A 288358-nucleotide genomic window follows, 5' to 3' on the forward strand; every position below is an offset into this window, starting at 1 on the left:
CTAACCCAAACCATTCTATGATTTCTGTGATTGTAAGGCAACTTTATAACAATGTTTTCTGCTTGAAATTAGTGTATCTAGTGACTGTGAGGGAGAAATGGCCTCACTGGCCCCAAGCGTGGGTTACAGAGGGGAGTGACCCCTGGGCTGAGAGGACGCCCCCAAAGCACAGAGGTGAGGAGGCTGTCTTGGCTACACCTTGATGCTGATCCATGATCAGTGTCAGATTCAGTTCACAGGGTATATGATTAAAGAGTCTCTAACTGAAGAAACCTCTGTATAGTAGGGCCACCACTGCAGTTTATTTTCCATGTAGAGATCAAACTACCTCCCTCGCCCCTTTTTTTTTTTTTTTTTTCAAGAATTAAGGAGAATTGAAATGTAAGCTATCCAATGCAGTTAAAATGAACTTAAGTTACTGCTCATTTCATAGCTTGTGACCGTTTTGCCTCGAAGTCTGGCTGTTCCAAGGTGGATGGATCAGCTTTTGACAACTCCAGATTTTTTGGATGAGCACCTTAGCATCCCATTATCAGATTTTCCAGCAACAGTAAGACAGGAAAATTTTTAAGAACCCATAGAATTTGGTGTCCCACAAACTGCTTTTCCTTTTCCCAATCTGATACCTCAGTGACTTCCTTCTCCAATAACAAACTACCAAACTATTAATGACTCCGTGGTCTTATAGCCTGGAGAATCTGTAGGAACCCTTTAATTCCAATATCAAGTTCATAAATGGTCCACAAAACAAATCAAAAAACAAGAAGACCAAGGCAATACAGGAGAACACTCCAGTAGGTTGAAAAAGCTTTCTCTCTCTCTCTACACCAGTATAGAGTGATTAAAGTGTATTACTTCTTTGTCGAGCAAAGCCATAAAAAAGTACATTTAGTTGTATTTTAATTTGAAGTCTTTTTTTGCTATAATTGTGAATTCAAGAAAGTGAAAAGTCGCAACTGTAACCTAATTACACAAAAATCTTTTCATACCAGGATAGAAATTATGCTGGTATGTAAGTGAGGTTACTTATCAGTTGAATAGCTGAGCTTTTCCCCCTACAGTCCAAGGTTAACTTCTCCTAATTTTCTATTTTGGGACTTAAAATTCACGGCGAGCCCACGAGGCGGCAGCAGATCACAAAGGAAAGTTAGCCTGATGGCCGAGTTTATGGGCTGGTTTAGTGTCTCTGAAAATACCAGGGGCCTGAACAGTTCAGATGCATTTTTTCCCCGGTAACGCTAAATGGTTTAATTTAGCTTGATTTTGGATGAGAGTGAACTGCTGTGCATTCTGCTTGCCCTGAGTGCCACTTATGTGCTGAGTCATTAGCAACAGTAATTTGTCCTCAGGCAAACAGGCAGGGAAAAGATGCAGGTGGGTCTTACAATTCAAAGGTAATTCATTGTCGCTCTAAGTCACCTCTTCAGATCCAGATGAAATAGTCGAGACCACTGAAAGTATTTCCTTCACTTTAAAACAGCAAACTGAACTTTGAAATAATATAAGCTTCTAAAATTTGGCTTTCCGTAAGGGTGGTATGAAGTTTAAACTTATTGTTCTGGACAGCAAAGACTTTGTCCTTGGGAGTCTGAATGTTGAATCTGCAGGCTACTGTTTTCTAGCTAAACCATGTTCTCTGGCCTTTTTAAAGCAGCATCCATTTGAAATTGATTCCTACCCAATATTTAAGAATGAGAAGTGGAATTCTGGGACTTGAAATAATTAAATGCCTCAGTGTAAAGCAGCTTGCTACAAATATGCTGACAGCATAATTTTAAAGTCTGGTGGTAAGACAGAAACTGTTCTTCAAGTGTTACGTTGTTTTTTGCTGCTCCTGTCAACTGCTAAGGGAAAAGGAATACTTTATTCTGTATGCTGTATTTCCTGTTGCCTAGAACATAACAAAGTCTGCTCATTCAGCTACACTTTTTGTATTATCTTGAGTAATTGGTTTATTATATTTTGTGTTGAGTAGCATTTGATCCTGCCTTCTTATCCTAAAAATTGCTGAGTGTTACTCCGTAGTTTATGCTGAAGTCTCCCTCAGCAATAAGTGAAGATTTTGATGCACTCATGGTCTGAGTTACTGGTCCAAAAACATGTTCTACTGAAAGAGATCTGACATGATCAGGATCCCCTCAGAAAGTAAAATGATGCCACTTTTTTCTTAAATCCAAATTGTCAATGTGGCAAATCTCTGTGTGTTTCAGCAGAGTACTTTGTGGACTGAAAAATAGTGTTCTGTATTTGAATGTTACGTGTTGTATCTCATTCGAGATGTGCAGTGTTGCGTTGCTGTAGTTCTCAGGATATCTACACCTTGTAATTTGAAAGGTGCTTACAGCACTTGTGAACTTACCCTAATTATCATTAATTTGCCTAATCTGTGTATCAACCACTAGATATCTGCATGATAAGCCAGTGCTAGATTCCTAGCGCATGTTGGAGTGTTTTCCTATGCTGGGGCTTGTTCGGTTTCACCTCCAGGTTGGTACCAGGCCTCAGATGTGTCTCTGGGCAAACTGCTAGGATCTGTGGGACCAGTCCTGGGGCTGTCCCTAACAAGCTGCTAGCTAGTAAGTGAGGCTGTTGCCTGTTTCTTCAGGCTAAGGATGGATTTCCACAACAAAGCCTCCTTCAAAGAGATTTTTTTCTTAAATGGGCAAACCTTCTTGTTCAGGCAAACCTTAGCGACTTTATATTTTCTCTGTTAGATCTCAGCCAGCATTTTCCATCTGACTTTCCAAGTAACTAATAATAAATAAGAAAGATTATTTTCTAATTACTTCTTCCTTTTTTTTTAAATTCAGAAAACTAGATTAATATTAAAAGGTAGAATGTGAATACAAAAGCTGGCTTTGGTGGCTGCTGTTACACATACCAGAAGCAGTGTGCATTTATGCTGATAAAGAATGCTGTATATAAAGCAGCATAGATGTGAAATTAAAGCCAATTAAAGATGTACATTAATGCCAAATACAATGTCTGCAATTAATTTTGAGCAAGTTGAACATGTGGTGCATATTAGAGTTCATAAAATCTTGCCATAGGCAAATAATTAATGTTGCCTACATCAAGTCTGTAAGGATAGCCAACTGAAAGTGATTAAATAATTGAAGAATATATGATTAATTAAAATTTGCTGTGAAGGTAATAAAGAAGTAAATAAGATTCTGTCATCATCAGTGAGCATACTTTAAGAAACTGTTCTATTGTTTTAGGAAGGAATTTGAAATGGATCTCATGTTTGCTCAGAGACAGTTTTGATGTTCATAAAGGTACCATAAGAAATCTGGCTCTGCTTCAGACTGCATAACTTTTCTCAGCAGAGCAAACCACCTGAAACTAAAGTCCCCTGTCAGTCTAAATTTTAAGCTCTGGAAATTAGTTACAAGATTAAAGCTTCTGCTTCTCTTCAAATGAGAGTGCTGAGTGCAGTACACTTCCTGGTAACAGAGTTTATGAAACGGATAACTTAAAACCAGGTTGTGGACTGATGGGAGCATCAAGACCATTCTTTGACAGAGAACTTCACCAGTGAAATGTAATTACTGTGTCCTTCCATGCTAAAGAAGGTGATACTAAAAATAATGCCCAAAGAAGTCACCAAGATACATGTCTGCTATTTGGCCAGATGCTTTTTGCTCTCTATGCTGCTTTGTATGCTCTGCAGTCTCTGTGCTGTGTACTCTTTATAATGGAAATGCATATTAATGCATCTTTATCAATTTGCTGCCTTCAAGACCACTGCATGAGGGCCAGGGTTGCTAGAAAGTGTCTGGAGTACTTTCATGTAAAAGACCCTCTAAATGGACAGATCATTTCAAAATGATTTCTAAAATAACACTAAGGGATTGATAGAAGAAAAAAAAAGTTGTTTTTCAGTTTGAGAAGCTGGAAATGAGGGAAATTACACTGGCAAATCCTGGAGTCTGGGAATGTGGGAAAAGAATGTTTCAAATGGAATCCTGTTCAGTCCAGTCAAATGCTTCAATTATCTTAATGATCTAAATCTGAATCTAAACTCAAGTCTGGCACACCTGTACCATAGCAGAGATGGGCTGTGCTTATGCCAGTTGAAATCCTATCTTCTTCCTGGCCTTGGCTCACCATCCAAGAGGACAAATAACAGCATTTAGCTAGCGATGACACATCCATGTGTCATCTGTGTCTTTGGATACAGATAAAATGGATATTCATTTTGCTTTTCAGCTCAGGCTTCTGTAGCAGCAGTGCATCTGCCAACATTTCATAAGCATGGGCTGGAGATAGTAAAGGATGTGTTGAAGAACACTGAGAATGCCATATGGAAATTCTTCTGTGGATTATCCCACTGAATCATCTAGTTGTGTATAGGATTAGTTACTTCTCCATATGGTGTTTAAGGACCAAATTGCTGCTGGAATGTTTTCCAAAGGTTATTTTTATATTTTTCTGTACTATGGAATTGTGTTAAAAATTACATCATAACCTGCACCTACAGTGAGATATTTTAAAGCATCCAAAGAGCTTTATTCATTTTCTTCCATGTTTTAGCACCTATAATTCTCTCTCAATTAGTAATCTTTGAAGGACTGCATATAATTCATTCACTGCTATACATTTATTTCTGTATGAACACAGTCTGCAAGCTTTGCAAAAAGGGATGTGGGTGGTATGAAATAATATATGCTGCTAATTGACAATTGTGCAGTTGCTTCTACTTTGAAACAGAAAAAAAAAATCAATGTAGACTGGCAGGTTAAATAAAAAGGAAGGGGAAGGCATAAAATTCCATTTTTTGCCACTAATTTGTGTCACACTATTTAAATCAGTCGTAGTTAAATTAATCAGCTTAGCTACAATGAAATTGTTTTATTCTTGCTACTCCATAAATTAGCTAGCAAGTTCTGTCAAGATGACATTATAATTATGTGAATTACAGATTAGTGCCTATTCCCATTTGTACCTACGCTTGAGTGACACGAGTGAATTAGGGTAGAACTTTGTCAGTATGCATTAATCCTGAATACTTCTCAAAGTGCCTTAATAAAAATGTTGAAAGGTGCCTTATTTATCCCAACTTCTGTAGCTGTTGGTAATACAAATATATATAGATATGAATAACTTACATATGAAGTTCAAGAGTGAAGGAAGTTATTTAGAGAGCTCCGATGTCTTTGCTAGGAAAGGAGAAACAGCATGTGTCAGAGAAGAATGGAGAGAGGGAGTCATGCACGGGGACAAGGCCGTGGGATAGTGAGAGCAAGAGCTGTATAAAGAAACATAAAATTAAAATTGAAATTGACTGCTTGGAAGGACTGCATACACTTCATGCTTCAGCTTCCTGACTTCCTTCACCAGACAGTTCTTCCTACATTCTTAGCTGTGCTAGTGGATTGCCATCCTCCGAACCTCAGCTCCTCCAGTGGAACAGAGGCAGATGTGGGTATTGACATCCCAGAAAAAACCTGTGAGCCCCTCACCCTTCTGTGTGCCCACACTCTTCTCATGGAAAGCCCGAGAATAAGCAGCCTCTCAAAAATATGATGAAGTCCATCACATAGCACCTTAAAAGGACAAAACTAAAAAGTAGCTTGGTTTAAAAGTGTTCTTACTAGTGCCAAAAAGGAAAGTCAAGTAATAATTTACTGATGTCACAAATTAAATACGTGATGTCCTTTATGCATACCTGTATATCTTACATGCACTATTTGTTATGATTTTATTCAGTAGGTAGCACATATGGAAGACACATTAGTGGAATGAAAGCTGGGGAAGGGGGAATGTTATTAAGTGTGCTTTATCAAGCTGTACTTACATCTTGTAAGTACAAGTAGAAGCCAGAGCATTTTCAAAAACAAAACCAAAATTTCATCTTTAAAACAACTTACAGGGTCCAAAAGCCCTCTGGTGTGTTTTTTGCTCTTCTGTACCTCCTAGATTTGAAGATATGGGAAAAATAGTGAAACACAATCCTAAGTGGTACTTCAAATTCTCCTGCAATTCCTAAAGAAAAAGTTGTCTTTAAACGAAATATAAATTTAAATACATATGGAATATGTATTTAAATGAAATGTATTTATAGTCGTTAGAAATGGAGTTTCATGATGGAACAGGACAGAATGTGCCAGTGCAGCAGAGGGTGCAGCCTTAATGTAACGACCAAAGCACAGTGACCTTAAGTGTAAATGGCAGCCACCTGTTCGCACACAACCAGCCCATTTTATCCTCTTTCCCCTCTCTTTTCCTATGCTTGTTGCTTCTCTCCCTCCCTTTCCCCACCTTTGGTTCCTCCCTAAATGTGCTGTGGCAAGTCCAGCACCCGGAGGCCAGGCACAGAGAACCTCTCCAGCAGCAGCATCATCAGCTGGGACTCACAGCTGGACAGCAAGGCTTATGGCTTTCCCAGGGCAGCTTTGTGACAGGGGCTTCATTCCTGTTACTGGGCTACAGGGATTCCCCATCCTGCCTCTCTGCTTCTTTGTATTTGTGGGGCTGAGCTGTTCCTCACATCTGCCAGCATTGAACCAAATAATATTATCCACTCTTCGATGTTTCAATGTGTTATCTGCAGGCCCAAGAAAACCAGGACACTTAAGCAGGTAGTTGTCTCTGGATCACCAGCCTTGTGGTAACCAGGCTGAGGTCCTCTTTTTTGTAAAGGGCAGGGAGGATTTTACAGTTATGCTAGGAAACCCCAATGGGGAAAAAATAAATTATCATACCAATTAAAAGTTGTTCAGAATATAACTTGAAGGAGATTCGCAATAATGGAAGTAAAACAAATTAAGAAGACCCCCAATGAACAGAAACAACCCAGCAGCTGAAAGCAGACCACATGTCTAGAGTTAGTATACTTGCAGGGATTTTGCATTCCTTGCCCTTCCACTTGCATTCCCTGAATTTTTCTCTAAGGAGCATATTATCAGTCATGTATCCCTCTGAAGCATCTGCAGCTTCTGAATATCTTACACGTGAGCAAAATAGGACGTATTAAAGAAAAGTGTGAGATTTTGAAGGTACCGTTTCTACAAAAGGCCTAAAAAGTCCATCTTGCTCCTAAAAAGATGCAAAAGCAGCAAACAAAGCAAACTCATTCTTTCCAGAAGGCACCAAGGGCATGCTTCCAGGAGAAGTGCAGGTAAGGGAACAGAGCATTCAGGCACATGGATTTTCTGGCTGGTGAAGTTAATGTTTGCTATTTTTATCCTGTTTATTATTGTGACAAAACAGTTTTTGTATTAGTAGTGCAATTCTAGTATTGCTAGTTAGTCACTAAAACACTGACTCATTGGCAAGTCATCCCTAGTGCTACTTACAGATTTAGAAAAACCCTAATTTTTCTTTTTCTTTTTGACTCACCATTACTAAATGTTCTTGTTGCTGCCCATAGAATAAGAGCAAATGCTCAAAAGTCAATGTGGTCATGTGCATCAAAGCCATCAGCCAAAATCGAGTTTTCCAGAAGTTTTGCCATGTACCATTTTGTGCCAAGTCTAGGATTGTTTCCAATATCTGATCAGTTCTTTGTCCAGGAATGTGTTAATGCAAGGCCTAAAATTAAGGTAAGAGTTCTTCAAAATGAGAGTTTAATTAATATAAATTTGAGGTTAGCATTATCACATTAAGTTGATCAGTATAATCTATTTAATACCAAATCAGGGACATAGAAAGGCTGAAGTGCTACAGCAAAGCAGAAATGCTCTCACAAGAAGTGGCAGATTATTTAATCTGTGTTAATTAAACCTTGACATTATCACAGAATGGCTTGGGTTGAAAAGGACCTTAAGGATTATCTAGCTCCAACTCCCAAATTACTACAACTAATTAATTCCAAATTGTTGAAAGTAATTAACTCCAAACTTCTATAAGTTGATAGCTAGCTGACTGTATCCTTAGTGAGAAAAAGTGAGACAAGTAGAATATTGCCTTCGGATTAATTCAAGGTGGGTTGCTCATCACAGGAATTAAAAAAAACCCCAGCTGAAGCAATGTCAGGACTTGGTGTTATTTTGACAGCTTGTGAAGGATTGGGAATATACTGAAAGATTGGGATGGTGGGCAGTGATTCTTTTGAAGAGGAGCAAAGGAGGGAAATAAGGATTTTTATACCAATCATTTTATTTTGGTTGTTTGGGGTAAAGAAATCCACCCTGAATGAGTCATCCAACATTATTTTTGAGTACCACCATGACAGCAAGCAAGAGTCAACAAGCATTTTGTTACAGACAAATTGTGGCGAACATAGCTTATTTTCCTTCACAAGAGGCAAGAAATATTCGTGTTGGACATAAAGAACCTTTCTAAAGATAAGAGTAGTGAAGTATTGAAATGTATTGCCTAGGGAAGTTGTAGGATATCCACCAGAAAGAGTCTGGCAAATCTTTCAGAAATAGTCTAGGCAAATGTTTACCGAGCACGTGGATATGGCTTATCTCCCTTGTGAGGACTGTGAAAGCTCTGATGATTTCCAGAATCTTTTTGAGGCCTTTTTTTCCCCCTGAATCTCCACCCAGTCCTACAGGCTGTATATGGGCCCTTCACAAACAGGGCAGAGACTGCTGTAAGAGGCTTTTTGGGCATCTGAAGTGCTCATGGACAAACCTGGAGCAGCTGGAAGCACCCTTCTTCTGGCTGGACCTTTTCCAGTGACCACCTGTAAGTGTGTGCTGGAAAGAGAAACTTAACAAATGGAGCTGCTGAGATTTGTCAGCCTTTCTGGAGATTAAAACCCAGAAGTTCCATTTTCAACCTCAGAGTAAGACCTAATCACCACAAAAGACAGCACAAACGAAACTGTTTCATCTCTAGGAAATGGTCTTCATTTGAGAACATTTCCTAAACATCAAGACTCATCTCCCATGTTCAAAACCTCTTAGTTTTCATCTCTTTCTAGCACAAAGTTCAAACTCCTTATTGCCTATCCAGTTTTCTGTGTGACAACTTCTTGTATTCTAAGAGATAGTAGAAACAAACTGGGATTACATATCATAGGCGTTATAGCCTCAAATGCTTCTAAGGAGACATAAAATGAGGATTTTTTTTTACTTCACTTACCATGTATTTGCAGGAGAAATTCTGTTTGCTCTTGCCTTGGGCAGGCTCTTCATATGCTGCAGTGCTGTATCCATGACCACCACAGCAACCTCCTGACACCACCACTCTCTGCTCCTTAAGGGTTTTTTCAAGAAAAGCTAACGAAAACAGTCTGTTCCAGTAATCAGACCCGGAGGAATTAGAGATACTGTGAAAGAAGTGAGAAATAACAGTGTAGAAATAATTCCAAGAAAATTATTTATATATCCTTTCCTTTCTCTGTTGCTACTGCAGATGCTTGAGCGCATGACTGACGGCAGTAAATCTTGGCAAAATCTGTGCTTTGAGTAAAGTATAATTATAGAACTATTTTCTTCAGAAGAACATATAACAGAAGTCTGAGGAAGCACAGTGCAGAAAATACATAGCTAAATAAAATTACCTCAATCCCAAAAAACATAATATAATTAGCTTTACACACTTATGCAGTAGTTTATGTGTTTTAATGTAGGTGTAGTGGGTTCAGTTTGTAACCAGGCAGAAACACCAAATTAGTGTAGTGGTTTTGGTTCAAAATATTCATTACTTACTTATTTACCTTCTGTGAGATAAGAATTAGGAGAAAGCAAAGCAGGCACAAAACTTAAAAGAATATAAAGAAGTTTATTAACAGACCTAAAAGAAAGGGAAAAAATTCAGACCAAACCTTCAGAACACTTCTCCTCCCACCTTTCTCCTTTCTCCCACTGACAATGTAAAAAGACAACCCTTGAGATTTTCAGTCAGTTTACCACTTCCATAATAACCGTTTCCAGTTCACTTAGGGAGAGGAGTCTCTCTTGCTCATGCTATGGAGACATCTCCACAAGCAGTTCTCTCATGGCTTCAGTGTCACAGCGAGACAGCCGCCTGGGCTGGTTCTCTGCTCTCATGTGAGAGTCCCTTCCCTCGACTTACAGCTTTCCCCACAACTGCTTTTGAGGGTTCAATCTTGAGCTACTGGGGTACCATTTTAAGGATGAGCTGTTCAGAAACAAAGGTTCTCTTCACCTATCTCTGGGAGCATCTTCATCTCCAGGAACAGAGGTCTTCTTCCAATTTGGAGCAAGAGTCCTCATCACTTCCATCTCTCCCTGTTCAAACTTCTCATCAAATTACAGCTGCTTCAGCATTTGCTTATTTCAGCACAGGTACTTTTGCTCACAATTACAGTTTGAATGCTCCACCCCCCCCATGCTTTCATGGAATTACAATGGGTACTCTGATATATCACAGTCCATCACCACCATAGCTTTACAACAGAATTTCAGCTTCTAAGCATCTCCTCTTTCTCCTCCCTCAGGGTTTCAGCTCTTCCTTCTTCACTGACTTTGGTGTCTCTCTGGTGTTTTCTTCACCTTCCCCCTTCCTCAGACTCGGAAGAGGATTGATCTCTGCAGGCTTCCTCTGTTCTGGAGGAAACTTACAGCACTAAAGGAGGGTTAATCTCACCCGGCCCCGCAGCTGGAGTTCACTTATCACTGTTGGTCCCATGATCTTTGCCAGGCAGCTTCAGCTGAATCTTCGGCCGCACTGGAAGGGGGTGGTGTGGAGCCAGGCCGCGCTGCCTGCACGGAGCAGGGCTGTGGGGCCGCGGGTGGAACAGGGCCGCACGGCTCCAGGATGGCTGAGTCCCAGCCCCCAGTTACCTGTCCAAAGGCCGGAAGCAAGAGAGGCTTTCCGGGGGTTTGTTCATTCTTAAATGTGGATTACAGAGGCATGTCAAGCTCTTTAAGTGGCTTAAAGTTGCCAATATTCACACTAGCCAGTTGATAGGTTCTGTTAGGTCATAGAGGAAGCTGTAAGCACCTCTTTGCAGGAGAATCACTTCCTAGCTATGCTAACCCATGATATTTACAAAATTAAATAATACTCCATTTACAACTCGTGTTAATGATTTTAAACAACTATTAAATTGTTTAAATTATTAAAATACTTTTGTAATAATTTAAATTATTCTTAAAATGACTGTTCAATGATTTTATTATTTAATCTTAATTCTCAAGAGAAAAAAATCAGGAAGGTTTTGAAAAAGCATTATGAATAAAGGCAGTTAAGATTAAGAATCTTTTCTAGTAATATTTATTATTTATTGAGAAGTTATCCTTGTTAGGTTTCTGCCTTGTTCCTGTATCACGGTCTTTATAATCACCTCAGGCATCAGCACTTATAATTAAAAGAGCTACATTCTTTTGGGAAGTACAGTGCAACACAACAGACATTAAGGATTTCATCACAGTCTTTTTATCATGTTTAGCCTTTTCTATGTACAAGTGAATGAATCATGAGCCACATCCTATCAATTGTGAGTTAATGTAGTAGGACTTCTGATGAGATTACGGTGTTATTCCTGAAACGAAATACCATATAGTGTTTTGTATGCAACATGAGTTGTCCAATAAATTCTACATATTCCTCACAGCAGATTTATTAGCTTCAAGAATAATAGGTTACTTTTAATTCGGAATTTGTCATGAAAGGGATTATTTTTCCAACAATGAACATTCCTTGCTGAGGTCAGCAATGCAGTGGCACAATTAATGCAGATATTTTTATTTTTTAATGCCCATGTGCTGTTGCTGGTTTACCTTCTAATCCAAATATTTTAATATGTGGATATACAAAACCATTTGCAACAAAAAGTAAAAAATTTAAACAGCTATAAATTATCAACAGTGTGTAGTTAAACAGTCACTCATTTTTGTGGTAGCAAGGCTGAATTTCTACTGCAGTTTCTTGATGTCACATCTGATGCAATGATGAACTCTAAAAGAAAAAGGAAATTCTTCTCATTGACTTGTGTTACTATGCTTGCATTTGAAAAGAATTTGATATGGCAGTAGTGGTTTGGTAAATCTATCAGCAGAGCTACTAATTAACTCCAGTGTTTGTTTCAAGAAAAAAAAAATCAAAACACGTTCCTTGTCAAATGATCCTTTTTGTGCCAATGACTATGAACTCACTGATTAGTAAGAGTTATATTCTATGAAATCAGCTCCTTCTGGGTCTTATTGTAAAGAGCACTTTTCTGTTTCACCAACTTTCTTGGTTTAGCCCCAGGCAGCAGCCACGCCCTACACAGCCACTTGCTCACTCCCACATCAGCAGCACTGGGGAGAGACTTGGAAGGGTAAAAGGTGGAAAACTCATGGTTTGAGATGAAGACAGTTTAATAGGAAAAGCAAAAGCCATGCACACAAGCAAAGCAAAACAATGAATTAATTCACTTCTTCCCATGGGCAGGTAGGTGTTCAGCCATCCCCAGGAGAGTAGGGCCCCATCACGTGTAAGAAGTTGGGAACATGAACACCATCACTCCAATGTCCCCCCCTTCCTCCTTCTTCCCCACACTTTATACCCTGAGCATGATGTCCTGTGGTCTGGAATATCCCTCAGGTCAGCTGGGGTCACCTGTCCTGGCTGTGTCTCCTCCCAGCCTCCCAAGCACCCCCACATTCCTTGTCAGCATGGCAGTATGGAAAGCAGAAAAGGCCTTGGCTCTGTGCAAGTCCTGTTCAGCAATAACAAAAACATCTCTTAATTATCAACCCTGTGCTCAGCAGAAATCCAAAACAGCCCCATACCAGCCACTGTGAAGATAATGAACTCTACCCCAGCAAAAACCAGCACAACAACTTATTAAGTAAAATTGGGTTTGATTAGGATTTAAGTAAATGAATAAACTGTAAATAATTTGGACAGATTCGTAATGGCCACCCTTTTCCAGTCTCACAACCTGTAAGGGAGCCTGAATATTTGTTGTTTAATTTCAATCAGGGAAATGAAAAGCCTCTGTATCACATCACATGTTCTTTTCTAAAATCTACTTAAGCAACAGCAAGCAAAACCAGAGATAACTATCTAAAAAGTTACAGGCTTATAAGAAAAAAGTGTTTCAAAGCTGCATAATTCAGATACTTCAAAAGTTCTTTTCTCTATCAAAAATTTCAAGTGAATTATAGACCTGAACAAATATGAAGTACAACATAACTCCCTTTCCCCCCTAGAAAGAACTTTAAAAGGACATGACTAAGATTTTCTCATTAAGAGATAAATATCTGAAAAATCAGCCCTTTTAACTTGGAACTAATGATACCAGGATACACTCATGTTGAAGTAGTATGGCACTAAAAATATCAGCTTCTTTAAACTATGAATTTTTGAATCCCTTGTAGAAAAGAATCTCACAGCAACTTTCTTCACTTGCCACTGAGCTTTCCAGCTTCTGCATTGTGGCCTCTTCTTAAAAAAGAAAAAAAAAAAAGAAAAAAAAGTTTAATAATGACATGTATTTCTTTTCAGGCCTGGGGACATTTTAAGTAGATGTGTGTTAAGGACTTTGATTACTATTCTCTACAGTTTTTTTAGCATTTATAACAAGATCAAAGGCAGGAGATGTTGTCAGAATTTTAAAGTGGTGCAGTGAGTGTTCTGCACAGTACATCACCTGGCTGCAGAATTGCAATGGGTTTTTGTACACAAATTCACTGCTGTTCAATTCTTAAGAAACAGTGTGTCTCCAATGCCTAAAGCAAAAATGTTTAGTTTTGGGGAAGAATAAGACTCATAAGAAGATTAGTTCCACTCTCAGTTAAAAGATTATTGCTATCTGGTGTCTTTGATCTTCAGCACGGAAAGTAGAGCTGGCAACTGTTTTTTCTCATTCTCTCTCTTCCAACAGTGCTGATCGTATCCAAAATATTTAATTCAATTGCAGCAGAATTAAAGTTGCAGCAAATATTATTTTCATAGGTCCAAACAGGAAGCTCAAGGAGTTGAGTAGCTCCCTAAACTAACTCATAAGAATGAAAAAATGAAATGTGTTTGTTATTGAGAAAAGCGAGCAAAGAACCTGGAAGTCCAACAGAAAATCTCTTTCATTCTTGTGTGCAAAGCACAGTATCACCCAGACTAGGGCCACCTTCTACCTCCATGAATTGAGTACAATAAGTCAATCACACAATTTTCTTTAGCAATCCCCTCTAGTCTGTGGACAACGATACACTACTGAATACCTGAAAATTAAAGATGACTTGAGAAACTGAGATGGCTTCTAATACTGAATTGCAATTGTACATCACCTGTGGTATAGATGCATGGAGCATGGAAGACAGGAGACCTTACAGCACCTTCCAGTACCTGAAGGGAGCCTGCAAGAGAGTCCCTCCCTTGAGACGGACTTTATATAAGGGCATGGAGTGACAGGACAAGGGGGAGATGGCTTTAAAGTGAAAGAGAACAGGTTGAGTTCCTGTGAGGGTGGTGAGGCACTGGCACAGGTTGTCCAGAGAAGCTTGTCCAGGATGCTCCCTTCCTGGAAGTGTTCAAGGCTGGGTTGGATGGGGCTCTTAGCAACCTGGTCTAGTGCAAGGCATCCCTGCCCATGGCAGGGCTTGGAATATGGTGATCCTTAAGGTTCCTTCCAACCCAAACCATTCAATGACTCTAGCTACAATTGCATTTAAGTGTGAGCTACCATGGTTGTTTTGGTACCATACATAGGCAGATCACTCAAAATAGCTCAGTAACTATCAAATCCAATCTTCCTTTCAGCAGAGTAAAAGTGTATCAAATTATTTATAGGCAGAGTAATCTCTTGTAACAAGATTTGTAAAATTTATAAATTCAGGTGTGAATGCTTCACAAGTATAATGTAAGTTTTGACAAAGTGTTTTGATTTGATGTTTTTACATTTTTGCTGTAAGACATGATTAACTCTCAACCTACCTACATCTACTAGTATTTTGCAGTAAAAATAGCAGTGCTGAGCCCCTTTGTGAGGTGCAAGAGCAATCCAATAATGCCTAAACATGGGGGGAGATTTTTTCCCTCAGTTAAAACAAAGTAATCACTGAAATAAGGAGCAGATTTTAAGAAGAGTTTTGGAGTTCTTGACTGGCAGCTCTTAAAATTGCCCTTTCCTCCCCTCTCAGTATTAAGAAAATCTTATTGTCCAAAAACCAACTCGATTTTGCAATGAGTTTTAAATGCAATATCTGGAAAAGAAATACCTTATTTTAGATGTTCAGCATCAATAGGCACATATAATTGAGGCATTTGAGATTGATCCATTTTGTGACAGGCTTTGACAGCCAAACATGACAGAATTAGCAGTGCTACAATAGGGCTTATGACAAATAAGAAAAGTATCAGTAGTGGATTGTATTGTATCACACACAGAAAGAAAACAAAGCGTCTGGTCCATTTCCATACCTGCTTTTACTTCACCTAACTTAAATTTCCTCCAAGTCCATAGAGGTACTGAAGTTTGTAGAAGCTTGAGGATTTATTGCGAAGAAATTAATTGCCTCTGGTTGCAGCTTACCATGAAGCAGCCACATAAACCAGAGACAGACATCATTACATAGCAGTCAGTCTTGTTTCTTCCAGGTACCTGGAAGAATCTACCTACATGACTGTCAAGCTCTTGAGTTTTAAACTAAGGAAACAGAAAAAATGAAGACAGAGGCAACAAATAAGCATTGCCTGAACATGGCAGTCAAAGAAAATATAAACTGTGCCAATTTTTTACTATGTACATTGACAGAAAATTCCAGCTATTGCAGCCAGGAGAATAAAGGCATTAAAAAAAAAAAAAAAGAAAGATAAACAATGTAGCCACAACCTGATATTTTTATCTGTTCAGCAAGTCCTTTTTCTCTATAAACTTTTAAATTTATCAGTAAATAAGACACATACAAAACCGAGTGTAGGAGATGCCAAACTTCAAGCTTGTATAGTGCAATAAAGAACTAGACTGAGACTAATAAAAATATTTTACAAGAAATGAATGCTTGTTATCACCTGCACAGAATGGTACTGTGTCTTTGTAGATAAGGAGATTTTTTGGCAAGGAAATATCACATTTAGCTCTAAATAACACAGTCAGTTGTAATAAAACCAGAACTGAAATACCAAAAAACCTCAGCAGCATGAATACAATAAATCATATGGCAACCATGCCAAAATGCTTGCTGTATCCAGACAGATTTGTAATTACACAACAAACATGCGAAAAGTAGTTTTGTGTTTATTAGTCTGTGTATTAATTACATTAACCAGAATAATAGAAATTAAAACACCTGTACCTTGAAAATATGGGCTTTTCAATCTTCCAATTATGGATGGGCTAAAACAAAATGCAACAACCTGGCTTACGGAGAGTGCAGTCCTGCATGTCACTTCTCCACTGGACTCCTGGAACAAGACAGGAGAGGACTGTGCTGTAAACCCAGGGAAAACACCAGTAGCAGGAGACCTCCTGGCTGAACGAGCATCCCCTTCCCAAGGGATCCAAGTGTAGCTTTGCTAATTGCAGCCGTGATATGACTGTGCATGCACAAAAACATACCTGAATGGAAACCTTACATTTTCCAGCCGGGAACGCACAAATGTTGCGGTGGGGAGTCTGGAATCATTAGCAATGCTATAATTTTCCTGACTGCAGCAAATCTTTGTCCTATCTACAGAGAGGGTCCTCACATTCCCTGATACACTACTTGGCTATGCTTTCACTGTGTATTTGTCTCACATGAATTAATGTGGTCCTTTCCTGAGTAGCTGCAGGGCTAATCAGAGCATGCAGTGGGAGACTAAAACATGGGCTGTGTCTGCCCACAGAAAGGTTAAAGCTGCCCAGCATTACTTGCTACAAGATAAAGTTATCTGTGGTTTGCTGTGAAAGCAAAGGAAGAAGCCTCATCACAGACTAGGATGCCAAAGCTCACTGCTTTTTCTGGCTCCCATAAGCCATCAGCAAGATGTCCTTCACAGACTGGAATAATCTGGGATAACTTTTCCCCCACATTCACAGCAGAAACGTAATCTACTACATCAGTCTCTTCCAGCTTATTCTCTGTCCTTTCACTGTAGATGTCTGATATATAAAAAGAGTCATGGCTTTCCTCCTAGATATAGAGCATGTTCCCCTTCACTGGCTTTCATTTCACTCCTCTTTTCTGTACTGGGGAGCTGTGCTTTCTCTGTATCTCGGTGTTCCAGCTGCCTAGATTACAACAAGCCATGTTTTCGCATGGCTTTGTTGCTGTAGTTCAAAGTCCATATGAAAAAAAACTGAATCTGGATTGATTTTCTGTATGGAAGACCAAAAATTACGGTATAGACAATGCACTGCTTGTGCTATCTTCAACATCGCCCTCAAAATAGGATGTGTCAGCAAAATTCTGTCTAGCACCTCGTCGTATGCACAGATGGCATGAGAACTGCAGTGATATAGCTTTGTTTCTTTCTTTCTCACTTTCTTAGTCTTGAATTTTCATCCTTCATTTGTCATATCCATGTCTTTTGAATTTTTATTGTACGTTCATGTGTTTGCACAGCCATTTCTTTATTAGACCTTTAAAAATACCTGCCTTACCTTCCTTACTATGACGATTTTCTCCCTATAATTATTTTTAGCTTGTCAGATGACTCCCAAGCCTTCCTTAGGGAAGAGAGATGAGTTCTTTTCTCAGGGTGTGTGTTTCACTGTCTCACCTGTTAATAGATGGATATTTGTCTACTTGAGTAGAGGTACTTGACCAGGTAAAAAGGCATCAATCCACACTAAATTGTGCCTAAGCAACACCAAGCAATGGAAAACTGTCTCACCTCCTATCTTCTCTGTGATCGCCTTTGACTTCAGATAAACCCTCCTTGCTTTTAAGGAACTTTTCCAATGCGCTTCTTTGAGAAGGGCCTGACATGAAAATCTTTGCTTAAGAATCAGCTTTGGTTTCTTCCATCAATTCTGCAAAGTTTGAGAAACTGAGATGAGCAATGTCCCTTCAGCCTGGCCACCTTTTTCAGGCCCACAATCACATATTCTGCAAGGACTTGTAGCTCCGGCTTCCCAAATGTCAGGATTCATCTAGGGAGACAGTTTGAAAGACGCTGACAGGGAGCCAGAAAAAGCACACAGGTCCCTATTTGAGGGATTGATTCATAACCTAATCAGTCACTCATAAGTAAAACATCTGTAATAATTTATAAAGTTCCTGTACTCCAGCTTAGGCTCAGTAAACAGGTCACTGGAGAGATGACACCTTCCTGAACTTTGGCCTATATACATCACGTCCAATTGTGCTCAAAACTATAAGGAAAAACAACCTCATGAAAACACACAGTCCTCCCAGGGACCAGACCCCTGCCAGAGCACTTCTGCCTCAGGAATCAGTCACAGACGAGTCTTGGAAGCTCCTTAAACACCACTGCTGCTTCAGAAGCCTGCCTTTGCCTTGGGCGGACCGGCTAATTTTTCCAATACCACTTAGATAAGGCATGTGGCTGCAACTAAAACCCTCAGGAGTGCAGAAAAAGAAAATCTTCAAATTTCTTCTAAATCTCTTCGCTTCCTGATCAAATATGAATCTGCAAGAGCTCAGTCACCATGTGTAAGTCTTGTCATAACCCAGGACTGTATTAACCTCTAAATGAGAAATTCAAACAAATCCAGATCTATAAATACTATAATTTCTCATAATTTATACCAGGGTGTAGCTGCCTTAGGAATCACGCCTAACAGATGGACACTGAAGGAAGCACGTGTTGGTATATATTGAAGCTAAGGAGCTTCAAAGTGACATCACTGGTCTTTTGATTTGATTCTACTTTTACCTCTATCTTTTTGGCTTTCCTATGGGCCGTTGTAAACAAAGTATTCTTTAAAACATAGATTTTAAGAATTCCAACCAGAACAGCTTTCTATCTTTTCACAGTTAAAACTGGGATGACATGGTAATGATCCTTTCACCCCAGATAACACCAAATGATCTCTAGTCTTGTTATCCCTCTTCCTTTTCCACCTAAGCAATTTCATTAAAGGAATTCTATCTAGCTTGAGTTCAGATATTTTCCAGGATGGTATCATAAACCAATACAGAGGTCTACTTCTCTAAGTCACTCCATGAAATCTTGCAATCACAACTTATTTCAAACAGAAAGTAATATAGAAGAAACAGCGCATTACAGTTTGCTGTATTTTACTGTACACTTTAGAACTGCTTTATGTGTAAAAATTGAGAAGAGGTTTTGAACATTAAGGATGCTGGAGTCACAGTCCATATCAATAAAGATGTTTTACTCTGAAAACTTCAAGCACACAACAGAGATGTTTCACCCTGTAAATCTGGAGCAGTAAGGGGCCAAAGCAAAAGCAAAACAACCACGTGTGAGGTATTCTGTGTGAAGGGGTGCACAAACAAGGGAGCTTGTGTCAAGAATGGTCGGTGAGAATTCTTCTCCCCTCATCCACAAAAATGGTAGGACTTCAATGTGGGCGAGACCCACTGCTGGGTAAAATTTCTCAGTAAAGTCTCCAAGAGCCAGGCTGTACAAAAGGTAAGAAAAGCTCAAGAAATCAGAGAGAAAAGGAACCTTTTCAAATGAACTAAACCAAAACAACTGCCTCCAGCTTTCCAAGTGGCTTTCTGACATAGAGTAGGAAGTGGAACTGTGGGGAGACAGGGAGAACTGAGTGCCAGTGACTCAGCACACACGATAGCAGGCAGAATTTTGCATTAGCTAAAACAGAGGGGTGAAGTAAGCAAGTGAGCAAGATGAGTGCTGGAATTGTCTTTCTCTATACTACAACATTAAATACACACAAAATGTGACAAAGAAATACCAAGATAATTATTCCCAACAGAGAAGATCCACTGGATGGAAAAACCCCCAAGCTGTCATTCAGCTTCTAAAAATGAGTGGCATGATGTGAAAAACAGTGACACCTAAACATTTATCAGTTGAACCACATATTAAATAAGTTCCTTTAACTTCAGCCAGGTTTCAAATGGTCTGAAGAAAACATCTGTCTTTAATTCAAAGGGTATCACGTATACTGCCTGTAGCATAAATTATTTCTTTTTAAAACAATTGAAAATTATTTTCAGCTGCTGAATGCAACATCTTTGGAAGAGGAAACAACAAAACACACATCTGGCCACATAAAACTGCAAAAATGGCTGCAGCAACACATCAATACGAAGGAAGAAATCATGAAGAGCCTAAACCATGTAATATTGCTTTTGTGCTAGAACTCAAAGACTAGCAGAACAATGGACAGAGACAGGTTTCTTTCCTGGAACTTTTCTTTAAAATGTCTTAACCATTTGTAGAGTTACACTGAGATTATCTGTATGCAAGCTTTCAGGTAAATTTTACCACGTGAGTTTCCTCAGTATTGTACTTCAAGCCTCCTGCAACTGCAGCAATAGTAAAGGCAGCAAAACATCCACCTCTCCTTCTCAAGCATCCTCTTCACTGAGGAACCAGAAGAGTTGGGCTTTAGGAGAGAAGCTGTGAGCTTACTGTACATACTGACAACACAGCCTGGAGAAGTTAAAAAAGGAATGCTGTAATATATTTTTCTTTGCACTATTCCCTTCTCCTTCTTGAAGTACACAGAATCACAGAATTGTTGGGGTTGAAAGGGACCCCTGAAGATCTCTTAGCCCAACCCCCTTGCCAAGGCAGGGTCTCCTAGAGCAGGTTACACAGGAAGGTGTCCAGGTAGGTTTTCGGTGTCTTCAGTGAGGGAGAAGTTCAGTGCTGTTCAGAGTGTTTAGAGAAAGGGCTGTGCTTACCTACTGTACCAGCAATGATACGAGGCTCAGGAGGCTGCACGCCTGTGATCATGTGAGCCTCAGCACAAGGAGGCTTTGCAAGAGATGGAAATTAGCAATTTGACAATATTATTGGAGTGAAGAGACCAACAGTCCATGGGCCTTTCAGATCTCGATAGATGGAAATTAGGATCTCTGTAAGGTCTAATGTCTCCCGATATAAAAATTTAAAGCCTTCTAACATCTAGTGTGGGAAAGAGTTACCTTTGAAAAAAAAAAAAGCCACAGCAAAGCAGTTTCCTGAACAAAGGTAAGAAAAAGGTAGCTCACTTTCATGGAGAATTGTCCAAAGAGGTTCAGGAACTGAATCTCACTGACCCTTCAGGTAACAGCGACAGAAAACTCTCTTCCATGGAAGGAGATGTAGGTCAGAGAGTCCAAGCCACAGGAGGGCAATAACGAAAGAAAGCACAGCCTGATTCCACTCTTTGGAAACACGTAAGAATCAGACAGCAACCATGGTATCACAGAATTCTTGCCATTTTTACCCCATTACTATACTAATTAAGAGTTCAAACACTGGAACTACACACGTTTCCCACGCCCACAGCATAAGGGAATGGGAAAAATGCATGAATGCAAATTAGCATCTGGGGATGTCCAGAGCAATAGATAAGCTATTGAAACTCAGCCAACTTGGAATTTATCACCAACTCTTGTTTTACAACATCTTAAGACTGTTACTTATTGCCTCTGCTTTCTAGGCTTTTAGATATTTAATATAATACCACAATAAATAGAGGTAATGATTTCAGGTACCATTTCATCTCAGAGACTGGGGATTTAAATCTTATTTTCAAGAAACTCTGAGGAAGACTTAAGGGTGTGGGTTTCTTGAGCACTACTGGATTTTATTTGCAGCCCAGTCAAGTTGACAAAGGAAATGCTGTGCCAACATATCATTTTTTCCAGCCTGGAAGGCTTGGGAACAATTCTAGCCACTCCAAGATAGATCTATGAGACTCAAAACAGCAGCCCCTCATGTCAGTAAGGGAGTTTGCAGTGTGAGATTCTAGTAATTCTTCATCAGCAAAACAATGAACACTGCTAGTTCCAGCTGAAATGTTATGGCTTGGCTGGATAGATAAAGAAAGCTAGTAAGAGCACTGAGTGAGAAATTTGGAATTTCTGATTTCCTATTTAAAAGGAATCTATTTTCTGCCAGGACCACCCTTACGCTATACTACAATTACTGGGTACATCCCTGTACATCAGTTACCAATGCCACAAAAATTGATAAAAGGAAAGTTGCAGTACTTACTTGGTACTGCATAGAAGTGGTTTGTTCATATACTCTTTAGTTATGCTGCACCTACAGAAAATATTCATTGCTTGGCTGCAGTGGGTGTTAAAAAGAACCCCTTTCAACAGTCCCATGCTTTAAAAATTAAAAAAAAATTATACCAGGCAAAAGAGCCAGCTGAAATTCTGCCACTCTTTATGCTGACTTGCAATCCAAATCAGCATGCAGATCTCCTGAATTCAGTGTCTCCTCTAAAGTGATCCTAAAACACCCTCCCATTTAAGTTACTTGTGGTAATTGTTTGTTGTTTATGAATTTGCATTTGTTAGACTCAGGCCCTCAAAGCACAAAACAGAGAAAACTACTTAATGAAAATGAATTTTGGGAGACAGCAACATCACTATGCTTGTTCCAGGCCACACATTTCCTCTACTAGTAAATACAGTAGAGGGATTCAGGATTGTACTGAGTTTTGTTTGCTTACCATGGTAGCAAAGGCCTTCCTTTAGCCACTCATGGGAGAGGGATGTGTTCTCAGCCAAATAATCACAGCTCCTGTAAAAGCATTTGAAAGGAAGGCAGTGTTTTGACATAGCCATAGGCTTTCTCTGGACACCTTATGGCTTCTGATTGCGGAGAAAGTTTGCTGGAAAAAGTAATTTTGGCAATTCTGTCTGAGCCAAAACTTACGTGAGGGCAAGATGTCCTATTTTTGTTGTGTCTAAATCTCCACTTCCCTTCAGAAATGTAGCACCAGCCTGAAACTGAGTTTTGCACAGAAACAATCCACTCCAACACAAGCTCATTTTACTTGCTGTTCTGGGATGCACTGAGGTGCTGAGCTGCTGAAGTAGTCTAAAATCCTCAGCAGCTCTGTTATTTCTATGCAAATATAAAAGTAGAGAGGACACAATTTGTCATTACTGGTTTTGTCCAGGAGATGAGAGACACCAGCAAGGTTCTTATACCAACATTACTATAGGAGGCAAGGAAGAGCAGGCACTTTGTCATTATGTGCACAGATGAGGTGGATTGCCTCGGCAGTAGCAAATCTCTTTAGCATTTTTGTACTAGAAGAAATTCCTTCTGAGAAATGAATTCACAGTAAACCCACATTTTAGCAGGTAGGAACATCACACACAAATCCATATCTTCCTGCAACTTCTAGTTCTGAAAGACAACTCGCGCATTTTGAAAAAAGTTATTTATTTTCACTGCTTTAATCTCTCTACTGTAGTGTTAGCACTTAACATAAGCATCCACTCTTCTACTGTCCTATTTACAATCCATTGAAATGTATACTCTACAAATACAATACATATTTTCAGAAATGTAAGGGAAATGCACATTTTGGTAAGGTTTAAAAAAGTGACACTCATCTGTACAGGATCCTCAAATCATCCAAAAAGTAAAATTTACAAGGCAGTATCCACACAGCTATGTAAGGGCAGGTGCTACAGTGACAAAGCAGCAAACTTGCTAATACAATAAAATACTGAAAATTAAAGTGTTTTGGGGCACCAGATATTACATTTAGTACCACTGAAGTTGTAAATTTAGTAATACCCATATTTCTAGAAACACGAAACTACAAACCTGGAGAACATTCTGAAAAATATTAAACATTATATACACATGAGGTAAATGTACCTTGGTCTTTTAAGAGGTAATTTGAGTTTAAAGCAACCGATATGGTGAAGGGGTTTTTTTGTTTGTTTGTTTTTTAAACAAAATGATTAACACCTTGCAATCATTTCAATGGCACAATATAAACAAGGAACTAACTAAAAGGTGAATTTCATGGCAGTCACACTCAGAGCCATTACTGAAAAAATAAAATAGCCTCTTACTTCATTTGACACCTTCATGTCCCCATATAGTCAATCCCAACGTCTTTACCTATATACAAAGTCTTTCTTAGGACTACAAGCAGAACCATAGGAGGGTGACAGTGTGTCATACTTGGAAAGTCTGCTTGAGAAACATCCCAGAATTCCAGCTTTTAAGGTTGGAAGGTCCCTGAAGAATTCCAGCATTTCAAAAATGACATTTCAGGCTTTTCAGCATCAGACCATTTCCAGTGCTCCTTGTTCTCCATGTCCATATCCATCTGGTCACAAGTCTGTAAACCAAACTGAGGCTTCAATGCTACTAAAATGTAAAGTTGATTAAATCCACAAAAATTAAGTGAATGTATAATGTATGTAATATTTACAATAAACATTTGCATCAGTATTAATCAGAAACTGTTTTGGTATATACTTGAAATGATACAAAATTAATATTTTGAATGCTAAAATATTTTGGTCCCCCTGGATTTCCAAGAGCAGATCTGGTGATATTACAATCTTAATTTAAAAAATACTTATGTGTACCTGTGTCCATATATATAAGATATGATCTTACACAGGTAACATTTAAAGTTACATAATATATACAGACACAGCCTTTGTAAAAGGTGTTCAGTTCATATAATGGAAAAGAAGAACAAAGCTTGAAGTTGTGGTGTCAGAACTGAGGATACATATAGCTCTATTCAGAATTTTCCTGTTCTGCAGCCCAATAAGAATGATAAGGTTGTTCTTAAACACTATTCCTTATGTCATACACTGTATCAAGCATCCTTCTGTGTTCTGTTTTTGCAAGCTTCTATTACAGAGCTAAGTTTTGAACAAAATAAGAACAGTTGCTAGCAATTCAGGAGAATGAAGATTTGCAGGTGGTTGAGACAATATAACACATTTATATTGTTGACAGAATCATCTGTGTGCCATGATGCTGTTCATCTGCCGTACATCCTCTTTAAAATGCAACAGAACTGTTCCTTATATTTTAGGAAATTAAATGTTATGCTGATAAGGTTTTGTGGGTGCTAAAAAAGCCACTAAAAATTATTTGATGAATTATACTGCAAGCTCTCCTGTTACCATCAAAATTACTATGGACAGCTGAGGCGCTCCAGTAGCCTGATAGTTCTGAAGTAGGAGCTGTACCATTTGTATCTATGGTAGGACCCCAGGACACCTATGAAAATTTGAAATGTAACAAAGTTACAAAATAAAAAATTAAATTGCTAACTAGGAAGCCTTTGAAATTAGCTTGGAAATCCTGACTATTTTCATGATGACCCATTTTCTTCAAGTATCTCTACAGATACACAGAACTTGCTAGAGAGGCTGCCAAGTAGGTAGGCTTGGGAGTTACATTATATTCAAACATTTTTTTTGAACAGTCATAATTGAAAAACTCTGCGGTGCATAACTGTCCAAGTGCATAAAGGCATAGCTTACTTCAAATACCTACATGAAGTATTTTTGAGTCCAGCTTTCATTGACAGAGGCCTGAAGCACATAAGCCTGACTTGTCAGATAATGCTAAACAAACATAAGCATGACAGCTGTACCTATGTTTAAGCCTAATCGGTTTCTAAGAGCTTCTCTTATTTTTCCCTTTTCTCCTGGATACTGTCTTCCAGTATGAATAAACTCATCCATTTTGTGGTTGAAAAAAGCATTTCATTATTTGCAGTTCAACCTCCAAGGATCTGTAATTCTGACATCATTTAAACCTATCTCCAAGCAAGCAGTAAGAATGTGGAACAAAAATTAAGTGTTAAGGCTTTTCTTGGGTAAGGCTTGCATCACCTACGTAGCCTCCTCTTCCTGGGCCCCATTCCTCCTCCTGCTTTAGCTGCCACACATCACAGGCCACGGAACAGAACCTCGATTGTGCTGCTGCCAGCAACCACCCTGCCACTGCCACCATCTTGGTGAGAAACTCTCAGTGGGTTCTATGCTGAGGGATGAAAAGGAAGCTAAGCTAAAGGTTGGCATGTGTGTTGCGTAATGGGATGGGTATTGATGTGTTCTGGAGAGCGGCAGGTTAGGCATATTAATTACCAGGCATATTTACAAACTGAAATACTACTGTTTTGGACGTTAAAGAAACCAAAGATCAACCAGACTCTCCCTAAAATTGCAATTAAAAAAATATCCTGGTAACAGCAGGTCTTTGTTGTACATTTGGGCAGGAAGTAATTTGATTTCCAAACAAGTTTGTGAAAATCTTATGATACCCTTAAAAACTCAGGGAAATCTTGACTAAAGCCATGCATGTTCTTCTGTGTTCTTATGACAACACAAGCCACCATAAGCTTTGTTCTTCTAACTATGAAGAGGATTGCTAGAATCCCCTGGCATTTGTATCCAAAGACCTGCAGCTCACCACCTTCTCTAGCTCACCACTTTGTGTATGAGGCACACATAACATACATGCACATAAAATTTATAAGCAGCTTTGACTTTTCTAGTACAAAAGCCCAAATAACCTTTCTATAATTACGGGTGCGCTTAATCCTTGTGTAATTGCAAATATTGTTCTTTGAGCCTTAAGACCCAGGAGAACTGCACAGAAAATATGCTTTTCTTACTTATTTAATGAAGCAAAATCTCCCTTAACATTTTACTCTTTCTACTTTTCTGAAGTAGATAGGTACTTCAAGCATTTTAGAAGTACCACTTGATAAAAAAATTTTCTATGTAATTATGACTCATAACTTGGCAATTACAAAATATGACAGTGAATTTACTAGCTTACACTATTTAAAACTCCTACAGTGGTTTCAATAGTCAGATTTTGGTAAAATTGAAGATATTCCATGAATTATGTACTCACTGTTGCAATGAGTGAGAGTTAGATCTTAGCTAGGCAAAGGAACAATTTTCAACTTGAAACCAAAAGTACCATAGGCTTTGTACGTCCCTACTATTTTGCATTAAAAGACTCAAAAGTGGCACTTACTGGTGTAATACAATCTATTTTGAAGGCAATGTAATGTTCTGAAAAAGTGGAAAAAGCCCAGGAATTATGTATAAAGTATAGTTGCATAAGTTATGTTCCCACAACTGAATGAGGTCAATTTGTAAGTCAAGGTAAGAGTCCAAAAGATACACTACCTTAATAGCTAGCAAGGTATATACTCCAATAGTACATTCACAATCTGAATCAAGGAATCGAGACAGTGGTTCAGAATAGTCAATGTACCGGGCAGGAATAAAGTTGCTTTAAGAGCCATCAATGCACTGTAGAACAATATACTGAACCAGTTTCATTTTAGAAGTGACCTCCTACTTTTAGCACAGTTCACTAGCAAAGACCAGCTATCAACTTCCCAAATAAAAAATTATAGATTAATGAAACTAGAGTACATGATGTTTTGTAAGTAACCTGGAAAAGAGGTTCATAGTGCACAGAAAGACCCAACACAACTGTTTAGCACATCCACAAAAATCCTAATAAGCGACGTTCCTATGAAGTACTAAAAGGCAGCAATATCCTTCTGTTCCCCCAGTGAGGTAGAACAATTAACCTTCTTAAAACGTCACTCTGGTGCAGATAGGGATTTTTACAGTGTTCTTCGGTAGCAAATCCAGGATTACATCTTTATCCCCTCCTGTTGACTAAGTTGTGATAATGTTTTCTTAATGCGCAAAGCTGTCAGCCGAGCGGCTCCGTTGGCATACCAGCATTCCCGCATAATTTTTGCCATCACTCGTAATGCCTGGGAAGGAAACACAAGTCATTATATGCACTGCTGTTCCAGTGTAGCCCATGTAACTGCTGCTCTGTCTTAGCCTCTTCAGGCATTTCTGCAGTCCACTACTAGTACTACAGCTGCATGGGACAGTATGCTGTTTAAAAAAAAAAAAATTCTTACTTTATTTACAGAAAAGTAAAACTCTCTAAACACTGTAGAGCAAACCTGATATTTTTCACTAGACTTTTGGCCCATGAAAAAAATATTTTAATGAAATATTAGTAGCTTGTCTGTACCTGTTTTCTGAATTTTCACATCAGACAAAAATACACTATTTTTTATTGTACCTGCAGCTAAGGAGTTATTTCAATGCACAGCAATTAAGTTTATGAGCTGTCTTCCTCAAATTGAAACTCTGTAAGGATTCTAAAAAGTTATGGAGTCTTTTTATCCTTCAAGCATCCATTCTTTGAAATCTGAATGCTTCTATGTGTTATTTGTAACAAAGCAAATAACAAATATGGCAGATGAAATAAAGTAACAGCTCTACATTCTAAAATACCATGAAAGCTGTATTACATTAGTCATTTAAATCCCAATAACTTCCCGTCTCACAGTTTGTTGGTGCATTCATCACCTTTCTCTCCTTCCTGTGCACCCTTGCCCAACTCTTATCTCAGCTGTGCATTCGTTCCACACATGCCACAGCCCAGGTTCCCTCCTCTGTCCAAAGCACCTCATTCCTATCAGTGCCTCCCTGCTCCTGTAGCCCACTGCAGCTGTTCCCCCAAGCTGTGAGTCAGAACGCACTGCAGGTAGCCCTCGCTGGGCTCCCAGAGCAATGCTATACAATATTCTCTCTGACCAGTTCGGGTCAGCTGTCCCGCCTCTGCTCCCTCATGCTCTTGTCCACTGCCAGCCTAGGTGAGAAACAGAGAATACTTGAAGCTGTGCAAGCACCGTTCAGCAACAGCTAAACCATCAGTGTGCTATCAGACTATTTTGGTCACAAAACCAAAACACAGCATTGTGCAGCCTACTATGAAGGACATTGACTCAATGCCAGACAGACACCGTATAATTTATTTGCAATGATGCTTCCTGCACAATATAGTTCAGACTAGATCTAATTTATATTAGCATCACCTATGCTTCACAGGAAAGGATCCTAGAATCCTCCATGCAGAGTTAGCTATTGACTTCTATGAAATTACATTTAATATACATAATATACTAATGTATAACCAAGGAACAATGCTTTTAATAAAGCCATAATGATTAGAATGAAATTAATTAAGTTCTCCTAGAAGCAGCTCTTCTCCCTTCAACAATAAGCATTTTAAGCCACTGAAATCACTAAAAGCTCTAGTGTCCATTAAAGCAGCTTTAGCAAGGTTAGTTAATACCTCACAGCTCTGCCATCTGTTTGGAATATTGGGCCTTAACTTCTGTTCGCAGACAACTTTCCTCATTTCTTCAACAGAAGGGTCTGAAGGAACGAGGTCATAGTACGGCAACTGGTAATCTTCATGGATTCCTGTAATAGGTTGAAAATAGCTTAATTTTAGCTAACACCAGATGACATATTCTTCATTTTTTACTGTGTTCATTATCAGTACTCTACCAGTTTTTTGTTTTCATTTTTAAAAATTACATCACAACGACTGAGAAATAAATAAACAAAAATCCTTAACCATACCTTAGGAGTGTTTACATTACCCTTTAAGGATCCAAAATTTATAAAAATTGGAAGAGAGATAAGCTACATCAAGTCTTTCATATGCTATACTAAAAGCACGCTTCTTCAGAGCACATGGTTTATAACAGTATGCTTCATTTGAAATAAGGTACAGATGTTATCTGAACACATTATAGCTAGGTCTAGTGGCATTTGCCCCTCGCTCACAAGAATATTAAACTTTACCCCTTTTTCCCCTCTATGTAAATGTTTAGAGAAAAAATTAACACAGACAAGAACATTTCCTATTTTCTTCAACAAGTATGGTTCGTCAGTCTAGAAAGAGGTTGAATAGACCAGTTATCATTTACAGGATTAACAATTAGAAAGTCCGAGATATACTGGCTATTACTTTGCACTGTTTTTTGAGCAAACTGTTTTCAGAACCTGAAAAAGTTTAAGTTACTTCTAATTCCTTAATATGACCCATTTTGTAAAGTTGCCACGTACCGCCAATTGAACACCGCCGAGCTATTTCCCAAAACACTAATCCCATTGCATAGATGTCTGCTCGTTTGAATGACTCGAAATGTTTCATATTTATCGAATCATCTAGAACTTCAGGAGCCATGTACCTGTTTGCAATTAAAAAAAGAAAAAAACCAGATTTAATTTCATAAACACTTAAGAGTAGAAAAAGTTCAGCACTAGTGATCAGCTCAAATCCAAAATAATGTGTTTTTGTGGAAAAGGAGATAAACGAAAAACTGCTTCATTAAGGTTATCCAATCAGAGACCATTCAATGTAAAGGGATAAGTAAACTGAGAGGAACAAGCAAAGAAGTAGGGGGAATAAGTAAAATGTGAAACAATAAACAAGTAGAGCCATAAACCTGATAGACAAGGGACAACTGAGACAGCGACAAAGACCGAAAGTCTCCAGTTCCTAACTGATAGGCTATTAAGAAACTCCAGGCATAGCTTTGTAGAGGTGCAGTCTGGATGTTGTGACTTCTAATAAGTGGGAAACAAGAGGAACACAAAGATTGAGGATATTCAAGGAAGGCCTGTGCAGCTATGCAATGCTTATCAAGGAACATTTAGGAGAAAGGGAACAGACGTGCAGCAACAGAAAAGGGTAGCAAAAGGGCCAGTTGCATAAGAGGTTGTCAGTCTGCACATGCTCACCAATGTACCCTATTTTATTAAATTCTAACTACTCTGTGCATCTCACTCTCAAGCCCACGCGCACGCATTCTCTAGGAACTGTATGTCAGCAACTGGAGGCAGGCATGAGTCCATTCAGGTCTAGCAACTGGAGCAGCAAAGGGATGAAGCTGAAACTAGAGAGAAGGAGGGGCTCAACATCATTAGCTGGAAGGGCAACTACAGATCCTAGGAGCACATCTGTAGGTGAAAAGAGCACATATCTGGAGCTACTGTGGGGGGACCAGTGTGCATGAATTCTGGGCCAGCAACTGTAGTCTGACAGAAGGTGAAGGTGCCAGCAACTGGAGCAAATGAGTAGGTCTACTTCAGCTACTGAAATAAGACCATGTATCACAGGCTTCATGGTCACAGCTTACATATACATGTGTGTACCTACATGGTACACAGCTTACCAGCTACAGGGGAGAAAGGGGATGAGAAAAACAGAATAAGGGTCTCTCAGCACCAGCAACTAGAGTGGGAGTCACAGGCTGTAAGGTCTGTGTGGCTGGGTGCCAGTTGCTGGGCCAGAAGGTTTGCATTTCCCCAACCCTGCACAGCTGGTGTGCGGGGCTGTAATTCACTAGCAACCTTCAAGCTGGTCTAGCCAGCACCCAGGCAGCCCAGGCAGGGATACTTGCCAGGGCAAGAGCCCATGCTGGTATTTGAGGGAACCATGCACAGAGGCATGCGTACATCTGCTGTTTGCTGCTGTGCAAACAGCTGGGGAGTATGAGATTCATGGAACACAGGACAGAGCATTAGACACAGCAAGCCTTGGATGGATGGTTGAGGGGCTCATAAACATGCATGGAGTTGTGAGGCTGCAGAAGGGAGTACATACTTTCACTAATGAAGCTCAAGCCTGATAGCTGAAGAGAAGGAAGGAGACTTGGCTGTCTATACTTATGTTTTATGCAAGTTCTGACAGTGTTTTATGCGGGTGTTGAAGACAGCACATGGTGCATAGCAATCTATATAATCAGCCGTCAGTACGGTGTGTGTCTGTGTATGACTGGTTGGATCCCAAGGAAGAAAGCAGCAGCCACATCCATGGGCTTCAGAAGAGCAAAACCCGAGCCCTTTGGGACATACCAGCTGGGCTCCAGAGGTCAGACAAGAGGAAGCCCCAGCTCCTGTAATCTGACAAATTATAGCAGCCACTTAAAACATCCCTAACTCGACTAGAGCAGGAATAGATGTGAAGTGCTGGTTAAGAAACCAGCAATGTTAAAAATTTCTTGAGAACAAAGTCTCACTACCATTGTAGTACCCTATTCTTCATCACACAGTCTGGAAGTCTCACCCTAAACCACGCCAGTCATTATTTTTAGTAGTAAATCCTATTTGGATTGCAAATTAACAACTGTGCTCACCGATTTAGTTAACCCACATTTCCTGCAAGAAGAAAAATCTGTAACAAACTTTCCGCTAAGAAATAAGGCCTGAAAACTGATCATGGCATCCAAGTGGTTGTTACCTTGTTTAGTTAATAAGTCTGATGTGGGAACATCAAGCAAAATAGAAGTGTGGACCTTACTGCAAGAGCTATTGACAGCAGCACCCCCACTGGCTGTTGGAAAGAATGAATGGTATTTGCTGCATCAAGTCAACATCAGTTGTAGCACTGCTCTCTCATTCTGGTAGGGTTCTGGCAGCTAAATCCAGTATATGATGTTTAGCAGAGTTCAGTGTGTTTCTCCGCATCACTGCCCCAGCAGTCTCAAGCTGACATATCAATGAAGCAGGCCAACAGTGGCAGTGTTGACTGGTAAAAAAGCAACGTGCAGATTACTGGAGATGAATACAGTGCCAGGCAATAGCTCTACCTCTGGAACAGCCACAGAAGCCTAGGCACAATTTCATTTAATTGATATCACAGTAGGACTTTCTTTTCCAGTACTAGGGATGGTAGGCAGAATACAGGACACACTACTAAAAAGAAATTTCAGGACTATCACACCTTTCAGAGCTCCCTCAGTACTACTGTGTCTTACAGAAATTACACAGATACAAGGAAGCAAGATAAGTACTATCAAGATAAGTAAAAAAATGCAACCAATAGCTGCATTTGTTCTGAACTACCCAGAACTTCAACAAGGTTTGCTGAGATGAGAGTTCTCCTAAGGCATACAAATTACTCACATGTAATAAACACAGCACAAACAGAGGACAACTGTCTGAAGTTGAGTGTAAGCTTTACTTTGACAGTATTTATTGAATGGAAGTGAAGTATTAAGTATTGTTGCAATCTTTGACATGGACAAGGCTCAAATCGTTCTGGTCCATCCATATAAAAAATGTTTTAATCAAGAATGCAAGATTGTGGTGAATGTCTTAATGCTCTCCAAGGATTTTGCATTACTGGACACTCATGCTACTTCATGAGCTTGACACAGTAAGTGATTATCTTGGAGCCTAGCAGAGAGAATAGTTGATCTATCTTAAGATGACACAGGGATGAAAAGAGTGATGGACCTCAAAAAACAACAAACCAAAAACACCAACCATGGTGCAGGATGTCAGCCAGAAACATGTAAACAAGCAGTAAAGGAGATTGTCTCGGCTTCTGTGAATCATCCAAAGAATGATTCACTTTTAACAGGAAAGACCATAAGAGGCCTGAATGTGGCAAAAATTCCCCCCCACAGTGTGACTTCCATTGGCAAATTGACCTCTTACCATGATCCTCCATCAATGCATTTAGATTGGCTTCGGCTTCCATGATACAGAATGACTGCTCAGAAGGCCTGAGAGATTATTGCTGGAACAAGAGAGGCAAAAGGCAAGGAGGTCGTGTAGTGAGGTCAGCAGATCAGCCACTTCATGGCTGTTAAACAAAAGGGAGAGAAGCAGGCATCTCCTTGTCAGCTTATGCGTTGGAAATGCATTGCTTGGCAGAAACAGTATCTTAGGTTCTGGAGAGAGCAACTCTATTACACAAACTCTGACCTTCTGAGCAAGGTCTGCAGCTCAATATCATCCAAGAACAAAAGGATAAGTCTACAAAGAAGTGTACCAAGTATGTTGAGCATGGTTTTGCCAAACTTTGGGTGCCTGCTGACCTCTTTCTCCCATCTCTTTTAGTCCAAAAGTTCAGTATTAGTAGTCTAAATTTCTTGTACAACACATACGGAGCTTGGTGTCATCAAACAGACCCATACACAACATGTTGTGTGGCATCTCCCTTCATCAAGCCTATACTCTACCAGGTAGAGTTTTGCCCATATTTTGTTTAGGTAAACTTCAGAGAAGCACCTATGGCAAGAATTTGCTGCCAAACTTCTTTTAAAACACAACCTATTTGAACTATCAAAAGTAACAGCTGGGCCACACTTCTAAAAATAAATAGAAAGAGAATGAGGGTTTTTTTACTTGCCTCAGGGAGTGAGAGAGGGATTCTATTTCCTTCTCAGTTTAAAGCTCATGTTCCCTGCTTTATGTTGCAGGCTGAGCTGTGAAAGCACACAGTTCACACCCTCTGGTAAAGCTAAGCCTCTGAACAGAAAAGAAATAAAGTCAGAAAATTCAGTCAGAAAGAGGGATCATCAGTTTGACTCAACACCTTGATCACTCACACAAGAGTAAGTTTGCTTGCTCCCTAGACATACATTTTTACAACCATCATTAGAAAAATATAGACTTTTTCAAATCTCCCTGAACTTGTACACAGATTTTCCATGTGCAGAAGAGGTACCTGCAGTGGCAATCAATGGGAGTTAAAACTGTCATTGAAGAGGTAAGACTTGAACTGTACTATGAAAAATTAATCAGAGATGCAGAGTTACTTACCTAAGAATGCACAAGAGGGAGAAGAAGGATCTAAGCCTTTTACAAGAATGTGCAATTTTCAGAGGGGTAGAAATGACTAATGTCTTTAAAAGGGGAAACAGATTTAGCACTCCTGCTGCCCACTGCAGCAAGCAAGAGTTGCTACAGCTTTACCCTTGTGAAGAAGCATAAGGCAGATGAATAAGGAATTTAATAATGCCTGTGCAAGAAAAGATCTGGTAAGTGGGATCTGCAAACACAGCTGAAAGGATGCTTTCTCCAATGACTAGACTAAAGAAAGTAACTGGTTTGTACATTGTTTTTCTTTGCACGTAGGTGTAGTAAAATTCAAAAATCACACGTGGCATGCGCCCTGCCCCCAGCTAAATTTGCAACGACAAATTCCCAAGAAAGCCTGCTGTTTACTGGAGACTTTGAGAAGGAATAATACCCAGTACCTTATAGTCTAGGAGTAGTTCAGAAAATAAATCTTATCTGACCATTTGTGTAGTATTTTTAAAATTGGCAAAGGGCTAGTACAGCACAGCTTTAGAACAAAGTAACTTCAGCGATATATGTCAGTAAAACAAATTTTCAGTACATGTTCTAAAAGCTTTGGTTAACTGAGCCTTAAAATAATGTTTAGGGGTTTTTTTCTTTCCAAAAAGACACAGCTCAAGGGGAATCCTAATTCACTGTAAAACCGCGATCTACCCCCACCCCACAGTATCGCTTACTAAAGGAATATCTAAAAAAATTTTTGATATATAAACTGGAGACTGGACAACATCAACACAATTTTCTCCAACACTGCTAAGCCATATAGGCTTGGCTCTCACATGCTTCTCCATGAGCAGTGTCCAAACTCCAGTTTGACACAGCACTGAAACTACAGGCATCAGAAGAATGAAAAGTTGCCCACATCCAAAATGGTTGCTGAGGTTCACTGTTAGTGCTACTATCTTTGTATGCTGTATAGCTGCATGGATTACTAAGGGAAATTTATTTATAACTTCCAGTTATTATTGCCTGAAGGCTCACCAATGATAAATTACTGACAGTAAGTTTTATTGCACTTTTGCTGAGTTAAACAGCTCTGAATTCTTCTGAGGGCAAGAAAAACCTGTATTTCCAAATTCAGAAAAAGCTTTTAAGAGAGACTATATTGACTCATCCACTTAAGATTCTTTTTATGCATTAGATGACGAAGATGACTGTTTTAAGTTCTTGCATTTCTCTCAAAAATGTGATTCCAAGAAAGCTCGTGTCCACAACTCTGCACCTTGTGTGTTCTACCACACAGGCTTCACATTGAAAAACACAGCATTTTACTGTCACTATCAATATCCTGTCTTACTTTCCTGACTGGGCTGCAAGTAACATTTCCACGCAACACATGGCAAGAAGAAGAAAGAAAGAGCACTGAAGTCTCTAAATAATCATCAGGCATGAAGTCTCTTAATTGTTCTAACACATACTTGTGCCCTACAATACTTAGCAAGTTTTCAACATTTTACACATGCCAACATTCAACGTGCTTTTTAAGCGCCTGCCATCTAATGAAATACCAGCTGGCAAGGAAGTGCCTAAGAACTCTATCTGCCATTACATTTTCCTGCTGCTTATATTTCTATCAACACAAATTTATATGGGACCAGAAAAACCAAAGCATTTTATTATAAAAGTTGCCTGGAACATCACATAAATGATTTTACCTTTTTGTTCCCACTCTGTGGTTTGGAGCAATGTCAATTGTGTCTGTAGCTGAATCATGCCTAACTGCCAATCCCAGGTCTGCAATGCAGCATGTTCCATTCTTTTTCACCAATATATTTTTTGATTTTAAATCTCTGTGAGCAATTGCTGGTTTGCCTGTAAGGGAAAAAAATAAAAGTAACATCTGAAAAAAAACCCTCCAAACCAACTTGCTTTTGTTCTAAGCCTGGTGCAAAATTTTGTTTGAAGTTACAGAATTCCTTCCAGTTCTGACAATTTATACGCAGCAGGGTACCTTCTGAAATCATTCATTGTAGATTGTCTGGCTGTTTAGGAAAGTGCATTTCATGTTTACTACATTACACCACTCTATTGCTCCTTTCCCTCTTCCCGCCAGTATTTATTGCGCAAACATCCTACTCAAACCTTGTCTCAACTCAAAGTTAAGAAGATGCTATCTGCACCCTTACTTCGTGCCTTTTAACAGGTGTTTTGTAGGAAGGATTGTTACATCACAATACCAGAGAAAGGAAGGCAAAAAGCCTGTCAAATTAAGAAGTTCTATTAATTCAGAAATCATCACGTGGTAGAACAAGCTACTTATGTGTCATTAAAAAAAACCTAAAAATCCAACCACATGACAAGTGGAATAATTGTAAGATTACCTTGTGTGCCAACAATTTCCATGTGCAGATGAGCAAGACCACTGGCAGTGGACAAAGCTAATTTTATCATTCCTTCCACCGTTACTGTATACCTGTTCAGGTAATCAAAGAGTGATCCATGCTCATGATAGTCTGACACTAACCACAGCTGAGTCCATGTACCATTGTCTGCAAAATAAAACTGGCATGAATACCACACATACACACACAAAGCATAAATAAACAATATATTCCACTTTTATACAATGCTTATGAAGTACAAATTATGTTCTGCAAGTAACCTCTGTAAATTAGACTCTTACATCTTTACTTCTATCCCTGTAACATTTAAATGCCTCTGCAAGGGCTGGTAATACCATGGGAGACTTTCTGAAAAGCTTAGTGAGTAATCTTTTATTTAAACTAAAACACAAACCATAGAAAACTGATGTCACTATAATTCTGAGGTGAATATTCAGGGTGCAGTATTCAGGGTATTAGCCAGGCCTTGCCTTTCCCTAAGTTTCCTGCTGGAGAGGGGGCACAGGGAACAGTGCTGAATGAATGATACAAAATTTATCCTGTCACTAGCACTGTACTACAATACTGTCCAGGCTAACCATAAAAAAAAAAAAAAGTGTTTCAAACTTTACTTCCTGACTCCTTCAGTCTTCCCATAACCTATCTGCACTCAGCCTGGGAGACAATTTCCACAGTGGATTTTTCCTCCTGGAGTAGAAGCTTACAAGCAGCAATCAGACACAAAGTTAAATCCCACCTCTTATGACCTCTAAATTGCTGGCCAAAATTGAGGTTTCCAGGAGGCACAAGGGTAAAGAAAGGAAAAAACACTGAGGAAATCAGTTTGCTGTATGACTTTTGACTGAGCTATGACAAACAAGACAGGCCACAATACATCTGTAGATATTCCAAGGCATACAAATGACATGTAAGAGCTTAATTGTTCACATTGTTAAAGCAGTGGACACAAAATACCTTTAAGTTTAAGCCACACAAAGAAGACTATCAAAGGAATTCAAATCAAGAGGGAAGCAAAAGTATTTTTTACCTTCGAAGTAGAAATATACCCAGGAAAGAACAATCCTGCCACCAAATAGGTTTTCTAATTTTGTGTTATAAAAGCAATTCTCCTGTGGCAGACTTGGAAAGTATTTTTATAGCCAGCTACTTTTAAAGAAGACTCTTTCATCTCTTTAGAAGAGTAGTTATCCCATAAAAGATATCAGTTGGACTCCTACCCTGAATTATATAGCCCCTACTCTCTCAGAACAAGTGAGAACACAGCACAAGTTAAAAAGATGTCTCATTATGTGATAGTCTCTAAAGATTGCTCAAGAATTAAATATGAAGAACATGAAAAAGGGAAGAAAGTTCAGAACTTACTCCTATCATAAACATACTAAAATTTTTTTACTTTCCAAAGAACAGACTTGTCCAGAAGAGCCAGAAGCACAAAACACCTGCTCTACAGATTGACAGAAACTACCTTTATAGAAACACTTGTGCTTATCTTTAACTAAACACTTTGGTGGGGGGGAGGGAAAACTTGCAAGCCTCCCTTCTATTTGAATGTTTCTAAGGAAGTCAGTGATGCCATTAAAAATAATCTAAAAATAAAATAAACCCCAAAATTAAAAAGCTTCCAAATACTTCAGAGTAGGAAGAAGACTAATCTACATTCAAACAATTCCATAATGGAAATAGAACTCTGGCTTGCTACATTTACAGAACAGTCTCAACTAAGTTGATTAAACAGGCAAAAAGTCCCAAACCAACCAAAGAAAAAAACCAAAACAACAAAAAACCAAAACAAATAAAAACAAACAATCCCCCAAACAAACCAACCTAACAAAAAAATGTGCCATAAAAATGCACCATAAAACCAAACAAAAACAAAAAACCCAAACCAAAACAAAAACAAGCAAAAAACCAAAAAACAACTCAGTCACATACTCCAACCTGTAAAAGACCTGTAAAAAGCTACTACTGCTGCAGGGAGAGTCTTTTATGTCCACAGAAGGGACACCTAAGTTTTGTTTTTTTAAAAAGGAATAAGGAAATTAAACATTTTTTTCTAAAATATCTTCAGTTTTCTAGTTAGAACTGCTGCATCTCTTGCTACTTTGCAATATCCAAGCACAAACTCACAGAACTCAGCATAGTATTACATGTGAATTTTTCCAAAGTGAATTATGGTCTCTGAAGAGTCAATCCAACAGTATTGGCTTCACTAAACCAGTCTTGCAGAACCATTAGAAACAGGTATGAGTTCACAGGCACAGAAAAGACACTCTTAAATACACATAGTCAAAGAGCTCCAAAGAGCTGCAAAAGTTCTAAGTAAACTAATCTTATCACTTTAGAATATTTTCTTCACTCAGTTTTATTCTACTGCTTCATCAGTTATGACCCTACATTGCTTGAAATAATCCTCTCCTGGGCACTAACACCATACACACTCATTGCTTGGTCCTGTACTTGATTTCTTCTCCTGTTTCTTAGGAGTGAGATACCTCAGCAGGTGTCTATACTAGACACCTAGCTGTAAGGAGGGAAATTAAACTAATTAGTCTACCAGACCTATTGTGTTTAAACAGCTCTGTAAAAGACGTCAGCTTCTGAAGAATTGATTTGATTCAAGCTTTCACAGGTTTGATTCAAGACTATGGTGCCTTTGCATAAAGATCCTCCACTCTTAATGCTACGTTCCCTCCCAAGAGGGGAATATGCTGCTGATTACACACCATTCTATTCAGTTTTATCTTATTTATTACCAGCAAGTTTTAATATTCAAGCTTTACCTTCCATCCAAAGAAGAAATATAAGCTGGGCTTACCATCCACTCTGAGAAGAACAATGATTCTTTTGTACTATATGCTGTATTTGTGGCCCTTCCACCAGATTTTAAGAAGGGACAGTGCTACATCCAAACCTACATGAATAATAGTAATTACAGACAAGCTGAAATGCAGCAATAGGTCCAGTGTCCAGCTATCAGAATGGACCTATGTTTTCCTTGCCTTGCTGTATTTGACAAGCTATACATTTGTTTAGCACTCTAAGCAGAACATGTTACGATAAACTTAAGTCTTCTTATTCTGTTGACAGTAGTTAATTATTACCAAGTAATAATTAACCTGACCCTGAGTATTTTTGGCTGCACAGTAAACAGCATCTGCCATGAAGCTTTCAATCACAGGATTTGCATTATCCTGTAGGAAAAAGTAATTACACTCAATAGTAATTACATACAGCAGCCCAGCTTTCCATGATAAGGTAATCTAATTTAGTTTTCATACACACAATGATCAAGAACCTCAAACAATTTCAGAATGTTAAAAAAAATTACAAAAAATTTACATGTGTTATTGGAAATATATTTAAGAGATTAATTATGTTTATTTCACCTATTTCAAGAGGCCTGAAAGTATTTTATACTGTCAAAATCACTCAGAAGTAAAAGGTTTTCCTTTTTTGACTTAAAAAAAAAATTGAAATTCTGAGTAAAGAAGCTTTCAGATTTGTTGTCAGGAGACTGATCACAGTTTGGGAAAAACATTAGTGACATTCAAGCAAGATCTGTCTTGGTAGAGCTGATTCTTGAGGAAAGGAATATACAATTGCTATATCAAGTTTCAAATAAAATTCAATTGAGTGAAATTACTTGTGAAGAATGTTGGGTATTTTTTCACATCAGCACTAGAAAAACAAAAATGTTTTCTGTGGTGTCATGTAGTAAATGTTTCAAAACAGATTTAGCCTTTTTTGGCATGCAGATAACATAACATTATAAAAAAACAGCAGGAAGAAGCAGTGAAAAGATCAGATTCAGATGGGATCTACAACTAGAAATCTCTTAGAAATTAGATATTTAGGGAGATGGCAGTTTTGTCAGTGACTGGAGCATGACTGGTGTCTCTTTAGCAAAACAGCTCGACTCTATCGCATTGACACAGTCATCTGATTAAATGATGAAAAGCACTTGAGCTGTGCAGATTCCTTCTTCTCAGGCTAAAGCCAGAGCTTCAAAAAGAATAAATGGCTGAAACATTACTTCTTAAGAGGCAGGAATTCTGCTTATTTCTTTGCAGCATATTGTTTAACGTCACTCTTGGGGATCTACTTACCATGAAAGGTATTCTGACGGAACCAATCATCTAGGGAAGCGCACCTTTCAGTTAAGGGGAAGGAATGGAGAAGTCATGGTATTTTAGTGCATAAAGTTATCTGGAAGTGTGCAGTGCAAGACTTCACCTTATTTGAATTTGCCTACAGGCAGTTCTAATTATAGCCAGCTAATGCAGAGAAACATTTAGTACTGTAAACCAAGGTTGCTGACACTACTCTTTTGCTACTAGAATAGTAGAGATAAGTAGTCCCTGATACACTTTACCTTCAAGTATCTGGGTTAGAAAGAACAAAACAAACTGTGTGTTTAGATGGCTCAAAACAAGACACATGGCCCTGAAAGAAACTTCCCTGACCTAGCAGTATTTGGAAGTTAGCACATACTTTGTCACTATGCAAAGAGCTACCCAGAACACAAAAGTGCTTGTCAGCCAGATCACAACTGCAGTTAAAATCGTTCATCACTTCTCAGCCCTCCAGGTGCCATAACTGCAGCACCTCTTTCCCAGTAGATTACAGGGTGGAAAGCAGATAGATTGGATCGGCTCCTATAGCTTTCTGAACATGATACAGTTCTGGGGAAGTAGAAGAGAAGAACGTGCCATTAAGGCACATGAACTAAACAGCATAGTAGAAAAAGGAGTGAAGACAGCAGTTCAGTCACAAACCCTAATCTAAACACACACCCTCCTACCCAAAGGAACCCCTTCCGCCAATTTTACACTAAATGGCCAGCCAGATGCTCCTCAGCAGTTGTGAAAAACTGCAGTTGCAGTAAGAGCAAAGACCTAATTCAGCAGCAAGAACTGCAGCACACCTTGGTTCTACAGCTCTTGTACTAGTCCTTTTCCAGTTTTAAAATTACTAGTACTCCTATATCTCTGCAGTCATCTTTGCAATACCTCAGACACACAGATTCTTGCAGTCTAATGACTTTGTGCATTCCAGCTAGGCTGTAGTAACTCCTGAATGCATTCAAAAGTCAGCCCTATGGAGAAATAGATACAAATCCTCCACAGATATTATTGCTGTGAATGAATACATAATCTTGCACCTGGCACCACACAAACATTTATCAGTTAGCACCAGCATCTACAATAAAAGACTATTCATAGGTGTTCTTAAGCCATTGGTCTCTAAAGCCTGCAGTGAAACACCTGCTCCTTTCAGAGTACCATGATAGCGTACCTGCTAAACTGGGAGAACTACCCCCCTAATGGTCCCTTTTGTTCTCCTGTTTAATGGGATACAGGTGGCCTGAAGTATTCTAAATAAGAATTGAAGTATTAACCTCCTTCAATATTCAGGACTGAATTCTTAGCCCAGAGAGCAAATGGTGTGTACAGATTTTCTCACTGAGAGAATGCAGAAGGTTATACTATGAACCAATTCTGTATTGATGGGTTAAAAATAACAGTACAGATTTCTACTTCTGCTCAGACAGCAATGCTATGTTAGAGAACATAGTCAAGAATAGTGGCATTTTCAAAACACATTTTTATCTATTTTTCAAAAACCAGACACCAATTAGTTCTCAATAAAGTAGAAGAGCCTTGCCCTGAAAGCCTAAAACCTCAAATAATGCCATGACCTATCAGTTAAGGATTTCTTCTTTGTATGTAAAGCATATTAACAGAAAAACCAGAAAAAAATTCATATCACATTATATTTTGTTACAAGGAAACTATAGATGACCAAGTCAAATGCTATAGCATCTGCAACACAAACCAGCAATTAAGAAATTATTTTAAAAACCCACCCAATTCCTCATACCTCCTCTGCACAGTAGTCAAGTGTATTTTTGGGACAAACTACCAGGAGGTTTTCAGGCAAAATGAGACACTGGTATACTTAACCAGAGATGAATTTTGTTAAAAGTTACAACTAAGCTATTGCAATATATCCTTTATGCTTTTAAGCAAGAAATAGAAGCTAAAGCTTCTGCAGAGATGGCTCTTCATTTATGGCTTTAATGCAGCTGATCTAATTTTAAACCCAGGCTCCAGATACTCCCTTAGGCCAGCCAAAGAAAACTCAAGCTCTTGCAGGTGCTAGTAATATCAAATACAGTTTTAGGCATGGAAATAAGACAGTTTCTAGTGGTAAGCATAATAAGCTGCAGGAAAAAGCTGCCTGGTATGGTGTTGATCTGCAAGGTCTTGGAGAATAACAAGTTGCACAAACATCTGTTAGGAGCAAATTAACTGTAGACAACCCTTTCCTGGAGAAGTGTTCTGCACAATCTCTTGGATTCAGTTCCAATTTTACAGATTTATATAGATACAGAAGCTTGAAATTAATCTAATGGTAATTAAAAAGAACTTTATTTACACATGTACTTGAACCTCACTAAAACCATTCCGGAATTTCCCACAAAACTGAGAGCCCTTTAAAAATACAGCGCGTGTGTGAATCATTGACTCCTCCATAACGTGACAGAATTTTCTGTAAATGCTTTCTTCACAAAGATGTCAAAGGCCATTTGTGGTGAAACGTGCAATTTCAGACGACAATAACTCAAAAAAACCAGCATCTTAACATCTTAGCTCCCCTTAATGAAAGAAATCCAAAACTTGTTTTGGTTTTGTCAGATGCTCGCATCTTTAATTGAACTGCAGGAAAATCCAAGAAACTTTAATCTGACTGAAATCACAACAAATCAAGTTGAAAAAATGGTTCCTCTTAGTGGATAATTAAAGGCTTATCAGGAGAGTTTCAGGAAGCAGGTATAGTTTTTTACTACTAGGAACATATAATTAATTCCATTTTTCCAATTTATTTTCTAACTGGACTGCTAAAAGAATAACTTTTCATACCTCAGCCTTAAGAATAAATCTTCTACCTCCTACTTTGTATCTGGACAAGAGGATTAGACATGATCTCTTTCAGTCCCACACATCTATATTATTGGGCTATGAGATAATGACAGGTACCAGTATTCAGCAGATGTGTGGGCTCACAGGATAAGGCAACTCCATTTTGATACCAAAGCATTTTAAACAAATTTAAACAAAGCATGTTCTTCAGGAAAAAAAAGACAATGTACTTTTTCCTTCATTAAACCCATGAAAAGTGTGCCAAACCCTGAACCACTCCAGTTAAAACAATTTTTTGCTACTCTTAAGTCCTCACAACTGTTCTTCCCCTTCATGTACTGTCTCTTCTGACCAGGTGCAGAATCAGCAAAATTACTTCATAGTGTCACCAACCTTTGTTGTCTGCAGCTATAAATCCAAGAATGTTTTCATGGCGTAGCATAACTGTCTGATAAATTTCTGCTTCTCGAAACCATGAGCGTTCCTCTCTTGAAGAGAAGATCTTCACAGCAACTTCTTCTCCTCTCCACTTCCCTCGCCAGACTTCTCCAAAGCGACCCTTACCAATGCTTTCTTGAAGTACTATAGTTCTTGCAATTGTTCTTTGCACAAGTAAAGGTAAACCTAAAAAGAAGATTTTACGTTAACCTTAAATACCACTCTAGAGAATTAGCACTTATCCCCCCAAATACTGAATATGAGATTCTATTTCTGTTTGGGTATTCGTCTTAGAATGCACCTACTCTCTAAGATTTTAACTTCTTGTTGAGAACTGCTGGCAAGCACATAGGCAAGATTCTGCCTTCACCCTTAAAGAGCCAGCATAACAAGTACTCAAGGATATGCCACAAACTACCTCTACAGTAGTTAAAAGCACAACACACACTTCCTTTCAGTTAACAATGTTCACTTGCTGATCCATAAAATCCTATTTAAATGAAAAAAAGAAACAATGATGAGGCAGTCAGGACCAGGTTTAGGGGGGTTTTTGGTTGCTTGTTTGTTTGGGGTTTGGTTGTTGGGTTTTTTTTTTTATTTTTGGAAAAAAAGATCTGCCCTTAGCAAAGCAGTTTAAGAGCACTTTTGCTACTGATTAATTTACTAGATTAATCACTAGATAGTCCATTTCTACGTTAAAGTTAAACCACACTTATCAGCAACACCGGCTGCTGAAAATCCACACTCATGCCCAAGTGTGCTGATAGCTTCTTAGTAACCCCGAGTCACTGTAAAATAGGAAAACATCCTTGTAATGCAAGCTTCCCATTTTACAGGCCATTCTTGTTCACCTCACTGTAATTATAATTGAGAAAAATGTTTACATTCATGAAGGTTTTACAGCTTTGAAACACTTACATGCTTTCAACACAGAGCACCTCCTAATACACTTCAGTAATTTTATACAAGCAGCACTGGCATCCCTCAGCCAGGCTGGGGTTTTGTTTATTTTCAATCTTTCCTGTTGTAACTTCAGGGCTTGTCATTGGATTCCACACTGATACTACACTGCAGGATGAGACCATCAGCCAGATTATCTGCTTACAATAAGCTCTTTTGGTATAGGATTATTTCACTTAAACCAAACATTTTACAAAGTAATCTATTACTCTATAACCATTGTTCCAATAGCTGATAGAACACCTGCATTTCCTTATATTATAGAAAATAAATCCCACTAATAGCTCAAATAACTAATTCTTGTCCACCTCTGGATATTCTTCGCTAACAACAGCACTAGAAGGACATCTGATCTGGTTGGCAGCGTTGCCATGCTCATGTCTCAGTCTGAGAAGAGGAAATTAAAACACTGCAGTGTTCAGAAGAGCTCCTCAAAAATGCTAGCCTTACAGGAATTTTCTGCATGGTCTATGCTGACAACATACCTACATGAAGACAAGAAGGAAAAAAAAAATGTACACCATACCAGCAATTTAATCATTGTCAGGTGCTGTAATAATTTCTCCTGAGAAAGTTAAAACTTTTGCTGTAATAGTCCTCAGGGGAATTGTGCTGCATGCCCAAACTATAGAGGCTCTGCCATGAAGCCTAACCTGCATTCTTTATGGACAGACTTCTGAAATGCAGAAGAGGCCAGATTAGAACAACCACAGGACCAAACTCAACCCTGAAAAGGTAAAATTTGACTTCATTGGTGAGAGAGTTTCTTCCTTAGAATTTATGCACTACTGTAAAATCTATAGGCAAATGCCAAATACATTTTGTGTATTTTGTGTACCTGAAATGGGTGATAGGCCATACAGTTGTATGAGAATACTGTTTGTACATTCTCACTTTCAGATCCACTGCTCTCAACTTGCTGCACTTTCTATAGATATCTCTCCTTGTTTAAAATATATGTCCAAGGATATCAACTAACTGCTACACATATACTAAGCTCTAAACCTTCTAGACAGAAAGCATTTCAATTTCATATTACAAACTCCCATTCATCACATTAAGATGCCACTGTAGGATAAAAACCCTACTGTGATCTATCCACTTACTCCAATATTTATATTTACAATATTTACAAGATTCAACTTGCTTCTGTTTGTCTGAAACCGACCTTTCTCTTACTACTGCTGCACCCAGAAGATTGGAATCCATACTTATCTTGCATTCACAGCAATTCATTACTTTCTGTTGCAACTGAGCAATTTCCTCATTTTGCTATAGAAGAAACACAGCCCTGTGTCACCGGGAACTTGAGCAACTGCTGTACTGTAAACCAAACTGCCTGAAAAGCATCTCACAGGAGACAGCTACAGCCTCAGCCTTTCACAAACACATTGGGCACAGCTGTACTCCAAGTTCTTGGCTACACCTTCTTTTAACTGTGCATGAAGAAAGATGATAGCCATTTTGCCGATCAGGAGAATAAGAAAATTTGAGCCCATATTAAATTCAGCAGCAGCTCAGTGTTTAACACCTTGTATTTAGCCATGGTCATCCGATTTATTCCTGAAACCTTCATCATTGTTTTCATATACCATAAAGTATCCTCAAGCCTTCTTAAAGTCTAACATAAGAAGAAAGTTCATTTTTTCTTCCATATCTTAAGCATACTCTGATTAGTTTAGTGACTTTCCAACGCATAAGAAGTTTGTAACTAAAACGGGTAATTCAGGAATTAAGTTCTAGAGCAACGAAAGCAGCTGCTAAAATTTTGTTCTTGTTCACAAGTCTCTGCCCAGACTACTTCCTCTGATGAGTAATAAAAAAAAAAAATTCCATGAATTGCAATGAAAAATCTCATTCCCTTCAAGCTTGTATGAATTGCAAAATAGTTTTTAAGGAGCTTTACATTCACTTCAATTGATTCAACTTTGCATTGATTTCTGTGACCCTTTGGATTTCTAAATAGCTTAAGTTCCTGCTGGAAGTCGCCTACCAGTACAATCCAAAGCTTCTCCCCCGTTGTAGGCAATTCTTCCTACACCCTCGTAACTAAGTGACTTCGTCATTTGTGAGTTAAGACAGTAACAGATGGGTGTCCCCATCTGTCTATACAATATGTAGTTGATATTTAGAGATTTGCATCATGATCTGAAAATCATTCTCAGCTCCAAGAGACTTTGAAATCCTTCTCTTAGAAGCTGTAGCTTCACCAGAAGGATCTATTTTAGATGTTTCATTAATTCCTTTCATGGAGTATCTCCTTGTTTCAGGTCTTGTTCGTCATGGAACAACATAGCAACACTAACGTAAGTCAAGACCGAGTAATTAATAGCAGCTTACTACTCACCATTGCAGTAAATGAATCCTACTCCCTTTTGGTCTGAATAGGAAGCTCATTTTTAGAGTTTTGATTATTTCTCTGTTTTATACAGTTCTCACCAGAGAATACTGAATTAACAAAATTGGTAGAATCCTTTCTATTTTACTATGAGCTCTTCTGGTCCCTCAGCATGAGTTTAAGAGCAGAACATGGCCTTTGGGTCACCAAACTAAACACTTCCTTAGCTGTGCCTCTTGGGTCTGGATTATTTTGCCTGTGCTGTACATTTCCATTGTGTTTTTGCAACCTCTCGTCCCAACACCATCCCTTTAACACAGTTCTGTTTCTGACAGGGTTAAGCACTGTTTTAACTCACAGCTCTTGACTTTTCTCCCTTTGGAGACCCTTTTCTGTACCCCCAGCTTATTCCAGAAAGGTACAGTCTTCTCAATTTTAAATGTGCCATACCCAAAGTCTGGAATAAAATACACACTTCAATGAGATTCAAATGCTGCAGGCATACTTCAGAACACACAAAAATTATCAATTCAGGTGCTAGGGCACTGTAAATTTGTATAGTCATTGACTGACTAATTTGGAGACAAAGTGACACAAGTCATTGCAAATACACTGCCAACAGTACAGAAAGTAAGTACCTGAAGCATCTCCTATTTCACTCTCATAATCCAAGTGAAGTAGAGAACACTAAATAAGGCTAATACTTGTCTTACAAACAGCTCAACAACATGGAACTCACTGCAGCTGAAGCTAAAAGATCCCTTTTAAGGAAACATTCAGGCTTGTTTTACAGCCTTTCAAGCATAAAAGGAAATTAGTGAAGAGGCTTCCTTAGGGATAAGCCAAATTCAACCATATCTGTTGGTTTTATTCCTTGGATGCACTCACCAGTCGCCAATGTTCAAGTAGGTCAGGTGCTCTGGGAGTGTAGACAAGCCTAAGTGCTCCGAATTCAGTTGTGAAAGTTTAGCAATTCCCTAGCATGCTCCTCTTACTTAAAGAGTAATTTGCAAATAGTCAAGGGAAGAGTCAGTAGTTTCTAGCTGTTTGCTCCAGGGGAAGAATCATAAGTTTCTTCTAACTTGGATTCTCTGCTTTTCAAGAGCTTATTTTGAAGGAGTACTTCCAGAGTCTTCAGACATAAAGAGCGGTTCAGAAGCACCACATGTAGAATGCCAGAAGAAAAATGAAAGAATATTCCTGATAATGAATGAAAAGACCATTTGACAACTAAGCTTGAATTTTTATTAGAATTTTTTCAGCCTTCCTTAGGAAAAGTCTAGATCTGCAGACATTAAGTAGAGAGTTTTACACTTCTAATAGTGTAACAATCATATATAGCAAATCTTTACACATTCCAAGATACTTAAATCTCTGACTCCTCCATATTATCTATATCTCTGACTTCTGCATACCCCTCCTACAAACAAACATAACTGGAGGCCTAAGTCCAGAATGTGCATTTATCAAGCTCTAGCCCAATATATTGGAAGTTCTATTAATCACTTTCATTATTTGACTTAGTTACTCCTGCTAGTAAATGAGAAAATTGAGATAAACATAAATTACTAAAACTCCAGTTCTAACCGGAGAACAACTTACCCTTATGAGGATCAAATCTTATTTGGACACACAAAAGCTTTCTCACCTGAAACCTACACACCCTAGTGCAAGCTCACCTTCTTTAGGGAGGATATGACTAAATATGAATTTTTGATCTAGATTTTAAACATGTTCGGCAAGTTACATTAATTTCATTTGACAAAGCAATAGACTCTAAACAGTTTTACCAGTTACTGCCCTTGGGAAAGAAACACAACCTAGATGCTTGGGTTTTGTTGTTTTAATTTTTTGCAGTTCTGGGAAAATAAAGGATTCAGCAGTTGACAATCTAACACCAGTATTTCTTTGCAGAAAGTGTTCTGAAAGGGCATGGATGTTTCAACACACGTTTGCAAGGTATAGGAATAATTTTCAGTATTAAATTATTTAAACTTTTTATATAGTAGAAGGCTGGTAAAAAATTCGATGTCTCTCTCCTTAACATGGACCAGAGATCAATTAATTTATGTAATGATTTACCTAGCACATCATCGCCTAACACCTATTAAACTACATTTTTATGACACAGACCACCATAATCCTACAAGCAGTTAATGGTGAGAGTTACAATAGCAGTGACTGTATGTAGTGAACAGACCAATGCCTCATCTTTCCAAAGCAACACCTCTTCAAGTCAGAATTAAAACAAAAAAGCATGAAATCAAGGGATAGACATCCATCAGACCTGGTCTGCATACTGTGTCCATTCTATACACAGAAATGGCTATTTGCAACTGAAAAATATCTTCTGTAAGGAAAGAACTGGCTGAAATATTAACTCAGACCTCAGAATATTTTCATACACCAATAGCTACATCTATAAATTAAGCTTCAATTTAAAGCTAAAAAATACCCTTGACAAAATTATCTAAAAAACACAGAAGATGGTAGTTTAGATAGGCTGCACAGAACAAAAAGGTAAATGACAGCCTTATAGGACACAAAACATTTACAATAGATGACTGTGATATTCCCTGCATTATATAATTTATATATATCAGGCTACTCTGAGAAGGATAAGGAATGGCAGCAACAGTTCAGTGTTTCTTTTATTTCACTTATTTCCATACATTGAATCTTCACTGATGTTGGCTGAATGTACATGGAAGTTGCTTTTCTAGTATTTTCTCCAGTTAATTATAAGTTTAAGTAGATTTGACAATATTAAAAAAAAATAATGTCTTACAAGGCTCTTAAGCACTGAGTAATTACTACTAGAAGCATCACATTACCTGACCCAGAGCCTGAAGTTGTCATATCATAAATTAAATCCTTTAAAGTAGTTCCTTCTGATATAAAGGGACGATCCAATGAAGGGTCTTCTTCACTTGGCACACGATGATGAATTACAGTACGATTATGACAAAGATATAGAATCAACATCAGTGAAATGCAGACAAAGCAGACAGGTCCAGCAATAACAGCAGCCAGTTCCACAGGTCCTAGGTTAGAAGCTGGTTTTCCTGGAGTAGGGCCTGAGAGTTAAAATAAAAGAAAATGGTAAACCCATTCATTTCCTTTTACACTATCAAACTTCCAGTATCCTACAGCGATATTCAAATTGTTTCAATGTATTTGTTAAAACTTTTGCACAGTAACTTTTTCAAGAATCAACGTAACTACTACACAGGACAAAAGCAACGTACTTACTTACACTTTTCATTTAAGTCTTCAAAACTGTCCCTAACATTCCTATCCAGAAGATTACAACTCTTGTTCTAATATAATGAAATTGTCTTTGCAGAATCTAAGGTGTACTTTAGGCCTTCAAATTTACCTACAACTTCCACTCTTATAGAATTTTGTTTGAAATAAAAAAACCCCAAAAACCAAAAAACCAACAAAATCAATCAATCAAACAAAAAAAGCAAAAATCCCAACCCCCCTCACCTGGTGTTGGAATTGGAAGTTCTACTTTATTGCAGAGAGGTGTGTTACAGCAATGAGACACAGTATGGACTCCATCTCTGGTGGAGGGGGAACAAACAAACGGCCTGTCTCGAGGAATCAGATCAATTTCTGCTATACACATGCTATTGCGCATTATTTTGTCTGCAGTTCGTGTTACTGAGGCAAAACATACTCCATCTGTCACACACGTAAAGTTGTCTTTTGTACATAGCTGGCAGTAACACTCCAATTCTATATTGAGAAAAAAACATTAATGTCAGTATTGGTACATGTTCTGAGTTGTAACAATTCGAATGACTAAAGAAATACAAATTCAAAATGCTAGGAGGCCTTTTTGGTTATACAGACACAGAACTGCAACACTAAAAAACTACACTACAAGGCTTTTTAGTGGGACAAAAAAATTGGGAGATGAGCAGAAGAAAGTCAAATTTAGAGCTTAAGTCATCTCTCCTTACACAATAATGTATTAAAAGTCAAAGGCTAAAATCCTAGGCGTTCCTCCAGGTAAAGCACCACCACTACAGCTCCTCCTACGAAAGATCTAGACTTTTAAAACATTGTATCACCTAGAGCATGCAAGTCTGCTATTTTCAAACCAAATACAAATACTGCCATTTTTTTTTTTGACAATAACCACAGGTATAGCTTTAGTAAGTGACAAACAAGGATGGTGTTGGTTACCCAAGATTATTATGTTATGCATTACTTGATGGTTTCCATTTTATGCCAAAAGGGAAAAAAACAGCTTAATCTTCATTAAAAACCAAACCCTGCATGACCCTTTCGCAGAAGCAGAATGTGGTTTAGACTTGTTACTTATGAAGCCACAGGAAAACACTGTCTTACATTACTCAAGGTGGTGATTTACTAAAGCTATCAATTGCAGTAGTAAAGGAGAAGGCATGGGGAGGGAAACAAGAATGACAGGCTAATCACCCATAAGATGATCAGGTTTCATTCTTTACATTGCAGAAGTTCTTGGAGAAGGAAGACTACTACTTCTAATTTCTTTCTCCACTCCTTCCTGCATTTACAGCACCAAAGACATGCAGAAAATGGTGCAGTGGCAACAATGAAAGTATCAATACACCCTGAGTCCACTTGTTCAACTGTGAAGAGCAAAAGCTGGCCTAGAACTTGTGTATGTGCACACAGAAACACTAAAGCACAGAAACTTTGACAAATTTAAAATCTTAAACATTTATGATCAAAGACCAAAAAATGTCCTGAGCCATAAAAAAGTCTCTTTCAAAGCTACATACAAAACTCACACCAAAAGGAGAAGAATTAACAGGTGGCAAACAAAAGGTTCTCAAAATCTGAAATTTGACATTTCACTTAAATTCACGAGTTTAATATAACTACATGAATTGCCTTGGATTATACACCCCTCTCCATCATGGATTTAAATAAACAGCAATCTGATCTCAAATACATATACACATGTCATCTCAAAGTTTGACTTCTGAGAAACATTCTCTTAAAACACCCCTTCCCCCAAGATTTTGAATCAAACCAAATCATTGCAAATCTTCTACTGTTACTGAAAAGATTTGATAAAATTCTTAGGATCCATTATAGAAAGATAGCCCTGTTTCAGAGAGATTCACCAGCACACAGAGAAGTCAGAAAAAGGGAGGAAAAAACCCTACAAATAGGATTACAAAATTATTTTTTTATTATGAAGATTATTGAAAAAAACGATTAGAAGGTAGATGAAATGAGAACTGGCATTCAGGAATGTAAATCCTAACAGCACATCTTTTGAAGATGCAATTTCCCACTCACGTCTCTCCCTGCCTCATCAGTGAAGTAAGGAAAGTCTTATTATCCAGTGTTTAACTACAAGAACATTTAACATTTATTTTCCTGTTGCTGTGCCTTTGGTAATTTACACCTGAACAAATTATTTCTTAATCTATTAAAACCATTTTTAAAATTCCTAAAATATTTACACACACTTTCTTTCAACTTTTTAAATGAGTACACCTTTTTTCCCCTTGTTTCATCCATGAGTTTTTTTTTCTATTTAAACAGTAATTGGGGCTCATCACAACTGCACATGAATCTGAATGCCTACAGCAAGACACAGATATTCAGTGAGATATATTTACATTGAGGTACTGTGCAGAGGCCAAGTTATTTGAAGTGAAAAATTACGTTTGGGTTGACCTTGTTACACTTATTCATCTTCCTGGTCTTGTGAAGCTGTAGAAACACACTGTTCCAATAAATAAAGCATTTTGTGCCCCATCTTCCTCATTCACTTTGCTCCCACCTCTCTTTTGCTACAGAATTTCCACTTAGTGCAATTTGATACAATTTACACTTTTGTTCTGGTTTGATGCCGCTATCTTCTCGTCTCCTTCCAAGGCACAGTTTACTGTCACACACAACAGAATGATTTCCTCGGCACAAATAAATCACTACTTCCTTCTGAAGCTACTCTCCCCCTTTGATAAGAGGGGAAAACAATGCGTAATCAGCTGAATAGCAAAGCTTCTAGGAATGCAGGTTTTTGCTGCTCTCTAGTGGGGACGCACTCAAAATAAAAAAACCAACTCGTTAAAAATGCTTTAGCCCCCCTTCCTACTCTGGCCACTTAACAGTTCTTCATGCCTTCCAACTTGAGCAGGTAACAGTAGAATTTCCATGTTTTATTAACAGGTAATCTAATTCAGCAACCCCATACTGTTGTCCTCTTGGAGACAGAAATTTTTGCTTTTTGTCCAACTAGTCTCTGTTCTTCTCAAAGAAGTGTTACAGTAATTTAAAAAAACTCAGACAGAAACCAGTCAGATCTCCAAGTTCACTTTAATGAACACATACATTTCTAGAATGGGTTGATAACAGAAAGAGATGAGAAATTAACAACTCTGGTGTAAGCTGATCTTCCAGAGCCAGTAATCTTTCAGGTAAAATACATCTCAATGCATTTGGTAAACACCATTTAAATCTACTACCACAGAAAGTACTTTCAAAACTATTCAAGAGAAAAAAAGTTTTCAATCAAGTCTGTCCATGGCAGAGAACTGTTTTTTTTGTTTGTTTTTCATTTGCTTGTTTCTTAAATTATTACAACAGTTTTTGGATGGAACCACTAGCATGAAGCTCCACTACCAACTATGAAAGTTCACACTTAAGTGATACAAGGCTGGGGAAACAACAGTACAAACAGCTAAACAAATGCACTGGAAGACATACAGACAACCAGGGACATAGCCAAGAGCAGAAATTGGGTCAACATAGCAATCCAGTTCCTTGTGTATTGCATTTTGTCACTGCGCCGTTACCATTCTATATAGTCATTCCTGCTTTTTGAGACTGACTACCCTAACAGAAGCAGTGAGACAATGCTGTTGTGAAAGTGGGGGTGTGTGCATGATGCCATTATAATGTCATACAAGTTATCAACAGCATATTTCTCATATCTCATATCACAAGATTACCTTTTGTGTTGAATATCATTACTAGTGTAATTGCTCAGACTCTGAGTTTGACAGTTTTGCTTTCCCTTTACCAAGACTCTCTTGCATGAGTGCTGCAGTCTGGAAAGCCCCCAGTGAGGGTAAAGCAATCTGGAAGCATAAATGAGACCCTGAAACTATGCAGCTTGACAAGACTTAAAATTAGCTGGTTCCCAGGAGCCCAGATATTAATACTATATACAAAATATGAACAGAGAATTAAGTACACTCTAGCCACTTAATTTTTACAAGTCTGTATCAAAACCAGACTGTTACCTACTGAAACAATTTTTTTTGCACCTGCTGTCTTTCTGAAGAAAGAAAATTACAGAAAGACTGTTTTTTTAGTTACATAAAATGCTATGAATCACTATGTAACATTTGTTAACATCCTGCATCATTACTTCAACCAGACAGTTTAGCACAGAACACCACCTTTGGCCAAAGAATTTTTAGTTGGAAATTGTAAGGTGAGACATCATCTTCCAAGGAGCAGTACAGAAGTTAAAACTTTTGACATGCTCTAAAAAACCTCAAACTCACATCTTACTACAAACAATTAACAATTTCGTATTAATAATACTTTATTTAATAATATGTCTTTGCTTTACAAATTTTAAAAAGACAAATAGTCTCAGCCTCCAAAAAGCAACATTTTGCTGAAAAAGATATTTCTCTTGTGATATTATAACCCTTCCTCCATGGAAAATACAATTTTTGAAACAAAAATTTCACCAGAAAGTAGAACTTCATCAGAAGAACAAGCACAACTCTTGGTTCCACAAGATGCAAAGGTTCAAGGGATAAAGGAGGAAGGCTGTGACGTGCAAGAGACAATAACAGATTTTTGGGGAGATGAGCAAGAGGCCTGTAATGCTCACTGGTAGTTTTTTTCCTTGTCCAATAAAATTTGCCAAAGGAAAAAAAGCATAATACATAACAGAGCAAATGTCAGCTTCTGAGTCTGTAATTCAGACAATCCCTTCAAACAATACACTTGACTCATCTCTGAACTCTTTTAGCTCAAGATACAAAAAGGCTTAGGTCTTAAAATATCTGGGACATAGGTATAGTTTTTAAAACCACAATAGTTCATGACCTTCACTAACACATTCTTCTCACAAAGGCTCTAATTAAGCTTCACGGTTGTAAAGAAACAGCACTGGGTATCAAGTTTTCAGGAAAACTTTCACGTACATTTCATCCATCTTAAGCAAAACTTCCACTCAAGAAAAGAGGCAAACTACTTTATTAAGTCCCTACCCTCAACTTGCAAGTAATGATAAAACCTTGTGTAAAATTCCAGCTTCAAAAAAGTGATATTATATTCTCTGCAGTGTAGGTGCCAAATGGAACTTTCCGTGTTCTTGCCCTCTATCCAAAACACTACCCAGAGATACGTTCATGCCTCTTAGAGCTGTTACAGTAACAATTTGTTTCTGCTATCTTTGGTAGAAGCGTGTGCTTTAAAAAACCGAAACTAACAGAAGAAAGCTAAAATTAAAAGCCCAGATAATAATTTTACTAGCATTATGAAAACAGGAAGATCTTTACTTGTACTTTTAAATTAATTCCACCATATTAATCAGATTGCTATCTTTATTTCCAGTAAGAAGCAACCGTCTGAATACAAGAGTTTCCAAGTGGTGACTCCCCAGAACTTCGGAACACTAAAGACTATGGCCTACACAGTGAAAAACAGAAAGCTTATTTTCAGACTCTGTCTTACAAATTAGGGCTGTTCTACTGTTCAGCTAGCTGCTGGGATTCATTACATGCCTGATCTCCATATAAACCATATCACAAGACGACTCATCCACACAGTAACATCAGCACGTTGCAGAACAGCCCCAGCAGAGGCAATCAGAAAATGCCCAACTTCTGTCAACCCCCAACAAGAACACTAAGTACCAGTAGCCAAATCATACCTCAAACTACTTCATCAACTTAGACCACAAAGTTCAGGCAAATTAACTGCCTTACCCATACCAGGGCCTCTAGAAGAGTTATGGATCTGGAACCCTGGATTTCTCATTCCGTTGAACAGAGAGGATTTCTCTTTTTTTTAAATCAAAAGGTAGCACACCACCTTCCATCCATAAGGTTTTGTATGGAAGTCTGTTGCCTTGTTTTTACACAAAGCTTTTAGACCTTAATTTCATGCCTCAGATTAAGTCACGAAAACAGGGAAACTGTTGATTGATGAGAGGCATTAAAAGGGAAAAAGTTCAAATTGAGCTAAAACTTCCTTTAACATCTAAATTGATTGTGTTACGTAAGAAAGCTTTAAATTATTAAAGTCTGCTGCACCTTTTCAAGAACACAAGAACAACCCATGGGTAACTTAAGCTTATTTCACTGTTTGCACATCAGAGAACTTCTATCATCTTCAATAAGAGTATGGGTGATTAACACCACATTTTAGTACAGCAAGTTATGCTTTAAGTAACTTTAATTTTTTAAACTTAAATATTTTAAAATGCTTTAAGTAACTTTTCTTTTTCAGCATGAGTACCATTTGAGATTGAATTATGAACAGCATGGTATAGATCCAGACTGAGGGATGTCTCAAAGCTGTAACTGAAGAAGTTGTGCTTCTCCACTTCCTCTTTAAAATCCAAAGCAATATGCAATCCAGCTACAGAAGAATTTAAGAAGTGAACTGATTATAAAATGCAGATTTCAACATCAAACTTAGTACAGATGAAACTGAAGCCCACATCAATTCGGGTAGGGCAACACCTGTATACCGCATTAGGCCGTATGTCCCAAACTGCTAACCACAGAACAACATGCACATTAAAAAAAAAAAAAAAAACAAAAAACAAAAAACAAAAAACAACCAAACCCAAAAAGGAAAAAAAAAAACTACCCAGATCTTGCATTTATGAATGCTGTTAAGCACTCTTGTTTCATGCACTAGCTCTGCAACAGTACAGCTCTGATATCAAACCTCTCTGGCAAAAAAGCACAGGTACAGAAGGCTGGAGAAACAAAACCGTTTCACTGTATAAATATGCACCCAAAGATTTCATTTCCACACGGCTCGGTCCCCATCCAGCACAGAGGCGAGGGGGTGTTGGACCGAAAGTTCACCTGTCCCCCCACCACCGCGACAGCAGCACACGGTGCTGTGGCGTGCAGCGGAGCGGGGCCAGCCCCATGTCACCTCCGCGACGTGGGACATTCAACACGTCTCTGTACCGGCCGCTCCTCCCGGCGGCACCGCTGCGAGCGCCCTGCCGCGGCCCGGGGGCTGCCGCTCCTCCCGCTGCCGGCGCACCCCGCCCGGGAGCCGGGGGGCTCTCAGGGGCTCCGCAGGGAGGGGCGGACGGATAGACGGGGGAGCTCCGGTAGCGGTAACTAAGTTGCCTTCGCGAGCCACGGCGACACGCACCCGCCCGGGAAGACATCGGGACACAAAGTTACCCCAGGCAGACACCGCCCGAAGCGCTGCTCGGCGGGGGCGAGGAAGTAGCGGCGGGGGCCAAAGGGAGCCCTCCCCACCGCCCCTCCCGCGGAGCTGCCGCCGCGCTCGGCCAACAAAGGGCCGAGCGGTCCCCGCCGGGCTCGGACACCGGGGATGGGGGGGGGGGGGGGGGGGGGGAGGTGACTCCGCCCCAGCCGGCCCCTCCGCCATGTTGTTGAAAGGAACCGGCGGGGACCCGCCACCCCCCGCCGCTCTCCTCAGCCACCCCCACACCCCCACCCCGGGCGCTACCGCCGCGCCCGCCGCCTCCCTCCGCTCCCGCCCCACCCCGGCCCCGCGCGCACTCACCGCCCGCCGCGGGGCAGAGCAGCGCGGCCACAGCCAGGCACAGCAGGGCCCAGGGACGCCGCCGCAGCCGCCGAGCGGCCGCCGCCATGTCCCGGCCGCGACTCCCCGGAGCCGGGAACCGCCTCGCGACGCGCGCCCGCTGCGCCCGCCCAGGGACCGGCGCGGCGCTCGCGCTGCGTGCGCCCTCCCGGCCCGCTCCGGCCGCGAATGCCACCGACGCGGCGGCGGCGGCGCCACCTGATTGGTCGCCGCGCCCCGGCCCCGCCCCCCGGCGGCCGCGGGCAGCCCCGACAACAACAGGCGGCGGGAGCGGGGCGCGACCCGCGCGGCCGCGGGTGGGCTGGCGGCGCCCCCTCCCGGGGGGGCTGAGGCCAGACCGGGGCTGTCCCGGCGGGAGAGCGGCCGCTCCGTCCCCTCGGTGCGGATCCCGAAGGGACTTGGGCAGTGGGCATGGAGCTTCCCCGCGCGCCCGGGCGCTGCGAGTGTGCTTGGGCGAGCGGCTGAGGCGCTGCCAGCGGCGGGGAGGGACCCGCTGGCAGCACTGCGTGCGGAGCCGTGAGGGCACCGGCGCCGCTGGAGGGGAGGTGCGGGAGCATGTGAGCAGCCCTCGAGTTGCCTTGGGAGCTGCGGAAAAGAGCGGTAGCGGAGGAATTGCTCCTCTCGGGAGGCGCTGCAGACGGGCGGGGGGAGCGTGCGGAGCCCCGGGCCGGTCCCTGCGGGGCCGCCGGCCGGGCGGGGGCTGCAGCGCACGGGCAGCGGCAGCTCCTGCCCCGCGCCCTGCGCTCCCGCGCACGTGCCAGCTCCCGGTCGCACGGAAAAGCCCGGCGCTCCCGCGGCCAGTCCTGCAGCCGCTCCGCCGTCCCGGAGCGGAGGGTTTGCTCTCCCGCAGCAGCGGGAGCCACAGCGCTGAGCCCACAGGCTTTGTCCCCGTGCGACGAAAGAGCGGTGCCAGGCACGGGTGCAGCGCCCAGCTTATTGCACGGTCGGCACGTAACTTCAGGAGTTAACTGGGAATCGGGAAGCAAACTCGCGCAGTCCAAATACCCGTCTGAGGCAATACCTGAATCTTAAAACCTGGGGCAACTGGGATCCACCTCGTGAAGAAAATTACCGTGACTAAGGTTGTTACTTCCATCCACAGCTTTATTAGCTTTGCATGGGTGGCAGAGCAGGACAGGCTCTCCTCCTTCCCTCTTGGGATCAACTAACCACTCTCCCAGCAGTTACCTGATCCATCCCACCCCTCAGCTCCATTACCTGACTGTTGCGTCTGGATCCTGAATCAGTTCAGAGTCCCTCAGCATATGCTTTTATACTCCTTTTGTTGCTTGTTTTGCTTGCAGTGTGACCCTCCCATCACAGGCCAAGATACGCAGATCACAGGTGTTTTTCCACGTTACTTGCAGTCGTTCTTGCAAGCCCCGTGTACTGTTCCTGCCAGATGGTGCCTTCCCAGTTCACAGTGTCCAGGACAGCACTCTCCACACTCCCCAGCACCACATGGCACACTGATCTCCTGCCTCCCTTTTACTTGCAGTTTTTCAACCAACACTGCTTTTATAAAGTCTTGTTTCTCCTACAGTACACTTCACCTGGATAAGAATCTTGATACTATAACTGTTCAAAGTGAGGTAAATATTAATTCTCTTTCCCTTTCTCCCTGAACAACGTCATACATAAACAGATTCTAGTTATATTTTCTCTTGCAAAATAACATTTTAATGACATGCACTTCATGACAGATATTGGACCAAATGTCTGGATTTGATATAGATTCATGCTGTAATGAACTACTGAAGCTGACAACACCAGGCAAACGTGTTCTTAGTTATCCATACGTAGAAATATTTAGAGGGCTAATCCTCAAATAAATATATTAGCTTTAGAAAGAAATACTGAAGCACTGTTAAAATTGCTCAAATCCCAAGACACTTTTTAAATTCATATGGAGCATTAAAACTATAAGCTGAGAAAGTTGTATGCTCAGGGGGGGAAAAATCCAATATTCATTTCCCCATGGCAGATCTCCTGGGTTTAAGGATGGGTCACAGACTGTATCTCTGAAGGAAGGCAGGGAGCAGTAAGCAGAGCATGGTGGACGATTTTTTCAGGGCTCCCAGTTCAGTCCTATGGGGAATATTTTGAATTAACATCCTGAGTGACATTTGGCTGACAGACACAGAAAAATTAAAATAAATCAATAACTTGCAGGTAGCAACTCACCAACTAAGATGGATTCAGGTCACTTCCAAATAGTGTCACTACAAAGGGAATATTTTTTTGCCAGGTCTCACTCTTCTTTCCTATCACACATGAGGTAAAGACCACTACAGAAGAAACACCTAAAATTGTGTCATGCCTTGTCCTGATCCCTGGGTACCTCTCTCTGATCTTGTGTATATTAGATTTAAAAGCCAAAGTAAACATGCGCCAGAAGCAAAGCTACCGAAATGGGTTTGGCATGTCCAAAATCTCTCCTTTTCTTGCTATGCTTCCTTGTGTCCAGATTCTTAGGGCTGCAGCTTCTGGTCTTGATTAAGGTGGGGTCTAAGAACTTCTGGTTATGATTCAGACTCTTGATATTCAATGGGCTCTAGTAGACATTTGGGTCTTGTTCTTGTTGGCACCTTCCTCCATTAGCTCCCCCTTGTCACTGTAAGATGCATCCTGGTGTTTTTCCACCATCTTTCTCCCACTGTTACTTCTGCTGTCAATTCTCCTTTTCCAACATTTAGGTCTTCCCATTCCTTTTTATGAGCTTCGTAACTGCTTTTGGTGCAGCAGGGAGTTTGCTCATCTGGGCAATACCTGGCATCTTTAGGAGGGTTATAGGAGAGGAATTTAGATTCACTGGTTGGAATGCAACGTAGTTCATGTTACATGTCCTGTTTGGTTACAATAAAATCTGCCTTTTTTTTTGCTATACAAAATGGAGCAGTTAAATAAAAATTACAAAATAAAAATGATGGCCTGAAAAGATTTAAATAATTGGTTCCTCCCTATGCCTACAAACAAATCTAATGCCAATCCAAAGAAAATGAGATCTTGATGCCTGCATCTAGTTATTTTCATCCTTAAACATGCTAGTTAGTCAAGTGAGGCTAAGTCAGACAATGACACAGTCAGTAAAACAGTTACCAAGATATGCCTTTCTGTAAAGTGACATTTTATTTGAGAAGAAAATAACTATTCTGTGATCACAGATTCTTCAAAATTACAATAACTGCTTCGCTTTTTCCTGCCAAAATAGCAAGAAAACAATTTCACTGTACAAATTTGCCAAGTTCAATAGAAAGCAGTGCATGACCATTGCATTCTTATAACATTTTAACTGGATTAATTAAATATCATTTTTCACTATTTCCTGTGAAGAAATCCTTAAAAGCACTTCTTATCTACTTCAATCGTCAGTGCTTACTGAGGATGGAAATAATGTCATCGGCGAACATATATTTAGAACAGGCAACCCCCCCCTCCCTTTTTCCTGGCCTAATTTTTCTAATAAATTAATTAATTTATGACATAATTACATTCCAATTACAGAAATATGCAACAAAAATAATCTTTCTTTTTTTTTTTTTTTTTTTTTAACACATGGCAGAACACAAAGCAAGATGACACAGAAAACCAACCTATCTGGATTTATGAGGTTTGTTTAAATCATCAAATTGGTTGGACGTATTTGAAAAATTCTTGCTTTTTAGATTGAGTAAATCAGGTTATTATACAGGGAATATCTGCAATTTAAACACCGATTAATTTCTTTCTTCTGTTCTAGAATGTGACAGTCATACACATGTACAGCACCCACAGGGAGAGAGAATGAAACAATTAATCTTTACTTAGTGCTAGTTTTCTTTCTTGTGAGAATTATTGTCAGTGTATGCACACTACTTAAACTTTTTTTTTTTCCTGGAAGATGTAAAACAAAAGAATTGCAGCTGCATGAAAAGTTCAAATGGAACTCTGTACTGCAAAACCTCCACAAAGAAAGAAACTATGTAGGGCATTGAAATAAAAGACATTTTGGAAAGGGACAGGTGGTGAGATAGACAATTATACAAACCAACTTATTCTATAGCTTAGTATTTGAGAAAGATCAAGAATATGAATGTTCTTGCATTAGAAGCTGATTTAGTTCCAAAAATGGACACCAATAAATGTATTTTTTTAGATTTAAACTGAAAATATATGGAAGTATGATAGGAAATAGTATTAATTTTGATGACTAAAAGTTTATTAGTCTTTTAGTGTAAGAGGTACTGTATCAGGGTAATAAAAGAATCTTTCTCTCACCAACAGTGAGACCAACTAGTGCTAAAGCAATAAAAAACAAAGGTATTGCAAAACTTCAATTTTTACAGTTTTCTGTCCATGGTAATTAGCTAAATGTTACATTTGTTTGTTTGGAAGAACTATTCAGTACATCATGATATTTACAAATTACTTTCACCAAGGAATTCAGCAAGAGGAAAAGTACTGAATATATAACATTTACCAAAATAGAATAACTTATTGAAAAAACCCCAACATTGCCCTCCCCACCTAGTCCTTGATTTTTCCAAGCAGTTTTACTCAAACTGGAACAGAAAATATCAAAGTGCTTATTAGTGTGCAGTTTCTGTAAGCACACAAACCAGAAAGTTTCACAAAGGTCTGTGACCTTTCTGTGTCAGAGACAAGCAAAAGGAATCACTTTTCTGAAGTCACTGCTTTATGAAACATTCAGAATTACTCATTTTATAACCCTTATAAACATTGCCTGATTTGACTCATCAATGTTTCCAAAACTAAATACTGCAAGATCTTAGTTATTGAACACTCAGTTAATCATCTTCTTTAACAGAAGGCCAGTTAAAGCTTTAAGACATTTGAAGCCCTTTTTGCTGTGGAACACTCCATATCCCAGAGTTTTGAACTGTGTGGCCCAGAAATGCACCACATCAGCACAGAGCTGCTTGATCCCTGCAGCTAACACCACCTTATTACACAGATAATGGGTTTGTGAACATGTTACAGTGTCCTAAGCTCTTTAAGCAGATCTCAGTGATGACAATTAAACCCCTTAGACTTGGTGTTTCATTCCAGCTTGTAGAGTCCATCAGCTGCTGAGCTTTTTTACTACACGTGTGCTAATCCAACTTCACTTGAAATCAGGCATGAACTATTCAAGGAGAGCAGTGTTGACTGCAAGTCTCCTTACAGAGAGGTCTGATTTATGCTGAAAGTAGGGAAATACTGTATGGTCCAAGACATGCTGCTAAACACAGCAGTGACTAGGAGGACCGGGTAGCTTAGGGAGTGGTTGCCAGAACAAAAAAGGCTGACATCAACCATGTCTGGAAATTACTTGAGACGGGTCGTCATTATCTGTTTGAAGGCCTTACATTGCTGAAGTAACTCTGTAACTTTGGTAACGCTGAAATGGCAGGGACATCTCACCTGCAGCTACAGCAAAGGATACACTTATTAAACTAGCTTGCCACAGATTAAGAAAGGATTTTTTTTCCTGTGGAGGTACAGCTGTTACCTGTTTGGACACTACTCATTCCAATTTGATGGTGAAAGTAATAATTTATTTCACTCTGCTTATCAAGGAAAGTAATTTTCCTCCAGAGACCAGACTCAGTTTTGCCTAGAGTGGGGAAGGAGCAGCATGTGTAACCTACCAAAAGTTAACGTCTTTCTAGCAAGACACAGATCATGAGGTTTTCCTATTGTAATTCTCTGTGTACCCATCAGCAGACAGGCTTCCTGTGGGTTTGACACGTTTGACTACTTCCATGGAATAAAGGCTCATAGCAGACAAGAAATTTACTAGAGTAGGAAGTGGGAATTGGGGTGAGAAGCTGCTAAGACCTCAAAATTAGACTTGGGGATCTAGATCACAACTTGGAATAAGTGTCAGTTATCCTTAAAAAAACCCCCAAGTTTTTAAATAAAACTTTCACTTTGTTGTTGAAACAGCATTTCATTCAGTCGAGTATAAACTCAATAAAAATAAAATAAAAAAAGAGACAAGAAAAAACCATTTAACTAATTTAAATTAATAAAATCATATTTAATTCCTTAAAATTGCAAATGAGATAAGAGAGAGATTCTTCTATCACATGCTATAGGAATTCCTTGCTTTGCTGCAGCTTTTCTAGACTTGATATGTGCTCCTCATCCACTCATTCTTCAGTGCATGTGACTGTATGTTGCCTGAGGTGATAGCATTAAACTTTCTATCACAGTTCAGGTTCTACCAGGTTGTTTCAAAATCCTGTTTCTGTAGTCTCTCTAAGCAATATTGTCTGTAAGTTTTCAGTTGTTAATTTGCAAACAATAGCTAGAGTTCACTCTAAAGGTGCTGTACCTTGAGCAGTCCCAAGAGAACTGTATGGAGATTTTCTGTAATGTAGTTTTAAAAGGTGTTTTTTCCTTTAAATAGGTAACGGAATTTGTACCTATTCAGGAATAAAAACTGAAAAAGAGAAAAATAGGCTAAAGACCTGTTTGGATAAAATGACAAATTATACAGTGACAAGAAAGATGGTGGAAATCATTTGTAGAACTTTGTCCTTTACCAGTTCTTGAGCTATTAAGTTTCTAACTTTTCTCCAAGAATATGTAGTTTTGAGATTGCATAAGTCCTTGGTTATATCTACATTTCCAAGTGGCATTGTTAAGTGGGAAGACTTTTGCCACTGGACCTATACAGAAATGATAGCTCATTATGTTTTCAGGTCTGAATTAGCATGGAAATTCTCCTGAACAACATTTTCTGGTTGCAAATAACAATCACTTACTTCATTCTGTTTCTCAGAATTCTGTTTCTCTATTACAGCAGTCATTTTCCATCAGCCATATCCCTTGGGTATAATTCCAAAGGCTGACTTTTACCCAAGAAGTCTAAGTAGTCTGGATACTAGATTGCTGAAGAAACTGTCTCTCTTGAGAATTTAAGCATGTTAAATTAAAATTCTAGATAAACTAATAGCCTAGAACTTCTGGAATAGTAGTGGCAAAAACATTTTCACCACACCTGCACAACACAACTGACTGCTGTCAGTGGTGTTTAAAGGCAACCATTGCCAAAACCCAGGAGAAACGCATTCCTAATTTAAAGAGAGGACAATATTAAGGAAAAAAAGAGCATTTTAAACGAAGATCAGGAACATGTCCACCATGCCACTGGATTATTCTGCCAACAAAATATTGGAAATGATGGTAGTAACAATACATATTTGTTTGATCTAATGAAGAGTAAAAGATAGGAAAGGAAAAGCCCTCTTTGCCAAGGAGATAATTTCAGTTCAGCTAACTGGTCATGGGACTAATTTGCCAAAATTAATGATTGTATTACAAGACAGAAAATGAAGAGCCCAAATAATGTTCAAAATTCAGTAGGGCAAAAGACTAGAGCATCTCTATGTATCATTCTGATGCAGTTTAATTTTATAGGGGAGGTTACTCTTTTGTAGCTGTAGTTGAAGCCATGAGAAGTCCAGATTTTTTTGAGAAGCTGAATGCTTTGTCTTTTTGCAGGATACATATTTTCTCAGAACTTTGCTGAAGGTTAAAGAACTGTGTAAATATTACATTTTGGAGACTGGCTGCGACTCTTTTTAAAATACAGTTTTGGTTTCCACTTGAATCAACTCTCAGAAATGGCTTGGCCTACAAACACAGCAGAATTAGTTTGTTCTTATAGCCTGGCTAAGAAGATATATTCTTCCTAGAATTTGTAGGATAACTGTTCTCTGAGTCTGAGAGGCTATGGGATTCTGCCTTGCCTTCTGCTGATACTTGCCCATATCTTATCCACAGGAACCAAATCAAAGAGCAAAATCAGAAAGGAACAAGTACCTTTTAGTTTTCAGGGTGTTTTTGATACATTGTGCTCTCTGTGGGGTTTCATGATTTTGAGGGTGGCCATAAGGAAGAATGCACGACATGGAACTCAAACGTGTTTGTATCTGGTTGAACTGACTTCAGTCTATTTTATCCTGGTACTTACTGAATTTTGATCTACCCCACACTATCTGTAACCTGCTCTAAAATGGACCCATTTATGTGGAACTTTTCTTCCATGAGTGAATCAGGGACAGAATTGCATTCATTTGGGCACTGTTCTCACAAACATGAGATCATCCTTTCTCTTGGGCCACACCATGCCTTAGTCATGCCTTGATGAGTAATCCTAGCTCTCTGGATATTGCTTTCCTGTGAGCAAAATGAAGAAGAAACCCTGTGAAAAGGAAACTGCCATAAGCCACTTGAGCCTGCAATGCAGTGTGTATTTGAACATTGCTACAAAAACTGTAGAGGAATAACTGGGTCTCATCAGGCTCCTGTCCTGCTCAGTACTGTTCTAACTTCATCCTGTAGTTAACTTCTCTGTATGCTTCCAAGTTGGCTTGAATGGGACAGTCACAGCTGCCACCGGACTTCACTGATAGTAATGAAAGACCCTGACAAGTTTTCTCAGAAGCAGTGGAATAGGTGGGTTGTTACCCCATTCATCCTCTGTATTTTACTTTGGGCTAAAACAGGTTTAGACTTCTCTTGCTTATGAACTAAGACTAACTTTTGAGCAGGCTCTAATTTTGCATGAGAAAAAGTTGCGGCTCTACTTCTTATCTTGACCTGCCTTTGATTAAAATAGGTTTCAGTAGTTTAGAAGTAACTTAATTTAGATGTAGACAGCTAAAGTTGTCACTGTAGCTTTTTTGCACTTTGAGTGCTTAAGTTCTCCGCACAATGCACAGAGAGATACTCACTTAAAAATTAACAGGAAGTTTTGAAGCAGGCTTGCCTAAACTTCTTCACTCTCTCCCCATAGTTAATAGATTCTATCTAGAATCAGCGTATTTCTGCAAAAGTATTCCTGGAAGCTGTTACATTTTAACACATTATTCTAGTGGAAAATAGAGGTTTAATTCCCAAGTGGTTTGTGCTCACAGACCTTATTTTCAAGACTAAGGATATTTGGAGTGCTATTCTGAGTCTTTCCTACTGGAACTGTTTCAATAGTTCTGGATTCATATTCATGAGCTACAGAAAGATTTTTGCTCTTTAATAGCCTAAAGTGTCAATGACAGCAGGGTTGCCCACTGATGTCCACCTGTGGCCAAGGAGAAATTAGAGGACCATGAATCTTGGACATGGATACATAAATCCTTTTCATCACCGTGTTTGACATCTATCAGATTTAATTGGGCTGCTCTTTGCAGCTTTCTCCTCCTAGTTCACTCTCCCTTTTGTAGCTCTGACTGTAGCCAATCTTGTTTACTGCCTTCAGAGTTCCTTCAATAGAACCTACACAGAGCGGATAATTCTATATTTCCTCTAGCTTCTCATTCATAGAGTTCACCACAACTTCAGAGCTTTATTATCCCTCCTCCCCAGTCCTTTTGATTTGTTTTACCCTGCTCCCTTCCCACCTTATGTCTTACTGAGTATACCAGTACAACAGGATACAGCTGTGAGTATTTTGATCCCTCCTCTGGGTTATTAATCAGTTTTCCTGAGCTCTTCTCTTGATGGTGTGCAATTGGGTTTTTGTAAGAAAGATACTGTGATTCAGTAACTTTGACAGAACGAGTAGCTTATTATCTGTCGTTATATAGCACTCAATTGAGAACAGGACTTTGCTCTTGTATGCCCAAGGCCTGCAGTGTACTCTGATATATCACCCATACCTAGGTTGGGAGAGCTGACTCTCTTTTTAAAAAAAAAGTGTGAACATTAGGAGGTGATTGAGTTAGATGCTGCTGACTTATCTTGCTTCTCTCCCCCAACATTTTGTTTGTCAGAACAGAGATCTTCCATCAAGAGATAAATTTTGAGAGGCCCAGGCCACAAATTTATTCTAGTTTTGGTGGAAATTACCTCTATCCATCAACTGGACACTTTCCTGACCTAACAGAAAAGAATCACAGCACACTATACCAACTTCTTGCCTTCTTAAAATGGAAGCATAAAACCTGGGCACAGTGCTGCACCTTCAGTTCATTTGCCTACAATTTGAGAAGATCGCGCTTTTGAAGTTAGCTTAGCTGTACTTTGAGCAGGGAGTTGGATTAGATGACCTTCTGAGACCATTTCCAATCTAAATTATTCTACTATTGTAAGACATATCAAGCTACAGGAAAGCGAGGAGAGAGATAGTGACTAAGCATTTAACTACAAATCTTGATGAACTCTGGTTATTAATAGGTATTTTTTTTACTTTTGAATAACAGTCTCTGTATGCCCATTTCTAATTCAGGAGGATTAACGCATGGAATCAATTTTGGCTGGATTTTAAGCTTTTGCACAAACAGCAGTTCCATGTCTGCTCTTTTGAATTTCTGTAAGCTTTATTTGGATGAAAATGAAGATCAAGATGGGAGTTCTGCAGCCTCAAGGATGAAAACACTTTTAAATAACCCCCCAAAATTTAAGCTGTGTCAGTGGTATATGTTTTAATTACTCAGATCAGTTCTGTCATAGCAAATTTTAGCATGCTCTTCCAAACTCTTCAGCCAATTAGCTTCTGTACATTGGTTTTGGCTCTGGATATCTGAGCAAAGGAGGCAAACAGTCTCAGGATACGTTTAAAAGACCTTGGCTTGTGAGTGTATGGTGTTGAAATTGATGTGTCTTCCTGATATGGGCTACCTCTAAATCCTGGATGTTTGAGATCAAGAACAGAAAATGTCCAAGATAAATTTGTGGTTTAAGAACAGCTTTGCTATAATGATAGAGAAACTTTGCCAAGTTGTAGTGATGGAAAAAGCTACTGAGAGCAAGTCAGGTTCTTACTCTGTAGGCAGAATCAATGGCAATGAAATACAGTAGTGAATACTTCTGAAATAACCTGTTCACAGATGTACCCTAGGGACTTCCCAAGCCCCAGGGACTTGTGAAGGTTCAGAGCCCACTGGGTTATGCCTTCTTGGGAGGAAACATGGACTTCAAAATAATGAGATCAACAAGCTGGAAATTGCTTTGATGAAGCTGATGAACAATTCCCAATTCACTCAGCTGAAAAAAGGAAATGTAATATGAATTTGAGCTTGGTTTTGTTCAACATTACAGTAAGAATTTAGTAAACACAGGAGCTCAAACACACCACTCACCCTACCCTAATATGGTGCAGCATCAAGGGATGTAGCCTCACGTTTTGAAGTATCAGGTAGGCTTCTGGTAGGCTGGCTGAAAGGGTGGTGGAATGATATTAGGAACTCATGTTTGGTGTCTCAGGTGAATCTAAGCACACCTCTAGACTCTGAAAAGTCACTGAGAGGATGCTGCCACCTCTAGAATTGGAAGCTGCTCAGTACTCCTAACAGGCAGGCTGTACATAAACATGATGCCTGATCCAACATCTGGGATAAAGCATGCAGACAAATGTCTTGTGTTGCCCTGTTTACTGATGAAGGCATCATGGTAGTAATCAGTTGTACAGGATGACTGCACCAGTATCCTTTAATTCTCAGATATTTGAAACATCCCAGCTCTGTGAACAGTCAATCAAGGCCCTAACCAAGGTGCTCATCAGTGTTGAAAGAGGTGAGGATAATGGAATGGGACAATATATCTATACACGGCTTGAGAACAAATGTGTGGGACAATGACGGCTGTAGGGGGTGCCCTGAATGAATGCAGTCTGGCCATAGGGTTTACATGAAAGGAGAATGTTTGCAGGAGGAATGTTTGTTATTAAATTTGGCAAAAAGATGTAAAGAACCATTGATGTGTTTTCTGTGGGTATCAGACATGCATGTCCTGCAGCCACCCTACAAGTTTTCAGTGGGATGAGGACTCCAGTTATCCCTGAGACCAGGCACAACGCTTCAGCACCTCTGAGTACAATTAAACCTTTCTGTTCCAAAATAGGATGGCTCTTTCAAACTATCCACAACAGTAGTCCTTGGCACACACTCTCCCCAAAGTTATCCCCCAAAGAAGTGGTTGGAAGGATTACAAATGGCACTGACCACAATTGTGTCAGGAAATAGTTCAGCTGTCAGTCAGATGCGGTATTTCTGCTAATAGCTCTGCCTTGACTGTGATAATTTTCTAGTACAGTGGTAGCCTTGGGGATGAGACTAGCCTCAATTGAAACCTTGAAGCCTGCAAAATGAAAATATGTAACTGTAGAGCAAAGATAAATACCGGCAAATCATTTTTTGGAGGTTAAAACCAACCCATCCTCTAACTCAGTGAGGAGATAATGTGTTTCCAATAGCAAACCATCACTATCGCTAGGACCTCAATGAGTATGTCTGGAACCAAAGAAGGTCAAACAAAACACCTGTGAGGGGGTATTGGTGCTGGTCTCTGGAAAACATTGATATTATACTGCTATTCGTGTGAACATACTTGAAGTGCACAATACAAAACATACCTTTCCTGCAGAGGCAATGTCATCATCATCCTGACTTGAATTTGAATGTGATCTTAGGTACTTCTTATAAGGTCCAATAGGGCTGCCATCCCCTTTTCTGCTGAAACATTACTAGTATCCCTTAGACCAGCAGAGGGAAGGTTGTAAGTTACCTCTCATCAACACCAGGGTGTGATGCTGAATTGATATCACATGTATGTTGTGGCTTAACCCTGACTGGCAACTCAGCCTCACACAGCTGCTTGCTTACTTCCCTCAGGGTGGTGTGGGGGAGAGAACTAGAAGAGTAAAGATGAGAAAACTCATGGGTTGGGTTTGAGAGGTAAAACAAAAGCCACACACACAAGCTAAACAAAACAAGGAATTAATTCACTGCTTCTCCCATTGTCAGGCATTGTTAAGTCATAACCAGGAGATCGGGGCTGGATTGGAATGGTGACTTGGGATGACAAATGCCATTGCTGCAATTATTCCCCCTTCCTGCTTCTTCCCCCCATTTTATATGCTGAGCATGATGCTATCTGATATGGGATATCCCTGTGGTGAGCTGTCCCAGCTGTGTCCACTCACGACTTCTTGTGCACCCCCAGCTGCCTCGCTGGTGAGAGGCAGAAAAGGCCTTGGCTCTGTGTAAGCCCTGATCAGCAAGAACGAAAACATCCCTGCGTTAACAACACCGTTGTCAGCACACAGTCAAAACACAGCCCCATACTAGCTACTGTGAAGAAAATTAACTCTACCCCAGGCAAACTGGCACAATGTAGAAATTCCCACAGCCTGTGCTGTCTGTAACTCCATTACTCTCTTTTGCCCACGCAGGATGAAGAGATGTTCTGGCTTTGTGTTCCCTCTCCCCCAGGCAAAGTCTACTACTTCTGGCGCTGAGTCATCCACTCTGGGTGCACCTCCAGGTTAGGCTGTGTGTACATACAGCCATTAATGAGGCATATTAGGAGTAGGATAGGGTGGTGTTATGGTGTGGCGGTTTTTTTTTTTAATATGGATACAGTGGAAGGGAATCTGGCAAGTAAAATTTTAGATCAACTGGTAACAGTGGAAGTGTCACCAAGGTGCAGAATAGGCCTTTCCTTTTAAGATGCAGCAAATATCAGCCCTCTAACTGGTTAAAAAAGGGAGGCTAGGTTCAGATTAGAGGATCAAAGTACTTAAGTAGATGTTCATCTAGAAATATTTCTATCTCTGGGCAGCTACCATTGAAGCATTAAGGAGAGACAGCAGAGAGGAACTGTTAGAGTGCAGGCTCGAACTGTGTATCAGACAGCAAATAACAGCCAAACCCCAATCAGATGTTTTTAGGATGCATGCATGGCATTAATTCCAGTACTTGAACACCAAAATAAAGTTGCAATTCTAGCAACTAATTTTTTAAAAATCTAGGAGACAGATTCTCTTCTCCAAGACAATGCTGGAGTGAAAACAGGAATTGCAAGTGTTAATGCAGAGGTAATACCTAAATCTCAATGCCAAAGAGGAGGAATCTTCCAGGCAGGACACACTGCAACTCATTCTTTCTTCTTTCACTGCACAGCTCAGAAGCAAGGCTGGCAGTCTTTGATTATACCAAAATGAGTTTTGTTAATTGTCAGTCCTTTGAGATGTATGTGCTGCACTGCAGAAACTCACAGGTTTGGCTTGATTATAGCAGCAATGGGAGGAGAAACTTCTCCTCTCACTGCAGTTCTGGGCAGAGCAGCACACTACTGATAGATGGTAACATGACATGGTTTGTGATCGCCCAGAGAAAAGATCCCTGAACTGAGAAGGACGAAAGACCTGCTGATTACCTACTGCTAACAAAACCAGTGGGCCAGAAGACGATTTTGGGGTATTCACAATTCAGTACTATTTGGACTTCTACATTTATTTCTTGCGCAGTTACTGTTTTCAACCTTGCTCTAGTGCTCTCTTGGTGATTGCTTTGCCTTATACACAGTTTCTTACCTGAATTAGCAAACGTTCTTCCTTAAGTGCACCTGACCTTTGTGTTGGAATCGTGCTGAAAAAGTACTCTTCTTTGATATAGAAAGCTAAAATATTCTAAGTATTGGGCTAATTTTTTTCTCTGTCATATCCTTGATGAATATTATTTTTTCTTTTCAATTATACTAGGGAATCTAAAGAGCATCACTGGCTTTGAAAAAAAGTGTGTGTTGTTGTTGTTGTTGTTGTTGCTTTCCCCAAGGGAAACTTCATTTTTCTAACAGATTTCTCATACCATTCTCTGGTAAAAGTATCTCCCTTTGTATGTGAGCAACCCTGTGAACTCAGCACCACAGCAGCCCAGGTGGTGCATGGTTCATGCTCTGTATTCTGTTAAAGGATGTGCAATAAATTCCTGTAGCCTGCAGATCAATGTTAGAGGTGGAAAGCAAACACTGAGAGTTTTTTAGCAACTTATTGATGATGCTTAACCATTTCAGTTCCCTGCTAAGCTCTGTTCAGGATACAGAGACGGGTTAGCTCTGTGACAGGACTGGCACAAACATCTCTGGATGCATTTTGCTGGACCCAACTTAAACTCCAGTTCAGTATCTTCTAAAACCTGCATGTTTTCATTAGTCTTCTCTCGTCCGCTTTCACAGAGCTCTTCTGTGTGATCCCATGGCCCCACCACCTCTTGTCACTGCAACTCCAGGCAAAGAGATAGCCCACTCCCCGAGGGTTGCTCAAGCTCAGGAGAGGAAGAGTAGGGACTGATGTGGATGACTGGCTGCAAGCAAAGACCACATTGGCCCGTAAAGGATTAAAAGTAGATGGTTCCTGCTTGAAGCAGGTAAAAGCACTTTATTTCCCCCTCTTGAACCTTCTGTGACTCAGAGTGAAACCCTGCTGTACCTAAATAACTCTTCCCGCTCTGTGAACTGGAGGAATTTGGCACAAGCGTGCTCAGTATTTTAGGAAAGTCGACTATAAATGAGTGCAGTGAATTGTTATGCATACATTTTAAATGTAATACAAATAGCTTTTGCCTTATTACCATGTTGTATTAATGGAGTAATTTACATTTTTTACTTTTCCAGAAAAAAATGAAGATATCATTCAGCTGACCCTGGGAAATAATCTTTTATAATCAATCAGAAAAATAAAGCTGGATTTCAAAATATTTAGTTATATAATTACATCATTTTAGTATTGTAAGCGTGATTTGCTTTTGTTTGTTGACAAAAGCTTCTAGTTATTTAACACTCTATTTGTCAGCAAATGAACATGTATTTCCCACACGGATTCTCATTTAAATCTTTAAAAAAAGGATAATGTGGAGTTTGACCTCCACAGTCACTGCCTGATAAAACATAAGTAAATACATTGTATAAAGTATACAGTAGACAAATATATCAGCAAAAGACTTCAGATATTTTGATGATACTGTTAGTGAAGAATATTACCATTTCCTGATCATTCCTATAATTGTTGCAGTTATTTTATATTAACAACTCTTTAATTATGTGAATGCCAGAAGGGTAAATTCACAAAAAGGAAAATCAGTTTACATATAACTTAGTGGGATAACAGTGTAGAACCTATTTTAAAGAAACCAGGGCAGACATATCTAATTCGTCAGTCTGACACAAAAGGAAACAACTTCCTCTAATATGCAATGAAATAAATAAAGGTCAGGTCGTTCATTTGTCTGCATTTCTTTGCTCAGTTCTACCAGTTAAACAGGATGTTTTCTATTAACATTGCTTTCAGGTTTCCTGGTAACAATTGCACCAAAATAAAGGCCAGATTTTGTCTTACGTGAAATTCACTCCTCCTGCATAAAGTCCTATGCCTAGAATCTGCAAAGAGAAAAGCTGAAATAAGATGTGAGAGCTGCTATATTTCTGTGTAACCACCAGGCTGAGATCCGTACAAGCTTGCAGGAATCAGGTACTCGGCTTCCACTAAAACTCAGAGGAGGTGAGCACCTTTGTTCTTAAAGCTTTGTTTTGCAAATGCGAGCTCTGTGAGGCATAAGAGCCTCCCAGTATTTGCTGTATACATGAGTATATATGAACGGTGCCTTAGGTATTCAAAATCTATGCAAGTGAAAAGGAGAGCATGGAGCATGCAGCTTCTCAGCTGTGAAGCAGCAGCAGCAGCCTTGCTGAGCCCTACTGCTTACAAGGCAGGCTACTGCATGTTCCTCACAGACCACACTCGACTCATGCCCTTAGGTGACCTCCAGCTCAGGCAGAGGAACATGAGCTAACTGTTGGCAAACTTCGAACCGCATGGGGTTCAAGTGGAAGGAAGGGCTTTAAGCCAGCCATGTGTGCACTGGATGTTCCACCTGACTGGAATGTGGTTTGTGCTGAGGTATGTTTTCTCTGGCTATTTTTTTCCTGAAATGTGCAATTACAAAAATTAAAATATTTACATCATTACAAATGAAATTTCAGTGTCAGCTTTTTCTGTCGTCAAATGGAATATTCCTATGTGCAGCAGGTGAATTATTTTCCTTGGGGATCAGATACAAAACTGTTTTCGATACAGAGAACAATAAACTGATTATTACAGCTATATACTTTCTGGTCAAGAAGCTTCCCTGTGTTCAGCGGCGATGCTTGTCCCGTAGCTCCCACACCAGCTGTGTGCCAGGCTTCACAGTAGTTGCTAACCAGTCGGATCCCATTTGCAGTTGAACCGTGCCATATTACCTTTTGAGGCCTGAAAGGTAACATTAAGAAGTTATTTACTGGAAAAGTCTCTTTTGCTTTATTCAGATGCACACCTGTACGTGTGGCGATCCACATTCCTTGTGCTTGAAGCAAAGAGTGGTTAGGTAAAGATGAAGACAGAAAGAAGACAGGGAAAGGAGAACATAAGCTGATATCCCATTTCTAGACTATCAGAAATGGCAAAGAAAATGGCATAAAGAAAGTGGGAAATTTTTATCATGTCTAGTACCCCAAGATACTGCTACTATTTCTATTACTATCTGGTAAAAGTAGAAAAAACCCCCTTATATGTAACATATGAAACATAAATGGTAATGCAAACTCACCAAGATGAATCAGTCATGATGTTCCTCCCATCAAAGGAGTATATTGGAACGTGAATGTTGAATTGTCCACCATTTCCATCAAATATAGATTCCCAGTTACTGAAAAGGGTTTCTCCCTGTTAAAATTTCAAAGCCACTTTTACAAACTAAACTAATCCCAAATCTACATCAAATCCCAAGTCTACCTTTATAGACTTATCTGTAAATTGAAAATTAGATCTGTACTTAAGGACACTTGTGATTTCATCTTTCACATCAGTTTCTGCATAATGTTCCTGAACAAACTTGTCTCATCTGTCATCTCTATGCAAATAGCTTTCTGGCCCGTGCCTTTGCCTCAAAGTTGTCTCTCTGTTCTATTGTCGCTTCAAAAATTCAGCTTGATCATCTCCTGTCCTTTTCCTCTGAAGGCATTGTTTGAAAAATTGCTTATAACTACTGCAGCAGTAGAGAAAATACAGACATAACTTGTACTGGAACTTCAGTTGCAGTCACAGTTTTGTGAAAAGTGTTGTAAATGTTCAGGGCAAAACCTTTGCATTTGGCTTCCTCTCAAACTGCTTTTGAGTTTTTCCAGTCAAAGTTGAAACAATATTGTCTTCACAAATTTCTCTCAAGGCTCTCTGTTTGCATGCACTTCAGAGCAGCATCCGTTCAACATGTTCCAAGCATCATGTGTTATTCCTGTAGGTTTCTTTGGCCGCTTGTTCTGGGAGCCAGCCAATGCTACAAAGACATGGTTTGTTTTCCTCAGTTTGAGAGTGTGTCTGTTTATGTGAGACCACAAAATGACTCATGCTCTAGACTCTCCTCTCTGTTTCATTGGGATATATCCAACATCATTCCTAAGCACAGAATTTGCATTTTTCTTAGGAATGAGAAAAATAGGTATTTTATCCTATGATCACACTAAAAAGTAGAACATAATAACTTAGTAGTTTTCTACTTCATCACTACTTTTTTGTTTCTTGAATCTGACTGTGAAGTACGAAGCAAAGCTGCTTCTTTATAAAATGCAGTTTGGGCTGAAACTTGGTGCCTTTGCTATTTTCCAAGATTTTTGGGGAACCTACAGCCTATCCTAAAAAATCAAGCGCTGAGTACCCATTTTTACCTGAAGATTGACTATTGGCAAATGGTGTCGGTCTGTTTTTCTGACAACTGTGGCCAGATCTTGCAAGTGCGATGAGAGGAAGGCTCTATAGGTAGATGTCAAACCCGCAAGCTGGGCCTGCCGAAAACACTGAAAATCTGCTCGCATGTCACCAGACAGTGGGAAGTTCAAAGCCACCAGATGTAACTGGAAGAAAAAAGAAGAAAAGGCACCATTTTAGAAAAAGTTTATGACACTAGGAAGACATATATTGGAAATAAAACTGTGCCCACTCCTCCTGCCGGTACAGAACATGTACCCTTCATAACAGGTATGAAAGTTATTTGTTGCCATAACATTACATTTCTCAGAGCCATGAGACCCTTAGGAGATACACCAATTTATCTTTCAAGATTAAGGAAACCATGAAGATTATATACTCCTAAAAATAAAAATCTTTTAAAAGCAGCTAATATTTTTAATCGAAAGTCTTGGAGTTTTCACATGAACAAAATCCCAAATCCTACAAACATTGAAAAAAGTAGTAAGAAGTGACTAGATACCATTTAAAAATACAAGAAGTAGCATGCTTAGGTCAAGCAGCACAGATGCACGAACTAATTTACATTCTTGCTTTTTTTTTTCTCTTTGGTTTAATTTTTTAGGTATAACTCAGTTACCTTGCTTTCTTTGTCTAAATATTTTAAAGTCTTTTAAATAAAGGCTTAGGTTCTAAAGTGTCTATCTAGGCCAAGCAGCACCATGAAGTTTGAAAATATTGTAATGAATATTTTAATTATTTAATTGTTACACTATTGTTAGCTTAGAAGTTACTCTGTGTTGTAGATTCAATCACTAAGTGAAGAGGTATTCCTAACTCAGAGTCAGGATTTTTTTTCTTTGAGATGGGATGATGAAAACAGATCTGGAGGGAAGAATTTCAAATTGTGTCTGAGATGTCTAAACAAGTTAAAGAAGTGTATTTGTAAATTTCTGAAGTAAAATCTCTGAGTTTGAAGAGCAAATATCACAGCTGTCCCTCAAGATGCAAACTATCACATTACAAAGCACAGCTCTGCAGCTGCAATACAGATCTCATACTTACTGCTGGTTTTCCATTGTTCATATTTGATATTGGTCTCAGTGCTGGAATAGACTGAAATCCCTGTTATTTGAACACAAGCAAAAAAAAATCAGAATTTTAGACACTCAGTAATTTTTAAAATAAAATTTAATCACTGCATCACTGGAGTCCTGCATGAAAGCAGTCTGCTCTTGGTAGGAGCAGAAGAGCAGTTGAGGAAAATCAAAACTGAAAGGGTAAGGAGGATGTGAAAACAGAAAATGGGTGGAAACACTTCTCAACGCGGTTAATTGTTTTGGGAGAAGCAAAGTTTTCTTCCCTAGTTATGGCAAGTATGAGTAACAAGCCACCAGCTGTAGCAGATGGGAAACTCAAGTGGTGTCAACTGGAGGCTGCAGACAACTTCTGATAACATGAGGTCTAGACATTTTGCCAGTGTGCTAGGTGAATTTCTTCTTGACCTACTCTAACTGTTTTTTATTTCTTTCTGGCCGTCTTCCTTCTCGCTGCTCCTTCCAAGCACTCTCTTGCCCTTTCATTTTCTCAGCAGACAAATTAACCTGTCATCAACAAAACCTTTCTCTATTCCCTTTGTCACTTCTTGGTTTTCATTCTCCTGCAATTTTTCGGGACAGACAGCATGTTCACATGCAGGTTGGTACAATAACTTGCAGAATGGGGTCGGGTCCAAACTAACAATTGAGGCTTTAGAGTACACCCTCTGCATGCTGCAGGGTAAGCTACATTCAGGTGATGATTATGGTACTCTGAATACAGGACTATAACCTTTCAAAGAAAATCTTGAAGGGAATCAGGGCTTGATATGACTGATTCCAGGATTATGAAACAGAATTCTGTGGGTTTGTGATTTTTTGTTTGTTTGTTTTTCGTTTGTTTGTTCTCTTCTGTTTTTGGTTTTTTTTTTTTTTTTTTTTGGTGGTGTTGGTTTTTTTTCCTTTTTTTTTTTTTTTTTGTTTGTTTTTTTTTGTTGATTTTGTTTTTTTTTTGTTTGTTTCTTTTGGTTTTTTGTGGGCAACTTACTTGTTCTGCTTTTTGTAAATGTGGCTTTGTCTCCATAGTGTTTGGAGTCTCAGAAGATACAGGAAACAGATGACTGTCCAAGCAAATCAATTTGCAAGCTTATGTAGTGGTAGGATGCTTATTTCGAACTGACAAATCTCAGTGGAAAATCACATTGTGCAGAGATCTGCATACAACTTCTGCCAAGTGTATCATGCATCTAGACTCAGTTTTTTATGGTCCAATATTTTGTACTTACATGGCTTGATATGGCTGGAGGAGGAAGACTGTCAGCAGGGATAGGAATTAGCTCACCAAGCTGAAAGAACCAAAAAGGAGAGTAGAACAAAACCATATCACCAGGAGCTTCTGAACTCAAAAAAAGGAGTTGCACCCACACTTCTCCTCCTCTGTAAAAATATCTCTCTCAGTTTTATTGTGAGGAAGGGAGTTGGAAAAGATTAGGATGTAGTGCAGTAGTACCTGCAATTTTCTCCATCCATTTCGAACACGGATAAAAACCTCACTGGTTTCCCTCAGATAGATTAGTGTACCTTCTGCTACATAGTGAACTTTTTCCAACATACCCTCAATGTTTTGGAACGTCGTAACCTGTCAAATAGGAAAATGAAACATACTTCATCAGACACACAAAACATTTTGCAAGTTAAGTAGTCTCATTTGGACACATAAATGTCAAGACCTCTTCTGCAGGAAATGCTCATAATGTCAGTTTTATGTAATTTAATCCACAAGGGATTCATATTCAGTAATATAAGTATCTTGCTACTTTGGCATACCAGCATCATCATTCTGTGGATTCTAGTAGAACTAGAGCAATTTTGTACAAATTTTGTGCAGAGTGAAGATCATTGCACTGCTACAATTTAGCATCCTAGGTCAAAATGGCAGAGTTCAGAAGAGAACTACAGTAGGTTAAAATTGGGGCAAGTTTCAGGAAAGTGTAAATTCTTCCACATTTTTTTTCTCATTTCCTCATTGTCAGAAAGCATATTAGTACTTTATGAATAATGCAGACCCTACTATAGATTTGTACATTTTTTTAATCTTAGTTTTGACCTAAGTAAGCTTGGACCTTCTATCTGAGAGAGTAGCTCCCAGCCTGCAACTACAGTCTTCGGTCCTGGGGCACAAGTCTTTGAACATTTGTTTCTCCCCTGAGAATTGCAATGAATGCCCTCTGCTAGCTTGAATAGGGTTTTTTTGGGGTGGTTTGTTTGTTTGTTTAGTTGGTTTTTTTCCCCCAGAAACTATGAATTCTTAATTTAGAAATTACTAAGACTTCTGTCTTAGCTGGTTTTTTTCTTCATGGATATCTTGGATCCAATTTTGATTTGTTTCATAATGTAAGAAAAGGAAAAAAAATTACAGATATTCTCTGGCACAATGATTTTTAGATTTTCTAGGGAAATCTACAGTTTGCATCTCAAAATTATGTGGTTTATAAAACATTGTAATAAATAGAAACACAGGATGGAACTTTCTCTCCTCTTTCAGTGCTACCAGTGACCACCAAAAGTCTTGAAGAAAATTTTCTATAGCAAACTTCCTTATTTTGCTCTCTTACCAGATTCCTGGTGGCAGGTGACCCTGGCTCTCCAGGAGGACCTGGTGGCCCAGGCATTGCAGCTGCTAAAATAAAATAAGCATACAATACATGCTGAAGGTCATCTTTTTTGAGAAAAAATGTGAGTGACATAAAGAAAGAACTTAGTGGTGGTGTCCAGGAGCAGTGGAAGTTTTAAATAGCCATAGTCGTGTCCTGAATAGCTCAAGTCAACTACAGAAAATACATTCTAAGGATTTTTTTAGAAGCAATGATGAAACAGTCTTTTCTCTGTTGTTTTGGGATGTTAAGGCCCACAGATTGCAATCTGTTGTAGAAACTGCAAATGAAGAACCAGGCCCACTTAAGCTGACCAGAATGCTCTTCTGCTGGCTAGTTCTTCTGCATGTGGAAGAGGAAGAACTTTTTGCTCCTGCCCATATAAGCTTTGAGGGAGTAATTACATCTTTTGCTCTAAAGGCAAATAAAAATTTACTTTTCCTTAGATGAAAAATTCACGTGTAAGCTTAGCTTATGTTTCAAAGTGAAGAAGAATTCTTCGAGGGTATGAACTTGGACTTCTAAGAATGTAGTCCACACCACCTACTATCTGTGTCTACTCCAAAAGCAAATTTCTTCTCCTTGAGCCATTTTCTGGAGTAAAAACTTCTTTCTTTTAAGGCAGGAAAGATTCAAAGATATGGAAGACTGAAAGCATGCATTTTGTGCAAGTGCATGGCATGGTAATGGACCTTTGAAGCTGTTTGTAAGAAGGAGCTTCTACACAAGGACCTCGCTTGTTGGTTTTTGTGAAACCCAGAGGAGCCTTGAAATCACCTTTTACAAACTGTAGAATCTATGTGCTGAGGCATTTGCAAGGATACTCCAGAGCAGGTCCTTCATGCCAATGGCAGGGGGAAGGGGGCCAGTTCTCAGAAGTGTTTAGAGCTATTTACCTGCAGATAAGCTATTCCTCTTTCCCCATGTTACAATATGTGAACCCCATACTACAGTATGTGAACTTCATAATTTTAGATAGTAATAGCTTTAAAAGAGATAACTGAGCCTTGAAGATAGGAAATAAATAAGCATCTGTTCTTAACATTTAGTAAAATGTGCGTTGCCTAAAGAACCTTTTTACAAAGCAAAGAGCATAATGTGTAGGAGGATGATGAAGACTAATGGCAGAGAGCATAAATGAAAGTATAGGGATGAAATACTACTAATAATTTGTTTTGTCTGACTGGGTCTCTTAGCTAATATCCAGAAGTGCTTAATATAAATTACACAGGAAAAGGCCTGAAGACCTTTATGACCTTCATGGATGCTGTGGATCTGTCCATATCGTGATGATCAGGGGCTGATTCACATAAAACCTATGTTCCAATGTTGAACATATTAAGAATTTTTTCTTTCTCAAATATTATTCAGAGGATGAATACTTCTGATAGACACTAATTTAATAATATTGACTGGATGACAGATTGGAAATCTCACCTGCTGTATAAACAAGGCTGACCAGGTTCAAGAAATACCTGGAGAGAGCAAATTGAAGACAGAGATATTTTCTCCCCAAACTAGTATACTGGAGGTACAGCTCTTATGGTAAAACAGGCTAATTGTTAGTTCTCAGGAACAGAGATCTGTATTTGCTAGACCTGTTGAAACTTTAGGAAGAACAGATCTGTGTTACTCCCTTTCTGCTAGTAAACCATCTTCAGATGAGATTAAGGAATGGTCTCCTCTGGTTTTACCTGGCTGGATTGCCATGCCGGTCACAGTTCCTAGAGGGAGGAATCAGTCATTTTCTCAGGCATACCTGCCAAGTAATGTCAGAGGAGCCCAGGACCCCATCCACCAGAACCCAAGGCTGGACATTAACAGTATGAGGCTTGTCACTAGGAAACTTGTGACCCAAAAGGAGTCAAAAGCACAAATGTCTTGAACAGTGACACTTGATTTCTAGCCACATACTCCCTTTGATGTCACCTTGTTTTCAAAATTCCTTCTTGATGTGACTATTTGTGGCACATTTTGCTCCTTTTCTAACCCAGTAAGTTGAAAACCATTAAAGGCAGAGTAAGCAACCTAAAGTTTCATTTCTATTCAGCATTTGCATAGCAACTAGTTTTCAGGAGCAGTTCTCCAGCAGTCTCATTCTAGACCTAAACTCTACCATGGGTACTGCCCTTTGATCAGAGAATGAGAGAAGCACTTGGATTGGAAAAGACCCTTAAGATCATCAGTGACACCCAGCACTGCAAAGTCTACTACTAAAACATGTCCCTAAGTGCCATGGTTACACTTCCAGGGATGGTGACTTAACCACTTCCCTGGGCAGCCTGCTCCAGTGGCAATCCTTTAGGTGAAAAAAAATTTCTAATATCCAGTCTAAACTTCCCCTGGTACAACTTGAGGCCATTTCCTCTATTACTGTTGTTTGTTGCCTGGGAGAAGAGACTGTCCCACCTGGCTACATCCTCCTTTTAGGCTTTTGTAGAGTGCTAAGGTCTCCCGAGTCTCCTGTTCTCCAGACTAAACACCCCCAGCTCCCTCAGCCACTCCTCATCGGACTTGTGCTCCAGACCCTTCCCCAGCTTTGTTGCCCTTCTCTGGACACACTCCATCACCTCAATGTTGATCTTGTAGTGAGGGGCCCAGAACTGGACACAGCACTCGAGGTGTGGCCTCACCAGTGCCAGGTACAGGGTTGATCACTGCCCTGGTCTTGCTGGCCACACTACTGCTGATACAGGCCAGGACGCCATTGGCCTTCTTGGCCACCTGGGCACTGCTGGCTCATGTTCAACAGCAGCCAATCAGCACCCCCAGGGCCTTTTCTGCTGGGCCTCTTTCCAGCCACTCTGTCTCCAGCCTGTGGAGCTGCCTGGGGTGGTTGTGACACAAATGCAGGACCTGGCACTTTGCCTTACCAACTCTCATACAGTTGGCCTTGGCCCATTGGTTCAGTCTGTCCAGATCCATCTGTAGAACCTTTCAGCAGACCAACCTTCCTGCCCGCTTGGGGGCAAACTCACTAAAAGGTGCATTTGATCCCCTACCCAAGATAATTGATATTGGATAGGTCTGGACTCAATACTGAGCCCTGAGAAAAACCCCTTGTGATGGCCACCAGCTGGATTTAATTCCATTCCCCACAAGAAGAGTGTTTTGGCCCAAATTTAGCCAGCTGCTCAATTTGATGGATTTTGCAAAGCTTTTCTCAAAGTAACCTGTCTCTGCTATGCAGATTTCCTCCGAGCCACAGCAAGATCTTTCACGCAATAGCACTGCCCTGGCACTAGTCAGTGGAAACTGTCTGCAGAGAAATTGTCCCTTTCGTGCTCTTAGTTCCAACTCAACTCCAGGAGAAATTGGTGGAGGGCAGGAGGAGAGCAGGGAACAACCTGATTCAGATATGCAGAGAGGGTGGGCAGGTGGGACAACCTGCCAGGTGTGAAAGAATTGGTGATGTGTGGGTTGTGCGCACATGGCTGTACACTCACCTATGCAGGGAAAAGCTCACCTGAGCCATATATTGCAGGGGGGCCTGGTGGTCCAGGTGGTCCAGGTGGGCCAGGAGGTCCAATTTTTCCATAACCTGGTAAGCCAGGCAGGCCAGGTAACCCTGGAGGTCCTCTGGGTCCGACAACTGAGTCCCCTTTTGGTCCCTGCCAGTGATGAAAAGTATTTCCTTGAATGTATTGGTTTCACTGCTGCAGGGCCATCATTTCTGGTGGCAACATTTACCAAATGCCTGCCATTACACTGCCATTTAGACGTGAGTCTGTAATTTTCTCCAAGGAGGCATGGGTATAATGGAAAAGGAAAATTTAACCACATATTGAATTAAAGTCAAGGATTTAAATTTCAGAAAGCTTTCTGAAAATTCTCATACCTATCCCTGAGCAGCTGATAGCTGCAAAACTCTCAACAGTGCTCTCAAAGTCCTGGATCTCTACTCTGCTCACGCTGAGACTGCTTGCTTTGATGGGCTCAGAGAGTTTGTGGAAAACTTTAATGTGAAATGTGTCTGTGCAGGGTGTACACCTCATGACGAGTGCTGTCTTCTCCCTCCTGTGATCACGTTAGCCCTTAACCTCTCCAGCTGCCAGACTTGCAGAATAAAAAGGCTCCAACTCTCTTCATTTCCAGTTTAGCAGCGTGTCCTCAGCCTGACTGAGGAGGGCTTGTGCTCCCCATGCTCACACCATCCTTCAGACATGGAACATTGGACCTTGGAGCTCAGCTGTGCTGTTCAGCTCCTTCTTGCCAGTAGAACAGTTTCTGAACAGGGACATGGTTCTCAGCAATGTGGAATAGAACCAGGGGGATTTTTGAGGGTGGTCTTGCTAACCTGACACTTCATCCTCAGCTGTGGCCCACTCATTCATGGTTCTTGACACAGAAATGGCAATACAGGAATGCAATGCACATATTTGTTGCCAGATGTCAGGGATAAACTTGTTTCCAAAGAATTAGTGCATTTTATTCCAAAGCAGCTGTGGTGGCAATTGCCAGAAGATAAAATTAAAAGGTAGACAGTAGAGAGTGGCTGAATTTTATAGAAATGATCCAGATGGTTACACACTGGTCTCTTCATTCATGTTTTTGGATTACTAGGAAAATAGGATTAATTATTTAGATGGCCAGTAACTTTCAAGTCAGCCTCTGACTAACTTTATATGGCCTATTTTGGTATTTACGGGGGCGCAAGTAGTAGCATCACAAACTATATAAGATGCTTTGATTTGTAATGCTATTAATAGAATGGTCTACATACCAGTGTAGATATATGAGACAGCTGAGCACAACATTACATCAGTATTTCATAGCAGAGCAATTCTATGCACAACAGTGAAGTGTCCATGTTTATGCTCAATGCAGTTCTCTCCTATTCACCTAATGCTTAACATGTAAGTTTTTATATAGTTCCTAGCAATCCTGATGTTTGTCTCTTTTTAGTGTCTTCTAAATTAATTCTAAGTGGGTAGTGACAAATATTCCCATTCTACAACTTGCATGACTCACAATTAATCCCGGTCTTCCCGGTGGTCCAGGAGGTCCTGTTAGAAAAAACCCGCCATTTGGTTCTCCCTTTTCTCCTTTTACACCAGTGACTCCATTGTCTCCTTTTTCACCCTTCGAAGAAAATACATTTTAAAACGTTGAGCTGAAGTGAAATGAGAACACAATGCACTGAACTTTTAAATTTACATGAAATCTCTGAGTTTGATAAAGAAAACACCTGCTTGAAATGTTTTTAACATCACTTTCTTCTTCTGTGATATGGGATGAAAAAGGAATGCTTTCTCTATTGAGGCTGCAAGGCTCTCTCAGGGCAAAGGCTAGGGGAGGTGTGATTAGGTGGAGGCAGAGAAAATGCCTCTGTTGCTGTTTCCTGCTATTCTGCCCAGCAAAACCTTGTTCAGCGCTGTAGCTGGAGGCAAAGAGAGAGTTGGAGGGAGCATAAAAGCCTGGCTTTGTGCTTTCCTCCATCACCAAGGAAAAAGCAAAGCAAGATTGTCATCGATTGGGCAGCTATTTGAAAGTATGCGAAAAAATGAACAGAGCAGGATGGGGATGTGTACCAAGATAACAGAAGGGACACCACACAGAACTGTAGACACTTTTAACTGCATGTCTTCTGCTCTGCATCACTGATTATCAGTTAGTTTGGGAAGCAGAGCAATAGGTAAGAAGAAACATTTACGTACTATATTATTATCTGTCTGTGCAAGATGAGCCACAGCATTTATACATTCCTCCTCACATTATTTTTTTCTGTTTGTCTGCTTTTTCCCCCCTTCAATTTTTCTTTTTTTTTTGGTCTACCTTTTTCATGTTTCTGAGAAATAAACCTGTGGATAGAAGAGGCAAAGGGCAAAGCAAGAATGGCAGGTATCTGCAGAGAGCCAGAGGACTTTTAGTCTTTTAGATTCCCAGTAAACATGACTCAAAAGGTTTCTTTATGCCAGGCCTTTTTGGGGAATTGAAGGACTAGACGAAAAATGAGTTCTTGACAGCTAAATCTGTAAAGCTACAGACATTACATTATAAGGTCGAAGAAACCATATCAGCTTTGCTGATACACAGGACACTTTATGCCATCAGAATAACTTGGGTGTACTCTGCCAAGCAGAAACAAAATCCGAAAACCAGGCAGCTCTAAGAGTCCTTCCAAGACTCTATCAGCACAACACTTTTGGTAGCATCTTTCAAGGAGAACTTGATTCAATTTTTTTTCAGTTTTTCTACTGATAAAGAGTCTTATTCACTCAAAAACATTTAAAATAATATTAGATTGTTATTATTTATTGTCACTTGAAGTGGTCAAGAGAATAATGGAACAGAGAGAGACCAAACAAATCAAAGTATGGGTATACTTCATTGTAAGAGCTTCCAGGAAAAGTAGTTTCCATAATTTAATTTCATTCAGTGTGCTTAAAAGATAAATAACATGACACGGAAGCTATTTTCACTCCCCTTTCCCCTCACCTAGTGTTCTAGAAGCCCTTTAGATAATGGATGTCTTTTACCTGAGCTGGCATGGAAACAAAAGCATTCATTTAAGGCAGATATGTTAGGTAACAGTGAATTATGACTCACTTTAATACCACTAGGAAGGTAAAAAGCCTCAGTAATAAAGTTTCTCTCAAAAGTAATCTTTATAGACCTCTGACAACTGCTATCTCTACACTTGTAAAAAACTTGCCTATGCAGCTGGAGTTCAAGAAATTAATGTAACTTGTATTTGCTGATGCTCTTATATTTGCGTATTTCACCATGTTGCATAGGTTTGTGCTTAATTTATAGCAAAGTACACTTTAAAAAAAGCTTAACAGAACTCAGACACAAATGGGATATAATTACCTTTATGCTATTAATAAAGTGGCTGAAATATGATGGAGGCAGAGGTGGACCTGAAAAATGAAGAAAATACAGTAAAGCACAATAATTATCTGTAATTTTCCTTTTAAAAGCACTGCTGAGGGTATTACTGGTTTAGGAGTTTAAAGGAAAACTATTTACAATAATGGCATTAACCTTTAGATCAAACAGATACATTTAGTTTGGCTTCCTAACAAAGCAAGACTTACACATCCTATCTTGTCTGTGCCCTATCTTGTCTGTCACTCCTCCACCTTAATAACTTCTGAATTTGATTGGGATTTCAGAAAAATTAGAAGCAAAGAAGGCTCAAATAGGAAAAATTCCCAGTTTTCTGAAAACATAGCAGCTGGGAAGAGGGGTGAAAGAGAAGCATCCAAGTTAACGCCTTTGATGGAAGCCATGGTAAAAGAGAAGCTTTTCATATGTTTTACTGGTAGTGGGGTGATCCATCAGTAGATGTGTGATCTTTCTTGCAAAGACAGTGCCAGAGCTAACAAGAGAAAAAGAGAAAAGTGTTGCTGCTGTGCTGCCAATTGTATAATAACTCTTCCTTGACATTTTTCTGCCATGAAAACCAACATCAGATTCAATTGTTACACCACCTGCGTTGTCTGCCAATGTTGGTCAGCCAAAGCCATCAAGCCAGCATAAAAGGTTCAAAAAGCCTTCAAATACTATCTGCTTGGTACACATTTGGGAAAAAAACTATTTTTCAGCTTCCCATAACAGTTCAATGCATTTCCTTCAATTGTGTTTTGATTAATTTTTGAGAACTTTGGGCCCAACCCTCCACCAGATATAGGGCTCATTTCCCAGTGTACCACCTCAGATAAAATTAAATCAAGCAGATGTTGTAGGACAGAAATGTATTCTCATTATGGCACATATTTGGATTTTATTCCAACCCTACCAATTACAGCTTGCAGCAGTCATCTCCTTGATCCTTGTGAGGGGAAGGGAATGGACAGCTGGAATGGAATGTCGGGTGTTCTTCTCAGATGTTGCTTAGTATTAACCTCTGCACTGAGGACTATCTGAGGCCTTTCTAGAATGACCAGCAAGTGGTCCAGGTCTGAATAAGGTACATGTAGCCCAGGTCTGCTGAGTTTGCTCTCACATGTTTTGTTCTGGCTTCATATTTTTGCATGTTATCAATTAATAGACCCTGCTTATAAGGTTGGAGAGGTGACATTTTGTGAGAAACAAAAATAAATCCACTATATGGACAAATACCATGGTTCAGAAAGCTTTTCTGGTTGCTGGAACTCAACAGATATAGAGGAAAGAATTTCAGCCGCCTGCCCCTTAGAAAAGCTTTTTTGAAAAATTCCTGTACTTTAATTATGCAACTACTGGCTTGTAAATTTTCCCCGTCAGTGGTTATGCAGACACCTGTGAGAACTAGAGAACTGATTTGTATGAAAGACTATTTTAGCAACTACATCATTAAGCAAAAAACCAAACAGGAATTTTTTTAGAGCAGCAACAGAATTGGTCTTAGTCAACATGCTTCAACTTCACAAAACGTTGGAGCCAGTCAATCTATTGGATTTTCTTGGCAAATGAATGAATCGCTGTTATTTTAGTAGAAAAGTGAATTGAGTTTTCTGTTTAACCAGAATTCTTGCATTATTTTTGCCATCCTAGCTGCAGTTTTACAGCAAAATCATAAGCACAATCCTCTCATAATCTTCTCCTTATGAAGCACCTGAAATCAACTGATATAGGCAAGAAAATACTTCTAAGATACTAATTTACATTCAATACAGAACCTGAAAAGGCACAGAGAGGCTTGTGGTGGATAAGCCAGCACAGAAGAGAAAATTTTCTTCGTTTCTGTTTAGGAATGTTTCTTGCTTCTTCTTTTGACAAGTTTATTGATGACTGGAAATGGCTAATGGCTTATTTTAAGGTGTTGTGTCAGAATAAAAATTAATGAGGACAAGACAGGAAAATTGATTTTATTACAACAAACAGATGTTGTCTTCGAAATAACCAAGATACCATCTACAGTCAACAGAACTATGTCTTTGGAACAAAGACAGAAATATCCATGTAGATACAGTGAGGAGTTAATATAGTTATTATATGGGGATTATATAGTTATTATCAATGCATTAAAGCAAAATTATTATAAATATGTTATAGCAACTGTCATACACGAAATCCCTATTTGTGCTTGGTCTTTGCATATTAAGTGCTTTAATTAATTAATTTCGAGTTAAATATTTTTAAATTGAATCTTAAAATTAACCCATCAGCCCAGGTACAAAAACCAAGTTCCATTATCAGTGTTTTCAATTGTTCAAAGTGGTTTATTAAGAAAGTTGCATCCTTCCCAGTTAAAAATTCCCCAGTTAAAAATCCCCAACTTAATGCTCTCCTTTCAAACTTCAAACCACCTGTACACCATAAGAGTTACCTTTCCTGTGTTTACTGTATACTTTTACAAGTGTTTTAAGATGCGTTGGATGTATTTTAATACTTTTTTTTAGGTGTTTTTACTTGTTCTCTGGTTCCAAGGCCAAAAACACCAGTTCTAACAGCCAGCAGCTATTTTTAGCCACAGAGCCATTACTCTGCAGGCAAGCTCCACGGCAACCTGAATACCTGAATTTTAATGAAGGCATTTCAGCTCCCTTATCTCAACTAATACCACCCCTCTGACAACGATGAGCCATGGTGGACAGAGATGATCTATCAAAGGGAAAGCACCAATCGCTTTAAACCGAAGGGGCGGGCTGTGGGCAGACTGGGGGCGGAGCAAAGACACTATAAAAGCAACGATGCAGAGAGGCGGGGCCTCTTTTCCCTCTCTCTCTCTGCGGGCTAGCTGTGGTAGACGTCGGTGCTGGGCATTCAAAGCCTTACTCCTTTTAAGGAGCCTTTAGTAATTGTTTTACTTTTGGACCAGCCAAAAGCCAGCCCAGCACTGCAAGTTCTTTTTCTCTACCTGAGGTCTAGTGCTGTCTCAGCCAAAAGATCTCAAATCCCTGCGCTCCCAGGGCATACCATCTACTGAACCATAGGATCCCAAATTTTTATATTTTTCTAATTTCTGTAATTTTTCAATTTTTCTGTTTTCAATAAATTAATTTTTTTTAAGAGTTGTCTCATTTCTCACACAACAGTAATTCAATATACTGCATTTTCTGTTTCAAATGATTTCTGGCACTGATCAAAGCCTTATCTCAGTATATGAGATTTCAAAAAATGTACAGAAAATGAAGAGTTCGTAATCACAGTATTTTCAAACAGATGCTTACTTCTGTAACTCTTTTCAAAGAGTTTATTCACAAATACAGCAGAAAATATTAAAAATTAGTTGAACTGGAAATCATCTATTTCTATCACCTGTTAGAAGCGGGACTATCACCAACAACTGACTGCCTGAAACTCAGAATGCACAGGTGTGTTACCCTGAAATGTGAAGCACTGGATTTTAGCCCAATTGGCTCAGAAAGATTGACAACAAAATGATATCTCAGGAACTGCTCATGATATCCTTCTAAAATGTCAAAAAATATCGGACCAGCCACTTACATTTCAATATCTATTCTTGTACTTAACACATTCCTAATGCTCACAAATGTGCAGGCTGTCTTTTCAGAAGTCATTTTGGATAATATTCTGGGCTTTGCTGTTCTGTGTGTTAGTTCATCAAGGAACACAGGCGTAAATCTTTAGGCAGGTAAGGCTGCAGAGATAAATATCCAAGTATCTTGCTGAATTGCTTTTGAAGTTAAACATATATTCCTCCACAGGCTGCCAATGACATATCCCTAGTGTTACAGATTTAGTGTACCTGGTGGTCCTGGAGCACCTCTGTCTCCCTTTTCTCCTTTTAAGTGTACTGAACTGCGCAGTCCCCAGGAATCTCTGTTTGCTTTAGCGCCTGCCATAAAAGCATCACAAATTCATGAGGACTTGAAAACAGCAGAGACTGGAGCAGTGACAACCAAACCACTGAAAGTGGGAGCAAACTTTTCCACATGTGGGGCACATGGCTCTTGTCCCTCTATGCCTGTCTCACTCATGATCATTGAATGGCTGCCCACCTGTCCTCTCTTATCAACCCCAATGTGCGCAAGACAATCTCTCACAAGTCAATCTTTTACTCCCCTTTGCCTAACCACCCAGCCTAAGACCCTCTGAACAAACCTGTTTGGTTTTTTTTACCATTTTCCAGTGAATTTCACTGGAACAGGTGCAGAAACATTTCTTGAGTTATGACTGAGTGTTGCATACCACATCTTCTACTACCTCCAGACTCCCTTCCCTTCCCTTCCCTTCCCTTCCCTTCCCTTCCCTTCCCTTCCCTTCCCTTCCCTTCCCTTCCCTTCCCTTCCCTTCCCTTCCCTTCCCTTCCCTTCCCTTCCCTTCCCTTCCCTTCCCTTCCCTTCCCTTCCCTTCCCTTCCCTTCCCTTCCCTTCCCTTCCCTTCCCTTCCCTTCCCTTCCCTTCCCTTCCCTTCCCTTCCCTTCCCTTCCCTTCCCTTTCCCCAGTTATACAATAGCCAAGAAAAAGCAAAAAGCTCTTAAGTATGAAAACCCCAACCAAACAAAAAGAATTTATTTAAACCAAGGTACAAGAAAAGAATTACCCACCACGGTCATCAAGAACTTCTTGATTTCCAGGATAGGGAGTGTTCACCTGCAGACAAGAAATCCATTAAAAATTATCCATACATATTAAGAAATGGTAATGCATTACTTGGTGCGACTGAAAAGTCTGGCAAGTTTGCATGCTAGTAAATATTACAACAACACTCTGGGATTATCTCCAGTTTGACAGTGTCTGAGTATAGCTGATCAAGTTTTTATGAGGATTGTGCTCTCTTTAACATGCAACATGCTTTCAGCAAAAGGGTAACATCATGCATTTTGGAGGCATCAGCAAATCCTACTCTCAGTTGTGCCAGTGAAGCATCAGAAAACTCATTCTCCAAGAACAATTCTGAATTTACAACATCGTGTTTGGAAGCAGGATTTGATTTTTGACTGTGAGATAACAGCTTGTGTTTGTAATTTTTTTCATCAGACCAGGGCTATGTTATGTCTGATGTTAACCTGTGCTCCAGATGCACTGAGACCACAATGGGGAGGCAGAAGCTATTCTAGCATATTCTCTTCTGACACCTGTAACAGTGGGCATGCTACCTACCTCTATGCTGTCCTCAAATTAGGGACAATGCAGGAACTAATACATGGCACAGTGCTTGGAAACCTTGGTACCTGCTAGTACCATTTATAGGAAACTAAGCAAGTGTATGAAAAAATGGAAGTTGCTGCATCTGGCTAATCCTGTAGTACTATCCTGTAGAAGTCTTACTCACATGGATAGCTCCATTAACTTCAGAAGTTCAGTTCCCATGAGGAAAACTGGTGGGGTTCAGTCAGTAGTTCTTTATCGACATTCATTTATGTAGGCATGAACAGCAGACTTCTTATCTATAAACTCGGATAGGTTTAGAAGATTATTCACAAATGCAGGACAAATCTATCTAGCACACTCAAGTGCATGAAGAGATGTTTATAAGTACATGTTTCTATTACTTGTGCACATAAAAGTTAGTGCTATTTTTCACTGATTGCAACCTTCCAGAAAAGTGGCTATTATTATCTGAAATTCAGTGAAAATAGGCTTGTTTTGATTGAATCATTCCACAGAGAATCAGAGGAGAGTTGAGGCTGGAAGGCATCTCTGGAGATTGTCTAGCCCGAAGGACGATCAGCTACAGCAGGTTGTTCAGGGCCTCGTCCAGTCAGGTTTCAGAGGTGAGGCTGACAAATACATACATGATTATGGATGTATGTGATCAATGTACAACAATGTTATACAATGGGAGCAAGAAGATTCAAGGGAGAAATTCAAAGAGGTAAAAAAAAGATGCATAGAGGAGGTAGGCCAAAACTGTAGAAATGGCTAATTACCATAGAGTAATGACTATTTATCATTAATTCACAAAAAGATCACAAGTTGGGATACAACTTTCTTCAGCAGTAATATTAGGGTGAATATCAATACATCTAGCATAGAAGAAGTCAAGGGCTGTTTCTCTAAAATAAGTGAAAACTAACTGGAATGCAAATTGGAGAAGGCACAGTATCATTTGGAACTATACTGTTTAACAGAAAAGTAGAACCACCATCTTGAACCCTACACTATTCAGGGGTGGACTATGGCTCCCAAGGACAGAATCCTTTCCAAGTACATACCCCACAGCTTAACAGTAGGATATTGCCCTAGGGAAAATACTTCCAGGACTGAATTATGTTCACCATTCATTCTAGGATGCAATTTCTGTAATTCCTTAAACAAAAGTTGCACTAGTGTTCTGAAAATATGAAACCTATCTCCTTTCTTTTCATACTATGTGTGAAACTGCAGGTCCTTTGAAGGTAATGCAGGCTTTGTCATACTCTTTGGAAAGGAGGGTCAGATCTTCACCTGCTGCGATTCTGTGCGAACAGACTGCATTTGAGGGTCAAATAAAGAACATGATCTTTCTTTTCTGATGCATCTTTCATGCCACAACGAAACACAAAATGAATCTTATTTTGGACAGGGAAATTAAAAACAGCTAAAGACATAACAACATGGGAACTGTATTTATACATACATCTAAAAGATACGTGTACCTGTATGCATACACATTGAGGTCCCCAAAGCAACTCCTAAACTATGGAAACACAAGCTTTGAAAGGCATTAAAAATATTAGAAAGAACAAGTAATCAAAATGCTTTAAGCAAAAGCGCCTAGTGTTTCTAGTTCTGTTATATATTTTATACATGGCTGAGTTTTCATATATGGCTAAACACTTGAAAATCTGTTATCTTGAAGAACAAGTAAAACACATCCCTGGTGCAAAGCAGAAGGCAGGGGGAGAAAAGCTGCAAAGTTATGGTGTTTAGGTGTACAGCTGCTTTGGTTATGTTCTGTCATGGCCATGCATCCTAAGAGCAGATTCTCTGTGTGTGACTTACTGGCATTTTGCAATGAGGCCTGGGAGGGACTGGGAAAACTGTCTATTGAAAACAGGAGGGAAATTACTTTAATGAGCATAGGTATGATAGAGCAGGTAACGCATCATATGGATCTAACAGTCATGATGGAGCTAAGCCTGGAAACAAAAGCAGCACCTCCCTAGCACAGAGCCCAGCTTGCTGCCAGGTCTGCCATCATGTCCCTCTCTGTGGGGCTATGGGGGCAAAACTCTTCCATGACAGTGGCTTTGGTTAAGAGGTCTTTTTCTCTGCACGCAAGCAAGTTTACCCACTGTGAACTGTGTTGACTGAAACAAGTTTTGTTGTTTCCCTTTGCAAACTGTTTCTGGAGCAGCACATTTCTGCTACAAACCAGTCACTGATCCCCAGTGGTACTTACTCCTTTGATATAAAGTATACGTCCTGGAGGCCCAGGGGGCCCTGGGGGCCCAGGCAAGCCAGGAAGGCCCTGGTAAGAGAAAGTGAAAGAAGGAAGATATTAGACAAAAAATAAACCCCAGTCCCAAACTGGAACTGCAAATTGAAACTGAAGTAAAGACAGTGGATCTCTCATCCAAGGAAAATTAGGTATTCTACACTGATCTAGAACTCTCAAGACTGCTAAAATTCATAAATTTTCAAGTGCCAGTAAGATACGTACATGCTAATTAGCAACCCGAAGGAACCCTGCTAGACTGGAGGCGTGACTGCCTTTTACAAAAAATGTATGTCAGCTCTTTACTGTGTAATTTGAAAACTTGGCACAAGACCATGTTCACCTTTCAGTCCACATCAATACAACTTTCTGTGAGGTGACATATGTCATCTCATGAATAATTAGAGATACATTAGATTTTATCTTCCCTGAGCACTCCAGGAAAGACTACTAGAATATGTAGCCTCTTTTGTTTGCTTGTTTGCTCTAACCTGTCAGCCTGATGTACTTCATCTAGTTACACTTGCTACAATAGTTTCTGTGTGGTTAGGACAGACAATCCAGAAAATGAACTTCAATATTGTTTGGAAATATGGAGGAAAGGAAAGTCTACTCTAATATATTCTGTTGGTGGGTAGTCAACTTTTCTGTCATTTTCTTCTAATTAGAATTTGTCTAATTTGTCTGTTTTCACTTTCCAGGAACTATATTTCTATTTATACCTTCTTCTAGAGGTGCAAGCCATATTCAGTATCTGCTCTTTTTTTCTGTGGAGATACCTAAATACTTACCAGTTCTGTGAAGATACTTAGCAACTCTCAGTCTCCCTGCTACTCAAATAAAGCAACATCATCTCACTTATATTTATTGTCTAGATAGACAAGACACTTGTGCCTTGCAGTTTGTGTGCCATATTTTTTTTCTTTTGAAGAAAGTAGAACCAGAGGCTTCCTACAACAGAATCCATTTACAACAAGTGCCCTACTGAAATACAGTGATACTGACTTTATGCTAACACAGTAACATACCCTTGTATTTTTTTTTCAGCATTATCTCTGATGCAGATGAAATAACGTTAGCTGCTGTTGTGGCATGGGTACCAATTTTCTAGCACAGAATGTCCCATGACATCAGAACAACCACACAAATTACTCTGCTATTGTGAAGCTTATTGTTTATGCTCAGCAGTGTTAGTTGTTCTGTGGTCCAGGCTCAATGTTTGTCATGAGACAACTTGTCTGAAATCTTTTCATGAGAACAGACTTGCAGCAACAGGAGCTTGGTTCATCACTTGTCATTCTGCAATTACAGGTTGTAGGTGAGCATGGATATGTGATTATCTATGCAGAAGTCATTATTCTGGATACATGTACAAGGCAACTGTAGCAGGTAGCAGGTATCAGTGAGTATTTCCTTGTTAGTAAAGTAGATACCACTTCCCTGTGATATGCGCAGGGCTATTTCTGGGCTAGAAAGCTCAGAGCCTGTGGGAGTATCTTCACATCATGAGAGGTCACACTGGTGGCCTGGATCAGGAAGTCCTCGATATATATATAAAAGAACTGGAATGAAAAATCTTGTGCTATTTGAAGCTGCTATGGTAGCAGTGAATGACACACATAACTGTTACACCTGGGAGCTGACACAACTATGTGTATCTGCAAGAACTGCTCAGATGGACCCAGAAGCTGACTTTTCAATGACTGCTGCTAGATAGGAAAAGTAGCAGAAACACAATTATTTCTATATCATTTCAGGTTTTTAATCCCATCATCATTTGGAAGGAATCAATATAAGTCAGACTTCAGATTTTAATGTTTTTTTTTTCAACTAATTGAAATAAAAAATAACTTACATTAAATGCTTCACCTCGATCACCTTTCACACCTCTCAGTCCATTCAGTCCTGGACGGCCCTGAAACAAGAGAAAATAATTTAGTATGTGTCAGAAGCAAGCTTTTCTGTCTTTATCTCACTTGAGAGCATAATACATACTGGGCGTCCTGGGAAACCAAGTTCTCCTTTGAGTCCAGCAGGTCCTGTTGGTCCCTGAACAAAAAAGAATATGTGATTATGGCCCATTTTGTTGATCTATATTTGATTATTTAGAATAAGAGATATAGTTTCATATCTACATTAAAAATCAGTCTGTGATTGCCTGTAGGGACTGCATCGAACCTCCTCTCTGCTTGCCCTGCTGAGTGATCTCAGAAGCTGAGGACTGTGTGTAACAGTCAGCTCTGGTTTGGGAAAGACCACCTATCTGAAATGAAGTCTGAATTCCCAGCTCCTTGTAGGGTGTGCAATTCAAAACTGACTTACCATGTGTTGAAGAAAAATGCATCAGCCAGGAACAGAAAAGGAAGTTAGAGATGCATGCTTTGTGCATCTTGTGCATCTCCTTTTTTTTTTTTCCCCTTTTGTTCTTCTAATTATTTTTGAACCAGGCCCTGTGAGGAAATGTCTGTGAATCAGCCTAAGAATTCATAGAGTGACAGGCTTCTACTTGCCTCTTGCCAGCCTGGGTTTGTGGATTCATGGGGCTGATAGTTGAAACAGAACTGTTCCTTCTTTATACAAGTGTGACTGACTCACCAGGCCTCACAAAGTAATACCAGCCACAGCAAAAGGAGAGGACAAGCAGGCTGCCTGGGAGAGGTGGTCCAGGACTATGGATAACCTGTGATGGGGCATTTGCAAGGATGCAGCTTCTAGGCAGCCTACAAGTGATCAACAAAAAGCAGCACATCTGAGGATCTACAAACTTTCAACTGCTGTTAGCTTCCTGAAACTCAACAAAACCACAAGGGTCTAGACAACCTCTTTACGTTATATTTGTCAGCCTTTCTGGTTTCATTTCCTTTTTTTCAGTCTGCTGAAATGCTGAGATACTCCTTCTTGCATTACTTGTTAAATAATCTGTCTGTAGATCTCAGTCAGATACCACTTACATGTGACAATGGGTGTGTTTAACCCTTCACATGGTATCATTTCATTGAAAAGTGATACGTACATTCATGAAAAATTTATCTGATGAAGAAGATGAGATAATTTCTCTTAGAATGAAGCTGAAAATTCATGGATGAATTGTTGTAGTTTTTATCCTGCTGAAACTGAAGACTGGATTAGACTTGAAATTCATAAGCAGTTAACATAGGGATATAGTGATTTATAATGTCACCATTTTAGTCAGAATTTAAAGCTCATCAGAATTTAATGTCAGCTGAAGCTGCTTGAAGGTGGTAAGACTTTTACTAATCTTCTAATTTATTTCCTTCTTGAAGGTAATTTCTGCCCGTGTGATCAAAGTTAATGCCTGTGCCTCAATCAGGCAAGAGATTGCTGCTGAACTGGCAGATGTGAATTTCAATATTGTGCTCCCAAGATTTCAAAATTCAACCCACCTTTCCATGATACTACATCCAATAATGAGGTTTGAAAAAAACAGAAATCCAAAATGTTATGAAGCATTTTCCTAGTTCACTCAAAAAAAGAAATCAAAAATGTTATGAAGTATTTTCCTACTTCACTCTCTAAAACCTGAGCCTTTAAAGAATATGCAAATCTGAACTTTAATCAGCTGTGAGGACAATTAGAAACAGACTTCTTTTTTAGTTTAAAGAAAGAGCAGTGTCTGATCTCATGCTTTAACTGGGATTTCAAATAAACATTAACAGTGTGAGAGTTGACTAAGCTGAGGCCACCTTTACTATTTTTTCTAGGTGCTGGCCCAGTCTGACAGGTGTTGGTGACTCCCTGAGACAGAAGGGAGCAGTCACAGCTAGAAGTGAAAGAAGGAAGAGAGGAAGCCACAGGAGTCTTCTTACCACAAAAGGAAACTTCATTTACAACAGCACAGTAGATTTGGGCAGGCTGACACTGAGGTTCTTACTAAGTGCTCTTCTTCAGTGATATGCAGCCATTTGCTTCACCGACAGGGAACAGCACAATCCTGCATGTAAAAGGTTCTCATTTCTCCTGTGGCAGGAGCTTGGATTCTGTCTGTCTGCTTTTGCCAATAATTTTACTGGCCTCCTGACTATCCCCAGTTCTCATCTGCCAAGCTACTACTTCTCTGTAGCTCCATGTGCTCCAAGCTCTTGTGATCCTATCTTCCATCTAGCTGAAGTCTCAAAAAGGAGTGGAGCAATGACTAGGGATTTGTTTTTAAATTCTGGAAACTTGTCTATGATTTTAAGAGCAGAGAGGAACAATCAGGGTCCCCAGCTACCTGAAAGGTGTTCTTGGGCCAGAGACTTACTTAGAGCAAAGTGGAACAGAACCATTGTACTAAAACCTTTGATAAGTTACGCATCACAGTCTCTGGCCCAGCAGTCAAAGTCTGTACATTTTTGCTGCACAGGACTCACACTAACTGTGAAGGGATTTCTTTATATGGGACAACACCAAATTGTATTGCCCCATTAGCAACGATGATCAAATGAGAGTTCTGCACTAAGAAGAGAACTGGTTGAGCAAAGCCTTGAGGCAGGCTCTGTGTACCAAAATTTCCTGAAGTGTAATCATTCCCACCAGTGCTAGCAAGGATTTCCTGATCTGCATGCTGAATTGTGTGGAGCATCTCATGGCAGTACTAAATGAGATATAAAACACAGAGTTTGGGGCTGACAGGAAAAGGACGTCCACAGGATGAACAGCGATAGGACAAGAGGCAGTGAACACAAGCCAGAAAATGAAAAATTCCAAATAAATATAAGGAAAATATTTTTTACTCTGAAGTTTGTCAAATGTCTGGAATGTGCTGCCCAGAGAGGCTGTGGAATTTCTATCCTAAGAGCTGTTGAAAACTTCACTTGACAAGTTCCTGAGTTAAAGAGACCTGCTCTGGGCAGTGATGTGGACGAGATCATCTCCAAGTTCACTTTCATTCAAAGTTATTCTGTGTCAGGTTGAAGAAGTAGATCATTTTTCAAAGTTATTCTGTGTCGGGTTGAGGAGGTAGATCATTTTGCAGTCATACAAGGAGGAGCACAGGAACATCCTTTCTGGTAAGTTAGGACAGCTTCCTCCAGGTATTTTGATACACAATAGTTAAGAAAGCAGTTACTCAGCACACCCAGTTAGCCCCTTTTGAAGACTACAGAAACTGATGTAAAAATCTCCTACACACCTTGGTGTGCAGAAATATCAACACCTGCTAACATTCGCTTAGACACAACAGTGACCAGGCTACATCAAAAGCAGAAGCAAAGGTTTCTTTGGAATACTAGACGAGAAGAAATTGGTGCCCTAACACTGCTGAGTCTGGGAAACTGTTCTTATTTTATAACTAATTTCTTGTGTTTTCTTGCAACATTCTGTGTCCAGTTAAAAGTATCAGACCAAGTACTTGAAAGAAGGCCTCTAAATCCTGATTTTGGTACATGGTCTTACCCTACTGCCTGGTGTGCAGCTTTCTCAGAATCCAACACATTGGCAAATTACTGGCATTGACAGAAATTGAGCTGATGCAGTTAGTTATATTAATGTAAATCCTATAAACAGAGAATAATTTAGGTGGAAAGAGAGAGATCCTCTTGCACAACCCCTTGCTTACAAGACAATCTTGTAAGTTAGGCTTGTAGGTTAAGTCGTGCTGCTCAACACCTTGTTCCAGAATGCACCGTCTCTCTGGGCACCTATTTCTGTGTTTAACCACTTTTAACGGGATTTTTTTTCTTTATATCTAAGTGAAATTTCCCTTGCTGGAACTTGTGATCTTTGTTACTTGTCTTTTTCATGTGCACCTCTGAGAAGGACCTGACTTTGTTTTATGATTCCCTTTCAGGCTGCATCAGGGAGCAATTAGAGCTCCTCTTAGTGTTCTATCTTCAGGGCTAAACAAACCCAGTTCACTCAGAGTCATAAGTCATGTAAGTTTCTAGCTCTGATGATATTTCACTGTTGGTTTAGATAGTAACAGATACATTTGTTCTACCGGAATTTAAACTCTGCATCAAGTCAGTAGTTCACAGCACCACATATGTAACAACTACACTATTTTCTAAAGGACAGTGATCACCCTGAAGCACAAATACTCCTTATCATCCCTACTCAGAATTAATGAAAAGCTAAACCAAAGTACCTTTATATTTACTAATATCTGTAAAGCCAAAGCGAAAATAAAAAAGAAAAAAAGCCATTAATCTTTGGAATCATCTTACCATTGGTCCCACTGGTCCCACCACTCCAGCTTCACCCTGTTGAGGATGGACACAGAGAGAGCAATGACAAGGAGAATTCCTGCAATGTCTAGCAAAGGCGGCTGTTAGCAAGGCCACCAAATAATTCTGGAGGAACACAACACAGTATTAGCTCACCTTCTCCCCTTTTTTTCCTAATAATTCAGTTAAAGATCCATCAGCAGAAATGACAGCACCTGGTTCTCCCTTTTCACCCTGCAATTATCAGAGTAATTATGGTTTACAAAGCAGTTCCCAGTGAATCAGAAAAAGTCAAAGCAGCATTACTTTCGTTTGAAGCATGACGGGTTAGTCATGCTGTGATATCAAACATAAAGTGATATCAGTATGAGTAGGGTGAAGCTTGATTCTGGGGAAGAAAAGAGATGATCCTTCTTAAAACATAATAAAGTACACTAAAGATGTATAAGTATTGAGATGAATAAGTACTTATTTTTTAAAAAGGACTTAAATTGTTCTCCGTAGAGTAACTGTGTGAAATATGCTGTGTTCACAAAAGGTCTCCGCCAAACGCAGACAGGTTATTGGTGTCATCTTGTGTACTATCGGCTTAATGGTCAGCAAATCCTCCTGGAAATGCAAAATCTTGATAGAACAGTAGATGTTCGGATTTTACTATCAGGAAAGCATGAGTCATTCTCTCTATGTGCCTGGCATGATGCAACCTCATTAACTTTAGGGAAGGCCAATTCCCAGCATTCAAACTGTGACCCTCTGCATTCCTCTTCCACTACCACGAGTTATCACTTTTCAGTGCTAAATGCATGGTTCCCACTCTGGATCACTCAGCTGTAACTTTCCTCTTCCTACCTCAGGCAGCTTGCTACAACATCTTTCCCAAGATCTCATGGAAGAAATCTGGCTTGAAACTAGCAATTGCGTTGCTATTAAAATGACAGTCCAGGTTACAGACCTTTCACTGAGCTCTAACTGCTGTAACTCAGTTATTCTCAAAAGTTCTTAAATCATTGTCTTTGAAGACTCCCTGAAGATACTTTGGATACTTTGGAGTCTCCCTAAGGCTTGGTTGGCTTCATTGACTTTATCTTCTGTGAGATTTTATGGACCTGAGGTTGAATTTCATGATCCTTTAAGTAAAATGCTCCTAGGTGTCTGTACAGCTTCACTGTGGTTCCCAAACTTACTCTTGAGCACAGTGTGGTATTCACAGCGCAGAAACACTGTCAGGTACATCACTATGTTTTTGGTGGGTCCAAAATTAAACGCCTTTAAAGCTTTGAGTCCTTACCAGTGTGGACACCGGAAACAAAAGAAAACTAACCAAAAAAACAAAAGTAAAAACCTCCACAACCCAAACCAAAAAGCACCCAGAGGGTTTTAAGGTTGAGCTTGATCATTTCATGCACTCTGTAAAAGAACAGGAAATCTTATAGTAAATGGGGACTGGTATTTGTGGCCTGAGAGGTTTCCTTCTGTGTAGTGATGATACTGTTCATCTGCTACCCAATTTAAAACATAATTAACCATTTCCAATTACTTGTGAGAAAGTGAGCTCAGCTACTCGGAAAGAATAAACAGAAAGTGTTTTTGTTTTTCTTTTTGTTACCCCCAAGATATTAGATGTTCCTCTCCCCTGCTTCCTTGCAGGTGGATAAGAAGGGGAAGAAAACTGAAACAGCTGCAGTATTTACAGAAGAGCAGAGTCAGTCTTTAGTAACCTCTCAGCACTGTCATAAAATACACATTTTTTGTGAAGAAACAAAAGAAAGAATCCTAAGAAGAGAGCTCCTCAAGTCTTACACTTTCTTTGGGAATTGAAAATTGCAGTCTACATTCTGTAGGCAAAGCCCTCTCTGGCACAGGAGGAGGAAAAGATCGATCTTTTTTTTGTTTGGTCTTTTGGATAGGATCCCAGGGTGTCAGCACAGCAATCAGCTGGCAAGAAGAGGTCACTTCATGTTTAATGTTTAAAGAGACTTAACCTGATAAGCGTGTACTGGACTTATGAATTTCAACACTGGAGCAGGAAGATTAGCTCTTGGTGGGATTATATCAAGGGATGTTGCTTAGCACTTTCACATTCCACCTAGTACATTTTTCACATGAACTTATTAACATTACAATCCCTAGAAAAATTAGAATCATTAAACTTTTAATGTCACTAAGTACTTGTCATCTAACACATTTCTCAGCATATACTTCCCCCTATGCATTTTTTCATACCTGTTGTCCTTTAGGTCCTTGTGATCCAGGCAAACCAGTGTCACCCTTTGGACCCTGAGGGCCCTAGGCAAAAACAAGTACATAAATCCATAGTGATATTTGTGAAGAATATGGAGCTAATCCATTTTACTAAATGTAATTTTAAATTACCGGCAAACTTGAACTTAAATCACTCTAGTTGCAATCTAAGAATTCTTACAAGACTAAATTCTCTTTGACTCAAGTTATTCCCTAAACCAAATATCACAAAAGGAGAATCTGTTAGAAAAAACAAAATGAAAAATCCCTGATGTTTATCACAGTGTGGATGATACACATTCACAAAGGGAAATATGCACACATTAGTAAGAGTGGAAATTCAACCTAAAATTCTCTATTTCCTCTGTACTTGATCCTCTCTCTCTCCATAATCATTCAACCAGATTCATTTTCAACAGAATTTCTGAAGGTATATTTTTAACAGTATGTTAAAAAAAAAAAAAATCTGAAATAGAGATTATCTATTTGAAAACAAGACGATTTCTTTATCTGTTTTGTGGGGAAAGCATTCCCCTCAGATCAAATTGTGCTTTACAATCTTCCAAGAGCATTCAGAAGCATTTTTTTACCCACCAAGAACTAAACTCAGGTCTACATAATTTCTGCATTAGTCAAGAGATAAATAAAAGACATGAGGTGAGAACAGGAATGGTATTTTCATGTCTGTAGAAATTCTATAAATGACAGAGACCCAGAATTCACTGTATCACTTTCTAAATGTTATCAGCTCTTTTTCAAATGAAATGGATTTTTAATGAGTTTTTTTTCCTTCTCTTTGGTTTTCTATGCAGTGCACAATACCCAGGACTTAAGCAATCTTCTGTAGAATTTTGGGCAATTTGTCAGCTTTTTGTTAAGATCTTTGGTCAGTTTTCCCGGTTTTCTCCTTAGCTGTTCTCAGGCAATAGACAAAGGATCCTGAGATCATATGCATGCTCTGAACTGTAAAACAATCATAACAAGGGAAAATAATCTCATCACATTACATAGAATATGAATACAATAATTAGAACAATACTATCTGAAGTCATAAGCCAAATAATTACGGAATCACAGAATATGCTGAGTTGGAAGGGACCTACAAAGATCATCAAAGTCCAACTCTTGCCTCTGCAGAGGACACCCCATATGCCTGAGAGCATTGTCTAAACACTCCTTGAGCTCTGTCAGGCTTGCCACTTCCCTGTGGAGTCTGTTCCAGTGCCCAACCACCTTCTGGGTGAAGAACCTTTTCCTAATCTCCAACCTAAATGTCCCCTGACACAACTTCAGGCCATTCCCTTGGGTCCTGTCACTGGGCACCACGGAGAAGAGGGCAGGCCCTGCCCCTGCTCTTCCCCTCACAAGGAAGTTGTAACTGCAATGAGGTCTCCCTTCAGTCTCCTCCAGGCTGAACAGAACAAGTGACCTCAGCTGCTCCTCACACGGCTTCCCCTCAAGGCCCTTCACCATCTTCACAGCCCTGCTTTGGACACTCTCTAACAGTTTAATGTCTTATATCGTGGCACCCAAAACTGCCCCCAGCGCTTAAGGTGAGGTCTCCCCATTACAGAGCAGAGCAGGACAATCCCCTCCCTTGCCCAGCTGGCAATGCTGTGCCTGATGCACCCCAGGACTCCTGGCTGCTAGGGCACAGCTGATCCATATTCAACTTGCCACCGACCAGGACCCCCAGGTCTCTTTATCTGGCACTGCTCTCCAGCATCTCATTCCCTGGTCTACATGCACAACCAGGGTGACTCCATCCCACGTGCAGAATCCAGCACTTTCCCTTGTTGAATTTCATACAGTTGGTGATCCTCCAGCCCTCTGATTTATGTAGGTGTCTCTGCAGGGCCTTTCTGCCTTGGAAGGAGTTAACAGCTCCTCCCAATTTTGTATCATCCGCAAACTTGGTGTCCCTCCAAGTCCTGCATCCAAGTGGTTAATGAAGATGTTTATATATGTTTATATGGCAGTCTGAGTGCAATAGGTAGGTAAGGCACCTTTTGATACTATGGTTGTGCAATGCTTACATGGTAGCCCTGGTCTATTATAAAAAATCATAAATATTTCCTAAAGGATAAAATAAAAAGGGTACATCTTGTAGGGCTTTACTGTATTCTGTAGCGGAGATAAAAAAGGCAAAGGAATAACACAGTTACGTATACATATGCAGACAACTTGTAGAAGTCCATTTGTTCCATTTGTTTCTTCTATGTGGCATAGGTCTTCCCTTAGGTAGTAATTTTCCATGAATTACATCTCTAAACTATGGAACTGACACTGAGATAAGCATATCAGAGTATATTTCATTTCCCACAGAATAAATTTCTACCTTAGCTGGTAAATTCCTAAGACCTGCAGCATCCTATATGAAAATTTATTAGACTTCATGCAAATTGTATACAATATAATTTTTAAAAAATATTAAACTGTATTGGAAAAAACCTTAAATCCTAGGAAATTAATACTTACAGGAAATCCTGGTAAACCTGGCTTGCCATGTGGCCCCTGCAAAATCAAAAAACTCATACCCTTACAAACACATTTTACGGACTTGCAAAACAGTATGCATTTTTCACGTGTTGTGTGATTTGTGAATATCAACTCATCTGCAACTGAATTAAGAACTTCATTCAGTTGAAGGCAAAGGTGTGAACCTGCACAATGCCCTATGCTTCTAATTTAGGGTTTATTTTCAAAAACTGAAAAGACAGAGATCCAGAAAATACCGAAAATGGATTATATTTTCTACATATGAAAGGCATGCAACCATTATCCAGCCTCCTTTGAATCTTTTCCAGATGCTGGCACAGAGATCACCTTTCCCATTTTGGTCCTGGTTGTCTTTGGATAGACAGTTTGTAATAGGCTGCGAATACAATCACAGATTGGGATTTGTATTGGGCACATTTAAGATTGCCCAGATGTGATACCTGCAGAAAGACACTTTAACTCTGGTTCAGATCAGCAGGATGTCTATTACCCCACTCACTATGAGACTGCACCTCTTTCCTGACTAAAGTTAGAGCTTAGAGACTGAGATTCAAATCTTTCTCACTGCAACTTGTGCTTCAAGCTACAGGACCAGCTTCTTTTTTGTGGGAATGTGGCTCTAACATCTACTACAAAACAAAGGTTTGAATGGCAAATACCTGTGGCAGAGCTCACACAAGGGGGCCCATACTATCCTGGCATCCTATTATGTCTAGGGATTAGGAGAATCCGGTCTTTGGGAAAAACACGAAAATAGTCTTCCATGAAAACTGTTTTATATTGTAAGCACAGCTGGATGCAGCCACAATAACATGGAGCTGTCCTATCGTGTAACAAGTGGGAAAGAGCCGTGCTAGACTTGCAGAAAAAGGTTACAAGCTGTTGCTAGAGCTAATGCCCTTCTTCCCAGTTCAATGACAGATTCAGTAAATATTTGTTTTGGGACAGCTGTAATAATAAGACACAAGGTTTTTGCAAACTTAAGCTATGTAGAGTGAAATTCTGCTATTGGCTATGAACATTCTGACTTTTCTGGCTTCATCAGGGATTGAATGTGGGGGAGATCACTGTGCTCACCAACAAGAAAACAGATAAAATGAAATACACAAACAACAATCCACAAATGAAACTAGCTGTGAAGTAAGTTGCTTAATTTGTGAAGGTTAAGGTTTTGCAAAGTGCAGCATGTTGAACACTTTCGGGCAAGTTTGAATAGACTCCACATTTTGGAAAAGGTAGATTTTTCTTTAGATCCAGTCCTAGGAACCTGAAATCATTACCAAGAAGCATTCAGGATTTCAAGAATTTGGCTGAACTATTTTGCAGCTAGAATGGAACCGAAATTTCACATCTGTTGTTCTTTTATGAAATCCCTAGTTTTTCATCCACTGCTATAATTTGTGTGAGACTAAATTCATACACAGGAGCCTAGCATTTCTAGTTGCAGTCCCAAGCAGAACTGAGCAAAACACTTTTTATCCCAATGCTTTGTTACTTGAAAAACAAGAAGGAAAAAAATGGAATAAATGTGAATCTTGGTCTCTATTTTTGCAACAGTTCTACATTTCTTTAATTCTGAGCATATAGTTCAGAATGAGAGATAAGCCAATTTCTTTATTTCATAGAAATGTGTAAAAGCAGTTTGTTCACACAGAACTCAGTTTTGCCTGAAAGTACTTCTGCAGAGTTTAGTGCTGGAGTTAGCAGGAACACAATCTTAAAGTGTAGGAAACTCATCTCTGGTTGATACTCAAAAGAAGACATTGAAGATAGAGCAAATCTGAAGATTTAATAAAGCAGCATATACTCACTGGAGGCCCAAGGAGTCCTTTAATTTCAGTAAAATTAAAAATTCCATCTGTATCATTGAGAAGGAACTAAAAAAGGGGTTAAGAAACAGGTTATTCAAATAGTTTATCTAAGGCACACACACATTTTTGGAAATGTAAAGTTATCTCTTTATAACTATGAAAAACCCCCAAACATAAATAAGGCCACAGAAAAGGCTCTCTACTTCTAATTTTCGTTATACATCTGGAATAACAAAACCTAGAATTTCTTTTACATTTCTTCTATGAAGATCTCAGAATGCTTTCAGAAATTTAATTAACTGACTCACATTTTTAATTTGAAAGCTATGACACCAAATTTTGCAGCCTGAAGTCATTTCTCAGCATCATTATCAGCAAGATAAAGATGAAATGGAGGTTTTATGCTCCAGCGTGTCACTGGCATTCTAAGATGGTGAATCAATCTGAGCACACTCATCCTCTGTTGCAGAGTTGAAGTTTTAATTATATTCTGGACATGTCTGCATCACACCATGCAGTGCCATGCTGCGATTCCTAAGTCAGCACTGATCATGCTGCTGTGTCTGAAACTAGCTTGGAACCCCAAACTTGGATGTGGACCAGCTCTACGCTACCCAGCTCTGAGTCTCAAGATGCCTAATAGTGCAGTGTAATTGCACTGCTGTTATACTGCTTCTTATCCTGGAGTTGGTGAACTCCCCATTAGCCCAGGCATTTCTGCATAATTCCATTACAGATCTTTGGAGCTCTGATCCAACACTCCTCAATGCAGGTCTGAATGGATCAGGTCACTCAGGGACTTGTCCTGTTAATTCTTGAACACCTCTAAGGATGGACATGCCACAACTGTTTTCGGCAATCAGTTATAGTGTTTGATCATTGTCAGGATAAAAAAGGTTTTACTTATATATAATTGGGATTTCCCTTTCTCCAACTTGGGTGTGTTGCATCTTACAATATTTGCATACACCTGCAAGAAGAGGCTGCTTCCATCTTCTCAGTATCCTCTGATCATGTAGTTGCAGACAGAAACAAAGCCTCTCTTTATCCTGCTTTTTGCCAGGCAAATCAGACCCAGTTCTCTCAGTGCTCTGGTCCCCTGAACACTTTGGTAGCCCTGGATGGGGCTTGCTCCATTATGTCAATGTCTTTCTTGTCAAGGGGATCTCACAGCTGGACACAATACTCCAGAAGCAGTCTTGTGAATGCCAGTCACAACTCTCTATCAGTTGAACTGATTTTCCACCTATTTTATCATTCTCTTACCCACTTCACAGGCCATCAGTTTGATGATAGCAAGGCTATGGGAGACTGCATCTGAAGCCCTGCCAAAGTCAGGGTCTACAAATTCCATGCCCATCCCTTGTCCACAGAGAAGCAATGATTTGGATCAGGAACGAACTGCCTTTAGTAAATCCGTGTTGGCTGCTCCCCATCAGATTCTTGTCCTGATGTTACGATTAGGCTTTCATTTTGGTTTCAGATAGCTAACTTTCTGGTTTAAATAGGTGTTCCCAATATTGTATCACGTGGTCTTACAGAACAATTCAAGACAGACAATATATAGGTGCTTGTTCCACATAAATGTTTTAGGTGAAAAGACATCCTTTGTTTTTGTCATTTGTTTAATTTCTTTCAGTCCAATGGTCCCATTTGACACTTTAGCCTTGTTTTGGATTCAGAAGTATGTTCTGAATCTCCTTGGAAGCTTGAATTGGTCCATTTGTTTAGAAGGCAAGACATGCCATCCATTTCAATATAAGGCTCTGTGTGAAGCAGCATATTCCCATTCGATGTAATGAAAATCTGAATTTCAAAAGGCCAGGACAGGGCATGCTTTCAGGTGCCAGGGATTTACTTAGTACATGAATAAACATGTTTTCACTGAGGTTTTGTGAAATCTGAATGACCCCTTTTCTGCCTGCAACCATGTGCAGATCAACACTACCAGATCACAATCTTTTCCAACATTTGTTATGAATACAGTGTCCAGGAACTGAGTTTGAAACTGCCCTGCTTTGAATAGGGGGTTTTACCATATGGCCTCTGGAGATCACTTCCAATACTCTTATGAGTCTCTGAATACTATTTTTCTAATCCAGATCACTCATCCTATCCTATCCTATCCTATCCTATCCTATCCTATCCTATCCTATCCTATCCTATCCTATCCTATGTCATCTGAGCACAGCAGTATACGGTCAGCTTTCTGTACTTTGAGGTCATGTTGCATAATTCATACAGCTAAAGCTTGCTGCTTGTACTGGGTGCTTCTTTCTGCTCCTTCTCCTTGTCCTCATGTTCTACAAAAACCACTGGAAAAAATGTCAAGTAAAAATAGAGTTTAGATCCTACAGGCAGCACCCCACTTTCCAGGCTGCATGAACTCTGCTACTCTTCAGGGGTAGTACGATGCTCTTGGTCCCACTCTATTTCCAGTTCTACATGGCCCAGGAAAGGAACAGGACATAGGCTGCTACATTAATGGCAGTAATAAGAGTCCTGCTGCTGCAATTGTTCTGCTTTATCTGGTGGCAGAAGTCCAGGAGTCCTGGGTTTACATGGTCTTTTCATTGTGGAATCACTCAGTATTCATTGCTTTTGGGCTCAATCCAAACAATATTGAAGTCAGTGAAAAGAATCCCAAAGGCTTTGCTGAGTCTGGGATCAGGCACATTGTATATTTTATACATACAGTTGATCTGCAAATGGAAATCGTGGTTGGAAGTCAGAAAACTGTACATAAGGCTGAAGAAGATTTGAAAACAAAAGGTAGAAGAGTGACGATTAGAGGAAAAGATTGCACTCTTCACAACCTCATCCAGGTGTATAAATATTTATCTTTGGGTTTGGGTGTGCAAACAGGTTTAATAACAAAAATCCAGCAATATAATTCTTTAACACATTGAATTAGTTCAGAAAGTGCTGACTACAATAGTAAGGACAACACTATTTTCCATATTTTCTTCACTGCTGTGTTTTAGGATAATTGTCTGGGTTGGTTTCTAAGTAAACCTTCAGCTCTGCATCCAAAAAGCATGAATATGGCCTTGTTAGAGCTATAGAAAGAACAGAGTGAAAAAAATCTTTTGACATTTCCTTTACACCCTCACCATCAACCTTTCATTGTGACTTTTGTTTCTTGTACCCAAACTAGGGGTGTGTAGTGGCAGCCAAAGATAAAGGTTTAAAAATTTGAAATTTAAATCCAATAACATTTGTCTATTCAAAATTACTTCTGTACTGTACCCAACTAAATTTGTGCGATAAAATCATAGCAACAAATATTATGGTTTTTCGGTTATTGTGATTCCATTCATGAAAATGCACCAAGTATCAGCAACTATGCTCCAAAAGAGTGAAATAGCCAATATAGGATGAGAAATATTGATTTTAGTGTTTTGGAATATCAAACAGCAGCAGAGGGACACTGTTTTTTTTTAAACAGGAGCAGACTTCCTGATCAATCACAGGAGGCAGCAGAGCAGGCAGCAAGGACAGCAAGTCTCTGAGACCCACAGTGCTGGCAGGAACTGCAGAAGTCTGGAAATGGATAGGTTCCACGGCAGACCTCAGTTTTAACCTAACATGTATTTTCATGGTATGAGAAATGGTTCTTGAAGGAACCAAATCCCCTCCATTGACATAGGGACCAGGTTAAATGAGAAGAAAACCAAGGTCCACTTTTCAGTGCAGCTCGATCAATGTGCTATTGGCCAGATACTGGCCCTAAGCCACAGCTGCTCATGTCAGGTCTAAATATTTCAACAGTGCTGAAATTGCACTAACTCTGTATTTGCTTTTATTTTCATCAAAAATTTATTTTAAAGTCTGTTTAGTTGTAGCCACAGAGCCCTTCCTAAGAAAACTTCCTTCTAGCTCTGATGGATCAGTCAACTGGACTTCTGTAGCCCAAGAAGTCCTTGGCTACGTAACAGTTAAATGAATGAATTAAATGACCCTGACCTGGGGAGTGATCTCTCTAAGTGCCCTGTGGTTCATTCAGATCACTGATCTCTGCTGCTCTGCCCACATCAAGCCAATATCCACATTACAACAGGTGGCAGTGTTATTTATTTTAGTTCTGCAACTCCAACTGCAATTGATAGGTCTGCTTGCAATAGTTCTTTTCCATATTTGAAGCTTACTATGAAAGATGAGAGACTGAGTCAACAAAATGCACTTGGATAATTTAATGTCTAGCTCAGCAAATGTATTACAAGCAAATGTCCTGTTACACAAACATTTGTGAGATAGGAAGAATTCAATGTCATACACAGTGACATATACTTCCACACAGGTTTAACTAACTGTATCAAAATCCAGTACACCAAGTCCTCAGAGAAATCTTCTGATTAACAATACAGAGGATTTGACAGCTCTTGCTGTACCTCCCCAGAACACCTACACCACAAATGTGTATAAAGCCACACATACTATGCTCTCAATTTTTTAAGAGAGCTTACTTCTAAAACCTGAAAACACTTAGAGAAGGAAATGGGTTTCTGTATGGATTTGTAATACACCTGATGCAATACAGCTTCTACTAGGCTCTATACATTTCTGTAATACATGGTAAAAGTGGTTCATACAGGGATCTGGAGGATTCAGAGGATGCACTTTAGGTTTCTTCAGACATAGCTATGTGCTAGACAGGTGTGAGGACAATGACTAGGGCATGTAGGGAGCCATGCTGTCTCCAGCAAACAAGTTTCCAGCAAAAAGTTAGTTTATGTCAGCTTCAATAGTCTTTTTATATTCCTTGTATATACTGACCTCCCTCTGATGCTCTCATGGTATTTTTTGCAAGTATTAATGAGCTATGGAGCAACACGTTAAGGTTCATTTTTACTGCAAACAGCTGTTTAGTCACTGATATGAGTTAAGGCACCACCGTGGCACCGTGGCAGGGTTGTGAGAAAGGACATGAATTTTACATCAGCATTTCTATCACAGCTATTGAGCAGTTCCCCAGAAACTCCAACAGAATTGTATTAAAGTGTAGAGCTGCTGACAGTCCCACTATGAGCAGGACTTTGAACAAGATCTTCACTGAGCCAGCATTTCTGTGAATCTATAATTCTGCTCATCTAAGACTCAGGATCCAAGATCCTAGTATTCTACATGGATTCCCAGTAAATTCAGTAAAGAAAAAACCACTTCTGTTGGGATGCGTGATGTGGCCTATGGGATGCCAATTAATGCTATATTTGCTATCAGTAGCAGAAGCGTAAGTGAAAGCCTAGTTATTTCAGTCAAAAAAGGTTACGTATAGTTCAGCTTTGTGATAATGATGGTGCCAACCTCCCCCTAACAGATTTCTCAGCTGGGCATTTTCTCTTCTTAAAATTGCAAAACACTCCTTATTGCCCTTATATGCATTCCTTTGGATGAGTCTGGCTGTTTTAGGCACCTCCAGCTCTCAGAGGTGAAGTTTCCTGCAGCCACTCACAGTTCCTCCAGATCTGAATGTCATACCAGGCCAACTACTAGGATTTCTGTTGTCAGCTCCAAGCGGGATTCATCCTAATCTCCAGCCTTCATTACTGCAAATAGTACTGCTTCTGCAAAGGCTGATGTATACACAGCAAAACTAACTGAAAATATACCTGCATCTAAAGCATACTGGAGAGTTTTTATGAGTCTCTAGTATTTTACCCTTTGTTGCTTCCACAAAGGGGTCAGTGCTCTGGTTTGTGGACAACTGTCAGGAAACATGTCTCTCCCCCACATACTGCTGTGCCTTGGGTGCTCTGCTTTGTAAAATATCCCCAGTTTTGTATTTCTCTGTTGATTTTTTATTTGATGTTCACAGCTCCTGCAGAGTCACCTAAAGAGCTTGTGCGAGGTGCTCAATATGACCTCATAATTCTTGTAGGTAAGATTTTACCCTCTTTCTTCCAATGTAATATTTTCAAAACTAATCCATTTGATGCAGAGACATACTGATATTCTTTTGTTTTGAGGAGTAGACTTATGACTTGAATATGAGCAGGAGACTTGCCAGTGTGTTAACCACTTGTGACCTCTTCTCTATTAAGGGAGTAACAGACGTCACTGCTTGATGTACACACTCACCTCAGGTATTGCTATGACTGGTCCTGGCGGTCCTGGCGGTCCAGGTGGTCCCACAATACTGTTCCCGTCCTGTCCTGGTTCACCCTGTTTCAAAAGCATTGCATGTGGAGAACCCATATACTAAGTGCTACATTTCACATAGGTTTTTCGAAAAGAATGAAATCCACACAATCTCACCTGAGGTCCTGGGTCACCCTTCTCCCCTTTTGGACCCTGGAGGTGATAAAAAAAATGAACATAAGTGATTTAAAAGGGGAAATGGTGAAATTTGCTCTCCCTTGCTTCACAAAAAGCACAGCAGTGACTCACATGTACAGAATGATCAATCCCCAGCTCTCTCAAAAGACACATGGGGCCAACTCATTTCAGCTCAGATCTTTTGAGGATTTGATGTTTAAAAGTATTTCCCAGAACTTTTGACAGAGTTCACAGACGACTAGAAGCAAATGGACCCAAACCACTTCATTAGCTGGGAATTAATTCAGTGAACCTTTCTTTCACTGCACTGGAATCAGCCATCCCTGGCTGTGCTGTCTTCTTCCAGCACAGTTGTGCCTGGGATTTCCCAGGGGACCAGATAGGAGAAGACAGGGGAGCTAAGCTGTCATCTTTCAGGCAGCTTATTTCTAAGCTTGATTAACCCCTCTGTAGAACTCCCTGTGCTGGAAATGCAGACAGTTTGTCTGGCACAAGTGAGAGGAAGGCGCCAGGGGACAAGCCGCGGAACTTCCCAAGGAAATCACGCTGTAATCCTCGAGGGTCTTAAGCACAAGAAATACATTAAAATCACCTATGAGACTGCTGGCTTTCCTCTAATTAAAGGCAGAGCTGATTTCTGAATAATTAAAAGCAGAGGGAGCATTGAGGGATCAGAACCAGCCTCTGGAGATGCCTGTATCTCTTCTGACTGATGAGGGAGGTGTGGGCAAGGGACACCCTGCTCCTGTGTTCGGCGTCTGAGGTAGCTGCTCCAGGTTAAGCAGGACAAACACAGCCCCAGCTCTTCACACTCTGCTAGCAAGTACTGGTAGGGCTCCTATGGATCTTTAAGAGGTCGGTTTGGGAGCCAGTGTGTGTTAGGTGATCACAGATTATGGTAACCCTACTCACCATTTCTCCGGGGTGCCCAGCAATGCCAGGAAAGCCTGGTTTCCCATCTGTGCCTGGCATCCCCTGCAACAATAAATACAACAATAATATACAACAAACATACTGTCATGCTCTCTAAACTGCATTCAGTTTCATACAAGCAGGAGGCTGCCACTGGGGAGGGACATGACACAGTTCTGAACAGGCTGGTGGGCAGGTTTGGGGGAGGCTAATTATCTCATTAGTCACCTGCTCTCTCCATTCCTCCCTCTCTTTCCCCCTCTCCAGAGCAGGCTTACAGGTTTTTTTAATGCAGCTTCAATCGTTCTTCACTGCTTCCACCCCTGCTTAGCAAAAGGGTGAATTTCGTTGCTTCCCCCCAAAATACATTTGGTGAGTTATTTCCACCCTTTAGTTAAGTGACTCTCAAGCTGGAGGAAGAGGAGGAATGTAGACATTGGCATTGGATGCAGACAGGAGTCAGTATGTGGGGCAGAAAACACCCCCTGCTGTAGTTTAATACAGGACTGTATATGACTGCTGGAATCTGACAGCTACTCTGTTCTATGTGAAAAACATAATGATAATGCAGTTTTCCCTGAGAAAAATGGATAAAAGAAGGCTCTAAATTCTTAAAGGACCAGATAAACAGTGAGATACACTTTTTTGCATCTGTTTTTCTCTGTGTCGTATGAAAGAGCAAAGGAAATGACACAGAGCAGCCTAATGATTCATCCAAGGGACCAATTACTCTTGTTTTGTTTTAAGAGTGGGGCTGGTTATTTGTTTGTTAGCTTGTTTTTTTGGTGGGGTTGTTTGGTGTTTGTTTTGTTTTGTGTGGGGTTTTTCTTGTTTGGCTTTGAGGGTTTTTTTTTTAATTTGCTTGGGTTTTTTTGTTTTGTTTTGTTTTTTGGAAAATACTGTTTTGTTTCTAGCTTTTTGCTCTGCTTCAAGAAAATATTTTTGGGTTTTAGCAGTAGATAGTACCACCACATGAGATTTAATGTGTCTACTTCATTAAGAAAGGATATTCTCGCTGCTTTTTTTGGTTTTTGTCGGTGATGTGTGAAGCATGTGGGTCAGGAATAAAGTATGATTTCTGAAGTACTTTATTCTTCATTTCATAAACAATTTTATAAGCAGGATAAAAGGTGTCTGAATGCTAATGGAATTTAAGCAAAAAGTGGTACTTGGGACATAAGTCTCTCAAGTGCTTGTGGAAAATTATAAGTATTTATCTGCAGCAAAGGTAAATGGGCAGAGGAAATAACCTCAGACCAACAGCATTTCTGCAACAGAATGTTGTCATTTCAGGCATGTTGGTACTTGCAGGACAGCTTCCTACCATTGCAAATGCTGAATAATTTTTCCCGTTAATTTTCCTAACGAAATTTAAATGGGACAAAAAGATCCAGGATAGGTAAGATGTTTTATTGCAACTAATGTATCCAGAGACGTCCTTATTTCTAAGTCCCTCCATATTTTAAGAATGTAGCTCATTGCTCAAATACAAGAAGACAAAGATCTTTTTTAGTCTGAGGGCTAAAGAGATAAATTGCTTGTTTTTCTTATTTTTTAAATAGCCCTGTAGTAATTCCACTTAAAATATACACGTATTTCAAATGCATCTATCACATAAAACAACAATAATTACTAGAAAAAGGACCTCAGAAGAAAGGGCATGTAGTCATAATAATAAAGAAAATATTCTATTGTATCAAACTGATTAAGAAGAGTTAAACTACTGTCCTGTGTGTCAATGCATCAGCTTTAATTATCATGCTGACAAATATCTATGTGAAATGACAACACTCAAAATATGTACAGCAGATGGAATTTATGGCAAGTAAAGTCCTGTTACATTGTTGGTATTTTTTAAAAATAAACAAGCAGATGCTGCTAGAAGACTGTGATAATATTCTTGTAAATACTCAGCAAGCATAACTGCATTTATCTTGTTTCTTAGACCAAGTTTTGATTTCAGTGCCGTCCCAAATGCAGGGGAAGGATATTTTATTTTATTTTATTTTATTTTATTTTATTTTATTTTATTTTATTTTATTTTATTTTATTTTATTTTTTTTCTATGAGTCACATCAGCGCTCTCTGCTGGCTTATGCCTGCAAAAGACACCCAGGTCAGACAGCGACCAGCAAGGAGCAGCACAGACCCAAACTGGAGTTTTGGGGTGGGCTCCAGGAGAAGTTCAAAGCAGAATAGACAGGGAAAACGATTGACATGAGCCTACTACTGTAGCACAGACCTGTGTCATGGGTGAGGCACACTGGTGTGGGGTGATAGCTCCACACCACCATATGAAGAAGTAGGGGGCATGTGGAACTTAGTTTTCTGTCTAAGCTTTGCTGATTTTCATTTTTGTTCTGGTGAAAATGTAAAGGGCCTCACAAGACACCTTCCAAGACAAGCACCTTTTAGATGCAATTTTAACCACATTTTAAGCAGAAGTCTTAAGCACCAGGTTACACTGGCTCCTGATACTCATAATTCACCAGAGAAAGGGGTTTGTTTTCCCAGAGAAGCCATCCTGAGCTTTAATATGCTGACAGAGCAAGAAATGTTCATTATCCCCTAAGTGCATTAAGAGATGAAAGGAAATTGAGGAAAGAAACAACTGAGATTTTAGATCAGGTTAAATAAACTTCCCACCTTTGAACCTGGTGCACCTATGTTGCCTCTTTCTCCCTGAAACAGAGACACAGTAGGGCTCAAATATTAAAGTGAGCAGTAACTGCAAGGATTTTAAACATGTATGTTACTTTGATTAAAAACAAAGGATCCAAATGGAGTAAAATGATCAGTAAAAACAAGGTACATTTTGGTAAAGTGATGCTTGGCATACATTTGTAATTTGATTCTGGAATTTTAACCACCCGGTTCCCACCCACATCTAAAGAGCTTGTGGTCATGACTAATTATTTTTGCTGAGCATCGACCAAGCCACACGCCTGAACCCTCATTTTGATGTCTGAAATCAGCACATGGTAATGTTCCCCAGATCTACCAACACAGCCATGACCTCGTACCTCCACAAAGGACTCACCATCTTTGTCCAAAACAGCTAACGCTGTCCCCCCACACTGCTGCTCTCTCCACCTACCCAGGCACTGCGTCAAACCAAAGCAAAATAATGAACACTGCACTGTTCCACCTTCGGGACTGATTCTGCAGGATTTTAGCACTAAATAGACAGAGTTCTTTGATTTTGTAACAGACAGAGAACATCCAATTTAGTTTATTTCACTGGAGTTAGAGAATATAAACTGGAACAAATCAGTCATTGCCTCAAATGTTATGCTTACTGCTTTTTGGGAGTTCTTATACTCAAGAGTGTGTGAAGACTGTAGACTGTTTTTTAATGAGAAAAGCTTTTCATAGTAATAAAAGCAAAAGCAGAATTTGGATCCATGCTTACTTATAAGAGAGAAAATTTATCATAGCTGGTCTTCTCTGACAGCTGTACTTGTCTGGGGTATTTGAAGGATGAAGGAAGGATGCATGAAACAGAACTATACCTTCAACTCCTCATGATGCATTAGCTCTTGGTTTTGGGAAGTGGGTGGTTGTTGTATTTTGCCACTGTTGCCTAGTGAAGTCATTTATAATCATGAAAAGTGGGTGTAAAATTCATCCCCATGAGAATGATAGTGTATTATAACCACTTTATATTAATTTTGCTGTAGTGTACCTGGTTTTGTAAGATGTCAGGCAGTAGCATGTTGCTTTCTGTTTCTCCTGTATCTTGGGGAATGACTAATGATTAAATCGTGGTGATGGTGAAGTCTCTTGGCCTAGGTTTATGACTATCTTTTCTGCTCCAGCCCAGTTCCTAAATCCTAGGAATCATGCTACCTCAATTTCTGAAATCTTTGTGAAGCAGCATTTCTTTGAAACAAAATTTCTGGCTAAGGGCAGAGAATAAGTTCTTAACAAAAAATGTATTTTGAGTGTAGAGACTGGACACCTACTCCTGTGCACAGAGCAGCATCTTGTGAGAGCACATCTATTCTTGCCAGTCCACCGCAGTATCACTCACCAACATGTGTTGTGCAAATCGCCATTTTTTTCGCTCATGAGTAATGTCATCCAGCATTAACAGGAGTAGTACCCAATGGAAGGACTTTTTTTGGCCCTAGAAGCTGAGCTCTACAGACTCTAGACAGAGGGGGCTGGCCAGATCTTTGGTGGCTGTTGTCCTATGAATCAGGTGCATGCAGTTATTGCTGGCAATGGGCAGTCAGTGATTAATCCTGGGTGTCAGTTCAGGTGAAAATTTCATGGGGAGAGGATGGAGACCGCCACTTCTCATCTTCCACTTCCTTCTCTTTCAATGCTATTGTTATTTCCCAGGACAATGAAGAATTTGAATTTCTTTAACTTCCCATTTAAGGTGTTGTCATGCTGTACTACTAATCTGAGTGGTACTTTATGTAGGAATAGGAAAAATCTCTTCCTGTCTAAGGACTTATTCTGCAAATCTGCCCTTTTCTTCTGGGATGTTTCATCTCTCCATTTTTTCCTCATGGGCTACACAACCAGTAGCAGCATCAAAGCGGAAAAATTCAGTCACTTCTGAGCTCAAATAAAAACCAAGACAAAGTAGTTATTGCTCCTCCCCTCTACCTCCAGCACCTTCCAGAACGTTTTCCTATCACTTTCTGGGATTAGAAGGCCTCCTCATGCAGATTTCTCTTTCAACAGCATATATGTAACCTCTTGGTGTATGAACGAGCAACAAAGAGAAATCACCAAATGTCCTAAAAAAAATTAGCAAAGATGCCATGAAATGTAACAGCCCAGTTAGTATTTACTCACTGCTCTTGTTGGGTGTGAAATAATTCTGATTATACACATTCTGGATAGATACCCAATGTGAATGGGAACAAAATTTGTCCCACACTTAATCAGTACATGACTCTTAAATGAAAGCTGTTATGTTCAGGCAAATTCTGGGAATATAGAAATAAAAAATTACAAAAAAATATATGCCAAAGCAATATAGGCTAGCTTTCAAGTGTTTTTACTTTTGGTCCTAATGGTCCATGCTATCCACATCTTCCTGCAGAACCCTGTAAAAATACACTGGATTTACTGGTAAATCCACATGGCATTTCAAAGGAAATTTTTTTCAGAACAAAAATTTAATTTACGACCGCAACTGTTACAAAAACAATGCTGGAGACCTGTAATATAACAGCAATAAAATGTAAGCATTGTTTTAGGGTTGTTGTTCTGTTAAATACTGCCTTGCTCTATGTTATCATGGAAAGGTCTAAAGATTTCTTTTGCTTACAAAGACAACTTTAGTGCTGTCAGTGCATACTATACATACTTTTAGAAAATATTAGAAATAAATTTATCCAAGTGCGTTTTTTGCAGGGAATTGCTTTCAACTGCTTATAATTTTTTGAATTTGCTTTCTTGGCTAAAATTAAGATATGCTACCATTTAGAGGCAACACAGTCTTGCTAGGATTAAAAGCAGTGTCCCAAATTGTTATTTCAAAAAATGTTTGGAAATTCGAATTCCTCTCATCTCTATATGGTGGCATCAGTTGTAAAGTACAATTATGACTCTTTGATGGTGAAATCGACAGCAGTTTATTATGGGTCATTTTAGAAAGCTGAATGGAAGAGAAAGGAATTCAACGAAGTGATTGAGTTGTCTTTATCTGGAATATGAAGGCACTAATAAATGGTAATGCTAAATAATGAGAAAACACCAATGAAACTTTACACCGATCTGTGGAAGAAAAAGAATAGAAACCTTGGAAATGAGAGCTGAAGTCATCAGAAAAAATAAATCTGATATTTCTACTTCAAAACACAACCACTACTTTCTGATTAAAGATTAACAAGAATCTTAACAAAGATGGTGCCAACAAAAGTAATTTATTTCCTAGCAGCTGTTTTGAGTTTCAGCCCCCTTAGAAGCAGATACTCTGTTTTCACCTAAACACCATTGGGTACTCTGGGGTTGTGATAAGGTGTAAAGGGCCCATAACGCAGTACCAGTAACTATGTAAAAGCAATTTCATAATCACTGCAAAATTCTTGTTTTTCTTATCTTCTTTTTCTCATCTACCCTCTTTACTGACTCAGGCTTTGCAGAATAATTAAGCAGTAACAGGAAAATTTTATTCAAGTGCAACAAGACATTTTAAAAATATTTATAGCTGAGTGATTTGGAAACAATGCCTGTTACAAAACCAAATGTGAGTAAGGCTGTGACTAAGGCAGGTCAGAATCTGCTATTCCAGCCCTGGTTTTGGACACCTCCTTGTTTCAGCTAACAGATTCAATACTTATTTTTGTAACTGTATTTTTGTGCTATTTTTAATATCTAGGAAAATACGTAAGAGGAAGCAAAGTTCTCTAAGCTACCAGCTGTAACTTCAGTGACTCACAATTACTAGTACTTTAAGCCAACACAGTAAAGAGCCGCTCAAAGTCACTCCTATCTCCAGGGTTCAGTTGGTTTCTGATGATTCATGGAATCACAGACACAGGCTTCCACAGGCCTGTGGAGGCTATCAAATCCAATCATCCCCTGAAGCGGAACTGTCACCAGCTTCAGATCAGGTCAGTCATGTCTCTGTCCAGCAAAGTCTTGGTAACTTCAAGATCAGATCTTCTGCAACCTCCCTGGGCAAATTGCCCTAGTCCTGCACCAGCCTCCTAGTGAACAGCCTTCTCCTAAGGCTTAGCCTGAAAAACACAAGCTGCAAATTGTGACCACTGTCCCTTGCTGCACCATCTGGCACTACAAGGAACAGTTTGGCTTCATCATATTTATAGTTGCCCCTCAGAGACTCATAAGCAGCTACTGGATCATGCCTTTGTCTCCTTTTGTTGCCAGACTAACCACTGGAGCTCCTTCTATTGTTAAGAATGACAATAAATCCAAATGATCTGGTAGGTACTGATACATTATATTCCCACGTTCTCTACTTGATTTAAGTGGCCCACACTAGCAAAAAATCTCCTGAGACACAGTGATGAAGAAAAAAGTATCCCTTTGTCTGTGACATTGCTGCCATACTACTGGGAGCAAATTTTTAGTTTAAAAGTGGCATGTCAGATTATACATATTTGGTTGTCAAACTATAACATTTCAGTTTCATCTTCGTATGTGTGATTCACCTTTGTAAGTGAGAAGGGAATCTATTAGGGTGAAAGAAGAAATAGAGAGCTAGATAACATGAAAACCCTCATTTCACCCTTTAATATTTCAAAAATATATCAGAGCAGAATCTAAAAATCACTAGCTAATGAGGTATCAGAGAAATACCATTCCAATTCTTTGGAGGACACAGTTATTGTAATGACATTCTAGGGCAAGTGAATCCATTTCAACCTATGGCTGACTGGGGCTATATGTTTCCAAAAAGCAGAAAGGAGGAAACTTTTTTTTGAAAAAAACCCCAAACCAAACCAAACCAAACCAAACAACGAAACAACAAATTATACTTCCCCTCCCCCAAAACACCCACTTACCTTTGGCCCCCTTGATCTGGAAATTCTCGATTCACTTAACAGGTCAATGCTACCTGATCCTTCCATATCCTAATGGAAAAGACAAAATGCTACAGAATTTAAGAATTTATCTTTTGGGGTTTTTTTCTGTTTTTTTTTTTTTAACTGCTCCGTTTTCTGAAGTTCTGTAAAAACTGGAAACATACTGAACACAAATATTTTTATCTTTTCTCATTAACTTTTTTTCTGAGGCAAATGGATGATGTCCTGGTGATAGGCTCTGCTCAAATGTGATAAAAACATGTTGGTCTTCCTTACAGAAACTCTGGTCTTTACTGTCTCGCCAAGTTGACACCATTGCTCCAGGACTTCAGGCAGAAGGGCATCAGGCAGAAGTGAAACAGCATGTACTATGTTTAAGCACACTTTTAAGTGTATTTTTCTGTGTAGCATTTACCTGCCACCCAGCTACGGAAACACTAATGACTAGTAAGGGTTACCAGAACTGATTTATTTCAGGGAGAACTTGCAAACAGTTTGTCAAGAGCAGCAATCACTTTTCACCAATAAAGGTTCTTCCTAATTCTCAGAGCTGAATGTTGAACTCCTGCCTAAAATACTGCTTAATGAAATTGAGGAGAAATAAAATTTCCACCATCGAATTGTAGAATTAATTATGTTGAAAGGGTTCTCAGAGGCTGCCTGCCCCATCTTCTTGTCGAATGCGGTGTCAACACTGAATTACAATCAGGTCATTTAGGGCTTTGGAACCTCAGGCCTCGGAACATTCCAGAGATGAAGGTTAAGTGTTCTCCAGACTAAGCAAGTTCAGTTACCTGAGACTTTCATTATAGGTCATCTGCTTCAGCCCACTGTCCATTTCCATTAACCTCTGCTTCAGAAACAAGTCTCCGCGTAGTGGGAGTCCTTGAGAGCAGCCTCCGTATTTCCCATGGAGATTTTTTAAAAGTTTTACAGGAAACTACACAGAAAGCAGCAACCTCCCTCCAGCTTTCATTGTTCTATGACATTCCAGATCCATGGCAGAAGCAGGAGCTAGCAATTCCAAAGCAGCCAAGAAATAAAACTGCAGGCTGCCCTAATTGTTGTTTCAGCCCCAGCACCTATCATGTTCCTATCCCTTGGCTTGTGCCTAGTCTAAACTTGTCAGACTGTGCTTCAAAACATCTGGATGAACCATGCCAGCCGGGAACTGTCCATTTGCTTTAAGCTGTAGTTTTAGTTGCAGCTGTGCTGGCTTAATTGTTTCCTTTTTCTGAAAAGGGAAAATCTTAATCTTTCTTTTTTTCACTTTGTTACTCACAGCCATACAGCCTTCATTTGCAACATCAGCGTCATGTGTTGAATCCCCTCACTTTCCTTTAGATGACTAAAATGGCAGAAAATATGTTACTTTTGGGGTACAAGTGTTCTCTAAAATTTTAGTAAATTGTATTGGGTTGCAGAAGAATTGATGGAATACTGAATCTTAGTGCGTGTGAAGGGCAGGCATGTGCCAAGAATGTCTGCAGATGGGAGAAGAAAAAGGAGCAAAGGAGAATCTCCGCCTCCTAGTGATGACAAGCCCTTGTGTCAGCTTACCATGTTTAGAGGATGCATACTCCTGGCTTACTTAGCTTCCTGCCCGTTGGTGACTTGAAATGGCCCAGCTTAGCACAGTTGTGATGCACTCAGGAAAAGGTGAAAAGGGAAAGGGTGAGACACCAGTTAGATGACCTTCAGCTGCTATCGAATGACAGCTTTTCACCAAAGGTATGGAAAACACCAGCTGACCTTACTCCACTGCAAAAGATAGATCCTGTTCTTCTAACCATTTCTGCCAACTCCACAGGAGTAAGAGAAGCAGAAGGAATGCACAGCTGGAATCAGTTCCTTCTTTTTGGTGGACCAAGGCAAAAGACCATTTGTGCCACTTCACCTGAGATTGACTGAATGTTATTCAGACTTCCATTCTGCTCCTCCATCAGCAATGAGTGTATCAAATACCAGCAGAAAATCTCCTCATATTCTCTTTGGCCTTTTTAACCGAACACTCACTGCTTAGGGTAAACCACAAACTGTGTTTCTGGGTCCTTTCCCTTGACTGCACTGTGCCAGTCTGTTTTTCCCTTTAAGAGAGTGCTTGATGCCTGCTTTATATAACACATCATCTCTTTTGACATCTGCATGTTTTTAATGGGTTTACCAGGTACCTTCTGCAGCTCAAACTGTTCTTTTGGCAAGCATAAGTGCCAGCAAACACCATGCCATTTGGTTTTTGCACATAGCTGATCACAGATGCTAACAAGTGCTAACAGGAGTGTTTTGCAGAAACAGCCTTACAGCAATAAACAGACTGCCACCCAAAAGGTAGTGTCACCCTAACAAACTGGCAGACCATGGTGCTGCCTCAACAGATGGCAGGGGTGGGCATCCAAAAGATCAGCTACAGCTAGCAAGCCTGTTTACAGTAGTATTCCTCTCAGGAAAACGACAATCATGCCAATTTTGTTTGGACTAGATAAAGTTCAAGATGAAGCCAGTCAAGATACTGTTACTGCAGTTAGAGCTCAGATCTTTCTGCATATGCATCCATAAAAGAGGAGACTCCTAGTTTTCACTCTCTCCTGCTCATCTGCTAAGTTTGCTCCTCTGAGACTTAAGTATTAAAAGTGGCAGAGTTTGATCCTATGCACCTAATTTCAGGACAACTCTTTGTTGACATAATAGGGGCATGTTGCCTTCTGCTCAAATAGTGTGAATAGGGAAAAGTGGAGAATCTCTTAAGAATGGGTCCTCACAGGTCACAGAAGATGACTGGAAGTCAGAGAAGCCATCATTCTGGGCTAAAACTCAGACCAGGCCTGGGATGAAGATATGATTTGCCAGTGGTCCTTTACTCAATCTGAGATTAGTAGGTATTTATTCAGGGGAGAGACTGTACCAGCCTTTGTAGTGTGCCAAAGATAAGGCAGAGGAGGTTTGTGTGCTTAGACTTCATGCTGTTCCTTGCTAACAATTTCAGTACGGGCAATTAAGAACTTGTGAGCTGCTTGAGATATTTTTTGTCCATTGAAATTCACTGACATCAGTGAGGTTATTAACCAGTTTTGTATATAGTACAACATTTTTTAGTCAGACATCAGAAAGCAAATTAGGTCTCTAAACAAGCATTAGTGGTCTGTGACACCTCAAAGTGTCTGTAGAGTAAAGAAAAGAAAAATACGGAAGAGATGGGGTAGATATTAAGAGAAACAGCCAAGTAAACTGGTATCTTTTAAACACCACCACTTTACTGCAGCAGTTCTCCAGATGGCCAGTAATTTTGGTCAAGCATTTTTACTTCTCTGATGAGACTGCCCTGTGTTACTGTGCAAACCTTATTATATCCCATGACATAAAGAGCTTTGGAAAGACTTTCCTGAGCAAAACAGCTAAATTAGAATTGAAAGATGCATGGAAAAAAAGGAAAAAGAAAAGGGAAGACACAAATATGAATATTGATATTGATAATTTCTTGACCTCTCTTCCCAAAGATGTTAATGCAGCAGCTCTAGTTCTTGAACCTGGGCATTCTTCCCTTGCCTTTCTTTACTGCAAAGCCACTTTCCGCTCCAACAACATTATCCAAATGAGCAGTTCTCAAATTATATGTAAAACTCATCTGGAGCTTGCCCAATCTCATATTTTTAAGCGATGAGGGTATTATCCTCAGAAGTAGAAAAAGTAACATCTGCAATTTTATATTTTTAATAGAACATTTTTGTTCTAAGTAGAACAGGTCATGAGGTCAGAAATGACCAACATGTATCTCTGTATTTGCACTCCAATGCAAATTTCAATCTAGAACAAGTTACTCTGTTATCAATTCAGCCTTAAACATCCATGAAATATACAGGTGGTCACTGTCTTTACTCTGGAGGAAATATATCCACAGTTACAACAAACTTCAGAATAGAAAAATACCTCAAATCCCAAGCTGTAGCTTAGTCCTGGTGGTCCAGGAGGTCCAGGGGGCCCAGGAGGCCCAGGAGGTCCTGGTGGTCCAGGTTTTCCAGGAGACCCAATAGGGCCAGCTTCTCCTTTGGGGCCTATTGATCCAGTGACTCCAGTATCACCCTAAAATAAAGATGCAGTCTATTGATATACTGAATATACGTATCTAGATGCAAGTGAGTAGATTTATAGGATCACAGACTGGTTTGGGTTGGAAAGCTCATCAAGTTTCAATCCCTCTGCCATGGGCAGGGACATCTTCCACTAGACCAGGTTGCTCAAAACCACATACAACCTGGCCTTGAACATTTCCAGGGGGAGGTCATCCACCGACCATATTCATGGCCCTCCCCTGGACTTGCTCCAGCAGGTGCATGCCTTTCTTGTGCTGGGGGTCCCAGAGCTGGGCACAGCTCTCCAGGTGGGCTCTCATGAGGGCAGAGTAGAGAGGGAGTATCACATCTCTCTACCTTCTGGTCATGTGTATTTGTTCTGGCTAAGCTGGAGCTCATTTTCCCTTAGCAGCCCTCACAGTGCTGTGCTTTGCATTTGTAGCTGGAAAGGTGTTGATAACACACCAGTGTTTTTTCTACTGCTGAGCAGCACTGGCACAGCATCAGTGCTGTCTCTTTAACATGCTCTCCTCCCCTCCTCCCCTCCTCCCATCAAGTGGGCTGTGAGTGGGCAGTATACTGGGAGGGGACACAACTAGGCTAAAATAGCTGACCCAAATTAACCAAAGGGATATTCCCGACCATATGATGTCAGCTCAGATATAAAAGGGAGGGAGGAGGACTGGGGGGCATTCATTATTTTACAGTGTTTGCCTTCCAGAGCAACTGCTTCCCAGGAAGTGGCTGAACATTACTCACTGATGGGAAGTGGAAGTAGAGATTAAACTTTTTTTCTCTTTGTTTATATGCATGCGAACTTCTACTTCCTTTTTGCTTTTATAAACTGCCTTATCTCTACAAATTGTTTTCCATCTTATTCTCTCTCCCCAGTCCTGCTTGGAAGGGGTGATAGAGTGGCATCCAGCCAAGGTTAACCAACTACACCATGCTTCATAGAGAAGCATTCTGGCCAACTGAGAAACCAGGTTTGCCTACTTCGTTAGGTTACACAATAATAATCTTAAAGATTTCTCAGCCCTTTTCAGTAATGTGCTGTATCACAGTGATGCCATCATTCTATAAAGACACTGTCCTTTTTGTTACCTTTGGACCAGCAGAACCAGGTAGACCTTGATCACCCTGTAAAAGAAGATCAGTCCTAAATACTTAGAATAAGACTATTAGGCAACAAAAACACATTTGTGGTAGTCTTCCTTAATAAAAATGCCCACAGATTTCTGTGTTGTTTGATTTGATGTCCTTTACACGAAGCCCTTAATCTGGAATATCAGACCTCTCAGTCAAAAACAATCTATAATTCAGGAATTAGAAGAACACATTAATAGCTCTGGTCTGGTATGCTGACTGGACGCAATCTTGTATTTCAATTATTGCTGCAGATTTTAAGGGTTTGGAGGACACAGAATTAAGCATTTCAGGTCACATCTTTATGCTTCCGAACACAAACGTCAAAATTCTTGTGGGATATAAGAGAACAGGAAACTGGTCCCATTCAAGTTGTCTAGAGCACCCTTCCAAACACAGGATGTGACAACTAGGAAAATTTTAAGGTTCCTCTGAAGTAGTCAAGATTTTATCAAGGTTTGCTTTTATACACTTTACTTGCATACAGTTTTTTTCCATTTCTAGTCCATGGAATAGACAGAAAGACAATAATAATGCATGCAAATAATTCTTTTCCAAATTGCTCTGAATCTAGTGGAATTATTTTTTATTTTGGCAAGCTCCTGTCCTTACTCATTCAGCAGAAATATTTATTGAGTAAAGTCTGAAAAAATGAATAAGCATCAGGAGTAAAATAATGTTTTTTCTAAAAGCAATGGCAAAACTCCATGTCAAGTGTCACTCCAATGAACAAACTGAATTTACTTTCAGTGCATCCTGTTGTTCCTGTAATCTTCTCTGGATTAATTTGGAATTATGATCAAAACAGATAGTGCAATATAAATTAAAGCAGGGTTTTCAGAAAAAGAAAATAGCAAAAATGAAAAAAACACTTACTTGTACTGAGCAGGTGCAAATACATAGTGCTTCAATTCTAATCGAACTTTTATCAAATATACACAATGCAGCAGACAGACTCAGTGAGGCAAAATATTTTAGTCCTTTTTTTTGAGGGTTATGATTTTTTAAAAAAATTAATTTCTCTTCCAATTGCTTCTTTTTCCACATCAATCTCTTCCTATAATATACAATTCATGTTCCGTTTACTTCAGCTAGACTTCTTTCTGTTCTTGGGCTCCCTCATGTAAAACACACACCACTGATTACAACGGACCCAGGTTTCAGGTGCCTGCTTTATAACACACATGCTGCACTTTCTGGATAGCTGCTGGTTCCCATGTGTGCTGCACTTTTACCGACCTCAGGCTTTTGATACCACAACTCAAAAACTTCAGCCTCCAGAGATAAAAAGGAATCAATATTCTGGTCATTTAAGACTTGCCTTTTCATTTCCCTTACAGTGTGTGAGCTTACGATGTACCCTTGGGAATTTACTTGCAAGTTCTTGTACGTAACATGTGTTTTTGAAGCTCACTGGAGGATGAAATTGTCTTGTAGTCTTTGCCTCGGTTTTCTCCACATCCTTCTTGAAGTGGGGTGTAAAAAAATGGTGCTTAAAATGGCGTTTTGATTAGCAATAGGTTAGATTAATTTCCCCAAGTCAAGTCTGTTCTGCCTGTGCCAGTAATTGCTGAGTGATCTCTTGGTCCTTATCTTGACCCATCAGTCCTTCATTGGTGGGCACCTGGTATCCAGCCAGGGTAGGCCATGGCTTTGTCTCCTGTTTGCCAGATTAAATGGTTTGTGCTCCTTCAGGCTCTTCTCCCCTGTCATATAATGTGCTGTGACTCTGTGCCAGGCTGGACTAACTGGAGTTCTCTCTTTCCCACTACAGACTCACCTGTCTGAGCCCAGTCATGACTGGGTTTTGAATGGCACATCACAACAGAGTAGTTCATACTGCATATCGAATATTGCATGCTGCAGAAAATGAGATAGTATCCAATAGGAAATTCTGATTTCTGAATATGCCTTTTGAGATGTGCTCTAATAAACCATTAGTATCTGGATTCCATTAAAAAATATTGAAGCCAGATGCTCTTCTGTTGCAGGGACAACTGTTTATGATTTTTACAGCCTAGAATTGGCGAAGATTTTCCACTGAAGTAGGAGCAAGACAGACATTTAACTCACCTTTTCTCCCTTCCATCCTGGTGGGCCAGCCACTCCATCACGGCCAGGAGGACCCTGCAATGACGGTAAATCTAAAGCAGGTGCCACTTGAGAGCCCGATTTCTAGAACATGTGTGTGAGTATTTTGGACCAACTGATGATACAGCATTATGAAAGACTAATGTGCAGCACCTCATGCCACTAAGTTGTAACACCTTTATTTCTTGTCTTCTGAGAGTTTGGCTTTGTATCAAACCAATATTTAAGTATATTTTAATAGGAAACTATACAACAATAATAAAATAATAAACGAAAATAAAACTCAGCATAGCGTAAATATAACATTAGCACGAAAAATAATGGTGCTATCCAAGCAGGTGTTGACAATCCTGTAAAAGACACGAAGGGGTTGAAATCCCCAGGCACCTCAGTTATCCACACTTTTGGCAATGCCAGTGCTAGACAACAGCTGAGGAAACCTTGGTGTTGACAAAATCAGAAGTGGCCAGGTTTTCTGTGTGGCAGAATCATTAAAAGCAGTTGTGATATGGAGGGAATGGTGTCAAACAGGAGACTTCTGTGTCGCTGCAAACAGAAAAGCCAGTGGGTTGACAGTGTTCTTGATTCACACAACTCCAGTGATACCCTCACATGGGAACAATGAGTCTGGGCCTAACCTCCCCATGCTTTTACATTATTCTTTTATGGCAAATTTTAGTACTATGTCCTAGACCATTTGAATTAATTTATAATCTAAAGATATAGAAACAGCCACAGTCAGGAAAGTTGAAAGTACATTTTGAATTACAAAGAAGGTGTTATAGAGGACCTTTTAATCTAACACTGCACTTTATTGAATGTAGTCAATAAAACATTAGGGTAACAATGTCTACTTTATAAGACTTGCCAATGGATTTTCTTAAAATTACAGTTGTAATCCTCAATAGAATTTCATCTGTCTTGGATTCAGAAAAGAAAAAGGTACTGTTGAGAGCTTAGCAGTTAGATGAAATCTGTTATTTCAGATTTTTAAATTTATACTGCCATCCATATTACAATCAGTAAAGAACAACGGGTTTCATTGGCTTCCCATGGACGTGCGTCTTGAATCCCATATTAAAGATTTTGGGTGCTTAATTTCCTTCTGCACAAAAGATGCTGCTTTCCATCTGGATGGACAAACACTTTTTAGATTTTGTATCAACTCCCAACTTGGTTATCCTCAAAAAAACATCCTCCAAGACAACTGAGGTATAGTGAGATCTCCTTTTTAACACCTGCCACCCATACACTTCCTTGATATATGCTAATTACACCTTGTCAGGTACAGAAATGGTGACTCACCCTGAGGGTGGCATGAATTTACAGGCCAAATCTAGTCCTGAGAACAACTTCTACTGGCAGGTGGCTGATAGGGAATAAAGGAACTGTATTAGTAAATATATGGAATCAGAGATTATTCTGAATTGGAAAGGACCCACAAGGATCACTGAGTGCAGCTCTTAGATGAATGGCCCGCACAGAGATCAGACCCACAACTGTGGCTTTAACAGCACCATGCTCCAACCAACTGAGCTAATCTCATAGTTCCAGAGAGGATTCTCAGAGCTGTTCAATGCTAAAAAAAATTGGTTTTCTTCACTGAAGAAAACACTTTATTGAGGATTTATTTCCAAGTCGAACTTTAGCAACATTTTTTACAGTAGAACTACATTTCACATGTCCACAGGAATAAGTGTTTCTACCTAGCTGAAGAAAAGGAAGGAAGAGAAAAGAGGAAAATTCAGTTTATTCTAGAAATTCTCTGTGGCTTATGTAGGTGATTTAGCAAACTTCATTTTCCTGAAAGCACCACAGGAAAACTAATACTTAGTCTTATTCAGTGTTGGCAAAAGCATTCTTACTTTTAATTTATTCTGGTCCAGATTTACCAGTATCTGTCTGTCAAATGTACATTACTGCTGTGCAGTAATGTGATTTCATTAACAAAAATTTTCTGGTTTTTGGTGTTGTTTTTTCTTTTTGGTAAAAAACTCGGGTAAGATCCAAGCTCTTAAATTAAAAATATTCTCCAATTTTATTAAGAATTATACAAACTGTAAGTCTTAGAACTTAGTGTTGCAGGACAGAAACAACATCAATATTTGTGAACAAAAGGGTACTCACTTCAGGGCCTGGTTCCCCAGAAGCTCCATCTTCTCCTGGTGACCCAGGAGGTCCTACACCTGAATCAGGTGCTGGCTTTCCTGGAAGACCAGGCAGTCCTGGAGGGCCTGGTGGCCCAGGAAGACCCTGGATAAATCAGCAGGACTGTTAGAAATTACCCTAGCCAGGTTCATTTCTATATCCGTAGAACAGGAAAGAGCTCACATAAGGCTGTTCAGGCTCGTAAAACTCAGCTTGGCTTTCTACCCCACTTCTGCTTCACTGAGAACCAATTTTAGTTTCACAGATACACCCTTACATGGGGTCACACTGACCTCCCTCACCTGTGCTCTCTGACCTGTGCCACCTCATAGGACGCATCAGCAAGCAAGAAATTGAAAACCAAAAAATTTTGTGTCAGCTCTCTGTAGCCCAGTGAATATCTCAGACATATCCTAAGGATCAACCTGGTGATAAGAGACCCAACCATAACGAAACCAAGGGATCATTGTACTGAGGGAAGCGGTTGGTTTTTTCTCTACCATTTCATAGGATTTCACCATGTTATTGCTAGAGCACTGATAATATCTATTCATGTTTAATGCTGTAGAACTGGCCTCCACTCTAAAGATCTCACAGACATGAGCAGAGGTATTTAAATTGAATTAAATGAATGAAATGTTACTTTAGGAGAAACAGTACATTTGCAATTATTCCCTCTCATGTGCAAGCCCATATGTGTTACTGATTGCATTAGCAGGCAAACATGGAGAGCTTGAAATTTTGGGCCATGGCACTTTAAGTCAGGAAATCTTTAATTCTGACTTAGAGCCACATACAGGATTCTGTCAGGAAGAGGGTCATCTTGGATTTTCAGTACAGTAAACAGGGCCTTCTGCAGGGCACTCCCCTGTCTTGTTACCTACAAAGGGCATCTAAAGAGGCTCCTATATTAGGCAAGATAGCTAACTTCCAGCATGTGGCAATTATCTCCTGAAGGGCCTTGAGAATAAGGCATTAAGCACTTTTGAGGAAAAAAACCCAAAAACCAGAAAAGAAATCCAGAGGCAGAAACCAGCTTGAGAGAATTAAAAATATCGCTAGTTGTGTTGCAAAGCAGATGCCTCCATGCTGTAGCATCCTGGACTTCATAGGAACCATAAGGAACTCAGAAATCTGCAGGGTTACTGATGTTCCGTTCACCAGAAAGCTGCACCATAAAGCATGTCATACAGGCACACTTATTTTTTTAAACAGGTCCTCCAAATTCAAAAAAAGCAAAGACTAGGGTCATATAGCACCTTGCACTGACTAAAGGTGGCTTACAAGAGAACAGGAGAGGGTTGGTTTACAAGGATATGTAGTAACAGGATAAGGGGCAATCTGACAGAGAGTAGGTTTAGATTAGATATTAGGAAGAAATTCTTTGCTGTGAGGGTGGTGAGTTACTGGAACAGGTTGTCTGTAGAAGCTGTGGATGCTCCATCCCTTTAAGTGTTCAAGGCCAGGTTGGATGGGGCTCTGAGCAACCTGGTCTCGTGGAAGACTTCCCTGCCCATGGCAGAGGCACTGGAACAAGATGACATTTAAGGTCTTTCTGTGCTTCTATGAATCTATGATTCACCTCTCTCTCCTCTTTACTGTCTTCTCATAGTCAGATTAAAAGCATTTTCTCATTTTAAAAAGTCCTCTTGCCATTATTTCTTTGTTGGCCTGCTTCTGTCTCATACTTCTTCCCCACTCACAAGCTCTTAGGCCTTTTCTCATCTTGAAATGAAACCCTACAAATGCTGTAAATTAAGCATGTATAAAACTTGCATTATGAAATTGACCTTCTACAACTTGCACGAGTAAAATAAAGCTCTTTATTAGGAGAAATATGAATATATACTTACCCTTAAAATCTCAGTCTCTCTGTCAGTATCTCCAGAACCTGATTCTTCAGGTTCAAGTCTATTCTGAAATTAGGAGAATTCGGTTTTGAATTATTGGTTCTAAAGATGACTAATGCAAGTATCACTGACATTTACTGGAAATACAGCTACCATCAATATCCTTACAGCAGTCTGTCACCGGTAAAATAAATTATAATACAACAAAAACATTTCACTTATGTTTCTGGTGTTTCCTACCATCTTCTTCTCTAGTCACTGAGCACTGTATTTACCTGCAGGTGCTCTATGAGCACAGTAATAATTGTCCTGCAGGACACACATGCTATGTGACTGTTAAGTGAACTGAAGTAATATCTCAGAAAAATTTTAACTTCAGAAAGACACCCGCCAACATTAAGAATATCCTAAAATGAAGACCTTACAAATAACCCCAGTTTCCTACAATGTGCCCCTTATTTAAAAAGTCAGATTCTGAGATTCCTGCAACTGGAATCAAAAAGATGACTTTTATAAAGATACATCAATATACTGAAGCCCTTTCTAAAACCTTCTGTTGAGAAAATAGTGTTTAGTCCTTGGTGAGTTTCATAGTTGTGTACATTTTGCAAACTACAAAGAAAAGCACAGAGAGAAGCACTACCTATCACAGTACCAAAGCTAATGTTTCAAATGCATGAGAGGTGAGGATGCATTCCCTGGCTGCACTGAGACTTCCACATCACTACAGAATAAAAGGCCTTGAAACTTGCTGTCACAGAGAACAAGAAAGTAAAGGCAGTGTAGGACTTGGTGTTCACTGCTACATTTATGGAAGTGGCCTTTGACTGGGTGAAACTGTTGGACTGGAGCACCTTGTCCCAGGGATCTGGAGCTGGTCTATTGAAGTCAGCATCAGTGCAGGCTCAATAGTGCAGCAGAACACTGTTACTCTGTTTTTATGCTGCAAAAATATATTGGCATAATTCAACAGGCCCAGAATCAGGGGAGCATATAATCCATTTTGGCCAGTGGAATATGTTTCAAACTGTCTTGTTAAATACTCACAATACCCAATGTGAGAGATGGTTTTCTTTAAAAGTCCACCACAGGATTTCCACTGTGTCAGTGGTGAATTATATCTACGTGTAAAATCAGCTCTCACACCATGAACTGAGAATTCAGGCCAGATTCCTTCTTTAGCTGCGTGCACATGTATCCTCATAGACATAGTGGGAAAAGTCCAAGTACAGCAGAAAGATGGATTTGAAACTTATTCTTTAACATTGCCTGAGTACTGAGCATTCAAAATACAAACACTGTTATCATGTTGATATGTGTTCTAGTATTTAATGACAGCAAACATAACTGACTGTCAAACCATTTCTCTGTTCAGTAGCAGGAAGAAATTAATAATTCAGGTTTATAATGCCTTTTTGTGGAAATTTTTGTTTCATGTTCTCCCATATATTGTTGCTTTTGCACAGGAGAGCACACACATCCACTGACATCTTAAAGTGGGAATACTGGGTGTTTATGTAACTTATAGAATTCACACACTTCAGTCAGACATTTATTTGCATTTTGGCATGAATGTTTTAGAAAACATGATTATCTCTGTGGCAGTCAGGCTGCTTTCCCAGAGAAAACCTCCTATTTAGTTCTGGATTCCTCTGTGGCAAGCTGAGCTCATTGACAGAGAACCCCAAATACTCACTAATCCTCTGGAAGGAGCAGATGGTCCTGCAGGTCCTGGAAGTCCAGGGGGTCCTGGCAATCCCTCACCAGGATCACCCTGAAATGGGAATTAAGATAAATCAACAAGGATTTAACCATATAAAGACTATAAGCACTAGCTGCAATCTGTGTGGATTTCCAGTCACAAGAGAGACTGCTTAGATGCTATGAGCAGGATTGAACTTTGTTAATTTCTAAGACACGCTCCCAAGAAACATGATCTTTGCATTGGCAATGGAAGAAAGAACTCCTCCTTTTCTAACTTCTGCAATGAATTTGCAAATGTACAAGCAGTGTTAACAGCATTAGGCAGCACATATGTCTTTCCAGAGTAAGGTTTAACTGTGGCTCTTGCATTTTTAAGGTACATTATATATGGCCCTCCCAATAAATAAATAAATCAATAAGTAGTCAGCATGGTCACACCATGGTACTCAATCTGTAAATTTCTTGATTTTATTGCTACCCTCTGTAATCTTTTTTCAATACCACCATGACATGATTCTTCTTCTATGTGTTGACCTTTACCTATTGCCAACACAACGAAAGACCCTGTTCAAATATGTGTCATTTCCTTCCATAATTACTACCATTTCTTATACTTTGTGTTTCTTACATCACCTCTGACATTTTGCTGAGGTTAGTTTGAACTGCTTCAGCTTATGTTTATGACTTTTAATAACTTTTCTGCTCAAGTCCAGTATTTTTCACTCAAGTCAAGAGTTGAGGTTTTGCCTCTACTGATCTATGCTTTACCCTCTAAACTGCCAATTTGCTATCTGGGCTTATGAGCATTTTAATTCTCTAAATTCACATATTCAGTTACATAGCAGGAAACACTGACTTTTAACTGCTTCTTGGTCACTTGTTCTTTATGCTTCAGAGTCCATTAGATAAATGTATTCATTGAGCTCTTTGTTCCCTGTGGCTTTGTCGAATGGTTTCTATAGTGATACTTCAGTCAGATCCACAGAGAATGTGTTTAATTAATTTGGGGCTATTTTCCCTGTCTGCCAGTGTGTTCATTTACAGATGCTCTTCATTCATTTTAACACATCCTTCACTTTTTTTCCAATGACTATTATATTAGTTTCTGGCAGTGTTTGGTGCTTGCTTTCATGCAATTTCTTCCACTTTGTGTGCACTGCAAGGAAGACAAAAACCCCAGATCTCGTATTTGGGTCACAGCCAGTTTTAGGAAGCCTAACTGTATCCATTCCCAAGGAGCATCTCATGGCTGTATCTCTACACAGAACACGGACCACAGTGGAAAAGTGACAGGCAGCTGCCCACTCTCCACTGATGTGTAGTGCCCCATTCATTCTTGGCTTTCCATTTTCAATGAGAAGAACCAGAAAGAAGAAGGTGGATCCTACTACTGTTCCTGAAATTTAGATATTATTATACTGGGGAAAGTGTTGACTGTGCTTGGACAGCATAACTGTTTTGAATTTTTGTGTGTGTTTACAGATCAATTCTTAAAGCTTCGCTCACCCTACCAACACAGCCAGGCCTAGGAAATCACACTGATTTGGATATTGAAACAATTTTCTGAACAACTGATAACTTAAAAATAATTCACATGTGTAATAGAGAAATAGAGCAGTGTCTTCTTGTTTGTCCTGTTTTTACTGCAGGAATTGTGTCTGTTTAAAGTATTGCCAAGACAAAGCTCTGCATATGAAACTGTCAGCTTTCCTTAGTGCTTTTGAACCTATTAGGATTTTTAGCACTCATTTGCTAACTTCACAATGTCTCTTTTAAGTGTCCGTTGAAAATATTAGTCCAGTTTTTAAATAAAAAACTAATCTTAAGAAGTCTTTACTAAAGTAGCCATAAAGGTAATCAGGAATAGACTACTGGAGTATTTTCCTTTCCAATATAACTTTTGCTCTCTACAGCTAAGCTGTCTCTCCTGCTGCTGAAATGTTCTCCTTCTGGTGGCTACTCTGATCAATAAACTAAGGCTGGGTGGCCTTTGGCCATGAGGTCAGCTAGAACAGCCTGGCTGGGCTCACAGTGCTTAAGTACTTGGCTCTGGGACTCCTTTTAGCCCTGCATGTTCAAAGCTAGTATTTTGAGTATGTTTTTTTGTGCATTTTGCATGAAGTAAAGCTAGAAATATACTGAAATCCATCAGCATGGGTATTTGAAAAAAGATTACTGGGATAGCACTGGAGGAGTACAGAGCCAACCTATGCACAGTCTCATCTTGCAGCATACTGGGAGCAGTTAACAACTGATGCTACCCCTGAGGCATTGTCTGAGCGAGGTCTATTTAATACAGGCCAAAACACTGTCAGGGACCATGCCTGCAAGTCTGAACCATCAGCAAATCAGTCAGCTCCTGGGCCTGTTCCATTTGGCAGTGTAGGTGCAGCACTTGTTGCTGAAGATTGGAGTGGTCACCTAACAGGAGCTGCGGCTGTAGCAGCTGCAAAGTAAAATGCATTTGCTAATTTGCCCCTAGCTTATAAATAGAAGAAATGTAAACAGCCATAATTTGAACATCTTTTCCATTGTTTCCACTGAAAGCGTCCTGAGTGATTTTATGGTTTCCTTCCTACACATGAATTACTTACATCAGTACCAAGCACCCTTGAAATAACTCTGGTCACAAGAAGGACCAAAGCAGATTTGAAGGAAACCTAAGAAGCTAAGTGTCAAATGACATTTAGGTGCCTGTAATACCTGTTGACAACTGATATAATGTCTTACTGATAATCTGCCTTCCCCGCCTATCTTTCCTGAAGAGCCTGTATCCACACTCTATAGCACTCCAGTTGTGAGCAATCCCACCATGTCTCTGTAACCTCTGAAAGGTGGTAGTCCTGTGACTCTGCATGGACTTGTAAGTCCTCCTGTTTGTCTCCCATGCTGCCTGGTTTTGTGAACATGTACCTCACACAGGTCCCAGAGGAGAGCAGGAGTGTCCCCATCATGCTGTACCTGAGATGCTCCCCACATGCCTTTACTTCTCTTCAGCTTATGAGAACCCTCTGCCCAACACATCTTTCCATTACAGCTGGACATAGAGATGGGGGGTTGCCATTCAATCTCGTGACCTGATTCCTGTACTGGAGACTAATTTTACCTTTGAAATGATTCTGGATCATTTAAAACTGAATCTGAATAGATGAGATTTATATGGGTCATGTTTGTGTGTTTTTGAAGTCTGTATTGTTTTGTTAAACAGATGAAAGGGATTATTAATTTGACACTTGGAGTTACTATCTGTATATCAACTTTGTGTACAACATGTATTTTAATAATAGATTAATCCATTATATCTCACTTCATCTCAGAAGAGATACAAGCTGTTACTTCAGATGGTTTAACTCTTATTTCAATTATGTTCATTTCCTAAGAGTGATTGTACTGCTTCCGTTAAGTCACTTAGCCAGTAGAGTAAGTTGCCCAGAGCAGATATAGACAACAACTGACTTTTCTTTATTAAGTGTTCAATACATCTTCCTTAGCTCTCCTGTGAATTCCCAACTTTTTCTACTGATGAAGTTTATTTGCATCCTTGAAAAATACTTATGATTCTGTTATGGTGACATCCAGCCGTTCATGGATGAACAGTAGGATGTTTAAATTCTTCCTGTGATTCCATATTTTTGTTTCTCTCTCAGAGTGTACCAAATTAGTACATGTCCAAGAATATATAGTATCTGATTGATTGTTGGGTATTAACAGGACACATACCTTTTCACCTTTCGGGCCTGCTTTTCCTTTCAGTCCTGGCAACCCCTGAAGTCCATCTTTACCCTAAAAGGAAAAAAAAACTTTTTAATTAGACATTTTCTTTCATGTTGGTTGAACAGCTGTACACTTAGCAGCAGAGGCTGGATGTAAGGGTGCTAGATTCTAACTCTTGGTTTGTGCAGTGGGAGGAGGTGTGGGACTTGGCATAGAATGCCCCTGGCAGTGCCCAGAATGTGCCTCTCACCACATCTACTCTTCCTACAACCAAGTGACAGGGAAGCCTGTTTGGGGGGTACAGATGGAAACACTCCCAGGCTGCATTTGGATTTGACAGTGCCAACAGGACCGCCACAGCACTGATGGCGAGGATTTTTAAAACTAATCTTTGTAACACACTACTTCCAGCTGCTGCTCTGAGTGCACCAAATCATACCATTAAACTAAGGCTGCTCCCATCATCTACTGAAACATTTTTTTTATCTTAACCAACCTGCATCTATTAAGTTTCTACCAACTAGGATCCTTCCTGAGGACATGCATCTGACAGGTAATGTCGGATACTAGATAGCATTTCACCCCATTTTCCATTCTAAACTTCACCAGTCAAATGAATCCCAAATTACCCTTCTTTATATCTTCATATTACCTACATACAGCATGCATATGCTCTTCCTATAGAGGCTTGTTCATTGGCTAGAAAGAACTCCCGCCAGCTTTAAAGTCAGTGCTATTATAAAATGGGGCTGCTTATGAATTCAGTTAGGACACTCAAGAAAATATTCAGAAGGCAAATAAATAGTATTTTCCCATTGGCATTTTGGGAATCTGGACAGCTATGGTAATGGACTCTACTGGAAAAATTTCAGGAGTGCCCTAATTTTAAAAAAGGGTTATATAAAGTCATTAGGGAGAAAAATGTATCTCTAAGACTGAAGGGTGGGTTTTTTTCCTAGGATGATTTTTCCTGTAGAGTAATGGGTAGCGGGTTCATAGAAAAGTAGCAAACACATGACCAACATAAATGTAGAACATACTAATTTCATTGCTGAGTGAAGCCCCATCAAACCAATAGTAAAGTTGCATGGGTATATGTAAAATTGGAACCTAGATGCTCATGGACGAAAGAGTAGCTACAAAAAATACAAGGCAATGTCGCAAGACGTCTATGATAGAAAATAGGATTGTTTTCACAAGGACAAGACAATTGGTTTTGAAGCATTTGAATTACATTTGAAGAATTTTCTCTAAGACATATCGGTTTCATAGAATTTTCTTTGAAGATATGCTGCATGAAAGTAGTCAGGCTTCTGTTAATACGTAAAATATAAACTTCTTGTCCAAAAACACCCTAAAGACACATAGCCTGAGTTTTGGCTAAATATTTGCAAACTTAGCTACATTTCTTTGAACATACCACTGTCTGAAGGCAGCATTCAGGAAGGAGCTCAATAATGCATGCAACGAATGACTACTGAATTGTTTTTCTAATATCTTAAAACACACCAGTTTCATTTGAGGTTCAGTTGCAGGGGACAAGGAAGGGTCAGGAAGCTCCCAGCAGTGGCACATATTAGTATAGAAAAAGAGGAGCAGACATGGGAATGGTGACAACCTCTGGGTGGTAAGGTCTTAGAGAGGGGAAAGATGCACAAAGTGGTAGCAACAAACAAATGAGAAAGGAAACAAAGAAGCCAGGCAGTAGAGCGTCAGCAGAAGACAGATACACAAGAGCAGCTGAGACATGCACAGAATATGACATCTACAGGTTTGTTATTGTGTGCATTGCTGAGCAGTACCTCACCACAGAGGATGCGTGTGCAGGCTATCAGCAGCTTGTGGTGAACTGACCCAGCCATGGGAGTTGTCTGGAGAAGCTGGGAAGGAACACCCCAGGAAGAAGACAGCAAATGTGACAGAGAAGGGTAAAGTAGAGGAACGCAGATAAAGGAAAGCAGGAATGATGAAGCAGAAGATGCAGTCAAATTACTGTACAAGAGTAAAGGGGTGAGAGGTACATCTCAAATCAAAAGTACTCTCAATTAACTACAAAGTTAATTGCAGCTGAGGTTAGGAGCAGGCAACATGGAAGCATGTGTCTATGGAGGGTCAGTGAAGCACCCCCCCAAGAAGGAGTCTGAGTATGTCCTCTTTTTGAAATTCCCCTCTGCAAAAAAAGCCAGCCTCACCAGAGCTGAATTCCTGGTACAGCTGCTTATGCCATGCCATGCCATGCCATGCCATGCCATGCCATGCCTCTTTCTTTGCAACTGGGAAATCGTAAATTTCTCTTAGAGACCTGGATTTTGCTCGCTTGACAATCTGAGGATGTCAACTACAGCACCAGAACTGTCTTCTAAAGAGATGAGATGAAGAAAGCACTTCGCTGCTTAAGCCTCAATGTAGTAGAGCCTCAAAAAAAAGTTATGTTTTTCTTAATTCAGTTAACCAAAATATGTATAAATGAGTACTTACGGGTAACCCATTTTTACCAGGAATGCCCTAAAATAAAACATCTTTGTTAGAAAGATAAATAAAACACTGTAACATAGAAATAACAAAAGAGAAAAGCAAGCAGTTAAGTTGTGATGTGCCGTGCAGTGACAAAATAACAAACCAGAACGATATCAAACACTATGGCACGGTGGGATGTTTTGCACCTCTCTTTAATCTCATGCCTCTTGTGCTGATGGTTCACAAGGATTTGAAGTGTGAAACATCCTGGATATAGAGAAGTCACTGAAGGAGGCCTGTGCGTCTTGTACCTTTGTACATGTTCAAACCTGACAGCTGGGAGGGCGCTGCAGTACTGCCCAAGGAGCTGGTGGAATTGCTGCTCTGACAACATTTGTGTGTTGGCATGGCAGCTGTTTGCCTTTGCTTTCTGATGGCTGTCACTCACTAGGCCCCTGTGTGGCCACTGACACGTGAAGTGCAGGTAGGATGCTCCTGAGCTGCTGGACTAAAACCCATCTCATAGAAGTGTAACTGGTGACAGTGTGCAAGGCTGTGCAGTTCCAGCTCTTCATGCATGTGTGACGGATCACTATTAACCTTTCCAAAATATGTGTTTTCTTTCAACAGAGAGAAAATACTCACAGGCTGACCAAGTTGTCCAAGTTTCCCCGGAGAACCAGGAGGTCCTTGATCTTCATTTTCCACATCTCCTATTCCTGACCCTCCTAGAGATTCTGTGGACCCATCCTCTACTTCTTGACCTTTCTGGCCCTGAGCAATTAAAGTGTGAAATATGAAAAATGTGTTGCATTACTTGTCCCCCGCCCCTTTCCTCTCTCCTAGAGCCCTTGCTTTGTTCAATGCAGTCAGAACCTGGTAGGCACCATACAAACAGTATATTCCATTCAGCAAAGGCAATCCAAATTAAAGATCATTCATGCACCAACAGATAAGTTGCTCTCTGAGCTGGTCATCTAAATGCAAATGACTATGATCTAATTTCATATCCACAATAATCTGCACAGTCTAAGTCAATAGTGCAGGTTTGAAAGATATCGTTTTCACGTACTCAATCTGTCAGGGAGAAAATTGTGAGAGTTAAGATAGACATGTTTAGGAGTGCTTTAGCCAACTTCCCCAAGATTTATGACTCTAACAAAAGAGGGTTACATACTGGTTAAAAAGCTGCAGAAGATGAAGCAATGATAACAAAGAGTAAAAATGGACAACAGCAAGACTAAAATATTGCTAAACATTAGTATTTGGTTAAGAGAAAGTAAGAATAACAGAAGGAATAATTTAAATATTCCAGGAACAAAATAAGACCTTCCAGGAATGAAGCCTGGACATTATTACATATTAAATTAAAATACATTATACAGAAAAACCCACATAAATCAGTATTGTATTTTGAAATAAGCACTAGGATTTACTCATATTTTATAGCACCAATGGAATATTTTGATCTCCATTGGCAGCTAATGAAACTAGGAGGGATGAAATACATCCTGAGTAACTCTCAAAGAATTTTTTCCCATCTGGAGAAGCGTTAGAAGAGAATCTATTTAGTTAAACTGTGGGTAGAGATCATAGCCTGAATGAGATAACGGGATTGTTGATACAGTGTTAGAGTGCTGAAGGAGGTAGCAGATGGTATGGCAGGACACCTCTCAATCATCTACCAAAGGTTTTGGGAGTCTTGGGAGATCCTGTTGACTGGAAGACAGTCAGTGTTATTCCAGCATACAAAAAGGGTGTAAGGGAAGATGAAGAACTACAGATCTGTTAGACTAATCTCAGTTCCTCAAAAATTAAGGAGAAGATCATACCGAGTACCATTGAAAGGCATTTAAAGAACACTGCACTTATCAGGAGCACTCAACATGGGTTCACAAAGCGAAAGTCCTGCTTAACTAATTCACTACCTTTCTATGGTGAAGTCACCCACATGAAGGATGAAGAGACAGAGGTGGATGTAATTTCCCTGGGGTTTTGTAAGGCTTTTGATGCTGTCCATCACAGCATCCTTTGGGGCACATTTTCTGACTGTGGGATGAGTGGGTTCATGGTGTGCTGGGTGAAGAACTGGCTGAAGGACAGAGCTCAAGGGTTGTGGTGAACAGGGCCACATCTGGCCGGTGACTGGTCACCAGTGGTGTTCCTCAGGGATCAGTCCTAGGGCCAGTTCTGTTCAATGTATTTATCAATGACCTGGATGCAGGCTTGAATGCACCATGAGCAAGTTCACTGATGATTCCAAACTGGGAGGTGCTGCTGACTGTCTTGAAGGACAGGAGGCCTTGCAGAGAGATCTGGGTAGCTTGGAGCATTGGGGCAGTGATTAATAGCATCAAACTAAACAAGAACAAATGCTGGATTCTGCACCTAGAAAGGAGTAACACTGGGTACACATAAAAACTGAGAGAGAAGTGGCAGTAACAACTTTTTTTTTTTAATTATTATTTTCTAAAAGATTGGTCATTATCATAATATATAGTCATCTTGGGTATCTGTGTAGTGAAAAATACGTAGAAATTGAAATAAAGTCAAGGAAAACTTGTAAAGATAAGTAGCAAAACTACTTGTCACAGTAGATTTAAGCTTTAGGTGTCACACTTCTTAAGTCAAGACTGGATTTTTATTTAAGAAAAATGTCCTAAAAAAGAAAAGAAAAAGAAATGGTAATAGTAATAGTTTATCTGGTATTTAGTTTATCTATTTATTTATATAAGTTAAGATTAGAAGTGCTGCTTTAAAAAAATGTGAACGCAGGCATGAAAATGTTAGAGGAATTATATTGGGGAGTTCTCCAACAAATACTGAAATTTCTTGTATGTCAGCTCCTATGGATGATCCTTAACTTAATGCTTCACCACTTGCTATCTTTTACCACAGTAAACACAGGAACACAAGAAGACCCTGCAAGGAGCAACCTTAACCATTTGAACGAAACACACACAATGTGGAAATTTTATTCTAAATTTCTGTCATTCATCACACGGTGTGTTTTCAGGCAAAAAGAAGCTGTCATAGCTGACTGTAGAGACAGGCTACAGCCTTGCATTGGGTCTTTGTTTCCTTGTCTAGGAGCCACACCCACAGGAGCCTAGCCAAAAGGAGAATCTAATTTTATAAGGGATTTGATGAAGGGTTCTTTAAAAAATGTGACTAGCTTTGATGGCTTGAATGTAATTTACAGTTATTCCTGGTCCTGGCAAAATGAGGATTTAGTCAGCTATTTTCTTTGTTTCTCACTTTCTTAAATTCAAACTGAAAAAACTGCAAAACTGAAAGAACAAATTCATTTTTTAGTCAAAAACCTCAAGCCCATTTCAATGGTTACAGATCCAAACTTCTGCACAGTGCAAGTGCTTTTCAATCTGATGTCATGAAAAGACATTCAAGAACTTAGAAAGTATCTTCTATTTCTCCATGCTGTTAAGATGGAATAGATAAAGGTACCAACTCAGAGAAACACCTGGAATTCATGGATTTTCCTGTTCTTGGGACAAAAATATTAGGCGTGTAATAAACCCATCATACAGACCTCCTCTCTGCTTACTCCTGGCAAAACATCAGCACCAGAGCCATCTTCTTCTCTTAACATTTTCTGTGTGACAGTGGTAGACTCACTGTTGCCTTGTCCAGTTTCCATGACAGCTGAATCTAAATAAAATAATTATTTATTAATGAGAGTGCAAAATAAAACCTGCCCAGAGGTATTTATCAGAGACTGATGCTGCAAGTTGTATGAAAAAAGAAATTATTCAGATTATGACTAAAATATATTCCAAAAATTAATCTTAGTCATTTAACAGCTCTGAAAATTTTAAAAGAAAAGAAAAAAAGAGAAAGGTGAGAGTAAAATTACAAAACAAATGTCTATTTTAAGGTCATGGACTGTATTGCATTATCATTTTTTCCTCTAGTTCTAGTCTAATGGCTTCCTATTTGTCACCCATGTAACACAAAAAATAAGAGTTAAGTACAACAGGTACTATCTGAAGTATGTATAGAATTTAAATTGTAACATTGTCTTTGGCCTTATTAATATGACTAGCGTTTTTTAATGTTTTCTAGGAGTGCCCTGAAGTTGTTCTAGCCATGGAGGACTGGATTCCTCATTGGAATGAGTGCTCTCATTGCTTTGCTGCCTACACTTGCACCCAAAACACCCCACTGGTGCACTAGGCACATTCACATCCTTTGAAGGGAACAGAAGTAGGATATAGTTGTTTATTCAGTGGTGGTATTCAGTTTTACATTAAAGGCTGTGGTTTACTGTATCAGGTCTTCAAATAAATACCCATCTTAAACCCTTTTTAAAGGTGCCACGTGGCTTTAGAGCCAGCAGGACTATTTGCAGACTTAATGTATGATGTGACAATTCTTTTCTAGCATGCGGGATGCCCAAAACCATAGGATTTTCCTTTCCTGGCAGCACCCAAAATATGAGAGTGGATTTCCATACACAGGGAAATGACAGACTCAAAACCAGAGAATGTAAATGACCCCACCCCCCCAAAAAACCCAAAAACCCGAGGCAGTGCCTTTTTCTTTAAATTTAGCTGCTTCTGAGGTTTCTTCTGATCTGTGATTTCCAGAGAAATAATTTTCTTCCAAATAAGACAATATGGTTGGGGGGGCTTCCACTGGCTCAGCCAACGTATCTTCAGGCTAAAAAAAAAATCCCAAAGAAAGGTTTAGAGTAAAGGCTTATCACATATTTTAATGGAAGAATTGCTAGATTACCTTCCTCAAAGCACAGTAATCAGAACTACCACATGTATGAAGCAATACAGAATTTTGAGAGAAATTAGTGTAATACCTTTGGGCTCCATTCCTCCAAAGCAAGGGATGTACACTTGACAAACCCATAGAGAGGGAGAAAAACACAAGCAATGTACACTTGTCAGGACTGCATTTTTAAGTACAACTTTTGGCTTGTTTCATTCTGGCTCATCATTGCTTTACCTATTAAAGTCTCTTTATCTCAACCCACAAGTTTTCTGACTTCTCTTCCAGTTCTCTCCCCATCCCACTGGTGGGGCAATGGGTGAGTGGCTGTCTGATGCTTAGTGGCCAGCTGGGATTAAATCACATATTTCAGAAGGAGGAATAAAAGCCAAAAGTTCTACTATTTCTGTATGTAATTTTGAACAGTGGAGTAATTATGAAGATTATTAAACAGAAGCTGACAACAATAGCTAAATTGATATTTTTCTGTATGGAGAAGCTAGACATCTTTCCTGAATTAGTCACAGTTGTATCTAAATGAGAAAAAGTCAAGGCACAGTACGATTTCATGGATTAAATTTTGTGGTGTGATGTAAAATGGAGAGTCATCAAGCACTAGGTCATTTTGCTGCTGTTTGGAAAAACCCTAGCTGGCTGCAGAAATTCAGGAAAAATAAAGTGCACATCCTGCATCCAGTGAGAAATTACCCAATGTAGCAGTACTGGCTGGGGCCAGCTGCCTGTCTTTTGACCCCTTAGAGAAAGATAAGAGAGCAAGGACTGCCTCAAGAAGGCTCAGAACAATCTTATCAATGTGTAGAAGATCCTGATAAGAGGGAGTAAAGAAGACAGAACTAGATCCTTCTCACTGGTTGTAACCAGTGAAGGGAAAAGAGACAACGGACACACATTAAAATACAAGAAATTCAGGCTCTATGTCAGAAAAAATTTGCATTGAAACAGAGAGGCTGTGGAGTCTCCATTCTCGAGGAAATCCAAAACCCACTGGCACTGAACAACCTGCTCACTGAGCAACCTGCTGTATTTGGCTCTGGTTTGAAGAAGGAATTGGGCAGGGCAATTTTCAGAGGTCCCTTTCAAACTCAGCTAGTCTGTGATTCTGTGCAAAGCACAAGGCAGGCCAAAATGAGTTTATTGAGATATACATAAAAGGCAAAAAAATTAATAAAAATTAATTCAAACACACCAGGAGCAGGAAGCCAGGTCAATATTTATTATAAAGTTATAAAAAGAGTGATCAGGGAAATTGAAGTCTATAATACAAAAAAAAAAGATTTTCTTCCATTCATGTTGACCCTGGAAGAGTTAAAATTCCTGCAGAAAAATATTCTTGGGAAACTGAACAAAGGATCTGTCTGAAACTGAAGTCTTTGTGTGAAAAGGTAGGAAACACAGTAAGTGCATGACAGGGCATCACAACCAAAAAGTACTTGCCCACAGGTTCTGTAAGATTCAACAGCGAAATAGCTGAAGTATGTGCTATATCATGCAAATGTGAGCATGGTTTCTGTGAAGTCATTTCTCAGAAACCTACTGATTTTCTCTAAAGGAACCAATGAGAACTTGTATTTAAAAAAAGAATGTTTGGTACAAACAGCATGGAAAACTTCATTGTGAGGAATGCACTGGAACATTTAAGCCTGGCACAGAAAGGCAGTGGGACATGATGTGATAAGAATCTCTAAATATGGTAAGAAACAGCTGTTTACTCTGTCATCCAGTTGATTAACCACCAAATGAGAGCCACAGCACGTTCAGAAGGGCAAGAGAAAGGTGCATGTCCTTCACAAAACATGTCATTAAATTAGCTAAGCAACTCTGCAGCAGGAATCTGAGGATGGTAAAATTCTCATGTGTTAAAAAAATCCCAATCAAACAAGCAAGAAATTCAAGGATTAATAACTCAGCTGAGTTCCACTAGCCGCATATACTCTTGGCTCAAGCATTTCCTGAGATAAAAATTGATGCAGAGTAAAAGAGTGTTCCCAGTAAGTGTCATATATATTTTCCCAATCTTGTATTATACTCTTCTCAAGTTCTGGTTACTGACTGTTGTCAAATAGATGAGATTTTTTATCTAGCACAGTGCCATCGTTCTCATGGATGGGTGCACGTTGTTCTCAGGGGAGCCTTTGGAAATTGACAAATATGAAAGCTACTCATCAAATCCAGACCCCACCCTTTAAAAGAGTAATATTAAAACAGAATTTTAAAGTAAATAAATCAAATAGATTTACCCCTATGGGAAGACGGGAAGATCCAAGGGCTTCTTGTGCCTCAGAAACATCATGTTCTTGAATGCTGCCATTGCCACTGCTGTCCCCTGAAGCCTGTGCAAAACCCAGTTATGGGAGGAAATTCATAAAAGTCAGGGAGAAAAGCATGATCTCCAAGGAATTGGCTATTTAAATGCATAAAAAAACCCCTTTTTTTTTGGTTGGCGAAGCCTCAGTGTCATTATGTTAACTTACTTCAGTACTTACAGTATTCTATCAAAATAACCCTTCAGAAAAATAAAAGCCATAGTTCATTTCCTGAAAGGTGTTTTCGACCTTTCAGGAAATGAAAATAAAATGATACTTTTTTAAGAAACAGGTTTGGGGGTTGTACAGGAAAAAAAATCCCTCCCTCCCCCGATAGTTTTAAAAATGATATATGTCTCCAAGAAAAAAATACTACATATAGTGTTATGAAAGATGTCAAATGGAAATTTACTTTGAAATCTCTGAGGCATTGAGGAAGTGTTTATAAGAATACTTACATAAGGGTCATCATCTTCACAATGATCTTCAGCAGCCCTTGGGTCAGATTTGATTGTCAGATGTTGAATCGAGCCCTACATGGAACATCAAAAACATTTCAAGGAAGTAATATTTTAAGTGGCATGTGTGAGGGGGAGTGGGGGTGAACGGTGGGAATTAAAGCAACAAAATACCCCAAACTGTGTTCAGATTTACGTGGAAAATGATCTGAAGTATGAAATTTTATGATAATAATACAGATTTAAAGATGTAAATATGTTTGTACATTCTCCTTTTGCAAAATGCAGAACAAATTGAAGCTGCCAGAATATAATGACTGCCATGTCCCAATGACATTATGGTCACCACACTGCATGGTTAGTTCCCCAGCTGAATGATCTAGTCCTGGATTGTGTCCTACACTCTGTAAAACACTGTCTGCTTTTTTTAGTGAAGAAGTGTGTTGCAGCTCCAGAAGTGGTATGTGAAAGCCCCTAAAAATGGAGACAAAGGATGGGAAGGGAATACCAATAAGTGATGAAGTGGGTCAGGAAGAAACCAGTTTAAAACTTTCCAGAGAAGAAATAAAGGAGATGGATTTTCTGATAACAAATGTTTCTTTTTTTCAGAGTCACAAACTGTACTTCTCAGTCTGACATGCTGAAGGAGCAGTAACAATTCCATTTTAAACATTTAACTGTTGTTTCTGCAAAGACTCAAAGTGTTTTAAGAAACGTGGGAGATGTTTTGTTATTACAAGATTTCACAGAGTTAGACATGATGCACATGTAGGGCGCAAAGATGGATATTCAAGTCAAGAACCAGTTTACATATAACACACCACATAGAATTTTTTAGAAAGGAGTAAAATTTTTCATTCTATCTTAAACAATCCTATAATTTCTGTACCTTTAAAGACCATAAAACTCAAGCAGTTGGTACCTCCTGAGTTTGCTGGCCTTCTGAGGCAACAGCTCAGTAGTCTCAACCATCCTATTTCTCTCAAAATGTAATGGGCAACTCAGATATTGAACAATGTCAGACTGACAGAACAGTTCACTGAAAAATCGTACATGAAACAAGCACAACCAATTAAACAGTCTCCTGGAAGTGATAATTTTTTCACAGTACAAGTGAATCACATTTGGAGAACACATTTTTCTCCTCTTGCTCTAATCTGTGGCCCTGAATGGTAAAGGAAGCAAAATGGAGAGCTGTAATGTTCCCCCAATGTTACTGCTAGCCGATTCCTCCAACTAGGAAAGTCTGCACGATAGGGATGGTAGGTATGAGATACTTTATTTACTTTCTGGGTCTTGTGGCTGCTGGTGCCTTCCCTGTTAAAACTGGTTTGCAGCATCTGGCATTATCACTGATTCAGCTGTACTTGGTTGTTGTCTGGCTTCCGCTTTTCTTTACAAGCATCAGGGCTTTATTTTCCTTTGGTTTCAATAAATCTGATGATAGTTATGTCCTTTTGTGTCTGACAGCCAGAGCCTTAGACACATGAATTCCCATTAGCCAGAGCAAACCAGCATCTGACATCTATTCATTTGCACAATCTGCTGAGATTTGTTTCTGTTTTGGGCAATTAATGTAAACAGTTCTTGGCACAGAAACAGAGTTTGAGCGAGGTTCAAGCATTTAGTTTTTCTACCCAAAAGCAATTGTGACAGATGATGCATGAAAAAATAAAGGCACAGGAACCTAGAGTACAAGTCACAATTAGTGCTAATGAAGCAATCAGAGTATTGGCTGAAATTTACGTACTCAATATAGCATACAGAACAGCTTGTTTCAGTGGAAATACATTACAGTGTCATCCACTATATGCATTTCTGTCATCATATTTATTGGTGATAATCTCAGCAAGTGATCATCACGTGCGTTTTCCAGGTGGGATAGCAAAGTGGTTTCCTTTTCTTGAATGTTTCTCAATCCTACTTAGAGATCAGGCATTCACAATACTCCAGTCTTCCTATTTGCCTAAGAAAGGTAGCACCAACAGGCAGTGTTCCTGCATATCACTTTCCACCCCTTATTTGCTGCTAATCAATATAGCTCTGTGATTCTAGGTGCTTAGACTGGTCAGACAAATGATAAAAGTACATCAACTTTGTTGCTTACCAGATGGAGCTCGCAACCTGCCAGTACCCCTGAACTTTGGAAAGAACATATTTATTCCCTAAAGAAAAGGATTCACTCTGCTTTGTGCTACTGCTTTACTAGTTTAGAAGAGACATTAATCTCACAAAGCACAGTACAAGTTCTGAAGTACAGGAAATACAAAAATAAGACAAATAAAGTGTGAGGTTCCCCTTTCCGTTCAACAATAAGTTGATCTTACACATAGTGGCTGCTCTCAGTGGCTGAGAATTTCAGTCAGGATGCAGCAGGAAGGATGCTTGCACTCAAGCTAAGAGGGCTTGGGAGCCTTGTAGTAGTGGTTTTGGTGCATTCTATTTCCTAAAGCACCTGATAAGCTACAAATAATATATAAACTGTAAAAATACACATTTATCTTCCAAATATATTTATCTTTGATGGTATCATTCTCCTTCTGATGTTGAATGTGAATACCTAACTAATAAGAATTTAAAACTTTCACTTTATAGTAAGGTATTTTCAGAAATTAAGAAAACGGATTCTCTGAAATCTGCCCTTCTTAGAAAGGCCATAAAAATTTATGTGACATATTTACTTTGAAATTTCTAATATTCAAATGGAAGAGTGAGCTTAATATCTGGACTATCAATAAACTTCTGAGGATCTCAGAACATTGTATTTTAAACCAGAGGTTATATAACTGCGCTGCCCAAACCCTAGCTAGGTATGGAAAATAAAACCTATGTGATTTGACCCTCATTTGGGATATAACCACCGTAAGCAGGCTTTCTTGGGTAGTGAGTACATGCATTAAACAGTGAGAAATGTGAATTTGTCAGACAGCACTTACTGTGAACTTTTCCAGTCCCGTGGCTCCCGCATTACCGACAAATATCCCAGAGCCAGATTCAAATGCCAAGGTCTGAGCAGACCTTTGAAACTGAAGCCTCTGATATTCTTCACAATCCATGAACAAAGCAACATCATTTCCCTCAACAGTCACTGTAAACCTATTCCACCTGTTAGTCATCACTGGCACTTTAAAGGAAGCAGCCTCTCTGGAGATATGGGATCCAGGCTCTGTGTAGTACATGATTATTCTCTGGGTGCTGTCATCAACTGGTGAAATCCTCAGTCCCAGGTAGATTGTTTTCTGGAAGGCATCTGTTATTGCAAAGAGCACTCCTCCACGATCACTGTTTGGTTTCACAGTAACCACAACAGCGAAATCTCTGTAGAAAGGCGATGGTATTATAGCGCTGGTCAGTCGGCCGATGTTGGAATCTGGACCAAAGCTGTAAGCTGGGAACCCTCCATAGCCCGTGACAAAGTAGACAGAAGGAGGAAGAGGGACTCCTATTAACTCCGTGAGGTCAAGGTGTCCTTTTGAGCCTCGTTCTGTGCATGAGAAAAAACGTGTTATTTATCCTTGAGGTACACAGAGCCCATTTAATTTACGTGATTTAAGAAAGGCCTGAAAAACTGAAATGTAGTGTTATAATACCAGGAACATACTTCTAATACTTCAGGCCGCAGTCCAGGTAGTGCTTAAACACATGTAGCTATGTATGCACGTCATTCTTTGCCCTTTGACTAACAGAGGCTACTTGTATGCTAAAGGAAGGCACACGTAAACATTTGGTGAAATTGAATGGCAACAAGGATTTCCTGCAACATGTATTTACTTCAGCTGTCCATAAACTGGAGAAAATGCTGAATGTGCTTGCATAGTGGATTCAGTGGAAAACGAGCAACATTCATTTTCTTAAATAAATTGAGATTCTTTATTGTCACAAAGACAGCAATAGTTCTCTACAAACAGCATGGCACAGTTTCACAAAATAGGATAAAATTTACAGTGGATTTGCTTGCAAATTACAGTTACCTGTATCTACAACAGAGGTCAGATTTTATTTATGCCCTATTTTCACGTTTATCTCCTTAACTGCACTGCCTAACAAATACTATTTAGCAACAAAAACTCAGTTTTGAAATGAGAGTATTTACGCTCTGGCAAACAGGAAGAATTATGTATCTCTGCCAAACATGCCCAGAGACACAGCACCTACCATGCAATGAAGGAGCAATGATAACAGCTAAATATCTGCACCCAATTTTAACCTTGGGAAGGCATACTCTAGCAGCATAGCAGAAACAGAACTACCCATTTTCTTCTTCTAAGAAGTAAAAGCAAGCAAAAAAAGATAACATTTTTAATCATGAGCGATTCAGGTCTGAATCTATGCACAAATCTGCTTTCAATTTTTAAATTTATTCAGTTACCTGTGACTGTAACAGCTATATAAGCTGAATAAATCCAAATGGAATAGTAATGGAAAAGATATGACAGTCCATCTGAATACTGCAAGCAAATTGAGCTCAAAAACTTTGCTTGAAGTACCTGATTAAAATCAGGCAAAATAAAAGAACCTTACTCTTTGCTCTGTAAACTGGCAAACTGGTTCTGATTAAGAGCTTAGAGAGTTTCTTTAGCTGCAATGTGCTTCTGTTATTGATTGCTCATATGCAGTACCAGCCTGGCCTATGCATGGCCAAGTGTCTTCCATTGTACTAGTGGATTTGCAAAGAAACTGTAAAGTGTTTTTCTGGTGCCAAAGACGTTATAGTACAGTTGAAATAAATCCTAATCTATCCTCTTCTCTGTACTTTATAATCATAGAATCGTAAAGGTTGGAAAGCCCTCCAAGATCTTTGAGTCCAAATGTTAACCCAGCGCCACCGTGTTCACTACTTAACCATGTCCCCAATTGCTATATCCACACACCTTTTGAACACTTCCAGGGCGAGCTCATTAAATGAAAAATAGGCTGGTGTGCTTCATACAGACAATTGCCCTGAAACATTTTTGAAAGTATAGATGCTTTGTTTGGAAACAGAAAAACTAGCTCCTCATTCAGAAACCAAATCCCTTTGACACTTCTAAATGCTTTGCCAGATAGATTTTTTCCCTTTCCAAACAGCTTGAAAAGTGGATATACTTCTTTTCTGGCCAAACACAGCTAACGCTATTTTGATTGTGAGTCTAATACTGGGTCATGTTTTCTATTCACACATACATACACATAAAGGAACCTCCACTACAAACAAAATACATAAGCCATCACACAAGGGTAAGAAGGTAAGGAAAGTAATAATCTTGAAGGATAATATAGGAACCCTACACAGATACCAAACCTACAGCCAAAGAGCCATGGCAAAGTAACCAAGAAAGGAGATGGACAATATCTAAGGCGTCCAGCAATCCGGCTTGGACAGCAGGATGCATCCTAGGAGCGAAACTAATAAATACAACAGTAATTTCACAATTCCCATTCTCAAGGGAAGATTTGGTGATTGGAAAAGAGCCTGTTCATTCTCTCCACACAAGGTGTGGAGCTGCAGTCTAGTTGCAGTTTCCCAGTCACCCAACAGTAGCACACAGAGCCCCAAACATGAGCTCTTTCAGCACAGCCTCTGACACAAACAAAATGTATTTGCAAAAGGTGGCAGCAAAAGACAGCAAAGAATCAGGATTTTCATTTGAGTAAAATAAATCAGAAGGCCCAGCAAAAGTCTGAACTTCAGAGAGGCTGGGATAGAAGCTTGCACCTATCCACTGCAGAAAATCAAAACAAAACAAGAAGCGTCTAGCCAAATTCTGTACTTACAGCTCATACCCAGCTCTTAATGGATTTATGTGGACCTAGAAACACAGCTAGAAGCAGAATACAGGCCCTACAGCCACTGGTTTTCAATTATGTCTGACAAAATTAATGTCTCCCTAATGTGGTTGTGTTAGAATAAAAATACTCTCTTATTCTCTTACATAAATAGGTAAATGCTATGCTATTTTAAGTACCTTTAAGCCAGCAGAGCACTACGTTGCACCAGATTAGTTTTGTTTCAAACACTACTAAGGCACTGGATATTGGGGAGCATCCAGAATTCATCCCATTTATATCCATGTTTCCTAGACCTGGGGCACTGGAAGGTGATTTAATATCAGCTATATTTTATCTCAACAAGTATAACCCCATAATTTTTTATAATTTAGAGCTATGAATTGTGCTGTACTTTGCATTTGTTGCTATTTGTTACTGTATGTTATAGTTGGAATTGTTACAGAATTTGCTGATAGCTGGTCATTCCCACTGAGTAGCTTCAGGGACCATCTGAGAAGCACCAGTGTGTTGTAAAAATCATCCTGTAAGTCAGTATATGGAGTGTTTCAAGACTGCAGATGACAACAGTAGGGGTTAGGTAGTTGGGTTTTCTCCTTGTATTGCAATTTTTTGATGTAATTATTTAGGTGGAGTGGAATTTCAAACCTGTAGGATCCAAAATACTTTTTCACTGCTCACAGGGGATGGCATATAGAGGAAAGAAAAAACTTACCTGCATGGAGGCCTACTGTGTTTGTTTTAGCTGTTAAGCACAAGCACAGTATTTATATACTATAAATGGGAATGGAGGTGGAGGTCCACATTCATATAATTTAACTTATTACACCCATCTGTGACTTTTTGGTTAGGAGCCTCCTTTCAGATGAAGTTTCTGGCACGCACAGCACTGCTCTCTGGACTGTGCACATGTGTGACCTCATCCTGGTTGCCTCCTCCTCATGTTTTCTCTCATGGAGCAGGGTGGTCCCAATGCTAGGCCTGATCCAAAGACCTTGGATGATCAAGCTGCATCATAGAATGATAGAATTCTTTGGGTTGGAAGGAACCTTAAAAGTTATGTAGCTTCAGCCCCTCCACCATGGATAGGGACACCTTTCACTGGACCAGGCTGCTCAGAGCCCCATCAAACCTGTCCTTGAACACTTCCAGGGATGGGGCATCCACAGCTTCTCTGGGCAACTTGTGCCGGGGCCTCACCACCCTCGTAAGGAAGGAACATCTTCCTAATATCTGATCTAAACAAACCCTTCAGTTTATGTGCCTGACCACTACATGCCTTTGGGAAAAGTCCCTCTCCAGCTCTCTTGTAGGCCCCTTTAGGTACTGGAACTTGCTATAAAGTCTCCCCAAAACTTTCTCTTCTCTGGAGAAGATGCTATCAGGATGCTATATTAAAATCTACTTTAGGAATATGACTAGAATCCAGAATTTTCTTACAAGTAGTAATTTAAAGCACAAGATTATTCACTTGGAGTAGGGCATTTGTATTTCCTGTTCTCTATAGCAGCTCATCTAAAATTTGGAATACCCACAGTCCCTGTTTCTAGCTGATACACCACACTTTGACACAAACTAACTTCAAAGGTGATATAAGGCATATTATCACACAGGCTTTGGGAAACTACTACAACAGAGTCAAAGGCTACAAGGTTACAGATAAGGACACTGTTTGTCAGTCTACTTTTATCCATGGTTTCATCACTAGAAAATAGAAGCAGAGTTCAAAGGCAAGGCCCTCACCTCTGTCATAGACAGAACTACCCATCTCAGCCTCACTTTAAAATACACAGTTCCAACGTCCCAAGTCTGAAAAAAAAAAAATTAAATATTGACAAGTCCTTTGAGCAAAAGAGTATGATAGGCACCGGTATGGTAAGACCAACCCAAGTCACACTACTACAAAATAAACACACTGCTGTTGTCTTCCTTGCTGTGAGAAGATGCTTGAGCTGGACTATCTCAACTACACGAATGCAAAGACTGAAGTTACAATTGTTTGTCATATTTGGCCCCAACCACTTAAATTTTAGCAGTAATATTAATTCAACTAACATTGAGGATTGTCCCATGTATGTTTCCTATTGTTTTGAGCTAGAAATGCCTGTTGACACAGTTATTCAGGTAAATCAGCTGCCACATTTAGCCCAATTCTGCTCCAGGTTAATGAACTGTCATGGGTACGTAAGGGTCAGAATAACATGCTCAAGTGGTTGCTATTTGCTAAACGTAAGAAGTCAACCACCCTGTTGCTAAGACTATGACAGCTGTTTTCAACTCACTCAAGGGAGCGCTTGGATGGCTCCACACAGATGGGAGTGGGATGGATGCTGGCTTTTGAATGAAATCATTATTTTCCCTTTATTTTTAGCTTAAGTTCACCTAGTGTTTCCCCCGTTCCTCTTCAGACACTTTTATTGGAGCTGCTCCTGGCCCATGCCTGTAAAAGTCCGTTCACTCCATGGTCATTGACTTTCATCCTGTGCAAGAACACCTCATTTCACTGCTGACCACTGCTGCATGAGCCTTGCTGGCAGCTCCTTTTTCATGTTCTTTTAAGGAAATGAGATGAAAGCAATATTCTACAAAGGCTTTCATAACCAAACCAGGCTCAGAGCAGCCAAGATCAGGCACTTCCCTATCTGTAAACTTGAGCCAAGCTGACCCTGCTTCCCTGTCCTCTTCCAGTCCAAATAATGATAACTCCAGGTTATAAGCTCCCTTTCCAGCAGCATAAATAAACCATCTCTGTCTCAACAGTGCAGTGCCTCTGCTGTCTCTACTCCACATTCAAAGAGATGCTGTAACTGTAATAGAACATTATTTTATATTGAGTGCAGTTAAGAGGTGCAGTAAGAAAATTGCTTCTTGCCTGCTGCCAAAGTGCTTTTATTTTGCAGTTAACAAGAAATATTTATAGCAATTCCATTAAGCAGAGAAGGATTTCCACATCTACCAAATAAAATTTAATCAAGTACTGAAAAGAGGAAAAGAAGCGGAATATTGTAACACAGTCCCAGATGTGCTGCATGAAATGGAAGAGGCCAGCATCATTGCTGCTACCAGGAAAAACAGCATTGGCTCTGCTTTCCCAGCTTAAACTGATATTTAGCTGCCATTAACACACTCTTGGAAATCATGGATAGAATACTAGTATTAAAGGCTGCAGCATTTCTTTACAGATACCTCAGGAAACCTCAGAAGCCCTTTCTAGTCAGGCTGCAGCCAGCAGGAGCTGAGGTACTCACTAACACGCCAGAGCAGGGCCGGTATTCCTTTGTGAAAACCGCTTTCCAACACTTTCTGCCAGCTCCAGCTCCTGCTTCTACATCGTTGTCATTCTGCCCTCTACTGGGCGAAAGTGCCTAAATATAGTTAATTAAATAGACATTTACTTTCCACAAAATACTATTTGGGGCTTCCTTCCCACCCCCACCCCCACCCCCCACCCCCCCCTTTTTTATCTTGTTTGAGAAACTTTATTTCATTACAATGCTTTAAAACTAGCCACCACCACCAAAATGCTGTCTTCCATACAATTAGTTTTTCTGTTTTTTTTTTTTTTAAATCTAATATTGCATTATTTTTCTACTGTTTTGTCAGTTGTTCTACTAGAAGGTCTTCCATGTATTTTTCGGCACTTTTTCTTTGTACATACACCCAAGGCTTTTTAATGTGTACTCGATGAATTGTTCTCCTAATAATGACAAAAATCTATGTTTCAAACACATCGCTTTCTTTGAGCCACAGCAGTAGAGAATACAAAATACAGCATAGACACTAAATATTTGTTGTTTTTCTTTCCTCAGAAACAGATGAGAGGAAAAAGTGGGAAATATTTAGCAATTCAACTCAGTAGTGAGGCAAAGCTAACTGAGCTGTTAACCAGGTCAAGAGACTGAAACCACTATCTGGAAACTCAGCGTCCTGTTTCTGAGTTTGCAGCCCCCTGACATGTCTCTGTACTTGCTCTACTCCTATCATGCCAGGTTCACACTCAGCTTATGAGGCCTTTTGAGCTGTTTAATTACCTGTAAAAGGTGTCCTTTTTCTCGTGCTAATCCTTCGGGGATATACCAGGACTTTTTTCTTTACAATTGCATATATTCCGTATATTCCATATGCATTAGTGCAAGAAGCAAAGGCACAGATGGCCTTCATAAAAAAAGATTTCCAGACTTGCTAGAACATCCAGCCTCCTAAAGATAACAAAATTAACCTGTATAAGAATTACAGAGTCTGCATTGAATATTGCAGCTGTCCAACAGTAGGCACCTGTGACCAGTTTGGACACTGACTATATGAAATAAAATCTGTATGTGGTGCACGTGTGTAACTGTGGTATGGGCAGTCTGACTGCCAGCTAGAGGGACAAGTAGCCTTTAATGACTGCAGGAGAGTGGGAGCTTTTGCATTTCACCACTAGGAAGCAACACAGCACTACATAAATCAGATGGGAACTTTGGCTGAGGAGAGAACATTATGAATCACCAGTGTCAGTGTCTGCTGTGCAAACTCTTCTACAACTTCTAAGCTAGGATGTTTTAATTTCCATTACATCCATAACAAAGCAGATGTGAATTATCATGTTGCCCTTCTTTCACAATGACCTTGAAAATCTAAGTACATTGTCTTCTGTGTATTTTTGGGGGGGGGGGGGGAGGGGAAATATATTGCTGTTCTTGTTTTCTCTTTCCTTCTCTCGTCTTTATCTTGAATTTTAAGGGAGAAAATTCTTGTGAGGTCATGTTCAACACCCTCATTGCAAAAAAATTATATATTTCTAAGATGAGGAAGACAGTTCACTTTTAAAATACTGGCAGTGGCAGCTGACACTTTCCTAGATTTACCAGTCATACATGCCAGCAGAGAGTCTCTGCCCAAATGTGGAAAAACAGACACTGACATTGTCTGGCACACTGACCTGAATATAAATTCTCATCCCATATAAAGAGATTGAATGGGAAGCAAGGATAGAGAACACTTAATCAGCAGCTCCCGCAGTTGTCCCGGCTGTCTCTGCAAGACCCTGTCTCCACTGCAAGTTTCTGTCATAGAACAGGGGAGTAAGAAGGATATGGGCAGGTGGGATTTGTGAGTTACAATTTGCTTGATGAAAATTAGAAACCTTCAGCTAGAAATGCTCCTTCACTCCTCCCACCAGAATGACCTGAACACTACCTTCTCCCTGTATTTCCCATGAGTATCATGCCTTCCTGCTTTTCCTCTGACACTGTAAATGACCCACAAAACTCTCTCCTGTCAGGAAATCCTGCTCCAGACAACCACGTGCCCAGTCAGTGCCTGTGTAAGAAGACAGAGGTCATGCTCCCTGCTCATCCCACTTTCAGGACATCTGTTTCATCACAGCAGTAGAAGTATGTATGCTCAGTGAGCCTTCAGGCCAAATTTGTATGTTGTGTGCAGTTTTATCTTGCAAGCAGAACCTACCCAAGAACACCCAAGGACAAGCACTATCTCCAGTATGGTTGGAAAGGCTGTTGGCAGGGAGTTTATGAGTGAAACATGAGAGAAACAAGGTGCTGACAGATATTTTTGTAGCTTCTACAGTCTGTAATGGTCTCTCTGTGGTGGAAGCTGACACATCTATAACACATCATCAGAGCTTTGGGCGAAGCATTATGAGACCTTCCTCATACAGCTAAGCTGAGAGTAGAAAATCACTTCATTCCAGTTCAGACTAGATGAGAACAGAAAAATATAAGTATTGCAATAACTGAGGTTATGTTTTGGATTTTTTGTTTTGTTCTTTGTTGTTTCGAGGTTTTGTTGTTGGTGGTGTTCTTTATTTTTAAAAATTAAGGGCTATAAACCCAGTAAGGTAACAAAAACTAGAGGATTGTTTATACATCCTTGACTCTTCCACAGCACTTTGAGATTGGTGGACAGTGTTCCTCTCTCTGATGACTAAGCTATCCATCCTTTTATGTTAAGCAACAAAAGTTGATGTTTTGTTACTAATATTTTATTTTCAAGTCATTAGGAGGACTTCTATATTCTTCCAGGAACATCCCTTTCATAAATGTTCTTAAATTTATGCACCTGATATTTATCATTACTTTTTATCCTTCTAGGTGTATTCTCATGTATTCTCTACACTATTGGATTTATTAGCTAATAGATTTTATTTATAAATGGACAGGATTCAGAGAAGTTGAAAAAAGATTGTGAGGTAGAAGATATGGGAACAGTAAATACTAAAAGTATGTCTTGTATTGGACATCAACATTTCTGACAGCTAAATGCTTTTATAGCATGAATGCACCAGTAAAAATGTAGAAATAAAATCCAGCCAACATAATCCTTCTTTTTTCATCTTCCTTTTTCCCAAGAATTTAATTTCCCAAGAGCTGTGTTACAGTACTTTTATATCTTAGTATAAATCACATATGCTTTTATTATACTCCTGCTTTTTTTTGCATTTCCCCAGTGAATACACTGATTTTTTTAAAAAAAGTTCATTGATTTTAAATAAAATACCATAAAAATGTCATTTCTAGTCAAAAAGCTCTAGGTTGAAATCCTGGCTAAAGTCCTAAGTGAAAGACCTTCTGGGTTTAAAATGTTTTCTTGATATAAATTCTTAGAATTTTGTGTTATGATTGGATTCTGTTGCCAGGAAAGCGTAAACACTCACTAAAGCTTTTCCAGCATTTAAGACAACTTATGGAAATATGTTGGTTCTCCAAACAGTCCCTCTCTAAGTGGGACACAAGTATGTTTCCCACCCTTACTCTGTTCCCGATCCATGAGGTTTGTAAGGATTTAATGGCCATCAGGCCTCTGTGTCTTTGTCAAATTTGGTGAACAGAAGTTCAGACTCAAAGCAGACTCAGGAATCATTGCACAGACACATGCTGCAATAATTTTTGCATTGTTTCCTAGTGAAACCAAATTAAACTCAAGGCATCACTGTAATACCTGCCTACAGATCTCCTCTTGAACACAAGTACAACGGGTTCTTTTTTTCAGCTCAGTGGAGTAACTGCTTTTACTACTTACAAACCACACATTTCCCACTGGGGACCTCACACATGGTCCCATGCAACAGTAAACTAAGCAAATCTGATTTCAGCTACATGACTTCATACACAAATATTTTGCAAAGCATCTATTAGAGGAATTGTTATCTTCATTAAGAAGAATGTAGACGTTTTCTTTTGAAGATGAATGAAATAAAAATGAGATGCTGGATACAGGTATTTCGCCCCATTCATACAGATGGAGTAATGCAGTACAGTGACTTTACTTTCACCTGGGTTCAAACGTGCACAGCCTTATACATTACATTATCCATGTTTTTGGGACTTTCTTCACAACCAGAAATTCTAGAAGTTCAGAAAAAATCCTCAGATATAGACCTACTCACTGCTGCCTCTGTCAGATAGCTCCAAAAGCTTCAATCAGTTCTACAAACAAGATTTATAAATTTTTTTAATTTCAACTGACATACTACCATGGAACACCAATAAACTGGACTTTAAATTTTTTTTTTCCAAAAAGATGTCATGCAGAAAGTGACCATGTTATGAAATATGTTATTCTATGTAGATGATGACCAGAAGTTTTTCCTCACAGTGTAGCTGCATTTTCAGGCATGTATTCCCCCTTTTCACTCCATTCTTATCTACTGCTCATCACATGACCAAAAATGCAGTCTCAAGCAGGCACTTAAGAAACTTGAGAGAGTTGAAACCAGCTTTCACCCTGATTCAAAGCTGCATTTCTCTTGTGCTATTTGCAAGGAAATATGAGAGGAACAGTGTGGCAACATTGGAACAGCCCCATGGATCAGATCTTTCATCAATGCGGTTCACTGTTTTAATCAGACTCTAGCATGTAAATAAAATTTTCTACATTTACCAAAGCTTGAGTTATCTAGCTGTGACATCACTGATCACTGCCTGACAACTAAATCAGAGAGACCAGATTGCCAGGTAGATCATAATTAACTTTAAGATCACTGACTCAGATTGAAGTAGAAGATTTTCCAGCTTGGTAACATTAATTTTAATAGCTCTACTATCATGCAGAATTATTGAACTAATTTGGAGCTGTGTGAGCCTCTTATTGCCCTCCTGAGCAGTTCTCCACTGCTTGTATACAATGTGAATTAATCAATAGCTTCTGTCTAGAATAACTGAAGCATCTGTTATATTTTATTCAGGATTTAAAGTTGTATGACCAAAGTGGAAAAAAGGAACTTTTTTTTTTAATCACACTGAGGATATATTATGTTTTACATGTGCATGGCCAAAAATAATTTTATTTCCTCCAGAATATGTAGAGAATAGACAAAGTCTTCTTTTTGGTAAATATTATATTTTTAGTTCACTCATATGTTATTTGAGACAAGAGCTGAAAATAGACAAAAAGATAAAAGTAGAATACAGCAGTAATTCTTTGGTCTTGATACTTGATATACAGTTGAAAGTCTTTCCCAGAGAAGTCTCAACTGCATGCTGTCCCTAACTTGAAGAATACAGCTGATTTACATCTGTATCCAATGTTTATAAATCCATTGAAAATGTGTTGGCATGTTGGCCTTCTGCTTTTAAAAAGTTGGTTGCACAAAATGTTGTTCTTTTGGCTTAAATTTCAAAGGTTACTTTTCAAGGCCATTAGCCTTGTGACAAGAATAAGAAAGAGTGATATCCTTAGAATTTATTGTGTTTTTCTTAATGCTTGTTTGAACTGAAGATTCAGAAAGTCAAAAAAAGAATTTCACATAATAAGCAACAAACACAACGTTATTGGCATTTTTTGGCTTTGATTACATGCTTAGCTCTTTATTTTCACTGTCTGAACCCTCATTTGTATTTTAAGACACTGGTTTCACCAATTTCACTCATGATAAGCACAGCTGTGTGTTAGTAATAGCACAACCATGTTGCATAAAATTTTAATTAGGTCTGAATTAAAGCATGCCCTTTGATGTGCCAGACTCCAAAAGAAGTCTCCAGGTAGTGGAAATTATAGCATCATGCAGCCTAAAGGCTGTGTTTTCCATGTTCTGAGCAGTGGGTTCTCCAGAACTTTCAGCTGTCTGCTCTCACCTCCTTTTTCTTCCGCCATCAGCTGGAATCACTTTCCTCCTCCACCATGCCCTATATAGTCAAATACTACCTCATCTTTGTTCTGACTTTGTTTATCAGCTTCTTGCCAAAACCACTGGACAAAAACATGCCATCCAATGTGTTGAGCTGCAGCCACAGGAGGCATTTTTCAAACCGTAGGTTTTATGACAAATATTGTAGGCAGTGCTGTAGCCCTATTCCCTGAGAATGTACGGCAGCTTAATCTTGTTCTCTGGCATATGCTGCACATCCTGCCAGACCTGTGAACAGTAATGAGCTTCTATTAGGCCAACAGTCACCAAAGTATTCAGTCTCTTATGAGTGTGTCAACATTCTTGGCAACAAAAATGTCACAGTAATCCCTCAAACCTCCCCTCTCTGTCTCCCATTCCCTACTTATATTTGCAGACCTATCAAGAAAACTTAAGGTGAACAGGATCTAATTACTCCTCCTCTCTTATCAGTCTTTAAAAAGAATATTAAGCTTATATGGTCTTGTTTTGTTTTGTTTTGTTCTGTTTTACAAACTATTCTAGTAATTGAATAGTAATACCAATGTACACTTTTGTGGACATGTGGCTCAGTCATTAATATGACTGCTCTGGAATCATAGAGGTAACCTATTCTGGCACCCATAGGTCACAAATCCTGCCAACAAAAACCTCAATATGTTCACGTGCATTCCCTGGAAGCTGAACATTAGGACTTCAGATTATATTCAGTGAGCTTTGACCTTCTTTGTACGTGCACAAAACATGGCAGTAATAAAAAGCATTCAAGGAAGAGCAGAATCATATTGCAATGGCTGAACTTGAAACACTTATGAAAATTGAGGAGAAGAGATTGCTTTTAAGTTGTTTTTTTGGTTCTCAGGATCTCTGTATATACTGTCAAAAAACCCAAAGAAGTGTAACTAATTTTCACATGGGGTGAATCATGGTAATTCTGTTGCTTTTAGTACAGCTGTGAGAATTTTATGTAATACAGCAGCTACTCTCAATACCCAAACTGAGACTCTGCAAGTGTGGAAATATATGGTTGATGGCAAACCCAAACTTGTATTCATCCGTTATTTCATCACTTCCTTATTTAATCATCACTCTCTTGTTTAAATGCTAAGTATGTTCCACAGAAGCATAAATTACAATTTGACATGATCATTGCAGCTGAATGCAGAAGGTGCAAACAGAACATTGAAATTTGCAATACAGAGATCGAAAGTATCCATTTCCACACACCCTCCCCAAGAACTTTTCCATATGGGTTAGCTTCTTTGTGAGCCAGGTCAGTTCCCAGTGGTCTGTCTGGCAGCTGCATTGTTTGCTTTGGAGTAACACCAAGGAACTGATACAGCCTGTGAGGTCATATGTAGGGGCTTTTCTGTTATTTTAAAGAAAGGAAAAGGATCACAAAATTATTTCAGCTTATAGAATGCAACTATAGAACTTCAGACTCAAGGGGCAGGAGGTTTATCTTGCATCTGACAGCATGTCTCTTTCTGCAGCTGAAATTTTCTGGTTCTGTTACATGACCACGTAGCCAAAGTCACACAGATATTAATATATTTGGCTACACTCTCCTATCTGGAATCTGAACATCTGCAGCGTCCTGAAGTAACCTAGTGAATTCTGATAGGTCAGAAAATAAAGACAGGTTTTTTAAAAACACTTAGTAGATATCTAGAACTGCGTTCCAGTAGAGGTTCTGTGGCAGACTGAAAGGGAATGAACAGAAAGATACACGATTTGATTGGCAGGAAAAACAGTGTTCAAAAGAAATACCAGTAACACTGCCAGTATCTTTATTACATCCATCTTACTTGGCAATTTTTGGTGGTTAATAGTAACTGCTATTAATTACAAAAAGTAATATCTACTTAGAAACACAGTTAATGGCAGCATCTGCTAGTAACAAACAACCTACTTGTGAAGCAGGGCTGTATTTGAATGGCAACAGAATATGTGTAGATATAAAGGAATGGATGTTTTCGCCATTGTCCTTCCTTTCATGACTTTTTTTCTTGTCTTCATAAACACTTTTGCAGAAAGTGGTACCCTCGTCCATTGGTTTGATCACAGTGTCAAAGACTTCATGTTGTAGCAAAGAATTCCTTGTAAGCAAAGAAGAATGAGCTAAAAAGAACCTGACAGAGCCTCTCTAAATATATATTTTTACACACACTCACTCCTGTGTTTTCCACAGGAAATGTGGCTGAAGAAAAGAGAGCTTGATCTCCTATGATGTCTCTTACATTTATACTTCTTAGAGGCAACTCACTCAAAGAAGTGACAAGGATCTGACACACAGGACCTTATTATTTTATTCTTACTCATTAATATAAGAACGCGAAGGGAGGGTAGAAAGAGGATGGAGACAAACTATTTTCAGTGGTGCTCGTGGACTGGAAGAGAGGTGATGGGCACAAACTGAAATACAGGAAACCCTCTGAGCATGAGGGAACACTTTCTCACTGTGAGGATGACTAAGCACTGACACAGGTTACGCCAGGATTTTGTGGAATCACCTTCCTTGAAGATATTAAAAGATGGTCTGGACATGATCTGGGCAACAGGTGAGCAGGGGGACTGGACCAGAGACTTCCAGAGGTCCCCTTCAACCTACAAATGAATAGACCCCAAAGTATTTATTTTCCTCATGTTTTTTTTTGTCCTTTAATTTCAGTGCTTTTCATAGTGAAAAGAGCCACTGATAGACTTCCCACTTGGAAGTCCCACTTTATTTTCAACATAATGTGCTGCTAAGGAGAGATTGTCTAAAAGACAAAGACTGAATAAATCTTGCTGTGCAAACTGCCAGACTGCTCAGGTAGTTAACCATGATAGCAGGTGATGCACCAAAAGCCTACAAGCCTGAACTCTGCTCTTGATCAAAGCTGCTGAGCTACATGTGTGTATAGATATGTTTGTACATATAAACACACTTAAAAACAAATTAACTTATCCAGTTGTCACTATATAATGATAAAAAATTTCTTTCTGAAACTACATGAACCAAAACATGGAAGTGTGACAAATTAATTCAAATTGTGTAACTACTCTGGAACTCCCATAAACATTAAAACAGTATGAGGTAGCAGATTTTTTTTTTTTAAACAAGAGCTGCTCAGTCTAGTTTTGAAGCAGCTGGTGAAGTGTTTGTTAACAGCAGGACCTTAAGCTGCTTGATCCAGTTTTGCCTGTGTGGCAGCTATAGATATTCCAGACTAAAGATTGGATATTTACTGCTCATTCATTTCCACTGAGACAAGTCTGAAATGAGCCCTTGTATTTTTACTTAGTCCAGTAGTGGAAGAGAATAAAAACAGAAGCCTAATTCTCTGGCATGCTTCCTGCACCCAAATGCAACAAGCATGAAGGAGATGTGGAACACTTCAAGTAGGAACGGTTATGGTTTACTCTCCTGAAAAAACCCAACCCAACAATAAATAGTGGACACAAGGCAGAGAAATAACAGGCCGAAATGTGAAAAACAAAGCACATGCCCTCCATGGACAACTGGAAAAAAACCATACTTCCCTTTGGAAATGAAAATTTATTTTACTGTTGGGTCATTAGCAGCTAACAGGACTGCAGCGTTTGCTTACCCTGGTCACCAATGAAATGAACTGACTGTGCTGTTTTTGAGTGAAAAGGAGACTTTGTTCAGGCCAAAGAAAATCCCTCAAGAGGGATTGGAAATACCTTGTGAACTGTGATTATTTTCATGCACCCTTTTTGTGTTTGTCTTACAACTTTTTTTAATTAGCCTTTTTAAATTGATGAAATCAGTACAACACAATTCTTATGATATATAAATAATTATTTTAAGAGATATATTGATATGCATTATCTCTTTGTAAAATAAAACATGAAGCCATGCCAAAAGTCTTTTGCCAATAGTTTAACAATACAATAAATTTAGATTCCAAGGTTTCTGCAGTTGCATAAAAATATCATTGCCACCTAATGTTAAGGCAGAAATTTCCAGTTTTGCTTTGTAGAGTCTGCCTTTACAGTTTGCCAGGAATTGTTTGTCTCCTTGCTGGTACTATAAAGCCAATATGATGGGATTGAGCCTTGAGCTCAGTTAATGAGGTTAATGTTCAAATGTGTTTCAACTTAATGTTGAAGTTTGTATATTCCTGGATTGCCCAATTCTGTAGCCTACTTCTGTGTGAAATTATAAATCCTTCAGCTCTTTCAGAGGATTGGGTCTTGACTACTGAAATTATTCTACTTGGCTGACAGATTTTCAGTCCTTTCTTGCAATTTCTTTTCTGTTGGGAGCTGTGAAATATAACCAAGTCCACAGGAGGTTTTTACATTGCATATATTACCACAGTATTTATTCTTGCCAGAGTTAATTCTCTTTAGTGAACTAAACATTCTCCACTACAGAAAAGAAACGGTACTTTACAGAACACATGTAGTTTCAAATTCTAACACTTTAGAGCCAGGGAAAGGTTAATTAAAATTACTTCTGAATACTTGTCATATTTTTCTGCTTAGTAAGAGGATCCCAAGATGAAAGAGGAAGCAGATTGACTGGATACCTAAACATAATCCTGCTTCACTTTTTTCTTCATATCTTTGTAATTTCATCACACATATTTATGACAGTCATGCTCCTGACAACGAGTTTTACAATTCATTTCTCAGTTTTCATTTTGATGGTAAAAATGAATGGAGATTTATTTTTTAGTTCATGAATCAGATTGACTTATGACAAAAATGTGTTTTAGCTTAAAAAATGAAGCCCAGCAAAGTATCATCTGCTAAGTATATCATCTAAATATTAAATGCCTCAATCAACATCAGATCTAAAACATGATTGCAAAATAATAGGATTTTTTTCAAAGCACACACTGCTTGACTGTTTTCTTTATAAAAAGTGCTCCAGTAGCTACCTTTCTCTTTCTAGAGTTTCCTACATTCCATAGGAATTTCTTTCATTCCATACATTGATCAATGGAGTTACTGTTTGATTTACAGCAGTCTCGATTCATAGTTTGTGAAAGATGTTTTTCTAGGTGTGGATCTGTTAAAAAAATGAGCCACTGACATGTTTTAAATATTTTTTTGTGAAGCTCCACTTTGTCGCCAGCATGCTAAGGGTAATAAGAGGCTTTGAGGAGCAAAACTATTTATTTTAGTTATTACATTTATTAACTCTCACATTTTTAAGCATAGGTTTTGCAAATCATATTTAGAAGCAGTCAGAATTCTATGCTTATTTAATATACTCTGCATGCACACATTTCACAACAAATTGTTTTCTAATGCCAGGGAAATGAGTAGATAATGTGGAAATATTTGATTAAATAATAAGAGTAACCTCTTAAAATAACTCCATCATTTATGTACCTAAAATGTAAATTTATTTTTCAATCCCGTCTCTTCAATGGTCCCACACCAAAACTGCTGAATATAACAAAACCAGATATTTCTTCCTTGCCCATAGAGTACAAGCCCCTCTAATACAGGCTGGAGTGACTAGAATCCAGTGTTATATCAGGATGCACAGTAGAGGATGACATTGTCACTGCTGGTTTGCAGGATCATCTTCCCAAGATACATGAAGTTTTGCTTTCAATTGCCAGGCTATAGGGAATGTCATGTATATCCCCCCATTAGAGGGGTTAAAATAGTTGTCTCCAAGGAGGTCCATCAAATCTAGAAGTTCAAGGCTAACCAGGCTAAGCCAAAGCTTGTTTGATCTAATAATGATCATAATTTGAATGGAAAGTTGGAATAGAGGATCTTCAGAGTTCCTCTCCTTTCAACCTGTATTTCCATTATTTTGTTTTACAGGTAGAAAATAATCTTTTTTAGCTGTCATTACTCACTGATAGGTCACTGTGAATATTATTGGGATTTTAAAGACGACTAGGGGGCAACAAGTCCACTCTGAATGCTGAGACCATACTGCACAAACTTTAATGCATGCACTTGAAGTCAAGAACATGGTCTACTGATTTGCTAGGGAAGTAACATGACTTTAGAAAAATCTTGGAGGAGTGAAAGAGTGATAGACAGCATTTCTTTGGAAGAAACCTTTATACAAAGGTTTACAGAGAAGCACATGGTGGTGAGAGGGAGCTGTAAGCAGCAAATGCTAGGAAAAGGGGGTGAACAGGGATTGCAGTAAAAAGGAAACATGGAAGATGTCTCAGTCTCCTGGAGTGCTATGAAAATCCATGCCGTTAATTGCATGGTAAATGCCAAGGCCACAAACACCTAAACATTTATGCAGCTCTGCTTGCGAGGTATTTTCCATCCTGGTAATTTACATGAACACAATCCTGGAAAGTGTAGAAGAGCAGCTTCCCATGTTCTGCTTCTATCAGTTTCAGAATATACTGGGCATTTTCAAGCCTCTTCTCAAGGTATCAGTAGGCTGCAGGATGGTGTTTTTAGACTGGTTCAGAATGGCACTTAGAGATGCGTCTTTTGGGACATCACAGATGTGAGTACTCACGTTTCTAAATGCAGGGACATACTGAAATACTCTCCTGAGCTGTGGCTCTGATGTTTTCTTATTCATGATCATCGCATTATTAGAAAAGTAGTGTGAAATTTCCAAAACAAATCTCTGACAACCAAAACTAATGGTGTTTTTAAAAGGCTGAGCATCTTGCTGCTTTTAAGAAGATGATAAAGTTTTCCTCTGTTATCTGGTGATATCCTCATTGTTCCTGACAACAGAGCTTTTTATTTTCTGGCTAAATTTATGTTAAATTCACATCTCACTGAAGCTTCTCATAGCTATAGTAAAAGAATCCTATCCAATATAATTACTGTGAAAATTTAACAGACATCCTACTGATAGGTGGTAGTAACTCCCTCAAAAGTAAAGCTAATGGCTAAAGGATTATTTGTCTAAAATGGAAAGAAAAAGCACCTTTGTGTGAAGAGTTACTAAAACAAATATTTCTGAGACACAGACAGGCTATCCAGCTCTGTGATACCGGGTAATAGTGGATCTAGTTGTTACTGTGCTTCTTACAGAACTGATTTATCCTTGTATAATTCTTTGATCTGACTGCAACCAGTAGGAAATCAGACATTTTTTTCATCACTGATCATACACACTGTGGAATGGATCATATAATGGAAAATATTTTCCATGCAGCAGGGAGGGTTTTTTTTATAATTAACGTGCTTGATATGGCTGCATATACTAACAGCACTCAAAGTGATATAGTCCAGAACACTCTGCAGAAGCAAATCATGACAGACTTTAATAGCATTTATGTTAGCTTTCCTTTCACAAATAGTATTATTCCAGAAGGACTGTGGAGTAAATTTTTTCTGTTATCTTGTTAACAGTAATGGTTCCATCAAGCAACTTGTCTGCATTAAATTTATTAAATGATATGGGATTTTTGCTGGTATAAAAGAAATAATCTTGGAGAACTATGATCTCAAAAGCCCCAGAATAGATAGCCCTGTGTCACCTGTAACAGATAAAATAAAAATGAGCAGATGACCAAGCAAATGCATTTTTAAAAAACTAGAAATGTTTAAATACTTGAAACAGAATTAAAGAAAGCACGTGGAGAATGTGGAGGAAGAAAATGAGACAAACGAGGTAAAAGTTACAGAAATAAATACATGCCTTTAAACTAGCAACTCCCATAAGTCCTGCAGAATTTAACTGAAAACATTGCAAAGTATTATTCCAAGCAAGTCTTGATATTACAATATTCTGACTACTTTTGCATTTTAAGCATATATGGTTGTTTTTAAAAAGCCAGCAGTGAGCCTAGGAAACGTATTGCAAAACTACTTGGCAAGAATTTACCTTTTTGAGATAACCCATGTGCATGTCAGCACCCATGCCCGAGCTACTAGGCTTTACTATGGACCTTAGCATATTGCAAGGGAGAGACAGTGGCTTTGTGAGATGTCTTGATGTCTGACTGTGGTATGATTTTTTTAAAATTTATTTTTATACAGCTCAGAGGCAGAATATCATAGAATCATAGAATGGTTTGGTTTGGAAGGAACCTCAAAGATCATCTAGTTCCAAACCTCCTGCCATGGGCAGGGAAACCTTCTCCTAGACCAGGTTGCTCAAAGCCCCATCCAACCTGACCTTGAACACTTCCAGGGATGGGGCATCCACAGCTTCTCTGGGCAACCTGTGCCAGTGCTTCAGCACCCTCACAGTAATTAATTTCTTCCTGATATGTAATCTAAACCTATCCTCTTTTAGCTTAAAGCCATTTGCCCATGCCCTAAAACTAAGTGCATTTGTAAAAAGTCACTCTCCAGCTCTCTTATAAATCCCCTCAAGGTATTGAAAGATGCCATAAAACCTCTCTTCTTCAGGCTGAACAGCCCCAATTCTCTCAGTCAGTCCTCATAGGAGACATGCTCCATCCCTCTGATCATCTTCATGGCCCTTTTTAGGACACACTCGGTCTATGTCTTTCTCATGCTTAATTTTCTACTTTTCAGTATTCTGATTGATCGTAGACTGTGATGAAATGATTGAAACACTGACAGTGGCATACCTTTGGTCTGCATTTTTTGTCTACCTTTTAGTCATCACAGGAATGTTTTCCCTTTGATTACCTGCTTTTTAAATAAATTTTTTAAACAAAGACAGCAATAACAATAGCCAAACTTCCTGCCTGGTCTGGCTTTCTGAATCAAGCTCCATGGCCATTTTAATGTTAAAGAAAGAAAGATAAGTTATTTGCAGTACATAGCACATTTATCTCCTTTGAATGCAATTAAAATTGTTTGTACAACTTCTTACAAAAGGTAGAAAGACAAATCAGCTCTCAATTTTTCCAGTTACTTCACACTTCCCCTATAAGTCAGCTACAGGAGACAGATAATAACATCTTACAGACTTTTGGTTATCTTTATGCTTATTATTACTAAAACACAAGGAATCAGATACTTGGTGAATTTCATGAGATAGGTTTTCATTGCAGATAATAGAAATAGAAAATTTCAAGACTGGTCAAATAAAATTCCTCTTTGATATTTATAAAATGTTTTGTTTAAGACAATTCTTTCTCCTCTCTTCCTCAGGGCTCAAACTTTTATCAAAACTTCTGAAAACAAAATTTTGCAACAAATTCACAGTCTCCCCATATAGGTGGTTGAAAATGCTTTCTCTGATTTAGTTCTTTTATGATAGTCCTTTTGTTCTTAACAGTTTTCGTAAGGTTGCCAATAATTTTAAAAAATGTTGCCTGTGTTCAAAAATTTATATGTGTTCAATACAGCAGGAAACCCATATTCATCTATGGAATTAATAGCAATTTTTACAAAGCACTCAGAATTATGCTGGACAACCTCTAATTGCTGTGCAATGAAGCCATCTTCCAAAGTGTCTTGACACAAATGTGCTGACACCATTCCAGTGCCTACTGAATATTTCCAGCTCAAGCACAGAATGACTGAACCACTCATCAGTCATATATTGCAACGCTTTGTTCATATCCCAGTTACTTCAGTAAATTCCATCTGCCCTTACTCTTTTCTCTGTGCAGTTTCTGGGTTTTCATGTTTTCAAGGCAGTTCTGGGTCTTCATGATGCTACTTTGACCTTACCACACCGTGTGCTGGTTTGGGATCCAAGTTTGCAGAAAACAGAAAAGATTTCAACCCCTCTGGCTCCAGTTTTCCATTGCTTTTGAATTCATTTCAGCATCCAGCCTGTCTGAACTTTCATTTCTAGCAGTAAATACCATGTAGACTACTTCTGTTATTCAGGTCCATAGCTCTGATTTCTTTTTCCTAATTGATCTGAGGATGATTTTTATAATGAAGTGAGTTTTTTTAAAAAGCTTACTGATTAAAGATTTTTAAAAAACATGTTAATGCCAATTAACTTCTGCCAAAATGCAATCATGCTTCTTTTAATGGGTCTGGCATACTACATAAAATCAGATAGTAAACATAAAACTGTAGCCGATTTTTTCAATTCACATGGACACCTCAAGGCCAAGGCTTCAGGACAGTTCCATAATACAGAAATCCCCATTCTGTGACTGACATAGTGTTAGGAATTGGAATCTCAGGAACCACAAATTAACTGGGAGATGTTGGAACAGGTTTCCAAGGTTCAGTAATATATCATAACTTACAGAGTGAAGTAGAGGAAAATTGTGGAGAAAATGTCATAGTTTCACTTTACATTAAAAATAAACTCAAATTATTATTGCTATTGCCATTTTTAAGACTCTCAGAAATGCCTAAGAAAAGCAAATGTTGACTTCATCTAGAGCTAAATTTATAGAAAGTGGATTCTGCAGCTCATTCTCACTTCTGCAGTCTTTCCATAGCGAAACTTTTAAGTGAGGAAAGCATAAACCTTTTTAAGGAAGGCAAAGGTACAAGATAAAAAAACTTAAGTTTAATCATAGCAGGTTTGCCTTGTCCTTGGCACAGTTTTGAATGCAAGGATATATCCAGCAGCAATTAGACCAAATTTGGTCTGCAGTGGAAGTAAAAGGGGTAAATTAAATCCTTAGCACAGCCTCAGCAGGTGCCAGCTATTTTTCTGCACACCGTGAGCCATACTCTGTCAGCAACAAAGAAGGCACCTCTTGCTACCTCACAAGACATCTGTTTGCTTCAGTTTTCAGTGGTGGCTGGTGTCCAAGACAGAGTGCAAGAAAATGAGTAATTATGGAATAAACTTCCCACAGGGAAAATTAATCCTTCAAATCTTGCAAAATCCTTGCATCTTTTTACTGGTCAGCTTGTTCCTGGAGGAACAAGAGCTGTATTCCTTCCACGTTTCAAAAAAAAAGTCCTTTCTAGCTCTGACATGAATTTTAGCATCTAGTTCATCCAAATGAATGTTCATTTCTTTTAGTAGTAACTGGAGACCATCTGCTGCAACCAAAAATTATTAGAAGCTGACAGATATCCAAAGGCAGTTTTCCTTCATTAATCTCCATAGATCAACTCCTGCCCTCTATGTCAGACTTGCATATCTTCAGTCTGGGTACATGGAGCACCTCCCCTCACAAATGTGCTGGTTTATGGCCAGGGGTCAGAGGTGTTACAGAAAGGCTTAAGAAAATAAAATTACTTTCTCTACACATGCATTGCAATCAACTTTTCTGAAGAGGAGCTACATTCAACTACTGCAAAACTGCCTTCACTTGGTTGAAATTCAAATAATCAGCGGGGAAAGAAGCCAGTAACAATACTGAGTTCAGAAAGTAGAGGACAGTTTCTTTTGAAATTATTCAGACTTCAAAGTGTCAAAGTTCTACATACACAGAACTATATGTTTGAACAGTTGGCTGTAGCATAAAATGCTTTATTGTAGAGAAAGAGCAGGCTGGAAGCAGTTATAAATAGCAATTTCTCGCTGGGCAATGTGGCCATTCCCATATGCAATTCCTAATGTACGGTTTAATAAACGACAGTTACAATGGACTCGGTCAGTACCCTTGGCACGAAAAACAGACACCATGAACACAGACAAAGCTGATCTCTGAAACACATCAGGTTTTGCAGTTACAAGGCTGCTGGGTTTTGTCAGACAGAGTAAAGAAAACTTCAAGCCATCTTTTTTTTCGTGTCTGCCAAGGAAGGAGGTTCTCAGGGAGCACATGCCATTGCATCTCTCAAATTTCTTCTGTTGGCCATATTAAAATAACGGACACAAGGCAGAAAAGCTAAAACCAAATTATTGCTAATAACAAGGCAACAGGAACAAAGTATAATGAATCTAAGGGTAAACTATGCTACCCCAAAATCATTATGAGCTGCACACAGGTGTCACAAGGTTTTCTTGTTGGAAGTTATTATATTAGTTACCACATTAATTATTAATTTTAATAGTTAAAGTGGCATGGCAAATTTGGAGAATATCTGGTTCTCTGCTTTGGCAAATAGGCATATTTTTTCTCAGTGTGTGACTGTAAATAGACCAGTAAAAGTATGATGGAGCAGGGAATCCCATGACCCAGAAAGATTTTATATCATCATCATCATCATCATCAGTGACAGGGTAACTTCTGGCTGTGAAATGGAGGGTGTTTTGCATAGTGACATCTCTAAGCTTTTCAATCTCCAAATCATACAATGCCTGTGCTACTGTGGGACTCTGTCCTGCACCACAAACCCTCTCAAACCTTCCTCCATACCCCCGGTGAGACAAAGTTCAAACAGCACAATTCCTCCTGGGATATCACTGGAGATATCCTATCAGGGATAGGACCATTGGTTAGGGCTTAGATTCCCACCGTTCTGCCATTTCTACCTCACAAGAATTGCTGCTGGCACCATTTCTTCTTCACAAGAAAGACACATAATAGGCACGGATTAATAATAGGGCAACATCCTGAAGTGAGAGCCTGGATCAGAAGATCATGCAGTGTAACTACCGTTCTCTCTGCGACAATTTGAGACATCACCCAGTATGTAATCACTTCAGCTGTAGTAAAAGCCAGGAGGAGCTTTTTTTATTCTGTGTCCAGAAAGGTAACCAAGACAGGACTCTCCACGATATGTTAAAATCTGATGACACCTCAGTAACAAAGAGGTTCATTTCCAGAGCAGGGACAGAAACTTCATTTCTGTGACAGTGTAGGTCTCATGCATTCAACATTCCCCATAAAAACAGTTCTAAGAAGCCACAGCAGGGCTTTCCCTCACTCCTTCTTTTGGCAGTTGCCTTTAAACTGAGGATCTTGCCTTTGGTCCGTGACTGTGTTATGTTGCAGCTGGCTAGTTCATGTCCAGCCATGAATCCTGCTGACTCAGACCCAGAGCTTTACCCAAACACTTGTATTCCTGGCTTGACTTTCTGGCTTCCTCATCACTGTGGACTTGTGCAATGATACGGCCTCTTGGCTACCATCAACAAACATACTCTGATCATTTTGCCTTCTTTCTGTGGAACTGTGTCCTTGCTGGTGGGGTCACTTGTCCAGATGTTTGGCTTCCTGCTCCCTGACACTGCAGAGAAGCCTGCCTTTGGTGCTCTCTGACAGTCTACACCTGCTATCAAGAAAATTAAAACTACAGCAACATCTTCCCAAGTATATATTCAGAGCATAGATCTATTTATAACATGGCTTCTAAATGAAGAAAAACTATGAATTATAAAAAATAGAGTACTAGATTGTCAAAACTTTCTTGTATCTAGAGAAACATGAAATGCGTTATCAGATTAATAAAAAGCCACAAAGAATTTTTTAAAGTGCAGTAATGTTTAGTCTTCAAAGACACAATTCTGCCAACTAATTCTTTGTAAGGTCACATGGCTGTAAAACTTTATATAATGAGAAATCCACATAAGAATTTATTAGGGATTTATATCACAACTAAGACAGGCACAAGTCTTTTCCAGCAGAATGATTTCCAGTTTGGGAAGAACACATGTATTTGTTTCTGAGTTAAAATTAGTATAGACAATGGTTGTACAATTGTGCTTGGTTTTATTACATTTTATGAATTTATGGCTTCTAATGAAACAAATATGTGCTTGTTTTCTTAATCTTGCAACATATTCTTTTTTGTTTATTCAAGCCTTGATCCTACAGGGATGAGATTAGCTTTTACGAGCTGAATAAAGCACCAGTTTTAGTAAGGACTTACTGTTGGCTTTAAGTTTAAAATATCCATTAATATTGCAGGTGGAAACCTTTCATAATGTTCAGTGAACACCCTAAATCAGAATGCTGTCAATTTTCTGTGACATATGCATATAGCCAGAATAACACAGAATCAGAACAATAAATCACAGCTTGGCTCACAGAGTCACTGATATTTTAGAAGTCTGGCCCATTTGGGACAGTCTTCTGGGTCTGAAATACTTCTTTTTTATATTTGAGGCAAGCCTATCAGATAAAATAGGATAGTGGTTTAAAATAATTAACTCCAGGTAACAAATTATGTCTTGGAGTTAGACAGAGGGGAAATTCTCCTCTATACTCTTCTGTATTGCAAAAATGAAGATATATTGAGCAGGACATCAAAACAATGCAATTGGTCCTATGTGCTGTATTGATCTTGCTAGTCATATAGTTAATATGATAACTTTTCATTTTCTGTCTTTAGACATGTGTCCATGCTCAGGTCTGTTTTGTTTTGAGAAGTACTTCTTGAAATCAGAGACTTCCCTTTTTATGTTGAGAGTTTATCTTGTGCATTAGTAGAAGGACAATAATTCAGGAGCAAATGCCATCACAGTCACCACAATAACATGTTTGCTTGTATTAATCCAGAGGTACAGTCTGCCTCTGTCCCAAACAGCCGAAGTTTGTGACTATAGTCACTGTGTCAGGGTCCTTCTGAGACTGGGTGCAACAGCTGCAGAGAAGGATGGACCACAGTTTGTGGTCAGTATAGTCTGCTTGACCACGAGCCCCTGCAAGGTTGGACAGCAAGAAGGCACTTAAATTTCAAAAACCTTTACTCTCTTAGAAGGGAGGACAAAAGCATTGTTTAAAGAGCCTCATGATCAGCAGGACCATGAGGAAAGATGAGAAGTCATAAGGTTCCAGTAACATATTACTGTGTTCTGCTCCAAGATTATTCTCCCAAAAGCATTCTGTAGAACTTCAAAACAGAACAAAATGAGAAACAGAAGTGGAAATTGAACGGGAGGAGAAAGAGGGAAGTGGAGAAGTAAAACAGAGAAGGAAAGAGAAGAGGGAAAAGAGAAAAAGGGAAAAGTAGAAAATGGAAAATGAGAAGGGTATAGTCTTTGATCTACCTTTAGACAAATAAAAAAAGTGGGAAAGGGCCATTTGATTCTATACAGATATGAGGTATTAGTGTTAAAAGCCTATCAGCTCCCTGATTATTCCAACAAAGCTCACAAACAGCAAGGGATTAAGACAGCCAAGCACAATCCAAGTCTTTTAGTATTAACTATACTCATTTTCCTGGTCTTTGACTGCTGTTTTCTGTGATCATGCCACTGAGAAGGAGTGCTGCTCAATACAGGGCTATCTTGAAGAATCATGTCACCAAGACAACTATCTAGTCAAGTTCAGAATACTTGCAAGAATGGAGATCCCACAAACTCTCTCACCAACTTCTTCTAGAACTTAACTGCTGCCATAGGGAAGAATTTTTTCCCCACTCGTTCAATCAAAATTTCCTTTGTTGCGCCTTTTGACTGTTATTTATTCTTCTGCTCTGTTTTGTCCTCTAAGAAAGTCTGCCTCTATTGTCTCTACCACCATTCAAATAGTGGTGATGAGGACCACGTCATCACCTTACCCAGGAGTGGAACCTTCCTGAGGTAAAGGGTGGCTGAAGTTAAGAGAGACACCTGGGATCTACAAGTCAACAGTAATAGAATATTGGACAGGAACAGCTGACAATGGTGAGGTACTAGTAACGAGAGAGAGAGAGAGAGAACGTGAACAAATAAATGCTGTGTACTCCAGGCTATTATACCTGCTTAACAAAAGTTTCATCTTCAGATGAAGAGTGCCTTAAGTTTCTAAACTGGAACAAGAGAAGTTCAGTTTGGGAAATGCTCGGAAAATGTGAACATGACCCTCAATCTTTAGGCTTTCCCTATAACTTACGAGATGTATTTTATGTAAACTGGCAGTTGAGAACTCCTTGTGTCATGACCCTTACAGAGATAGAGAATCACCTGAAGTCTGTCAAACTGTTCCACTTGCACTTCAGGACAGATACAGACATTATGACCAAGCTCCTGTCTGATCCTTGTGCAGATACATGAGGATGTGGAGATAAGTGCTGAGTTAAGATAAGTGCTGCCCCGCCTCTTCTGGTTTCAAAAGGCGAAGTTTGTTTCTTCTACATACTGTGAATCAAAAATGGAAAGGTCGAAAGAGGTTGGAGGCACACAGTTGTCCCACCTTCCTCAGTAAGGAAATAAACACTTCCTGTCAACCACTTTGATGATGGTATCATTCTAACAGACTGTTCCACATGAATATTCCTTCATGGATTTCAGTCTGCATTGTTTGTGTTGCACTAATCTACATTTAGAGATTTATCCCTGAAGAAAACACATCGGAGCTAAGTATTCAGACACAGGAAAACCAGCTTTTGTTCATATCAGGTAAACATATCACACAGGATAGTTAATATTTCCAAAATACTTCAATGTATGGCTACAGTATTGTAATTATACACAGAACAGAGGACAAGACAGCATATTCATGTAGATAGTCTAGCTTTCCCCATAGTTGTTTTAGACATTTATACCAAATCATATATTTACTAGTGAAGTTTTGTTCTACTGACTGTATAGGAGCTAAATGAGACAGTAGTTTTTTTTGAATGCTGTTTATGGAAATTCTGCAGTGTGTCTGGAAACAATATGTCTTGGAATAGGACACTTAAGACACGAGTAACTTCAGTATACCAGAGGGCTTGTAAGCAAGTATTCATTTAACACTCATACTGTAAATACTCAGAGGTGTCTGCATTAACTCCTGGTTGGAGCAGTAGTTTTTTCCCCACTTTTTTTTTTAAATGAAAACTTCTTTGTTGAACAAGTCAAAGCTCATGTGGGTAAAGCAGTAACAGAGTTGCCACAATTCCATTCTGTCTCTTGAAATTCTGTAAGGGAAGTGTAAAAAAGGAGCTACAATACTTCAGGTCACCAGTGGTTTGTTTATTTTTCCACTGAAAAGCATCCTTGAAATTTTATGCATGTTTACACTTGCACTGAACACCTCCCCCACTCCCCAACTCATCATATCTCTGGCCCAGGATGTTGCCATGTGGTACTCATTTGTCAGATTTGCATCTCATGATAGATGTAAGTTTCACTATGAGTGCATCAGAAAAAAGTCCTACACCCCCCATAACCTCCTGAAACCCCAACATACAAAAAACCCAACAAGAAATACACACGTAGAATCAAAGACTTATAATATAAGGCCACCTTAAGCAGTACTTTGAGTTCAGTCAAATATTGCTTGGTAAAAACAAATGGAGCTATACACTAATATGACATACTTTATAGAACACTAACTAAAAACTAAAACTCTTTCAGATAAGTGTTTTTACATTAATACCATTTCACTACAATTAACTAATAAGTTATTTTGATCAAGAGTCAGATTTTTTCAGCTGAGAAAATTTTCAAAACTTGTATGTCCTTTATGCCTTTCCTGTAATTGCATGTGAAAGAAACTAAAGACGAAACTAAAAAAAATCAAACCATGTTTGTTAAACCACATTCATGGCTTGCCTGAACAGGATGAAATGTTTGCTTGTTTTTTACAGTGAAAAGCATGAAAGGGTTTGAGTCATGTACACCCACACCCACAAGCACCACAAAGTGGCAGCACTACTGTGGAGCATTCATTATAGATGAGTGGCTCCTCCTTACCAAGTCAAGAGCTGTGCTGGTTTGGCAGAGTGTTGAAACAGATGGAACTGGAACAGCTTTTGGAAAGTTGAAGGCTAAAAAAGCTAAGACTTTGGCCCTCTGAGAATAAAAAAGCATCACATTCACAGAAGTGACACAGTGTATTAAGTTAGTCTGTAGCTGACCAAAGCGGGATGGCGGAAATAAAGATCCTTACTGTGGGGAGACACTGCTCCCTCACACGTCCCTCTGTGAGGCAGCCACTGCACTGGCAAGAAGGATTGACTTGATCAATGGATATTTTGGTGTTAGGAATTCCAAATATGAGAGGATTCCTAGAAAAGCTTTTGATTTTGCATAATTTCCCCCTCAGTTTGCTTTGTAGACCACCATACAGACGTTGATGCGCAAAAATTACTCAAGCTACAACCACATTTGTTTCAATCACCCACAACAACTCTTTCACACTTGAAGATATACCTTCTAATGCAACATGACAGTGCTGAGCCAGAAGTTTTCTGTGGGACAGAAAGAAACACAGGAACAAGCAGCAACAACTCTAAATTATTATATTTCAAGAACTGTTGTGCCTGCAACGTATGTTTGACAGCTGTTAGTTATCCAGTTAAGACATCAAACATACGACAATACAGTGTATATGTAAAATGGTGGGGAAAAAGGGGCTTGATACATTCTGTCACCTGGTTCAGTTTTTTGGTACCATCAAGGAAGAGAAAATAATACATCTAGAAAGGCTACATAGCTCCTCTCTTACCCCGAACAGATCTGCTCTTTCAAGTTGCCTGTTTTTCCCATGAGCATGGCTCACAGATCAAGTTGTAAAATTTTTGAAGGGATCACTCGTAATTATGGGACCGGATTCTACCTGAGATGTTCAGGGTTCAGTCTATCACATCATCCATGTTGTGAATGAAGGTGTTAAAGAGTGTTGGTCTCAGTATGCACCACAGGGTAGCATACTAATGTAGTAGTAACTGACACCCAGTAACTGCACTTCATACCACTGGATTACACCCCTTCAAGCATGTGTAGGTCAGACTGTTGTCAATACACCTCACTGCCCACTTATCTAGTCTTTACTTCATGAATTTATCAACGTGGATGTTACAGGAGACAGGGCTGAAAGTCTTGCACAAGACCACAAATACCAGATGTTTCTTCCTCACACACTGAGCTGGTTATTTCATTGCTGAAGGCTATGAGCCTCTCAGGGAAGATTTTCCCCTTCCCATATATGTGCTAACTACTCCTTATCATCTCGTTCTTACTAGAATGGCTTCCACAATTATGTGCTCCCACGCCTTCCCAGGAACTGAGGTCAGCTGGTCAGCCTGCAGATCCCCAGGTCCTGCTCCTTGCCTTTTTCGAAAACAGGAGTGACACTGGATTTCTTTCCATCCACAGGATCTTCTTCTGATCACCAGAATCTTCCAAAGATTGTATTCCAAAGTTCTATCTCAATGATATCAGCCAGTTTGATGAGCCTTCATGGATGTGTCTCATCACGTCCTGTGGACTTGCAGTTATCCAACTGATTTCAATGTCCCTTCACTCAGTCTGCCTCAATGGGGGACTAATCATGGCATCAGACTTTCTGAGTTGGGCTCAGGGCTCAGTTTCCTGAAGGGAAATCTTACCAGCAAAAAGCGAGGCAAAGAAGGCATTGAGTACCTGGGCTGTTTCCATGTCCTGTCATCAGACTCACCCCATTTCACTTTGCAGCAGATCCACATTTTCTCTAATCTTCTTTTTGCTGCTGGTATTCCTGTAAAAGCCTTTCTTGTTGCTCTTCTCTTCCCTTGATAAATTTAATTCCAAAAGGGCTTTGACTTTCCTGAGCTCATTCCCATACTCTCAGACAGTGTGTCTATGTATTTGCCATGCCACCTGACCCTGTTTCCAACTCTCATATGCTTCATTTTACTGTTTACTTATATGAAATATCACCAGAGATGAATCAGGGCTTGGATGCCACACAGGATTATATTCTGGAACTGTTTTTCAGCAAACCCCAGTTACAGGCTATCCAAAATATCCACGGTTTATAGGAAATTTTGAAGCATGTCTTGGAGCACTATTCTTTTCTCTCAAGAGTCATCAACTTACTCTTTAGCAGGCAGCACAGAATTAAAATTATTTCTACGTGGGTTCTGTTCTCCTTGAGTTAGGTTATGTGTATCACTTGTAAGAAGGGAAGTGATTATGAAATGCAATGAGTAATGACAGATACTATAATGCTCTCTTAGTTGCCATCTACCAAAAAAGTACAGAGGAAGTCAAAAGCTATATTCAGCTTTCCAAAGAAGCAGAGACAGACATCATGACTATGCATGGAACTCTGATTTCACAGTTCAGAGAAAGATATGTCACAAATAGGACTGGAAGTTAACTGTACCTCATCAATTATAAGTTACTGTGGTAACTCTTCACAGCAAGGATTGGATTCAGGGGCAGCAGAGGAGGTAGACCCAGAGTCACAAGACTCAGGAGGTTCCCAAATATAGAATGAACTGGCTGAAGCCCTTGTTTGTTAATATTTTGTCTTCTGTATTGAAGATGAAGCAAAAGACCATGAAGATGGTGCAATTCATATTCAAATCTCATTGCTGAATCTCTATTACCAGATTCAGGCTACCGTCGATTGAATGTTTGGAATAAAACACATTTGAGTGTCTCCAGAAAACCCTGGTTCTTCTCAGAACCCTTCAGGAAAACTTGGTACAGACCCTGGCTCTTCTCAGACTGGGCTGTAAGACAGCCAAAAATGATGTAAAATACTGCAGTTCTTTGTCAGGACACATTCAGCTCTGCCAGTTGCTTTTCCCAAGGCTTTCTGACCAGAAAGTATGCTGAATGATACATCTCTCACTTCATGCTCATATGCAAATACATTAAAACTGAGGTTTGCTCATTTTACTCATTCTTTGGGAGAATTCTACCTGCATTCTACTCTCTGCAACATCTGTGAATTTCTAGGTTTGGGAACAGGAGCTGCTAGAGATAGGAAGTTTTCATGAAGAGAATTAACCACAGTCTAAATTGGTGGTTGATATTGATGTTTTATGAACCTGTGGTGATAGTGTGGGTTGGCCAAATGGGAAAAGATTGTCTGAGGACTTAATATTAATGATGATAAATAGACATTGTCTCTTAAATAGTTACCATTAACGACAGCTTAAATAAAGCAATCACATTTCACTAAACTGTAAAAATTACTGTGTTTCTAGCCAAGGCACATTTCCATAAATTGGCAAAGCTACTGCATGGATTTGGTCAAATGTGAGATACCACTACAAGAAAAACCAAACTAATCCATGGCTAACACAGCAAAGGAAAGGGGAAGAAATCACAGCCAAAGGCACAGGCAGCCTCCAAAACAAGCGTTCGATCTTGCAATTAATGTGTTAGAATAAGAAATACGTTCTTTGGAACCCTTTGAATATACCAAACATAAACAGTGCAGTCAAATCTCTCCTCCTGATGCTCATTTATTGAAATGGTCCTTCAAACTCCAAGTGCAAGCACAATTGTGATTTTGAGTTCTATTTAAGATCATGGAAATAACTGCTTACTCCAGACTTCCAGTGTGCCCAAGGATGCCTCCAGAGAGGAAATGAAGACAGTTATTATAACACTATATCCACCCCAGCTGGTTTTCTCTTCGGAGGCCTCAAAAATAAAAAGCTAAAAAAACCATCTTCTGTTGCCCGGTAGAGTCACTTAGGAAACATGTAGTTTATTGTCCAAGAGAATTAACATGTAGAGGGTGTCACACAGAAAAAGAATCTGTTTAGAAAAGTAACAGAATGGAACAAATTTTCTAAGTCAGGTTTGTTCTACTGGTGTTATCAATCTCTTCAGCTACTGAAAGAGATGACCCCAACTGAAACCAACTGATTTTCTATTGTAAATTACTGTGTTTTGCATGGAAAGGCCTTTTATCAGCTATGAAATCAGGCTTGGCTCCACACTGAAAACATGCACAACAGCTGGTAACAGCTTGAATATGTGCCTGAAGGATCACAGTGGTTCATTCAATTTAGACTCAATTGCAGTTTGATGATGTCCAAATGCTCAGTCTGGTGCAAGAGGATTGCAATGCCATCTAAGTTCTCTTTAAGAAGGACTGTGCTTTATTATCGCTGTAATTGTGTCCTGTCTTTGGAAAGAATGGACTGAGCCATCCCTATCACACATGTGATTGCACACATTTGAAACTCAGAGCACATACAACAATTACTTGGTAGAAACAATATTTTGAATGTATAGACATGTTTGTTCACACTCATTATGTCAGTTCATTGTGAAGAGAAGTTCTGGTTTGTTGCTTGTAAGAATTGCACCAGTTGATCACCAGCCAATGAAAGTCAATAATTCAGGATTCGTCCATTAAACTCAGCAGGTCAGGAGTGCAAAGTTTATGTCAACAGCCTAATGACAGCCTTTCTGTGTACAGAGGGCCAATGAAGGAGACAAATATTTACTTTATGTAAACAATTGCTAAGCATGTTACTTAGGCCAAGAAAGCGCTGTTCAGCTTGGCTTATAATAAAACCCAGATGTCAATGAGAAATTTGTAAAGCTTCTTTTAGAGTGCATAAACATAATATAAACTGCAGAACCACATACATTTGAACATTTGTTTTCTATATTTTTTTTAAATGCAGGCACTGGTTTGACTGCAGAGAACTGAGAAATGCTGATAACTGCCTAGATAGCCTAGAAGAATAAATGTCATTTCTGCAAGAAGCTAGAGCAAGTCATAGGGATGTGTCTATCACTCAGACTTGAGATTTTCTGACTTTAGCTCTGTCCACAGTTTGTATGCCAGCATGTTCAGGGCTGTGCTCTGAGTACCTTCTGTTCACTAACTTAATTTGTTATTGAAGACACAAAATGTGTTAAAAGCAGCCAGGGTAACCAGTGGAAGTCAAAATACATTACCAGGCATAATTAAGGGCCAAGTAAATGCACTGCAAGGCAGTGCCAGATAAGACAGACCAAGCTTTTATGAACAGAGACACACATGCTTGTCAATTGAACAAAAGAGAAGTGAGAAGTAATTATTAAGACACCAACATATCTTCAGTCCTCCCACACAAACCCGAGAAGAATTGGGTACTGTATTTGCACAATTTTTGTGAACACAAGAGAAAAACTGCAAAAGCTCTCCATAGTTTAAATGACACTAACTCTGGGGGAAGAGGAAGAAAGCATTTTATTCCTTACCTTTTTGTACACGTGCAATGCCAGCTGCAATGAAATGGACTAAAGCCTTTCAACAGAGATAGTAAAAATTCATCATTCGAACTCATGAAAACTGCTGAGATTTCAGAACTCGTGTTCAGTTTCACTCTGAAGCAAGATCGCATTATTTCTTAAAAGTTTTGTTGAAATAATGACCAATCCCATCAATTTGCAGGCCATGCAACTGAATTTTAAAGTTCTGAACTAAATATTTCAAAATTTTAAATATTTTATTTTAGAATTAGTAGTTCATTACTTTAAATACAGGGTTTTATATACTTTTTTTGTTTTGTTTTGTTTTACTCTACAATGAAAGCAGACATTCTAGGACTTGGAAATGAAAGCAACGCTTCTACTAAAAGAAAGGCCCAATATCTCACAGGTTTAATAAAAAGTTAAACTAGAGCCCAGAAGTTCTCAAACAATTTCAAAGACTGTCATCTGAATTTTCTCCCTACAACTTCCCGCCCACTTTTTCTGTGTAGGAAGTAATCATAACTAGACAAGTTATCCTCTCAAGAGGAACAAGACTTGGTCAAAATATTGTTCCTGATAGGAAACAGACGAACATTTTCTAACTAGTCTTTCTAGTATCTCTCACAAAGTCATGAAAGAGCTCAAGCTCTCTGCTACATGTCTGCTGAGGCTTTTGTTTTATTCAGCACCCTCAACCCTCCTCCGCAATTCAGTGCTCCCCTGAGGAAAACAAGAGGACAAAGATGGTGAAGGCAAAGATAGCAAACTTTTCTCCTCTAAACTCCAAGGGCCACTGTTTTCAGGTTTGTAAAAAATAAGTTACCCCCTCCCCATCCCTCAGTGAACAGTTCAATCCCTGAACAGTTTTCTTGCCATTATTTAACAAACTCAAGAACATCTCAAGGTATTTTTTTCCCTTTTGCGTGAAACCAGCACAATGATACAACAGAAGGCACCTGCACCATTCCTCCAAAACCACATTTACTCATTCACGGTTACTCTTTCATTCAAAGGAATTCAGATACAAATCTGTGCTATGGGTAGATAGAGTAGAGCCAGACTCAGAAAAGCAGTGCAGCATTATTCACTGTGCTGGAGAATCCTGGAAAGCAGTGATCTAGAAGGAGACAGTGACAAAAAGGACACTGGGCAAAGCACACATTTAGCAGCTAAAGGCCTGAACACTAGGGGGTCAATTCATCACTCTGTGTCTCCAAACATTTTTATCTTAAATACACAGTTTATTTCTGTGCACTCTACTGCTAAAAAGAACTGTGAGAAAGGAAAATGAGGTTATTTCTCCAATAGTTAGACTGAAAGATTTAAAGTATGAAATTATTCTCTTCTTCAGTAACAGGTACAATTTGTATCAGTCACGTATTTGCAGCACCAGAAGGAAAGGAATATTATTCCTGTCTCTGGCATTCAACACCTGATTTCAGAAGATGAAATAATTTAAACAAAGCATCAGGAAAACATGTAGTGGAATGGAAAGCATGAGACCCACATTATATCAAGCCCTTAAAAATCAGATGTAAAAAAATTTAGTAAACATTTGAGAACAGGAGCTTTTGTATTAACAGAAAAATGAGTAGGAAATATTAGGCTAGAACAATCATGAAGGATCATATGCCCAGAGCAGTTTCCAAGTCTCCAGTGATCTTAGGATCTTGCATAACTCTACTTGATCTTCATTCATGGTAAAGTCAGGTGTCCTTCCAGCACCAGTAAAATTCTGCACTGGAAGAAAATGTCCAGAAACAATAGGGATTATCTTTCCTACTTCTGACTTTTGACCTGACCTTCAAAGGTAGGATATTTAAAAAAAAACAGACCTTCAGGTAATAGAAACAGGCATAGACCCACCAAAAAAGTTGTGTGTCAAATAAATACTTGCAGTTTTTGTCATTATACTTGCAGTTCTAATGATCTCCTGTTTATTAACTTTTATGTGCCAAAATTTGGTTCTCTCCTGTCCAGACCTCTCTCATGCACTGTCATTCATCAGCTCAAGAAAAACATTTTCACCTGATGCAACAGAACTGCCTTCAGTCAACAGACAATGTATTATATTTCAGTCACCATTCAGATATACATTTCTTAGACCTGGTTTCAGTTTGTTTCCTTAATTAATTACCTGTAATACAGCATTACATATTTCTCATCTGTACCTATAGCATTTTTAGTGATAACTAATCTGTGGCTTTTTCTCCTGCTGCAATAACCACCTGGGGCTTTGGCTTTTAGATGCCAAAGTGTCAGTGATCTATGATGGTGTCAATTAAAGAGGAAAAATCAATCTGAGCAACATTAAAGTCTTTATGTGAGGTATCTATTTCCCAACAATTCTTTCTAATGCTCCTATCACACAGTTATCTAGAGGTCATTTACATAACAAATTCCAACTATTTCTGCAAGACAGTAAAAAAACTTTTTGATAGAAATATATTTCCTAATGGCAAAGCAATATGTGAAGTCTTTTCACTTTTCTCAAAATTACATATAAACTTTAAAATCAGTGTTCTCTCTCACTAGTTAAATGTGAGTTTATGCCTTCCAGAGATGCTGAGGAATTTGGCTCTGTTACAAGAACATATGACCTGAAGTTACAAAAAGACTTTTCACTGAAAGTCCATAAAGACTGGACTGGTAAAACTAGACACTTAACTCAAGAGATTAGAAAATCTCAATTTGGTCAGACTCTTACCAGGAGAAATCTCTGTGCACTGAAACAAGCATCACATCCATGTCTTTGCACTCACATCATGCCTGGCACATTCCTGATATGTCCACAGTGACACATATATCTATCCTAATTATAAAAACATTCAGTATTCTGAATTTCTTTAAAGTACTTTCTGTTAATTATTACACTCTGAAGATATATTGAGAAAACAGGCATGATAGGCTGCCTTAGAGCTGGAGAACCAATGTATTTATTTCCCCTTATCCAGAATGAATGGGAATTTAAGCTCCTAACTCACAGCAGCTTTCCTATATGAAATGACGAACAGTAAGCAGCAGAGAAAATGAAGATCTGAAATGGTAGACTCTCTTTCCATATTAGGAAAGCAAATCTTAAAATTCACACTTTCTATCGATTTATAAACATGATTTGGAGAAGCCTTACCTTCTATGATCTGAGCTGCTGCACCAGCACGGATTGACAAGCCAAAGAGCAGTAGTGACAAGTCCCAGGTCCACCAGGCAAGCCTGGAGCAGGTGTGCCAAAAAAAAAGGGAGGTGGAGGAAGAATGAGACCAAAGACTGTAATACAGAAACACACGGGGAAAAAAAAGAAAAAGTAAAATTTAGAAGCAAGATTTCTTACCATGAGAGCATTTTTTGAAAGTCAGTTGAAAGAACTTAAGTGAGGAAAAAGTTCAGTGCACATGAGTTTTATGCTTATGAAAATAAGTTAATAAAAACTGGAGCCTGCTGTTTCTCCTCCAACGTTCAGACACAAGTGGAACAAAGGCAGCACTCAGGCTCTCTGTGTGACTCACTGCAATTCACTGCTCCAGCTCTGAAATCTGACTCCGTGTAGACTTTCCTGTCAGACCACTGCCGAAAACTTCCTACTGTATTTATGGATGGACGCCCCTTACTGCTGTACACCATCCCGGCACTGTCATTATCCAACCCGGTCTTCAACTGCTGTGTACCCTGACAGGCAGTAGCACGGCTTCTCCAGCTTCCCCTCCCGCTGCTCCCGCCTGCTCACAGCCTCCACTTATCCAATAAAACATGACCTCCAACATCCTTCCATCCAGCATTACACAGGCAGTGAAACAAATTCTTATACGGAATGGGACCTTTATCAGGCCATTTTAGCCAAACTTCATCAGAAGCAAGTTTTAAGATATGAGCAGGACAGAGCAGCAGTTAAATGGCAACAAATGCCTGGGATTCACAACTGAACTGTCTTACAGATTTTCTGTCACCTACAGAGACACTTTGAAGTACATCCTTTTCTCTGACAAGCTCTCTAAGTTTAATATTTACAGAGATTTACACGCTGGATGTAGTTTGAGAGTGTATCTCTTCCTCAGCAGCTGTACATACACGTGTCTGCTATAGAGATCCTGTCACTGAGCATTTCTAATAGTTTCCATTAAAAGTGTTATTTCACCCCTCCCTCCTAACTCAATGAAAAGCATTTTTTCCACTTGTAGTTCTTTAAAGCTAGCACTTGCTCAAGGAAGAAATTCTGCAAGGATATGCTTGAAATAATTCAGACAATTTCTAAGTCATGACATATTTAACAAAGGCTGCAATTGTCACTTTTTGACTGGGACAGGAAGGAGCGTGGAAAGCACTGCATATGGAAAGGGACCAGTGGGCTCTTGGTAGATCTAGACTGAAAAGTGCTGAAGATCACCTTAGGAGAGTCAAAACTGACAACATATTTACCTAGGATGGGAAGTGGAAGACAGACAGGAGTAAAGTTTTTTGCAGTAATGAAAGAACAATCTCAATCAATAAACAGAATTAGGAAAAATTTTATTTCATGCTGAATAAAATGCTTGAGTTTGGGGAGGGGCGTGGGGGTGGTTGTTTAGTTGGTTATTTTGGGGGGAGGTTTGTTACTGGGTTATCTTAGTGGTTTTTTGTTGTTGCTGTTGTTGGGGTTTTTTGATTGATAGTTTATTATATTTTATTAAATTAGGAAATACAGAGGTTAGGGTTTTAAAATCTAGAATCTTGATTCTACTCCAGACTCCCCTTTTTGGTTAGAAACCACAACAGGTCAGCTCTCCCAGGTATATTTTTAACTAAGCCACCAGTATTATTTGCTATACTCCTCCATAAAGATAAGGAAGAAAGAGATCAAATTATCCTTTAATCAAGTGTCTTATTATAAACACACAGTTTTATCTTCTTCAGAGGACCAAGAACCCCCCTTTTTCAGTCCCATAGTACTAGATCAGTGCTGAAAAAAGGTTTAATCATTCACCTTTTCTACTTGAGGCTGTCATCTCTTTCCTTTCTCTCGCCTTGAAATTTCTCCATTGTTACCATCAGCCGCACTGCTTAGAGGAACAGTGTTTGTAACATTTGGTCAAATCATATACAAAATCTATTTATTTTATGCTTATCTTGCACACTAGATATATGTTATCCTAAGAGAAAATACTGTTTTTAAGCATTCATGGAAAATGTATTTATATACAGCCTGGCTCACTTTTCCATTTTTTTCAGGTAATATTTAGTAATAGCTACCAAGAGCCATTATTAGTCCTGTCAAACAATTTTTAACTCAGATCCTTCCTTCAATAGGAAGGATCCTTCCTTCCTTTCTGTCTCTTTATCCACAAAATGTCAGCAGCTTACCTGCATAAACATTCCTGTTGCGACAGAGTTTTTATCCAGTATATATGACCAAAACGTATGTCTGTCTTGGTATCTTACAGTAGACTAATATATTTAAGAGATAAATGTAGAAGCAGCGTCCAGATTTATAAAATTTGTAATGATTTTTTTACAGTACATGCAGCAAAGACCTAATTATTGGATGGATTTTTCCTCTGATTTTAGAAAAGCCATAGAAATGAAGGAAGTAATACACGATTCATGCAGATGATCTTCATTAAATGCTGCTGACAGCGCCTTTAGTTTCTGCTGGACATTTTAACATTGGTATCTGGCCAATGCTCAACATTTTTATCCAATACTGGATAAAAGAAAACAAGACAGAGCATGTTCTTGACCTCAGCAGCCCGTTAGTTTTGAATGGACAGCCGTGGAGGAATCCCGAAATACAAACAGTTTATTACCCCCACTCCTGTAGGTCACTGGGATTTCTTGAGTGTCTAGTGATCATTTGTAAGCCAAAGAATTACTGAATTACAGGCTCTCTATATCTGCTATATCCATCTATCCATGTATATCTTGCTCCCCACAAAGGCAGTGACATTTGTACACATGCACTCAGTTTTAACCTTACTGTTTGTCTCGTCTTTTTCAAACACAGCAGGACTCCTTCGAATTAGGACATCTGTGCTTTCCTTCAGTACTGTGTCCAGCTGTCTGCAGCTAAGCTGGAGTTTTCCTTCTTGTTAAAAATCTCCATTTTCCAGGCAGAAGTTTTGTTTACTTTCCCTAGCTCTATCAACTGTTTACACTCCTTAAGACTCCAAATGGCAGGCCACAATTCTGCTTTTGCAGCTCTTATCCGCTCACTGAGTTGGTCTGGCTGGGTGTTCTTATATTTCTCATCAGAGGGTTTTTCTTCTTTCCTGCTGACTGCAACACAAATTTCTTAGCTGCACATTTCTATTCTCTATAATTTGTGCAAAGTTAGTGTTAGAGAAGCCGTCTGGACCAAGGCCTGAGTGAGTTAAGAACCACTCTAAAAAAGAGTAAGAGATTTATCTTTTGCTTAGACCTCCTGAGCATGTACAAATAGTTGACATTTAAAATATCCTCTGGCAAGGAGGTCCACGGCTCAGCTATGCATTTCATAAAAGAAATCTCTGCTTCTTTGTTTCCAGCTTAGGTCCTGCTGACGTTCTTCAACGTCTCTGAGTTCTTATACTGGACAGGGTTCGCCAGTTTGGTGCCCATTGTCTCTTCTCCATGCCCTTTGCGATTTCAGAAGCCTCTTTTATATATCCTTTCTACTTGTCTTCTTTCTGTACTAAGTGTGAACTTGGTCGTTTCTTGTACTGTAACCATTCCACACCTCTAGTTATCTTTTTAGTCTTTCTCAAGGTTTCTGTGTTCTAGGACATAATTTTTGATCTTTGGTGGAGTCAGGAGAATCATAACTGCACATGATGCAAGTAATTCCAAGGGTTAGGGTTAGGCTTAGGGTTGGGATTATTACTGGGTTAGGTTAGGGTTAGGGTTAGTGTTGGGTTAGGGTTAGGGTTGGGGTTAGTATTGGGTTAAGTTAGTGTTAGGGTTATGGTTAGTGTTGGGTCAGGGCTAGGGTACATAGCAATTTCCTCTGTCCTTTTTCTTGTGAGGAACACAACTGATGTACTTTCTTGACTGCAGCCAAGACATGTTCTTGAAATTGTCATAAGTTTTGTAATTCACACCTAAGAGGTATTTTTATGTGGATTAGGGTTTCTCCCGTCCCTGAATATATTTGTAACTAATGGTAGGAATTAAGGTATTCTTTGATTTTATTCTCCAGGTTTTCCTTCTTGGAAGATCCATTTGCAACTCTTTACAACCTGTCCCATCCTTATTAAAAACCCTTATTAGCCATGTTCACTGCAGAGTACTCACATAATTGCCTGCCCTCACTGACACCCACAAGAAAGATGGGGAGAGGTGACAACTGCATTTAATGACAGAAAAGGGGGAATGGCTTCAAGCTGACAGAGAGTGTATTTAGATATTAGAAAGAAAGTCTTTATTTGTGAAGGTAGTGAGACACTGGAACGGGTTGCCCAGAGAAGCTGTGGATGCCCCATCCCTGGAAGTGCTCAAGGCCAGGTTTGATGAAGCTCTGAGCAACCTGGTCTAGTGGAAGGTGTCTCTGCCCATGGCAGGGGCTTGGAATGAGATGGTCTTCAAGGTCCCTTCCAACCCAAACCACTCTGATGATAAGGCAGGCAGTACAATATCTGTAGAAACAGTGGTGATCAATCTCTACTACAAGGGCTGCCTGTATATTCCTCGTATTTTTGCCTCTCTTTTAACCAGTTGTTCACTCACAGAATCATTTCTTGTGCGTTGACTTCCTGAAAAGCCAGTCATTCTGAGTACATAATTTAGGTGATGGATTACTGCAGGGTGTATCAATTTATCCAGAAACTCTGAATAACATTTTGGCTTTGAATATGATCAGCTGCTAAACAGCTAATTTCACAGTGGTTTGATAATACACTTTCAGAAGCATAACAAATGCTTCAGTATCTGTTCTTCTGCATTTTTCTCCTTAAAACAAAGCACCTTAGGAAAAAAATCTATAAATGCATCCTTTAATATATACTTATGAAGGAATAAGAGTATACATTTATACTCTTATTATACTTATACATATACTCTATACATATATACAGTATATACAACCCTGAAGACAGGGTTGTACTATACCTTACAGATGGATACAAACTAAGGTCACACAGCAAAAGAATTCTGGCATTTTCTTTAGTACATAATTTCAATTAATTTGATTTTCTGCCTACTCTATCCCTCCCTCACAGTATTGTAAAAAGCACTGGGAAAAAATATTACATCTTTCACACAATGCGGGCTAATTGGCAAAGAAGCAAAGAGGAATCAGGGACCTGAAGCTTGCAAAGAAAATCCTAGAAAGGAAGGAATCTCCCATCAATACTTACATTGGGAGATGATTTTTGAAAGGGAAGAGACAAGGTCTGTTGGGCACAGAGGTGGGTAAGATGGGGAAAATGGATGAATAATACAGAAAAAAAGGAGAATAAGACTGAGTGAAAAGCCTGGGATAAGAAGCTGGGAAGAGGTGAAGACAAAGCTAAGATGACTGGAAACCAGTTAGGAAGCAGAAGGAAAGGGAAGCGTTCATATGTTACCTGACACTAGGTGGCAAGTAAACCAAGAATAAATGCTTAGGCATATATATTTCTCCTCTACAGACTCTGACTCAGTTTTTTGCCAGGCAGCATAACAAGAAGAGGGAAACCTCTGTGATACTTCTGCTATAAGCAAGCATCCATGAAACCTACAAGAAAAGCATGACTTGTGCAATGCTCTAATATTTCAAGCAGTTTATGCTGTGAATACAGATATTTCAATACTTCTGGTGGCACTTGCAAGTATCAGTATGCCCTTATTGAGTTGGTGTTCTAACATGAAAAAACATTAGAATTATTAATCAATTATTTGACAGACTCACAAAAATTATCATTTCCAGAAATGGCTGAACTGTTTCTGATGAATTTTATAGTATTGGCATGAAACACTAAGTCAGTGTTTAGAAATTGTACAAGCAATTGAAATTATACAATAGAGCATGTGGGACAACTGTAAAACCAAGTATAAATAGATGTTCTGCTTGTAATTTAAACTCATGTGCATGGCAACACTGATCCTATTAGTATACTAAATTAATTTATCATTAGCAGAAGGGTGCATAGTTTTAAAGTATATTTTAAAAAAAAGTCTTAACCATATTAAATACATGCATTGCACTGAAAGGCTCCATTCAGACTAAATGTCACACATTCCTTTTATATGAATAAACCCAGAAAGAATTATATGCAGCACTTTCACTGTCTGTTTCCACGTGCAGCTGAGCTGAAGAAATATTTTCTCCACACACATGGGCACATGGCCTATCACAGGGCACAGATAGTAAAACGTTCACCAGAATCCCTCTCCCCTTCTGTGCAAGCTAACTTAAATATTTTCCTTGCAAAAATATTTATAGAACTTGACCAAATGAGTGACATTAATGATTACTTTTTACACTGCCTTGAGATAAACTTGTAAAAAGCCTTCTCTTCTATACTGGGACAAACCTCTTTTCCCACTGGTTTATATGAAGTAGGGGTTTTCAGAAAAGTAAAATCCTACTTTTTAAGCCAACCACAAGGTGATGCAAATGTCAAATCTTTAATCACGTCAGATTATTTTCTCAAATTTCTGCTTGCAAATCATCACAATAACATGGACAGGGTAAGTGAAGAGCAATCATGTCATCTACTTGTACTTGTGCAAAGCATCTGACCCCGTCCTGCATGATGTCCTTGTCTCTAAATTGGAGAGACATGGATTTGATGGATCAGTGGATAAGGAATTGGCTGGATGGTCACACTCCAAGAGCTGCAGTCAGTGGTTCAATGTCCAAGTGGAGACCAATGACAAGCAGCTTTCCTCAGTGGTCAGTATTGGGACTGGAGCTGTTCAACATCTTTGTCAGTGACATGGACAGTGGGACTGAGTGCACTCTCAAGGATTCAAACTAGGAATGACAACAGAGGGACAATTACCAGCAGTCCTGTGAGAGTGGGGTGGATAAGGCTGATAATCAAAAGGCATAGGGTGATGTTGTTACAAAAGCAGAAAACAAGACTTGAATAGGGGCAGCTCCAGAATTTTCCTGTAACCAAAGCAACATCACTGGAAAAACCCAGGCCCTTGGGTTTCTCAGGATTCTAGAATGCCTCTCTGAAGAACATGTACGTAGCAGAGGGAATAGACATGATGAATTAGAGACCTGTGCTCATCTGCAGGGCTACAATCCTGTTGCAATCATGGAGACATGGTGGGATGGCCTAAAGGCCATTCCTGCTGCCAGCAAGTTGACAGAGGTGGTCGTTCCCCTCTGTCCAGCCCTGGTGAGGTCACACATGGAGTGCATGTCCAGTTCTGGGCTCCCCAGTGCAAAAGTGATGTGACCATAATGGAGAAAGTCTAATGAAGACCCCAAAGATGGTGAAGGAACCTCAACCATCTGTGCTTTTGGGATTGTTAATATAATAGAATCTTTAACAGTCTAATTCAAGGATCACCATTAGTCTTCATTTAATTACTGCAGAAAAAGAATGAAAAGTAAAGTAGGTAGAGCACTAATATAGGGGAAATATGCAGTAATTGCAACACTACCATTAAAAATTGAACACACACAATTTTCTTAGCTTCTAACCCTTTTCTGATGTTATGCTCATTCTTCCACTGTCCCTCTGGATCCTAGTCTTTGTGGCTTTACTCTGGTGTTGGCCATGGGGATGAGGTCTTAGAGCAAGTTCTCAACATCTGGAGTCCTTTATTGGAGGGAGTACTGATCATGCTGATTATTTCTTCTTCCTCTAATCTAATATACATCTGCTTTGAATTTAGGACTTTTTAGAAATTGTAAGCAAAACCAAGGACATAAAAAGTAAAAATAAGCTATTAACTGTAACTAAGTTACAGATGAAAACTAAGATCTATATAGAAAAAATCCCATCACATATTGACATGAAATGTCCAAATAATAGAGGTGTCAGAACAGAAGTTCCTGATCCCATGAATTTAACAGGTGCAGTCCTCACCAGCTGTCAGTGGAAAAATGCCAGTCAAGGCCACTGTGCATGATGCTCTCAATGTGATGACTACATTTGCTGTCAGGATGATCTATTCATATTTGCATCTAGAAAATATAGCTACCTCCCTGTAACATGGAGCCTTGTCACTTTGAAAGTGACCAAATTTCAAAGTGACAAGGCTCCATGTTACAGGGAGGTAACTTTATTTGCTGCACAGAACAGCAGTGTCACAGAGATCTTTGAAAGACTTTTCTCTTCCCTCTTCAAATCTCCTTTATTCAATAGCTCAGCTGCAATTATATTACTTAGAGAAAATTATGATTTCCAAATGTCTTAAAATTGGAAGAAATTTGTTATGATTAGAACTAATTATACTCAAAATCAGAAAATACCAAAACATTTTCAAATAATCTTTAAATCATCCTGTTGGTAAACTATTTAAAAATATGTTTAGCAAGTCCATACTATCCATTCTTAAGACTAAAGGGCCATTAAAAAAAATGTTCACAGCAAAGCATACTTTAAATAAAAATGGCAACTTTTATGCCTTAAGTGTCACTTTTCAGTTTAGAGAATAGAATTGTTTTTCATCAAGAAAACACAAGAATAATGTTATTTGAGATATTCATCTTTCAAAGAACTTAAAGGACAGTATATGACCACTTTAGTCTGGCATCAAATTTTAGCTGATAAATGCATTCTTCTCTCTTATCCAAGTATGTCTGTTTCTCCTTCATCCACATATTTTTGGAAAATGTGTTCCAAATGGTAGACTATTTTCACGCAATTTTGTGAACTGTTCTCCCTCTCTTCTCAAAATACAGTAAATTCTGCCTTCCATACTGCCAATCCTGCCATTACCAATTGAGATTTTCCTTCTCCTGGTTACAACTGAAACTTGCCACAAGTAGTGAGATTGCTCATTAAGGGAGCAGGGCAGAGAAAAGCTGGGCGTGTAAGTACCACAAAAAGGAAACACACAATGCCAGCAGGACAGAAAGTGTGTTTACGCTGTGTGTGACTGTTACAGGATAGCTACCACCCACACTTAGGAGACAGAAATAAACACATTACCCACTCATGTGCTTGACTCTTTTACCAAAATTTAAAATGCAGTTATTTATAGATCTTAAAAATATGATGTGGGCAAAATAAGATTTGAACAACAACATGATTCACATAGTGTTGTAAGTCTGACTTCCTTTTCATTGTTTTTATTTTAGGAAGAGGTGTTTGGCACACAAACACACCCAATAATGTTTTACACAGAACTACCCAAAAGAAAAAAGAGACCCTCTTCCACAAGTTAAACAAACACATGATTTCTGACACAGAAGCAAGGATTGTTCAACACACCTAGAAGCATTCACACAGACAAGGTTTATGACTAGAGGTAGTACTCATTAAACAACTATCAGCAATGCACTGATAACAACAGGTTTGGGAAGGGTAGCAGGAAGAGACCAGGGAGCAGAGAAGCCTGGCTATATCCATGAGCAGTTCTTCATATAATGGTGTGTTCATCACTCCTAAAGGTCTTTGTCAAAACAGACTCTAAGCTGTCACCACCAAGCTTAAAATTAAAAGGTTATTGTCATCTACTACCTCTTGAAATGACATTTCATTGTCCAAAGGTTTAATCACAGCTTAAGAAGAAATTACCAATGACATAGTAGTTCTGTGTTTTAACCAGGTAAATTATGTAGTCCCTAATATATATTTGGATAAATAAGAGTACATCTATTTACCTGTCTTTAGAGAGATGCAGATCATGTTTCCTGATTTCCCGGAGATTTGCATCATATATCCTCTGACTGACCAACTCACATCCTGCACATGCTGCTTCCCGGCACACCTGCTGCCTGTTCTGCTGTGCTGCAGCACCTCTGCAGCAGTATAGGTGCACTGATGGGCCTACCTATGTACAGAAGAGACACAGAGTACAGTTCTTCTACGTTCGTAACAGTATGAGCACTAGCCTAGTGGGATGGAGACTTATTTCCACACAAGCCATGAGACCAACTACGGGGATAGGAAATTTCTATCTCTGACAGCTCTACTTTGTTCATTTTGGCTGACATTAGCCAAGAACATCTAAATTGTTTTGCCTGTGCATCAAGACTTCCACTACTGCTAATTGCTGTAGTTCTTGTTAGTGAATCAGATTAGGGGTTCATTTTCTTTCCTCCCCCTTTGCTGCTGAGATGCAGTGAGCTTCACTTTGTTCATGGGTTAAAAACAACTATAAATCTTAGTTTGCATTTTGATGATACAAATTCTTTTTGCCAGATGCATTGTTTGCTTCCTAAAAAATATACTCTAAAAAATTGCTTAGCAATAGTAAATTAGTTAATGCTGTGCCAGTATTCTCCATCTGGCTTTTTGGTTCTAGTTATGATGGCTTTTATCTACAAAATACTTTATTATTATTTTCTTCCTTGCTTAACACAGAAATTAGGATGTGCTAACTCACTCACTCACTCTGTATTTTATCCCTAGCTAGCAGAGAGTCCTGTAATACCTGAACACCAATTACCTGAACAGTGACTCTACTCTGAATAGCCTGTGTTCAAACCTCATTGCTTCAAAAACCAGCTGAGCAGTAAAGAGAAGCATGTACTAATCTCCCACAGCCATGAGTCTCACTCCCCTTTCTCACTCCATCACTGTCTCGCCTAATTATGTTTTTCTTTCAGCTCCCAGCCCCTGCCTGTCTCTCCATGCTCTCATAAGCTGTAAGACCAGATTCTACCCCACCTCATTCCTTTCAACCACTTTTTTTATCAGACCTTGTTGAATTATTTTAGCTTTCTGTATAACAGAACCTAGGGAGGACAACCTGGGTAGGAAATAGTAGTAGTTAATTAAACAAAGCTGTACAAATATAAATAATTTAAGGACATGAGCCAGTATTGTGAATGCTGAGTGCACCAACATGCACTTCTCTGCAGCACACACACAGCACATCCCTCAAGCCTTCAAGAAGTCTAGTCAACTCTCAAATGGAAAAAAAATTATCATAATTGCCTTTCAATGTTTTCTTTTTATCAGTTTTAAATTAACTTGCTTCAATTTTCCATTCGTGTTTATGTGATAGGACTAAATTAACAGAACACCTGAAACAGGCCTGAGATACACTTGAGATACACCTGGCAGTGTGGTCCCTCTGCCACACTGTGATACCTCCTACTCTGTTATAAATGGAGTGTTAATGTATTAGCACCGTCAGTCACTCCTCAAGACATCAAACATTAATTCCTTGCCTGTAAGGATAAGCCAACCTGTTCATATTGTTGCCTAGTCAAACCAGCTGACAACACTTCTATTTTTGCCATCCCTGAAGGGTATGTATAGACCTTCTGCTTGGGTTTCAGGGTTTTCTTCTGACTGTCTTGCCCAGCTGGAGCAGCCACAACCCCCCAGTCTTCCTCAATGACTATGTAAAACCCACTTCTTTGTGTGCTGGTTACAGAGAAACACCAACAAAAGGAAAGGAAAATCCTTCTGATTATATGCTTTGCAAGAGGAAGTCAAAGAGGGAAAAATATATTTTTGCACACATTACTTTTACATCAGTCAGGATCATGCATGAGACACTGCGCTGTACAGCAATAGAGAAAGAGAGAAGAGGTATTTCTTTTCCTTTTCCAAGACTGAAGGTAATCTCAACCTTTTAAAAAATAAACAGCAGTTTAAAGCAATATATGTAACAATCAATCAAATAAACGAGGATATATTTTCAAAAAAAAGAGCTGAAGATAATTTTCTGAATAATAGTTGTATGAGAAACAGGGAGAAGCAGCTCTTAGATTTTGAATCTTCCAAAAATGAAGTGTGGCAGTTTATTCATAATTCTGCTTCTTGGAAGAGAACAAAACAAGACAAACAACAATAGCAGAAGACTTAACAACCACATTTGCTAAGGGCAACAACCTGCTAGTTTTCCAGACTTTCATTCTTCTGTCCTCCATGCCCAGCTTCTACGTTTTCTTCAGTATTGCCCAAGAAAATTGAGTAGTGTGTATCAATCAGCTGCACCTGCAATGGCAATGATAGCAGCATGGGAAATGCCCAGACTAGAACTGAGAACTTAGGAGGATTTACTATGAGGCAATTTTGATAGCTAGTAATAAACCTGTAAGGAAAAAAATCTTGGTTGGGTTTTTGGCACACAGGTGAACATGCAAATGGCAGGAAAAACTAAATCTTAGATTTAAAACTGAGTGCATCTAGTAAAGTGTGACCAATATGAAATTGATAGCCTTTGCAGGTGTATGAAGTCCTTCCACAGATCAAGGCTATGTTTTGGCCACAGAGCTTCTGCTCTGTTGCTGAGGAATTTTCTTTCTTTCCTTTAGAAGTGCTACAAACAGCAGGAGAGAGGGCACTGACTAAGTCAATTCCTGGCTAGAGCAGCTGCTGCTGCAGAGCACAGGGATCTTTCAAGGAAAGTTTGTGTTTACAGAGGTGACTTGTCAAAAAACACCTGAAGTTTTGCATTGTTTCTTTGTTGTTACTTGCCATGATGTTACCATATATTAAAAAGGGATTTTACAAACACTTGTTTGCACTGATAAAGAAACTTGTGTTTCCTTGGCTCCAAGAAAGCATAAACAAAGGAGAAATGGAAAAAACAAGTAAGATTAACAGAAGGTTCTTTTAGCACAGACTCATTTTAGCTTTCCTGAAGCAGTATAATCCAATGCAGATGTTCATTTGCCTCATTCTTGGCAGCTGTGTTAGATGAACTTCCTCTCCTCAGTAACATTTTCTCAGGGATTTATTGTCCCTTTGTTAGTCTGCCCTTAAATTGCTCATTCCTTTCATGTGACAGTGAAAACCCAAAATGGTGAGAAATCAAGCTAAATACATGAAAGGACTACAAGAAAACAGTAACATAATGTAAAAGTAAATCCAGTATTTAGGTGATTTAAGTACAAACAGCGATTCTGCTTTTGTTTTATCATTGCTGATAGTGGGCACAATAGTGGTAATGAGTCATTTATTAAGTCAAAACAAACCAAGTAATTACATAAGAAAATTAGAGAGATGGAGTGGTAGAAATAAACCAAATGACATGGACAAGGTTTACATTTAGTAACAAATGTATATAAATGAGCTTTCTCAGAATTTTTTTCAATGGTCTAAAGTATTAAGCTCTCAGATAAATGATTTTTACTTGCAACATGAGTATGCAGCTTCTGATAATATGAATATGGAGGAGAAAGCAGTACTGCCAAGTTCTTTAGCATTCAAGTTGTTCTTTTAAGTTAAAACTTTCCCTTCACTTTGATTCAAAAACGTAGCAGATGGTCAAAGCCTCGAGTGAATCAATAGGCATTAATTGTTCTAAGAACCTCATTAGGTACCTTCACTCTCACTGTACCAGGAGCTCTATCAAAGATCAATGGGTTTCAGTCTCTGGGGTGTGTTGCAGATGTAGCTATCTGTGCCCCTATCCCTGTTACTACCTTGACTCCAAAAAGCCTGTGCTATTTTATCACAGTTCTCTCTCCATTAGCACCAGCTGAAACTGTGTCAAAGTATTAAAAAAATTTGTATGTTAGGATATTTTAGGGAAATGTCTACTTTGGTGATACTCTGTTGGAGAAAAACACTGTTAGGAATCACTAATTCTCCTTATGCTAAAAATAGTTTAATCAAGCCCTGATTTTATGAAACTCTAAAAGGAAAACATTTTACATTAAGCAATCTTCATCGTATCATCTTTTTTCTTGAAAATACTAACTTGAGTCCTGAATCCCAGAATCCTATCTATTCCTTTAAAATGACTGGGAAAAAAAAAACCCCACAGTGGGACCATGCCAGGGGTTTAATAGAATGAATATCTGTCAGGGGTTGTCAAATCAAGTAGCCCAAGAGAGGTGGAAGAGCCATTTGCCCAGGTCCTTCCTGTGGCGAGGCTGAGCCAGTATTCCCCAGAGGCACACAAACGTACCCGATATCTGAGTACACCTGGCTGGCCATGCAGACCAACACAGACAGAACACAAAGCACTCCCAAAGAGCACCATCCTGTTCCTTCCTGTGACTGATTAGGACGGAAGCCCACCCTAACATGCAGCCCACCCTAACTGCTGTCCCCTTCATCCTCTAGTCTTTCAGTTGCCTCACACATAAGGACATATGCATGCAGACAATTCTCTCTAACAGCTGGTCCAGTCCTGTGGCCCTGCCAATAACCAATCCCCAGCCCCACCTTCTGCTTTCTCCAGGAGCCAACTCACACACCCTCTGGTCTCTCCAGCATCCAGCTCAGACTTAACAGCTCCCAGTCCATTTCCTGCCACTTAAACCTCCAGACACACACATCCACACAGACTGACTACACTGACCAGGAGAAAGGCATGGCCAGGCAAACAGACAGACCAGACATCTATTTACACATGACCAGTCCCTTTTTTCTCCCTTATCCAGCTATTTTCCCATGATTGTTCCTCCCCAAACTGCTGTGATTGCCTCACCTGCCTCCACTTTTAGTTCTTCCCTTAATCAATCCCAGTAATGACTCCCACATGGCTGTTCGGCAGTGACCTCCTCCATTCCAGCTTAATGCACATTTCATAAGGAATGCTTGACAGGAGTTAAAGGGTAAAGCTAAGAGATGGAGGCTGCTGGTGGCATTACATGGCTGCGCCAGAAATGCAGTTTCCTTTGTAGACAATGTCTGGACCAGGATTCCTGCACTGATGCAGAATTTGAATGTAGCATAAGCAGCGCCTGCAGTCACTCAAATGAAGACATTTTAAAAGTGTAGTTGCGGCTGTCTCAGTTGCAAGTCCATCACACTGTCGAATATAAACCAGACTTAAACAGATCTAGGAGTTCCTACATAAAGATGTATAGCGTTTTAGGAAAAATAATTTTAACAAACTTCTTGTCTGGAACTAATGAGAAGGCTTGTCTAGAGGAAGACTCATTTGTCATTCCAATATTTATATGTTCCTATATTCCTTGGCCCTCAACAGTAATGGAACATCCTGAGAGGGATGGATGACGCTCTCTATGATATAGAAATCACTGTCAGTACTTCCTTTCTTCTTTGTTTGTTTGTTTGTGGTTTTGTTTTTGCTCTGGTTTGGTTTTTTGGGGGGGAGGGTCGGGTTGTTTTTAGTTCTGTTTTGTTGTTGTTTTTAAGAAGAATTCAGATTTCTAAACATTTCCTTACATCTCATGAAACTGTTGTGCTGCAACAACCAGAAAACTGTTCTTGTAGATGAAATTTTAGATCTTGAAAATTTACCATTTCTGATCTGAAAAGCAAAGGGTGACACAAAAACTTGGAAAACCTGCTCTACCCAAAATCTCATGGCACATTCCAAAAATGGAACTGAATTAGTCACTTTAATCGTAACATAGAAAATGTACCAGTAATTAATTGTTGGAATAAAAAAATCTATATTCTTTCTTATCTTGGGGATTTCCAAAGTAATAAATCTGGATAAGTTTTTGGGGTTTTTTTAACACTTGTATCTGATGCTTAAAAGTATCAACCGAAGTAGGAGTACTCTTCAGTCTAATTTCCTGTCAGCGGAAGAGTATTCCCCAAAATATATTTGCAATACAGGATTTTGTGGCGGTTTTAACTGTACCAAAAATAAACTTTGCATTGCTTATTCCACAATCGGATACCCTTTGACTGTGCCTCCCATCTCATCACTGAAAGTTTTGATTCAAATAATCAACACCATTTTACATTGTCTAAAACGAGCGAGCAAAAATTTTCTAGGTAAAGTAAGATCTTCACATACATTTGCCTCATTATTTCACTGGGCAATGCAAGAGCACCATGAAAGCAAAAGGATAATACTAGGGTCAGGACTACGGCCACTGCTGACTCTCATCAGTGAGAGGTACAGATAGCCCTAGTGACTTCTATCTTGCGCACCATGGCTGGTCACACGGCTCCAGTGACGCTCTCTTTTTTCACCTGTTACATGGAGATAGTAGACAGACATGTATGAAACATCTGTTTCATACCTCAGAAGCAGGTATTCAGAACCCTGGTAAACTTCTTATTTCATTAAAATAAGGTGTTGGGGTTTTAGTTTAGTCCTAGTTTTTTTTCCTGTTAAAGGAATTTTTTCCCATATGCATGTTGCAAGGGGACAAATGGCTGTACTTAAGGAAGACAAATGAGCTACCCACTGAAGGTGGCGTGGGCCTGGCTACTCCTTTGTTTCACCTGGGTGTGGGGTCAGTTTGCTCTCGGCATTCGGAGAGAGAAGCTGCTGGTTCTTTTCAGCCGTTTTTCTTTCTGCGGAGAAAGATCCCAGGATCCCCGGCCCACCTTCCCTGCCCCGCTGGAGGCCGGGCTGTGGCCGCCCTGCCCCGCTGCTGATTCAAGCCTTCGCTGCGTTGTAGCCGTGCTCGCCCTGCCTGCCTAGACCTCCGGGGGGGGTTCCCCGCTTGGATACATTGCGTCTGCCACCCGGGATTTGTGCTCATCCCTGCCACTCCAGCCTGCTGCTCCAGCCTGCCACTCCAGCCTGCTGCTCCTGAAGGTCCAGCCGGACACCGGGGCCAGCTGTTCAGGGGTTTGTGAAACCTTTGTCCCATCCCTTCCCGGGATCCCAGGGCACCGGAGCCGTGTGCTCCCCGAGCTCGCTCCGGAGCGCCCCCTGCAGCCGCGGGGGAACCATCGCACCTGCCCTGCTCACCGGGAGCCGCCAGCGCCCCTGCCGGCTGCGAGCGGAACTGCACCCGAGGGGAAAGGGCCTGACAGCCGAGAAGGCTGGGACTGGGTTTGTGATTGTTTGCTGTTACTGCCGTAGTTATTGCTGTTTGTTTGACTGGTTATATATATAAGAGTAAAGAACTGTTATTCCTATTTCCCACATCTTTGCCTAAAAGCCCTTGATTTCAAAATTATGATAACTCAGAGGGAAAGGGGTTACATCTGCCATTCCAAGGCAGGCTTCTGCCTTCCTTAGCAGACACCTGTCTTTCAAACCAAGACATAAAGGGAGAAGCTAAGTTAACTTTACAAAGCCTTCTAAATAAATTCTGTTCTGGCAGATGTATCACTTGCAGGGGATTCATGTGCTTTCCACTGAAAAAAGCCCGGCTGTGTGCTTTTACTGCACCTTTTATTTTTGATTAAGGAAAGTAATAGCTAAAATTTTTGTAGAGTTTAACGAGCATATGCAGGGCCAGTATCCTGGGGAAAACAAGCTTGCACACAATTTCTGCCTGTTGCCTCACAAAATTTCCTGTCCACTACCACCACATATATTAGTTGCCGCACTGAGATTTAGGAACAGGCCAGCAGGAAAACTTCCAACAAAAAACGTTTAGTTTCTCAAAGACTTAGGCAACTGAAGACTCAGAGGAAGATCAGAGTCAGGTGGAAGGTAAGGACAGTAATTCACAGCCAGGGGCAGCAGATAGGCAAGACCATGACAGTCAGCATTAAGTTTGGTTTCAATTGCTCTGAAGCCAAAGCCTAGGTGAAAGCCAAAGCCTAGAAACGAAGTTTTCCATCAGGACAAATCTGTCCATGGTATTTCATCTGTTCTCACGCACATCAGTCTTCTGTGAGCTTACTAGACTGGCAAAGAGTTATTCTGTTCATTTCTGCTGTGCAAGTAAGAACATTTGGCTTACAGCATGAAAGTTGAGAACCAGGGTAAGCAAGAAGAATTTGCATGGATGTACAGCCAGGAACAGCAGGAGAAGGAGGGAAAGACCATTTGCTTTCTGTATTTTGACCAATCTTGAACACCACAAGAAGGCCATGATGCCCAAAATTCTGCCCACATATGAGACAAAATGAAGAAAACATCACAAAAAATATTCCAATTTAAGAAGTTTCATCCAAGCTAGTACTTCATCTTGCACTGCATATTTACAAATTGAATAAGTAAAATTAGTAAAGAACTATTGATCATTTCTTCATGTCCAGTAAATCTGTAAATAGTTGAAAAAAAATTTTTTTTGAAAAGTGTGACTGGTCCCATCTTCCCAGGTCTCTTTGACAGTGTGCAGTCTATGACAGAAAAAGTAAAGATCACTGAAAAACCAAACAGGTTACAGCAGATGGATGCACTCCTATTACAACCTGCTCTTCCCAAGCTCGCTTTGAGGCACGGGAGCAAAGCAGTGCGTGAGAGTTGCTTGCCTGCAGATAAACAGAAGGTTTCTTTCACTACAGCTAATGCCTCACATTTTCTTGATATGAATACTAAGGATATAGGAATTTACTGGCTCATCTGAATAAACACCACATGTGCAGCTGTACTAAATAGGTCAGCAGTCCACAGAGTAGAGCAGTTTTATTTGTTTGCTCAATACAATGTGTTAGCCAAGTACAAATTACATGCAGTCACTATGCCTATGTTTAACTCAAGGCATAAGTTATTACAATAATCATATAGTCTGTTATGTAATTAAGAATTAAAATAGGTAGATCATATTTAAAAATCATAAATACGCATTCACCCCTGTGGATACTGTGTATTAATTAAACATTTATTCTTACAGGTGTTTGTGATCAGAAAAATCCATGAGCCAGAGTCATTCAGTCAAGAAATGCAGTGATAAAATCACTGGTGCTTGAGATAAAACAAAGGTGATTCTTATAGACTAGATCTTCCTGGGGATCTACAGAAGCAATATCCTACAGCTGTAGTTATTATAATATCCATTTATTTTGTCACTTCTCAGTGGCTTGATTTATTTTCAGGACCTAGACTTTCTGAATTTCCAGAACAAACCTCAATAGGAAAAAACAATTAGACTTTCTTAATTCAGTAGCAATCTTTGTATTCTTTATATACATTTATATATCCTTCTTGTATTTTTTGCAAGAATTGAAAAAATCCTTTCAAGTGGATTGATGCTGTTGCTATTATTGTCAATAAATATGTTGATTAAACTGTTAACAATATGCTTGTACCTTTCTGCTGTCATACTCCAGTCAGACAAAGAGTTAATATAAGAAAAAAGCAAAAACCAAACTAAATGTTAAGAGTTAGGTTTCATCTTGAAATAAGTAGTAGACAACTACGGATTTTCTTTGCATAGGGACATAGACGGCATTTTAAGGAGCATTAGAAGACATAAGATCTTCCTTCTTTGTCGCAGTGACCGCTGCTGTCCACTGCCCAAGCTAGCTCCAGCGGTGTGCAGCAGGAGTGGGGAGCAGCCGGAGGCACGGAGCTTTAAAGCTGCTCCTCCGAAGCCTCAGCTCTACCCTGCGGAACACTGGCTCCAGACACTGTAGCAGCCAGCAGCCTTCCACGAACAGAAAGAAAAGTAGCAAGGAGGCTTGCCACAGGAGGTAAACCAACTTCCTTGAAGGGGATCCACAGTAATCAAGCAACAGTTGCAGTGCTGCTACACCTTATAAAGGAGGGTTGAACAAGAGGAGTAACCCAACTAGGGAGCAATAGGCGGATGAGGAGGGAGGGATGCTGGAGGGAAGGACTCACATTTGGTCCAATGGTCTTGGTGGGTGGAGGGAGAGGGGTCACATTCCCCAATGGGGCGCGGAGGTTTAGGAGATTTCCAAGAGGGGAGGTACCTGAAGGGGCAGGGTCTCAGGGGATTGATGGGGACCCTATAAGGGTAATTAGGGAGGGTTTGGGTGACAGACACAGAACAATCCAGAACTTCGGAAGGGGTTTGGGCGATTGATAGGGAAGGTGCCAGAACAAGGGGAGGGGATAACCATATTTGGGAGCACCGGGGGAGCGGCTTGAATCTGGGGCAAACCAACTGGGAGTAGGAGTGGGGAAGGTAGGGATGAACCATTAGGGTACAAAGAACATACAAAAATACAATAAAAACATCGCATCACCGCACTTCTTCTTCTGTCCAGGCTTACCTTGGAGAAAAACTGTTCTCTTTCCTTGACTAAGAAAAAAAAGTTCTATAAAAGCAGAAGAGTGCACATTCAAATTGTATATATGACTGCTTTGAGACAAGGACTTTTCACGAAGAAATGCAGTCAGAAAAGGACACAGTAGTCAGAGTGTGCCTAGCAATTTGCAGCTCAGGCAGTACAGAGACAACACGGTAAGGAAGAGTGGAAGTGTTTTTCCTTCAGGGAGGTGAGTACAGAATACATCTCCTTATCTCTTTCATGGGCACAAAATCTGAAGGTGGTGAGGCCTCAAATTCTGTTCCTGTGTGTCCACTGTGTGAAATCTCACCAGTCTCAGCTTTGTAAGGACCTGTGCATTTCAGAATTAATTGCCAGAACCTGGTCCAGATTTGGTCTTCTGTGTGTGCGAGAGCGAGCAAATGCAGCAGGTAGTTGGGCTTATTGCTTCAAAATTTTTTTCCTTGGAGATATTCCATAAGCAAGCTGACCTAAATTGGTCCTACCTTGGGCAAGGAATTGGACCAGTTGACATCCAGAAATCTTATGCAGTATGAAATCTTGGAAGGGTCTATGATTCCACAGGGTCTTTTGGAGGGGCAGAAGACTGTAAGGGCCCATTCACCACACTGCCAACAAGCAGTCCTGAGGTCCATGAGCAGAGAGAACCTCCCAGCAGGAGACCAATACCAAGTCTGCCTTTCACATGTCCTTTAGAAGATGACATTTGGATCAAGAAACTGTCCTTGTAAAGCCCATCCCACAACCATAAAGAAAAGGATCTTTTCTGGGAAGTATACTTTGCATGTTTGGAATGAGATGAACACAGAAACCAGGCCAGGACTGGGACTGTTACAGTCATCAGCAGATGGAAGAAGGGGCGCTCACATGAATGCTGCTGCCACTCTTTAGATAAATATTAAATAAGTTGTTCAAAACTAACAGTCAGTAGCAAGGCCAGGCGTAGGCAATTATAAAACTAGGAATGATCCGGCTCAAGCATATCAATCACATTTTCTGATTTTCTTTTTATAAAAATACCTAGTATTATGTTGAATAAAGCTGGAAGAACAATAACGTAATAAGCCATGTGCAAATATTGACAGTAAACATACAGTTTTATTTCAGTAAATCAGTAAAAAGTTTATCAAATACTATAAAATGCAACCTAGTTAGTCACTTCAGTAAATGCTTGCTGAGCACTCCAGCTTCCCAGTTAACAGATGTGGATGATTAAAAAAAGGAAAAGTAACAGAGAATCTATACACACCATACTATGCTATTACAAGTACTGAATGCAAACTAAAGAACAGTGACTGAAGTGGTAGAAGAAGAACAAAGCTAACAAAGGGAAGAAAAAAAAGTTGCATTTATTTGACAGGATGAATCCCACAGGCACCTTCAGAGATGAAACCTGGATCACCTCCCATTTATAAATCTGACTAATTGTCTTCAGAAGGTTTCAAATCCAGCCAAGGATGTGGAGAAGATTCTACATTAGACAAGAGTCCAAGTATTTAGACTATTGCAACAGTTGTAGAGCAGCTTTGCAGGCAAACCTATGATCATTGGAGGTCTACATTTTTCAAAATGCAGACACCACATTATGAAGGACATCTGAGGTGACATCAGCCCATTTAGCTGTAAGGGGCCGATGCCCCTCAGAGTCAGGGCTCTGAGTGTTCTAGGGTCATCTTAATGGCACAGAGGCACCAGATATAGGGCCTCACCCACAGTCCAGGATGAGGGCTCAATGTTGCTACTGGCTGGCCTTGGGGACATGCAGCTGTAGGACGTTTGCATGTGACAGGTTGGGACAGCAGGATTTCCCCCAAAAGGAAAGCCAAAAGTTGTCTACCTTCTAGCATACTCCCCAGAACAAAAAAGGAAAATTGGTGTCTGTGTCTGTGGTGGTTTTTTTGTTTGGTTGTTTTTTTCTGGTTTTGTTTTGTTTGTTTTCTGCATGTTGTTTTTTCTTCTCCCAAGCCAAAGGTTGTCTTCTCATTTCTTTGATCAAAGCACTAGCAAAAAGTTAATGCTTCAAGACATACTTACCAATTCTGTTTCTGATTATTCGCTTTTTTTTTTTAATTAGAAACCTGTTCATAGTTAGTGTCTTAGGAAAGGACTAAGCCCTGACGTGGATAATGAAATTCAGATTTGGGGTATAAAAACTTTGGAATAAGTGCATCTGACTCTTGGTTTCCTTGTCAAAGGAGCCATTACTCAACATGCATCTTCTATTCCATTAAGAGCTGGATTACACTCCCCAAAGTTTCAGTGATTTAGCTGTATGAAGACTTGATGTAACTTAATGTTACATTTTAGAAGTGTTGGTCTACATTGTATTTAATATCCAATCTACAAATAATTGAATATTAGAATAATAATTGTCAGCAGGTTAGTGCAGAAAAGAGGGCTTTCAGAAAAGTAAATGCTGTTCTAGTTCCCATGGCACCATTCCCAATATTTGTTTTATACTCCTGAGAGAAAAGAGGAAAGCAGAACAAATGTTAAACCTCCCACACAAAATTCTCAAAGTAATATTATAATTCCCCCTAAGGCTCCAGCCTTGCTGTCAAATTGCTTTTTCTGTCAAGTTTCCAAATTCTTTTATTGAGAAAGGATAATAATTATAATTATCCAAAGTTTAAGTTGGTGAGTTTTTACTAAAATAGTTAAGCTGCAAATGCTCATTGAAAAACCTTTTAGAGTCATTAATTTAATTTGCATGGTACGATTACCACAATGAGACAGTCTCTCATATATATATATGTGTATATATATGCTTTTGTAAATGGATTTTTTGCCTAATGGGAAAAATTACTGGTTCCTTCATGGGAAAATTACTGGTTTGTATCAGCAGTCTCAGTAATTATTCATACAAATGATCTCAGTATTGCTTCAAAGAATTATTGACTTGTGCAGATTTTTTCTTCTGTACTTTCCAATGATGTTGTACAACTTCTGATGTACTGCCATACCATTTTTCTTATTCATTCAGGTGATTGTGCTTTCCATAATTCCTTGGGCTCAACATTCCTAGAATGCTCAAGAAATTTTTTGATTGTTTGTTTAAGATTTCGGTTCAGTCATGTTTATGCCTTTGGGGAGAGGAAATGTTATCAAAGTTCCCTTTATCATATTTTATTTTGTAAAGATGTTTTCAATACTGCAGACCTTGGTATCCACAGAAATTAATTTTTAATTTGACACCCAAGTGGTGGTACCACAGATCTTTAAACACTGAAATAAGGCCATACAACTTATCTGTTGTACGGCATTGTCAGGAGATAACAATGAAGTGATTGAAGAAACAGAAAGCAACAAAACAACAGCAAGTAAGTTAGCAGCTGGAAAGGTACCTTAGATTCTCTGTGCATGCATGACAATTCTTCTGTTGTCACCTAGTTAGATTCCATTAGAAATGCAAGTCTTCCCTGTACTACATGCAAGAGAAGCATGCAGAGCAGCTCAGATGAGATGCTTTACAGCAGATATATTAAGCAGATGAAACAGCTGCTTAAAGAAAATTTGCTGCAAGAAAACTTTTTTAGACAGTCACAGTCTTTGAACCAATGTCCTTTAAAAACCCTAACTTTGGCACCAAATGTTAAGCAGAGAAATAGTCTCCTGTATCCCTGAGGGACTTAGGTGAAGGACTATACTGAAGTACTCCAAATAGGTGTTTTTCAGAATCAGAACCTGTCAAAGTTTTTGGGGTGTTCCCAAATCAACCCTTTATTACTTCAAAGCCGTTTGCCAAAACTCTCTAACCCACAGGTAATATTTCACCAGATTTGGTTGCCTCTAACAGCACCCTATAGACAGCTCTTTGCAATCTGAGGAATATGAGTCCAGAGGCTCTATCTGAACAGAAAATTTCAGCTGAAGGATAAACCAGTATATACTAGTATCTTCACTAGTGCAGGTCAGTTACAGACTAGACAGAGTTTAAAGGCAAGATTATTTTAAAAAACCCACCCCCCCGCAAAAAACCCAACCAAACCCCCAGATTTGTACCAATAAAATATATTTCTGAAAATAATTACTAGAATTGGAATCAGTTGCAAAAAGTTAAGCAATAGCACATCTTACTAAACAGCTAAATATTTGAGCTGGTTTCAAAGTCTGTTCTACATTTCATCCAGCTAGAAGAGCTGTCAGGATAATCTTACAGCCATGAGATCTGGGGCCTACTTTCTTAGACCAACTTGGTCCCCTGGACACCTTTTCTCTAGTGGAAAAGATCAGCTGGGACATTGTTCCCTTTTCAGTGCACTTCTACTTAGGCAGGTCCCAGCAATTGTGTTTGTGCAGTAAGTATGTTTTAGAATGAGTTTAATCAAAATGTTTAACAAAATGATTTGATGACTGCCCAGTCCTTTAAAGAAAGGCTGTTCTTCCAAGTTAGTCTTTACTCTGGAAAAAAAACCCCAAACAAAGAACAAAAACCAGCAAAGACCTCAAATGTTTTGGAAGCAAAATCTCTTACTGGACAGCCCTATAAGCTGCCAGCACAAGAGGCTGCAACAAAAAACCTACTCAGGTGCTCTTCCACCAAAACTGAGTAAAGCCTGAACACCTTCAAGAGGCCTCCACTTTTGGAAGCCCTGCTGAGAGAGGCCAAGTGCTGTGCAGCATAAATGAGCTCTGAATGGCTATTCTTTCCTTCCTGGGATTCTCCTTTCCTAGTTACTGTGATTGAGGAACTGCAGTGGACAAGTTCAGGGAAGCTTCAAACAACCTCTGGCTCATAAATCCTTTCCATGGACCAAGCCCTATCCCAAAGCTTTATGAAATCAAAAGAAGGACTTAAGCCTTGCAACGGTATTCAGACCAGAGAATCACAGAACAGTTTGGGTTGGAAGGGGCCTGCAAAGGTCATGCAGTCCAATTCCCCCAGCATGAGGAGTGACAACACTGATTGGCACTTCTCACCACCAATGCCCTATTTTAAAAGGATATCCTAATCTTTGAAGTATGCAGGGAAATTGATTAATAGTTATTGTAGCCAGTAAGCCTCTAACAGTCTTAAATACACATAAAGGTCAGAGCTACTGTAGTTGGTTTATTTGTATCTGTCTGTACTTACAAGATCAGTTTTACACTGAAATATAGCAAACTCCTGTCTCTATGTAATGTCAAGATGTTTGAAAAAACGGGGTTCTGCAGTTTTGTTGACAGCAGATGGTCAAAACCAGACAGTCCTGTCTGGTGGCCTTGACTGGTGGTTTGCTTTGCACTGCTCATGGTCCTCCTCAGGCTGTGGTGCCCAAATCCTGGTTTGACACCAGGACCACATGTTTGCAGGGAGGTTTAAGAAGATGCTGAGCTCCGCTAGAATGAGAAATTCCCAGCCCACCATCCCTCAAGCAGCATTTGCTGTGATGATCCTAAGCGAGGGTGACATCAGGAGCATGATTTTCCAGCCCCTTTTGAATGGAAGCACAGCTGTGTAGTTTTAGGATGAGGGCCTTCCCTGGGAGCAGAATGATTTTTGACTGCTTCACATCTGGATTGCTTAGGAGGCTGAGCACTAGCCCAGTGTTATTCCTAGATTATCAATTGGAGTAAGGCATCTGCCCTACTTAATGGTTAATCATTACCTCAGATGGATTAACTTGATGATCATTCTCTCTAGCAGCAAAAATCCTTTAAGATATTTCCATGACAGCTCTTCACTTCTTCCCCAGAGCTGGAACTCCAGAGCAAACTACTGTACAAATATTTCTACAGTTCTAATGATTACAACTTATTTCTGTGTCATAACAAAAGAAATCTGAGAGAAATGAAAGTTTCCTGGAAAAGAGATCTCCCCAGTCTAGCTTGCTACATATTGCTGAGTGCAATACCAAGCCTCTGATTTCCGAAAGTTTGCTTTAAATTCATGATGTTGTTCTCAGTGTTTGACCTGGAGTCTTCTACCCTGAGCTCTCATCCTTTGCTGAACTGAGAATTAAAACGTGCAACACTGCACTGATAGAGAGCCATGAAAGCAGGATCATTTGAAATGAGTATTTCTGCAGGTCCAAAGTTTCAGGGAGTTATTTAACTTTTAAAATTAATTGTAGACAAATCACTGTCTTTGCATAATTTCTAGAGAATAAATTGGGTAATAAAATCCTTCCCTCTTCGACTTCTTCTACCCCAATTTTGAAAATCATGTCATAGGATCTAGATCAGAAATGAACAATTTTCACTGCTTGGAAAAACATTAGTCATGGAAATATCTCATAAAATAAGCTGCGCTGAGCTTGGCAAAGAGTCTGTATGTGCTTTTTCCAAGAAAAAGAAAAAATATTTTACTTTTCTATTTCAGGATTACTTAACTGTTCTAAAATACCACACTTTAATGTGCTTACGGTGAAAGTCTTTGCATTCGACAGGCTCAATATTTCATCATCTATGCTTATAGTGGCCTACATCCCAGATATTTTTCTAAACCCACCAGCCAGTGGATGAGATGGTAGAAGTACACTACAAAATAACTTCTGCTGTAGCATAGAGAACTCACTGCTTTTATCTGTGGATCAAATTCTGCAACAGTTTCCTTTTATTAGGCAAAATATTTTAAATTCTGGAATTTTTCTAAGGCCAAGCAGAGGAATTCTATGGTGTTACATTACCTTACAGCTGACACTACATCTTAAAGAGGGATTTTTCACTGTGGCAAAGTCTTGCCTCATTAGGGCTTTTGAAACTTTTAAGTCACCATTCCCATTCTCACATGATTTGCTAAATCCCAAGGATTCTTTTCTGCCATCTAGTGGCTTTGAGCAGAATTAAAAGAAATCTGCTAAGGACAAATTTGAAAATTATTGTTTGTGATAAAAGATGGCAGTTTTGATTTATGGTTATATTTGAAAAACTTATTTATACTTGGAAAAGAGGACTATTCCCTCCACATAACCCTTAACCAAACACTGAAAGAAAAGAGAGGATTAATATGTGGCCACTGAGACTCCTGTGAAAAGAACAGCTGAGGTTACTGCATTGGAGTGTGGGATGGAGTTGCACTGACTGAGAGAGGACGTTACGTGGAGGACTCCTCATATCCAGTGTGTCTTTTCTTAGAGCAGTCCTGGAAATCCGTAAGACAATCCAAGTAGAACTCTCTCCTGCTGCCCACCTCCCTTCTATTTTTGGGGGGTGGATATGGAATAATATGTAACAAGTTATTTTCAAAAGTAATATAATGAACAGACACTTAGGGTTAACAGAGAGGCTCTTTTTACATACAAATAGATGCCATTAAAAAAATTTAATAGAACTTGACAAGTTCCATTCAAATTTTTGATGCACAGTGTATAATGTTCATTAATAACTATAACTCAGGATCAAAATATTTCATTTTATGGATGTATAATATAACATTGATTTAAAAGACAAATAAAGCAGCAACAAAATGCACAAGCACTAAAGTAAGTCAACACCAACAGCTAGGAGGCATGTCTGAACTGGATATAATCAACTTAAATCTCTCAATTTTCTCTTAAAAAAACTATTCTGGAAACTCCCTCAACATTCAGAATCACAAAATAGTTTGGGTTGGGACCTTAAAGATCATCTAGTTCCAACTTCCACCACTTCCATGGGCAGGGCACTTCCCACTAGACCAGGTTGCTCAGAGTCCCATCCACCCTGGGCTTGAACACTTCCAGGGGCATCCACAGCTTCCCTGGGCAACCTGTGCCAGTGCCTCACCATCCTCACAGCAAAAAATTTCTTTCAAATATCTAATCTAAAACTACCTTTTTTTCAGTTTAAAATTGTTCCCCCTTGTCCTATTACTACACACCCTTGTAAAAGTCCCTGTCCTGCTTTTCTATAAAACCAAACCAAACCAAATTTACATTTGAAAGAACCTTTTTTACACATTGTAGTTATACTTCATGGAGAAAACATGGTCCACTCTGGTTCAAATCCTTTCAAAAACACTAAAAAAATCCCCACATTTTACAAAATACAATTAAGTGATCTCCTGATTTTAAATTTTTGAGTCTGATGTAATTAAAACCCATAATAATTGATACTAAATTTCAAGATAAAGAGATGTCAGTATGAAAGATCTGGTCTGCCACTGAGCACTTTGAATTCTTCCTAGTTATATGCCTTTTATTTCAGAAACAATAACAAATACTGCATTTATGGCAGAAGTATCAGATCCAAAGCCTGAATTTCTATTGCTATTAAAAAAAAAAGAAGAAATCAGAATAAATAATGCATGAATAGAAAGTTAGTGATTAAGAACAAGGCACAGAAGCCTGCCCGCTTTTAGTAAGGGCAAAAGATGGAAACTGACTTAAAAACCTTTTACAATCCTTTTACTGACATTTGAAATAAAGATTTCAAAAAATATGCTGTGAACTTCTTTAATTGTTTACTAATTAATATTTTGAAAAACCAGATGAGGCATTCCAGGTTTTTTAATGTGCTGACAATTTATTTTACAAATGCATAAAAGCACAACTTGTGTGAAAAAATATAACAATACAATCAACTACAAAACAGTAGACTATCACACACAGTCTGCAAGATTCTTTTTTTCTTCAAATTGTTTGTCTACTGCAAGTGAAAGGGCCTGAAGAAAAGTTGTCATTGTAACACTGGGGGACTGAAAATAAGAGAACATTTTGTTAGACACACTACAGCAATAGGCAGACATAATATTTTACATACAAATCACAGTATTTAAAAGAGAACTATTGGAATTTCATGTAACAAAAATTTCAAAATGCTATAAACCAAACTGCAAGCTTATTTTAAATCAGCTAGCATAGCAAAGTCAAAGTCAACCTGTGCAAAGTCTGCAGTCACAATAACTGTAGATTTGCTTAAAAACAGGTTTTTAACAAATTATTATTTATAAAGTGGCAGAGGTTTGGGGTTTTTTTTCAGCAAGAAATTATAAGAGCACCAATATCAATGTTCAATAATTTAATTAAAAGTAGAATGTTCTTGGGCAGGTCAATCCCACCTATCTTCTTCAATCCCATTCTAAATTACAGGCAGCACGTAATTGTTTCAGTCTACAAAGGTACAGAAACAAGATGCAATTTAGATTAAAAGGGAGGTTTGGACCAATCTTTAACTTCAGGCATTGTTCAAATGTCCTCCTGCCTGTCTCAAACCCAACCCGAAATATAATGAACAGAATAAATTCACTTGAATATAATAAACTTACTTGAATATAAAGTGCATGTGCTAGGAAAGGAAGCTTTCTCAGGACCCGGCCACCAAGACCTGCACTTTTTCTAAAACAGAGACAAGTGCTGCTTAAATGCTAAATATCCACTCTTAAAAGAAGGCCTTTCCTATTTTTGTGTTTCTCCATTAAGTTGCTCCAAAAAAACCTCAGATGACAATTCAACAGGCCACTCTTTTTGCAGGAGCAGGGATTGAACAGACAAATTCTGTTTATAGGAGGCTACACAGCACAGTACAGAAAAGGCAGCAAGGTACAGAAACAGCACAGGCCCAGCTGCCTGCCAATGCTTACATCAGGCCCTTCATATCGTTGTGCCGATCTCATGAACTTGGGGGAATGTCTACACCGAAACAGCATGGTACAGACACAACCACTTTTGGAAGGACTGGGAAAAAAACTGGCTTGAAGGCTGGACCTTATGGGTACTGCCTGTCTCCTTCTACCCACCATTTACACACAGTTTCCTTCGCCTCACCCACTTGCTATATGTTTGCATCTTCTCCAAGCACCACTCTGTGTATGTAAAATGCAAATCTCTGTGCCTGGAAAAACTTACTTGTTTTTACTTCACTCCTCACTAGTTAAGACTGCATACTTCAGAAACAGAAAAAAACCCACACTTGCCCGACCATACAAATATTACTTTGTTCCATAGGGACCAGCACTTATGAAAAAACCACTGCTTGATATTGTGAATATCATTTTTATTGTTTCAAGAACTGTTATACTGCAGTTAAAGACCATTTGCTCTACCAGCATACTCAGCAAACCGCAACACTGTCCATTTACACTTCACTCCTTTCCCTCTTGTTTCTGTCCACTTATATCTCCAGGCTAAATACTGATCTAGCAGATGGTGAGGATTTCAAGACACTTTCCTAGCAGGACCTAAGGCTCATGCTATTTCTGCAAAAGTGCATTACAATTCCCAACATCCACTGAAACATAAGGCTAATCCAGCCAGCAACTTGTCAAGAGGAGTTCAAATGGCAGAGCACAAACCAGACGCAGTACTAGGCCAAGCCAGATCTGAGACTAAGAAATGTTAGCAAATTGTGATTGCTTCCACTTTTTGTCCCCTGAAGGTTTTTGCACTTTCCCAAACAGAAAAAAATTTGAGTTGTTTCAGATCTCCAGTTGTTAAGAAATTAGGTTACTTTTATACATCATTCCACAATTCAGTATATATATATGAAAAAAGTAGAATTTCAGAATCTTACCTTGAGATTTCTTTTAGTACAAGGCTTAACTTTGACACATTATTTTCTATGAAGCCAATCATCTCGAGCTCTCTGAGTGTCAGAAGCTGCTGTCGAGGATATATTATTTGACACTAGAAATGAGAGTTACACACTGTTGTATGAAAAATAAATGTATTCAAAATTAAATCTACAGTAAGAGCGGAAATACAGAAAAGGAATGAAATTTATGTATTTTTGTTACTTAGGAAGTATGATTAAAATGTCAGATTTAATAAAATATAACATTTTACAGTTTTGCTTTCAAGTATTACCTTCATCAGTTCTTCTAGGCAAGAAAGATATATTCTAAATATTGCTGCAGTCGATGGAGGTCCAATGTATTGTTTTATGTCAGCCCTGTCTACAAAGGCCATGTCAATTTTCTCTGTAATATTTGAAGTAGTCAGGATAACTACATTGGGATACCTTCAAGACAAAAACAGATTTTTAGGTCACATGTAAAAGATTTATCTCCTTTTGTGACTGGCAAGTTGTGACATTCCTTCTTATGATTCGAATCCTTTTAGGTAGTAAGCTGCCACATCAATCTTGTCAATCAGGAATTACATTAAATGACTGAAGCTCTTGGCCAGTGATCACCAGACTATTTCAGTGCATAGTGTCTTTCCTTCAGCTGCTTCTCAAGTGTCCATAGTTCCTCTAATCCTATTTCACAGGTGATCTACATTAACTATCTAGAACCTACTGGCATAGCTTCTGACACACACACAAAAAGATTATGAAAAGAAGAATTGTAAATTTGAACCTTTAATCAACATGTTTTCCATTCCAATTTTGATGTCTGTTCTCCAAGCAGACATCATGACGATCTGTCCTTTTGCTCTCCGTATCTTTAAGGGAAGCATACTGTCCAGAGATTTGATTATCCACCCAGGTATGTGTAAAATATTCTGCTGGATTACTCCCATTTCTTTTCAAAACTAGCAACATTAACAAAGAATACTTCACAAACCAATCTGGTTTAGTATTCCAAGCAGGAATTGAAATTCAGCAGGAATAGGGATACTGAAATTGTCAACTACCTTTTGCTGTTGCCGTAATATGAAAACAATACCTTTTAATCTGGTCTATTTGTGTCAGTACAGCATTCACCACACGAATAGCATCTGAAGGCTCTGTGCCTGCCTTGAAGGCACTGCGGGCTGCTGTGAGGCTTTCCACCTACAGGAAACCAAACCAATCAACCAAAACAAGAACAACAAAATCACCAAACACCAAAAAACCCTGAAAGATCGCACTTTTGGAGTCCTGGCAGCGAACAGGTAACTCATGCAATACACCTCCAGATCCCCATATACCTGCTATCTAAAACTCCATCGTCAAAATCTTTTGTTAAGTAGGAATTTCCAGGGAGAAAGAAAGGCATGTCAAGGAAGCAAAGTGTAGTGAGGGAAATTCCTGTTTAGAAAGCAGAATGGAGGCTGGTTTTCATTTTAAATTTTGGAAGTGGAAGAAATGGGACACACCACCAGAATAATGAATAGGTTGAATTTAAGAGTGAGCTTCCCCACAGGAACTCCAACATGACAAAGTTAGTAAGGTACATGCTTACTGAGCTGCTAATGTATGCAAGTTTGAAGGAAATCTAACGGCAGCGAACGGAACCTCTAAAACTCATGTTTTTTAGCGCTTTACAAAAAATGGAAGAGTGCAAATGATACAAATCTGGGCTACTTTGAAGTTTAAAACAATATTCCACTTGTAAACATACAAAGCAAGGGAAATTCCACCAAGAAAGGTTTCAAGTAATTTTCAGCTGGAATTTGCCTGCTAAGTCATACTACGTTCCTTCCAAACATCTCCAATCTGCAGGAATTAAGACTAAAATTCACTCATCTGCACAGTTATGTAGCTTACAAAATAGCATAAATGTGCTTTTATTGTTCTTTATGAATGAGCACTATTGCAGCTCCTTTCCATCAATTTCCTTTCTTCTAAATTTTATGTACAACAATGCTGTTGGAATCATACCTCATCAATCAGTACAAATACAAGAGCATCTCTGTCATCAACTAACTCTTGGATCTTCTGGAACATCTTGGTTACAAGCTTGCCACTCTAGAAAGACACCATATGCATATGTTTAACTATTTCCTTACCACACAACTTTCTAAGGCTTATAATATTTAAAAGTGTAAATACCTGGGTTTTAAAACAACTTTCTAATGTAACTTCTCTTTAAGCATTCTCAAACACATTAGTTATTCTGAGCAATCTCTGGTGTGCATACTTAGGAAAAAAGCTCAACAGAATAATTACAGTGTAATTTCTAAAACACAAAGTTTATTTTATTAGCTGCATCAATACATACCTCAGAAAACCATTTAGAGAAAAGGCTATGGCTGTTTATCTCAATTAACTGTCCATATCTATACCTAAAGTATGAAAAGAAAAAGGAGTATCAACTCAATTGTAAATAAAATCAGTGATATCCTTAACTTCTGTAAGTCTCATTCCTGACATTCTGACCCTGGAATTCTGTGAATTAGTACTTTAAATTACTCACCTTTCAAAACACAATACATGTTTTATCAGTATTATTTTTGTTGCTGGAAATTGTCATGTTGCTGAAAATGTAACTAGAATTCTGTACATTAAATTGCTATTAGAATTTCTTCAGTAGAACAGGGTAAAAGTTCCCATGACAATTGCCTCATTCTTCTCTTTGTGTAAGATTTTCTTCAGTATAGCAAGAAGTGACAAACTATCTCAACCACACATTATACAGCACATGATTTTCACACATTCAGCTTGGGCTAGAGTCAGATCATGACAATAATTACGCATTACTTATGCTACACCTTGTAATTTATATAACATTTATTTTTTTTTTTATATAAATTTGTTAAGTTGCTATGAACTTTAAGGCTATTTCTTGTAACCTGTCTGATATACAAACTGACCTCTGTAGATTGTGGCATTCAGACAATCTAAGTACAAAAGAAATTAGTTTAAAAATTGCTACCTAATAAAACCAGGCTCTATCAAACATGAAGATACAAAACCCAAAATACTCTTTGACCTTTTGCCCTTTAATCTTCATTGATGTACAATGTGAGCAAAAAATTCTGTACTGCCACTGGAATTTCTTTAACACACCTGGGCACAAATAATTACACATTTTAAAAGGTACTGAAAACCCTAATCAGTCTAGCAGATTAATTTTATTGCTAGTCTGGTGCTCTACAAAAAAGAAGACACATTAGCACTAGGTACAAGTTATTTGAAATCAAATATGAAATATATACTTGGGCTAGTGAAAAAGAACAACTAAGTCTAGTAAGCTAAAGTGAAAAATTTCCAAAAAATTATCACCTGTATGACAGTCGAATTGTCAGTTTCTGAGCCAATGCTTTACAGAGAGAAGTTTTCCCAGTTCCAGGAGGGCCTGGTTTGAAATCAGATCCAAACATTACACAGAGTCTGCATGAGACTGTTAATGACATCGTACAGCTTTTTAACTATTTCATTACCGCACTAATTGTAGAGTAAAAACACAGCAGACAATGATTGTGTACGCCAGAGTATTTTGAGAAAATTGCTTACTTGACTGCCATCTCAGAGCAGAGGTTTTATTTTATACACTTTTCAATTATTAGTGTAGTTAGTGTAACAGTTTGTTTGCAGATACCATGAAGTTAAAACACTCAACAGCCAGAGAAGCAAAGTGTATCACCCCAGCAGGGCTAATGCTTATCAGCATTCTCTGTCATCAGTGCTATGCTTAAACTTGTATCTTCCTGAAACATACTCTTCTAACATGGAAAACAGAAACATATCATGATCAGTTTGATCAGCTGCCCACTTTCCCAGAAATTTCTTCCTTGGGGCAACCCAGATCATCTTGGGAACTATAATCTGGGACAAATCTTCTGGATCTGACTTAATACACTGTGGAAGAGACACAAAGACTTTCACCAAACAGTTAAGTACAAGCACAGTTAATAGGGTATGAGTCGGAAATAAAGCCTTTCAAACAAAAACATCCTGAAGCTTCTAAATTGACAGTTGTAACTGAAGTACAATCAACAGGTATTTCCACATGACCTTTTATTTTTGAATACCAGTCTTGATGACAAAATCAATGCAAGACACATTTTGTAAGAAAATGGATTCAGTTCATGCTAATCTTGTTTGGGGTATAACCTCCACAGTAAGCTGAAGGACTGACTGAAAATTTCAGCTTCACTGAAATAATAGTAACTAAACTAGCAAGAGCTGGCAATAGAACACAGTGTCAACAACACAACACACAGATTGATTTCACAGTTTCCTCAAGGCTTTTATAAAGCTCTAACTAACAAAATATTTAGTACTGCGATGGAAGTTTAACTGAGATATGCCTCCTAATATCTTCAGTATCTGCACTATTTTTGGTCTTTATGTAAAAATGCAACAATATCACTTAAAAATTAAAATTAAGAAATCCATGGTTGTCACCCCACTCTAAACTTTAGAATTTAAATTCATGCAAAACATAGTACATGTGAGCATTGATTTGACTCTGACATTACATTTCATCTAAATTTGTACTATTGAAGGAATACTTCTCTGCTGCTTTCTTGTCACCTCATTTCACTACACAGGACTGCAATACAAGTCTTTCCAGAAGGAAAGTATAAACTGATGTCCAATGAATCTACTTGGTTTAAAACAAATCATTTTTACCGTGCAGCAAAACAACTCTGTTCCACGATATCAGGTTACTGTCAACATTTTTGTCGGAAAATAATAATGTTGTCGTCACATAATCGAGTAACTAATTGAAGAGGACAAAAAGAAAGACACAAATTAGAGACATAACAGCAAATACAACTGCAAATAGAATCAATCTCTAATGATGTCTATTTTGTACTCATAACAACAACAACAAAAAAAAGAGCTCATGTCTTTTACTCATAAGCAAATTTATTTCTGCAAATAAATTTCTGTCCTGCCCTCAAGAATAAGAATTGTACTCAGCACAAATGTAGTTCTGGACCTTTTAAATGAATAAATTAAATGCTTTAAGGAAAGGAAATTGATTTCATTTTCCATTGTCCCATGTACTGTGTATCTATAAAACACAAGCCCAAGCACAGAGACTCGAAGACTCAAACTCTGGGTCCTGTTCAGATGTTGTACAGCTATACATTTGTTCAGTTTGTTGTAGTCAGTCCACCAAACAAAGCATTTCCTGTCACATTTTATTTCCTTTTTACTGAAGCATTTGTATCAGCTGTTGCAAGGAATTTGTAGATTATTCATCCTTCCAAATAAGTGAAGTTGCACGTATTTCCCAGAATGCTTGCTTCTAAAAATACTGCAGCTTCATTTTAGATTTATCTAGAGTTAAGAAGTAGAGAACTCCTTCAACAAAATGAACTTCAGGTGTGACTCTGTAGTGACTTTTACCTATAATAACACGTGATACCACATTATCTTCTGTTGCTCTTACCTGTAACCAGCTTTTGATCCCTACGTGTTAACGGGACAATACAATGGTGCTCCTGCAATATCTCATGCTAGAGATGGAGTAATTACACAACAGCAAAAACAACTGAACTTAATCCACATATTTTTCAAAATTCTATCGACACTGAAAATTCACAGCAACCATTTCAGAGTCTGTAGAACCCAACCATGCTCAGACATTTCCATGGTTTAAAAAATGAAGATTTATCACAATTTTAAAGACGTAGTTCTAGTTTTAGTTATTAAAAGCAACCACTTCTTTCTACCCATATACACTGACACTCAACAGTGATCAGCTTGCTGTTATTTAGTACACCATCAGGTCTAATTAAATAGTCTTGTCATTTCACAGATGACTTGGAAAGCTGTTCCATAAATTTGACAAATGTGTATGTATTAATTTACATTTATCTTATAAATGAAGAAGTACAATCACTGGAATGTTTTGCTTTTCTATATTTGGTTATAAAGGCTTAAGTGTCTATGGTATAATGATAAGGTAATGAATTAATTAATTGTGTCCAAGAATTTCAGTTAGAAGCTGAATTGAACTATTTGTGGGTTTTATTTGCATCACAATTACTAAATTTCTGGTTACAGTATTACTGTTCTACAAGCTCTGGCAGTTACCAGCACAACCTCTGATGAATGCACAGGATCTTTAAGCTAGAAAATGACCCCATGGAACTGTTCTGTTTCTTTCCAATGTCTTACCAGCATTCAAATGGCAGGGCACTCAGCTCTGGTCAAATCATTGAATGTGTATTTACACAAACAGTAACAGTGCTGGCTGACATTACTGCCAAGCTCATTAACTGTTTAGCCGCTGCCAGAAACAAAGTTAAACTCCCATTCCCTTCTGCTCAGCCTGCACCCGTATCTCCATAGGACGCAGCAAACTTCAAACAGGCTTCATTTCGGCTTTTACTTCTCCTCGAGCTATCTTAATTGTTATTCATTTCCAACTTACGTTTGATTTTACTTCAGTGTCATAGATAAGACTTTCCCAAAGGCCGTGGAATTCAGCTGCAAAAGCAATATATTATATACCTGTTTAGGATAAATCAGTCTGGAAACTTGTAACTCATCATTGCAGCACAAAACACAAAACTGTTGAGCATTTTAGTTATGCTCAACTAAAATGAAGAATTACGAACAGATATATGAAAACAAGTAAAGCATCTATGGGGAAAAAAAAAGAGTTATTTTTCTCAAAATGCAAACACCACTTTCTAACAGACAAATTCAGCAGTTCCCCAGCTTCTATTTCCTCGAATAATTGCGATGAGAAATTGTTAATTTCTTAACATGAAATAAAAAATATCGTTCCTTCCATCCTTAGTAGAGGATGGACTTACATTTCACCAAGAGAGCAATGAAAAGTTGTGGTAGGAGGAGGGTTCTAAGACAAATTTATCATTCAACTTTGTTTTTTTTTTTTTTGAAACATCAAGATGTAGAGCATGTACCAGAATAATGCATAAAAAACTAAAGTTGTCATTTGAGTATCTATCATTCCCAGCTGTTGGCTTCTAACTTGCAGCGTAGAAAGCAAAAAAAGACAGAACAACTATAAACCACAAAATTGTGACAATAATGTCAATGTATCAGATTTAATTCTTCCTGAAAACAAATGTAATGGGTAGTTCGGCATTTCACAACATGGAAAGAGTAGGAAATGTTTCAGAATTAACTGTCTCCTGAGCTTAAGCTCACACCTGTGCTTCTTCTTCCTGGCAGGGAAGCCAACTTCCCCAAGCATAGGCAGGTCTTGCTCTATCACAGAGAAAAGCCTTGTATTTCCTCTCCAGAAAGCAAGGACTAAATCTCTTTACTTTGTTTGTCTGTTTCATATGTAAGAGCAGTACTGTCTTGGGGACTGGAAGCCAGCAGTGAGGTCTGGAAAATGAATATTTAAAGTGATGAGTGTCTTGTGGGTCTTCAAGTTAAATAAAATTTGTAATGCCACCACCAGGGTTAAAAACTTGCATGCTTCTGATTATGACTATATGTTTTAAATCACAAGACCAGTTATTTCCTCACATCCACAAGTATTACAGAAATAAATGATGTTTAGCAGCAGTTCAGTCAAAACCACAAAGAAAAAGGTCCACATATATTTGTTCTATAGACAAACAACAAATACAAATACTACCTTTAACAGGTAACTATAAACACTTTTAGCCTTTGTAATATTTTCTTTCATTGTTCTAGAGCTTCCAGAAATGTCACACAGGTACCTGCTGGTAGCACCCAGTGGTGAGCTGCAGTGATATCCTCATTCTCTTCTTCCAGGTTTTCAGAGGTTGGTCCTCCTTCATTCAGATGAAAAATATGAAGAGAAAGACTGCTTTTGCTCAGGTCAATAGGCTAGAATGAACATAAAAAGACTTGTAATCTGTCATATTTCTCATTCAAAGCTAGTTGAACAAAGGAAAGTTACAGTTCTCAGCTGGCATTTATCTCTGAAGCCTACTACCTCTGTTTCAGACCTTACTAAGTGGTATAAAAAAGATTTAGCCGCCTTTTCCTAGTTATACTAGTCAGCCTAAGAAGAGATACTACATCATCCTACAGACTTTGTCTTGCTTATGCCCTTGGGGTACCACCAGTCTACCTACAATCAGTTCAGGGGCACATGAACAGAGCTGCACATTCTTGACTGGGAATACCTGTCTGTCCTTCAGTTTCAGCTCCGTATCCACAATCGACACAGACTGCACGTTGTTGTTAAGGAAAGGGTCGTCGAACTCTGTCCACTTGTAATCACCAAACACAATGTTGTGTCTGTTCAACAGCTTTAAGACACTCATCCTAATATCCTCTTTCTTGGCCGCACTAAAAAGAAAGAAACACCATTACTTTATGGCATTGACATTTATAAGGAAATTTGAATTAGTGTTGGAATGCATTATTTCATACACGAAGCCTTCATGGAAAACAGCTTCCATCTTACACACACCAAAAAAACCAACCAAATAACCAAACAAAAAACCCCCAACCTTAAAAACCAACCAACACAAAAAAACCCCCCAAACCACTCAACCCTCCTCCAACATTCTGCACGAAAAAAGAACCTGTCAGATTCAGCCTGTTTGCAAAAGCAACAAGCTGGATAGTTGTTTTTAATTTGTGCATTAAAAGACAATCCAAATAATACTATTTGCTCTGTTTGAGGTCCTATCAGGGGATACTGAATGAGACAGCTAGAAGACTTCAAGAATGAAAAGCAGTTATACAATCTGTGTTTCAGCAGGAAAACCAGAAAAACTCAGAGCCAAGCTACAGACCGAATTTGGTAAGCTTAGCTTGGAAGCTGCATTATACTTTCAGGACAGCTGAAACATCCGGATGGGGACATAATATAAGGAGAATTCCAGAAGAGACAAAAACTACAGGGAAAGCAATATTATTTGAAGATTTAACTTAATTTTGCAATTTCAATAATCTAAAACCAGTGCAAATTCTCAGTTCTCTGTAAGGCTAGCAAAAATACCACAGTGGATATTTTACACCTTGATTTTCCTAACATCTTGAACATGCTCTCCCATATCATCCAGATATCCAAAGTGGTAAGATAAGAACTGGATAAATGGACAAGGTGGGTTGGACTGTCCAGCTCAGAGGGCTGTGATTAGTACAAAGATTAAGCAGAGCTGTCAGTAACTTGAGTGGGGAAAGGTAGTGTGGTGCTGTTAGCATTGGGACCAGCACTGTTTTTGCATCCTTGACAATGGGATGGAAAGGAACTGCATCAAGTTTATGGGTAACACCAAAGCAGGGAGAGCTGTCAGTATTCTGAATAGGGAGGGACTGCTGCTCAGAGGGACCTCTGCAAGTCGGCAATATGGTTTGACTGGAAAATTCTGACGTTCAACGAAGGTAAACATGAAATCTTAGCTCTCCATCCACTGCCCAGATAACAGAACAGATCAGAGTCCAAGTGGATGAAATGCAGTTTTGCAGAAAAGGGCCCAGGGGTACTGGTGGACGAGTTGGCAATAAGTCAGCAGTGTGCCCCTTCTACAAATGAGGGCAACCTTATTTTAGGCTGTGCTACAAAGACTGCACATTTTAGGGAAAGCAACTGTTTCCATTTGCTGCTGGCTTTGTAAGACCACATCTGGAGTACTGTGTGCAGTTGTGAGCTCCGACATAAAAAGACAAGGATAAACTGGGGCAAACCCAGAACGCGGTTGATTATAAGACTGGATGACATGACACACAAGGTGAGACTGCGAGAAGTGTATCTGTTCAATCTTAGGAAGAGACACAGGTGTGGAAAACCCCTGGGAGAGCACAGAGAAGGCAGAGCTGGGTGTCACAGGCTCTTGCAGGCGCACAGAACGAGGCCGAGAGGAAACAGGCACAAGTCACAGCAAGTAACGCTCCGATCAGAGACCTGCTCGACTTCTGGTGAATTTCCACATGGATCTGAACGCTGTCACACACGTTTGGGAGCGCTCGCTTCAAATCTCCAGCGGCGTCATCCATCTTTCTCGCTCCTAGGGGAAAAGCGATACCGAAGAGAAGAGACTTCCAGCGACTGCTACACGCTCACGGCACGGACAGCCCTTTCCCGGTGCCCCGTCGACGTGCACACCGCCCACCGCAAGGACCGGGTACGCGACCGGGACCGGGATCGGGACTTCCCTCCCTCAGGAGAGGGCGACGAGCCGCCTCGGGATACGCCGCGAGCGCAGTCGCACGTACGGGCGGGCGGGCTGCTCCCGCCTCAGCGCCGGGGAGAGGGAATGACCTCACGGCAGGCACAGCCTCAGGAGCGACGCGCCGGAGCGGCGGGAAGAGCGCGGGCGAGCCTAAGGCAGCGGGCACCCACTGCGACTGCCGCTGTTTGTAAAGGGCGCGCTGGGCGAGGCAGGGCCGGCCCCTCACCCGGATCTTCCTCCGCGGCGGGGGGGAGGGGCCGCCCGCCCTAGCGCTTCCGGCGGGGCCGGCTGCGGCTCCGCCATGGGGAAGAAGCACAAAAAGCACAAAGCCGAGAAGGCAGAATGGCGCTCGACCTCCGCCACCGCCTACAGCGGTAAGAGCCGGGAGGGCCTTTTTGTACCCGGGACGCGCCCCACCTCTTCCCCGGCGCGGCTGTTGGCGGGGCCTGGGCAGAGACCCTGCTCCGAATGCCTGCTCCTGCCGGCGGCGGGGGCGGCCCGAGGAACGCGGGGCGGGGGCTGGGGTGTGAGTCCGAGCGTCTCCGTGCTTCCCACGGCTGCTCCAGAGGGGATCCGGTCGCTGCAGTGTTTGAGTGATGCTTAATTTCACCTTGCTCTGCAAGGATCTTGCGACGTTTTCAGGGGAGGCCGAAGAGTCGGTTTCTTACGTCTTGCAGGTTTGTGAAACATCACAACGTAAGACGTGCTGAAGGACTGTTTGTTAGATTGGATTTGTTAGTCTTAGTTATTGTTCTTTACAAATGCATTGTGTGTGTTTTTGACTTGCAGCGAATTCTTATAAACAATAGTTCTAGAAGAAGCTTTGGAGCTGGGGTTGTTTAGCCTGGAGAAAAGGAGGCTCAGGGAAGACCTTATCACTCTGCAGCTGCCTGAAAGGAGGGTATAGCCAGGTGGGGGTCGGTCTCCTCTCCCAGGCAACCACTGACAGAACGAGAGGACACGGCTTCAAGCTGCACTTGGGGAAATTCAGGTTGGACATTGGGAAGAATTTCTTTACAAAAGGGATAGTAGTTATGTATTAGAATGGGCTGCCCAGGGAAGTGATGGAGTTACTGTCCCCAGAGGTGTTTAGAAAACAACTGGATGTGCCACTTAGTGCCATGGTTTAGTTGACACGGTAGTGTTCAGTCATAGATTGGGCTCGATCTCACAGATCTTTTCTGACCTAATGGAGTCTGATTCTGTAATTGCTGCATGCTATTAGCTCCCTGTGCATTTATTAATTTTTATTTATTTATTTTTTAATATTTAGATTATGTGGATAAACCTTTGGAAAAACCCTTGAAGCTGGTTCTTAAAGTTGGAGGCAGTGAAGTGACTGAACTCTCTGGGTCAGGGCATGATTCTAGTTACTATGATGATAGATCAGATCATGAGCGAGAACGACATAAAGAAAAGAAGAAAAAAAAGAAGAAAAAGTCAGAGAAGGAAAAAGAAAAGCATCTAGATGATGAGGAAAGAAGAAAGAGAAAGGTGAGCTGTGGTTTTTAAAATTCAGACACACCAGTCTTTGTGCTTGCTTATCACGTCTAAAATCTGGTGCAGAACTTCGTTTGTTTGTTTAAATCACTGATGCAAGGAGCTTATTGTCTGGAGATAGCACTTCAGTAATGTAGAAAACCCATGTGTGTGAGTTGGTGTACTTTTGCCATTTAAAGGAGAAACCCTTGTGCTGATTCTGTGAACAAAATAAAAGCTTCCTTCTTGTAACCTTTTATTTTTCTTATTTATTTGCCTTGAATGAATGCTTCTGTTTTTCAGTTGGATGTTTTGTATTTTAGCCAGGTCACAAATGTGTTTTGCTACCCTTTTAGGGAGGTATTTTCAACTTTTCAAATAAATTTAGGCTGTGTTTATCTTCTTGAGGTGTGCCAAGTTACTGAACATTGAAATTGGTACGTTTACTCAAAACAGCTTCTGATCTGTTGAGTACTGTGGTATGTTGCTTTGGTTGGCTCTTGGAATAACCTGTATGCTTGGCTTTGTGGCTTTGTTAGTAGCAAGTAGTGTGGTCACCTTAGTTGTCTGTGTTGAACATTGAGGAGTTTGATTAAAATCAGCAATAAGGCACTGACAGCACAGTTATTTGTACAATTTAATTTTAATAGTATTTCTTTAATGTAGTAATGATTCTCTGGCATTTCTGCTTTTTAAATTCTTTCCTGTCATGTAGTTTTACTATTCCTGTATGATAGTTTTTTTGGTGCTACTTTGTGTACGTTTGTAGCTAAAATCGCTTCCAGTTGATTTTTTTTGTTTGGCTTGTATTACTTGGAAGTGACAGATCTCATATGATCGTTCAGAAGCTCTTGAATACACCACAAAGAGTGCACAATTTTCTCAGCGCAAATGTTTCAGGCTGGGACTTGAAATGTAGCAAAACCAGCTATCCTTCATACAAGATCTTGCAGTATCAGTTGCCTTTACTGAGTTGTGGGATGGGTGTTGTTTGGATTTTTTTTCCCAGACCTTCATTATTAATACATTCAAAATAAGCTAATGGATAGCTAAGTAACAAAACCGTGGTCTAGGGAAGGTTCAGGAAGTATGCTTTTCTGTGCAAACGTGGATAATGATTGCAGGATTTCAGGAATGACTTAGGTGTGCCTTTGCTTTGAAACTCAGGAAGAGATCATTAATTGCCACCACTGTTTCTTATGGTTCTTTTGTTGGCTGAGTTGTCACATACTTTACTCATTTCTGTTAAATGTGACAACCAACAAAAATACATTGATGAGAGCAGAGACACAGATTGATCTTTACTGAATAGTAAATTAACTTTCTTTGCTCTCTGGTGTAGCTTATTATTGTGCAATTTTACATATAAATAGCTTCAGAGTTCAACAGTCTTTTCAACAAACGTGCAGGAATGATAGAACAATACTATATTAAATACAAAGTAGCAAAAGATGAACAGTCTAGTTTTAATTGGACAAGAAGATTGAAAAATTGATATTGAAAATGTATGCAGTATTGTTTAAACCATATTATGACTCAGATATTGAATAACTATTCCAAATTAAAAACATCACTGTTTCTTACCTTGTGGTGTGTGGGATTGCACATTCCAAGTCCGTCCCTCTAAAATATGTCATCTCTCTGCTGTACTAGGAAGAGAAAAAGAGGAAAAGAGAGAAAGAACAGTGTGACACTGAAGGAGAAACTGATGACTTTGATCCTGGGAAAAAGGTAGAGGTTGAACCTCCTCCGGATCGTCCTGTCAGAGCATGCAGAACTCAGCCAGGTGAGCAGTGTGAAAGATTAAATAATTCTAGTTCTTTTTAAAAGCACACAAAACAAAGCTTTTGTCAAAGGTACCAAAATGTAAAATTTTCATGAAGATTTACTGAAATGTAAGGACTTTACTTTTTCCAACATTCAGAACTTTCTGCTACTTGAAAAGTCAGTATTCCTCTTGGTGCTTCCATGTTTTAGTAGGTTTGTTTTCAGGCAACTCATGCTGCTAAGGACATCTGTCTCTGGCTTCTGTTCCTTGGCAGAACAAACCTCATTATAAAAGTATTATTGTGCGTAGTGCTCCCCTAATTCCTTCTCCTCAGCATTTACACAACAGTGATCAGAATTTCTGAAACTAAGTTTCACTTAGTTCGAGGGAAAATACTCTTGTGGAGACTTCTTAGGTGTTGTTACGGTCTTTTTTTTTTTGTTTTCTAGTGTATGTGGAGTTCTAGTATCTCTAATCTCATGAAAAGGAAGTTGTGATAGCATGTCTCTAAAGACTGTAGACACCACCCACCACCCCTGTTTTTCATTTACAAATCTTCTTTAATTCTTATCACCAGACAAAATATTTGTCAGTTGTGTGTGGCAATTTCTACATGTTTAATCCTTTCAGATTTTGCCATGCTTTTTCTACGTGTAACCATTGCTTGATAATTAAAACTCATCCTTACTCAGTGGAAACCTTTACTTTAGAGAACTGTAAATTACATCATGATCTCAGTTACACATAAACCTGAAAATGTAAGCTAGTAGCAAAAAATTGTGTCTTTAGGAATATTGTGAGTCTTGTCTTTTGAATACTGCTCTTTGACTGGTCAAGTAATTCCAAGGGATTTTATAATTGTGACCACACATTAAATTGAGGAATGGTGGCCATCAGCTGTCAACGTAACTGAAATTTTCTGGTCAGAGTTTTATGTCTCTGGGTAGTCAGGAGCCTTAAAAACTGACAAGCTAAAAACTATTCCCTTTATTATTTTCTTTTCATCTGCTTGTAAAATGTTATTGGAAAGCATAGAAATTACCTGACGCATTATGGTTAAGAAAGGAAATGGCTTTCCTCTATCATGATGGAGAGTTGGATTTTCCATTCTTGATGCTTCTTTAATGTTTCAAACTTCATTAAAGCCAGTCTCTCTGAAGTAACAGGTAATTAACACGTAGTGTTTCTTGTGTAATCTGTACAGGAAGTGAAATTGTAATCATTACCTCTCTTGCCAGCAAATCTGCATCTGTTTGTCACTCTGTGATTGAAAGGTTCAGAGAAGCTGATTGCATTGGGTTTATGGTAAAGAAACCATTAAAATCGCATGACAAACATGTTATAAAAATGTGGCTTTCCCAACTGCATTATTTGAGCAACCAAGTTTCACTTCTTCTGCAGAAATATATAACACCTTATTTTAATCTTATTAACACATCTTCTTAGAGCTACTAAACTTAGCACTACACCTGACTTAATGGCTATTAGGTTTTAATGTGATGGAAAAAAAAAAGCTCAGAAAATAAAAGAAGAAATAGGTACTGTGCTTAGAAATCTGATGTGCTTTTGCTTTGAAATCCGTGTCACATTCAGCTTCAGATCAGTACAAGCTGTACTTAGAGTAAGATTTCTCTCTGCTATTTATATTTTTAAATAAACAAATATAACTATATTCTGTTTCATTGCACTTATCTGTGTTTTCATCTCAAAATGCAGCTGAAAATGAGAGCACACCTATCCAGCAATTACTGGAACACTTCCTTCGCCAGCTTCAAAGGTAGTAAATGTTACTGTGTCTTCAGCTGTGTTGGCAGTGTCTGATGCATATTTACATGTGTTACTTGGCAACTGCTTATCCTGGTTTTCTGCTTGAAAAGAGTGTCTAGAGACTGACTGTAATATATTTGTTAACCTTTGCAACCATGTGAGACCTGGTAATTTTTAAAGATAAGTTGAGGAAAATTATTACCAACTTTGCAATTCTAGCGTTGGGCAGGGAAATAAGTGTTTTGGGCAGAGGATACATTGCCGTTATAAATTTATTAAATACTAATGACTTAGCTTAGGGTTTAAAAGCCAGTTATGACTATAATTCTTTGAAAGATTGTTTTAATGAAATTTTGTTTTATTCAGTGTCGACTGTCAGATACAAAGCAAATTTAGACCTGGTTACTTGATAGTCCTCTTAATTTGGAGAGGCTTTTTATTTTACTGTTTTCTTAAACCTGTACTTCATGTTAAAAAAAACCCATTCCTTTTTATTACGTAGCAATAAGCTGAATGTGGAACTAATTCAAAAAAATTAAACATTGTATTTATTTTTAGAGGACCTTATGAACAAGAAGAATTGAGGGTTTTTTTACAATTAAGCTGGAAGACCAAGTTGGAGAGTAGAGACATAGAAAACATACAAGAATTAATTAAGAAATACAAGAACTAACTTGAATTGATCATTCGATCACTGAATTGAACTGAAAGACATTTTTAATGTCTTTCAAAAAGTGTACATATGTGAAATCAAAATGCTCTCTTTTATCAGAAAATTTTTCAAACATGCATCTGTTTTATGAGAATGTTTTTTGTGTTTTTTCTGTTTTAGCTAGTACTATTCTGTCATTAATGTGCTACAAAAGCAAGGATCATTTTGTTTGCTGCTGTAAATCTAAATTTATTGTTTTTATTTTTAGGAAAGATCCTCATGGGTTTTTTGCTTTTCCAGTCACGGATGCCATTGCTCCTGGATATTCCATGATAATAAAACACCCTATGGATTTTGGTACGATGAAGGAAAAAATTGCAGCAAATGAATACAAATCAGTCACTGAATTCAAGGTGAATTAATAGAGATTTAGGTATTTCACAACTAGTAAGAAACTGAAGATTCTTTTTAACTGTAAAAGCCTTTCTTACATTAATTAATGCTCATTTTTTTCAGAACTGAACTGAATGCTTTTGTATATTCAGTGTGTTACAAATAATCTGTCAGATTCTACTACAGTCTTCTATAAATTACTGTGGAAACCCAGACCATGTTCTAAAGTTCTGTGGAATTTATGCTGCTAAACTTTACCACGAGTAAGACTACCACAAAGACTTAGGCCATTGAGCTCGTTTCCTTTTTCTTCTTTTAATCTAGACCTTGTTAGGTTGATCAAAATGTAGTTTGGACCTGTCTGCAAGAAACCTGTGGACATACTGAAGCTCCTTGTATAAGAGTCAATAACAACTACGTATTTTTTATCTTTAATTGTCCTGTTTTTCATATAACTTCATTTGAAATTATTTTCAGGCAGAAACTTACTTGGCAAGGTTATTTGCAACTTAACTTAGTTATTTAGTGTATTATTGCTGTAATAATTTATTGGGTGCATCATGGTTTTACAAACAGTGCAGTAAGAAATGTTTTCATGGTATTGCCAGCTCCTGAAGGAGAGTTTTCCTTAATTGATTCATGAAGGTCTATTAGCTGCCTTCAGAATTGCTTTTCCTAGAGTGATACTGATGTAACAATAGCCTTGGCAGAGAGCATTGGTTTGTTTCTCAGGGTTAATATCGTCTTTTGAAAGGTCCAGCAAGGTGAGCAAAGAAAGGTTTACTTTTCTTACAGATGCTTTGACAAAGATTATTCTGTTTTGTTAAATATGCTATAGAGATTTATTGGAAATGGTAAAAAAGGATTCGTAATAGCATTGCCATTAGCAATGCCTTCAGATCTCTAAATTCTATCTTGCTGGATTGTCTTATTTAAGAACTTTAAAGGGAAGTTTGAGTGGGAGCTCTGTGGCTGTTTAGTTACAGGCAGGGTTGCAGCATTGAAACTGGTGGGATAGAACCTAAAAAAGAAATGAAAATTGCAGTATTTTTTAGACTGACAGATTCTTTTTTTCTGAAGGACTTAGCTTCTGCTGGTAGTCTGAGCAGTAATAAAAGTTTGCTAAAAGTCTGCCCATGTTAGAGTGAAAAAGGAATTGGACTCTCTATCTAGATACACGAGGGTACCTAATCACACAGAACTACAAAGCCATAAGCTTTGTAGTACAGAAATGAAGTTTGTAGGTTTTTAACCTCTGAAACAAGGTCTGCTGAAAAGGTTACCTTTCTGATATGACTTGCTGAGGCTAGTCACAAGACGGTCTGTCTAAGAGTAGAGTCTGCAAGAACTCTTTCCTGCATTTAGAAGAGGGGCAATTGCTGCAGAAAACTCACCCGTTTTGCTGCAGGAAAAAAGGGTCTACTTCAAAGTCGGGCTTTTCCTGCAGCACTTGAAAGGCCATCACTAGAAGTGTAGCTTACATGCACTTTTTTGTCTGCTTCTTGGCCCATGGTTTGCTCCTCCATGTCACCTTCTGAATTTTTGTTTTTGTGATGGTCTCGTTAATTGGAGGCAGAGGGCTTGAATGCTGTAAAAAGTTGCCTTGGTGGCTCGGTCCTTCTGGTGATTTCTCCATTTCTTCTGTTTGGTCCATTTGGTTAAGGAGAAAATGTTACATACTGCATTCAGGAAAGACGGTGTTTTTTATAACCAAAAGCCAGTTCCAAAGGAAACTGAGCATCTTGGAGAGGTAAAAAAAAGACTCAAACCTTTGCAATTCTGTTTTTGGCTTGCATTCATGAGCCTGCTGCTAGAATATTACTGTGTTCTTCACAGAGCTGCCAAGATGGAATGGTATCTTCCAGTCATTTAACAAAGGACTTGAAATGTTTACAGTTCTTTTGTTTTGTATTTTACAGGCAGATTTTAAACTGATGTGTGATAATGCAATGACTTACAACAGACCAGATACTGTTTACTACAAGCTAGCCAAGAAGATACTGCACACAGGCTTTAAGATGATGAGCAAAGTAAGAGACCTATTAAAAACAAAAAGCAGAAACTTTGGGGGTTTTTATGCTACCATACTTAAAAGGAACATAGTAGCAATGATAAATGTTATTTCACCCATCTGTGATAATTATAGCAGTGCCAGTTAGTGCTGCTATATTTAAGGGCTTGATGGCATTCTTGTTATAAGTCAATTTTTACTTACTTCTCAACCTTACCTGCACTACTGATGTCTGTAGGAGCTTCTTTCAGTGAAAGCTGTTGAGATCCACATATATCAAACTCTACTGTAAAATCCTAATTCTGGCTGAAACTTTGAAAGCAAGATCTCATTTAAGTTTTATTTCTGCATAAACAAGAAAGCACTACTGTTTTCAAGGTGTTGGGTATAGGGGAGTTTTCAGAGGTGTTGCAAATACTTTTAACTCAAATACAGTTGTTGGCTTGTCAAATGAAGGCTTTTTTGTGAGCTGCTCTGTGTGTGTGCACGTGTGTGCGTGTGTGCATGTGTTACAGTGATGGTAAGTTTTGTGTAAAATAGACAGTTGTTTTTGCATATGCAGTTTGTTTGTTTGTTTGTTTGTTTCTCTCTTGATAGTTGGGCTGCAGAAATTCTGATGCCATGCTACCATGACCAAATCATGTTGCATCGCCATTGGGAACGAGACATTAAGAACAAAATAAGGCCATGGCCATTCCCATCCCATCCCATTATCATAGCATCTTGGCTATGAGGGAAAGGTTAAGTCCCTGCCGCTCTGTCCTTTCTGATTCTAGGAACGGCTGTTAGCTTTGAAGCGCAGCATGTCGTTTATGCAGGACATGGATTTTTCTCAGCAGGCAGCTCTTTTGGGTGATGAAGATACAGCAGTTGAAGAACCTGTTCCTGAAGTTGTTCCTGTACAAGCAGAGACTACCAAGAAATCCAAAAAGCAAAATAAAGAAGTTATTAGGTAAAGGTTTTAATGGGCGTGCTTACTGGCTTGTTGCAGCTTTTGTGGTATTGCACAGCAGCAAAGAACTGAGAAAAAAAACCCAGCATTTTTCTTTGAGGTCCATAGGATAAATGGGCAATTTTATTGTATTTTATTTGTTTATTTATAGAACTTGTTTAATAACCCAGTGATTCCCAACTTGAAGCAAACAATTCAAAAGATGACTGCATATTCTTTTAAACACTTAAAATTAATATCTATAGAGATATTTTTATTCTTCTTTATATTAAATAATGAGTGGTTTCTTCTCATGGTGGTTAAAATGTTACTTTATTTTGGATATAGCCACAAATACCTTTTGCATTTTGTCCCTTTTTTCCCTTTCCTGAAGTAGTCACATCAAAATGTAAGAGATTCTTTCCAGGATGGCAAAGTGGCCCCAGATCAGTGAGTGATTTTATTTAACTTTAACCTTATCTGGCAGGTTATGAAGGTACAGGAGATTATTTCTGGAGCAGATGATAACATCTCCCCAGTGAAATCTTATTAAGCTTCGTTGTAAAATACATTGCTAGTGCAATAGTAATCCTCCAGCTAACAGGCACCCCATGTCATAAATTCATATTTTTATAGCTAAAATTGAATGTTAGTAAAATAGTTTTAAAAATCGCAATTTAATCAATTTATTTTATGAGATTTTAGCAGAAATCATGATATACAAGCAACTTACGTTGTTCAGTATTCTTGCATAGACATCCAAAGATAGACTGCGAGTTTAAATTGTAGGGCATTCTATCTGCTGGAACTTCATGGAAAAAATACTGCAACAGAGCATCACTGGTCATGTCTTAAATAATCTGATCGTGTAGATATGTTCTGCAGGTTTCTTTTTAAATCTCCAGAGTAAAAAAAGTGAAATATACCATGTTTTTTAAAAGTAAACCTTAGAGTTCTCATCAGCCACTTTTTATTTATTACACTTTCAGCATTTTTGTAATCTTTAATGCTGATGGAAGAGGTAGTATTCTAATGGAGGTTTTTTTTGGAAACAGAAGACTGCAACCATGTATCTTCAAAAACAATTTTAAACTGTAATTTTCTGTGGTAGAAACTCTTCTACTGATAACATACAGAACAAATCTGTTGCTGTACCATAGAGAATTTAAAAAGTGTAACTTGTCCCTTGTTTAATGGGTTGTGTGTAGAAATCAGCTGAAAGCACCTTTTTGTAAACAAGAGTTGAGGGGTTGGTGCTTTGGTTTTTGATTGTTTGTATTTTCTTAGAAGACGTGATGATTTGGTTTGTGTGGTGTCCAGCATTAATTCTTGCATAAACTCAACTACAGGAGTAACATTTTACTTTGTCACAGAGCAAGAAATTGAGACTGCCAAACCATACAGTGTGGCTCTGTCTTTAACATCTACCTTAACATACAGTTCAGGTAGTTAAAAATTATAACCTTTAATTTTATCCTGGTACCAGTTTCTCTGAAATCAGTTGTAGTATAAATTTACTTTTCTGTTCTTTTCAATGTTTATGTAACTTTAGTAGTTGGAATTAATTTGTTTTTTTCAATTAACTTGAACTTTTAAACACTTACATTTTTGCATCTGTAGGATTGATATTGTATTTTTTGATGAACAGTAAGACCATTGGAGGAGGAAAATCAAACCTAATAACAGCTATTTTTGCCTTCATATTTCATGGTTAAAAACAGAGAAGGAGTTGAAGTCAAGGTTTGCAAAGTGTTAAAGCAGCTTAGACCTCTATACAGTTTAAAAAGTGACTTGATCATTGAACATCCTAATGTTTAAGTAGTTTTTGCAAATTTTGTTTAGGGTGTTGCAATCTTCTGAACGTTCTCTCAAAATTCTTGTCCTTTAAATATTCTGTAGAGTGTGATAGAAAGTGACAATTGTTGAGGAGTTTCCTGCTGTGTACAGCCTTCCGTAAAGTTTCAATGAAACAAAGTCGTGTAACACATTTGTCTCGTAATAGTATGATCCTGTGATCTTTTTGTTGTCTTTAATAGCAAAACTTACTTGTGTATCGGATCTGAATCTCTATACAGAGAGAAATTCTTAGCTAAGCAAATGGAAGAAGATAACCCAGGAGAGAGAAATGGATTTGGTGTGAGGAGATGCTCTACCCAGTACCTAAGGTGTTTGGCCCTAGTGTCTAATGTCCATATAATGCCCTGAAATATTTTGATGTACAACATTTATTTTATATATAAAATATAATGAAGACTGCCATATTCTATGATACCTTCACACTTTTCTTTATGATACTACCTTTTTCTGATTTTATGTGATAGCTGTGTCCTGTTCCATCCTTGGGCATGCTTATTTGCTACAATTTTATTGTTTTGGAGCTTTAATGAAAAGGGATCTACTGAAAGATAAATTCTAAATTCTGTAATTTCAATTACAAGCAGTGATGTGATTGATACAGATTAGGAATGCTAATTGCTGATGCTAACAAACATAGGAATTAAAGGACTCCCTGTTAGACTGGGAGTTGTGTCCTACTTCTGCAAGCAGCTGTATGACATAATCATCATAAATGCAGCCTGTTGGGTTTTTTCTCTGATTAGCTAGTTTCTATCCTTCTTTATGTAATTTCTGTTCTGCATCTTCCTATTTGGAATTTTTGAAAATAGCATATTCATGCATGTGGGAGACTAAGCATGCATACAGCATTCACCCTGTATCAATGCAGTTTTACTCCCAATCTCTGTTTTGTACTTCATTTAATACTTCATTTTCATCAAGGTACAGAAACAATTAAATTTTTGAAGTTAATTCGTTTGGTAGTTCAGAGCTTCTGCTGCAAAACTTCATAATATGATTATAATTCCACTCAAATGCTGAAGTAGACTGACACTGGGAGAAGAGTGGGACTGATTGTTCAATTGAGCAAAGCCAAAATTCAGCCCTTTGTTTTGTTTTAGCTTTTAATTCCTACAGCTCCTCTTCTTCTCTTTTTTAGCTGCATTTTTGAACCTGAGGGGAATGCGTGCAGCCTGACAGACAGCACTGCTGAAGAACATGTCTTGGCACTAGTGGAACATGCAGCAGATGAAGCTCGGGATAGGATCAATCGCTATCTACCCAACAGCAAGGTCTACTGCACACGGCAGTTCGCAGTTCCGATTTCTGCCTGACTATTGAATACTTTGTTTCACATTAGGAAACAGGCTTTACTGTTGGGGTTTCTGAGACTGGAACATCTGGGATGTGTGTTCTGTGCAGAATACCAGTGCCGCTGTTGTCTATCATTTAGTTCCCACTGAAAGCCATTGTAGGGGGATCCTAAGTGGATCTCAAGTTCTATTGTGTGTTGAACATCTTTGGAAATTCACTTGCAGGAAACAGTGAAACGTTCCTCAATTTTGAGTTGCAGCCCTTGAAAGTGATTAAAATAACATCACACTTCTCGTATTGCTGCAACCTCAGATAAAGCAAACTATGGCATATTTTGAAGGGCTCCCCCACCCCCAGGAATTAACATATTTTTAAGTGTTAAATTACTGTTTTTAATGAGGAGGGTCTGTAAGGTCTTGTAGTTTTGTACTTACAAGTAGTAGCTGTCAGCTGTAGCATGAGTACCAAATACAAAGATCTTTTATTGATAAGGTTTAGATAGCAGGTTTGACAGTCCTGAATGTGATTCTGATACTGGTCCATGTGTTTGGGTTTTGTGCTCTTCCAAGGTTTAGAAGGACAAGCTCGGTGATGCAGTTGGTGCAGTTTTCTCTGAAGGTTCTATTTTTGGGCTGTGGGTTTTTTAGCTCTGTGATGATGGTGGTGGATTCCGTCATTTCCTTATGCTAGGATTGGAGTGAATGCTCCAGGGATTCACTACAGATCTGCACTGAGATACGTTTACTCTCTTTCCCTTGAATTTTGTGGAGACTTACTCCCACCTTTGCTCCCATTTCTCATCTGTCACTCTAGTGGCCACTGCAGTCAAGAAAAGAATCAGGATGTTGTCACATCCTGCATTTTCCACCTATTTAAAAACTATTGCAGAAGGAACTTTGCTTTGAAGCAAAAGTGGTGTTGTGTCTTCAAACTTAAATATCCATTTCTTGGGCAGTGGCCCTTTTTATGCAGTCAACTTAGGCTCAACTGGATTAGGAAGTAAAGCTGCCAAGAATAGTGGGTGAAGGTTTAGGTTCAGTGAATCTCTGTTTCTTTGGGTGATTAGAAGACTTGATAGGATTGAAGGCTATTTGAAACCTCCAAAGTAAGAGTGCCTTTTAAAATCTCCTCAAACAATACCAGTCCTTCATGCTGATGCAGTCAGTTTTGCAGTGTTCAAGGAAGTTTCTGAAGGTGTGCAGCTCTTAATTGCCTAGGCTGTTAAATCAGCTAGACAGCCCCACTGCATGTCCCACAGAGTCTAGGTAACACTGACTGGCATGGTTTTGGAATTCAGCCATTGCTAACTTTTGCCATCACTTGAAGGTAGTGTTCTTGTTCATTCTCTTTCCAGCATCTCTCACCTCTGTTTTTATTGTAAACCAATATTAGCTTTGGCCTCCTGTATGGGGAGAGCTTTAAACTTTTTCAGATGGAGTGGAATAAAAAACAAAATAGAGAAGATTTATTGTTGATTTCCTTGGAAGTATTTAGTAATATTTTTGTAGGGAGAGAACAGTTTTCATTTATCACTTTATATTGAGAGGTTAGAGTCTTTTTTTTTCTCAATTCATGTGTAATCAGTTTCTGACATTAGCTTTGCTTGTTGTGTTGGATCTGGCTCTACCTTTACAGACCCTGGTGGGCTCTTGTTGTCTTTCACATCTGTCTTTAGCATTGTGCTTGTGTGCTTCAATAGGTCTGTCAAAACATTTCTTCCTCTTGAAGAATTTGGTAGTGTGTTCATAAAAGTACTTCTAATTAGAGAAAGTTGTGGGTGAGACATGTAAACAAGCAGTTCAATCTAAATTTTCAAATAAGCCGTGACTTTGTTTGTGGATAGGAGTTACAGTTCTGCTTCTGAAAGGGATGTGTGTTCTAGACTTTGCAGTCAGGAAGGCTGACTCTGTGCTAGTGGTAGTGGAATTGGGTTTGTCTTGGTTGAAAACTTTAGATCTGATTTAGAAAGATGAATAAGGTGTTGTCTGTCATATGATATATGAACTTCTGCTCCTTAATCTTCTGTTCTGAAGCACTTGCTAAGTGGTGTTAAATAGTTGTGACCCAAGATTCTCTGTATGAAAAGGGGAATACCAAAGTGCAGTATCTCAATACAGCTAAAAATGCTTTTTATAGTTTTCTGTGTAAATGGGCAACTCCTTCTTTGAGTGTGAACAGTTTTGAATGATTGCTCCTCTATCTTTATGGTTCTATTCACAGATTGGTTATCTGAAAAAAAATGGAGATGGAACTTTATTATTTAGTGTAGTGAATTCATCTGATCCAGAAGCAGAAGGTAAAAGCCATACTCTTTCGAGCAAACATTTCTAGTCTTGAATGTTCTAAGAGATTTTGAAGTCTTAACTGTAGATACAGACACTGTGTAGTAGAGATGAGTTTTAAAATAGTTCTTAATTTTTAAAAAAGTTTATTATTTTCATTAATTATTTCCCAAACCATTTCCCCAAACACCCCAAAGGTGTTTCTGTTTGCCTTCCATATTTTCACTCTTCAGATACTTTGTTTACTGATGCTAACAGGGAGAAGATAAAATAATACCTCTTTATAAGCACTTATACATTGCTACAACTTTATAAAAAGCTTGGAAGACAAGTACACTGTAGTTTCAATACCTAATAGACAAAAGGTGAATGAAATTGCTGTAATCCTATGTGAATGTGCTATGCACAGATGCAAATTCAGAATAATCTTTTACCTCTTTATTTCCTAATTTAAATCATTAGCTAAATTTCAGTTTTAAGTTTATGAGGTTTTGCTCAATATTTTTTCTTTAGTTCCGTGATCTTTTCTTTCAGTTTTTCTCATTCTGTTATTATATATTATTTATATTGTTTTATGCTTTTCCTTTGTTTTAATTTCAAGCTCAAGATGCAGAAGTACTGAAATTTGTGATGAATGAAATGCCATAGTTTTTTGGTGCTGTGTGTCATGTTGATTTAGTACTTCCTTCTCTGCACCTTTTGAGATCAGAATTTGTTCACAGCTTTCCTGTTGTTTCACTGATGAATATATCAATGCTTTTGACTAATCACATTGAGAGACACAAGCCTGCTAAATTCCTTTCATTCGGTAGTAAATTTTTCTGGAATGAAATTGAGCATTTTGACTGCTATCAAGCCTATTACCTATTTCTGAAAAAAAAAAAAGGTATTTAATGCCTCTGAAATTATGCCACTGAAAATTTAAAGAATGATGATAATGGATTTCTATAAACAAACAGCCACTTAGTCAACATAAGAGACTGCTTTTATCACTTCAGTAATATCTGGATCTCGAAAGTTTGTGAATCAGCTACTATAATTATTACAGATGCTGCTGTATACTTTAAAAGTGAAGTAACTTAAGTAAGCCATAGATCTTGTGAATAAGACATGGAAGCATATCTATAGCTTGTGTTTGAAATTTAAATGGAGAACCTGAATTAACAGTACCTACCCTTAATGTATAGATGAAAAGACATTTAGTCTTCATGTTAATTACAGCTCTAAAATAGCAAATTCTAATTATTCATCATAAATTGTAAACATGAAATGCTTTTCTAAGCCTTCTTTTAAATCAAATTATTAGAGGAAGAAACTCACCCAGTGGATCTGAGTTCACTGTCAAGCAAATTATTACCTGGCTTCACTACACTGGGCTTCAAAGATGAACGAAGAAATAAAGGTAAATACCAAAGACCATGTTTTAACTTTGTGTTTATTAAATGTTTGAGCAATTACTTGATGTAACATAATTTCAGTTTATACCTGTCTCAATATGAAAGTTTGCTTGGTTATTTTTTTAATATATAATAATTCCATTAACAGCAGAATGCAGTTTTTCTTAAATTGATTTTTTTGCTTATTAAACATAACCTAATTTATGGATTAATATTTTAACTTAGTGCTGTAGCCACACTAGAAGATTTCCAATAATGGTAGTCCATTTCCTGTAGGGGAAATAATTTTTCCAGAGTAATTGCAGTTACAGTTGAGAGACAACTTCCAGCCATTTGCATTTTTCCATCATATGACAAGGATTGTGCAGACTGTGAAATTTTTTTACCAGTTTTAATAGTTTCTAATCTGCTCTCCAGAAACTGACTGGCAACCAGCGGTAAAGTAGATGCACACAAAATGTAGAAATACAAAAGGGGGGTGTGGCCATGAATCTTTTTCTTCTCAGAGTGGGGTGAATAACATAGTTCTTGATTTTCCAGTAGTATGTTTGTTTATATGGTTAAAATAGTTGTGCTGATTCTAGAGTCTGGAAGTGTCCTTGAGATACTGCTCTTGCTTTCAGTTGGAGAAAAAAATACATGGCACTTTCTCTATCTGTTTCAGAAAACACAGTCTTTTTTTTTCCCCAAGTGATCTTTTACTCTTGTGCTAATCATTTGTTGTGTCTTTCTTTTACCTGTGTAGTAACCTTTCTTACCAGTGCCAATACGGCACCTTCCTTGCAAAACAACTCTATATTTCATGATTTGAAACCAGATGAGATGGAGCTCCTATACTCAGCATATGGTGATGAAACTGGGATCCAGTGTGCCTTAAGGTAAGTGCCTCCTTACTAGGAAGTCTTAACTTCTCATAGCAATTCTTTGCAAAGCAATTTAAACTTATTCTCAACTAAGACCCTCCAAATCCTGAATTTTTTTCTCAAACTTATTTTTAAAATAAATCACTATAAAATTTGAAGCTAGTTTTCATCCTTCTTGGAGTTTTTTTTCATATATTGTTTGTTTGCTTTTGGGTTTTGGGGGGTTTTCCCATTTGTCCTTTTAAGCTATCCTGTTTTATTGCAAGGTTGTAATGGATCTTGTTATTAGGGTCTTCAACCACAGTATATATAGGTTGCCACAGATTTAGTGTTTTGCTTTAAACCCAGCAGAAAATAAATTTTAAAAGGCAAGTAACATATTTCAGTGGCTTTAAAACAATGATGTTTTTCAAGGGGTTTTGAAAGAGTTAAAGCTACTTGAAAAGAAAAATGCCACTTATCATTAAATTGTTGTTTATGGAGGGAAGGAAATAATCGCAAGCTTTTTATCTCTTGTGTTTTGTGTTTTAACCCACTAACCTGCCATCAATGATAGTTCAAGTCAAAATTTTCTAGTACTTGTGAAAAACAAGTTGCAGGTGTACTTTATTATTAAAATAAAGGAAAAAACTCTGTGTCTTGAAGGCCTTGCTTGCTTTTCTGAAGAAGCATAAAAGAGTTAGACCAAAGAAAATGTAGGTGTAATGCAGTGTATTTGGGGAAAACCATATTTTAAGTAGAAGTAGATTTTATGAAAGTAAATGTTTTCTGTAATGCTTATCTCCATTCCTGCTAGCTTACAAGAATTTGTGAAGGATGCTGGAAGTTACAGCAAGAAAATAGTTGATGATCTTCTTGACCAGATCACTAGTGGCGACCATTCCAAAACTATTTATCAGCTAAAGCAGGTGTGTCCTGGGTGCACTGAAATGTCACAAATTCATCAGAATAAGAATGAACTTACTGGCTTTTTAATGTTGTGTGAGATGATTTGTTTTCCACTGTCAGTTTAAGCAGTTTAAGCTTAGCTGTTCAAGCAACCATGAACCAAATTAGAGACTGAATTAATCAACAGAGGAGGAATCCTTTTCACTGGCTTGGTCAGTTTTCCAATGTGGTTTCACTATGTGACTGCAGAAAGGAGGAGGCAGGGGATATAACATAGTGGGACCAACCAACTAGATGGTTTTTGGGCAGCCTCGTCACTCTATGTCATGACTTACATACCTACTTCTGAGTTACATTGCAATGCTTTTGTTAAGGTTTGGGGTCTTTTCTTAATTGAAAAGCAAAATACATTTCTTGTGGAAGGATTAATTATTTGGAACATGGAAGTAAAATTAAAGAACAGGTTAATTATCACTGTAGCAGGTGTCTGTTACCTGCCAGTTCTAACTTCTACATTCATGTCGTACAGGAAAAGCTTTTAACTTATTTGCAAAAGCACTTTCCTGATGAGATTCATACTAAGATTGGAGAAAAGAGTTTTCTCAGAAATATGTATGATTCTAGTGGGACTGTTTGCATTCCCAAGACAAAATACTTTAAAAGAAATTGCATAATTTCTGAAGATAAATTTCATGTTGTCTTCACTTCGAAAACCACTCGTAGTTTGAAATAATTGTCTGCTATTTAAAATGCCGACATTCTGAAAGATTGAAGAATAAAAAATGGGAGGCAGGCTGGGAAGATAGAAAGTATTTAGACTTCCTGACATGGTGGAAATGAGATTATGCTAAATCTTTGCAGACTTAGAAGTGGAATAGGGTGGATGGTGTTTGGAAATAAGGAGACAATAGAATGAAGAACACTGACAATCCTTTAGAATTTTCTGGGTGTTTTTTCCCTATGGGAATAAGATTGCACATATAACAGGAAGAAATGTAAAGGATTAGTTCAAGAAATTAAACCCCAATATTTTGAATACTCTCCTACATAGAGGAATGTGTGTATGCAACACAGTCAACTTAGCTTTAAAATAAAATGTGCCTTTGCCTTTTACCATGTTTTTCTATGAATGTTATTTCAGCTGAGAATTTCTGAAGACCTCTCAATAGCTATTTGCACTTAAAAATGCTGTTCAGTTGTGACATATGTGGATATATGCTGATTTTACGCAATTAAGTGTGTTTCAGTTGATCATATGTCATGGTGTTTTATGCCTGAGCATTTTGTGCTGCTGCATTTGAGAAAGGATTAGTATCTCTGAAAGTACAACCTTGAATGATTTGTGATTAGTAGTTACTGAAGTATTGACAAAGATACTGCACTTGAATATAAAGTTTGTGAGCAGAATAAATAGTATAAGGGGACTCAAAGATTAGTTAAAATGCATAATACTAAAATATTTAAGAAAAGCAACTGTTACATTGTAATTGCATTACAGATATGTGGAAAAGTTAGCTGTCTCTAGCCTCCTTTTGTGTGTGAAGTTTGAATATACTTGAAATGGTACAAGAAAGATGTCTGTCCCATGTGTTGAATATAAACAATTATTGGTATTCTTTCTTTCCAGAGGCGAAACATCCCAGTAAAACCGCTGGATGAAGTTAAAGTAAGTTATGCTGATACTCAGTTTGGGATTTTTAACTGGAAAAAGTGCGAAAGTGATGTTCTCTGAGCTTCCAACATTCAAATTCTTCATTTTATTTAATATACCTCTGTTCTGTATGGTAATACAGAAAAGATTGATTAGTGGAGTATATGAGAAAGAAGAGGCTTTAGGTTATTCCTAGAGAGGCTGTCCTGGTTAGTTACAAATTGTTGGCATGACTGTATGAGGTTGCCCTGGAGAAGAGCTGGTCTTCATTTTTTTTTGTGAAGGTTCTACTCAAACATCACAAAATGTGACAGTGTTCTGTGCTGGCCCAGGACCTCTTTGTGGAAAACGAGTAAAATACACAAACATTCTCAGGGAACATTCTTAGTAAATAAAAGATATGAAATGCTAAGATCTGAAGTATTTCTTTGTTCTTTAGGTTCTGCCAGTTCTTATAAAAGAAGAACACAAATTGCGTAATACCTGTCTGGATTCTTCCAAACAGATTATGGTAAAATGGTTAGGGGGGAGGGGAGGGAAGCAACAGGGAAAAAAACCATAGAACAAACAAAAAAATAGTATTGAGACATTATTTTGTTTCAGTGCAAGCTCTGAGGTAGAATACTAAAATTACAGTATCTAGAATAAGGTTTCAGTACTGAAAATGAATTCTCTGATATTCAGTCTGGTTTTGTTTGTGGCTTTATTGTTCTGTATCCTCCAGCTTATTTCAGCATGTGTAACTAAGTCTCAGAGGCAGAAAGGTCACACAGGAATCCAAAAAAGATACTTGATCTGCTGATTGATATTTGAATTTCAGCCTGCTGTAAAATTGGAAAAAACTCCATTAATATTAATCTGTTTTACCACATCCATTGAAAATGTCTATTAGAAAGTACGGGTAACTAATGCATACCTTATGCTTTTACAGCTACTAGTCAAATATTTCTTCAAGTAGTACAGGTTTGATCTTGCAAATTATTTGTTCCAACAGTAGATATGCACTGTGTTCCATGGCAAATCACATAAAAATTGTATGGATCACATTATAACAACTAAAAAAATTCATAACTTTATAAATATTACTTAGTTTTGTGGAAAGGTGTGGACTTCTCTAGAAGGTAACTGGTTAAGTTATTTCATGAAAGTGCTAGGTTTCATTTTCGTATTTCTAAAGGATAATACCTGGTTGTGTGTTTACCTGAGTGTCTCATTTCTCCTGCTGGAACAGGCACCCTCAGAGATTTCTCTGGTTTGAATCTTAGTGACTCTGATTTCTTCCTTTGTGCCATTACATTAGCAATATTGCAACGGGTGTGGAAAGAAAGGGAATTGTGCAGTGCAGGCTGTATTTCATTATTCAGATGGATAGAAAAAATACTAGAGAGGCCCATCTGATACTGTGAAGAGGGAGGCCCACTGTACTAAAAATTTCAGTAAATCCAGTGTTCACATATGGAGAAGATGAAGGACACTGGTAATACAGCCAGCTTCCAGGGTTCTACCATGAGACGTGGATGACTTGAATGTGTAATTGAGTTTCAGCAGTCCTGGATCATGAGATAAAAGGCTTGGACTACTGTGCACATCCCTGACCATTCGTGTGACTGGTCTGTCCGGGAACCTTTCTGAGCTGTCTATGAATTTCAAGTTAGCCAAGATGGTTATGGATGCTCCAGTCTCAGGTGGTGTACACACTTCTGAGAGAATGGATTTGTGCCTTAAAGATTGGAAAGTTATATGACAGCTTGTCACTTTTGCTAGTCCTTCTGTGCCTTGTATTTTAATAGGTTGGAGAATCTGCTGGAGACGGTAACACTTCTGACTTGGACTTTCTCTCCATGAAGCCGTATTCAGATGTATCTCTCGATATTTCTATGTTAAGTTCGTTAGGTAAGTAACTAAATATACATGACATCAGTTATGGTTTAGTTGTACCATTTAGACAAAACGACAGCTGGATTTGCTAAGACTAAAAAAAGTGTTTGAAAAGTAGTAATAAGTCTACATTTGACACAAGTGAAAGTCTAGGGCTGATAAATGAAACCTTGCTCTGTTTTTCCTTTGAGACATCCATCTATCCAAGCTAACTTTTCCTGTACAACTGAAGAAAACGAAGAATTTGTACATCACTATTTTGATAGCTTTGCTTGTATTTCATACGTTCATAGTAACATAAATTTTAAGAATCAGTGTGAAACTTTCACTCAGAAGTGATGTTGCTTCATATGATGTCTTTTAAAATAACTTGGGAATTGGGTTAGTACGTGAAACTGGATCATATTGCCACTCGGAATATCCCAAAACAAAAATCAGAAGAAACTTCTGGTGTTGGAAGCTTCTGGTGTTTATCTTCAGTTGTGTAAAAGAATTTGGATGCTGTTTCAAATGCATGCTTTTCATAGTTATCCTTTAAATACCACAAGAAGTACTGTTGCCACTTCTGCAGGCAGCTGAGCTGGTCAAATGTCTTAAAAAATGTTATCCAAGCAAACAATCTGCTTATGTTTTAAGGCACTTTTAATTCAGAATGTGAAAGAGGCCAAACTATCTATTATAAAACACAGCCACGCTAATGGAAGACTTAAAGGGAAAAAAGATTTCTACAAATTTCTCACATAGGTACAGTTTGAAAAGCAATTGAAAAGTAAGCTCTGGTTATACTGTCTCGCTCTAATTTTATTGCAGTTCAGTAAAAAATGAATAAATATCCACTTTATAGATAATGTTTAGATATATCAGTCTTACATGTATAAATTTCATGCACCACTGAAAGCTGCTTATATTTTCTTCTTTGGCCTTTCTGTAAATAATCATACTTCTAGATCAGTTGGCTTCCAGAGAGAGTTTATAGCATTAATTCTTATCATAATTCTTGCAAAATTAACACTTAAGAAAGAGAAGGGAAGGAATTACTCTTCCTGTTTAAAGTCGAGGGAATTTTTTTTAGGTCTTCAATGAAAGAATAGCATATATTGGCACATACGTCCAGTTCTTTCCAGTTTCACAGTTTTATTTGGCTTACTACAAAATCAGTGTAGCTGGAGAAGATACTGTTCTTAGAGCCTTCTGTGATGGGAATTTCTTTGCCTCCATAGATTTCATGTTCTAACTGTATTTTGAGTTAGATATTTAAGTGATCTTTTTGCTGACTCTCTTTTGCCACAAACTAAATGTGTTACTTACTGTGAGCATGGCGAGACACTGGCACAGGTTGCCCAGAGAAGCTGTGGGTTCCCCATCCCTGGAAGCCTTCAAAGCCAGGTTGGATGAGGCTTTGAGCAACCTGGTCTAGTGGAAGGTGTCCCTGCCCATGGCAGGGGGTTGGAACAAGACAGCTTTTAAAGTCCCTTCCAACTCAGGCCAGTCTATCCATGTCTGGTGTTTAACAGATAAGGAAGACAAATTAAGCTCTTACAGCTGTTTAAAAATACTGGGAGTCAGTTCAGTTTCAGGCATTTTTGCATGGCACTTTCCTTCATCTTCCAATGCTGCACAGATCTGCAGCTGTTGCTTTTTAGAAGTGCGAGGGAAAATGCAAGATTGAGGAAATTTGTGTAATAGACAATGCTTGTGTTAATTAATTTTAGAACTTCTTTATAGTGACTTGGTAATTCATGGGTCAATGTACATGTGCTAATTATGGGTTTTGGTTGGTGGCTCTTAGGAAAAGTGAAGAAGGAGCTTGATCATGATGATAACCATCTACATCTGGATGAAACAACTAAGCTGCTTCAGGACCTTCATGAAGCTCAGGCTGACCGAGTGGGATCCCGGCCATCATCCAATTTGAGTTCCCTCTCCAATACCTCCGAAAGAGACCAACATCATCTTGGTAAAGTTAGCTGTGTCACAGAAGTTGCAGTACTTGTGCTCTATATGAAATTGGTTTAAACTTACATTGTAATTTACATAAATCTTTGTGGGAAACTCTCTGATAGAAGTGTGCTGACTGATCATATTTTAATTTTTAAATATGTGTGGCAAAGATAATTAACACCACATACTTTTGACCTCCAAAACTAAGACCACTACTTTTCGATTAGGTGTGATTGAAGTAACTGTCAAGTAAATTGATACTCATTGGCAATTCCCTATAAGCACTAGCAATTGATGCCCTTAGTTACACTAAGGAATATATAATGATTATTTTACTTCAGCATAGTTGTATGCAGCAAGTAATGGTTGGGATTCTACAGTAGCATTTCCTTGTCAACTGTAAAATTCAGTGATAAGACAAGATGATAGTATAACATACTGCGTAACAGCTTGCTGCCATTTCTGAGAAAGTAGAAGATGTTGGATGGATGATACTCTGTTGCATTGTGTATAATTTTTCAACTCGGAGTGATAGCATAATGATTACTTTTCCATAAATTATCTAAATTACTAAGAATCTTGTGATCTCTTTTTCATAATCTCCTGTTTAAATATCATTTAAATGTCTGTCTTGCTTTAAAAGTCCAAAAAGAACATGTGAAATAACCATGCTGTTTATATGTATAAATATCTCAATTTTTTTTCTGTACTTTTAAAGGTTTTGATTTTTTTTCCCATGTTCAACAGGAAGCCCCTCTCATCTGAGTGTTGGAGAACAGCAAGACATGGTTCATGATCCCTATGAATTTCTTCAGTCTCCAGAAACCTCAAATGCTACCAGTAACTAATCTGACATGTACTATATTTATTTTGTATTTTATTTCTGTTATGTTTTTATAAAGTTTTTGTCCATGACAGAAACTGCATTTTTGTCCTCTTTTCTATGAGGATTGCTGTATAATATTATCATGTATACAAGATTAAACAAGCAAACATAAAAAAGCCCCAACCCCAAACTAATTAGTGCATCATGTTGTTAGCAGTGTACCACGAACTGCTTTCAATTTGTTTGTTAAGGGAGAGTCTGTGAATCTTGACTGAAAAACAGCAAATAATGTGTTAGAAAAATTTGTATTTTATAGACACTGGAAAGTGATGATTTTCCCAGAATGGCAGCAGTCATTAAGTGCAATACAATTATTTACTAGTTCTGTTCGAGTCTTAACCTGAACATCTCCAAGGAGCAACAAAGAACCGCCTGAATTTGTATCATTACTATGTTTTCCATCTCCTAATGCTAATAATCTGTATAAATTGTTTTTAAATATTTTCCCATGTTTTTAAATATTTTTTTAATCACTGTAGAGAGCACTTAATTTGAGAGCAACCATACTTGGTAGTTGCAGTAAAATGCTCATTTACAAGGCTTCTACCCTGGATTTGAAAAAGATGAATGTTTTTCTGATCCCTTGTATCTTGAAACACAAAGAAAAGATACTACTTGTATTTTGTAATATGATGTGTATATCTCATAGAATGGAAAAAGTATTGGATAAGGTGTGCTTTTCAGTAATTTCAAAATAAAACTTTTATAAAACATCAATACTGAAACTGAGGGATTTTGTATTATTGTTATGTGCAAGTAGACAAATGTTATGAATTTACATTATTTTGTAAATATTAATAAAATTAGAAAAGCAGTTTTTATGTGTAACAAATATGTTGTTCTTAGCAGGGGAAAGTTTGCTTCCGTTACTAAGTCTGAGATACTGAAGGGTTTTGGGTTGAATTCATGTGCTGCTTCAAACGATGGATTTTATCATGCCACATGTAGTTATAAACAAAAAAACCTGTAAGTTTTTAGGACCCATCAAGGAAGTCAATCGGATAACTGATAGTAAAGTCTTTATAAAGTCTAAATAGGATGATTGTTTCATTCCAAGCAGGAGTGCTGAAGAAAGCACACAGCGAGGCTTTTCTGTCTGGGAGTTGTTAGGAATGTATGTGGCAGTGTGCTTGGCCTCCTTTGCTCCTGCATTCTGACTCATCATGACTATGGGTTCTTGGATGTGACATGGATGATCTGCTGCACTGTGACAGTGTTGCTGGAGAGGGTTTGCGTGGATGCACAGCCTTGTGTCCGTCTGCAGCTTCCCAAACAATTTCAGCTGAAAAGTGTCTTTAAAACTGATGTGGTTTTGATCTCTAGTAAGTCTGATTTCTCATCCAGTAAATATAAATTGATTCCTGTAATAGACTCTGAATTATAGTTACAGTTGGTGAGGAAATCTTTATTGAAACACTTGCTGTTGAATTGCCTGCCTTAGATCTTGAATAAAATTCCACAGTAGAATGTTTAAAATACCCCTTTAGAGGAATGTGCTGGTTTGTTTTGGTTTTTGTTTGAACTGCAGTGTTTGCTACTGAAAACTGAAATAATGTGCAGTATCTTATTTTATACCTTCACCTTAGATTTCGGACAGAATGCACTCAAACTCGTGAAATTCTGTAGGCAGGTCTTCATGGGCTCCATGAGCTGGTTGTATAAAAGGCTGGATGTTGTTTGCATCATGACTGTACCAGACAGCACTTTGTGCCTAAGGAAGATTTGCTTATTTGTTCAGCCTGTCTGGCCCTTAAGCAAGGTTAGTTTTGCACAGTGATCTCCAACTGCCATTCCGTGGGTGCTGGACAATCCTTTCAATAGTCCTACTGCCTGCATTCCCCAGGAAAAAAATGCTTTTAGGGCAAAACTTCCCAGAAGCAAATACAAATGTTTTAGCTGTGGTGCCCTCTCGTAAGTGGCAGACACTGACTTGAAACCTGTTTGCTGAATGTACCAATAAACATGATTGGGCTCACTAAATGCCGCAAGAAAAGCTTTCGTGTTTCTTTGAGAAATCTCATTCTCCCATATGTTTCAGAAAGATTGGACTCTCGAGTTTGCAGCCTCTGGAAAAAAAATGCAAAAATTTTAAAGTAAGTGGTTGAAGTAATTTCTTTCACTCGCTTGTTTGTCACAGTGCATTTTTACTGATTCTCAAGCGGAAAGAGAATCTCCTGCTCCTCTTCCTTGTTGGGACATGTGCCTATGCTTATACCAGTGGTATGCTGTTGCATTTTCCAAATGATTCTGGTTTATTTCAAAAAAAGCCTTAAGAAGAAATTTGCCAGTCCTTTTCTTACTTATTTGAAGGATAAAAAATTCCCTAAGCTGTGTCTTATTTGCTCTTGTCTATGCAGGTGATAAATTCATGTACATAGAAAAGCTTTGATCTAACCAGTAAAGGCCTGTAATCCTATGGTCCTATTTAAATATTAAGAATTTGAAAAACTTGATTTAGTTCTGTGAGTTTATTTGACATATATCATTATGTATTTAATCCAAGATAAACACCATTCCTTTCTAGTGTGTCTGGCAGATATTTCCTGTTTGGCTCATTTGGAAGAGGACTCCGTGTCTACGGCACCCCGTTAAAATCTGTTATACATGACATGTGTAACATCTCCTGGCTATAGGTGGCACCATATGTCAGCAAACTTTATGTGAGTTCCCATCAGTGGGAATATTTCTGATGGTGCCATTGAAAGAGAGGGGAATTTCCCAGGGTGTTTTGTAAAATGAACCCAGGGTTTCTATAAAAAATTGAGAAAATTAAATGCTATATCAAAAAGTGTATTGCACTAAGGATGTAAGCAAGGGCAAGAGAAATCTTAGATCTGTTCTTGCACAGGGTAGAAATATATCAATGAAAATGTAAAATGGTCTAAATAACTGTGATTATTCTTTTCTCTTTTGTATGCCTATCATCAATCTCATGTTTTAGCTCAGTCATCTTCAGTGGCAGCAAAGGGAACGTTGAGACTGTATTGCACACATTGCAAACATCTTTGTAAACAAAGATTCAGCATGGAGCAACTTTATTCCACTGTTTGAGATTCACAAATACAGGGACAGAATTTACCTGAAAATATTAGGAAAAAAATAATAGTAAAAAATCTTTCTGATGTTCCTCCCTTGCTCTTTATTAAAAAAAAGAAAAAGCTCAAAAACATTTTTAAAGTCATGTAGTTCTTCTGCGTTCTGGCAGATACATTGCTACGTTGAGAGATTTATGCAGATGAGACCTGAACAGCTGACCAGCAGAAATAACCTGATTTCTCCACCCCTACATTCCAGAGTGAAGGGCTGGTCCTTACCACGCCACTCATTTTTGTGTTTGTTGCTTTGCTGTTGTTTATTTACGTGGCCACAGTAGGATTTGGAGTCTGCACACCATTACTTCCATATGGATGGAAACACGCTGCTCTTTCTGGTTTGGTTTTTTCTACCCTTCTACTGTCCTTGGAATATGTTTTATTATAAATGCTGATCTGTGTGCTAATAAGGGGAGGGCAGAAGAAGCCCATCCACCTCACAAGGAGAGCTAGCGCATCTCCAAGGGATGGCATTTATTCCTAGTGCATTTAAACCCTCACTTGACTGTTGCAGAACTCAGTTGATGTAGATTAGCTGGTTTGTGTTGCAGGAGGGAATGTGTCTGTGTAACTGTAAATGTGAATTATGTGTTTAAAGATCCTTTAACTAAGTGGTGGCTGCAAGTAAAGGGGCAGGGGGTGGGAGAGCAACAAATGTTTGGAAGACGGGGCAATGCCTCGCAGTTGAATGATTTTTTCCAGACTGATGAGAAATTACTATAAATCTTAGAAAGTATGACTGGATGCTATTTTTGCAAGGAAAGACCCCTCAGAAGCAGCCCTGTGAAAAGCAGAATGCCCAGCTCTCCATTTGCTTATGGGGCACTCAGTCCATCGTTGCAGGGTTAAAACTTGGTGAATCTGTAGTGGAATTAAGAACTAAGGCTAACTTTATTTTCAGAAGGGTCAATTTGGATAACATAAAATACCTTGTTTTATGTTAGGTTTGCTTCTTTGGCAATTCATTACACTACAGAGCACAGTCTGAAGTTCTGCAAAATGTTCAATTAAGACTTTTCATTTTACATGGGAGAGGGGGAAAGATTTAACAGCATAATGAGAAAGAAAACACTGATAGGCAGTATTTCATTCGCGTTTTTATGTACAAAACATAGATTGTTGCTAGGAAATGGTAGGGTGTCAATGGAGCACTCTTAGGACAGCACTGTAATTCTTGTTGAAACAGAGGTTGAGCAGTCAGCACAGCTGTAGGTCTAATGCTAAAAGTTTTTGGCAATGTGTTTAAGAAAACAGTCTTAATTGTGTCCCTGCTTTTGCTTCTTTTGAACAAACACTGGAAAAAACAGGTTGCTGATGATTATCGTGCCTTTGTAGATGAGTAACAGCCTTGCTGAAGCTCTAATGTGCCTGCAGTCCTGTTTTTTCAATCATTTGTATCCTCTGTATTATCAGCTGAGGAGTTGTGTGTCAACTGTGTTGTGTCCCATAACCATTCACAATGCTGGAGAGACCCAGAGAAGGAAGACAGAGACCAGTAAATCCAGCAGCATGCTGCGTTTCTTGCTCAGGAATCCTTGGAAGAGATGACAGGTGAGGTTATTCCATTCAGAGGTCTTCTCATATATCTTTCTCTGGAGGAGACAGGTCTAAGCTAGGAAGACATAAAGAATCCTACCAACTGTTGTGGAGCTTCCTTTTGATGCTATTTTCAAAATAAAATTGGTCTATACCAGCTGTGGCATGTAGTAAGAGATTTTGATTCTAACACTGACGAAAGTATAAAAGAAAAGGCAGCCAAAACAGGCAGTTCTCACCCATTTGCCAAGTGTTTCTATGTTCTAGCTGACAGAGGATTTAAATACAAGAAATACTGAGACTTTTTTTTTTCCTTAAATTTCTGTCTCTTTTAGCAAATACTTGAAGAGGCAAAATCCTAAAACTTCTGTATCTCTGCACTGGTCCTTTCTGAATCAGATTTTTTTTTCCTCAGCTTAACTGCAGTTCTGTTTCTGATGAGTAACTATGCCTAGACATCATAGGAAATAATTGCATTTGGGCACACAATGCGACTTCCTGGACTGGTGAAGAAAACACACCTTCCCATTGTCCTCATGTTGTGTCAGTGAGCAGTCATTCTCTTCAAAATATTGGTAATTGCTGTCATGGTAACAAAACAAAAACATGGTGTGGCAACTATTTTCAGCTTTGCACATGTGATATCTCTCCTGGCTGGAAAACACTTCAGCGTTTAACCAGGACAAGAGGTGTCCTCTCATTTAAGCCTGGCATGGATAATTTTTTTCTGAACAATGGTCCAGGTGTATGTGGGGGGTTGTAGTGTTGTGTTTTGTTTTGCTTTGTTTAGTTGGGTTTTTTCAGGCTGATGGGCAGCAGGTTTAGAGGTAGGAAGGGGAATGACAGGACAACCACCGCCGAGTGATTATTCCTAGTAACTATTTGCACTACTCATAAACACCTCTGCAGCTGGGATGAAGTTGGCACTGGAATTCTGGGGGCCCTGGCAATACCAGCCCTTGAGTTCTTTAGCACGAGATGAACCAAGCAAAAACGACCACAGGAGCTTCACAGGAAGTTGTGGTCATGTTGCAACTTGTAGGAAAAAAAGGTTCCTCAGATGGCTGTAGCAAAACAGCCAAGAGAACAGTGGGAAGGAAGGTGAGATAAGCTGGCAGGGAGGAAGCACCTCTGGAGGAATGGGGATGAATTATGAAAGTGTGCACAGCTTTCATGTGGGACCTTTTCCTTGGGCTTTTGCAATAACAATTTATTGCAAAAATTTAATGTATTTCACGCATCTTTTCTCTGCCTTCTTTGTTCCAGATAACAATGACTTGTAAGAATTATAAAGAGCACCCAGAAACATCCAACCCTAAGGAGGGCACTTCATCTACTTCTGACTATTAGGGAGCATTTAATAGTAAATTATTGTCTTAGGATGTAATTCTACTGAGCTGGGAAAAAAAACGGAGCTTGAGGCGTTTTTTAGAGTGTAAATTTACTTCCTGTTCTGAAGAACTGGCTGACCTTGCCACATTTGGGTTTGATTCCAGGGAGGAGGATTCAAAAAGATAGAAGAAAGAAGATTGTAACGGAGGATTAATTAGTTCCTAATACTAATAATTAGATTTTCAATCCACGCAGTTCTGTGGCATGTCACAGGCTACCTAAAATTTGAGAAAGGGTGGAGAGTCATAATTAGCTTTCATTCAGTATGTATAAAAATCTGAAAAAAAAAAAATTCCCTTCTTAATATTGAAAATCCACTCTTGCCAGTGAGAGGAAAAGGTGCAAAATGAACATAGGTCTAACTTGCACAAGAGGAAAATAAGCTATACTGGATGATTTTTTTCATTTTCTCTTATTATACTGAAGCTCTTACCAATTAAAAAAAAAATTAAGTCATTTGATACAAAACTGTTAGAAGGGGCACATACTTGATCACAGTTTATTCTCCTTTGAGCAATTTTGTCATTAATACACTTGATGCCTTCTTAACTTGTTTTAACACATCACTGGTCTTCCAGTCATCAACTTATTTTCTCACCCTGTTGCTGCTACAATTGACCCAGCAGTGAAAAGTGTGCTAAGAAAAATTTGAATGATTCTGCTCCAGTCTTTGACAGACAGAAATAAACACGAACACGTCATCAAGAACCAACACTTTTATCTCTGCAAAGACAATGCGTAAATTATTAGATTAAGGAAACAAGTTCCAGGTTTTAGCGATATTCTGATTTTTTTTTTTTTTTGGATGGCTTGGCCGGATTAACAAAATTTTATAATTTTTCTAATCGTTCATACAGGTACTGTCATTACATATACAAAACTCCAAATCTTTTATTAAAGCAATCCTTTACTACAACATGTAAACTCACAAGAAGAGAGAAAATATTCTGCTCTTAAATGTTTAGAAGTGCTTTTCTAAAAATAATTTTGCTGCTTCAAGGTACAAAATTGATTAAAGCACTGCTTCTATCTATTTGATGGATCTCTACAAATTTTTTTTTTAGAAGTCTGTCACACTCTTATGTGTACAGTAAGGCCATTGCAGTATCAGTAGCTGCATTTAAACTTAGTCAAATTTAGTCATATTTTTATCATACTTGTTGAACTAAGGCCAAATTCACAAGTGTTTCCTGTATTGAGTATATTTTTCACCTTCCTTCAGTTACTGCACTGTATCTTTGCTAACTCCTTCCCCCGATTTAGACAGTCTAAGAAGGACTTAGTAAGGCAGTGCCTGCTGCTTGCCAAGGCGGTAAGGAGAACAGATCAATAAATACTGATTGAAAGGTAGGTGAGGAGCTGAAGGAGTGGGAGTCCATGACTGCAAGATTGACTGATAATAAAGTGCACAGTTAGCAAGTCTTTCTGAGATCACAGAATCAATCAGGTTGGAGACCTCTGAGATCAAGTCCAACCTTTGACTGATCACCACCTTGTCAACCAGACCGTGCCACTGAGTGCCACATCCAGTTGTTTCATTAATACCTACAGGGATGGTGACTCCACCACCTCCCTTGGCAGCCCATTCCAATGTTTAACAGCCCTTTCCATGAAGAAATTCCCCTTGATGTCCAACCAGCAATTCCCCTGGGGCAGCTTGAGGCCATTTCCTTTTGTCCTGTTGCTGGTTGCCTGGTCAGAGAGGCCGACTCCCACCTCACTACGACCTCATTTCAGGCAGTTGCGGGAGATTTGTATATTATACCAAATTACAATATGCAAAAGGTGGGTTGGGCTTTTTTTTCTCATTCATTTTCAGGCAGCCAAAAGCCAGGCACCTGCAATCCAAGCGCTTGTAGTAAGGATATTTCAGACTTTGATGACCACAGTAAGTGACCGAATAACTGAGCGGAAGCCAGAAATTACTGATGCGTGTTTTCCAATCAATGAGGGATGCTTTCTCTTTTTCCAGCGGTTTTCTGGATAATATCTCACTTCTTGGCACAGTTAAACACATTCACTGCAAATCAAACAACACCATCAGCTCTTATCAATAGTTTATAAAGAAATCAGCTTTGAAATTTTCACTTCCTTTCTACATAAACTTCAGGAATTTCCAGCTCTTACTGTGCTTCCAGTTTGTTTCTAGTCTATCTGTAACATCTTTAAGTTACATACCAACAGCTTTGATTTGTTTTAGAATAATGTTAACTCATCATTAGGATTTGGAGTTAATTGTTCTGAAAAGCAGGAACTACAGAACTGACCTGAAGCACAAGAAAATTGATCTGGTGGAATTGCTTCTCGTAATGAAGTTTTTAATTCAAAACCTTGTCTTTTCCCTGGTCCTCCTAGTCCTGCAAATGGGGATAGGCTCTGTATTTCTGTCTAGCATGGGTACACACTTACCCTGCTAAGCAGAACTCAGTACCTTGGGAAAACACATGGACAGCACAAACTGCTGGGTTTGCACTCCAGGACTCACAGTCATCCCACCCCAGTTCTGAACAGTGTGGTTTAATTACAGTGGTATGAAATATATTGACTAGGCATATGTTGGGATGTACCTCCTTTCTTGCACTGTACAAATATTTGTTCTGCCTCATTTTCTGAAACATATGGAAATATTTTTAAAATAATAACAGTAAAAATAATAGCACTCCTTGAGCCATGGAAATCTTTAAGTATAATTTTTTTACGTGCCTTTCAATCTTGCCTTTAGCATGGTTGCAGAAGAAATATGACATTTAAAGTTCAAAGTTTAGGTTAGCTGAGTGTTGAATGGATGTAATATAACAAAGCTAAAACTGACTGCTTGTAACTTCATGTATATATTTGGTTTACATAGAGAAAACTGGAAACTTTTCTGTATTCTATGCTGATAGTATGCATGATATTGGATCTAAAAATTTCTGCTTACAGGGCTCATTCTTGAAAATATTAATTGGAATGAAATATCTGTTATATCTCTTATGCAAATATTTTTTGAAGAGCCGTGTTTGTCTTTTTTCCACTCAACTGAAGGATGCTAATCTAATACAGAAAAAATATAATATTCTGTCAAATGTCCACAGGCAAGATTTGTATGAATGGCCAAACAGTTGAAAATGGTATCTTATGTGTTCCGTACCTTGTTTGATCTTCTTTCTGTAACAACATGGTGGACAAAATCGTGATCACAGTGAAGATGATTTGACTTAAGTGGAGGAAAATTTGCTGCAGGTATCTGGAATGCTCTTTTCTATTCTGTTTATTGCCAAGCTATGAACAGTACAAGGAAGCGGATCAGAAGAACTTGAAAATATCTATGAGAGAGAGGAGGAAAAGACACTGAATTAGGAACCTCTGATATGGAAAACAGGTCAGGATATGCCTTGGTCTTCTCATTACATTTATTCTGAGTCATTTTTCTTGAGAACAACCAGATGGTGTTTCTCTCTTGCTTCCCGTCCTCCATCTAAGGAGAGCAGCAGTTTGCTAAAGTAATAAAAATCTATAGGTTGGCCATTATTTAAAGGATTGATGTTTGAAAAATCAAATAAAGAGTAAAACTGTGAAAAGCATTCGGTGCTGTTATTAAAAAAATGTAGGAAAGAGGAGAGGAGAGGAGAGGAGAGGAGAGGAGAGGAGAGGAGAGGAGAGGAGAGGAGAGGAGAGGAGAGGAGAGGAGAGGAGAGGAGAGGAGAGGAGAGGAGAGGAGAGGAGAGGAGAGGAGAGGAGAGGAGAGGAGAGGAGAGGAGAGGAGAGGAGAGGAGAGGAGAGGAGAGGAGAGGAGAAAAAAAGTAAGTATTTTGGTAAAATAACAGCGAGCAGTCACCCTTTTCTGCCATGCTGTGCAAAGGCAGAACTGAAATTATTTTATTGGAATTTGCATTTTGACACTTGCAAGTGAAATGGTAATTCCTCAAATTTGCTTGAGATCATGAGGATAATTATATTTCCTCAGACATGTTTGGACCTTTACTTTTAGGGTGTGTGCCTTTTGCTGCATATTGTACAGTTAGCCAACCTGAGTGGGCACCACAGAGTGTAGAGAAAGCGGGTTCCAGGTTTCTAGGTCACCTGTTTGTTTGTCAGTTTGGTTAATCCAGGTAAATGGCCCCAAAGTTAAATATCCGCACCCTCAATTGGGAATACAAACAGTTGCATTTTTAAATCTCTGGACAACAAACACTACACTCTGTTTATCAGGCACAAACAAGCTCTACCTTTTGAAAGTAGTGGCAGATCTTCCAAATAATACTTTTCCATACCATTATATACTAAATGAAGCTCTAACAAAGGTTCTTTCGTGCTTTGAGAACAATCAATCTGAAGACTGTAATATTTTTGAAGGTTTTTGGGTAGTTGTTCTTTTCCATTATCTTGTTCTTTTACTGCAGCCTCAGAGCCGGAGTTCTGAGGGTTTTGTTCTCTTATCTTCTGGTCATTAAACTACAGTGTGAAACCTGTCCCGTTGAGCTCACACAATACGGGTTAAAGTGCTTCTGATATAAGACACATAGAAAACTTGTAACACTGTTCTTGATGAATGAAATTACTGAATAATGTTTGGAGGACTAACATTTCTCTTCTGCTTTTAAAACAAAGTCAAAATCCTCTGCATGATGACAATGAATGAATGAACAGTTTATGTGTGCACAGGCTTTCTTAAGCAGTAATATGGACCTTCTGTTTCAAACTATTTGCATCTCTAGGCCCTCTGTTTTAAGGCGCTTCCTTTGTCTTAGGGCTTGGCCAATGTTAATAAAATATAAATATTTATACTGGCCTTTGAATTGTTAACTGACTCAAGCAATAGCTTAGCAACTGAGATAACGGAGGTTATCTCTAGCATTCTGTTCTTACCATGCTACTTTGCTGCCAGAAATGCTATGAAAGGCTCCAGAAAAAATCATCTCCTGGCCAATGGTGCACGGGGACTAGTGTTTTGTAGGCTATTAGCTGTGAATCCCCCTTAAACATTAAACACCACCTGCACTAACTTAAAATAGTTTTGCACTGTTACACAATCAAGCAATATCTAGTGCACTAAAAAACCTGTAAAAACTATACCAGTTGCAAAAAAATATATGGTTATGGTTAACCAGAGATTTATTTCATTTGCAATAACCAGTTCTGAAAGATAATTTGTGACTTCTTGTGATTTCTTTCTGAATAATATGATGGGTTGTAGTTTGCTGCTAAAGATTTCATAGGATAATTCTGACAGGAAGCCAGCACAGCAATGTGCTTGCAGTATAGTAAGATTATAAGTAAGGCAGAGTTTTGACTAATACTACTCTTAGAGGACATCTTTTTTCTTTATTCCTCTCAAGCAGTGGGTTGGCACTTCTGTAGTCAGACTGTAGCACTGATTAAGTTGACTGCTCTATCCATTTATAAAGTGGAGGAAAGGATGGGAATAGTAACAACACAAGCCTCCTAGTGTTGGACCTTTTTACACCTGGTAGTATTTAATTTCCAGAGGCTCAACTACTTTGGGCTTTGCAAATTGCCAAGCAGCCTCATGTTACTGCCCTTGGCTGGTACTGCTGGTACTCTGAATAACAAGGCTAGTGCAGGTTCTGAATGAAATTTCAGTTTATGCTTTGCAGCTCCAATTTAGGAACTCTATCAGTGTCCTGGTAAATATAACAATTTTTTTTCTCTTGTTGCCATGTCTAATGTTTTCTGGCCCTACACATTATATCAGTTAGTGTCTCTTAAGAGTATGACCTCTACAATGCAGGTCGTCGTGGTTGCAGTAAAGCAAACAGACAAATGTTCAGTCTTCTACCTGCAGACCAGAGCCCCTAAAATGATAATTAAAAAATCAAGAAAGGCTTTTGTGTCCTTCAAAGGTATTTACTCACTCTTGGGCTGCGATGTCATAAATGAATTGCCTGTGCAAATACTGTATTTATTACTCTCCTGGGACCACTCCTCGCTCAAAAAATAATCCTACAGTGCTTTCTATGTAAAAATATTTTCCACCTAGAAATGCAATCTTGTAGCCTTAAGCAGAAAGCTAAGGGAAACCAATGTGCCTTTAGGGGTGTTGTATGAAATCAGGCTGAAATGTCATGTTTCTTGAAAATTTCTAATGTTCAAAGATAAGACAGTTCCAAATAAAAGATCAAGTGTCACCTGTACCAAAACTTAACAAATGTCATTGGTTGCTTAACCAGTTTCTCTCCAAGTCCTCAGGTAATTCACTCAGGTAATATTTATGTACAGAATAGGGGCATTTTATTAAAAATTACTTACTAGATGAAACAAAAGTCCTTCAGCTCTGAGCTTTATTAAGCTAAGAACAAGCCCGCACTACAAGTAAATTTTTGGCTTTCAATTAAAATTGCTAATCTTCTACTATAATTCAGGACACCTCTGCTCACCTTCTCTTTCAAATAGTATCACATGATATCCTGGTAGATGAACTGATGAGGTCTGGACAAAGGAAGTGGACAGCAAGATCCTGAAGGGCTGGGCCCACGCGGAGGGTTGTGGTCAGTGCCACAAAGTCCAGCTGGAGGCATGTTGCTAGTGGTGCAGCCCAGGGATCAGTACTGGGTCCAGTCCTGTTTAGTATCCCCATTAAAGATAAGGATGGTGGGGCAGAGTGAGAAGCTCAGCAATGTTGCAGATGAAACAAACTCTGAGGAGTGGGTTATGTACCAGATGGACGTGCTGCAATTCAGGGGGAACCTAGTAGGCAGGAGAACTGGGCAGAGAAACCTCATGAGGTTCAGCAAGGGGAAATGCCAAGTCCTGCAACCTGGGGAGGAATGACCCCACGCACATGCTGGAAGCCCACTGGCTGGAAAGCAGCTCTGCAGAGAGGGACACTGGCATCCTGGGTGGCCTACAAGTTGCCCACAAGCCAGCAATATGTCTAAGGCAGCCATCCATGTTCTGGGCTGCATAAAACATACTAGTCTGTACTGGTGAGACACATCTGGAATGCTGTGTCCAGTTCTGGTCTCCCCTAGTTCAAGTGAGATACAGACTTCCGGGAGCAATTCTAACACAGGCTGACAAGGATGATGAGGGGATTGGAGCACCTCTCATACAAGAAGAGGTTGGGAGAGATGGGACTCTTTGGTCTGGAGAAGTTTAATCAATGTGTGCAAATATCTGTCAGGAGGGAGTTAAGAAGAGGGAGCCCAATCCTTCTCACCCTACTGACAGGACAAGAGAAAATGGGCATAAATTTAAACATGTTTTATCAGTTGCTCAGGTTTCATACTCCCTGTTGGGCTGAACCATGTACCCACTTCCCCCATGCTGGTCTGGCTGCCACAGGAAGGCTTTTCTCTCCACTAGTCACCTCAAGGCATATAACCCAATGACCCACTTTTACACTCCTATGTCCACACAAAGAATATCCTTCAGCACCCTTTGTGTAAAGATAAGATTTTGGTCTATTACAATAATTGGTGATCATTAGTTATATACTCCCCGACATAATTATTCTTTCGGTCATCTCCTCTGATCCTTCTTCTGTTGCCACAGGGTTTGGGTCATTTTCAGTGGTTGAAGATCGGAGTAACTAAATAGCAAGGAAGAATAGTCAGAGACTGAGTAAAATGTCAGGGCTCGAAGACAGATTAGATAATTTTCATTCAGATTCAAGCGAAGTAATATGCTTCAACCTGCAGATATGTATCTTGAAAGCTGCAGCTGCAGAATGTCATATATTGGTTACCTTTCCTGCATCATTTTGTTACTTTACTACCAGATTTCTTTTACTACCAGATTTCATATTCTGAGCAATTTACTCTCCTCAGTAGTTTATTTCATTTTTTTATCCTAATTTATTAACTTCTAAGATGTCTTAATGAGCTCTGAATTCTAATGATCTTGTATATTCCAAATTGGGAAAAGTATTCTATTTGAAAATATGCAACAAATGTATTTTAGACAGGATATGGGGATGTTTGAAACTAACTAAGCATTGCTACTATTTTCCCCAAATGGACAGTTTCACTGGCTGACTATTAGACTATGTAAGTTGATACCAATTTCCATTTTATAGCTAACAGAATCAAATCATTTAAATTTGTTAAATTCCTGATTTATGAACATGAAGAAAGAAGTTTCAGTTTAGACAATGCTTATTTTTTTAAGGAAGTGGGGTGTTAGTGGGTGTGGGTGAGAGAGTAAGAGGAAGATATAAAATAAGTCATTTAACATGAAATTTATATATGTCCCACACACTTGTATGAAAACTCAGAAGAAAGTAAGATTTTTTTTTTTACATTTCTAGCCCAGATCAGGACTAAAAAAGAACTTTTTGTAGTAAAATGTTCAGTTGAGGACATGAAGAAAACAAACCATGAAACTGTAAAGACATGACCTTTTTAACTGTAAGAATTTGTTTTCCAAGTTTAACATATTAATATTAAATGATCTTTTTTAACCTAGTTGTTACGACTTTCTCTGTGTTGTAAGGATTTCATGTCATTAGTTCAAGATTTTTCTTGTCATTAAACAGTAATTTTAAAAATCCCATTATCTTGCGTTTCCTTCCAGGAATCAGAGTTTTAGAGCTCTTGAGTGCCGATGGAGATCATCAGCACATTCTAATTTTTGTTGATTTTGAGGTACAGGAGCACTGGAGACTCTCTAAGGCCTTCTTGCTGAACTGCTAGCTATATCTGGGGCTGGTAAAGACAAATTCTCAGGAGAATCCTCAGCTGCAGTATGGCAAAACACTAAAACTCAACACTCAAACTTGGTAGGAAAAGTCAAGATGTAAGCTAAGAATTCCATATAAATGTGTGGCTAAAATAGCATATAAATATGTGTTTTTAATAAAAAGAGATATAGCTGGCAATATATTAACCCAGGATTCTTTTTTAATTTATTAGTGTTTCATTAATCTTCATTAATTAGAAGAAGGAGAGATTTTGAAATTTCAAACTGAAAAGGAATGGAGTTTAGGGAGTTTTTATTTTATTTTGTTAATTTTTATTTTTTATGGAAAGTAGAAAAAACAAGATCTTAGATTAGCCATAAACTGACCTTGCTATGTTATTTGAGGTAAACAAAAAGTGTTTACTTCTAATTTAGATTACATTAAAGTTTGATGTTGATATTTAAATAGAAATGTAAATTTAGAGTGAAATTCAAATTCTATTAATTGATCTGGTATTCTCTTTTCCATTAAACAGAATGAATGAAATTTCACTCTTAAAAGTAAATATACTCCCTTACATCCCTTTCAATTTTCAGTTTTCCAAAGGTTTAACTTTGATAGAACCTGAAGGCAGAGATGGGGAAAATACTGCTTTTCCTGACAGGGATGGTAGGATTTTTTTGGAAGTTGTGATTTTTATAATTTCCAGAGTCTAGCACTCTGTTTTTGTAAATAAGGTTTATGGTAGGCTTGAGGAAGAAAACAACTATTTTCAACACTTGACAAGATTCATGAAGCTTAGCTTTTTTTTTTTCTTTCAACCATGTGCTGCATGAAAAGCTTGCATAGCATAGAAAAATTACCAATCTGTATTTTCTTTCCTTAAACTGATGCAGCATTTTGAAATGAAACTAGTAGGAAACGTGCATGATTTCATAATAACTTCGTGATCATTGCACAAAACAATAATGCAATGAATATTTTTAATAAGACCAGAAACCTTAATTGCTTTAAGATTTTTTTTCCGTTGCTATAGTGATCCTGAGAAAACTCTAATGCAACAACTGAAGCAACTTCCTGCCATGGAAGCAATCCAAAAATCAGAACAAAAGCCTCCTACAGACTGGACGTGACGTCCTGGATTGTTATCATTCAGCATACATGTCTTAGTAAATTAGCAAACTCTCTTAGTCCTAGTCCTAGAATGCTGCAGCTTCTTGTCTAGGGGGGAGAGACCAGGTAAGTGTATTGTGGGGGAAAAGTGTCCAGATCTTCCATCGAAACTTCCAGTTTTACAATAGATTTAGTGGGCAACTGGTTTTGACATGAGGCATGAGACAATTACACTCTTCTTCAACAGTTTAATCTTTAAGAAAAATGCAGTGTACCTCTCTGAATATCTTCTTGTAATGAACATTACTGACCTTATTTTCATTCCTTCTCTTTTCTGGTCTTTGGGGATGCGTCCTTTTGCCTGCTGATGAGAGAACAGCTGAGGTGAGTGGCACAGGAATACAACATGGCAAGGAAAGGGTAAGGGAAAAGCAAGTTGTTGCCACATGTCCTAGTCTCCTTGACTCCCAAACAGCAGGAGGAAAACTAAGCCAAGCCTTCCAGGTCTTAGCCACATATTTGTCTCATATTCGGCCATCTCCTTTTGCTGTTTGCAGGAGCAATTTAGACCCATGGTGCTCATCCTTAGAACAGCTGCATTCAATCTTGCCTGTGCCATTGAGAAATCTCAAGCTAGTTTGAAGGCAATTTAATGAGGATGCAGTTAGAATTGACATCATGGATAGGCAGTTTTTATGTTACTGGTTCTCTGATAAACTGAGAATTTTTTTTTTTTATGAGACACATACCCATGCTTTGGTTAAAAGAACAGATTTGCTTTTGAAAGGGTTAGATGTTGTCTGAGAAATAATTCCTAGAAGTCTACAGCTACAAAGGAAACCTGCAGACATAATGTCTAGTCATTTTCTGTGTTAAAAAATCAGGTTTGAAACTGTCAAACTATACTCGTACCTTTAATTAAATACCCTCTGTAAAGGGTAAGAGAAACACGGAAAGTAATCTGGGTATTAACAGAAGTGTTAGAAAGGTGATAAATCCATCTTCAGAGAGCTCGAAGCTAAACATATCGGTCACAAAATTAAGTGACACAAGGCTGCTAGGGCTTTTTCGCCCCTTTACCTACAGTACCAAAATGGTTTGAAACAGGCATAAATATTCTCTTGGCTGCCTTGATGCAGAACACTGGCCTTGTGGGCAGCAATGCTTAGAAAGATGCTTGTGTCAATAACTGCAGTGCAGGAGGATGAGGACAAAACCTGAAAGCATTCTTGCACTCTGGCAAAAGAGAGTGGGCACAAAATTCAGTAAGTGTGTTCAAAATTTAAATTAAGTTTTATGTTATTCTTACTAGAAAAAACAGTAGCAGCACTGCAGGGAAAATAACAGGTGTATTTTGTGGTTTTACAGAAAAGATTCAGAAAATCCTTGAGTTCAGCACAGCCTGGAAATATTTTTTTAGCCTATGCAAGAGATTTCAGTGGGCCTTTAGCCTAAAGAAATCCCTTTATACCACAGAATATGAAAAATGTTGATGAACTATAGCAAGAAATTTAATTACAGTGGTATTTTCCGAAACACTGTTCTTAGATCTGTAATGACTGTTTCATGACAAAGGTATTCCAACAAAACAAAATCTTATCTCAGAAGACCTATTTTTGTTTGTTAGTTCTTTATTCTGCTTCTGGTTATTGGCAAGTGTTTGAAATTTCCCTTGTTAAATTGAAGGAATGTTTCACAATTTTTTTTTCAGAAAGAGAAATGGTAAGTTCTACATAAATTTCTTCCTACCTTGCCTAGTCCAAGGCCTAGAGAATTGAATAATTGCTTTAAAATGAGAAGTAAACAACCACAAAGAAGGTTTCCATATAAAGAGTGTCAAAACACTGGCATATGAGAACCTGAGCTCTATACTTCCATGTTAGTATTTAAAAACATATATTTTACATCCATGGAACTATAACAGAGTCTGCATATTCTTCCTACAAAGCAACAAGTAGACTTTCTTCTTTCCAGATCTTTGATTCAAGATTACAATCTTAATGTGGGAAATAGTCTTCATTCTGGAAACCCCACACATAAGGTTTCGTAAATGCCCTTTCAATCTAGACCATGTTCTTTTAACTTTGAAGTTGCATCAAGTGCTTGCATAGATATTTTCTGTAGTGCAAACAGAATTCTGAGAGGAAAAGACTGTAGCCTGCAATCTGATTCAGCATTGCTTTGTTCACCTATAAATTCCATGTGGCTTGTGGGGAGTGGGGCATTGTTCCCCCAGGAGATGAGAGATTACAAATGTCTGTGTAAAGAAGTGGCCAAACTTGTTTCTTGTAACCTGGGTTGCTGTAAAAGGTAACAAATGTCTTGGCTGTCTCCAGTTTTGGCTGGAGGGTGTTGAGATACACTGTGGGTGTGTTTGTGCACACTCATCTAAACTGAATGTATTTTAGCCCACACTGAAATGAAAGTGCACTTTGATGATTGATATTTCTAATAAGTAAGAGCTTTGAGCAGGTACAAATGCACTTTTAAATTCATGTGCTTCATTAGTCAACAATTTGAATAGTAGGAAGGCTGGCCAGGGAGCAACTGGTCCACTTCCCTGAGTCCTGATTCTGGCTGCTACATCCTGTTCTGCTGACAAACAAGAACCATATGGTTTGTTGATTTTTAGATCACAGACTTGAGTAGAAATTAAGAGTTAACCGGAGTAAGCGTAAACTACTTTAGAAGACTGTTTGTAAAAGTACTGAAAACTTGCAATTAGAAAATTCTTACAGAGGCATCAGGCACCTTTGAGAGTATCCTGTAGTTTGGTCTGTCTTTTTTTCCTGCTACTTTTTATACTCGTATTTATGGTGATGGAATCAAGGAAATCAATTTTCTACGGTATGAACATACATATTGGGTTTCTCTGCTTGACTTTAAGTACCAGAAGAGCTATTTCAACCTCACCTGAGTCTCATTAAAACTTCATGTAAAAAACAGAGAGGCTGACCATGCAGCCACATAAGCCTTGTTGCCTTAATAAGAAGTGAGGTGCTCTTTCCATGATGAAAAAGTGGTGGGATCAGAGACAGATATTTTTGTTTGCTTGTTTTTAACAGGGATCCATGTGTGATCTGTTCCAGTATCCTTAGCTTGGGAAGTAACTGCTGTGGGAATGAAAGAATGGATTTGTACCTCTGTCTCCCACATTAAAGGCTGTTGTCTGCAGCCAGACCACCACCAAATGGATGGCAGAGTTTGGTGTGGTAAATATGCCTAAAATATCCAGAGTTGTTCGTGGTCATTGTGTTGAGGAGTACATTTAGTGCTCATGTATGGAGTACAGCTCCGTGTGCAGCTGCAGCTGGAGCTGCAGGTTGGGCTCCGGGTGTGGGAGCCCAAGCCCCAGGCGAAGGCCATGACCTGCCCAGGGACCCGTGGCCCAGCCAGGTGACTGGACACTCAAAGAAACTTCAGGAGCCAATGACTCCAGACTTCCCCACACTTAGATTGTGAGGGTATAAAAGCCCAGTGGTTCCTTTGTTCAGGGTCCCTCCTTGGAGGCACTGAGCTGGAGCTGTTACTTTGATATTGCACCATGATTAAATTATTTTAAGGATCTGGATACCAGAGACTCTGCTAAGAGAAACCTGGGGTTAAGCCCATAAGGAAATCTGGTGTGACTGTGAGTATGGGGGGTATAGCTGCAAAGGGGCCTCAGTCCCAGCTTAGGTGATGTCAGAGTGGCATGGATGTCCTGGATGGTCAGACAGGGAAGTACCCTTAATAATTGTCCTCCTTTGACCACTCAACTGTTGACTGAAATTATCTTGTAGCATTAAAACTTTTAGTGGGTTCTGCAACATTTTACTTGTCATCAGTCACTTTTGCCATGTACACAGGCAAGAACTGCTGGCTAAGTGGAATGGGGTGGAGCAAGTGGATATTAACAATGAGAAGGATCTGGAGGTACTGAACTAAGAATAAGGTAGTAACAGGTTACATTGCAGGGTCTTTCCTTCACATTTCATTCTTTGATGTTCAACTGCTTTTCCAAAGCTGATAAGATTTGCAAGGGGCTGAAAGTCCTGATTAACCCCAGTTAAATGCTATTTTGAGGAACAAAAAGTGCATACATAGTGCATAAGACTACTTTGAGTATTCTCAGTTCAAGCCACTTTCATTGGATAAGGGTCTGGAGTTTAATTATTTGTTTAATTGTATTTGTTGTAAGTGCCAGTGATGACTGGTGAACTGTATCACTTCATGCAGGATCTGCTGAGATTAAGGACAGAGTTTACACTGAAAAGAAGTTTTTTTTAAAAAAATTAACAACAACAACAAAAGAACAAACCAGATTAACTTCCTTTGTTTTCTGTGGGGTATGCCCAGCCTCTGCCCTGGAGGGAGGTCTGCTGAGATAAGGAGAGTGCCTAAACCTCCCAGCAGAACTCCCCTGGAAAGGGAGCTACTCTTCAGTTACGGCGAGAAGACACAACCAGAATCCTCTGGGAGACCCTATGCAGATCCTTTGTAACCCACTGGCCCTTACCTTCTGATACCCACCCCCTGTATCCCTGCCCCTGCGAGAGGGAGAGATGTTCGTCCCTGGCTCCCCTTCGCTGGACTAATAAAGCTACCTCATGCGGAACAGCTACATGGGCCTCTCGTGTCTCTCTCTCTCTCTCTGGTCTGGCCTGGAGGCTGCCCTGCAGAGCTGAGCTGAAATCACGAGCTGACAATCACTGAAGAGCTGACAGCCTCTGCACGGACCCTCCTAGCTAGCAGCTGAGGGAAGACACCGGGCTTCAGGAAGACGATCTCTTTTGGGACCATCTCTCTGGGCCGGTCACAGCTTCCTTGGTCAGAGCTACTGACCCCTCACCAGCTCTCATAGTTTTCTACTGCTTTTTCCCTTTAATTACTCTTATAGAAATTACTAATATCTTTGTTTTCAACATCTAGAATGAAATTTTATTTGATAATTTTTTTCATGCATTCGTATTTTTTGTTTCTTTTTTTTCCCCCACGTACTCTGTGAGTCAGATGTGTTAGTGCAAGGTGTGGATTTCTGGCAGTATCTCAAGTAAATACATCATGGAATCATCTGTTTGTTGTTCAACTGATAGCACTTATGTTTTCTACAACCCAAGAAATAAATGAGCACCTTTAAAGAATTTAGGTGAAAAATCCTGAGATGGAGTAGATATTGGTTTTAAAGGCTGTTTTTTGGTTTTAGCTGGTTCTCAGGATTCTTGTTATAGTATACTTACTTATGCTTCAGAAATATTGCCTGAAAACTAGAAATATTGCCTGAAAACTAGATAAAAGCAGAACGGCTTGTAAAAAACCATGGAGGCACCGAAGTGTACATTTATCATTCCAGAAGGAGTTTAAACTACAGCCACCCAACAAACAGCTGAATTAAGGTGTGTTCAGCAGTTTGAGGTTCTGTATCATAGGGATGTCAAAATATCTTTGTGTGGCAGCTGTTAGAGGTTGTTTTTTCTTTATAGGGAAAGACACCTGGCAAGTGCAGTACTGTACAGTCGAATTGACAAAGCCCTTAAAAACGACAGAGTTAAATCTGAAAATGAAGATGTCTTATTTTCACTTGTGACATTTGTTGATACTTGTAGAAATAGAGACTTGTCCAGTTGTTTGCTATGAACAGTTCGCATAGCCTTCAGATGCAATCCGTAATGCAGAGCAGTAACGAGGAGCCCTGACATTTTTCTTAGTGTTGTTCTTAAAAGCAGCCTTTGCCCTGTACCCTCTGGGAACATACATAGTTTCAATGTGCATAGAAGAAAGAATTACTTACCAAGAGCATGAAGTAAAATTTGCAAGCCAACAAATTTTTTCACAAATTTTTCAAGGGAGATCTGAAAACAAACAATTGCTTGCAAATTTTGTTGGATTTTTTAATGAACTGTTTATCGGTGCATTGTATTGTGACTTATTTAGGTCGTGGTATGTTTCTACATAGCTGCCCTTCTTTACTGGTTCAGTAGAAATGCTAATTTTCTCTTGTGTATGCACACACTATCTCTCACAAAATGCTGCTGGGGATATTATACTTCCAAGAGACCAGTTTGACAGTCTTTTTGACTGAAGGGTTGGGGTTTTCTACTGAGCAGTGTTTGGAAGGAGGTTGCTGTGGAATGTATGAAAAGATAATGAAAAATTCTCTGTAATAATTAATAAAAAGAGTCCAGCTGTCTGTCTCTGCTTTGTGTGTTCCTGATACAAATAAATGAGAATTTTTTTTAAAGGCTGTGTAAAAGCACTAGCTTCTCTTCTGCACCAGCCCCTGATGGTTTACCCTTCACTTACTCAATTGTTTGGGTTATGTTTACTAGTCATTATTGACCTCTTTGTTAACATAGCTACTGTTGACATCACTCCCTATCCAAGAGAGATAAGGCCTTGTGTTCTGTTGTATCGTTACAGGGCAGCTCTCCAAGTGCAAAATGTTCATCTATATTTGAAATATTTGTCTTTAGAGCTTTGTAATGAGACTTGTTTACATGGGGGATGGGAGAAGAAAAATACCTCCAAATGAATGCAGTAGTCTCGGTATAAAACCCCACAATAATTTAGTGAAATAGCAAGGAGAATGTGTTTTCCAGCTGCTGTTTGTAGATCCCTGTTGCTAGGGTGCTTGATATCACAGAGTATAACCCTGTCCCATGGTTACCGTCTGCCTATCTTTGCTTTTCTTGACAACAAGGTTAAAGACTATGCCCTCATTACTTATCTGATTAGAACCAGCTCAGAAAATTAGAGCTAAGAAAAAAAAAATCTTATAAAGCTCATGTAATCATCAGGATATTGGATTTCATTAATGAACTGCTAAACCCGTGAATGACTCACTGGAGAGGTGGACATGAAAACCTGTCCTGCTTGCATTCATTTTATTCACTTTAATTAGGGGAAACGTCCTTCAGTGTGATAACTTGCTGCTGTAAGAACAATGTCTTTGCAGAAAAGGGAAGCTTTTGCTCTTTAGAACAAGGCTGGCTGTTTGCTTCTTGCATTAAAAGCATGAGCCATTTAATCATGTGGTCACTGGACAACTGGATCATACATCTCATTGCCTTTATCTGTACTAGTAGGCTGTAGAAGACTGCTCCTTCTCGGTTCACTCAAACACCTTTTTGGTACTAATTAGCCAGTGTCAAAATGTGCTGTAGATCTGCAGAAAGCAAGCAAGCAAGAGCTTTTTTTCTGGAAAAATCCTGATGTTCTGTGCTTGAAACAAATAAAACAACAAAAAGGAAGAAAATAACACATTAACACCTGTTTCTGGAGGAAAAGAAAGCAGAGGTCAGAGAAAATGTCACAAGTTTATTCACAAGTTACCAAAATACTCCTTCTGTTTTTCCCTACTTGGTAATTACGTCCCATTGTCTTCAATGGTAAACCTTGTTTACCATTCATGAGCTGAATCAATCCTCCCCTGACCTCATTAGTCCAGCTGTTGGCTGTATTCTAAGCTATGTGGCTGCTTAGTTGCATCTGACATGCTGTCTTCTTTTTCTACCAGCAGTCAGGACCAGAACAGCTCACAGGACTTTAAACTCCCAAAGAAATCCAACTGCTGTTAGTCTGGGCTGTAAATCCCCTGGCTTGTTATAATCCCTCAGTGTAGTGACATGCACAGTACTTGAAACTTTGAAGTGCCAAGACTGGGGCTGTTATAAAGCTGAGAAACACACATGCAATCAGCCTTTTTAAGATGGGTTATTTTGATTAAAAATGCCTCAGTGAGTTTCTCAATTTTTTGTTGCATTGATGCCTTCACATAAAGAATTTTCATCAATAAATTAGTCTTCTTTGAAATATACTGTCTTAAAAGAATATTCTGAACAACATCTTCCAGTTACTTTGCCATGGCTCCTCTGTTCTGGGAGCTTATAGGCCCCAAATTCATGGTTTGTGATAAAACAATCTCAAGGTTATTCTTGTGTTTTCATTTGAGTGGAATGTGTTCTAGAAATGGCTAAGAATTATTTGTTTGTTATGCCTCTTTGGCTGTGCTTTCTCTTTTTTCTGCTTATGTCCAAGCATGGGGGCAGGAATGAAAAACTAAGATGCAGCTAGTCATCTGCTGGTCACCTTCCAAAAAATTACTTTCTTCACTTGAGTTAAGGTAGTTAATTGGCTCCATATGACAGATAATATCAGACTGTTAACAGAATTTGTAGCTGTGCATCTGCCATACATAGCACATTTTGGTTAGAGGGCACCATTGATCCTTTTGATTTTCCATTTGTTTGGGCAACTAAAACCTATTTGAAGGGATGAATAACAGGCTACAATCATAATGTGACCTACATACGAATGACCAAATGGCATGGTCCCAATTGCAGTGGTGACTTGAAAGAAGAACTCTTTAATGGATAAATACAGGGTCCAACTTCCACCACTATCTGTAGCTTATCAATCTCCTGTTGTAGAGAAATATGAAATGCTGTAAATGAGCTTCAAACGTTCTCTTAGCTGTATGTGAATTATAACCATGTTGCAATATGAAGATAAATTTAAAATTTAAATGACTGGTTTTGAGAAGGCAGAATATTAGCCCAGGAGGATCATTCTTTGGTTTGACAGGAATTACTTCAAGAGTGTCAAGGAACACCAAACTGAGTATTCCACCGGAAGGATACTCTAACCACTCTTCGTATTCCAGTATTCAGGGGCTTTTTAAAAATACTCCTCTGAAAAAGCAGAGTTGAAAGAACCACTGCCGCGGTGCCACTGCCAGCTAGCACACTGCCTCGAGCACCAGGCAATCTTCTGCCTGCCCTGAAGGGGAGGATGGGGGCCGATCACAGCGCGGGAGGGCAGGCGAAGCTCCTCGTTGGGTTCGCCTTGCCCACCCATGGCGAGGGTGCGTGAAGGAGGCAGGAAAGAAGTGGACGAACTTCTTCATGGGGGAGACCTTTCATTAAAGAACACAGGAAAACCAGAGAGGAGCCGAGAAAAGGGGACTGATATGGGGTTTTATACCCCTGATGCCATGAAGACAGGAAAAGGCATCACCCCTATGGAGTGGGCATGCAAAACACACGGTAACCAATAACACTTCCGTTAGGGGGTGTTACAAAGGCAGGGAAAAGGAATTGTAGCAAATGGGAGAAGGAGTAGGCGGGGGGGGAGTAGCAAGGGCCAATCAACTACCGAGGAACATAGAACTCTCTGGAAAGACAACCAAATATGAGAAATAAGGGGTGGGGAGGGCAGCGGCCAATGGTAAGGCACAGATCTACATATTTTTCACAGCCTTTGGGTGCTGCCTGTGACTTCACGGCTTTTGGGCTGTGGAGGCGTCAAACCAATGGACCTTTTGGTCCACTTGATTTGGCTGACCCTGGTATTGGCCATGGTTCACCACAACAAACCACCATCGAAAACTAAGCAGTTCTCCAAGAAGTCTACTGAAGTTTTGAATTCCTATAATTTCCATAAAATCCTTATCTTTAAAATGGTTCAGTTGCTTACAACCAGTCCTGTGTCAAATCATATGGGAACAGAGGGGTTGAATTACCAAATTCAATTCCAAAAGAGTTTCTGTCTGTACAGGTGTGTCTAGAAATAGCCGATATTACCAGTTCTTAGTCTTACCTGGAATTGTTTGTCAACCCTAGATGTGAGAGAATTCATAGATGTTCCTGTATGCCTGTGGTGCAACATAATAATTCTGTGAAATTCCCTGGTTTGTCAGTTGAATTTTCTCTTCCCATGCTTGTACCATAATTTTCTTCCTTGTTTAACTGCTGCTTGTAATGTTCTGTTTTCAAAAGGTCATAAATATACTGGATCTCTAGATGATCCAGTATATTTACCACGTTGGTCAGCTGCAGCTTTGCCTAGCTGAGTCTTGAAAACTTTCAGGGCTGGAGAGATCAAATATCTCTGGCACTCTGGCTACACAACCCATCCTATGACAAGCTTGTTCTGATATTTTTCCTGACTTCCAGCATGAAAATGATAAAGCAGGAGCTGTGTACTTCATCTTGGAACAAGTTCACAGCTCTAAAAAAGCAAGACGTCTTTCCTCAAATGATGTCTAAAACTTTAGCTATCCATACTTTAAAGGGGAAGAAGTGAGTCTTATTTCACACCAATATTTATCCAACTAAACAAGATAAGGACTTGCACCGGGTTGAAAAGTGAGCACATCACATTATTCTTTCTAATTTCTTGTGGTGAAAATCCAGCAATCCTGAAAGTAGTAATTTACTTTCTTTTCTCCTACTCTCCACACCCACTGCCTTTTTTCCCCAAGGTTTTCCAGACACATTCATGGGCATTCCTCTAGGACTGGTTGAAAAGATTATGCAGACTTCCATAAGAACATTATTATAATAATGTCCACTGATAAAGGGTTGTTCTATAAAGAACTGTGTAAATGATGTACAAGAGTCTGAAGCCCTTAAGTGGGTTTAACTGAAGAGATATTGTTGTGGTAAAGCACACTCTATTTTTTTCCATGTGAGATGCTTCTTCACTTCCCAGCTCCACTTTTTACTTAAAATTCTTGTTCACACTACCTTTGACAAAAGTATCATGATTTGTGCCACGCTGCATGTTCTTTGTTCTTAGAAATGACAGAAAAACTTTGTTGAGTTCTGTCAACCCCCTTCAAGGCAATGTGTGAGAGAAAAATGTTGCCTTCTATTTGCAGTCAGTGTTGTCTTTGTGGGTTTAGTGGGCGTTTTTTCATGAGGTCGGTGGGGAAGTAATAGGCATGGGTTTGTATGTTTATTTTATTACTGAACATTAGTATGCTGAGAGCATGATGAGGCAGATGATATTCTTTGCTTTGTTGCCCTTGGGAAGGGCTCAGACTGTCACAGACTGGCAGCCAAACAATTTGTTGGAACAGCAGCTTTGGAGTATGACATAATGTGCTTTCGAATCGCTTCTGAGTTGGGTCAAAGGAAAAAAAAAACCTGAAGGATTGACCACAAAGAGAGGATTTGCCTGCTGTCAGGTTGCTGAGGGGCTCTGACCTAGATATAAGTGGGACTGTGGCTATTTCTTTCCCGTAGTACAAAACCATTTAAAGATAATTCCACTTCCAATTTAAAGTGCACTTTGGCAATGGTTCTAGAACAGGCTCCATAACCCTGTCTGTTCTCACCTAAAACTTAATTCTACTTTATTTGTAAGCTTAGTCTTGTGAATGCAACAACTATTAACACAATGTCTGAAAATGGATTCTTGTGACTTTAAAAGTGAAAAAGTTGTGGAAATCAAGCTCCTTTGAGAAATGCCGAGGTGGTGCTTTGCATTTTGCAGATTCCTCTAGAAAACAGCTTTTGACTTTATTGCTAAGCTTTGACTGTAAATCACAACTTTTATTAGCATAATTATGCTAAATTAGTTTAATTAGCTAAATATACCAGGAGCTGGACTCCCTGATCCTTGTGTGTCCCTTTCAACTCAGCATGCTTGCTGATATAGTCTCCTAGGAGAAAGTAGCACAGATTTTTCCAGTGGCAGATAATATGGCACTGGGAGGCAGTGTTTTCAAGAACAGAGCTTTTTGCCATTCTGTATTCTCACATGAAGCTAAAAAGCTCTTGTAAAAGTGCTATTTCCATGGCATTTTTCATTCTCATTTCAGGTCAGGATTTCTGGTACTCTATTGCCTTGGTGTACTGTTTGGAGCTTTGCTTTCCCTCTGAAGTTCAATTCAGAGGTCTGATACTCCTTTGTACCCTAATGTATTCCCATTTGATCCTAAGGAGGGAACTGCTGGGAGATGATGGGGAAGCTGACCAGTGTACTAGGAACGAAATTCAGTAGTAAATTAAATGAGAGAATGAATTTGGTCATACATACCAGGCAGACTGTGGCCTCTTGTAAATGCAGCTTTCCGATGTTGATATCAAGGGATATTTAAAAGAGAAGTGAATTTGAAATAGCTTGAGATATTTATATTTCTTGCTCAAGCAGATCTGGGAAGGCACTGTGGGTGGTGTCATGCAATAATTTTTGCATGGAATTTCCAATCTATTCCTGTTCACTTGAATCACCAGACATATTCTTGGCCAGCAGAGAATGGTGTAGCCATTATTGCTGTATGTGAGTCCATGACTTGAAACTGGTTTGGTTTTTTTTTTAACTGTGATGCTCCCTCATGTATAGCACAGTTTGATCTGTTCTCCTTTCCTATCTCCATGGCTGGAGATATTTGCTTCTTTTTTATTTTATCCTGTTGTGTCTAAATTGGCAAATTTCACTGGAGGACCAATTAATGAGGCATATAATGTAAGAAATCTCTGTGTGAGACCATACAGAAAGGGATGGTGATTTTTATTTTAAAGCTCATCTCACTTAGCTCACTCACTTAGCTCACTCACTTATATTTCACTCATTCTGTCAGAAGAAGCAAGGTGTGTACATTCAAGTGGTGTGGCCAGGAGTACTTCTGGCAACATATCCTGGTTTCCACTGGGAGAGAGTTAATTCTTTTCCTAGTAGCTGGTACAGTGCTGTGTTATGGATTCAATATGAGACTGATGTTGATAACACACTGATGGCTCAGTTGGTGCTCAGCAGTGCTTACCCGGAGCCAGGAGCTTTTCAGGTTCCTGTGCTCTGCCAGTGAGGAGCTCCACAAGGACCTGGGAGGGAGCATGGCCAGGACAGCTGACTCAAAGTGGCCAAAGAATATCATGTCCAGTATAGAAACTGGGATGAGTTGGCTGGGAGGGGCCGATCACTGCTGGGAGATGGGCTGGGCATCAGTCAGTGGGTGGAGAGGAATGGTATTGTGCATCACTTGTTTCTCTTGGATTTTCTTTTCTCTCTTTTTGTTATCTCACTTTGCATTGTTATTATTAATTACTATTACACTTAAATTTATTTTGATTATTAAACTGTTCTTATCTCAGCCCATGGGTTTTACCATTTTTTGATTTTCTTCCCCATTGTGGTGTGGGGGTAAGGGGAGGGGGAGTGAGTGAATGGCTACTTGGTGCTTAGTTGGCAGCTGGGGTTACACCACAACATAGCAGAATAAGGGGCACTGCTTACTAAGTCCTTGGCATGTCCTGGATTATTCATGATCAGTAACTACAATCTGGTTCTCCTGGACATACTTTTTGTACCTTTATAAGTTCACAGTGATTGTTATCTTTTGTTTTTTCATCATGTCCTACCTGAGTGTTATTTGACAGCATCACTATCTTATGAATTATCCTTTTGCCTCCTTTTCTGAAAATAGTCTGTCCTTTGTTTGCCTAATTAGAAATCTCAATAAGCCTCATGTTTATGTGCTGAGACTGTGACGACCTGCTGTTCTGCACCAAGGTCTGGAGTGTGGGTGAGGTGAGACAGAAGGTGCAGGGCACTTTCTGCAGCTCAGAAGGAAACACCTGATAACAAATGGCTTAATAAAATAGCTGGTTTAAGACGACACAATAAATAAGACAGAATTAAAAGAGGAATAGAGGTCAGGAGAAAACCTTTTATCCCTTCAGATGCTGAGAAGCACACTTGCATGCAGCATCAGGTGGGCCCTGGGCAGACTTCGGTACAGTATGCTATGCAGAAAACATCTGAGGAGACAAGTTCCTCCTCTTTGGTCCTTCAAGATACTAAATAATGTTCTTACAAGTAAGCAACTCTACTCCTGAAGGTTGTTGAGGTGAGAATTTCTGGCTGTGTTGTTGGACATGGGCAAGGATGTGCAGGTGGAGCAGGAGCTGCCTGTGGGCTCCTCTGCTGCAGCCAACTGCTGAGGTGACCCTGCAGACACAGGACATGCACAGCACAGCTCAGTGTGAGGGCCATGCTGGGTGGGCAGCATAGCACAGCACAGCACAGCACAGCACAGCACAGCTCAGTGTGAGGGCCATGCTGGGTGGGCAGCACAGCACAGCACAGCACAGCACAGCACAGCTCAGTGTGAGGGCCACGCTGGGTGTGCAGCACAGCACAGTGCAGCTCTGTGGCTGTTCACGCAAGCTGTGATGTGGATCACCAGCTCATCTAGCTAAACCAAGTGTTTTCCCAGTCAGGATAAACACTCCCACTGATCTAGGTGTTACCAGCACCTGTTGTTTGTTTTTTCCCCCTCTGCGTTCACTCATGTATTTGCATTCATACTTGATTCATACCAGTGCCAATATTTCTATTTCTCTGCAATGCTACTTTTGTATGCTGCTCCAGGAACTACCGTGAAAAATTCTATCTCTTTCACTCAGTGCTGTTTTCCTTTGACTCAAAAAAGGTAAGAGATCATGAGTTTAGCCTCTGAAGTGTTTTACTGGAAAAAATACCTGTTTGTGAAACTAGTTCTACTTTAAAACTCACTAGAATCAAAAGTACAGAGCTGCATCAGTCAGCGTGCTCATCTTTCCTTCTTGCTATCAGAGGAAACACAAGACTGGGTTATCAGACTGGTGGCCATGAAACACAGTGCTCTGATTTATTTTAAAAATACTATTTTGGACATGAACTGACAGTCTGTTCCGAGACAGTCATTATGTAACCTGAGATTTTTTTAGTTGCTTCTTGGTGTAGTTCAATATATGAAGAGTGGCAGGGCAAAATTTAGTGGCTTTACTGCTGACTTATTTTGTTGGGAAAAAAGGTAGACCATGTTACATACTGTAAAACTTTGCCAAATAATTTCCACAGAGATTTCTCTCTATCATGCATGATGCTTTTTTTTTTTAACACTTATATTTCATTTTGGGTTTTTGCTTAGCACTTTTCTGTTTTACCCAACTGGTAGACTAATAGTACTTCTAAAAAATATTTTCCATTTGTACTTAATAAACCAAATCAATATTATTTTTAAGCCAATTATTCAGGAATCATTATCTTACAGGGGAATGTAACAATTCCCAGAACCAGAGCTTTGGAAACTGAGCTATAGAGCTCAGTTGAGATGGTAGCTGCTAAATCACAGCTTTGAGTACATTGTAGTCAACTGCCTTAGGGACTTTGATGTCCTTAGAAACCTGAAGAAGTTGCTCCTTTGATTCCAGTTATTTTCACATCTCTCTGCCTTATGAGACAAATTAATTCTTCTGGTTTATATTAGAAGCTCTTCTGCTGTAACTAAAGAGTGTAGGAGCATATTAAATAAATTTCCAATGTTGAAAGGCTTTTTGTTTGATAATTTAGTACTAATGGGTAGGTTTCTGTTGATGGTTGTAGGGTTTTTTTCCCCTTGTGGCATATCAAGTATTTTCCTTCTGCATCTCTGTGATGCAATCAGAGAACTAGTTATTGTTCTTCTCCTAAATAGGATATACATCCAATATAAAAGTACAAAGCTGACAAAATATGTCATCTTTGCTCTGAGTAGCTCAACTGACATAATTTTAGTGATCATTCAACTATGAGCACTTAAATGTGATCTGAGACTACTCTGATCCCCAGAGTAGTTTTGTTTTTCGTCTGACGTGACTTGTATGGCTGCTCCACGTGCACACACACACAAAACACAAACAAAACCATAGCAGCCTGCCTCCCCCCTCTCCCCCCCGCAAAAAGCAAAGACATACTATACCTCAAGATTTGAGGCTTTGAATGTCCTCTAGCAATTCATGCCTGATTTAACCCCATTTTAATGCCTGAGTTCTTTTTCTCCTTATACTTACTTGCTCTTGCTCACCACAAGAGTTTTACATTCCTAGAGCAGAAGTAGCAGAGCACATTTTCCTCTCTCAGGTATTCCCATCCATAGCCTGACACAAAATAATCTACCTGTAGCAGTACTTTGACACATCAGAGTATAAAATTTCCTGTTTGACATGTGGAAAAATACTCTATTCAGACATTCTGTTACAGAGGTGATAAAAGTGGAAGAAGTCTAATTTAAACACCTGAATACAAGAATAACATGATAGCTTCAGCAAAATTTGACAGAGCATGTGCCTGTGCCTTTTAGTGTGGAAAGAACAGTCTCCAACTCCATTGATTAAAAGAAAATGTTGTATTAATTGCAATTATTGACCAGAAAATATTCTGATTTGACTCTAGTTGACTGTTTACTTCATATTTTGTGGTTGCTTGGCTTTTATTTGCAATAGATGAAGACCTGAATTAAGAGTGGGACTCATCTATTCAAACACATCTAAGGAATAAACACTAAGTGGCCAAATTCAACATTACGCCTAAATCAAAAGCAGCACAGAATTTGAAAACCTTTTCTGTATTTGTAGCGGGTTGAGTTCGAAACCGGGCAGAAACACCAATTAAATGTAGTGGTTTTGATTCAAAATATCCATTATTTACTTATTTTTCTTCTGTGAGATAAGAATTAGGAGAAAAGCAAAGCAGGCACAAACCTTAAACAGTTGCAGTACAATGAAAGAGCTTTATTACTAACAGAATTAAAAGTAAAGAGAAAACAACAAAACAAAATTAAAGTAAATTCCCCCCCCCCCCTCTTTCTAGCACTTCTCTCTTTTTATCCAGCTCACACAAGGGATGACAGAACATGGGATGTTAGTCAGTGTTGCAGTTCTTGAAAAGTCTTTTCTCTTATGCTTAAGGAAGAAAAGGTTTTCCTTCAGTTGCACATGGTTCCCAAACTGCCACCAATAGCAGGCCCGCCCGGAAACAAACAGTCTGCTGTGTGTAGAACATCTCTCCCATGAAGAATTTCACAGTTCATTCATACTACAAAACATGGGCCATCACATGGGGTTATTCATCTTTTTAAGGATAAGTTCTTTTGGCCTGCACACAGAGGCTTTTCTTCGCCACAAGTCTCTAACAGCCTCTTACTACTTCTATATAGCCTGGCATAGGCATTCTTCACAATCTTCACAGGCACACGAGGATACTCCATCCCCCCATGTTCTTTCATTGGATTAAAGAGACAAACAGTTTGTGGTATTACGGTTTCTTACCACGGCATGCAAGAAGGTTTTTTAAGCTACGCGCCAGAATCGCGGCACCGCCCTCTTTTCTCCCGTCGCCATGCTCAGCTCCGTCCCACGTGACTCACTTCTCTTTTTCTCTGACTCTGAAACCGCCATGTTGAAGGGTGTTCTTGTTCAGGCTTTACGGTGGGGAAAGCCTCGCTCCCTCTGTGCTGCTGGCTGCACGGTGTCCTCTTCAGTTCAGCACGAAGTGTGCTGGCTGCAGACAGGAGGCTCTGCCGGCTCCCGCTGGCTCCGCCGGCTCCGCATGGAGAGGAGAGGGACCCGCCTGTCCCCAGAAGCCGCGCTGGATGGGTTTAGCTGTGAGCAGTCCATGGCTGGTTTTAGCTGCCTGCGGCTCTGGGACAGTCCCCCCCCAAGCGACCCCGGGTCCGTGCCGTGGTGCTGAGAAAGGGGGAAAGGGGCAGTGGCCCCGGCCCGGCCCAGCGGGGCCGGGAGGCTCGGAGCCCCCCCACCTTCCAGCAGGCGAGCTCCGACCAAAAAGGGGAAGTCCCGCCTTTCTGTGTGGTTTAAATATGTAAATTGTGAGAAGCGTAATTGGTCTTAAAGACTGTCCATCAACTCAGGGTCAACCCAACACAGTATTTTACCCTTTGCTTCATGTTGAACCACGTGCTTCCTAAGCAGTACTGAACAGATTATGTTTTGATGTGGTTTGGTTTGGTTTCATTTATTTGGCTTTTAATCTGATTTTTCTATTGTTTTATTTAGTAACAGTAACTGAGAAAGTAAGGGATTTGCAAATGAAATGCTACCTCCTTTAATGTTAATGATAAAGGTCTTAAATTTAGTGGGGCTAGAACTTCACGTGTTGATTTTAGGTTGAACTACAATAAATCCATGTATGGTGCTGGTACATATTCACACTGATCAGATGAGCTCTGACAAAGAGCTGTTTGTCTTAACATCATTAGAAAAAATGAAGTAGCACAACTAAGTCTGCTGGATAGGCTCATGTTATTGTCTCTAGACAAGAAATAAGATGACATGGTAGCTGCTCAGATAACAGTCACTTAGTTTTACCACAGATCTACATCTCTTATCAATTAATTTCCTAATCAATGAACACTTGTTAATAGTTGTCTGTTAAAAAATGTCCCAGTAAAAGAACTCTTACTTTTGCACAAAGAAAATAGTTGTGGAATTCAGTGCCAGGGGCAGTCAGCAACATATGAGATGAACAAAGGTGACTTTGAGCAATGCTTCATATATTTTCTTATTTGCTGACATAAAGTTAAACTGAACAAAAAAATACCCAGTGTCTCAGATTCCAGCAGCCAATTGCTGCGAGTACCTCTTCAGGAAGCTTCTATTCTGTGGTCAGTCTTGCTAAAGTTTTCCTCTTTCATTTTGACTTTCCCAGCTCTCCCTGAAGCATTTGAGAATGTAGGTCACTTAAGGGAAAGCAGTGCTGAAAAAGCCTTGTGCTAAGGAAACAGCAAGGCATGGCCATTTACATATAAATTCCATCAAGATTTTTTACTGTCTTAACTGCAATGCTGAATCTTAGGTATTGAACTTCATCGCTGCTCATCCTCTCTGCAGTTCTGAGGTCCATCTCCTGGCCATTTCCCCTCCTGTTAAAAAGAGAAGAGTGATTTACATCTCTTCCTAAGAGTATTTTAGGGCTCTGGAAAAATGCTGAGCTAACAAAGATAGAGTGAAATTGGGACTATACATGATAAATTGAATAAACTACCCAAAAAGGGACAACAAAATATTTTTCAGTGAATAGCTGAGAAAGAAAGAAATCAGAGAATTAATAAGGCTGCAGCAACTACTTTAGTCTTTGTCCATTGTATGAAATTATATTGAATACAGATGTTTAGAAATGGCTCAGTGGTACAGGCTTTTGAATGTGTTGTCTTAACTACAAAGTCAGTGGCTTTAACTACAGAGTCACTTCACATAGAGTTAAGATATTCAGTGGATGAAGGACCTGTCTCTTGTCATAAGCTTCACATCCCTGAATGCTTTCCTAATAAGACGTTTTTTCCTTTTAAGGAATGACTTTGTGCTACAGTATTTCTATGTTGCTCAGATTCCTTACCGCAAAATGGACTATCCCCAATTTATGTGCACGAAACAGGTGCAGAGGGAAACTGAGAACGTTGATAGCTTCTCCATGGAAAGCCTGTACAAAATACACTCCTGGAATCCATGTGTCTTAAATCTTGATCCAAAGCACTGGATGTCCTGCAAAGTTTTTCCTTTTGTACAGCTGTTCTCCATTGTCCTACTTTTTGTTAGTTTTCACTCTTTGGAAGGGCATTGGGGAAGAGAATGTAATAGAAATTGGAACAGCATTCCATCTGAAAGAAAGATCATGTGATGAGTTCTCCCAAAACAGGTTTGTGTGCAACAGAGAAGACTGAGTGAGAAAGGGTGTTTTAAACTTTACAGCTTCTGAAGCTCTGATTGAAGCTTAACTTTTCATTACAATTTTTGATGGAAGGTTTGGCAATG

General features: G+C 39.1%; 4 protein-coding genes across 14 annotated transcripts; 1 reads left to right on the top strand and 3 right to left on the bottom strand.

The window, feature by feature from the left end:
• Positions 1–23108: 23108 nt before the first annotated feature.
• On the bottom strand, positions 23109–58091 carry TGFBR1 (transforming growth factor beta receptor 1). Its single transcript, XM_032102179.1, has 9 exons — positions 57938–58091; positions 50669–50920; positions 50011–50253; positions 43834–44064; positions 36497–36664; positions 35831–35987; positions 29646–29770; positions 28864–28994; positions 23109–27481 (listed from the first exon to the last, which is right to left on the bottom strand). Exons 1-9 carry the CDS (start codon positions 58023–58025, stop codon positions 27356–27358), a joined length of 1521 nt encoding a protein of 506 aa, XP_031958070.1. The 5' UTR covers positions 58026–58091; the 3' UTR covers positions 23109–27355.
• A 14982-nt stretch (positions 58092–73073) lies between these two features.
• Positions 73074–189617, bottom strand: COL15A1 (collagen type XV alpha 1 chain). Of its 3 annotated transcripts, XM_032102194.1 has the most exons (42): positions 189258–189617; positions 189057–189139; positions 151460–152007; positions 148524–148598; positions 148000–148092; positions 145555–145681; positions 144552–144670; positions 141647–141775; positions 141023–141049; positions 138551–138613; positions 134823–134900; positions 133130–133192; positions 131256–131381; positions 129111–129164; positions 126996–127031; positions 125749–125901; positions 121804–121872; positions 116957–116992; positions 114311–114373; positions 113378–113413; positions 113201–113284; positions 107123–107188; positions 105291–105326; positions 102795–102857; positions 100728–100805; positions 100572–100607; positions 96403–96456; positions 96263–96322; positions 94372–94440; positions 93972–94013; positions 91592–91637; positions 90791–90880; positions 86965–87014; positions 85123–85233; positions 83618–83762; positions 80113–80177; positions 79008–79136; positions 78784–78843; positions 77526–77585; positions 76442–76627; positions 75328–75443; positions 73074–74990 (listed from the first exon to the last, which is right to left on the bottom strand). In XM_032102194.1, exons 1-42 carry the CDS (start codon positions 189266–189268, stop codon positions 74774–74776), a joined length of 3852 nt encoding a protein of 1283 aa, XP_031958085.1. In that variant the 5' UTR covers positions 189269–189617; the 3' UTR covers positions 73074–74773. The 3 variants fall into 3 exon arrangements, with proteins under 3 accessions (XP_031958085.1, XP_031958093.1, XP_031958104.1); XM_032102202.1 differs by lacking the exon at positions 116957–116992; XM_032102213.1 differs by lacking the exon at positions 93972–94013.
• Positions 189618–217098: 27481 nt separating this feature from the next.
• Positions 217099–229770, bottom strand: TRIP13 (thyroid hormone receptor interactor 13). 4 transcript variants are annotated; one of them, XM_032102300.1, is made up of 14 exons: positions 229752–229770; positions 229067–229169; positions 227337–227502; positions 226905–227034; positions 225635–225690; positions 223879–223969; positions 222526–222598; positions 221522–221585; positions 221182–221268; positions 220265–220371; positions 219462–219615; positions 219169–219281; positions 217925–217994; positions 217099–217354 (listed from the first exon to the last, which is right to left on the bottom strand). In XM_032102300.1, exons 2-14 carry the CDS (start codon positions 229156–229158, stop codon positions 217259–217261), a joined length of 1299 nt encoding a protein of 432 aa, XP_031958191.1. In that variant the 5' UTR covers positions 229159–229169; positions 229752–229770; the 3' UTR covers positions 217099–217258. The 4 variants fall into 4 exon arrangements, with proteins under 4 accessions (XP_031958191.1, XP_031958182.1, XP_031958177.1 ...); XM_032102291.1 differs by lacking the exon at positions 229752–229770 and adding an exon at positions 229424–229530; XM_032102286.1 differs by lacking the exon at positions 229752–229770 and adding an exon at positions 229378–229530.
• BRD9 (bromodomain containing 9) lies at positions 229578–254747 on the top strand. 6 transcript variants are annotated; one of them, XM_032102224.1, is made up of 18 exons: positions 229578–229708; positions 230608–230828; positions 232467–232599; positions 234298–234358; positions 235269–235413; positions 237313–237423; positions 238181–238356; positions 240411–240500; positions 241331–241463; positions 243706–243781; positions 245074–245169; positions 245910–246042; positions 246824–246935; positions 248543–248581; positions 249006–249077; positions 250357–250459; positions 252234–252401; positions 253133–254747. In XM_032102224.1, the coding sequence occupies exons 1-18, from the start codon at positions 229636–229638 to the stop codon at positions 253231–253233; spliced, it is 2043 nt and encodes a 680-aa protein (XP_031958115.1). In that variant the 5' UTR covers positions 229578–229635; the 3' UTR covers positions 253234–254747. The 6 variants fall into 6 exon arrangements, with proteins under 6 accessions (XP_031958115.1, XP_031958124.1, XP_031958135.1 ...); XM_032102233.1 differs by having other exon boundaries at positions 238241–238356; XM_032102244.1 differs by having other exon boundaries at positions 238244–238356.
• The last annotated feature ends 33611 nt before the right edge of the window (positions 254748–288358 follow it).

This window comes from Corvus moneduloides, chromosome 1, assembly GCF_009650955.1.
Source record: "Corvus moneduloides isolate bCorMon1 chromosome 1, bCorMon1.pri, whole genome shotgun sequence".
Classification (NCBI taxonomy): Eukaryota; Metazoa; Chordata; class Aves; order Passeriformes; family Corvidae; genus Corvus; species Corvus moneduloides.

Coding starts and splice junctions, on each gene's coding strand:
- TGFBR1 (XM_032102179.1), bottom strand. CDS start 58,025: ATGGCGGCGGCCGCTCGGCGGCTGCGGCGGCGTCCCTGGGCCCTGCTG. Junction 28,995..29,645: donor TCGGCGGTGTTCAATTGGCG/GTACGTGGCAAC, acceptor AACCTATTACAG/GAATCCATGAAGATTACCAG. Junction 27,482..28,863: donor ACAGATGGCAGAGCTGTGAG/GTATTAACTAAC, acceptor TTTCCTTCCCAG/GCATTACGAGTGATGGCAAA.
- COL15A1 (XM_032102194.1), bottom strand. Junction 113,285..113,377: donor AGGGTGACCCAGGACCTCAG/GTGAGATTGTGT, acceptor CTTTTGAAACAG/GGTGAACCAGGACAGGACGG. Junction 85,234..86,964: donor ACTTTATTAATAGCATAAAG/GTAATTATATCC, acceptor TTTTCTTCGAAG/GGTGAAAAAGGAGACAATGG.
- TRIP13 (XM_032102300.1), bottom strand. CDS start 229,158: ATGGATGACGCCGCTGGAGATTTGAAGCGAGCGCTCCCAAACGTGTGT. Junction 223,970..225,634: donor ACACTGAAGTAAAATCAAAC/GTAAGTTGGAAA, acceptor CTCTTCAATTAG/TTACTCGATTATGTGACGAC. Junction 221,586..222,525: donor ACAATTCGACTGTCATACAG/GTGATAATTTTT, acceptor TTCATACTTTAG/GTATAGATATGGACAGTTAA.
- BRD9 (XM_032102224.1), top strand. CDS start 229,636: ATGGGGAAGAAGCACAAAAAGCACAAAGCCGAGAAGGCAGAATGGCGC. Junction 241,464..243,705: donor GCTATCTACCCAACAGCAAG/GTCTACTGCACA, acceptor TTCTATTCACAG/ATTGGTTATCTGAAAAAAAA. Junction 252,402..253,132: donor AAGAGACCAACATCATCTTG/GTAAAGTTAGCT, acceptor CATGTTCAACAG/GAAGCCCCTCTCATCTGAGT.